A 267,011-nucleotide genomic window follows, 5' to 3' on the forward strand; every position below is an offset into this window, starting at 1 on the left:
CCAGTAATTCGCAGCCACCACTTACTTCTGGGCAGAGCAGAGCAAGGCAGAAATGTACAGTTTTTCTGTGAGAGGTCCAATTCAGTCAGCAAGCTGCTGGATAAGAGTTTAGATTCTGCTTGGCTATCAGGGGAAATTGTCTGTGCGCATGAATTACGAATGAGATATTTTATTATTGATTAATCTGCTGATTCGTTTTTTCCCCCCATATCACAGTTTCCCCTGAAACCCAACGACATTTAAAATATCTTGTTTTGTCTAAGCAACATTTCAAGTCTAAGGAAACCAGCAAATATTGACATTTCAGAAGCTGGAACCTGATAACGTGGGACATTTTTCTCCAAACAACGACTGAAAGTTGTTTGTCAGAATTGTTTAATCTTTAAGCTCTAATTTGTACCGTCACATGGATAATTCTAGTGCATGATCTGCTAAGCTTTTCGGTTCGGGCACTGGCAGTAAAGCACTTTTGATCGCTTCAGTAACTGAATTCTCATTGAGTTTAACTAATAGTCATAGATGTTAGTGGCAGCGCCTTTTTGGAACTTTTTGAAGGAGTGTGGACTAGACCGCTTGTCCCAGGAGAACAGTCCACCAGTGGTGGAGAGCAACCTTCCAAAGTCAGTACATTTACTCAAGTACATTTTGAGTTACTTCTACTTTACCTGAGTATTTCCATTTTGTGTCAATTTATACTTTTACTTCAACACATTTCAAGTGGGAAATATTGTAGTTTTTACTGCACGACACTTATCTTACAGCTTTGGTTTTTCAGATTAAGATTTTACATAAAACACGTGGTAATCTTATAAATTGCACTGTTAAAGATTAAATGAAAGGTTCCCCCCATTTTTGGGCCCATTGTCATGTTTCAGACGTCTGAGTTGGTATCGGTTCCACCAAAGAGACATTTCCCCTCTAAACTTTTCACATGGTTTTGTTCAAGTAAGTGGTTAAGACCCCAAGAGGTCAAATGATCCAATATTTGACCAAAAAAACAGGATTAAAGTCCAAAAACTGAAAATAGATCAGTGAATCAGACCTTTGTTTTTTCTTCTTTCATCTCCCATAAATCATCTGAAGATGATCTTCAATGGGAACCAGTAGACTGAACTCTCCCTGTCTCTGACGTAGCTAAAAGCAGCTCCACAAGTAAAACGCTGCTGAAGCCTCCGTGACTCAGGATCAATGATCTGATCACGTCTGAGAGAATCAGAACTGTCACAGGAGACAGGTCCCAGCACAATGAAGTACTTTTACTTTTGATTCTCTTACTACAGTTAACAAAACTACTTTTGTACTTCTACTTAAGTAGGGTTTCAAATGCAGGACTTGTACTTGTAATTGAGTACTTTTTCCGTTGTGGTGTTGGTACTCTTTGCTTAAGATCTGAACAAGTCTTGAAGCACTGCTGGAATCACACATGTGATCCATAAGGAATCTTTTGTATCTGAGGCTTTTTTTGTTCTTGTCATGTGACTAAATCACCCACCTCTGCAGAGTGAAGGCTTCATCTCCTAAAGAGACGAGGCCCTGTTGCACAAATTGAGCTTCAGATTTCAAAAACAAATGAAAGACTGTCCGCAAACGAACTACATCTCAACGGTGCAAACCAACATATTAGCATGCTGTTATTAGCATTTGGTTCAAAGAACTGCTGTAAGTAAGCACAGAGCTGCTAGCATGGCTGTAGACTTCATATCGAGGCAGCACACCCTTTAAAATGTGAATATTTCATTGGCACCATCTTTTTCAGGCTTAAAATAAACTAAGTTACTACTTTAGCCAGAAGCAGAAGATGTTGCCTGGTAACAGATGAAACTAAAATCTGTGAGGATTAATGACCCAATATAAGATCTGTGGGGTTATCTAAAAATAACGCACACCCTCCAGCCAATCAGAATCCAGTTTTCCCTTTGGGTGGTGTCTAACTGCCGGTACATTCATTACGGTATGCTATTACATTGTCAGTGATTCGTTTCTACAAATTTCGTACCCATCTAGAGCCAGTTTGAGCTGAAGCAATTATTCTCATCCACAGAAATCTAGACTTAAAAGACCAATCAATCAATCAATCAATCACTGCTGAGTCACTTCATGCCAAACAGCAGCAACAGGAAAAGCTATTTTCAATGTGTTTAAAATCTCATTTCAACAGGTTTAAGTGGGAAACCCAACATTTGTGTCGTTTTGTTTATTTAAAGTCACGGGTAAAAAAAATAAATAAATAAATAAGACAAAAACAAAGTCAACCCGCTGCCGTTTCATTAAAATCCCTCATGTTTGATGATCTAAAATGACAACAGGCTCAGAAAAAAAAAAAAAGAGTGTTTTCTCAATAATAATAATAAAAAAAAAAGAACAGAAACAGCCCCATCATGTCAGGACTACCCGTCGCTATGGCAACAGCATAGCAGAACCAACCCAGTCCAGCCTCAGTGATTTAAAAGCAGATTTCCCTTCTTGCAGCTCTCTGCAGTGTTAACATTGTTTTTACCCTGAGAAGACGTCACAAACAATAATGTCTTCATCCCTTTGGTTTATCCAAGTGCAGAAAAAAAAAAAAAAAAAAACCTTCAGATTTTTTTCCACAGATATTCTATATCATCTTCTTGCAGCTCTTCTTTGAAGCTAAACAATGTTTACACTCAGTAAAATATTAAAAGCTAAACCATGTTTTTCTTGTGCGCTACCTCCCCCGAATCTGCCCGACACGTTTGGTATCTTTTAAAGTTCCGGTGCTCAATTTAAACTGAAGTAGTGGGAGTTCTCTGCAAGGGCGTGAAAGTAAAACATATACAGACAAAGCAACAAAACAAAATTGGTTATTGTGCTTTCCATATTAACGGTAGCATAACAAATGAGAAATGCTGTGTAATCCTCTGTACACTCACCGTGCTTTAACCATTTTTAGTTTCCTCTATAGATACCTGATACTTTCTAATGGATAATATTTTACATCTTTACTGCAAACAGCAGTTTTTGTTGCCCTGTTTTTGACTAGTGTTCAATTCAAGTGTCTTTTTGGGAGAATACTAACTAAACAAAAACATAGATATAGATTCAGTTATTTTTATCTTGAAAAAAAAAATAAAGAGGCTCGCAGTGCCTTTTTAAGCCTTGAGCGTGCCTGCAAGTATTTCATTGAGGCTGTATACAGCTCCTTCACCAAGAAGGTAGGGCAGAATGTAGGTAGTCTGAGAGGCAAAACTCAGGGCAAACCGAACCCTCTCCTCTGGTCAGTAGTGGCCGGACACAAGACAGCAATATGTTCAGAGAGATTACAGTAAGAAAACCGACCTATAAAAAAGCCTTAAGTTAACTTTTATTGCAAGACTCAATCATTACTCCCCAAAACCCAGTTGTGTCCTTCCATTTGAAGCCAGTGTAGTAACTGCAGTCTCTCTTCATTTGACCCGTTTGTCAGTTTGAAACGCTCTGAAGCTGCTGCTGGGAAAATCTCAGAAGGCCACATGTGTTCAGCACAGTTGGCTCCACGAGTGGCCTATAAAACCAACCGCCTCAGGAGAAACTTGTCCTTGTTGATGTATGTTGAAGGAACAGTTTTGGTGTCTACGGAAACCAAATCCGACTTTTGTCAACACACAGCAGCCGTGAATTCATAACCTGCAGCACAAAAGCTAAGAGTCATAACAGAAACAACAAGTTCACCGAATGAAATGTCAAAAATACATAATTTCTCGTTGCCTTTCAAAATTACATGTATACTGTAGGTATTTTCGGACCCTACGTTGCTATCGGGAGGACGGTTTTGTCAGTGCCTCCTGCACAGGTGCCTCCTCAAGGTTTGGTTACGTCCACATCAGAGAACATAATTCTTTACTCTTTTGCAACTGTTGGTGAGTCAGATCAGACAATTAGTTCTCTTGAGTTTTCTCAATTACAGTTTTCTTACAGTTTCCAATTCAGTTTTTCTATGTGTGATCTTGCCAGATCACACATAGGAATTCTCCTTTTTCTTCTGCGTTTACAGTTGTGTGCTGCTATATGTCAACATCACAGAACATGTCAAGTTGTCAAATTAGTCAGGGCATCACAAAAAGGTGTCCCAGATGCTGCGCCGGTTGTCTTCTTCTGTAAACACTCCACAGTTTAAAATGTGGAGTTGTTGCACTCTGCGCTCATTTTCGTACCCAGCGCACCACATCTGTTGGGTCGGACCATTTTCAGGCTGATATCTGGTCGTTTGATCCTGGCATTAGGGAAAGATCACGGTCATGGTTTTGACGAACGGAACGGTCGAGAGCCGGTACGAGACGGGATGTTAGCGGCTATCTCCACTGTCAAAATCCCACACTAGCTAGGGTCTCCACCCTAAAAAGGTGTGTTTAGACTGAAAGTGATGCAAATTTTAGGAGGCACAAGTGCACACGAAGATGAGATTGGATGCAGATTTACCTGGTGAAGCGCAAAGTGAGGCGAAGACTCGTCAGTTCAAGAAACTGAGCAAAAATTAAAAAAAAAAAAAAAAAAAAAAGGTTCTTTGATGTGCTTTGCTTTTGGCTGGCAGGATGGTGAGCCAGCTAATGTTGCTAGCCTGATAGCTAGCCTTCCGGTGCTGGATTACTGCAAACTGCAACAAGTCAGAAATAATTGACTCTGCCACTCGGTGAGCAATGCAGCAAACAAACGTTGGACTGTTTCTGGAAGCAGACAAAAGGAAATAAGTGAAAATAACCACACGGACCCAGCTGTGGTGATGTTAGGACTTTCGACACATTCGGGTTGACCTTTCAGGAGTTAGTTTGAATATTCGTTGTGGCTTGTGTTTACGTCGGGGTAATTCCTTTCAGCTAATAATAATAATAATCACTGAGAACATACCATGATTGAAACAAGTCAAATGACAAACCAAACACATGTAGTTCTTATGGTTCTCACACTGCTTCGATGTCAGTAGGTTTTTTTTAGTTGCTGACTGCATTTCTGATCCTCCCACCGCCTCCTATTATTTCTTTCCTCCTCTGGTCTTTGTTGGCGTCTCCCTCAACTCTCCAATTATCTACTTAAAGCAGGAACAGAGGTGTCTGCTGGAGTAAAACAAACTGCTGATTACAGAGCAGCGTGTCTTCGTGCTGCTTCAATCACTGCAGAAATTAAAAGATAATAAGGTGACACTGTACATGCTGTCGACCTGAAAGGCGGGCTCTGTTTCCTCAGTCTTTATTATCCCCTCCTGCGGGGCACCAGTGTTGCCAGTCTGGCGTGTCCTTAAACGCACGTTTGTGTATTTTATAGTTTAACCCATGGTGGTCCAGGTTAACCCATGGTGGAACACAGAGGATGTGCCATATGGATAAAATGTGTTATCACGGTACAGGTCATTTTATATCACAATAGTGACATAGTGTAGACAGTGGTGTAATACCATATAAGACCCCGGTGCTACAGCAGGACTCTCTCCAATCCAACAAAATCTGACGTGAATGTGTAAACGTCTTACTCCTGGAATATAACCCCCCCCCAACACAATCACCAGAAAATGTTATGGTGACGTCCTCAGGGTCACCTCAGATTGGGCTTTACACACTGGAGGTGCGGAGTCTGAATGACGTGGGATTTTGTTTTGTGGATCACAAAAGAAACTACAGCTGATAGATAAAAGTGGTGGAGTTTCAAAAAGAAACTAGAAAGTCTCCACCAACCACAATTGCGAAAGTGGTCTTGAGTCCAGAGTACATGGACTCCGTTGCTTCACATCTCTGGTTTCATTAAAAACATGTTGAGACTTGGAGTGTGTAGGACGTTTATCAGAGAAAGCTGCTGTCCCTGGCGGATCAGCTCTTATTGTGTTTACGGAGGGCTGATAAGCCGCGCATTGTTCGGGCGTCCCCGGCATATGTAGGTCATGCTCTTATTGTTGTGCCTCCTCCGCACTCTGTACGTACTGCATGTATGGGTGTGTGTGTGTGTGTGTGTGTCACTGTTTCCTCATCAATATACAACAGCAGCGCTGCCAGACCTCCTCCATCTGAGGGGATGAAGCCGTGCTGAAAACTGGAGTACAAAACAGGGGAGGACAAAAGCGGCCCAAAGTCACTTCAGCTCACATTTGAAGTGACTAAAGTGACTTGTCTCACGGCAGACATTAACTCGTCAAACCCGGGTGTAACTAACGACATTCATTTCAGCTGCAGGTGTTTGGGTTCCTGGTTCCAGGTGGTAAACATGCTGGCTTTGCTGGGATCGTTGATCATAAGTTCCACCTGTGCTGTGATAAATGAAACAATCTGTATCTCAGATTATATCCTAGATATTAATTCTGAGTAGGAAAAGTCAGCATGCATCCCGGTCTGGTCTTAACTAGCCCAGAAGGAGGTCTGTGGAAACTGGAATCAACTCAATGTTGTGAAATCTGTATTTAGAGGAAAACAAAAAAACAAACAAACAAAAAGAGCCACTTAGTCAGGTCAAATCAAGAAACGGAGGAGAAGGACTCCCCCGGACAGAAAGTGGGGATCAGTGATTGGTCATTAGGTTGCACATTCACAGCTGGTTCACGCTACTGTCTGGCTGTTGATTGGTCGACTGAATGTGCTGCTGCTCTGTCCCACTTACTGAACACGGGAGCATATCCACTAAGAATTATTGGCCATTTTCTTCAGGAGAAGGGAGTTCTGGTCTGCCAAAAACAAAAACAAAAAAAACCCCACTAGATTCGTCATCCTACGCTTTTAAATTGGCAGCACTGTCTGCAACAGCAAATCCATTTCCAAAGGAACGCAGTACCGCCTGGATTCGTTTTTAATCAACGTCATGAGGAACCGTCATTAGACAAAGTATCAGCCTAGTCGTAAAATGTTGATACTGAAAGTCTCTGCAAGTTGCCTGGCAGCGATTTGTTTTCATAAAGTAGCTACTCTTGTGATACAAATCAAATGCATGATTAAACTTTATCATCATGTTTTATTATATTTAAAGTTGGCACCAACAGAAGTTGGTAAAGGCTGAAGATCATGGCCTTGGTCAAACACTGAAGAAGCAAGCAGTGACGTATTTAAACAAAACCCCGATCTTTCCCTAACCTTAACCGATGCACTTTTGTCGCCTAAACCGGGCCACGTGTTCTTGCAGTACAGAAACGTAGCACTTCCTCGACTGGAGAACGGCTCCACTGTAAAGAAGGTCCACGCAGCCATTACGGTTCCTGTCAAAATGTGCTGTAACTGATGAAACGATTACACAAAGTGGATTTCAAGCTGACAGGGTTGTCCACAGACTATGCTTTATTGATGCACTGGGACAGAGATGCAATCACACTTCTCAAACAACAAAAATGTCTCCATCTCTAGTACATCTTGGCTACATTTAGCCTCGGCTTTTCTCTAACAGATGTCTGCACAAGATGCAGGCTGAACCCATCCAGTGTCAGAAATCACATTCAGCTAAGTAGTATGAGAATGTCGGGTTGTGATATGTGGTTCTGGCCAGAGGCAGTGAGTGAGAGACGGGAGGTTTTCCACGCGTTGCGCTGCGTTGGTTTGTTCCCTCTGTGCTGTGATGTGTTCAGCAGCAGACTGATGAATGTGTCGCCCTGCCGCTGCAGTTTAGTCTGAGAGCAGAAACATGCCTCTATATGGACACGAGGCCTTCAGGGACACAGAGGCTCCTCCAGCCACCGGCGCTACCAGTCCAGACCATTCATCTTGGCACCAGGACTCATCCTCCCCCCAGTGCCACACACACACACACACACACACACACACTCTAAGGGAATGATATTCTTTTTGCTTCCTGCCTTGTAAAGTGTAGATGAATTATGCATTTTATCAGATGACAAAAGAGGCCTGTCAGACTGTGCATAACCAAACAGCCGCTCTGAGGCTGCCAGCAGACATCCATCTTCTGTAGGTAATAAAAAAAAGAGGTCATGTTTGATGTTCACAGTGGTGCTGAAAGAGTCCGAACACTCTTTTTTTTGGGAGGGGGGGGGTTAATTGTGTCTGTGGAGGCCCTTTAATTTCAAAACAACTAACTTCTCTTAACTAAAGACTAAACTCGAGGTTGGAGAATTAAAAAGACGTTGGGCAATCATGAACACAGACAAAAAAAAGAAAAAAACTCAACAACACATGCCACAGGTGAGCGTCAAACAGGCTACAGCCTGAAGCTGAGGTTTAAATACACTGGGAGGAACTAATGACTAACCAGGTACAGCTGGGCAGCCAGGTGAAGACAATCAGGTCATCAACTGAAGCACTAGGCTGCGGAGCTACGGCGTCTGGACTCGGGGCCTGAATCAGGATTCAAAAGCCTCTATTCCTTTCCAAGAACTTGGACTGATGATAGACGGATGATAGATGACAAAATGACGACTTGGTGCACGAGGTGAACAACAACAGCACAGCAGCATTCATTTAACCGACTGTGCTGTTTAAATGGATGGTGACAAGGTTCACGGGCGGACAGAGACAGGAGCATGGAAATTCATTCCTAACCTCGGGGAGCTACAGTCCCGTGCACGTACGTAAGGGAGCAGAATGGAGGCTCAACTATATCCAACGCTCGTCTCCTAAAAATGACTCATTTACATTTTGAAAGAAGCAGTTCCACCTGGATTTCCTTTTTCACACAAGACCTTGTATCGGTGGCGTCGACGCTTTGGGGATTGAGCCCCCCACCCCCCTAGACGACGCTAGGCTAATACACTACAGTAGCTTCATCCGCTTTGGCTTCTGCGGCTCCCCGTCCCGTCAAAAGTCAGGGCTGTTAGGACGGCTCGCTGTTTGTCAGCGGCGCAAATTTGTGTCCAAGTTTAACTCAACACACACACTTCCCCATGAGTGATTCCATTGAAACATCTTAAATACTTGTGTGACTGGGCCTTTACTTTTCATGGGAAACATGATAGGGTTGCTATATTGGAACAATTAGCAAAGTTTATTGTTTGTCCTTCGTGCGCCGTTCACATGTTTTTCCAGTCAGCAGCTCTCAGTCCTGCAAACCACACCCAGTCAGTTCCTGCGCCATCAGAAAATCCATCCTCGGGACGGGGGAATTTCTGATGCCCAGGAGCTGAAAACAGAATCGGGTTTCTTTTGTTCCTCAGAAACTTCCTCGACTCCTGGAAAAAGGGCTTTGGATTAGGGTATAAAATTATCTCTCGTGTCCATACAACGACGGTGATAATGGAGTATGACGTTACATGCCGCTGCTTCATGCCGGGTTTGGATTTGGGGTAAAACCTCCCAGCACCAGAGTTTCGATTCTGGTGAATAGCCTTAGATTATTTGTCATATGTAACAGATATTTGTTAATGTAGAGATCTCAGGCTCCCAGTCTTCAGTCATTATTAATCATTTTCTCTGCTCCTCCAGAGACTGAACAGCACAGGATGAATGGGAGATTAGTGCTATATTGGATTATGAATAAGTTACCTCTGCTTTGAGGTTGCGACTTTGATGTTGAAATGTGCAGAGGAGTGTCAGGGTTATCTGGAAGTCAGTGGGCAGATGAAGGTTTGGTGAAGCGGAGCAGCAGGGGGGATCTCCCAGCTTCCCTGCCCAGCCAGCGCCCAGCAGACCCACAGAAAGGGCTTCCTTCTTCCAGGGGAAACGGCTTTCAGATGGAAATGCGGCAGACTTTTTGTTGCCCCAGTTTTTGTTTGCTCTCTGAGCCGCCTCCCACTCACCGTCTCAGTATTCCTTTTTCCTCTGTTCCGGTTTCTGTCATCCTACAGCTTTCCAGAGACAGTCTGAAGCCTGGCACCGGCACACTACTGCTCTGATGTACAAAAAGAATGCAGAACTAGCTGTTATTTCAAACCAACGATTTAACTTTTTCCTTCTTATTTCCCAGGTTCCTGCACGTGTCTACCTACAGGGATGCAGGAAGTGAGGGATCTGCTGAGAGAACTTCTCCCAGTTTGCATCTTTATCTTGTTGAGGAGTTTAATTATCAGGCATTCAGTTTGGGCTGCTCTGGACACACCTTAGGGTTTTCCATAGACATGTAGGTTCTACGAGTGGAAAAACGACTCAAGTCGGGATGAATGAAGTGCTGGTATCAACTCCACATACTGTCAATGAACGGCTATGGGGACCATGTGGTACTTATTTTTAGCTTTGGTGATTAATTTAAAGCATGTTGGAGGTCAGTTACACATCAGAAGATATTGTTGTTACAATTACATAGAGATTTTGTTCAACGTAGCCCGACGCCATTAGGTGAGTGGTGCTTATGAAACTTTGAACATTAATCGCAATACAAGGTGGTAACATCAGGCTAATATTTTAGAGCTACGAAATGTAAGTATCTCTAAAAACAAGTAATACATGGTTTGAATGTGGACATTTTTAAATTTATTGCGAAATAAAAAATTAAAGCTATGAAACAAACAGGTGAAAAAATCAAAACAAACTAAAAACAGATAACGAACATGCTCTGCAGGGCTGCACAGACGTGCTTTGAGCTAAATGCTAACATCTGCATGCTAACATGCTCACAATGATAATGTTCACCTGCTGATGTTTAGCGGGTATAATGTTTAGCATGTTCACCATCTTAGCTTAGCGTGTGAGCATGCTAACATTGCTAATTAGCCCTAAACACAAAGTACATCTGAGGCTGATGGGAATGTCACTGTTGCTGTTTGGTCTTAAACCAAAGTATTGGAATAATGTAGTATTTATTTACTGGTCTGTGTAACATTTCCACATGAATAAATATTGCTCTTTATGTGCAGGATTTCATATGTAGTCCCTGGACGCATGTTACATCGTCACCACCTTGATTCCCCCACTATGACACTTGTTTAGTGGAAGTTTGAATAGCGCTAGAAGAAGAGTCAGGGGATCCTCAACGTTATACAAATTCATCCTGAGGGGAGCATTAGCATGTGTGCTAACTTTTTCATGACAAACATTCCATTAGCTCTCCAGGCATCTCACTCGAAACCAAAAATGTCCGCCCGCTGGTGGCGCTAGAGTGAAAGTCAGGGGATCACTCAAGTCATTAGGGCACACTGTCTGTGGACCATGGATGTCTGTACCGCATTTAATGTCAGGCTGATGAACGAGCCAGTGCCGCCACTCCCGGAGCCGCGCTGCCGGCGAAGCAAGAAACTGATTCTGACTTCGGTTTTGTTCTGAGCCACGAGCGCGGAGAGACATCTCCGACAGGGACTGTAGTTAATCATACTAGTTTTATGAGTTTGGCTGCTGCTGTTCCTCTGACTTTAATTCTACCGGAAACAGGAAAACTTCCAGAGCTCAGACCTCCAAGGCCCCGCGGTCCTCTCAATCTGCTCTGATAATAAAGTTTTAAATCCTGTTTTAGACCCTGAAGCGGACTTGTCAACATTACTTAAATCCTGAGAATTTCATTGCTTTGTTCAGAGATTGAATACATTTCCAGGATGTCAGAGTCAGGACCACTGAGTTATGGCCACTCAAATCCATCCTGTTGGTGTAGAACAACCAGATGGTGAAATGTAATCTAATTTGCTTCCGACTTCACAGTGTGTTCACTGTACGTCAAATAAGCCAAGCAGCAACGTCGGCTTCCAGAATCTGGCAACCCGATACTGTTACAAGAAAACCTACTGGATTAAGGAAACCGGATTAACCCGGAGCTTGACCTCTAACCCATAAAATAATTTAGGAAATGAGGATACTGCAGAGAGCCGACATAACCAGGTAACTTAGAGTGCGCTAACAAACAGCCACTGTGTTTATGAGTCTCTCTCAGTCTAATGGGTTTATGGCCTGTTTTTTGCACACCTGGTCCTGTGCCCCAGTTATTAAAAGACTTTGATCCATCACCTTTGCAGGTGTGGAGTTTACAACAGGAGGTAAGTTCTGCTCGACAAAGCGTGAGAAGGGTTTGTTTTTAGGGGCTTCAGTGACCCTGAATCCATTCCTAAATCTTAAATTGAAGCCGTTTTGGTCAGAGAAATGCGACTTTTAAAATCGCTGCCCCATCTCTATCCAAAAACCTGTTTTCACCTGCTCTTGTTGAAGTTTCTCTGGCTTGGTTTTCTGTTGCTGGTTTGCTTGAACATTTATTCCTTCACTTGGCACAGCTGGAATAACTTGTGCAATTTCACATCAGAATGAAGCTGTAAGCCCTTTTCTCCAGAGGATCTCCTTCTCCTCTTCCTTGTTCCGCTTTTCAACTCCACCATCTCTTCATCTGTTACTCAAAACACACACTGAAATGTGAAGTGTTCCTGTGTCAGAGGCTCTTACGTTTGCTGCAGTGGCATGTGATGTTTACTGGCACTGACAGCGACGTTTCAAATTCTGTGACTGCCTGACGTGGAAAATGGCTTAACAGAGACGTTCTTGTCACAGCGCTGTCGCTGCTTCGACGGTCAGACCCTCGAACTGAACACGTGCAGGGCCGCGATAATCGCTGACAACCAACAGGCTTCTTTAGATTTTTTTTTTTTTTCCAACGAGTGGGAAGAAGCAAAATAAACTGCCTGTGTATCTCATCTCGTGTCCGAGTAATGGCTCCACATACTGAAATTAGACCTACTTCACCAGGCAGAATTCCCATTAAGATTCACTTCATCTTGAGCTGAGTCGGGGACTTGTCTCCCATTTCCCTATTTAATGTTTCATTACCGTTATTTCATGGGTCCCACAGTTTCCTATAGTTTCCTAGAAAGAAAGTGACACGTAATTGTAAATTCACAGCAAGGCTCCGGGAAAAGACGATGCAGTTTGGTAGCAATTACAGGGAAAACGGGTGTTCAGCTGCAGTACCAATTACTTTCAGTTAATGGGTGTAACCTTGAGTCTTTGAAATTTGTCCACAAACAAAGATAAAATGTAACATATACAAATAATAGGTTCTTCCAGTGTTAAAAAGGTACCATACATTATATAAGAATGTGAAGCAATTTTCTTTTTCATTGCCAATGTGTGAACAGAATTTGACATAACTGTCTCGGTTGCCTCTGACAGGCCTGTGGACTGATTTCTACGTGAAGGACTCGGGACGAATTTTCCGGGAAAATCCAAAGGACGTGACGTTCATGCTCCCGAGTGCCTCAGTGCCTCTCTTCCGCTCCCCTACGGCGTCAACAGTGTGCAACACTGGCTAACGTTAGCTCAGGGATGGAGTCCGCTGACGCCAACGAACGACCGGCTCCCGGCACAACACGGACTCCACGTAAGCACGAAAAACAAACAAAAAGAAGTTTTATGCAGTGAAGCCGGTCCGGTCAACATCTGCAATAATGAAGTGTGGCAACAAATCTTATTTATAATTTTCCGTCTAGCTCACTAACCGTTAGCGTTGCCATCCAGCAAATTTAGCCGCGCTGACATTGCCGAGCGTCTTGGTGAGAGCTGGACAAACTCCCTCATCTATCAACATGGTGTTCAGTCTCGTGTCACGTCACTGCTTTGGCCGATGTCCAGGATGCTGACTGCAGCTAACTCAGCGGCCACCGGCTTCGTCAATAACAGGGTCTTTCTGAATGTTACATATGGTATCTTTAAATGAATATTTATGCTGGTTTAAAATAGAATGGTCCTTTAAAGGACATCCCTCTGGAAATCAACAAACTGCTTAAAACTTAACATGAATAATTAAACTTTATTAAGTGTCTTAGAGCTTTGTTTTTATTTTTCCTATATTGCTGTTCTCAGGAAACTCTCTGGAAATCCGTAATTAAAGTGTTTCCAGTGTTTCTGAGACAAAGTGATGAGTTAATAAATGGTAAAATCATCAGTGTCTAGAAGAATGTTTTTCGCAGTATGTACCTGATAAAACAGGACAAGTTGCCCCGATAGACAAAAAATAACAAATGGAGCAGAGTTGAACAACACTACAGAATGGAGTTCATTATTTTTCTATATCAGAACAACTTTGTGTGTGTGACTGAGCTTATACCACAGGCACAATCGGAAGCCATGTTTAAATCTCCCTCCACGTAACCCACGTTGAAGTGAGCAGTTAACTGACTGATGAAACCAACAGAGCCTAAAGCATCAGTACTGTTGCTATGGTTACCTGCAGGTTTAAAATACCTTGAGCACTGGCGGTTGAACCGTTGACGGGACTCATTTTAAGGTGGAATTAAAGCCTCGTGCATTCTCTGATGTCCTTGTTTTACTTGGTTACTGTGGAAGGTTCATTCTTTCCGTGTGTGCTAACATGTACAGGAGTTGCCTCTGTAAGTGTTGCCATGTTTGGTTATATTTACGTCGTGAAACTCACTGATTCTCCAAGAAGACACTCTGGTGGGTAGACCATGACCAAGTACTTTTTAAACCTGCGGGTACAAATAAACTGGGCAGGGAGGAATGCGAACAATGCCGCTCACGCTACCGACACTTGTCTGCAACCAGGCATTGTTAGAAGTCCTTATGAGCGACCTATAGTTGACGGGCGGAGGCAACATAATCTACGATACGGTCTGGTCTGACCCAGAGTTGAAACGATAGGTCGATCCGGTGGTTAGCGGGTCAGCACAAAATGAATGTACGGCAACAGATGATCAATTGTTAAGCTTTTCCGCTGTGGAGATGTGCTGCTTTTCGTATCAGTATTACAACAGTGTTGAGTAGACGACGTACCTTGAGAAAATAGCAACAGTAGATCTATAACAGGCTAAAAGAAAATAAAGGTTAATACTTGTTAAGTCCCATCAGCTCTTCCTGACTACAAGTCTGCAAAGAAAAGCGCTGTTGAGTTTACGCTGGGTGTGTGTGTGTGTGTGGGGGGGGGATCATGGCAGGATGTCACGGTTGTTACGGAGGAGCTCTCTGGAAGACTGCAGCTTGTTGGCTTTTGGGAGGAGGGGCGAGGTCAAAGGTCAAAGCACACTGGGGCTCAGCTTGGCAGAGTAAACACAGGCCGACTTTTGCTGCTTCTAACAGCCACTTGTGTGTCTGCTTCAGCCTCTGGAGGAGTGTTGAACATTAACCGTTAAATGTTTCAGCGGATTGAGAGTTCGGCATTAAGGAGCAAAGAGTAAACAAGCACACGGACAGACACTCCTGTGTTCCTGCGGGGCGTTTGAACATTAACTACAAAGTGTTTGGACTAATTGATGATTTGGGCTAATAAGCTCCAGGACGGTTTTCATGTGCTCTTCAAAAAGATCCGCTCTCTTGTGAAATCCCTCAAATGTCAGCAGCTTGTAATTGACTTGAAACACAGCAAGAGGAGCTGGTTCGGATACAGTCTCATCTAATCACGACGCTCTCGTCTTATGTAACATGCAGAGCTAGAATCTATTAAAAGTCATATGAACGCGGCTGGTTTGAACCTAATTTCATTAAGGGACATGAAGGCTGCAAACCAGAAGGAAGGCTTGTTAAAAAACAGCAGCAACATCTCATCTGGCGATGAAACAAAATCAAAGTCACAGAAATAAACTTCAACACCACATTTAACTCCATGTCGGGTTACAAAGAGTTGAACGAGACAAATTATACACGTGTTTTTGATCAACATGGAACGGGGCTTTTATTAGAAAAGACTGACTCTGCTGTTCTTTTCTGGCTTTCTGACTTTAGTATTGTTGCATGCTCTGCTGCCCGCAGGAGGAAAGAATATATTGAGAAATACTGATAGTTTGAGAAAATGAAAACAGTGAAAATGAGTGAAAGACCATGGGGGGGGGTGTATTATCAGGCTCAGCGCTGGAAACGATCGTAGTTTCACACTTGTTACTCTCTTCTTCTGTGTAAACGAGGTTGGAGGGCAATCATCCTTCACGAAATGATAGGATGTAACACGTTGTGGGTGCTACGTTAGTCCAGAATGTCCATTCAAGACTAATGACAATTCCCTCAACCTTAGGATAATAGAACCATAGTATTAATTGGAGTCGGATAATGCTCAAACAGAACTCGTACGCGTGACGTGTTGCCCGACCGTGTCGGAGATAAAAAGTGTTTATCGTTGTTCTAAAAGGCCGTAGTGGAAGGTGGCTTTGGGGGGGGGGGGTCTCCCCGGCTCTTTGGGACCTGAAGCAGCGCGCCCCCACCCATGCCGCCTCTCGCACTTTCAGTCTGAACATCCACGTACTCTCGTTGCAGCACACGCTGATCTCTTTGAGATGGTGTTATCTCCTTTGTTCTTCGTGTGTCTAAACTCTAGACAGATGCACTTGTCCTTATTTCCTATACAGTACGAGCATACATGCCAGTTTAAGTGCATATTTAATTGTGCATAGATGTGCTTAAATATTTTTTGGGGGGGAATCACATTTGGAGGGAGACGCTCTTTGTAAAGTTTAAGGATGAATATTTGGGACAGATTCTAACAAATATATTCATCTTTATGCACTGGTTGTGTCTTTCCATCCACACACTGGTGAAACTGTCCGACTGCCTGGCTACAGTTTGCAAAAGGGTTTTTTACTCCTCTGAGATGTGGCGGCGCAATAACAAATGACAGAGGAAATCAAGTTGTTGTCCCTGAGGTTTTGTACTTTCAATAAAAACATCATACACTTCTCTGATGAGGACAGTTCTGAAGCACCAGAAGTCATTGTGACGTCTGCAAATGTAATTAGAGCAGTTTTCGTTGATGTTGAAACATATAAAAGTCACCATCAGCTAAAGAAAGGGAAGCAACTTTGGGTTAATCACATGATGTGTCATGTTCGTTAACAATATTGTGTATTTCCAAATGTCACTCTAAAAACAGAACTAAAAAAAAAATCCCCTTGCTCATCCTTTTGGTCAAAGACGGGGCTTCTCCAAAAATACTGCAAACATATTGGTGACAAAAAAATTGACCTCTTTACAAAAAGCAATGACTTGAAATGATCAGACTGAAATTCCCTGGTCCCGTTCCTGCTCCCCACAGGATGAACCCCCGGATTTTGATGACTCTACCTTTCCTCCAGCGCCACACTCAGGGCAAACATTACATTTTCAGCTCGGTGTGACGCCACTGGTCTCACTTCCAGCCCGCTGACTGGGTCCTGGCGAGGTATCCATTTCAGCTGATACCCATTTCAAAGAGTCTCCAACCAAACTGTTTTTTTTTTGTGTGTTTGTGTGTTCACAATACACCGCCACAGATGGCTATATGAATGGTATAATGATTAACAGACTATATTCAAGATACATTGAAAACCAGGTTTTAATGTGATGCTCCAGATATTAGCAGGAACTAAGGACACGCCCAAATGCGTGCTAAGTGTTAATGACACAGACAGTGCAGGGAAGTCAGAAAGTATGGACAGACGCAATACCTCTCTGTTAAATTTAGTATTTTCATGGGATTTGTTGACAATAAGAAACATATTGAGCGGCACCAGACTAATCCTTTAACTTTGTCTCAGTTTCTGCAGAATCCTGGTTATATCGCAGAAGAAACTGACCCAAAAAATAACCTGTATCGGCTTTTCTGACCCTGATACCTTTCTAACCCCAAAGCTCTCAGTGCTTTCTTTATCTGTAGCCTTTATGTCTTCTCCCCTCAGGAACCAAGAACTTTCACAAAATGCCCGTTTTTTGGCAGTGTGAAAAACCCTCAGTACTCGGACAACTCGCAAGTGGAGGCAAGGCTTTTATAAGAGCTGTGTTTATGATATCAGCTGGAAACTCACCGGTCAGCTGCTGAGACATGGAAACAACTCAGGCTTTGTTTGGTCTCACAGTGATGGAGTTGTCTGTGTGAAGCAGTGGGTCGATTTGTCTGCGGATGGAAAAGCTTGTGGTTCTTGATAAAGGCTGGTTGGCTTCATTGGAGGAAGTTGTCAACTCTGTGACTATCCAAACATAGCGTGGTTATAGCAACAGTGACTCTTACTCATTTTAGGAAATTGAAACTATTTGGTTAAGGTTAGACTGAATTCCTATTTAATGTCGATTCATCACAAACAAAGAAAATGACCTAAAATATACACGTAACAAAGTAAAACAAGACTAGTTCAGAGCCTAGTATGTGGCTGGACCACCCTTTATCTGTTTGCTTCTCTCCCAGTCCCCGTGCCCACATATACAGTATTTTAACTCTGCTGAATTCCCAACAAAGCTGTTCTCATTTACAGTTTTCTCCTGTTTCTGTTGTCAGACGACGGAACCGGTATGAAACAGTGACTGAAGCGCGGCCCGTTAATATGACACGTTGTCCAGCAGTCGCTTCCCAGACGTTTCCAAGCTGCTGCTCTGCCACCACACACATACGACTCCTTGGCCCTCTGCGCCCTCAAAGATCAGCAATGTGTAGACCGCTCGCCAATGGTCAGCGGTGAAAATCCAAATGTCAAAGTTAACCAGAGTCGGACGGGAATAATTTGCACTGATTTACTTGCCCCTTACAAGCGAATCCATTGAGTGTCGTGATTCCAGAGGAATGAATTTATTTTGTTGTAAAATGTCACCGTTTTAAATATTTATGGGACTCGGCGTTTTATGAAAGATGACAAGATTTCTGGTCATTAAAGGTGTAATCCTGGGTGTCTACTGGGAACAGCCGGTGCTCACAGTAGACATAAATTTCCACTCTCTGCACCCTGCTGAGGCGCAAAGGAAGGCAAACAGACTCATCTGAAGTGTTTACACAAGCATTGACTCAGATATGGATGGTCAGGAGATTCCCAATCAGGGCGGCACATTTACTTACACTCACACATTTGGAAATGCAAAGGCTAAACATCCGTGTTTTATCTTCACGTGCTCGCTGGCTGGCTCCTTAGTTTCCATCCAGTGTGGATCTGTGTTTCCCTAATCTCATCTAAGTCTTTGTCTCTATGCTGATAGTTTAGTTCGTTGCCATGGTAACATTCTGCATCGGAAAGAGGAAGCTGCCTCATGAAAGAGGAAAAGCATATTAAACCGTGGAAACGTTTGATTCCAAGCGTCACACCTCGCCGATGATATCGAGAAGTCATTATCGCCTCTCGGCGGGAAGGAGGAGGGTCCGCGGTGAGGGCCGGCTCGTTCCTCGCTCATGGTCATCATCGTAAACTGAGTGTTAGTCAGAGGAAGAAGCAGCAGCTTTCAGCTCTCAGACTGTGACGGGTGAAGGCAAAACAAAACATACTAGATGATGCTCTTGGCCCAGACTTCTTCGCAAGAGCAGATGTGACTGTATTATCACAATTGGAGCCATTAGGACCAACAAAAATGGAAAAGTTTCTGAGAAACTGTATCAGTAGATTATTTTTGTGTCATTCACGTGTGCAGGGAGTCAGCGTCGGAGCTCATAACACTCCTTAAGGACTGTCTTTGGTGTGGGTGAGGGATACACGAGCAACTACTCAGTCATTCTGTTTTGTTAAAATCCTTTTTCTGTTGAATTTTCTACAACTCTTTCCAACCAGTGTTTCCCACGTTTTCCGCGACTAAATATGGTTTCAAACATTCAACATGTTGAATCTTTGTCGCTGTTTTTTCTGGTTACTTCATATATTTGTTTTTACTATTCATATGGTACATGTTGCTTCTTGATAGCCACTCTGTTACAGCAATTAATGGCATTTAAAAAAAAAAAAACAATAGCTAAAAAAGGTACAGTAGATCTAATGTACCGAACATGCTGTCCAAAGTTTCGGAGAGCTACTTAAGAATGAAATGCTATCTGGCGGCAGCAGAGATCGGCTAACAGGACTGTAATGAAACGTAAGCTGCAGCAGACAGCTACGGCTCAGACGGCCTGAACAAAGATCTGAGGTCAGATTGTGACTCTGCTGCTCTGTCAGAGGAGAAGTGGATTAAAGGGCCACTGAGTCGGTCACCATCAATTGTTTTGGGATGAAAGCAAAGAAAGGCGTTCACATAGCAACCAGTCAGCTGGTTCCTGTCCAGCTGTCTGTGGCTGTTGGGCTGTTCCAGGGATATAGGAATGTCGTTGCCCCCCCCCCAACGCATCCATAGGGACAGCACTTATTTGGAAGTCAGCCGCCCCACCCTGTGCATTCACATGCCACACAAAGATGGACGGTAAAGGAGAAGCTGAGGGCGAAGTGTTCGGAGTCTATACTGCTTCTTGTGTCAGAAGAGCCATGGTTTGTCTCTGGATTCTGGCAGAGTAATGCTAAAATTTAAATGTATAACCTTCGTTTAATGGAAACCCAAGCTGTGTTTGTTTCCTGCGTGTTTGAAGGTCATTTCTGACCAGATCGCCGTGAAATTATATGGATAATCATGGTCACCAGAGGATTTTCCTATTTCTTGAGGGTGAACACCTGAATTTTTTCTAAGTGCTGTCAACAGGCCAAATTCAAGATAGTCCACACTCGAAAATCAACAGTGTTTGCCGTGAATTAAAATACGCACGCGCACTGTTGATAATACCTGACACTGACCTCCTGTGTTTACTTTGACTTTCCTCAGGACTTGTGTTTCAGTTTCCCACAAGACATATCAAAATGTGAAAGAGGCAGATCCCCATGAAATGTCCTGATCCCATTCCTGCTCCCAAGAGGATGAACTCTTTAGATTTTATTGATTTTGTATCAAAACATGGTAAAGTGCAAAAAAAAAAAAGATCTATAAATAAGTAAAGTGAAAATACGAAAATCTTTCTCATAAAATACAGTGTCTGTAAAATGACAGCGTATCATAACATCTAGAGTAGATGGACAGGACTGTAACTGATCCTTCGATGTACTGGACTTTAATGCCGTTCAGGCTATTAGTGGAAGTGTCCTTGTCTGATACCAGGGTCTCTTGAGTGACTCTCATCAGGAATTTAATAACACAAGCAGCTGATCTCTCTGAACTCACTGACCCTGATATCACACACTAAGCCGCGGAGCTAATTAATGAGAAGAAAAGAGAAAAAAAAGAGAAGGTTAAAAAAGTGAACTCTCTGTGGGAAACTCTGTCCTTTAAGCACATATGTATTAGAGAGGTCAAGAAAAAGTCAGCTCCATCCAGAGGCTGCCTCCCACCAGTGGGTGAAGTAGTGTTTTTATAACCCTAGGTTTCGTCCAGCTGAGTGAGTCCATGTTTAATGGTCATCCTGCTGCTCAAAACAGCAGTCATGCCACACTCCCTTCAAAATAAAAGCTCTTCACACGACAGACAGTGAATATTGTGTATATGGAAAGATTCCTCCAGGCACTGGAGGTGAAGTGGTCCGAAGGTTTTCTCTTAGCAAGCTCTAAATACAAGGTAGGAATTTACACAAAATAGACCACTGACTCACCCGCTGTCTCAGAAAAGATTTGAAGAAAAAATGAATACACATTGAGTCAGCTGTATCACCTGAGCACCACGTGTTGACAGTGTGTGAAAAGCAGTTAGCAAGAAAGAAGAGCGGTTGGGATGAAATAGTTGGCCACGAGTAAAAGATGAGCGGATGAAATAATACCTGCGTCAGTGAAGGAACTTGAAGTCATCTGATTGGAATATGGAAGTGATCTGTCAAAACGGTTTGGAACCACCGTACCACTATATCCTACTTAAGACAGTCACGGATTATACAAATATGAGCAACTACTGCACTGAGTCATCTGTTTGAGGCCTGTCACATCCGATCCATTACCAGAGTCTTTGCACAGAGAGACCTTCAGCTTTGTTTGGTTAAGTCGTTCAGGAGTGATTGCATCATTCTTTTTAATACTGTGTAATCACGTCCTGAACCACAGGTTGCGTCTGCCAGACACTGACTCATTTCTGAAAATGCTGCTGCAGAAGGACAGTTTATGTAAACTTGAACACACTTTGTTCCACTGAGCAGAGAACAGCACCAACAGCAGCAAGCCTGAGCCGGAGCTGGAGCTGGAGCTGGAGCTGGACGGGTAGTAAAACTGCCACAGACCTTTGGCAGGAGAGCATATGGATTAGTTTAAACGGTGATTTGATGTGCCTGTTAAAAGCATATTGGGTGAAAAAATGAGAATGTCAGCTGTTGTGTTCAGTGTGAAGTGTCTGCTCGCTTTTAGCTGGTAATTCAATTCTCAGAGGAGAATGAAATGACTGCAACAGATTTTTATACCACTGCTCTATGATGTTAGAGGGACAAGGACCTACAGAGCCTTTAAACTACATGACCGTCATTTAAAATGCTGAGTGATATAAAATAAATATCCTGTTACCAGATTATATTAAGACAATGTTCCCTAACCAAAAGTCAAATATGAAAAACCACATTACATTAAAGACTGTGGTCTTTTGTTTCGATTCCAGTTGGTTTTCATATCGTTGTGTGGTCCTGAAATGTGAAAATTTGTCAAAATCTTCACCCCTCACCCGAGAAAAATAGCCCATGTATGACTGTTTTATATGTGTCTACACGCCACTGATGACGTCTGCGGATTTGCAAACATAATCTCCACATTAGGGAACTAAATAAACCCACTTTACGCCAGTGTTTGATACTAATATCCGGTCCCGAACTTGTGACATCAGCTGGTCTGCAGAAATGTAGGGGGGGGAATTTAAAACCACCCGTATCCTCCAGGGAGAGTCCACCATGAGACACAGAGAGGCGTGATCTCATGCGGATACAGTCAGCAGTTGACACAGTGGTCACAATAATGCGAGCAATATATAAGATTGTCGTCTGACCGACAGTCCAACGACAGACATTAAGTTTACAGAGACATAAAACAGAGAAGAGCAGCAAAATCCTCACGTTTGAGAAGCTGGAAGCAGAGAATATTTGGAATCTTGCTTGATAAATGACAATTAATTGATAATACTTTGTCGAGTAATTTTCTGTCAATCAACTTCACTGATTAACAACTAATTGAAACATGTGTGAGTACAGTATAGTGCTGAAATAAAGATGCTTTGTCGACGCTGGATTCATGGTGTCATAGTGCAGGCGATGACGAGGCTACAAAAAACCTGAATTTAGCACCGTGACTTAATAAATATAACAGCACCCTTGTCACTCTTTCTTCAGGCGATGTGACGTCAACATATCCGATGACTATTTTGTCATTTACACGCTGCCACAACCTCACGAGCAAGGCAGTCGTAGTGTGGGCAATAGTGGAGCCAGCCACAAAGGCCCCCAATATGGGGAGGGTCCCCAAGAAGCCTGGAGGGAAAAGTTTGATTTCATCCAAATCTTTTTGATTTTTATGTCAGTAGCTTCACACTGTAAGTATAGTTTTGACGGTGGTTGAATGAGCCATGAAACAAAATTGGATCCTCTTGAGGCCTTCCCTGCTCTGTGAGCGATCTGTGTCACACATAAGTCCTTTGTCTCAACGAAGGTTAATTTCAAGACAGCTAGCAGGCAAGCACTGAATCCAGGCCACCAAAAGAGAGGAGTAAGACGGACAGGGATTTGAAGGAGGACTCTCCAAACATATCCTTTCAAAAAACAAACGACTGAAACAACTTGCCAGCACCTGACTGAACCCAGCTAGTTAACTTTACAACTGTTTGCGTGCTGATGGATTAAGCAGCACTTTCCTCCCTCTATCTTCTCATGTACAGTATGTGAGGAGACGAGAGGAGCTTGTAAAGAGGCTACCCACTGACCATTTACAGCGGTTCACACTGACAGGAGATTTCTCGAGTGTTCTGTTGGTGAACTGTGTAATTTCCTCCAGACTTTCTCCGTAGCGCTTGCGTATGTCCCCATTTTTGACAAGGATGGTGTTTATAAGGTTTGGCCCCTGCAGAAATTTGAGGTCTTGGAGCCATCCTGGACATCTCAGCCCAAATTCATTTTTAAACACCATGGTCATTTATGGTTTAGCTACACGGAATGAAAATCCAGACTGTGCATGTCAACAGAGGAAAACCAAACAAGGTTTCCCTGTAGTATCACTTTATTTCTAAAGTCAGATTTAAATTCTTTTAATTCCTTTTTCTTGCTAACTGCTTATTTTTATTTTCATTCCAGGTAACAAAGATGAATTTGAACAGTTCGACTCCAGTATTTGTGGTTGATTGTGAAAGACAGTAACACAGCTCGTGTCGATTAGGAGCTTGCTGTAGGGTGGGGAACGAGGAAGGGTTGAAGAGGAGTCTCCTGTTGTCTCACAGCAGGCAGCTCACATTCACAACCTCGAACCCTTGAATTATAGAATGAGCTGCTCTCCATGAATCATTGAGAAATTTCACGAGGATCGCCTCCAAGTGAGGAATGTAATCTGTCGAAAGTCCCTTTGCCCTCCCAACTGTGCGCCGATATTAAAATGCAGTGAGGGATGAATGTGTAAAAAATGAAAATGGAGCCTTGAGTGGTCCTGTCGCGTTTGGAAGGCCAGTCTGAAATCCTCGAGGTCCTCTTCTTTTACCACCTTAATCCACCACCACTGATCCGATTATTGAAACTATTCTTTTTTACTCACAATCTCACAGGTTAGAATTTCATATTCCCATTATACAAAACAACACATGCTCACTATTCAGTGAGTATCCAATCGTTTTAATGACACATTAAATGATTATGTTTTCTGGTTTATTGTGGATGATATCAAAATATTTTTTGCAGAAGTAATGAAAACAATCTGCCAGTGGGGTTAAATTATATTTCTTTTGCTGATATTCTGGAAATGTGGTGAAAATTTCAACTACGTTTGGATGGAAAACTGACTGAGGTGAACTTTTTGAAAATGGGAAAAAGAGCCTTGTTTCAGTATTTTTCTGTCTATACTGTCCAGGTTATAGTCCAGGTTACTACTGACTGGACCAGCAATGCCGGATCTCAGCTCTTTGTTGGCTGCTGCTGAACTCATTAAAGAGGCTTTGACGGCTTTGACGCTGTTTCTACTACTAAGTTAAAAAAAAGTTTTATCCTCTTGTGAAAACAGGAAGAACATGCAAATGGCTGTAGTATCATTATAGTTTGTATTTTCTTCCACAAAAAGTGAGCTGTAGAAATTCTGACTCTTGTCACGCAGGAGCAAAGGGGCAGGTCGGGACAAAGCCTATGTAGGGAGGAGGTCTGGGTGGATGTATGGATCAAGACAGTGTCAGACTTTAATGCAGGAGGCCGCTGTTTGTCTCCAGTTTCCTGCTGCGACTCTACTTGGATTTCTTGACATTGATCTTTCCCCGACCTTAACCATATGGTTGTCAATTTTCTTCCGTGGCTTTGGAAGGCACTGACAAATGAGGCCATCCTGCCAATAGGCGCGTCAGATCAGAAAACTCTGCGATGGGTTGTTTTGCAGAGCGTGGATGGACAATATATTTTGTTTTAAAGGGGACGAAAATGCAGTTGCTAAGAGACTAAAAATGGATGTTGCCGTCAGACGTTTTTTCTACTTTAGTTGCATTAGACGCAAACACTGACGTCGTGCTTCAAAATCAAACGTGTTGTCTCCCCACCCGGGATGTCTTGATTTCCCCTGCATCATATAAACATTACACTGCCTCCTGATTAGACAGTACACTTTGGCATTGGATGGGACGTGTGTATTGCAGAATATGACCATAATTCCATAATTCGATTGCAGCGAAAGGGGGAAGTTCATCAGTAAACTAACTCTCACATGAAGTGACGTGAGAATCAGTAAAGATAATCAGCAGTTTGAGGGTTTCATTCCGCTCAAGGCAGGTCATCAGATAAGTGGAGTGGTTCAGTCCTTTGTGTGAGACTCTACAGGATGATTAAAACCTCTCTGTGACTTTGTGCAGAAAACTAACGCAAATATTTGCGGGGGGGGGGCTTCTGTGATACAGTATCAGTGGTCACCTGATGCTTTTTTTATTTGCCATCATTGAGGTCCAGCGGTCACAGACCCATCTATAAAAATTACCTTGACGCACTTTTAATTTTGGATATTACTTGATTAACAACCCCAGCATATATTTTTTATGGATGGTAACATGCAGGCAACAAAGTTCAACATCAGTCTGAAAAAAATCACAATGTGACATCACTGTCACTGTAATAATTCATATTTAAAAAGGTTTGATACCAAACTGGGTACTCAGGTGCATTCTGCTGCAGCACGCCACATTTTTAACATCTGTACTAAGTCAAAATATTCACTCACATGTTACAATAAAACCAAAAACTGGTTCCAGAGCCATTTTCCCTACTGCTCTCAGCTTTGAACGACTAATGCACTTCATAAAGAAGTGCATTCATGTCACGCTCTGTTGGGGATGGAGTGGACGCCAGCAGCCATCAGGTAAATGGAAGAGCTGTGTGAAGACCCACTGACCTTCATGTGATACCTACAGTCTGAGAGTAAAAAGCCTGCGTGAGAAGTACTCAAGTGTCACAGACGGCCGTGACCCAAATGGCCAAATTCTGTACGAGCTAACTATAATCTGAGGTGATGGGGGAGACGAACAGGAATAAAATACTAGAGGCGTTAAAACAGAGACAACCCTTCAGCGGTACGATGCCTCTGACTAACTCCACGCTTACTTTTTGACTCTTAGTGTTTTTTTCTACGAGCAATTATTGCCACTGTGGAACATTTGCCTCATGGAAACCTTGTATCTCAAAAATGACAGTGTATTTTGACTTTATCCACGTGGGTTTCTGAAGGGTCTTAAGATCCTAAGGGGTTTGACAGGGGTCTTGACTTACACAGAAGCATGTAATCCTTCAGTTTATTTGAAATGGTAAATGGACGGCACTTATATGGCGCCTTTCTAGTCTTATCAACCACTCAAAGCGCTTTACACTACTGCCACATTCACCCATTCACGCACACACGCATGCAGCGCTCTTTTCTATTCATACTGCACTTTTTACACACAAACACACACACACACACACACACGATACATCGGGGGCGATTTCGGGTTCAGTGTCTTGCCCACGGACACTTCGACATGCGGACTGGAGGAGCTGGGGATCGAACCTTCCGCTTAGTGGACGACCCGCTCTGACTTTAGTGCTAATGAAAGCATTAAGGTCACCAAAACCAGAGATACGAGGTTTTCACCCAACAGGTCTTACAGAAAACCGCACTCTTGCAGTTGTTTTTTTTTAGATCCCAAAAGCATAAAATCTGAGTTTTATTATTATCTACACGAGCTATGCACTATATTATATGAGTGTACAGGCCTACAAAGCACAACAAAAGGGTCCCCTATAAGCTTGGGATGGTTTTAATTCTTCCATATCTAAGGGGGCCACACATATTTGCCACTGGATGAGAAATATCTCTTACTAAATGTCTTGGTTTATGAGAGTCTGCAGTTGTTCTAGCAGCTCAGTGAGGCTGTAGTTAGACACAGTGGTGCTTTGAGCTAAATGCTAACGACAATGAAATGGTAACAATGACAATAATAACATGCTAGCGGGTAATGTTTACTGTTGTCATCATCTAGTTTAGCATGCTAAGATTTGCTAATTACCACGCAAGGTGCAGCTGAGGCTGATGTCATTAGTATTGCAGGTATTTGGTCATAAACCAAAGCGGTAGGCAAATTTAAAATATGAAAAGTCAGAGCATCGTCAAATTATTACATTTCATCCTGAGGGGAACATGAGTATATGTACCAAATTTAGTTGAGATTTAGTTGAGGTTTCTAAAAGCCCATCTTGTTAAAGAAAAAGTCAAGGGATCACCAACATCACCGGGGACAAAAGTGTGTGCCACTCCTTCCAGTAGATGTTAAGATGTCTCACTGCATTAATGAAATTTTTGACCTGCTGGTTGCTCGAGACAAAATGTCGGAGGATCACCAAAGTTACTAAGATTCATCCTCTGGGCACCACGAATGCCTTCACCAAATTTTATGGCAATCAATTCAATGGTTGTCATGGAATTTCGCTAAAAAACCAAAAATATCAACCTGCTGGGACCATGAATATCTGTACAAAAAAATAAATGACAATCAATCCAATAGTTGTTGAGGTATTTCCATGTGGACCAAAGTGGTGGACTGACATTGCAGGCCCGAGAGCCACAGCACTAGCATGGCTAATAATACAGGGCTTTGACCCACAACAACATGGAAACCTGCATTGTTTGAATGGTTTTAAATCAAAGCTCAACATGTTTTACTTATCTGATGGGGCAAAGGTGGACATGGTTGCCTTTGGTTGGATGGAGCCTGAACGTACTGGTTTAACATCACTCTTGGATTTCAAAGTAACACGAAAAATATATATGTGGCAAATAATTCCAGTCTGTATCTGAGTCAAGGCTGTCAAAAGGCTGGTAGTCTCAGCTGACTTCTCATATCACTGGGGCAAAACCAGGCCTGCGTTTCCAGGTCAAGTTCTATTTGGAACATCCAACCATAGGGTTTCCTATGGGATCTTTTTTTAACTGAGTACAGTGGGAGTGATTTAGAGTTTGGTCAAATCTGGGGCAGCTAGCATGACAGCAGACCTGCTGAACAAACATCCCAGAATAAGAGGTCTCCTCATTCCGCCATTGTATGGAGTGGAACAGGTGGATCCGCCTTTGTTTCCCAAACAAGAAGCAGGAGAAAAAAGAACTGCAGAGGCCGGATCGCTGTGGGCTGAAATACTAGTCATCAAGCGTACAGTTGAGCCACCAGCCTGCTGGATCTGTGCCCGCTACAGGTGGAGGATGGAGGTTTTTTAAGACGCCGGAGAGTGAGACAGGGCGAGGAGGAGGGTGGTCAACTAATGGCAGTGGTCTCTGCAGGCCTGACATGATGGGGGGCGGGTTGTAGGGGTTGAAGGGGGGAAGAGCTACAGCACAAAGGATCTGTTGTCCTTTCCCACTGGAGTGGAGGTTTCCCAGGAAAGCATTACAATTCAGGCCTAGGTCTGAGATAAGAGAGTCCCCCCTCTCTTTGTGATGTGGCTTTGGAGGGGTCAGGAGAGCTCGAGAAGGAGGTGAGGGGGAGGAGGTGTCTCCAGCTGGAGGATGTAAATCCATTGCCTGTCCAAACCTGCCATGAATGGCTCCTCCTTTTTACAGCAGTGAGGTTTGCGGTTAAACTCATTTAGAGAAACACTTGTTTCATCATTAAGGATGTTATACAATCTCAAATGTTCATACGAAGACTTTTTTTTTAAAATTACTAAATATCCCCTGAGAACAGGCTGTTTTTCTGTTTAAAGTCAAATTTTGACAACTTTTCCCACAAAAGGCAATAACCCCTTTGCAAATGCTGCCTGACCTTGAAACCTAGTGGTGGGAGATAAGGACAGCAAAAGTTGTGATAAGTATCACAGCTTCATTTGAGGCAATGTGTCCCGCTTGGGTTGCTGTATGGCAGGTTTTGTTGGCAGCCTTTTCTTGGTGATGACGTGGATGACCAGAAAAGCAGTTGCTGCTGGACATGCTCCTGCAGCTCTGTAAATAAAGTTTTCTTATCAAAACTGTCCAGTTAGGCGAAACCCAAAACGCTCGATTTGCAACATGTTACGATAATTGAAGTGCTCAAAATCACATGGCAACAAGGAAAATGTATGTTCATGTAAGTCATGTGTTTTATTAGACTTTTACCGCAACAAAATCTGGCAGGTTTCTGAAAATATAAATACATTTCTATCATGATGCAATCGTATGGAGAGATGATATGTTAAATGATTAATATCCACGTGCAGTGTTGCATGAAATCTGAATGACTGGGAATGTGGAGACGAAACCGTCATTCAACATGTTAGCCGATTTTGGCTCCTGCCCAGGACAATCACAGGAATATGAAATATACGCTTATGTACATGACCGTCGTAGACTGTCCAGGGCAGGTCACTTGAGTTCCAGAAATGCTCCAGTGACGTGACATGAAATACATATTTCAGTTGCTCGGCTGCTCATATTTTGTCATGGGAAGAATGTTTGTGATTGGTAGGCGATCTTCTGAGAAACTTAAGGTGTAACGTAACGAAAAACACAAATTATTTCGACAGAGAAAAGTCAGAGAGAGAATCAGAGATGGCGCAGGGTGTATTCTTCGCCCCCACCCCAGTCTGTGATGAAGGCACCTTTTCTTATTAGGTATAAATCTTGTTTTTTTAAAAATTACTTTACGCCTGAAACATCCAACTCGGTTATGTTTTCCACCGTCTTCCAGTGACAACACTGGAAGTGTGCGTGAGTGTTTCAGTTTCATCAGATTGTTATGCAAGACCTTAAAATGTAATAAGGACTCCTGGAACAGGGCTAAGCTACTGTATACCATCAATCGATCAGCAAACATACGAGCACAGAAGACTCCTTTCAGCTGTGTCCTTGTATCTGAAGACAGGTGGTGTTGTGTTACGGTGTGTAGAGAAAACTCATTCAGAAATCGCTCTGTGCTCCCGTCTACAACAGAATCTAACGGTTAAGTAACAGCCACAGTTCACACTGAAACCCGCTCGGTTCTTTTGGGTAGAATTACTAGCTTGATTTGGCTTTTCTGTGTTTCTCTGTACTAGCACACAGCAAACAAACATCATGTCCCCTATAGGGCACCTAAAAACTACTTTTTACAAATGCCCACTAGCCACGTAACTTTTAGAGTACACACAGTACATTGAAGCATTAGCCCGACAGCTATTAAACAGAATGTCGGTAATGTTAATATTTTTATTTGCCTTTAACACAGAGGTGTTGGGAAAGTCCAAACAAAATTGAGACAACTACTCTCCACCCCCAGGAACCCGCCTACACACACACCACACAACCCCCGAATGCTTTGGCAAATTGGCAACATTAAAGGTATGCTGAATTAGCTATTAGCATTTCCTGTATATAATATAACCATGGATGTACAGATGACTATCAGTGGATTACTTCGATACTCAACAAAACCTGAAAACATGATTATTCTCGGGCAAGTTCTGGAGTTCTAAGTTAAAAGAGTATCTTTTGTTCTGTGATTTCTAAGTGGATTTCTGGGCGTTTATTCATGATGGACATCAATGATAATGATATCCTTGGAAAGTGAAGTTGCACTGAATCTAAAATTATGTATATCGTATCTGTGTGTTCAGATTTGACTAAGTTAAAACTCAGAGAGGAAGGTGAGAGTGTGATTTTTGAGGCAAATTGTGGCAATTGTTTTAAAGAACCCTACTTTGCCTCCATGAGGCGTTAGTAACCGTCATGTGGGACAAATCAGCAGCAACCACAATAACTTACTTTCCGTTGCTCTCAGGACATCTGCATGCAGTATCGCCTCCGCACGTCCCTCCCGCCCCGCTCCCCGGCGAAAACCTTTGCTTTAACAGATCTTGTTAAACTGTGATCGGACATCCCTCTAAAGCTTTTACACTTTCATATCACATCAGCACCACACACATCAACAGATCTCTGGTCCAGCCAGCCGTGGCGTGTGCATGACAACAGGTAGCGTGAAGATGTAGAGTGAACCATCAGGGCTGTCAAATGAAGACGTGATGCAGTGTATCACCCTGTCGGATAACAACAATATTGCTCCGTCCTGTGTTTTATATCCAGCTGCTCACAGAGGGCTTTAGAGGCTGTTCCCTTTTTTTTTTTGATGGGATACTACACAACCTAGAAGGTTTGGTTTTGCAACGTACTCACTTACAATTACGGCCCAGAGACTTCTTATCTTTCTTTCCTGTTACTCTGAGGTTGGTGATGACTTTACAGGAAATTAGCAGTTGCGACACGTGTGGGTGCTTTAGGAAGGCGGAAAATGATGACACGGGTGTGTGCTATGGGAGGCTACGGCCGCCTCACGTAGGGGGTGTGTTCACGCGTGTTTGAGAACACACCGGTCCTGACTTGTTCGTCAGCCAAGAAGTTTACATAATCCTGAACTGAGCTCCGCTGGCTCTCGTATGAACCGGCACAGATGTGAATTTTAACTGCTCAAAACATGCCACGGAAGAATGTAATAAAGAGATGAGGCTTTTTTTTAAATCTAAGGGACGTTTTGAAGAGAGGCCGAGATTTCAGATCTAGAGGGGGAAGAAAATTCCTAGGGCATAAATATGCAGTACTCAAGGTCTGTTCTTGAGAATTCACTCCTACAACTGTCACGTAACAACTCATCACTTCCTGCTTGACTCATCTGCGGCACTTACTGGAAGAACAAACCACATGCCGAGAGGGAAGCACCACTTTCAAACAAACCTTTGCCTGTTATTTTTGAAACAGCTGCAACAAATCATCAAGATTTGTTTTATCTTGTCCTGTTTCTTTTAGTGGGTTTAAAAAAAGTTTCAGAGCGGGAGAACGTTTGTGGATGGTCAGTGATCCTTCACTTAGTCCATCTCTCTATTATTAGTACACTCACCGAGCAGTGTTAATAAATTTCTCAGTGAATGTATATCTATTTCTGCATTTTAAAAGACAAGTAAAGCTGATTAAATGTACAAAGACAACAACAACTTAGAAAATACTCCCCTCTCTCTTAATGTGAAATATAATAGAAGAGAGTAGAATGATGCATTTGCTTTAATTTTCTTTTGTCTCAGCACAGAGACACATATTTTCTACTTACATTCCCACAGAAAGACAAACATTCATCCATCTCATGAGCCCTGTCTTTAGTGTGGACTGTGACCACTAAAAGACGAGAGATGTTTTTCTGGGATTAAAGCTTCTGATGTTCTAATTTAGGTAAGAGGCTTTTACTCAAGTTAATAATCAGAGTACTTTTTCCACCATGAGGCAGAGGGAGTTTTCACTGCAGGTATTAATACTGTGGAGCTAATATGGAAATATTGGGGAATTGCTTCGACAAGACATCTGGTCTATTGGCAAGGGTTACATGAAATTTACAAATCCAGTTCCTGCTCCCCAGAGGAGAAGTCCGATTAGATTTTAATGACCCCACAACCTTTCCTCTTTCGCCAGCCTCACTCCACTACTGCTAAGGCTCTAGGAATAGCTACATCATCAGCATGTCGAGCTTGAAGGTGCATTGTTGACCTTGGAAATAGTAGTGTGACGCCACAACTCTTAGCAGAAGCTCCACTTACTGGAATCTTTCCAGAATGCTGTGCAGATGAAGGCTACAAGATGTTGTGTCAAGTGTTTTCTGTCAAACATCAGTATTTTGTTTGTTTTTTTTGTTTTGGTTTTTTTTCCCCCATTTTCCACATTGTGGCTGTAATGAACACTGGCCTCTCTCCGGAATGCTAGTCATTCAAAGGCTAATCACGAAAATAAATAAGCTACACAAACAAAACAAACAAAAACACATAATCCCAAACCAAAGTATCGGTGAAACGCTGCTTAAATGTAACACTGAGTAAATACAGATGCTTTACAGGATGCATTTGGATAAAATTTAAAAATAGTGAGCTTATTTCCCGTCATGTCTGGTGGTACATGTGCAACCACAGCTCCGCTTCTTTCCCAGATATATCTACACTACCACGGCTGCTTAATGACGAATCATTTGCTTCAGGGCAGATAGTAAATCTGTCTCATTCAGACCCGTGGTTGGGAAAACGTGTCATTGACCTGCAGATAACACGTTCCTCCTCCGGGCTGTTTGTTGTCAGACGGTGATGACCAAACTCACCATGAGGAACAATGCTCAAAGGCATCGGTAGGTCAGAAGTATCAAATATGTTGATCATTCCAAGGTTCATGCCCATTTTTCGTCGACTGACTGACTTAATGAGGCTAACTGAAAGAAAACCCTCAAAGTTGGGCTATATTACTGTAAACATCCTTGTTGTGTCAGTGTACTCAGATCAGTGGCCTCCAACCGTTATTGCTGGTGACCCCTTTAAACAAAGGGGTGTTTATTTGCAAGCCCTTGTCACTGATTGCATGTGTCTTCCGGTTTTTCTTTTTTTGTGTGAATACTATCTAGAGGTCTGAGGAGGTAAATGACCAGTTAGCTTTGCATGTGTTTAGTGAGAAGCAATGCCATGTCAGAAACATGTTACAATCTAATATAATACTTACTGTGAATAGCAACATATGCATCATACTCACAAATACAGATACCATAGAAAATCAAAAATCCAACAAATGAAAAAGTAATTCGCAAAAGAAGAAAGCAAATTGAGGAAAGTCTAGTTGAAAAACATAAATTTATGTTGCAGAATTTGTTTCTGCTTTTCTATTTTCCCAATCATCGCTTGACCTCTTGTGACCCCTGCGAGGGCCCCCACCCCCAGGCTGGAAACTACTGCCTCAGATAAACATTTAATTATAAACTTTGCTCAGATTTGGAAGGAAAGGATTAGAGTGTTTGCTTTTATAAATGACATGGTCAGCAGTCCTGTTTAGCCTCTGCTGCTCTGAAATGCTGCAGCTCATCATAGACAGGATAATGGAGATCCACCAGTCTAATTCCTAATCCAGGACTAGCCTGCTTCTGTGGCCTGGGAATCACCCCGTGGATCGGGTCCCATCTTGGTTTCAGAGAGAATTAATGAAACAACGCCTGGCAGACAGCAACACAGGCTTTTGCTTTTGGATGGATGTGATGCAGGCTCGTCTCACCCTCCTTGCCCTCCGAAAATCACCAGCCATCACTGCCTGAACAGCGTAACACCCCCTCAAGGGTGTAGCCCCGACAGAACTGCCAGGAAGGGTTGTTGCCAGCTGTCGTCTGATGTTTTGATTTGGTGGGGCAGAGGAGAGGTCATAATGATGATGGGCAAGCACATATTCGAGAGGCCAGAGACGCTCACAATCCTTGACATGCCTTAAATATTCCCTCTTATGAGAATACCTTGGATGGTTGAAATAGATCCACACTTCCACGGGCTGGGAAACATGATCCGTAAGGTTAGCCTTGCGACGAGAGGCCTATTTCTGCTGACAGAGATACATTTCACTTAAAAAGAATATTTTCATATAAACAAAGAGAAACTTGTGTAAGAAGAGAAGATATGTTTTAAATGTAGAGGTCAGGAATCACGTAGTACCATTATGGAGAAAAAGGCTTCATACGAGGGGAAAAAATGAAACATTCACTCAGAAATTAAAGCGAATAATAATCAAAGGCCAAAAGGCATCTTTACTCTGTGCAAATATTCCTGTCTTCAAATTCCAGGAAGGTTACATCTGCAGTTTCTTCTCTTATGTTGTCACTTGTGCTTGCTTGATGGTCATTAGGAAATTAGTGTGGGAGACTGGATACTGAAACGTACAGCGGTTCAGTATTGCAGAGTGTGGCGCTGACGACAAACCGAGCTAACGAAAACCTGTCCTTGAGTGTTGATACAAAGTTTACAAGGATGCAGCTGCTGTGGTAGTTTGGTGTCAGTTGCTTTCATCGGACAGCACGGACAGCCTGTGGTGCTGACCCTGTTTCTGAAACGACAGAAAGCTCACATCATTGATGGACATCTGCAGCATTTAAGCAGCGTCTGTTGAAAAATGTTCGGGAGAGTACGTGTAGATAGTGTTGGACAAAACAAACTGATGAGGAATTCAGCTATTCCTAGAGCCCTACCTGTAGTGGAGCTAAAAGCACATGGTCTGTCATGAGGGTGGTGCCAGAGGGGTGGTGCTAAAAGTCATGGGGTCATTAACATCCAGAGAGTTCATCCTCAGGGGAGCCGCGAATGTGATCAGAAAACTTAGTGACCACTTGTACATTAGATTCTGCAATATTTCTTGTAAATATGTATAAATGTTGTACTGTTGGTGGCGCTAGAGGAAAAGTCAGGGAATTACCAACAATCATTAAGAATTATCATCTGGGAACCCTGAATATCCACAGTAGATTTCTTTACATATTTTCTGAGTTTTTAGCCACGCTAGTCGTGTGCTTCTAAGTATGAGAGTATCATTCTGTTGGTTGGTTGACTGCTTTGGTTCAGACTGAAATATGTCAACTATTGGGCGGACTTCCATCAGATTTTGTACAGACATTTTTCTTTGCCCAGAGGATGAATCCTGATGACTTTGATGATTCCCTTACTTTTCCTTAAATGCTTCCACCAGGTCAAAGTGTTCACTTATCCAATGAAACCTACCTACCTTGTCTGCAGAGGATGAATCCCATAGACTTCGGTGATTCCCTGACTTCTCTTTAGCACCACCATGAAGTTGACGTCACTTTTTTAGGGGAATGTTTAGACCATTATTGGATGGATTGCCATTCAATTTTGTACAAAAAAATCATGTTCCCTTCAGGATGATTTCTAATCATTTTTGTGGTCCTCTGACTTTTCATCTAGCACTAGTACTTTGGTTTATGACCTAGTACCTACGAAACTAAGAATGTTCCCATCAGCATCAGCTTACTTGTGCATCCTAGGATGCTAAACTACCACGCTGAAGATGATAGGCACGATACCTTCTAAACATCAGGATGGTAGCGTTTTCATTGTGAGTACTGTGAGCATGTTGTCTTTTTCAAATACTTTTAAATTGTGAATTTAATAAGCAGTGAACTCCACCAGTTTACACACAATGGTCATTAAACTCAAATTTCTGTCCCTCAACAGGGCCGATACAGAGGATGTCCACCAAGTGATCAGTTTAGTGGTGGTATTTTTACATGCAATATAATTTCCATTTCAGAGCAAGAATGTTTAATGTCGTGCTGTTTCCAGAATACAGTCGGTCATGATACAAACCTAATTGGCCACAGCTGAGAAAAACTTCAACATAAAGTGGAAAGAAGTGAAAACACATGCTCCTTTGAGAACTAAAAGGCTTCTCAGGGTCCATTATTCAAAGAGACTTCCCTTTTCAGAAAGAGAACATCATGTGTAATTGGTGTAAACAACTTTATATTCACAAGGAAAGCATAAAGTACTGTTATGTACAAAGTTTATGTTCAAGCTGATGTAGTTAACAGAGCTATTTACTGACAGCTGGTCTCACTAGTTGAGTTCTCCTAAGACCTCTTTTAGGGCCTTGCGCGCATTCATAACTTATCAGCTGGGAAGGCAGTTGATCATTAGCCTGCTAGGCTAAATGAGCCAGCTTTGGAGCTGTTGGAAGATGTTCCATTTCTCTTTTCGTGAGTGTTTACCTATCTCTGTGCACTGGTTAACAAAAGCTTTTCCCGCGCTGAGGTTCGGACATTCATTTGGTTAGGAGGAGGTCATCTGACAGCGCAGCTGGCCCTGGATAGGCTGGATAACACTTTGTAAAATTTTGGGATGAAGCAATACATTTTGTTAGCTTCAATATCTTAACCCCTGGCTATAATAATAATAATAATAATAATGGTGATAATAAAACAACAGCTGACTAGATGGTTTGTGACGAGCTTGTTAGCTAACGAGAGACAGCAACATGCAAGCCAGACGTCTTTGCAGTTATCGCCTTCTTATTTGAGTGGCTACTAGTTTTTTTTACCCGGTTTAACCACATGCTGGACCTACATCTGTACTGAATGCACACAGATGAAACTGATATACGTCTTCTCCTCTGACTCTGTAGGTGACGGCAATTTCTACATATAAACTACAACTGTACCGTTTATTTCTTTTTAACACTACTGCTGCACAGAGATAGGCTATTGATATTTTATAGAGTTTACATAAAAAGCAAGACAGCAAACAAGCATAATTTATGTCGAAGTATCAATTAAATCTGTTCCAACTTTATTCTTACCATATAAATAATTTGTCCATGAGGCCCGATTTGCCCTCTGTTCTTAATGACTCGATAGGATGTTAAGATGGACACGTTTCCCTCCCCTGTCCTTCTCAACATCTTAACCATGGTGTGATTTTGCTCCACACACAGCAGATGCGGCTGATCAGGCTCATCTGTACAAAAAGGATTCTGCCCAGTGGCAAACAGAGCGGCGAGATGAAAGAGGGCTACTGTTAGTGCTGCCATCCTTCATTTTCTCCCACACCAAGCGCCCTGTCGCCACCAATCACACATCTGTCTCCGCTGTCCCAGGATGACTTGCTCGTCCAGACACTATGTTAATATTCCACAAATGTACAGGGAAGGGTTAACAATCATGTCAGACACTGCTTTGATTTGATTGAACATTTCAGACTGTGTGTATATCAAACAACACGTCACATTTGACAAAGGCTGTATATGAAACAGAATATCATAAACAGAGAGAGCGAATGCATAATGGATGTATATTCTATTGAGGGTCGTCAAAGCTCTGTCAGCCTTTGAAAATCAGATGCTAATTATCCTGGATCTCGGTGATGTAGGCAGAGCCGCTCTAAGTCTCATAGAGTGTCTGGAAAATATATAGTGGAAACATTCGCAGGTAACAATTAAGTCTCAAGTTGATCGAGACAATTCCAAGTCAAATATCTTGTTGAGCAAAACAAGTCAATCTCAAGTCTAAAGTTAATAGATGCAAGTTAAGGTCAAATCTCAAGTTGATTGAGAAAAATGAAAGTTACGTCTCAAGTGACAAGTTCCAGTCAAGTCTGAAGTTAATCAAAACAAGTCCACCTCAAGTCTTGAATTAATCAAGACACTTCTGAGTCAGGTTTCATATCAGTTAAGACAAGTCCAAATCAAATCTCAAGTTAATCAAGACAAGACCAAGACAAATCAAAGTCAAGTCTCAAGATGATCAGGAGATGTCAGAGTTAAGATTAGACATAATGGAGAAAAATCCAAGGCAAAACTCTGGTTCTTGTCTAAAGTAAACCAAGACAAGTCAAAAACAAGTTCAGGTTAGTCAAAACAACTCTTAAGTTAATCAAGACAAATCTGACACGGGTCTCATATTAATGAAGGCAATGCCAAGTTGAGTCCCAAGTTTATCAAATCCTTTCCTAAAGTCTTAAATAAACCGAGACAAGTTCAAGTCAAGTCTCAGTTAAACCAGTCAAGTCAAGTCCAGACTCAACTTAATGGGAACAAGTCTGTGTTAAGTTTAATTTAACAAAACACGTTCAAGTCAAGTTTCAAGTTTTTCAAGACATGTCTGAGTCGAGTCTCGACTTAACCAAGACAAGACCAGCAGAAATCTCAGAGGCAAATATCTCAAACCCTAAGCAAATAAAACCAAAGCTATCTGCTCTTGCACACGTACAAGGAGATGCGCTATGTGAGAAAATATGCTGTTGTGGTTCTGGTGAACTGACTGTATAGATATCACCTCGACGTGTGTTTTTCCCTTTGAGTGTAATAGATCATAAATAATCTCTGTCCCTGTGACCCCGAGATGACGTAAAACGGGATTTGTCAGTGTTGTGTTCAATAAACCAATGACACTGTAAAGGACCTAAATATAGTCCGAGCCAAACAAAATAAGTGTCACGGATGCAGCCGAAATCCACGGTTATCCAAAACCTCCAACCGTCACTGCTGTGGATTACAGTAAGAGAGAGCAGGCAGAGAGATTAGGATGGAGGCAGAGGTCAAGAGGTTGATGGTTGAAGGGAAGGAGACAGAAAGAGCCAGGGACGGGGGTGGATGTGGGGGAGGGTTGGTGTGAAATGAATCACTGGCAGTAATGTTTGATTTCCTTCCAAACTCTCTGTCTCCCGGTCTCCCAGGGACACAGAGCAGCTGCAGGGCTGGAAATCCCACCACTTGGCTGGTCGAACTGTGTCAAACATGAAGAGCCGTGCTGACTGCTGCCTTTCTTCCCAAACCCTTCACTCGTTGTTTGTGTTCTTTCTCCTCCCATGTACCAGCCGAGCCCTGCTGAACAGACTTGCTAAAAACACACAGTTACACGTGTGACATGTGGCAACTTGAGTTATTTTTCCGCTCAGCGCTTCTACCAACTGTAAGAAAAGTTAGCGGTGTCAAAAAGCAGATCCTTGATCAAAACGAAGCATCTCAGTATGGAATGAGTTGCTGTCACATTATGAATCACTCTGTTTTCCTAAATGAAACCCTGGTGTTGGGGTTGATTCTGCAGCAAACTGCGCTTTCACACAGGAAATGATAAATAACAAATGAGACATAAGTATTGTTAAGCATGTACCTCCACAATGAAGAAAAACCTTGCTGTAAATGTCATGAACCTACATTTTGAGATACTCCCCAGGGTTTTTTGCTTCAACTGTTATATTTTTACGGTTTTACTGTATTTACTAGATGCTGTAGAATTTTCTCAATACATAAAGAATATTTCGTCACCAGATTTGTTTTGTCGCCAAATTTGGAGGACAACAGGTTTCAGTGGATGGCATGAAAAGCTGTGCAAGTTATTAAAATAGGGCGTAACGCACTGTGTCACATATATAACGGGATATATACAACATTAAAACAACACTATGAGCTTTATTTTGTTGTGCTGTGTGATGCCGAGTAATAAAATGCCTTCATCGCTTCATTTCATTCAGATCATAATAACGATAAGAGTGGGAAAATGGTATTTACAGTCACGTGAATCTGGAAAAATCAGGTACAGTTTGTATATTGTAGCTTAAAGTCATGCAATACTTCCTGTATAATAAACGATAACCACGTGTTGTATTTGTTAGTGTGAATCTGTTAAGTCCACCACGCAGGCTCACGAAACAAAATGTGTATGGCGTTTCTACACGTGTCCTTGCGGGGTTTTAATCAGAAGTGTGAAGTAGTTCAGAGAGAGTACAAACACTGGGCTTTGTCAGCATCCCGGCGTGTTTCTACGTGTTTATCTCTGAACCAACAGGCTCTCCAGGTGTGCAAACACAAGGCTTTATTTATACCTGCCTGAAGGAACCAGCTGGGTCTTTGTGTGTCTGAAACTTTGTCAGGCATGAGGAGAGAGGTGGAGTTTTATTTTGTTGGTTTTCGTGGAATTTTATCACATTACCCTCCGTCTTTTGAAATATCTCAACCTCTTCTGTCGTTCGGAGCGAGTAGAATGCCGACACTTTTTCACGAGACGTTTCCATAACATACAGAATATTGACCACATTCCAAACAGTGGCATTTCTGAGCAGCCTCACCCGACAGCAGCCCGCCCTCCCTGGCCCCCCTCAGCTACATCACTTGGTTAATATGGAGGTAATGTAATATGATGTGGCATGTAACTATGTGCATTTACTTACGTACTGTTCTTAGCTATAAATTAAAGGCACTCATGCCTTAGTGTTTCCAATTTGGCCATTAATGTATCACTAATAATATTTGACTCATAAGTAATATAATAGTATAAAAGTCAGGGTTGGCATTTTAGGATCTAAACACGTCCTCCAGCGCTGATCAACACACTCCTCCTTCCCACTGTCTTCAGTGTATTCGTTGTCTGACGGTTTTTACTTGTTCGCTTCATATTTTTAGTCGCCTGATTGTTGCATTTCCATTTGGCTCCATTTCCACAGGTCTAGGGATGGCGATGGTGATTAGTCGATCCATCCACCATTTATGCCCAGACAGAAATATCTCAACAACAACCGGAAACTGTGCAGACTTTCATGTTTCCCACAGGATGAATCCTAACGACTTTATGATCCCCTGACTTTTTCCTCTAACGCCACAATCAGGTTGACATTTGTAGTCCAGAGTGAAAAGTTTCAGTAACTGCAGTGTGGTGCAGATATTCATGGTCTTACTGAACTTTGGTGATCCCCTTATTTTCATCTAGGACCATCATCTGGTCCGGTTCAATTTGTCCAAAACCTTGCTCTCCTATCTGAAGTCTGCTTGAGAATCACAGCCTCACAGAACCACTGGCGTGGCTGTAAACTCTTGTTTAGTGCCACTACTGATGAAGCCCTAAGGAGAGCTAAATCTTCACTGTGTGGTTTGTGCCTACAGGGACTTTCACATTGTGGTTATAATGACCACTGCAGCCTTTAGAGAAGGCTGGCGGGGTGCTGGATTCCTGAAATACAACACTGACACAACAACAAACTCTATAATTATCATTTTTTCAGTCCAATAACAAGTCAAAACATTAGATTATGTGTGGGACATTTTACCCTCTTTTAGCCTTGTTTTCCAATTTCTGAGCTTAGCTTCGCTAATATGAATCCAGCCACCGACGGGGTTTAGAAAAACCCTGTAAAATGTTGACTCTGAGTGTGAAAACCCTTAGAGCCTTGAGGCCAGGAGTGCCGTGCTTCCCTCTGCTGAGTCCAGTGCTCTTATTGTTCCAGATTCAGTGGGTGTTGTCAGTGCTCGGGTTTCCCACATGCCTCAATTCATTCAGCTCCACATCCACCCCCCACCCTGCCACCACCCTAGCGGGAGGGAGGGGCGTGTTTGGCTGCCGGGAGGTGAACACAGCAGGAGTTCCCCCTTTTACCACTTACATAAACAGGGTAATTCTGTCCCATATCCCCTCTTAGCACAACAATACCTCCACCTCACTGTAGGCTGCCTCTGTCGTTCTCCGTCCTTCCATTAACGTAGCTTTGTTTGGTTTTGATAAGAACAGGAGGTTAAGTGCCAGTAAAGACTGGCGTTGTGCGTCTCACGGGAGAAACTTCACAGAGGACGTCAATTCAGCGAGTGAGGAGACTGAAGATGCTCTGATAAAACCTCATAACGTTGCTCAGATTCACAGGCAGAGCACCATAGTTACTGTGGCGATTGGAGCTGCAACGACTAGTTTAACGACAGAAAATGAATCAGCAACTATTTTGACTAAAGCAAAGAAGCCCCAAATTCACTGATTCCAGCTTCTCAACCGTGAGAATCTGCTGCTCGCCGGTGCCTGTTACTGTGAACTGATGGTTTTTGGGTGTTAGACTGCTGTTGCTCGGACAAAATCAGGTGTCTGAAGACATCAGTTTTGCCTCTGGGAAAATTATAGTGAGCGCTTTACACTATTATGTGACATTTAGTAACCAAATACTCAAGAAAACAATCAGCTGATTAACTGATAGTAAAACGTACTCATTAGCTGCGGCCGTCGTAGTAACTTTGTCCTGTGAGATCGTAGTTTTAGAGCAGTGGGTTGTAATCTGGGGGAATAATAAAGAAATAATATGTATACGCAGTAGGCCCTTCTCTTGTAGTTGAGTTACAGCCTTAACTCTTCCTGCAGCCCTGTCCCCTGGAAATGAGGCTTGATATGTATTCTACCATTTTTGCAGCAGCAGTAGAATTTGATGTGATTATGATCAACCTGCCTCAGCGTCACCCGAGCTCCCATTAACTCTTCAGCCCAGCGCTTGGATGCAATTCGCAACTCAACTGCTCCACAGCTTGACAGCGGGCGCTCACTGCACATTGATCACATGATGCATTTCATGTTGTCAGTCTTGGTTTTTTAAAGAGAACACGAGTAACATACATTGAGCAGCATGGCGAATTTCGACACACTGAACTTTAGTTTTTTCCTCTCGCTGTCTCAGATGGTTTTTTCTCCTTTATTTAGAACATAACCACTTTACATGTTTGAATTTTTGCAGCAAATTCTCTTCTTTAACACCTAAAACTGAGCATGAGGCTGCCTGTCAGTCATCAGTGAAGGACTGACGGTCGCACTCATGTAACATCTCCTGTGGTTGTTGATTCCATGTTGACATGTGAACACGCTTGTTTCTTCATCATCAGTACACGACTCCTCAGCTTGTGTGTTTAGTGGATTGAGGATCGCCCCCCCCCCCCAAAGTCTCTCTCTCTCTCTCCATCCAAACACGTCAGTCTCTCCTGGGCGAAGGCGCCGCGATCCAATCACTCGCCACCTCACATGGAGACAGGGTTGCCAGGCAACCATGTCTTGTCACCCAACAGCCCCGTAATCCGGCAGAAGATGCAGAATTACACGGGAGGGTCTCTGTCTGAGTGCATGTGCACATGTGCACACAGTACACGTACATGTGGGCAGATTTAAAACCCTGCTGCAGATCTGCATGTCAAATACGAAATGTGTTTTCATTAAGACGTGTCTCTCGGCACAGTGCAGTGAGTGTGTGCGCGTGCGTGTGTGTTTTGTTTACCTGCATCTCAGCGGTCGAGTCTCATTTTGTATTCCAGGCAGAATTCCCAATGTGGCGGCCCCAGAGTCTGTTTAGAGGAGCATGCATGTAGATCAGAATGCACTGTCTGTTTACTGTTCTGGTTGTTTTGGCACCGCAGCGGAGCAGGTATTTCAAATTGGTAATTTCTCTGTGCTGCCGCACTCTGAATCTACTGAACAGGCCTCCCAGTAAAAACCTGAAACCTGTCCTTATTTCTCCTTCTGTTCAGCTCTGGCTTTATTCGCCATTCAACTTTCTGACCGACCGCTCTTGGCTGGAGTCGGGGGAGAGAACCAGCCAATCACAGACACGACTCAGTTGGTTTCTTTCCCCCCTTGGTAGTGGAGAGGCAGTGTAACAAGAGATAAATATCTTCTGAGCAGTTTTAGCTGAACCAAACCTGAGAGCAAACTTTGGTTATGGGTCAGGCTTCAGGTTGAAACACAGCCGTTTCATTCGTTTTAATGACACCAGAGCGCTGGTGCAGCGGGGCTGCCAGGGTAGAGGGCTCCAGCAGGAAATTAGTTCAACGTGAATCAGCTTTTTACTGCAACACAATGCAGTGTCTTCTGGCAAAGCGTTGCACCGGCCAATTAAATGCGTGCACGGAGGATGACCGTGCAACTTAACCAGGCTGATTCCTGTTTTTACCTCTTAATCATGGGGACAGATGATACAATGAAAATGTTTCGGTATCTGATAAAGTCCGTTTACACCTTGTGCTGAAACTGGCTTTTGTTTTGTTTTTTTTAACATTATGCTATTTTCCACCTGCCCACAGCCTAAGAGGGCAAAGACTCGCTAGCATCACCTAGAGTTTGCAATGTTAATTTCACTCAAACCACATTTTTTCTACTCATTATTTATTCATTATTCAATTAATTATTATAAAAATGCAGAGTTTGTCCTGAGAGTGGGACACTACAGAAAAAGGGTGATTAAAATTCCAGTGGGAAGCTCGAATGTGACATGTGAAAAGTTATATACGACCAACTTGGAACAGCAAACATGTTTTTGAAAGAAATGTGATGCTGCGCGGTTTAGGTCTTTTATCAGTGTAATGAGGAAACGTTTTCACCTTATCTGGCAAGTCATGTCAATGAAAATGATATTTCAACCCGTTCAATACAACGTCCACTTATAGCAACTAAAGCCTTCCAGCTTTCTCTTGGTTACATTTAAGCAACTCCCAGGACTTTTGTTCAGGTTAGGGAAAGATCGTGGTCTTCATTTAATGCAGAGAAAGTCAAGAGTCACTTCAGACGCAACGTGTTTACCCTCTTAACATTTAACCAAAACCCCAGTTCTTCCTTGACCTTAACCAAAGTCCGTCCGTTGCCTAAACCTGACCACACACCGGACTCTGGAGACAAGCCTCAGATCTCCGATGTCAAATCCCTGCGCTTTGTATGCCCACCATCCCCCTCCCTGTGAGTGGTGTGCAGGTATATAAGTGTAGCACTTCCCCGAATATAAAAAAAACATTTTCTGTGTATGTAATCCAGGACTGAGAATCTATTATAAGCTTAAGGGTGTTGGGGTATGACAGGCATGCACTCTCATTCAGCAGCTAATGCTCTGGGCTAACTGAAAACGGGTTGGGTGATTTACTCTGGGTTTATGGGTTCTGTGTTGATGTATAAAGACCTGGTTTCCATGGCTGTATTTACACTCCCAATAACAAAGGGTTGCTGTTCCTGGAGAGATGGTCAGTGGCTGCATATTGTTTTCAGAAACAGTCAGCTGCTCTTGAAGGCAGAAGAGAAAAAGAAGAGAAAGCTCTTTACTGTTTTTTCCATTGCTGTGACTTAAAATGATTAACTTCCTCCACTCCCTCAACTACTGAGAAACATTAGAAGAGCTTGGTTGTTACTGGGCAGTTCCCAGTGTGACTGTATGGATGTGACGCAGGATGTAGCTGATACAGAGCGAACCTGCTCAGCATAGATGAACATTTTTTGGTCACTGGTGGTGCTATGGAGCAGTGTTTTTATGGGTGGGCACCCGTTTTGTTTGCAGAAGGATGCACATAAACACGTAGCCATGTGTAGCTGGTGACAGTAAAGCACAAAGAAGTGGAGCAATGCGCCAACAAAGGCAGTGAAGAAGTTTGCTAGCCGGCAAATACGGATAGAAAAACGTTTATTCAAAACCTTCGCTTTGCAAATGTTTTATGCAGAAGGAAGCGCATGCACAATGCATTTCTTAGACCTCGGGGATACACACAATTATGGTTGGATTTTGGTGAGAAACACTAAATGACACTAAATGTAAACAGAGCTTTTCTGCGTCTACAAGAAAACTGCACAGGGAACCTTTGATGCAATACTGAAAGTAAATACCCTGAAGAGTCATGGTCACTGACTATGTGGTTGGTTCACGTTTTTTTGCACTTCAGTGTGTACAGTAGTGAGTGAACGTATCACCGTTCACACGGCCCAGTGTTCAGTGGTGCATTCACGCTGTAGCTCGTCCAAGCTGTTATGTTCAGCTCAGTACAAAACTAGCCCGTACAAGCCCTGCATGTTAAGAGCTTAGCAGCCTGTCATGCACAACAGAGTTACCTGATTATGATTGTTTCTGTGACTTTCACTAGCTTCTGATGGACTTTTAACAAACATGTAACGTACAGTGATTCACAGCTGAGTCAACAACAGAGCTACCGACTGAGTCAGTGATGATGGTGATTCAGTATAGTTGCTTCAGGTTAAAGATTCAGATCCGTTCGCACATGTACTGAGTTTATTCTACAGAAGTAGAGAATGGTGGCAAATGGTCGGCCATCGGCAGATTGTTAATTTATCTGCCTAGTCCACAGAAAGTTAATCTGCTGCTCTAACAGCCACAACTCCTCTGGTCTCAGTCTTTCCACCAGATGTTGAACCTGCTGCGGGGATTTACTCCCATTCAGACCCAAGAGCATCAGTGAGATCCATTACCGATGCTGGTGATCAGGACTGACTCAAAGTCGGTGTTCCAGTTCGTCCCAAAGGTGTTGGACGGAGTTCAGGTCAGGGCTCTGTGCAGACCGGTCAAGTTCTTCCCCACCAAACTGGGAAAACCATTTATTTATGGAGCTGGTTTTGTGCACGGGGGCACTGTCGTGATGAAACGGGAAATGAACAAACACGAAGTTGGACAAACAGTATGATCTAAATTGTCATTGTAGGTTGAGCTGAGTTGATAAATCGATTAGTTGATCAACTGGAGATTGATCAGCAACTATTTTGATAACTTACTAGTAGTTTTGGTTATTTCTTGAGCAGAAATACCAAATATTTCCTTGTTTTAGCTTCTCAAATGAGAGAATTTGATGCGTTTCTTTGTAATATATGGTAGTTAACTGAATATCTTTCAAGTTTAAGGCTGTCGGTTGGACTTTGGGAAACTGTGATGGGCATTTTTCACAACGGTCTTGATTAATCAATAAAAAATTGAACATCTGTCTGTCTGTGACAGAAGCAGAAGCAAGCTATTTTAGTGTTTTGTGAGAGAGGAATTACAGGTGACATCCAGATTTATGAATGTGTGTTTTCCGGGAAATTTCCCGTTCACATTCCTGCTCCGGTATTACAAACCTTCTATTATTTATATCACTGGTACGGTTCAATAGTTATATCATCAGTGTGTAATATCAGTGTGTGGGGTAATGAACATTACAGCCTTTAGGGGCTACTAGCTCTAGATGTGATAGAACGGTTCCGATCATTTTGCTCATAATGCAGTTTACCATGGAAGGTGAACAGATGATTCAATCTGTCACTCGTGAACATATGCAGTGAAAGCGATCCTCTGGTCTGATGGCTCCAAATGTTCCATGTAACCGGAGATAAGCTGTGGAAATTCACGTGGCATCGATTATCAATAGACATTTGCTGCATTATGGAGAAAGGCTCTGAAATTTGAAGAAAGTGATGTCATTAGTTTTTACGAGGCAGTTAAGCACATCAGTGGGATCGTTTACAACCAGTAAGCGTCTACAGATTTTCTGTTGCTGGAAAGACTATTTGTGTCACCACGTAATGGTAACTATGATGGTGACATCAGTCTGCCAAGGGACTGAATATAAAAATCAGTCTTGGTTATATCGGGCACATTTACTTCAGAAACGATGTCAATTAATGTGGACTGTCCCTGATACATGAGTAGAAAGAGTAAGCAAGAATTTGTTTATAGGACAATAATAGTCCCAGTCATAGTTTCATTGGTTATATTATGATATGAGGACTCAGAGTGATTCATATTTTAAGGCAAACTTGTAATGTCTCACAAGGATATTTTTTGGTACAACACAATTCTAATATCTCTGTGTTATACTATGCCTTTAGTACAGGGCGCTATGACTTGCACAATTGTGACTCTTTATTCATGTTTGATGTAAAGTGACACATGTTTTCAGTTACATCGGGTCATGGTCCCCAGAGGATGAATTCTTATGACATTGGTGGTCCCCGGACTTTTCCTCTAGTGTCACCAGCCAGTGAAACTTTTCTAGTGAAATATCTCAACATCTCTTACAGATATTCATGCTCCCCAGATGATGTGTCCTAAAGACTTTGGCGATTATCTGACTTTTCCATTGGTGCCACGTGAAGTTTTCATTTGTGGTTTTTATGGAATATCTAAACAACCATTGGATGGATTGCCATGAAATTTTGTACAGATATTCACGTTCCCCTCAGGATGAACTTTAATTACTTTGGTTATCTTCTGACTTTGCCTCTTGTGCCATCATAAGGTCAAAATGTTATTTTGTCCAAATCTTTGGTTTATGATGATGTATGATGGATAACCTGCAAATAGAATGACAGTCCCATCGACTTTATGTTTAGTCCTATTTTGCAGATGTTAGCACGCTAACACACTAAACTGGATAAATCTAAATCTGCATAAACCACAGTTTGTCCGCGGTACTAATGAAATCCGATGAAAGAAATTCCCTTTCCAGATGGGAGCAGTGTAATAAAATATATGCTCTGCAGGAGCAGGTATATAAGTTTATTGTATTATTATGCGTAATTAAAAAAATAGATATCGAGGTCCTAAACACTGGCAAACCGTGACAAACCCGTGCTGGTGTTTAGAGACACTGTAATTGTAAATGTGGTTAAATAAAATACCCTAAAAACCAGCGTAAATGCAGTTCCTCACAGTAACTTCAATGACTCAGATGTGTGCCTTCCAGACCAGCAGGGTTCAGGATCAGAGCTGGTTGAGTCGACCTCGCCGCAGAAAGATGAACATTCCTGTAGCAGGATCCTGTTACCAGCCGGGTCGACCTCTGCCATCTGCAGGGGTCACTGCGTGGGGAAGACTGAGGACTGGTGCTTATACAGCTCCTTGATGAAGAAAAAACACGAGGGTTTATCTGTGGGCTGTGGCGGCTTATGAATCTGGTACATGATGTTAGAGCAGCACAATATGAGCCGTTGGTAACACTTTAATTTAACTGTCCTATAAAGCATTTATAAGCAGTACATTACCTGTTAAGTATTTATTTATTATTTAATATTTTTCATGTTTATTTATTATGTTTATCAACTAAGTGCTCATTTATAGATATTCCTCATTCACGCTGAATGACAACCGAGTAAACTCCATTAGCTGCCGAAGGCCACGAGATGCAGCCAAAAGCTCTAGAAGAGAATCCAGTGAGTGAACCTTGAGTTAAGTTGATTTTATTTAACAAACAACTGTTTCTGAGGTCAAGAACCTCAAGCTCAACAAGTCCCCACGTTTCTAAACGGTTTTAAACCTGCCTGTGAATCATTTGTTCATGTGTAGAAACCCTTAATAAATGTTTATATTTACAGTTTGTATATAAATGTGTGTTTATTTATATGTATATATGAATTTATATATATGTATATATATATATATATGTGTAATTTTTAAAACAGTGAACCCACCTTGTCTTGTGCTTCAAATCACTGTGGACTTTTTCAGTTTTAACCCAGACACTTGGAATTTTTCTGATACATTCAGTGTTGACATTTTGAAACATTACAGATATGTTAATCAACAGCGTGTCCTCATTATGTAGTTGACAAGGCAGATTTGGGCGGCGTTAAAGTTCCTCTCAAAACGTATTTTGAATTAATGTAGTATATGAATTTCGTTTGTAGGCGACAGGATTGTGTAAATTCTGGCGAACCAATGAGTGATCAAAGTGATAATAAGGGAATTTCTTGCTCTGCAAACAGAGGGGGGCACGAGCAAGAGCTGACGAGATTTATTACGTAACCTCTGTGATAAAGCGTATGTTAAAGTATTCAGCAGCAGCACTACCCAGATATCAGTGTGCTCAGTGGAGAATTAATCAAATAACAGCTGCTTGCTTTACTTTCGTGGTAAACAAGACTGAAACATTTAATAAAACAACTTTGTTTCCAGACAGGAAACATTCATTAAAAGTCCCACTTTAAGGTTGAACAGGCCATAAAGCGGAGAGGAAATATTCCAGACAAGGTGAGTCTGTCTGATCAGCTCGACGCCTGCCAGTTCTGTCAGCTTTATTAGCCACGGCTGCAGGATTCCACTTTTACAGGCTTTTGTTTTTCTTATGTTTGTTTTTTGGGAAGTAACTTGGTCAAAGACAATATAAAAGTAAGAAAATGTTCTTTTTTTAATTAAATATCAGCCGACTGTTTTTCCTTGATATTCCTCGTCGATCACAGCTACACATAAACGCTCAGTCTATTTGCTTGCACACTGGCTAATTTGACTATTTTGCATTCTCCGGAGAAGCTTGCTCTCACTGCCCTCTAAAAGCTGCAAACCATGAAAAATTGTTTTTTTTTCACTACAAAGGATGTGCAGTGTAGCTGAAGCTATCGCTAACCCTTTTAAATTATCGCTGTTTTACGTAACACTGACGCAACTGTCGGTTTCTGTTAACACAGCTCAGCAAAGACTTTTCCTTTAAGGCGGCTGAAAAAGTTTTCCATATCAGAACTTTTTGAATTTGTAGGATGAGATTTTATTGCGTTGGTATCGAGAGCATCCTCACCTTCGGAATAGCTGCGCGTCGATGGCAACACCTCAGCAGAAAACAGGAACCGTCGGGGCATCAAGGCACCTTCGTTGCCCAGGAGCTGCCCTTCCTTACTGAAGTCTATACCATTCGCCCCCCCCCACCCTGCTGTCAAAAGACTGAAAAGTGAATCTTGAAATCTGATGGCTTGCCAATCTATGACACTGAAGATCGTGTCTTTTTGGTTATCGTCAAAGTTACATGACTGCTGACTGGTTTTAAAAAGCTGCAGAGCGCGCATGAAATCGGCAGAGCTTCCCTCCAGAGGATGGTCGTGACAGATGACTTCAGTGCCGGCAGAGAAAAAAATCCCTATATGTGGTTCCATGCACCGAACGACCCTAGTAGCGTCATACAGCAGCTTCCCAGCCGTGAAGGTCACTCATCCGTCGCTCGGACCGAGGCTTTAGGGCTCTGTGTTAGAAAAAATCAATGACAATTGTGCCAATGTTTCTGTTTTTCAGTTATGCTTCAACTGTTAATGGTAGAATGAAACCAGTGAAGCGTTAACACGTATGTGCTGTGTTTTTGTTGTGTTACAGATCAGGCGTCTCGTTGAGTCTTGGTTCATACAATATTAGCACACATGCTCAGATGCTATTGTGATGACTGACCCCTCCAGTGGAGGCCAAGTGCTGCTGTGGACCTTGGTCTCACTGTGGCCTGTTTAAAAGCCGTTCGGCTCCACCAATCAAAATGAACCGTGTCAACGGCTGCACGCTGGTTGCCGTGCGGAAGATGTCTGCATTTCAGCGTCGCCTACCACCAGTGACAGCGAGGCCTGTACTACGAAGCGGGATTTGTGGTTAATGAGGATCGTGAGCGGGTCTACTAGGGGGGCAAGAGAGTTCAGAGGCCAGCAAAACCCCCTCTGGCTTTCCCTGATGACTTTTTATATGAGAGATCATCACTGCGGAGGGCCAGCTCCTCAGCTCTGGCTGCAAGCAAAGTCAAAGCAATGCCGTTGCTCTTTTGTTTACAATCTCGATCTGCAACAGAGACTGACTGAAGCGCCGCGGCCTCGTACATCTTGTACTCATAAGACATGAAAGTCAGCCTACTTACCGCTTTGATGTTTTTATATTTAGTCTTTATTTGCTCCCAAGTCCGACACAGTCTGACACAGCGGGGGACGCAGCTGAAAGAATAAAGCTAAATCTGTCATACGGGCCAAAAGAATATATCTACGCCACACACTAATGTAATGGAACACACAAATGTAATTATAGTCAGATGTACTTGTGCCCTAATGATGGGGCGGCGGTATTATAAGCCTATTAATTCAAACAGTTGGCGATTTTTTTTGCCAGATGTCCTTCCTGCATTTGGCAGCTGCAATTGCAGCTTTTAGCCTGGATTATGTGTTTAACTTCTTCGTATTTCTCTAATATTCCAGTTTGCTCTTCGTCTGTAAAATATGCCGCTCTGCTGCCGGTAGACTTGTCCGCCCATACGCTGTAGACGCCGCCTCTTCTATGTGAACTCGGTGAGTCAAAACCTGGGTTGACTCACCGAGTTGATAACCACCGTGGTGTGGGGGCGATTAGCGTGATTACGGCTTTTAAGCCTAGTGAAGCCAGATAACGTAAAGACGTCCTGGGTATGCAGACCTTGCTTCCTAGTTCTGGCCTCTGTTTTCTTAAATTCTAAATAGTTTTAGTTAGAATTCATTGATATTTTTCTTCTAACAGAAAAACATTATGACTCTCTGTAACTGAGAAAATCTCCTCCGTGTGGATTGGAGATGAAGGGATTAAATCATCGGATTTACAATATCTCATTGTAAAAAAAAGTACTTTTTTATTGTGTTAACCTGGTATTTGAAGCAAGGATGAGGGCTTTGAATGGGAGAAGACAAATATCTGCCCTAAACTACAACACAAAATAATAGACAAAAACAGCAACAACAACAAACGTAAAGTTATTGTAGAATAACGATGGGGAAGTTTTCAAAATGTCTAAATTTCATAAAGCGGCTCAGTGCAGAGTCACCACAGGCTGAAGACAAAGTCAGCAGGAGCAGCAGTGCAATACTTTTCCCCGGTGTGAGAAACCGAACAGCTGGTGACAAAGATAAGAGGTCGGACGGTTCGTTTTTCACACAGCATCTTTCTCAACCACAGAGATGCCTGGTTCACAGAGGTGACAGTCAAGAAGGAGCAAAAACCTTACGACTGAGTAAATCCACTAGCTAACCCCTGGAGCTCTGGGGGCGGACGACCCCGCGCATCCACCGAGAACACCAGCTGTCACGTGTTATCGTATCAAAACAAACATGGCCGGCAGCGTGCAGTGACACTGAGATCCTGGATGTAGAGGCGTGCAGGAGTCTACAGAGGGACCTGGAGGTGAGTGACCTTTGTAAAACCCGGTCAAAAATCCGACAGGAACAGACATGCTCCAACCTGGTCCCGTCACTACTTATGGCTGAATCATATTCATAACAGGCTCAGCACCTTTATCTGTTTTGAGTAGCTGCATCTGTGCAGATAACTGTCAGCGATATTTGACTCATTCTCAAATTCACCAAAAAGCACTCATGCAGCTCAAAGTGCGACTGTTTCTATGCGTTTTTTCCTGAAGATTCCGTCGGTGTGTTCACGAGCTTGACTTGGGCGGCGGCGGCAAACGGGGTTAACGGGAGGTTAAATGTGGCGTGCTGCGGAAGACTAATCCGTGTTGACAGGAAGACAATCTGCTCAGCAGCTGACCCGAAGCGCTGCAGGACGGTGAGGCTTTGATGCAGGTCAACCGATCAAAGAGGTGCAGGATTTTTCAGATTTTCATCTAATCACTCAACACAGAGTCGACATCATCTGAGCTCAGCGTCAACCACCAACAGGCCGTTAGGGTCAGACCGATCTGAGTTCCTGAGATCTCCTGCAGGTGATTCATTTTATTAAACCTTCTTTTTATTGTGTGGCTAAAGAGCAGGTCCGGGATACTAAACATCAAATCCCAGCATCCCCGCTGGCAAAAACTCACAATTTGTCTGCTTTTCCATTTTTATCCCTGGAAGGTTCTGATTAAAAAAAATAACAGCACACAGTATTAAGCAGATTATTATTTTTAAAGCCTTTTTTACTCTAGTAGTACAAGTACAGAAAATATGGTTTTGCATATTACATGGAGATTATCTTCATTCCCTCACCAACTGATGGTTTTGTGTCTCAGTCTTCTGTGTCTCCGTGGATCGAACCTTCTACTGGAACACCTCCATCGCTGCCCGGTTCTGCGTCTCTAAATTTCAAAGAGTGGCCTCAAAACAGGGAAGAGATTGAAGTTTCCAGACGTGATTGAAAGAGTTTACTGTAAATGAACAGTTGAGAGAACTGCAACTGACAAGATGTGTGGCTCTGTTCAGGTACGTCTGAGCTCACCTCTTGCTTATACGGATAAATGAGGTCCTACCAGCATATTCCATCGGCCTTCTCCGTGACTTGTTGTGATCGTCGGCGTTGATGTAGCCAGACTCTGAAGGTGGCTGCAGACAAGTTACCTGCTCCACCCACAAACCTGAAGAAGGTCCTTCCTCGTCTCTCTCCTCTCTCCCCCCGTCGCTTTCTGCAGGGATTTCTGCCCCTGGTGCTGCAGAGTCTGGACCTGTGACTGTAAACCACCTGCTGCCCCATTATTATAATTATTAGTCTCATTACTGTTATGCTGTGCCTGCACTGTGCCATGCCTAACTCACACTTACTGTGCACTTCTTTACCTGATCTCCTCACGCTTTGTCTTATTGCGCAGATTTAGTACTTAGTGCTTACGCCAAGGTCTCCCACTGTACCAAAGCTGGAGCTTCGTCCCTCACTTGTAAGTTGCTTTGAATAAAAGCTTCAGCCAAACACGTAAATGGAAATGTAAAAGTGACCCTAGTATTTTCTTTCTGTCCGTTCTCGTCAGTGTTTTCTTGAATCCAGCAAACAGTCCGTTTATCTATACTTCCATCAATAATCTATAAATCTCATTTGGCTGGAAACTAATTTTCCTGATTTTTTGATGCTGACTCTTGAACTCGATGAACCTGTGGGTGTAAAAAGATTGCGAGTGGCGGGTGTTTCTTATTCAGTGAGCTGCACAGTGAGCGTCAGTCATTGTCTCAACCTATGAGGGATTCAGCTTCAGTGATTTCAAAGAGCTTTTGATCTGTGAGGCAGAGACGGTTCAGTCCAGGAGACACGACTTGTCTACATCCATCAGGATCTCTCGTCACAGTAAGCAGCAAGTCTTCAAAGCCGATTCGGATTTAGAACCGGCTCTCTCACATTCCCTTCGGTTCCTGATTGTGTCGTTTGCTGACCGACCAGACTGGGGCACAACAGCTGACCACAGCTGAACAAATACGGGGGACTTCTTGTGGACAGTTGACTTTTTTTTAACCAAGTAGTCCCAGAAAGTTTGAAGGAATTGTTATACATTTTGGGACACATGCTTCATCGCCAAAAGTTAGATGTTCAGATCGATATCACTCTCATGTCTGTACATTAAATATGAAGCTGCAGGCAGCAGCTGGTTATCTTAGCTTAGCATAAGGATTGGAATGAAGGGGAAACAGTTAGCCTGGCTCTGTCCAAGGGTTACAAACGCCACCTACCAGCACCTCTAGCTAAGAAGTCAGCAAGTAGAGGTTGTAAGAACGTATTAAAAGTGAGCTCGGGGCGCTGCTGTGCCCAGGTACAACCTCACGGAGCTGCTAGCATGGCTGCCGACTCAGAGTCTTGTGATCTGTCGGGTGCGACGTGTCAGTCCTCTGCTCGTGCTGTTGATGTTGTTGTCTTGTACTAGTTAATCTAATACAGAAGGGCAGCAGTGCTATCGGACTAATGGAGCAGGGTCTGTATGAAGGGAATCTCAACACAAGCAGAACCTGACAGCGACAGACAGGAGTCCCGGTGCGACACTGTGCAGGGAAAAGAAGCAGGTAAACTGTCATCATATCGCCCGTCCAGTTTGTGCCTCTCTGCAGCTGTGACGGACGTATGCTCGGTCTCCTTTCTTCTGAGGGCGACCTGGTCCCACCGACTGAGTTTCCCTGGGAGTATTTCGTTGACACTTTCTTTTCCAAAAGGCTGGGAGCCCCCAAACCAAGTGGGAATCTTGCACTGCTCGTATCCAGGCATCACAATTGCTGAAGCTAATTGGATTATTTCTGTGTTATTATTTCTTTTGAAGACAGGAAAGTTCAAAAGAGGAAGGTGAGCATTCAAAGACATGATTCTAGAGGCGTGAAAATTACAAATAAATGGCACAGCACAAGACCGAAAGATGGTTACTTCAAAGTATGCCAGAGTCTATGAGGTCAGTAGGTCAGCGGGGGGCCGTGGGTTAGCGTGTTTAAGAAGAACCTCAGACTCTCCGTTCATGCCATTTATCCTGTTAACATGATGACATGGGCACAGCGGGAATCTTCTGCGGAGACAGTGTCCTGGTGAAGAAGTTCCACCGGAGCTTCGTGGGACATGAACAGTTTTGTTTGAGAGCTTGACTCGCGCTGCTTTTTATCCGATGTAGCGGGGCCGGCCAATCAGACAAGACGCTCAGTGTGGAGTCACAAAGGCAACCATCCAGTCCCCTTTCGACACCGCCGCTTGTTGCCAGGGTTGTTTGTGCCCCGCGGGGGGAGAGGTGGAAGTAGAGCAGAAAATGATAACGGAGAATAGACGGGCTGTAGATCCGCCACCTGGAAACAAGCATCACACAGATACCCGGTGCGTTGTAGGGGAATGGTGAGAGGCTGAGAGGTTAAAGGAGCAGCAGGTAGATTTAAAAAACAGAGACAGAGCAACCTTAAAGAACAAGGAGGGCAAGACACGCACAAAGACCGACAATTGTCACAGTTTTCTTACATGACTTTTTCTGTATTAAGTTCACTTTTTCAAAGTAAGAAGTTCAAGTGCAGATCAGCTCATTCCGAAAGGCACTAATGCAACCAAAAGCCCTCATGCACATCTCAGGATCAACCCTGGAACCAGGACTCTGATGTGTCACTGAGAACATCCATCCCTCAGGTCTGCCACGCATCCTTTGAGGGTTGCCTGGGGGGGCTGGAGCCAATCCCAGCTACAGGTGGGGTACACCCTGGACAGGTCGCCAGTGACAAACAACCAGTCACGCTCACATTCACACCTGCGGGCAGTTTCGAGCTGCCAATAAACCAGCGTGTCTTTGTACCAAGGGAGAACGTGCAAATTCCACACTGAAAGGCCGCAGCTGAACCGGGGTTTCGAACCCAGAACCTTCCACCTGCGAGGGAACACAGGAAACCACTGCTCCACCGTGCCGCCCCTCGCTCAGAAAACAATGACCTAAAAAGCACAGAGAGACTGTAACACTACACTATCACTGCTGTCTTTGACGAGGCTTTTAGTTTTATTCATTTGTTGCATAAACCAAGATTCCAGCACAACAGAAAGACTGAATGCATTGCATTGACTGTGCTGCTTTACAGTATATGCCACAAAAACACCGAATCAGAAACGCTCCGAAATGCTTTACTGGGCTTTCTAACTCATTCCAGTGACGCGATGCAAAACCACATTAATGGGTGGAATAGCTTCAGGTGTAGAAACACAGCAGTGCCGGTCAACCCCGTCTCCTGCAGTTGGCCACCAGTTCTCATCAGCATCACACCTCATGTCATCTCTTGCAGTTCGTGCTTCTGCATGTCTGGTCCGTCCCTGGCAGTCTCCCGCAGATATCGTCCAGACAACCAATGGTGTGGCTGGCGGTCATAAACGTGTAGGTAGTAAATTTTACTCTCTTCCAAAAATTCAAAACAAATTAAAAACCTCACATAAATTTTCTTTTATTAGTATGTAGATATGTGCCAAACGGGCTATAGATCCAAAGAGTTTTGGTGGTGGTTGAGTTCTAGTGAGAAAACAGTGCACGGAATGTGAAAGAATGTGCTCATTTAATGCATTAAAGCAACAAAAGGTTCTCCACAGTTCAGTCCACACTGACGTCGGTGGTTCGGACTGTGTGAAGGTTTTTGAAAAAGTGAACTCAGTGTGGAGAAGTGCACCTAACTGGTAGTAAAAAGCTGCAAGAGAAAAGTGCGAGTGTGAGAAGAAAATGTGTCAGACAATATTGGGATTTAAAAAATTAATATTAATAAAATATGATTTGTAAAAATGCTGATTTACAATCAAAACAACTTTTGTTTTACTGGTGTTGTCGTTGTCATGGTCTGAGTTTAGACAAAGCTGATACAAACCTGAATAACACACTTCCGGCACGGCGAAGAAGAACTCTGATCTGATTCAGAGCCAAAGCAGGAGTATAGTGAAAAAATGTATGTGTGTCTGTGAGGGAGTGAGATCTTCGCAGACGTTGTTACCGAGAGCTTTGATCACGTCGAACCTCGGGAGGCTTCTCGGCAGTTAGAGCAATTTTGTTCCAGTCACATCTGCGGATAATCCCTGCTTGTCACATTTAACCACAACACAGACCGGAGCCCTGGACTGGATGGATGAACGTACAGCACTTCACAGATTTAGCAGTGCACTCATATAAAATTGTCAGGACTCAAAATGGAGAGTTTAAACCAGAGGTATGGTCCTTTTTATTCCACATATTCTTCTAAATCGCCTACATCACCCACGATGCACCCAACAGTTCGGCGCTAGTAGCGGCTGTCACACCCCAGTTTGGGGGGAAACCCCAGGTGTAACATGAAAATGAGACCCCCGCTCCTCCCAGTTCCCAAGGACCACCAGCAACATGGATTTCAGCCCTCAGAGCATTTATTTTCTCACATGTTACAGGGACATTTTAGCTTCAGGCTGGGCTAACGGCACAAGTGATTAACGAAATGGAGCTAAATGAATCCACCCAAAATGAAAGTGAGAACGTGAGATATGAGAAAACTCCGAACAGCAGAGACGAGGAGCAGGCTGCAGATTTCAGGTAAACTCAGGTCTTTCTAAATCCACAACCGCAGATACTTTTACTTTTCAAACCCGTAGTCTTCAGGCTAAACTGACGCCGACTCAGGTGACATCACCTGGGGACATCTACCAGACTTCACACAGCTCCCTCTGGAGACACCAAGAGGCTTCGCACTGCTGTTTTCACTTGGTAGTCCTACTCTTCAGCTCCTGGACATATGTGGAATAATTTGTGTGTTCATTTCTGTCCCTGGCAGGGGTTTTAATGTTACAGTAAAAAGATGAGATCCGGCGGTATCCTCCCCCTCTTAACAAAATGCAGTATTCTTTAACATCCTAAAGTCCTGTAGACTCACATTTTCAAAGAAAATTCCTCTATTGAGACACAATATCATGAGGAAACAAGTTATATTAAAGGAAGTCGTTGTTAAACAGTTGATAAATAATAAAGTTAAACTTCAGAGGGGAAAAATGAGAGAATACATGTTGTGTAAACTTGAAACCACAGTATCCAACTGCACGGGCAACGCGAGATGAATGAATTTCGTATGTCAGCAGTGTATCACCTGGTCATGCCTCCGGCAGCCAAGGAACAAAACAAGCACTCCTTCCTGGGGAGGAACGCCCCCGTCAGGTGCAATCCCTTCACCTTAATGAGAGTCTATATGTGCTGCCTCTCTGCCTTTGTTCCTCGTTTTGGAACCCAGCTGTGTTGTTTGTGTCACACACACAAACGCACACCAAAACATCGATTAAGAAATCGGCGTCAAGAAAAGTGCTCTGCATTGGAGTCTTGGAGTCCTGCCTCATCAGACCCGCTAGGTTTAGAACCCGACAAAAAGACTGTGTCGCGGCCTCAATACGCTTTATATGAATGACTGAATGAATACACGAATACACTCCAAAAACCAGAACGTGCACAATGTTGCCTTCACTTTCTTCAGAAACTAATTAAAGAGTGCTAACGAGGCTTCAGGGCCCACGGTGACCTGTGGCCTGCGCTGAGGGGAGGAGGGTTCGTCTGGCCCAGGTTCCGTCAGGGTGTACGGAGGAATCCGGAAGTTCCTGTGGCCCAGCAGGGGGCGATTCATAATTGGGGTGTCCTGCTGATTTTAATGTGCTGGCTACCCTTCACACTTCAAAGCCTTAACCCTGTTTCAGAGCACAGGCGGGAGAGAGGAAAATGAGGCTCTCGCTTTGATTAAACACAAACATAAAGATGATTTATTGAGGCAAAGGACAACAACTTCACTGACGGCAGCACGGAAACGCAGCTTTCAAAGTTAGCGCTATACTCACGTCCATGTAACAAGAGCACTACAGTATTTTCTACAGTCAAGGTTCAAATGCATTTTGGGAAAAATGTAATGCTGCACTGACTCTGTGTTTCTTTTTTTTATCTATTAGACAGTTTATACTGAATGCACCATTGTAATATCAAAGTATCTCTCTCTCTCTATCTATCTCTCTATCTATCTATCTATCTATCTATCTATCTATCTATCTATATATATATATATAGATAGATAGATAGATAGATAGATAGATAGATAGATAGATAGATAGATAGATAGATAAGTAGTTAATTACAGTCTTTGGTAGCTGCTCCATGAGATCTCTTAAATGGTTTTGGCACACTAGAAAACAAACAGCTGAAAAATGCAGAGAAAACCTTCCATGCTTAGATCTTTATCACAAGTGGAGTAAAAAACGTAAATATTGTCCTGTGAGACTGGAGGACAGGCCACGCAGTGACCTGAATCAAAAGGCCTAATCCTCTGTATGGTGGCCAGTTTAGAAAATCTTAGACTCAGCTGATCAGGCTCAGCTCTACTCTACTTTATCTGAGCTCCTGGGCTGAATTTGAGCACTGCAAGTATATTTACCACTTCATTACAACATCGTGCACGTCAACAAACCCTCTTCCGTGATTTATTTTTGTAGTGGGTTTGACTGACGTGTGTAGGTTAGTTCCCCCAGTCGTTTAACTGCTGTAACGAATCCTGGAGCATCAGTGCTCTTGCCGTTGCTGCCTGCAGTTAAATTCACGGGTACTGACTTGGGATGGCGCTCGTGGTGGCTGCGCACTTATCTGCTGTCTAAAGTAGCGCCAGGAGACAATTAGCTAGCTGCTAAGATCGCCAGACTGCTAGCTCGGATCTGTCCAGAGTTCACATAGTCTATCTACCAGGTCCTCTAAACCTCACTAATTAACACACTGCATCTCGTTTGTTTAATCTGCACACAGATAGAAATGTAATAGTTGTGGTTTCACCGGAGGTTCTGTGCAGGACGGTTTCTCGGACAGGCGCAGTGAGTCCCTGCAAGGCATTCAGCGGAAAGTCCAGAACGGTCAAAAGAAATACCTGGACGGTTGGTTCAAATCCCCTTCGCTCAGAAGTACGTCGTGTAAAGCAAACGAGCCTGTAACTTCCATTTAGCTGGAACCCTCAAGGCAAAACGGGCGCGGTTTCAGTTCTGTCCCTGTCACATCGGGTATCGGGTAAAATAATATACCATAGTTTATACTTGTAGATATGAATGAGCCCCAACACAGGTGAACATTATTTGTTTACACAGCAGCCCTACAGCTGTTCAGTAGAACCAGATGTTACACCCTGAGGACAATCGGTTCACAGCATCAGAAACCTTCAAGTCTTTTTCAGATATTTACAGTTTGTCCTTCACGTCTTTGGCCTCAAACTCATTCATCAGTTTTGTTGACAGCCTCCAACATGCAGCTTCTTCTTCACACGTCAGTTATGAGCCTGCTACAATAAAATATGTTTTTGTTGTTGTCTGAGACATGTCTGAACACGTTAGGTTTTGTTGTACGACTCTCAGTGATGGTTTTACATTCCAACTGTTTGTCTCAACCTGGGATGTCCAGGGCTTCATGTGGCTGGTGATCAGGGCGGACGGGGGCCGTGCCGTTTGACAGTTCAAGGGAATGAACCAATGAGATCAAACAGATTCAGATTCATTTTTTTATCTGGATGAGCTGCGGAAGAACATTGCTGCTCACTAAGGTTCACTTCACCCACAATAAAAACGTATGTTGGATAACTTTATTAATCCCTAGAGAGAAAAATGGTTTGGTCGCCCATGCACCAGAACATAAGATACACAAGTCAGATAGCGACAGAGAACATGTGAAAGACATAACACCACCAACAACGGCAACACTAACACACTCTAGAGGACATATTTGGCGCTGAGGAGCTCAAAAGGGAAAATCTTCTTTTGACGATTCTTTTAGCTACAGCAACCTTCCAAACCGTCTTGCAATTCATCTACGGTTTAAAACGGTGTTTAGTTACACAGGCTGTGTAAATAAAGACTAATGTCTCCATGTTGTTGTGTCTCTAAATGACACAGGAAAGGGGAAACTTGCAAATGTAAAACAACAATGGAGCAGTAAAATGATCTCAATAACACATGAATGAGTAGTAATCACAAGAAGTATTTCATCTCAAAATGGACTCTGTCTTTGCAAAGGGGAAGACAAGGTCAGAGACGGCTTCCCTCAGAGGAACCGTCAGCTCTCATTTGAGGGTGAGCTGGTGGAGTGTGTGTGTGTGTGTGTGTGTGTGTGTGTGTGTGTGTGTGCTTGTAGACACCCCCTGGCACGAATAAAACACACTGATCCTCAGCCAAGCCATCAGTCTGACACATTGTCGCCCCTCCCTCGTCTCTCCTCCTGAAATGAAAATGAAGTCCTGGGTTCAAAACATGTTTGGGTCTTCGGGGGTTTGAATATTTAGATACGAGTCATTTCAGAGTTTTTGGGCCCAGATAGCAAAGCCTGTTCGTGTGGTTTGTTTTTTGTTCTTCTTCTTTTGTCTCTGTCTTCTGGAAATCACATTTATTTACATCTGATGCATTTTGAAGGAAAACTAATGCCACCAGATTATGTTGATCATGTGTTTGCTGTATCACTGTCATAGCCCTAATCAATCAATAAAATAATTAACATATTGTTAATTAAACTGAACAGAGCCATCATTAAAATGATCAGTTATACCTGTGTTTGCCAACTGTAACGTTCTCAGTGGGAAGATTATCTAAAGAAGGTATTTGACAGGGATACACCGAAATGTCCATGTTTTGTTCTGATGTTTCTTAGTTGTTAGATTCACTGTTCTACTGCCAATGTGTTTGTCTATATCGTGTTCAACCTTGTGGCTAAACACCCATCTAATGCAACCTTCAAATTTGAAAAACAAAAACAGAATATCGTTCCACAGTCTACATATTTCTGGCTCTTGGAATGTGTAATTACTAGGATGACTAAGTGAGAAATGAGAGACTGTGTTTGTGATTATCTCCTCTGGCATTTTAACCAAAGTGCAACTCTGAGAGTTTGCGCCAACTTGTGACTCAGCCTCACTGTGACTTTTACACACTTGTTCAGCTGATTTACAGCGTATCGCACTTTGGGTAGAGATGCCAAATAATCCAGATTGTGACCTTGCACAGAGTCAGCGTGAAACGCGCACCCGGAAGGAACGCATGACGAACCACTTTTTAATCCCGTAGGCTCTGCGGTGACTGTGGTGACTAGCAGGGCACAAATTAGACGAGTCTCCGCATCAAGGCGTCTTTTTGTCTCACGCTGACCCGCTGGTGTTTCTGCGCCGACAGCCAATGAAGACAGATTGATTTTGGAAGATCAACGTTAAGAGTAGATGAGGAATCTGAGAGTGCACATTTAAGGAATCTTACCAACTTCAAATGTGACTGTTTTCTGATATTTATGCAGAACAAAAAGACATTTTATTGAAATCTAGTTTCTCCTCCAAAGAAGACATAACTATGGCCCTGGGAAACTCAATGAAATTATTTCTTTGCATACTTTTCAACCATGTTTCTTTACACTTTTCACAGCATGTGATGGTGCTGTAGGCTGGTAATTGCATTCGCAGTTAGACATTTGCTTGAGTTCACGTCAATATGTTACGAAGTGGGATTATGTAGCCGCTAGGGGATCCATCGCAGTGAATAAAAGTTTGTATGATTTTGGCCCTAAGTCACCCTCTGGTCAGGTTAGCGTGATCCTCTGCTGGAAAACTGAAAATCTGGTTTACGGGAGCTGGCTGCTAAACCGTGACACGCTGAACGAGCCTGGTTTGAAAGGCCACTGCCCACTGAAGCCCCTACTGGAGATTTTGCCTGAGGGGAGTGGGCGTACTGTGTTTTACAGCAAGACTTCCTGGAAACATTTTGGTTTTTCGTACAGGAATAACATGTCGGTATCCTACAGTTCAACCAATCGCTGAAAGAGAAAACGGAAGTCCCTGCTCCGCTCTGCCCACTGAGCCTCTGCTGCCTGTTAAACAGCCGGACGCCCCGGCTGGCAGCAGGCGTCACACATGCGGACGGAGGAATGTGGAGCAGCTCCAGACATGTTGAGTTAAACGCGACCACACAGGCCAGAGAAGCGCATGTGTGTGTTTGAGTTGTGTTGCTCATGCTTTATGCTGGATTTGATCATTGAGTAATGGTTGTTTTTGTAGGTTTCATTTTAACGATAAACCATAAAAGTCCATCGGCAGTAATGACAGCTGCAGCTCATTAGCCTGTCAATGAAAGGTGAGTTGACCGCTTTAAAAGAAAATGGATTTGGTTGTTTCATGTAATGTTGTTTAGTCCCTCAGCCACGCAGTTGTGTTTTTGTCCCCCGTGTTTGTTTGTCAGGAGGATATCTTAAAAGTCCGCCCACATGGTTCCTGGAAATTCCGTGAAAAGTTAGACGAGGTGCCACTGAGGTTTGGGTCTAGAGGCAAAGAACAGTTGCTCCCAGGCTGCGAAAATAAATACGATACAATATGATTCAGCAAAAAAAAAAAAAAAAAAAAAAGCTGAATAATGATTTTATATATAACTACTACAGACAATGATTCGACCCCCATCCTCACCAGATGGCTGGTCCACATCGGAAAAAAAAAAAAGAATCAAAAAAAATCCACGGTGCAAAAACGGTTGGAACCACTGGTGTGGATCCCATAGCGAGTCCATCTGGCCACTTAATAAAGCAGTTCATTTTTTGGCTCATACCTCCTGAACCACGAAGCTTGGAAACAAACACGCTCATGTCTGGTTTCCTTGTTTCAAAAAGAATCTGTCAGTATATGCCCGGGTTTGTCGCCACTACGACCAACTTTATCCAGTCTTCAACAAATATAATAGCAGATGACCCTGAAGTAGTTTTTTTTTTTTTTTTTTTACATGTATTTTATTTTCCTATAATTGGTTGTAATTTCCAATTAATCATAAACTGCAACCAAATGTAGATCAGATAGAAGTATAAATCTAGCAAGGGAACCAATGGCTCAAATAGGCCGCAGGTTTACCATACTTCACCATACTAAGAGTGTCTGGTTTAGTCTTTTAATCTTGTACCTGTTGTTGTGACACTTTCATTGTATCAGCCCCTGTTCGTCTTGGGCCAGGAAACCTGATGAAATGTGTCAGCACTGTGAATCCTGTCAGTTAGCAAACACGGAGCTGCTGCTCTCTTCCGGCTTGTTCAGACTCGAGCTAAATGTTAATGTACGGCAGAGCTGGGTGCGTGCTTCAAAGTCCACTGGACACCCTCAGACAGGAGACACCCTGTCCCAGACCTGACAGCAACAAACGGGCCCTCATGTAAACAAACGAGCCGATGTGTTAAGCGTGGCATGTATTATACAGTGCGCGCACTGTGCTCAGAGACCTCCAGCGGCAGAGAGGGTTTTAGAAAAAAATGTGACCCTGGTAGTGTTCATTTCGTTAATGAAAAGTTTGACTAACTATGTTCGTCAACGACCATTTGTCTGTAACTGAGACGGGTCAGTGACGAGACGGAGACATAACTATGACTGTATCAACATGAAATATCGTTGATGAAAGAGACGAGACTAAAATGTAGTTTAAAACATAAAAACTTATTTTCGTGCTGTTTGTTCCAGTGCAGCGGTTCCGTTTCCTGCGCTGCACACGGCATATCCGGACCACACCGGCCGGCAGGGTGAGGACCGGTGGTAAGCAATGACAACGACGGTGCGAGGATCGGATCCACTTAGGTTATTTATTTAATTTTTTAATCGCAATTGGGTGTGTGTACAGTAGTAGACCAGTAGACCAAGGTCCCATTGTGTTGGAGGTGCAAACAAACAGGTCATCGGCGTTGAGATTGCTCGGTTATCGATTGATTATCACTCTGAAATACTGCCATTTTTTGGCCTCCTGGCAACAAAAACTTAAACCAGTGGAAAAACCATTTGTTTATTAGCAGTCAGATTCTGCTAAATGAGCCCCTTTAAGGACAAAAATTTGTTAGTGAAGAAAATAAGCGTAATTAATCACGAGTTTGCAATAAATGGAATTCACGTACACTCAGTCTAAAACAGGTGTAAGTATCTAACAAGCTCCTATGTAGCCCACTCACACCAACATTATCATCCTCAAATTCCCAACAGAGCCAGAGAACTTGGCGGGAGCACAGACACGTCATCGGATGACACGTTGAAATATTAACCAAAAAAGAGAGATGAATACCAACACCAACTCTTCTTCACATGCTCAAAAAGGCAAATTCTATCGTGTTTGTTTGCACCTCCAACCGAATGGCAGGTAATTAGCGAATAGAGTGTGACCTCACTGTAGGTAAATGAATTCCTTATATTGACTCCATCAGACCTCTAGACCGGACACTTTCTACAAAGCTGTATCCTTAATCATTCAACCCGTGTTTTTCATCAGACAATGATGAGATAAAGTCTTATTTGAAATAGGTTTGACTAAAATAACAACAAAAAAGATTTTGGTTCTGGTTGGACTAGATTGACTGAAATGTTCAGTATAATCTGATGACCAGAAACTAGACTGAAATAGATACGGTTCTCTTTGAGATTTCTCTAAGATGAGACTAAAATGTCCAGACTTTTACATAAACCTGACTGACAACAAAAACAGGATGAAGCTGATAAAAGAAAAGATATGATACAAACTAACAACGATATTTGACACAGGACTAAGACTAAGACTAAATGAAAAATGTCACTAGACCCTGGTGGAATCACAGCAGCTGTGAACATTGTTTACATTGCCTGAAGAAGGTATTCACCCCTGCTTTAATGTCAAAGTCCGAACAGCATCTCACTGAAACATGAGAAACAAACATTTCTGATTAGTGAGTCTTTCCCACTAACTGAGCCTCGTCATCTCAACTGCTTTACTTCACTTCTGTCATTTCTGTCTTGGAAAAATTAAGCCAACAGCTCCATCTCTGGGCAAAGCAGCAGACTGATAAAAACTAGGATCCTCCATGTGAATTCTCCAGATCGCAGAGACACCGTGAGGATTCATTACCGGCTATGAATTCGGGCTCTAATGTAAGTTCACGAATAACAGTTCCACCGTGCAGATAATGCAGCTGTACACTGAATAATCCTCCCAGATGCATTAAAAGACGGGAAGACAATATTGTATAGACAGCCCGCACAATAACTACAGTTAGAGGTGTCTGAAGTTCCCTTTACTGGTAGTCCCTTCTTCTTCATTTGCAGAACTACTGTCACAGAAAACCTCCAATATCAAAGAAAATGCTGCTCCGACACCTTCTTCACCAACTTGTTACTGTGCCAATATGCTGATGGAAACAGTGAGACAACAGTGAACTCTCCATCGCTTGCATCTAGCAACCCGTAAAGAGAAAAACCTTCACTCTTCCCTACCTTGGATTGAGCCCATAGACTTCTAAGAGAATAACATTTCTGACGTTTTCGAAACCAGAACCTGGTTAAGGACAAATAGTTTGAGGAATACCGGGGAGTTACCTGCCTAATTGAATGAAACGAAAGAATTACACAAGGTGTCATATACAGCATTCCCGGGTCCTTAAAGGCCCAAAGTATCGACTGCTGATCTATTTAATGGTCAAGGAGGTTACTGCTTGCCACTGACACTGCTCGCATCTCATGAACCTTCGGCCTTCCTGTCACCTGCATGTGCTGTAGTTTCGTGAGGGCAACTTTCTTGTTCCTCAGGGAATACTCCCAGACAGAATCCCTCCACCCTGCAGGCCTCTCACCCTGCACAGCCCCAGAAAGGTCCAGCTCCTGAGATGAGCCCAGTGTCATCCAGTCTGTACCACTGTGCGATATTCCACACCTCCTGAACTAGTTTTTGCAACCAGGATTCTGTTCACCAAATACCCCTGCCTTTGCCAGAAGTGCAGTTGGCAGTGCACCCCACTATGTCTATCTCTGTAGATGGGGGCCCCAAAGGATGGCATCCCCATGTTATTCAGTGGCTACAGACTTGGCAGACTGAAATCAATTTGTCACGGGAGAAACTACTCACCTGCATCATCATCTGGCCTCTAATTTGTGCCTTTAGTTATCATATAATATTTCAAATGTCAATTTTTTGATGCTTTATACTCCATTTAATACCTTACATACTTTACATATTAACCAGGGATGACAGGGATAATGGTTGATTTTCACGTCATTTAAAGAAAAGTTTAAAAATAGTTTTTATGAAATGATGAATGAGAATTGAAAATGCAGCTGACTCAAGCAAACGAATGTTGTAACTGAGCTCTGGAGAAAAAGCAGCAAAGATACTGTGACTGATTGTTTTGATAATTGCTGTGTGTCTTTTTCATACGATAGAAAAAACCGAGCTCAGCAGCTGTGTTATGGATTTGTGTGAAAAATGTCTCTCCAGCTGCTGTGTGGGGTTGAAATGCTTCTTGTTACAAAGAAAGGATTTCCTAAGAGAATATTAAATGTGTATTACATGTTGATAATTATCCCGTAGGTCAATTCACAGACTACAGGAAACTGGGTGATGCCCCTTAAAACAGTCCGTTGGGCTTCTAACTCTCAGCGGTGGCGTACGCAAGTAAAAAACTACCGTTTATCCAAAAAAGCTGAATATGAGCCTTTGGATTACCAAGAATAGACACAGGTTTGATATCTGCAACAGCCAGGGAGTGTCCTAAGAGATCCACATTTTATTAAAACACACTTGCACTATAACAAAGGGTTGAACTGTATTATATTTTGAAGTTTGCTGTAACATATCAATCATTAAAACCGATTAACAGAACTACATGAACAAAGGCAACATTACTTTAAGATGCAACAGGTTATGTGAAACTGACAACCAGTACACCAGCATACTGAGTGCCTGAAACAACATTGTCTAGTGGTGTTGGTTGTACTCATATACAGTAGAGTTTGTAGTTTGAGAGGAGGATATTTCAACATTTTGAATTTGTGAATTCACTCACTGAACAACACAATTAAAAAAGAAATCATTTCTACAGGGGTTTCTGTTCGCGTACACTTTGTCATTTTCTGGATTCGATCATTTACTCACTGAACAACATGAACATATTCATTGCTGTGAACATTCGAGCAGGTGTATTCTCAGTCACTCCACTGCCTCTCTACAGTATGTTGGTCTCACAGGAGCCAGGCTGCAGTATCTGAAGAGTGACAACGAGTTTAACGGCTTTTCGAAACCAGCGGTAGAACAGGGCATAAATCAAAGGGTTTAGAGTGGAGTTAAAAAAGAAGAGATAGAACACAAAGGTTGCAGATGGGTTATTGAGCAAGTTGTCGCCTGCAACAGAGACACAGTAATATGGGCAGAAACACATTAGAAACACAACTACAACAACGCTAAGAGTCCTGGCTGCTTTCAGCTCAGATTTCTTTCTTGTTAGAGCCACCGAAAGCTGCAGTGGAACAGCTGTAATGTGAGAGCGCATGGCACGAGCCTGAGACACAGCCACCACAAATACAGTCATGTACAGAATTATGATGACAGTAATGGGAATAATGAAGGTCAGAACAAGGTCAACAGCTCCCGCAATATATTCAGTGACAATCACACACTCTCCGGAACAGGAATTAAACCTGGCCGGTTGAGTCAGGTCTTCCTTTACAATGAGAACGCTGTAGAAAACAGAAAAGAACCAGCACAGACAGACACAGACTTTAACTCTTCTCTCAGTGACTCTGGTGGGGTAACGCAGAGGGTAACAAATAGCCACATAACGGTCAAGAGATATGAGCACCATGTCTCCTACTGAAGCCGAGGTAATGATGTAAGACAAACAATTATACAGGGCACACATCAGATCACCGAGAAACCAGCAGGCTGTTTGTCGAATGATTTCTCCAGGCATCAGCAGGAGGCCCAAGAGAAAGTCTGAGACAGCCAGAGAGAGGAGGAGGATGTTAGTGGGTGTGTGGAGCTGCCTGGAGGGAAAGAGAAAAATATCAATCAACCAACAAGGCCTCATATCGAAATGACAAAACAACACAAACCACTTAAAAGATGTCTTCTGATCTGCCGTATCTATAGTTGGCTAAGTGTAGACAATTAAAACTACAATACAAAACTGTCAGCAAGGTAGAATATAAGTCTAATGCCACAACGCAACAAGCTCAAAGACCATTCTCCTTGTTCCTATGCTGTCCAAGCTGTCCAACTTTTTGAAGTTAAAAAATGTAGATTCAACTGAGAAGTTTGTCTGCCTGAAGTGGGAGATTGAGATGATAATGAGCAGGTTGAGAGCTACAGTGAGCAGAGAGACGGAGGACAGAACAATGTTCAGGAGCAGAGCTTCGGACCCAGGAGATGGAGGCTTCTTGCAGGAGGTGTTGAGGAGGAGTGGAAAGCAGAGCTCTGCTCCATCGTTAACCTCCATCTTGAGAGATGTGCAGAGAGCTACAACTCTGGCAGCTTTCTGAACAAGACTCACTCATATAACGGCTTTACCTCTCTCACCTTGCCTTAATGTGTCCCCTCCTCATTCTCTCAGCGTCTTTTGGACTCTAATGTCCCCCTCCCTTGTCATGCATATCACATCATCTTCATCACTTTCCCTGAAGACCTACCTCTCTCACTATCTCTCTCACCTATACCCCCTCTCTTTATTCTATACCTTTTTACATATGTTCCCTTGTACTTAGGCACTATTGGGTGGAGGACCAGCAAGAATGGCCATGGCAACCCCATAATATCCCTAACACATTTATGTAAATTTTGTAGTTTTTGTACAATTTAAGAATACAAGGATAGTTTAACAGAACCTGATTTAGTTTCTTTAATTATGTTTTAAACGTTGAACATTATTCTGTAAGTCTCAGTCCGTACTCCAGCTCAGCACAGGAGGCAGTGTTAAACCCTTTAACCGCAGTTAAAAAATAAACAACACTAAAGAAGAAGTTGATAGCGTGTTCAACAGGTGTGTGATTTGCAACAAATACAACCACTTAACTTAGCGTAGCAGATTTCCTTTTCACAATTGACGTTTTTTGGCCCCCAAACGGCCACGTAATGTGCATTCAAAGACCCACAACGGTTTGAAATGAGAGTCCGACCACCACTAACACAAATTCAGAGCCCCTGGAAAAACGAGAGGATCGGGAATGGGAGATCACAAAGAAACATGCAGGAGTTTGCGTGAGCCTCGGCTAAGCTTAGCTAATGTCGATACCAATGTGGATGTAAGCCAACATCCACAACAAGGGAAAAGACATCTAGCTCTTTGAAAGTACCCACAGACTTTTTGGAATCAAAAAACAAGCTTCAAGATGACTGCTTTAAAACTGTCTTTTTACACTACACACTGGCTAAAATCCAGCATCCCTATATATATCCATATTTTGTTGTTTTTTTATGGCCACCATGGATTTCAAACCCAGGGTTCATTCTCAACAGCGTCTGTTACGGCAACACTCAAGCCTCACTGCAAAAGTGTGGGTCACAAATTTTCAGTGGAGGCTTGGACTGCATTCAGGCTAAAACATTACAAGAACGCATGCCAAGGTATCGCTCAGAGAGGCCAAGCTGAGGGTGAGCAATCAACTGAAACAGGGATATGTCATTGAGTCGCTGCACCTTACCAGACTTTAATTTACTGACAACATCTTAGAAGTGTATTCAGGGGCATCACTAGCAACCTGAAGTAGTTAGAAAATACAACTGGAGGTAGGGGATGCATTAGCAATAGCCAGTATCCAAGGACCTACAGTAACCAGAACCATCCATCTACCATTTTCCACATCTTATCTGTGGCCAGATCACAGTGGCACCAGGCTAAGCAAGGTAGTCCAGATGCCCCTCTTCCCAGTAAGGTCTTAAAGCTCCTCCTGGGGGATCCCGAGCCAGATGAGATAAATAATCTCTCCAGCATATTCTCGGTCTACCCTGGGGTCTCCTACCTGTTGGACCTGTCCAGAAAACCTCCAAAGGGAGTCATCCAGGAAGCATCCTTTTTAGATGCCCAACCTCATGAGGGAGCATGGCTTGACTCCAAGCTCCCTCCAGATGTCTGAGGTCCTTACCCTGTATCTCAGGGTGAGCCAAGCTATCCTATGGAGATAACTCATGACAGCAACTTGTATCTGCGATCTCATTCTTTTGGTCATTACTCAAAGCTCATGTCATAGGTGAGGGCTGGAAGGTAGACTGACTGGTAGATCGAGAGCTGGCGCAGCTCCCCATTCACCACAACTGCCCTGTAGTGGATATGATTAGAGTAATACTCTGTCTCTCCAGTCTACCAACTCTGCCTCCTCCACAGAGGACATGTCTGTTGGGTTCAGGTTAGCTCTTTTCACTGCTTGACAGCATCCTCAGTCAGGGTCAGCAGTTCTACTCCCTTGCTAAACTCACTATGAGCCATGACTGCTTGCCAGAAGTTCCATGAGGCCAACTGGAAGTCTTTCTCCACGGCCTCCCCAAACTCCAGTGTCACCCGGGTTTTTGCTTCAGCGACTACGGAAGCTGCAAACCCTCTGGACTCCTGGTAATTGTCTGCTGCCTCAGGAGACCCCTGGGCCGACCAAGACTGAAAAGCCTCCTTCTTCACAACCAGTGTCCTCCAGGTTGCTGCCACAACAGGCACTGACAACCTTCTGACCACAACTCTGAGCAGCCGACTCCACAATGCAGGCTTTGAAAATGGTCTGTTCAGATTCCATGACCCCGACCTTCCCAAATGCATGGGAAATTCTTCCAGTGGTGGAAGATAAAGACCTTGCAGACAATGGCCTAGCCCAGATGTTCCCAGTTCACCCTTACTTAAAAAATATCGATAAACCAACAAGGTCTCATATCTAAATGACAAAAAAGTTAGTGCCTTCTAAAACAATCCAAAGAATCATTTCAAAAAAACTTTGTGAGAGTTTTTTCTGATCTGCCAACAACAATTGTTAAGTTGTGGTTAAATTTAAGAAATTAAAATGACTTCCTTAAGGTCATGGCTGAAAGAAACTAAAGAATATCATTGGTAGAACTTGGTCTAATGTGCCGAGGTGCAACATTATTCAGTACTACCTCGATTCTTCTTGTAAATCTCAGTGTTCATGTTTCTAAAACTGAGAAATTGTAGGTTCTGCTGAGAAATGAATCTCTGCCTGAAGTGGGAGACTGAAATGATGACGAGCAGGTTGAGAACTACAGCGAGCAGAGAGACGGAAGGCAGCAGAATGTTCAGGGGCACAGCTTCGGTCCAAGGGGTTGATGGCTTCCTGCAGGAGGTGTTGAGGAGTTCTGGAAAGCAGAGCTCTGCTTCATCCTGGAGGAGGAGGAGGAGCTGCAGCTCTGGCAGCTCTCTGTCTAAAGCTCTCTTTCATACAACAGATTTATCTGTCTCTGCCAGTCCCTTCACCCCCCACCTCGTGTGTCTTGGTCTCTGTTGGACACTCATGTAACACACCTTCACCTTCTTAACCTGACTTTCACTCCAACCTTCTCTCACATCCTAGCTTGCCTGGCCTGTCTTCTTTCCTTTGGCCTACATCCCCATTCCCTTTTCTCCTTCACTTGCTTTTGCTCTGTGCATTCTCTACCTCTCAACTTCTCCCTCCTCCTCTGTTCTCCTTCCATCTTTCATCTACTTGCCTTCCAACCATTTCTTACTCAACAACCTGATGGAATTACAAAAATAATGAATGAGTTGAAAAATAATGAAATGGACATCGTTGCTTATCTTGTTCCAGAAAAATGCTTTAGTCAATGTTGGTCAGTGCAGGTCAAAGGTGAATGGGTCTTGTGAATCAGAACAACCGGCATTACTTCAGCTGGGTCTAACTGGGAATCCACATTAAAAGCCAGACATGAGCGCTACTGAAGGGTTTGGCCATTTTGTTTGGTACAGGCGAGGCTTTTAGCACTTTTGCCATTCACTGAAAACTGCTGTCTGAGAGTGAGAGGGATCCAAAACAGTACAGTTGTTGGCCAGAAATCCAAAGAGTGAGTTAAAAGAAAAAATAACATAATTGTTCAGCAATGATTGCATCACATGTTGATGTGTGTTGGTGGCATCTTGTGTTTATGCTGAAGCTTGATGTTCTTAACACCTCTGATTGCATTGACACCTCAGAGGTTGAGATGTCATCATCTGACACCGATCAACGTGGGTGTGAACAAACTTCCTGTCTGGAGAGGTTCAGCTCACTGGCATTGGGAGCAACTAATGGGCTCCCAATGCCAGGCAAATTAAATCTCTTGGGACTTAATTGTGTGTGTGTGTGTGTGTGTGTGTGTGTGTGTGTGTGTGTGTGTGTGTGTGTGTGTGTGTGTGTGTGTGTGTGTGTGTGTTTCAGGCCACAATACACAGTGAAATTTCAGAGGTAATGTACAGTAAATGGTTGTGGATGATCAATGGAGAAATGAGTTTCATGCACCTAATTTTAGTTCTGCTCATTAAATCCATTGTAGCCTTGTTTAATTTGATAATACTTGTTTTCCTGACTATATTTCTTAATACAGCTTTTCTTTGGCTATAATAAATTTGTTTTTTTTGTTGTTTTTACATACAGTATGCCAGCTTTTAGCGGTTGCTGCAGCTGTTGTGTAGAAGCCCCGAGGATGTGGAAGTTTAACAGTAGCTCATGTCTGGTGTAACTCAATTGAGGACACTCCGTGCCCCATTTGCGACCGTTATTCATTCATTGTTCCCACATGATGGTAAAAGTCAAAACATTTGTCCCCTGTTATCCAGCAGCGGTTGTAGATTTTGAAGGTAGCCTTGTGATTCCACAGACATCTACTGTCTGCCTGGAAAAATAAGATGTTGTCCAAGGTAAAACCAACATTTAAACCCAATATTTCCACAGACTGGTGATGGACAGGGTGAAGGACAGATAGCTCTTAAGGTTCGCTGCGCATAATGAAACATGAGCATCACATAGTGTTGTCCGCATTCGCCTGTTTTTATATGCGTTTTTTAAATTTGCACGCAACATAACCTGCCAGAAATTCAGAAAAACACTGCAACAGAGTTTTTTTTGCTCAGCTCAGGTGGGAAAGTTGCCAAATCAAAAACGAGAAGATGCACTAAAGGCTGACGGAAGCAGAATTTCTGAATACATGTTATGTTGCGATGCTACGTTTCTTCTTCTGTTGACGACGCCTTCACGTCCTGCTGCCACTCACCACTACAGGCCTCCAATCCACAAGAAAGCCCCCAAATTAAAAAAAAATAAATAAATAAGTGGGGTGTCAGGGAGCTATAACATACCTGTTTCAATCCAGATGAGGACCTTTGTTGCAAGTCACATCAGGAGGGATGTGACATAGTGGGAATGTCATCATTTAACCTCTTGCAGGTGGAGTCCAGCAAACGACGTGGTCCTTGTAGATAACTGGCGGACTTTTTGGGGAAGACCTGGTCTGATTAGGTAGAGACGGCATAAGCCCCACTTTGGACGGAGCAGGCTCCCATATCTAGAAATATGACTGAGTTTATTAGTAGACAATAACCATGACAACCCAGACCTGAGACCAGGAGGCAGAGTTCAGTCCTACACGCTTCTCTGTGCTTCCAGCGCAGTAGTCACCCACCCAAACCCCCATGGAGACTGTGTCTGCCCCCCGACCACCTACATTAATTAACTCAAAAATGAACAGATGGGGAGTTGTACACAGAAACCTAATAAAAACTAAGACCACCACTGCAGAAGAACAACAAAACAGGAGAATTAAATGTGGACTTTTAAACATTAGATCGCTCACATCCAAAGCCGTATTGGTAAACGATCTAATATCAGATCATTATATTGATTTATTTAGTCTCACTGAAACCTGGCTGTGTCATGATGAATATGTCAGCCTAAATGAATCCACTCCCCCCATATTAATACTCACATACCTCGAGGCACCGGCCGACGAGGTGGAGTTGCAGCCATTTTCGACTCAACATTTAATAATCTTACCACAGAATCCTCTTTTATCAGATCAGTATTTAATAACTTTTGAATTCCTGTTAGTGGACTACACACTATTTGGCAAAAATGTCTTTTCTAGATGTCTATCTGATAGTGCTGTAGCTAAATTTAAGAAACTTATTCCCACAGCACTTAATTCGCCGCCATGTTACAATATAACAGAGGACTCCTATGCTAACTTCAGTCCCTCCCAAATTGACCATCTTGTTGATAGTGCTGCAGGCTCAATGAGAATGACACTCGCCTCTATATCCCCTCTAAAAAAGAAGATAATAAAACGAAGGGGGTTAGCTCCATGGTTTAACTCCCAAACCCACATATTAAAGCAAACTACGCGAAAACTTGAAAGGATATGGTGTTCTACCAAACTAAGAAACTGACTTAGCCTGGCATGATAGTGATAATACATATAGGAAGGCCTCTGTAATGCCAGAGCAGCCTATTACTCATCTCTAATAGAGGAAAATAAAAACAACCCTCGGTTTCTTTTCACCACTGAAGTCAGGCTGACAGTCATAGCTCTACTGATTCATGTATTCCTACAGCTCTGAGTAGTGACGACTTCAAGAGCTTCTTTAATGATAAAATTCTAATTATTAGAGACTAAATTCACCACCTCCTGCCCTCAACCGGCACCGATTTATCTTCAAACCTAGGAACCTTAGAAACAGCCTTGCAACCTGATGTAACTTCAAAAATGACTTCATCTAAACCATCAACCTGTCTCTTAGACCCCGTCCCAACTAGGCTGCTTAAGGGAGATTTACCCTTAGTTAGCACCTCTTTACTAGATATAATCAATATGTCTGTATTAACAGGCTACGTACCACAGTCCTTTAAAACAGCTGTAATTAAACCTCTTCTTAAAAAGCCTACTCTTGATCCAGATGCTTTAGCCAACTACAGACCCATATATAAACTTCCCTACCTCCCTAAGATCCTTGAGAAAGGTGTCCCCAACCAATTGTGTGACTTTTTACATGATAATGGTTTATTTGAGGATTGTCAGTCAGGATTTAGACTGCATCATAGCACAGACACAGCACTGGTGAAAGTTACAAATGATCTTCCTACTGCATCTGACAAAGGACATGTCTCTGTACTTGTCTTGTCAGACCTTAGTTCTGCATTTGTTACCATTGACCATAATATTCTATTACAGAGACTTGAACATTTAACTGGCTTTAAAGGAACCGCTCTAAGCCGGTTTAGGTCCCATTTATCAGATCGATTTCAGTTTGTGCATGTTAACGATAAATCCTCCATATACCTAAAAGTTAGTCATGGAGTTCCACAAGGTTCTGTGCTTGGACCAGTTCTATTCACATTATATATGCTTCCTTTGGGCCATATTATTAGGAAACACTCCATAAACTTCCATTGCTATGTTGATCATACCCGAATGTATTTGTCAGTGAAGTCTGGTGAAACCAATCAGTTAGCTAAATTTGAAGCCTGACTTAAGGACATAAAGACCTGGATGACCAGCAAATTTCTGCTGTTAAACTCAGACAGAACTGAAGTTATTGTGTTTGGCCCCCAAAGCCTAAGAAACACGTTATCTAATGATAAAATTACTCTTGATGGCTTTGCCCCGGCCTCCAACACCACCGTTAGGAATCTCTGGGTTCTCTTTGATCAGGATACGTCCTTTAACTCTCACCTAAAAGAGACTTCAAGGACTGTCTTTTTTCACCTACGTAACATTGTAAAAATCAGGCACATCCTGTCTCAAAAAGACGCAGAAAAACTAGTCCATGCTTTTGTTACTTCTAGGCTGGATTATTGTAATTCCTTATTATCAGGCTGCTCCACCAAATCTTTAAATACTCTCCGGCTCATCCAGAATGCTGCAAACATGAGTACTGACAGGAACTGGGAAAAGAGATCACATTTCTCCTGTGTTTGCTTCTCTGCATTGGCTCCTTGTAAAACTCAGAACAGGATTTAAAATCCTCCTCCTCACCTACAAAGCCCTTAATGGTCAGAAACCATCACATCTGAAAGCGCTCATAGTACCCTTTTATCCCCCTGGTAGAAGACTGTGTCCGAGAACAGAGGTTTACTTGTGGTTCCTAGAGTCTCCAAAAGTAGAATGGGAGGCAGAGCCTTCAGTTATCAGGCTCCTCTACTGGGGAACCATCTTCCAGTTTGGGTCCAGGAGGCAGACATCATCTCCATGTTTAAGAGCAGACTTAAAACCTTCCTTTTTGGTAAAGCTTACAGTCAGGACTGGCTCAGGCTTGTCTTGAACCATACCCTAGTTATGCTGCTACAGGCCTAGACTGCCGGGTGACTTCCCATTATGCACAAAGTTCCTCTCTCCTCCTCATTCTCTCCATCTGTACGCATTCATATGGCATCAGTGCTCGTTCCTAACTTGACTTCTTCTCTCTTCCGTCGTTTTTGGGCTTCCTCGTCTCTCTCCTCTCTCCTCCTCTTCCTCTCCACTCTCCTCCTCTTCCTCATCTCTCTCCTCTCTCCGCCTGTCGCTTTCTGCAGTTGTTTCTGTCCCTAGTGCTGCAGAGTCTGGATCTGTGACTGCAAACCACCTACAGCCCCCATGATCCTGCTCAACGCCCACAGCTAAAATTATTATGGTTATCATCTATTATTATATTTAGTCTTACTATTATTCACCCTATTGTTAGAATTATTAGTTTTATTATTATTTTCATTATTGTTACACATCTTTATGTTGTATGTCTACCATGTATGGAACCGTGTCTTCTTTTATTAATATTATTAAAACAGTCGTGTAAATTAAATAAATTGAGTTCAGGTTTCCGAAGTGCCTCATTTGTGAATGTTCCTACATGTGTGTGTGAAAAGCTCTAATTCACTAATTAATATGTGTTACTGTCAGTTTTTCTCATGATCAGAGATCACCGCCGAAACTAAATTTCAGCACTGCTCGTGAGGTGACACACAATCCAGTTCCAGGTGCTACCGGGGTCTACGATACAAAACTCACTTGCAAGTGTCACCGCCAGTGTTACCAGATCAGATGATCCAATTGGGCTCAGCTCAACGTGCAATAACTGAAATCTGACGAAAACCAAATGTCTTTTCAGTTTATTTCAATTCTGTTGTAATTTATTTTCCTGTTTCCACAGTTATTATTCTGTCAGAGCTCTATTATAAAAGACTTGTAAACATCAACATATGTTCATATGAAATAACATTTAATGTTACATTATCGAAAAGACTTTTATTTTATTCAATGAAAATTAAAAATGAGGCTACTTTTTGCACCGCTGGGAAGTGTATTTCAAAATAAAGGCGATGTAAGGGGTCGAGGGTCCAACCATGAACCACGTCGGATCAGGTCTGCTCGGGAACCTTTGTTTGTAGCTGTCTCCCTCGTTTCCTTTCCTGACAAAAACAGATCCTGCAAAATGATGAATTCATCCATGTAAACTAACATTCAGGTTGCGCTGTAATTTTCAGAATCGTGTGACTTGTCTAGTGAGCTATACTTTTTACAAAGTAAGCAACCAAACGCTCCGACACTACATCTGATTTTCCTCCGATGAAAGAAACCCTCGGAAGTGACTGCTCTGCGTCCCGCGGCCTGTTCTCCGCCCGGTTCTTCACCGTCGGCTGGTTTGACCGTATGGATCAGACGGTATGATCCCACAACTCCACCAAACAGCACATGCACCCGGCGGTGTTTGCCCTGGTGTCACCACTGCCCGTTCAACTAGCCCCCCCCCCCAAAAAAAACAAAAAAAACAAAACAAAATACAGCAGACAATCTGTTGTTTACACAGGGAATGTGAACCATTCGGGAGCATAATAGTGTGAGTTCGTTTTCCCTGATTTTAGTAAGGAAGCCTTATTTGAATAGGAACGAGGGGTTGAGTCTAGAAATTCATTTACATTTCATGTACGGTACAAAAAAGTGTTGTATGTGAAACGGAGCTAAGGGCAAGAGAGAGAAATCAACCATCTTGGCACGGAGCTGCAGCCGTTCAGCTGCCACACTCCATGGATCCATCTGGACACTTTTTCCGTGACTGGATCCGTGCACATTTTGGACAGTTCTTCTCCACAAAGCAGTGTTTGTGAAAGCAGGCCTTGCAAGCTGTAAAGAGAGAGGCAGCATTTATACAGTTGATCTTTCCCGTAGCTACATGTACGTCGAGGGCATTGAGGAAATTTTGTAGCGAAAAACACTAATAATTTGGAAGATGCCCACATGATTTATGACACTCTGACAGCTGTAGCCTCAGTTTGGCCTCAAATGGAACCGAGGATGTATCATTTCCTCACAGATCTTGGGATTCGGTCCCTTATTTCCCCCCAGTGTAGCTGCCCTACGCGGGGATCACGTCACAGCTTGCCCGGGCAAATGTCTACAGCGGCCAGTGACTCTCCTGACGTACATGTGGCGTTTGCGTATTGTGTGAAGAGAAACACGAAACAACTTGACAGCTTGAAATTGCCGCTGGTGTTGCTTCAAATTCGAAAAACTGGTCATTGCGCCGGAAAACCAAACTCAATTCAGAAAACGATTTATTCGGAGCATTAACAAGATGTCTAAAATGTTTTGTTGTAGGACTCTTTTATCACCCACCTCCCACTGGGATATTACTTCTGTCTGAATTAGGTTTATGTTCTCACTGCATACTTGCCTCCATTTTACAGTTGCGCGTGCACTTTAGTTTAAAAGTAACCAGCATTCGTCTGCGCTTACCTGGACAGCGCCTACATGTGTCGCTCTGAAAGGGAAAGATGACATCTTGTTCTCGGCAGAACTCGCAGATAAAACCTCGCGCCAGACAAAGCTGCGTGAAAGAAGCGGGAAAAACTGTCAAAACGCAGAGGCTTGATTCCACAGCGTCTGTTGTTTTTATCCGAAAATGTCGGGTACCAAAAAAATAAATACGACCTAATGACACAGTTCTGTGAAAGTCCAGGGGAAGGCTGTGGGACACAGGGGCTAGAAAGTCCCGGTATTCACCCCCCCCCTGGAGGTTTTCGTGCTTCCTTGTCATAAACACTGAATCAAAGTAGATTCAATGGGACTTTTTTGAGTCTGATCAACAGAAAAAGACCCTTTAAGACCCCTGACAACGTGATCAGACTCGACTGACCCAACCCACCAACTGTTAATGGAAAATACTCGACACTGCCTTTTTCTTACCGAGTCCCTCCTGATTCCAACCGGTGAGAAAAGTAGAGACAACTACTGAAATGCAGAAATCTCCTGTGAGATAGCTAAAAAAAAAGTCCATGTTTTAACAGGCCTTTTCAAGTTTTTCTGCCACTCCATTAAATTAGCAGTGTTGTTTTTAAGCCATCGCTGTGGAACTTTGACTTTGTCCAGGAAAAACTTCGTCTGATTTTTGGGCCAATGATAACCATTTAAAATATCTGCAGACATTCTGTATTTCCTACCACGATGATAAGGGACGATAATGATATCCTGCACTAGAGATACTTTAAACCGTGTGTATTTTCCAGATTAAAAAAAAAGCCGTCCCACACAGTGCTGCAGACTGACCTCACAGTTTTCAACATGGTTGATGGCGGAGTTCAGCGCCTCTCTGGCCTGCGCCGCGAGCTGACCCCTCTTCACCTTCAACAGGTCGTCCATGGAGAACAGGTGTGGCCGCTCGATGATCAGGTGAGACGGAAGCTGTTCAAACTCAGTCATGGCCCTGGGACACAAGCAGAGGACACGGTCACATGAAAACGGTTTTCTCTGGATGACAAACATCCAGTTTTTTTGGTTGAAGTTGAGTATTTAGTTCATGCTGGACAGGCTGTCTGAATCCTCTCCAGAACTTCCTGCAATAACAATTCAACACAGACAAAGCAGTTTAGGACACTGGAAAAAAAAAAAAAGAGCATCACAGGAAACAATTAGGAAAGCTCACACTGCTCCAATAACTGCGTTCAAAAAAAAAGGACTAAGGTGACAGAACAAAAAATACACATATAGCCGGGTCTACATCAGCCACCAGTGGAGGCGGGGCCTCGGTGGCTGGACTGGATGTCATAGGGCGGCTCTACCTTGTTTTGGAAAGGTTATTTGAAAACGTCCTTAATGGACCAGATGCACTAGCTGCAATGGTTTCTATTTAAATGGTATTTTGGGCCTGTTAGTGGTCTTGGCCAAAAGTGAACAAACCTGTATTTCTGCAAGTTCAATACGAATTGAGTTTACATTGGTACAAACTGCCTCCAGGAGGTAGCCCGAAGTCCGACACTGACAAAAGCTCTCACCTTCTCCCGTCTACTCGCCTTTTATATGTCACCAAACCAACCGTCAGCCACTTACATGGAAGCGTTACAACCTGAATCACTGTTAAAAACCCACTTGAGTAATGTGGGACAGCGTTTGGCTTTAAGCGGCGCCGGTAGTGACTGGAGCTACTGTACCATAGCTGAATGCGCCGAGACCGTTCAGTACTGCAAACCCGTCCAAAACCCACATACTTGACTCGGCCGCCGACACCAGCTCTCGTACAGACTCGTTGCCTTCGACGCCCTCCGAACATGCCGATCTCCAGATCCGGACGCCGAGGAATACTAAAGAGACCGACCGGGGCTTTGGGGCCCGCCGGATTCGTTCACGAGCAAAGGTCCAGACCGTAGACCCGGTTACCCTGCGGATATCGCTCCTGATTCCCGCTGCCTACAGACCTTGGAGAGATTCGCTGCTGCAGCTGAGTTAAATTACACAACGACCGGTGCCTCTGAGCGTTAATAATTGTTTTGGATTTCGATTTAAATACTTTTACCAACCCCAGATCATTTCTTATTTCTGCTACTGTCATTATGCAACATACAGCCGTTGGTAGATTTTTGTCCAGAAAGGTAAATAAATACTAGAAAATTCAATACACTAAAAATACTCGATACATTTACAGGTCCGCACCCGCTAACGACCGAGGGAAAGAGAGACTCAAACGTTCCGGCACCACCCGCTAGAGCCGATAAGGTCAGACAACAGCCGTTCACAAGGTGAAGCAAAATGATGCATTTGTACTGAACGTAGAGATGCATCGATTAACTGACGACTTATTTGAATGGACCAGTCTCATGGACAAAGAATTCATCACCAACCATTTTGATAATCAGTGAATCGTCTCGAGCAGAAACTGCCTCGTATTGTCTGAATTCAGCGTCTCCAGTGGGAGGATCAGCTGCTTTTCTCAGGTTTATATCAGTGTAAACTGAATCTCTTTGGGTTTTGCGCTGCTGTTGGACTAAACGCGACATTTGAGGACGTCACCTTGGACATTTTTCACATTTTTTAATACATTTTATAGAATAAGCAATTAACTGATTAATTGAAGAAACTGACGGACAATGAAAATCGTCATTGGTTGCAGCCCTAACTGCATCTCTGCTATTCCCTCTTCTCCCATTACGTCACCTCACGGTATTATTTCCCTTTGGTGGCTCACAAATACTCTATTTTTAACCTCTGTTTTTCTTCTATTTTTGCACTTTTTATTTATTTTATTTTACTTTATTCATATCTCCTCTTTTACATTTAAGCCTCCAATCTTATACTTTTCGTCGCTCGTGCCATAATAACTGTTGTGGGGTAAAGTTACTGCATTTTGCTGTGACTGCAGCATCTGTCAGACGATTCGGCTGTCGGGTGTGTGTCCGCCAAACAGCGGCATGCGTCGCTGCCGTCTGCCATTGCTGTGTCCTTTCTCACACAGCCGCTGGATGGCGTAAAAGGATGGCATATAAATCCACACACTGGCTTTATAAAAGCATTATATTAGACGATGAACCTGATGTGATATGCCTGAGTTAAGTCAAGTTTGCCATTCTGCAGTAGCTTACAAATTAAAAAAAACATGTATAATATTTACACATTAGATACAGTATTATAGCACCGTCTGCAGAGTGAAAGTGTAAGAGAAAGTAAAATGTTCTACCTTCCAGCTAATCTGCAGGCGTTCAGCAGCTTCTTGATGCCCAGCAGTTTACCCTGCAGCTCCTGGAGGAAAGATGAGGGGCAACCGTAGGAGGGCGGGGGGAACAAAGGAGAGTTCACAGAAATGGTGAAGCAAACAGTTGAATGAATCTCAGCTGCTGAGACCCATTTTGGACCCACTGAAAAGTGAAGTCAGCAAGCTTTTACTGGCGACAGATCAGTGGAGGTTTGCCCCCTTTTCCTAACGCACTCAACGGCTGCTGAGCTCTCAGGCTTTCTGAGCAGGTCCAGCTGTTGTCTTCTTCCTTTCTTTATGCGGTATATACAGTATGAGCCGCGGGATGCGTTGGCGACATGTGCAAAGGTAAAAAACGATTGAGACGTGTAAGGATTCGAAAATTCAAAACACGTCTGCAAAAAAAAGACAGAAAATATCACTTTAAAGTAGAGCTGCAACGATTAGACGATCAGTCAGTCAATTAAAATTAAACTATCTCTATAATCTTAAACTTAATCTTTTAAGTCAATTTTGGGCAAAAATTCCCAAAAATGAAAAAAAACGTGAGAGTTTACTGCTTTTCGTGGTCTTACAATATAGTAAATTGAATATTTCAGGGTTTTGGACTGTTGGGTGAACAAAAACGAGATATTTACTGACGTTGAGACGTTTTTTAATAATCATATCAAAGAAAATAAGTGGCAGATTAAGCAGTAATGAAAAAATACTAATTTGCAGTTTTATCCTGTTTAAAAAATCACGGACGAGCTTAAATTTTTTTTTTTTAAAGTGCATATGTGGGGGTGAACCTATGGAACTGTCTGTAGGGTGAACTGACTGTGTCATGAAATTCAGAAAGCTAAGAAACCAATACTAGACATTAGTTTGACATCTCATCACACTGTGCGCACACGACAAAAATCCGTTCTTGTTTCTTTATCCTGTCGATAACAACCATTATAATAATAACAACGGTTTCGTGACTCTGACTCACCCTGAACTTGTCCAGCTCCTTCACTCTGCTGCGGACCGTCTTACCGAGGCAGCTCAGGTCAAACAGAGGCTGATGCCAAACCGAATCCAGCAGCTGCTTGGAGAAATCACTCACCGGGTACCTGCAATGCCAACAGGATCCTGACACATTTCATCGAGAGTAAAACATGCGTCCAGGTCCCTTTTCACACCTGAATTCATTCATGTTTATACCCTGTTATATGAACGATAGCACTTAAACTGAGGTGACAGCAGCAGTCCATTAATCTGTTGATCGTTTTCCTCAATAATCGATTTAATTGCTTGGCTGATAAAATGTCAGAATTTGGAGAAAAGTGCTCATCAGTCTTCTGGTGTTTTGTTTTGTGCGACCGGTTTTACAGTTGTAAGGAAACAACGAGACATTCACACGCGAGGAGCAGGAAGCGGAGAATGTTCAATACTCAAACTAATCAAATCAATTATCAAAACTGTTTCCAGTTCATCTTCTGGTCATTGACTAATCCGTCAATCAACCAACTCCAATAAAACCAGTCGAATTCATTCTATTCCTAGTTGTCATAACAACAGGCTCACTGGTTTCAGTAGCAGCTGCGTCAACATTGAGCCTGTTTGTTTCTGTCTCAACATCAATGACGATACCAGAACTTATCTCACGTATGAAATTCGTAGCGATTTTCTTACCTGCCAAAGTCCCAGCAGGACAGAACTCGAGCAGGAATCACAGCCTCGGAGCCACCGTGGCAGCAGTGACAGAAATACCTGCCAGATTCATAAGAATGAACTCAAATTAATCAAATTAACGCTTCATTTAGTACGGAGCTTAAGGTTTAGTTGAAGTCCTGAAGCCCTGCAGGCTACAAGAAAGCACAGTTGGGTTCTACTGTAAACGAATCATACTATTATCGAGAAAACAGTTCTTACTACGCCGATAACGGCGAATCCTTCTACATACCTGCCCAGGTATTCACAGTACCGCAACTTCTTGATGTACCCTGGTGGCAGGGAGAGAGTTTGTTATCAGCTGGTACCTCTGGCGAATATTGTCTTGTGACTGTGTGAAGGCGTCAGGGAGAGTCCGAGGCCGGGTTTAGTTTAACAAACACTGTGAGATAACGTGACATTTCTTAACCCTGACCATTGCACAACGATGACAATAATGATTTCTATGGAGGATTATTTCCCTTTGGTACAGGGCAAAATGAGGCCGTAATTAATTCACTTCAAGAGAACAGGCAACGGAAGATGGATGCTTTCCTTTTAAACGAAATGAATGAAATGACAACGGCACAGCTCAGTGGAAGGGTCACAGGACAAAACCTACAGTAATCAACACGACAACTTGCAAGATGCAAGTGGCTTTGGATCGGACATGATGTTTACAACCAGTGGCTTCAGATTTTGCATTCAAGTTTCTTACTATTTGCATTCGTCAATTCCTCATTTTAATATTCCCGGTCGACATTCAGTAGGTTGTTTAATTTCCCTTTTATCTCTTTAACATCGTGGAGCGACTGCGGCCGACTCTCGTCTTGTCTGGATGTCCCCTTGGTGGGAGCAAGTTCTACCTGCCTGGCTCGGCCTCCCGTGGAGTCGAGAGTTTAACCGGGATTAAACATCCCTCACAAATCACAAATCCCCCCGCAGTTCAGAAATGTTTGATTCTCAGTCTTATCTTTACAAACCAGCACTCACTGGGCTCCACCTCTGTCCCACAGCCTGCACACAGGAAGTGTTGTAAGGCCAGTACCTCACTGCGTCTGGAGGAGGAAACACACCAACAGTCAAGTGTGAACGTACACATCCACCTATCCATCCGCTACAGCACCTCAGGCATTCGTCTCTTCCTTCCTTTTGTCTCCCTGCCTTGTATTTGTATTCAGTGTTTTTGAGTCTCGTCAGACGTGATGGAGACCTGAGTGTCGGCTGAACGGTGAAGATGATCTGGAAGCAAGGAGGTGCCCAGCTCAGGGATCCTCTCATTCTGGTCCTCAGTCGGATCTCCTCCTCCAGGCTGCCGCCGCTCACCGCCACGCTTCCAGTACCTGGCAGCTTACGACAACAGAGACAAAGTAGGGAAAGTTCATGGCCCCTGCAGCTCGAGACCGCGTGTCGTGGTTGGGTACAGCAGACGAAGGTTAGCCAAATGTTACACACTGGTCTGAAGCAGCGGACGGATTTCTCTCTTCTCTTACAGCCTCGGTTATAACATCACCTACATCTTCTAATCTTCAGGTCACCGCTGCCCCACATTATCGTAAGCGTGGTGGCACCCATTTGGCCTGTTGGCATGTTAACGTACGAGTAAATTCTGGCAGGAATTCAGTTTTGATTTAACGGTCACCTTCGTTCATAAACTGCAGGAGAAGCGGTAACATTTTGGCGTGTCGGTGGCTCCAGATTTAAGGTTGGGGAATCGAGAAGGACAGTGAGATTCATCCTCCGGGGGCCATGAATGTGCAGCCCGGAGCATCGGTATTAAGAAAGCTGGATACCAGCCCTGCCCCAGTGGTCAACTGCAGTACTGACCCCAAAATAATTTTCCCCATAGACTTCTCTAATACTCTTGACAGGACACGTTCGACTGCAAACATGGTCGGTTCCGACTCTTTGCGATGTAAATTTTAAAACACGGAGGTTTTATATTTGTAAAACTTTCCCAGAGTCTAGAAAAGCCATTTTTATGGGTGTGGTTTCATCCCAGTGTAAAGTCGATGGGCCGACTGGAGTCCAGTACCTGATTATCACAATCACACAGCAAGTACGACCTACATAATGCACTAAAAAGATCTCTTTGTTACACCGGCGGCTTGCAAGGGATCCCCATCCCCCCTCCCCCCACACAGTCACCACCAGCGCCCCTCATCTTGTCGCTGCGGTGCTTCCCACACACTAGACTAAAAACACTTCTCAAAGCGGGTGAGACTCGGTCGTCGTGCGCGCTCCCACCTCCTGAAGTGAGCTACGGAGGCTTTGCCGTCCCCGCCGAGGCCCGTGGGAAGGAAACCAGCTCCTCTTGAAGTCCAGCACCAGCCGCCCGGCCAGCCGCTCTGCACTGCATGATGGGACACCACAGACTGACTCAGAGGGATTTGGAGACTGTGCGGGTAGGCGCTTACGTCTGTGTGCTGGGTTTGTGTTTCTTACTTTCTGAGAGAATCCTTTGGTGTCGGTGCAGTGTCTCCTCCACAGTCTGAAATTAAAACACACAATACGATATTCAGAGAGTCATAAATCACCCGCTCACTCACTTAACAATGTTCAGATGTGTTTTAACCCAAAAAGCCCCGTTTTTCCTGCAGCTCACAAGTAGGTGCTTCATGTTGTAAAGATTCCGCAGTAGGTGTGTTTCCAGCCAACAGTTTTTAATGTGCATTTTCAATACGTGCATTGTGAACAGAAACCCAAAGATGGAATAATTGATACACTCAACTGTTGCGTAGCTTTACTAACGCAGAACGTCATTTTACCTTCAAATCCACTGTCAGCGCAGAGGACAGAGAAGGTCTTTGGTTGACGTTCAGCCCCATCGTTCCCTGTGGCCTCCTCTTCCTGTGTGTGTTGGTTTGTGCACAGGTAAGCGGAGCGCGTGCGTCTGTGTGATGTCTTATCTGAACGTCTGCTCTTACTGCCGCCTCCGTCGGCACCGCTCTGTGTGTGTCCGTTCGCTTCACGCCCCTGTTCGTGGTGTTCACGCGTGGGACTGTCCTCCGCAGAGCTCCTGTACGCGCGTGCGTCCATCGTGGAAGTCCACTGGTCGAAGCCCAGGGTCCACTTCACGCCTTCCAGCACCTCCAGCACCATGTCCACCACAATGAAATGAGCGTTTTCCTGCACAGAAGGTCATTCGCAGATAAACCGGCGAGACAGCTGCTCATCATCGTAACCATCAGCGCTGCTGAGGGTATTTAAGCCGATAACGCTCCGGTAAGAAGACGGATATCATTTGCATATTCTCAGATCAAGACATGAAGCTGTGTCCATCCTCTAATCCAGGTCTGACGTTTCCCAAGTCAAGACATGTATTTGTTGTGTTAAAAAGTGAACCTGAATGAACCTGTGTTTAATTTAAACCTAATAACTGGAAATGTTGATATTTACCATTCTTACGTCCATAATGTACTAAAAACACCCCCAAAAAAACTGCAACTGTACTGGAGACTGTGACAAACGTTGGTAACACACCTTTTCCAGCTCACAACTGGTCCTGAAGACGTCTGCAGAGAACCCTGGGATACCACTGCATCTCCTCTGTTTGCTGTGTTCAGATGAGGTGGAGACGCCTGACAAAACACACATATGCACGTACATGCAAAAAGATTAGAGCTGCATTTGATCAACGGGGAATCAATTGAACTTGTATAATGTGAGAAGGGTTCTAGTGCTGCTGACATACTTTTACTTTGGAGACTTTAAATACACCTTACAGATCAACGTTATATTGCAGTATTGCTACTCTCGGGCTCCGGATCCGTCCACCACTTGTCTCCTTCTGGAGACGTTTCAGCCTCTAGCTCGCAGCTGTTGTCAGTGTCACCGTCTTCAGACATTTATTTTCTTGTGGACAGAGTTTAAAGGTTCCTCCACAGCTGTAGTCGCGTGACAAGCTGCGAAGCTCACGGGTTGTGGAGCGACAGAGAGGCAAAGGACGTTTGCTCCATGAGTTTCTCCAGCGCCTCTCCCCGGACTTGGTGATGTTCTACAGGGGTACTAATGTTTCCCCAGAGCTGGCTCAGTAAACTGCACAGATCACAGACCCTTACTCTGCTAGATTGTGTGCGGTGGCTGCTTTTAGATGGGTACGCAGTAAATCCCCATGTCCAGAGGTGGGCTTGCAGTACGTCGCATTCCTGTGTACAAGCACCTCTTAACCTCTGGCCGAGCCTCTCCAGCTCTCACAGAATATACACTATGAAAAGACTTAGGCAGCCTCCTTCAGTTCACAAACCCAAACAAGTGATGTCTTCTTACGCTACCAGCATAAAAAAAAGGTCACTTGTTGTTGTCTGAACCTAACCGGGCTTCATTCATGCTGCACGTTGAAGAAACGGACACTAAAGGGGTAGGAGTACGTTAAGAAGTGACACTAGAGGGGTCCTGACCAAGTGTCCGTACGTGAGGGAGAACGTGTTGTACCCGGAAAGTGTACCCAGAAAAATACCGTGGAAAGTACTTCAACAACCCAAGTTTACATTTTCCACAGTAAAGTTGAGAGTAACTGTCCTCGCACAGTGACGCTGTTCACAAGATGCTTGATTCAATACAGGAGACCTGTGAGAGACCTGTGTCCTGCTTTCTACCAAGATTATTTAGCCTTGAACATGACCTCCATCTTTCTTCAACTATTGTATCCAAGTAACCAAGTGGTTTAATTTTTCCAAATCTAACTGAACCCTGACAATAAAAGTGACAAACCAGAATGTGGGTCGTTTTGAGAGTCACTGACAAACTACCTATTCTGTCTTTTATGTAGACTTTGTTATTTTCAGCAGCTCGGCTTTGCTTGACATTCACCATTTTGATTAAACCCGTTGTTAACAGAGCCAGGTGGTAACCGGCTTTGCGGGGCCGCTCATCCAGAATCACAACGCTGGTCTAGCGAAGCCAGATAACCCAAAACGAGCTCCGTCTGAGAGGCCAACACCGTGCCTGGAAAAGTAGCTGCTGCTCGTGGTTCAAGATAAAGCTTGAGGTGCCGGGGTCACCATTGACGACACCAACTGCTGTCATCTGTATCCTCAGCTTTGTCAGACTCAGTCAGAAATAACAGGTGTGTCTGTGCATGCAAACCCAGCAGCTCTAGACACGGTGGATACACCTGTCATACTTGATGCTAGTCTACCTGGTGTGTGAGGGCCGTCACAGCTGGTTAGATGCCGCCGTCTGCGCTCCTCGGCCGACCCCTCTTGGCCACTGAAGGGTAGGTGGAACAGAGAGATTAGGAAATGGTTCAGATTTGATGAGACTGACACGCAGCGCTGCTTCTTTTCCTCCTGGAGCCGGTGTGAGCGCCGACCGGAGCTCGGTTTGGATCCCAGATCCTCCAGGCTGGCGACTGTCAGGCGTCCAAGGTGATCCAGAGACAGTGAACCGGAAGCAGGAGACGGGGAGTCCCGGCTAGAAAGAAGTAATGTTTCACTTTAGTCAAATAAACAGATATAGAAGTGATGAAAACACTTAAAGTAGCTCTAACCAATATTTTGCAATAACAATATATCAGATGAAAATATGCAAACAGTTATTAATGTTCAGGAGTCTCTGGTGGTGATGAACCTCCAGAGAATTATCATCTGAACCTGCAGCTCCCCTCAGCTTTATGGAGCTGACAGACACAGTCAGAGACCAGCTGGTGAACATGGAGGAGCATTTAGCAGCTAAAGAGCCAGATGTTTCCCTCAGGAGCTGGTGGAGACCAAAACCAGAGCTAAACAAATGTTTGCTAACAAGTTCAACATATCAACTTACAGTAGATGAAATATCAGTGTTGTGTACAAAAAAATGTCAGTTATCGCAGGTTTAATAGAAAGAAAACCTGCTAGAGAGGAAGCCAATGAAACATTTAAAAAATAATTTAGCGACATTTTAAACTAGAAAATTAAAAATTTTCTGAAGTGAATTTTCTAAGTGTGCTTACATATGCTGAAAATTTCCGATGCAACGCTGTAAAAGGATTAAAATGTTATAAAAAATATAAATTTCTTGCACATGAGATTGAAAAAACACTTGAAGCAGTTGAAGTTGAAGCACTGAAAAGGTTTTAACTGAATATTATAAATGTAAAAAACAAGGAGTGAAGTGTGATGTCTATCGGAGACAGTTGAAGCGTGTGCACTGTGAAGGGTGTTACTGAGTCAGCTCTAACATCTGCTATGATGAACCTGTGCTGTACAGACATTTAAACGATCTGAAACGATCAGGTCGTCTTGACTCCCAGCGGCATTGAGAGAAGAACGGGTCACAACTGGAGAAAGAATAAGCTGTCTTCCATACTCCTGCATCAGATCTCCCTTTTTCTGTCAGACTGAAGCCGTGATTCAGTCGTGATGAAAATGTAATTTGTTGTGTGTGTGTGTGACGGTAAAAATGGCTTTAACACTGAAAGCAACAGAGATTGCACATAGTGGATTTAAGGACTCTTCACTGTATGTAAAGTATTGAGGCCTATTGCCTTAACAGGAAAGTAGAATAAAAACAGTAAAAACTGACAAAGCCTCTCTATTCAATGTTTCATCTCCTGTTTCCTCGAAGCCTGGAGGCTACCACGCGACTTTCGGGACATTAACCGTCGAGGATCAAAGACTGCGAGTCAGGTGCGGTGAGGTCGGGTTAGTGGGGACGTCAGGCCTTCACCTGGGCCTTGACTGTGCGCAGGCGAGTGGTCAGACATTCACGTTACATGATCCAACTCCAGGAGCAGAACCGGCTGTTTTCATCCAGTCAGTTGAAGCCCTTGTGTTTAGGATGTGCTGTGGCGCCACCCGGTGGTGATGTCAAAGCGACGCCTCACCGGCACCAAACACTTCACGGCAGAATATTTTAAAAGATGCTTTAACCAAGTGACTCACAGATAAATCCATAGTGTCGCTATGGTAACCTGAATACAGACCATATACATATCAAATAGTGACCTTTATTGACCTCAACTGTAAAGAGAAACAGGCATTTATTAATATTATTATAATGCTATATTACTACTAATATTAGTAGTATTTTTTACCATAGTACTGTTCTCTATGTCTTCTATATATTTCCCATAGTTTGGTTTTATATTGTATCGTGTGTGTGTGTATATTATTACACTGCACGTTATATTTTACACTAAACACTTTGACATAAACTGCGCGTGCTCTTCTTTTCTTCTTTTCTATATACATTTTCTTCATTATTTTATTTGTTGAATTTGTACTTGACTTATGCTGTAGTTCTTCTTCTTCTTCTTCTCTCATTTTGTGACGTGAGCAGTTTACCGCTCTGAACAGGCAACACCTGAGTGACAGGTAACACAGTGACCAGGCGTAATCGTTCTCTGTTGATCGGTGACCGCATGGTGCATCCGTTACAGACAGACATGGACTCTGTCACAGGCGCTCTGAGCAGATTTTGTCCGACATCTGACTGTAAATGGATTCCCAGAGGGACTGTATGAAAATTGCTGGGGCGGCGTGGGGGGGGTTACCTTATATTTGACCTCTTTTTAAAGAAGCAAGATCCTCCCCAGGATTATTAGTATTTGGTTTCGGAGCCTGACTTCAGGCTTTATGTGCTGATTAAAGGAGCCATCGTTTTTACAGAGTCCAAATCCCACATTAAGAGCGGAAGTGGCACCTTCCAGCGGCTTTGTATTTTGGATGAATGAGCTTCTGAATGAATGAATAGTTATTGTATTAGCACTGTCACTATATTACTGCTGCGGCTGCCGAGGGGCTTGAGCTCACAATTTCTCTTGACGCATTAGGGACCGTAACAGATTCATTTGTGCTGAAAATGATGATCATTGTGCAGATTAACTCTATAAATGACTGTGTATTTAACTGTGCTGTAGTTCTGTCGTAATGCGGAATAACGTTCGGTCCTTTTAACTAGAGGTTCACATCAGCTGTTTCTCAAAACTGACATTTTGCTCCGACAGGCCCCAAAAAAACGAAGCCATGATTCAGACACGTGATTGTTGTCCGCTGCCTACGTCAACACAAACCTTTCGGATGCACGGTGCACACAAAAGGCAAGTTCGGTTTTTTTTTACAGTAAATTTTGACAAAAAGGGGAAGAAATTGAAGAGAAACATAAAATATTAAGAAATGTAAAGACCCTCCCTTCGGCGAAAGAAAAAAAAAAAACATAACCCTCCCACTTTTGTGACCCCCCCTCCAACCGTCCCACAGTCCTACGGTCCCATAAAAGATCGACACATGAGGTTACTGCAGGTGACTTCAGTGTTACTTTACTCTTTTTTTTCCTGACTTTGTGTTCGAGAAATCCAAAAAGTTTCCGCTCCCTGTTACCTGAACGGCACAAACCCTCGGCGGTGGGCGGACTGCAGGTACCTGGGTGGAGTAGACGTGTCGGTTTCCTCTCCGTGCCAGGACAGGGGCCGTCTGGAGATGACGGGACTGCTCCTGGGGAGCAGGAACCTCTCAGCCTCTGGATGCAGAAGAGACGGGTCCCTCCTGCTCCTGTTTTCAGCCTCTGGGGGTCTCGGGTTCCCGCTTCTGCCTTCGTCACCGCCATCATCCTCACCCCGATCATCGTAACGATTAGTGGCTTTGTCAGAGCTGGAGCGCGGGTTCAGCTGGGAGGGATGGGAACGTACGGAGGCCAGCTCATGCGTCCGCGTCGTGAAAGTCGGCTGCGGAAGTTGGTGGGAAAATGTTGATTCTCCTCCACCGGTTTCAGGTGGTGACAGAAGGAGAAGTGGGATCGATCCTGAACCAGCTGACTGATGGTTTGGATGAGAAAATCCATCTGGAAAGGTTCACAGGAAGAAAGAGGAGGGAGACAGAGGAGGACAAGGTATCTTTATCAATGCATATTTCAGCGGTCGTTGCTGTTGGATGAGAGCGAGTTTCTTATAAGCGGGTCTGGTGTCTGGACCAGAAATATCTCAGTCAGAAGCAAAACCAGGAGCAGCTGGACTTTTGTCCTTTGAGGTGCTGGAAGGCTTTCAATGTGACAATCATCTGAGCAGAAAGTTCCCAGTTTCACTGACAGCAGTTTAACGGCGCTAGAAAAGTGGCAAAGTGGAAGTTACAGGAATGAATTAACATCGAGTTTGCATGAACAGCAAGTTAAAACAGGAGCTGATAAGAAAACGGGGAGACCTCTTACTAAAGGAAAGAAAACACAGTCTATGCAGGAGAAATTGCAAATAAAGGCTCAGAGTCTCAGACAAAAATATAAGTTTAGAAAATCAAGTGCCACAGCAGGAAAAGATGGAACAAAACCAGCTGCATCGCATAGATAAGAGCAGCAACCTAAGGTATGAGACTATTTGACCACCAGGGGGTGAATTCACAGGTTACAGCAGCTCTGACACCGACTACGTGGTGAGAAACTATGTGAAGAAATATTTAAATGAGCTAAATGAAAAGAAGAAATTAAAGAAATGACAGAGTTGACACTAAAGAGCTCGTATGCATCACTTACATTACAATACCTACAACAGACAATAGACTGGTATCCAGTAAAACCGCCGACAGCCACGATGTGTGAACGAGACATAACATTAAGTGTGAGTTTACACATGTGAGTAGGAATAATAAATAAAGTATACATTTATATATAAAGTATATATATTTGCAACAATAATACAATGCTATGAAATATGTATGACTGAAATAAAACAGAATATAAAATAAAATACGATAATAACATAATTAGTAATGTAGTATGATTATATAGTGAGATAAGTAACACAATGAAATGTCACGTACCAGTCCCATAGTAATAGTAATAATAAAAGTTATATGATGAATAACCTGTTTCTCCTTCAGTTGAGGTCAATAAAGGCACCGTTTAAGAATTCAATGTAACGTTTCCCTGAGCACAGGAGGCCTGCTGGGTTCTCTATTTAGGGGTTTTTCACGCTGCTCTCTGATGTTTCCTGCGTGGCTGCAGTTGTAAATAACCCCAAAGGTGCGTCAGAGCTGTGTGCACGTGGCGGATCTTACCCGTAGCAGTCGGAGCTGTAGTGACAGGCGTCGGTGACTCTGTCGGCGAGTCCACGCGCCAGCTGACGCATCTGGATCTGCAGGGAGAGGACGACGTGCCCCTGCAGGTTCCCATCTGCAGAAGAGTTTCCCAATGAGAGCGGCTTTGGTGCAAACCCCCTGGCGCAACGCCGCTTCCTGAGCGCTGAGTCAACAGCTATCAGTAAAGATCTCACCCCCCTCAAAGAATTCAAAACCATCCATAACAATCAAGTACATACCTCTACAGGTAGCTCATCGGTAGCAGCAATTTATTTTGCCATCTATTAAGATGTGTGACTTTTAAAGTTCACCTTTCATCCTTTTTTCTGTTTGGAGACGAGCGCAGCAAGTTTTATCATTGCTGCCGTAATTCCTGCTGGTCAGGATCATAAAGCAACTTATAGCAACTTTAAGCCCCTTCAAAGTCAAAAGTCCGAAAATGAGGGCGATAGATGAGATCAGACTGGTGTTCGAAGGCCCGTGATTATGGACATGAGCCCTCATGTCTGAAGGTATTTCAGAGAGTCTGAAGGTTGTACAGATTTTGGCGGTTGCAGCATTTCAGATCCGCCACCGGCACTCCCAGTGTGGACCAACACTTAATCACAGACGTTTGTCAAGAAATGTGGCGTCACAGACAGGATCTGCACTTGTGCAAGGCAGCACTGCTACTGAAGCACTTTGATACAGCGGAGTTCGAACCTGTGAGCGACAATGAGAGGAAAGCACGTCGTCCTCCGCTTGAAATGTTTGACCCAAACCACTGCAGCCTCTTCGCCCGGGACTATTGCTAATAAAAGTATTTTATTACCCCATGAATCAATCAAGTAAAAAGAGTAGGGCCATAATAAAAGTACTGTGTGTAATGTGGCTGTGAAATTATTTAAGCTAGCGTAAGTAAAAGAATTTGTTTTTAAAAAGGTTTAAAGGGAAATGAAGATCTAAGTTCCCTCTCCTGGTTCCAGATTCGAAACTGCTTCTGTTAACCTCAACCTGGGACGCCCACCTGCTGGGGGATTTCTGGCTTTAACATCTTTAACATCTTACAGTAAAAAATCTTCTCTTAAACACAAAGTAGAGATGCTGAAACCGTACGGTTAGATCTGGTCTAGCTGCAGCGTTCTCCCCTGAGTTTTGGAAGGGTTACACCAACTTTTACTGAAGCGACAGTTTCTTGGCAGAACTTAGAAGCTCAGAAAACCTTCGATGAAACCGAAATATCCAGCTCACTGATCACAGACTGCCTCTTCCTATTGCAGTCGTTTCCTCTGAACCTCCTCTGTTATCCTCAGTTCTAAGTAGCCCGTTACCAAGTAATAGTGCAACATAATCCTTTCATTAATCACAGGAGACTCTGTATCCTCTTAACGAGAAGCGATAACAAAAATTCTCCCTTGAGAAACGTAATATGTGGGTTTAAAAATCTCAGATTGTTGGAGAAGAAAGGGAAAAAGCAGCAACTAATATTTTAACGCTAATGCAGAAATCTGGATTTCCATTTTTCAGAATTTAAATTTTCCCCAAAACTTTGAACAACTATTTTTTTTTTTTTTAACTGTTTTAAAGACTCGAAGACTGAGAACAGCTTTACCCCAAAACCTGAGTAAAATTGGGTTTTAACATGTTGATATAAACTCACTGGTCTGCACTTCAGGAGGCGGCTTCACTTAAAAACACCCACCGGAGCTTCCTGTGTGAGTGCAGAAGCTTTCTCTGATTGTAAGTGATAATGTCTCGAACCGCCCCGAGATGCCTCCGATCTTAGTGAAAGCAAACCGCACTGGACCCGAGAGCGGAGCAGCACTGGAAAAAAAAAACAAAAACCCGAGTAGGAACACCTGAGGAACCCCGAAGCAAATCAAAAGGACTCACCGTTTTGTGAAGCCCTAAACCTGCCAGGGGCCGGAGGCACTGAGACCAGCCTGCATCCGTCAGAAAGTGACACAGAGAAAGGAAGAGAGGCAGCTGGTTATCAGCACTTCCTTTATTCAACAGTTGTTTGTGCCTTCTGTGGCTGAGCAGTCAGCAGTGTCTCTCCCGAGAACTGAGAGGACTCGTACACTGCACAACGCAGATATCCCCGGGTCTAATGTTTACCTCTCATTTCTCTGGAACGATCCTTAACGACAGGCTTTTATCTTTGTGTACTTCTTCTTAATTTACTTCTTCCTGTGGAGAAAACCATGTTTGATGCAAAGTAACATAAGAGTTAAGAGAATTAGAATCAGAGAAACCCGGGGTTGTTCGCAGTGAACGTGCTCAGCCGACAGTTTTTATGTTACGAAGGAAATAAAAGCTACAGCAGCGCAAGTCTTCGTTCTGCAGAACTGTTTCCCATGAAGCATCTCAGGCCAGCTGACTGATGGCTGTCACGTCAGCTGGCAGCTGGGCGCCAAGAAAGAGGAAGTTTCACACAGAGTGGAAGTTCGAGTGCGTTCGGTTTAGCTCCGGGTCACAGGCATGTAAAGGGCCCCCCCACCCCCTACCACAGAGGAGCGAGACTCCCAGACCCAGGGAGACACGAAAAGACCAGAAACCGTGCATTTGCATCATCTGCCGCCGTGTTGCGTCTGCTTGTGGTGCCTTGTGTCTCTTCCTGGTCTTTTTGTGTCTCCCTCCGGGATATTTCGCAGGTGAGGACCAGGTCAGGCGAAGACCAGCTGACAGCTCGGGCCCCAGGGCCTGTGGCCTGTAGGCCGGCTCGATGATAAGACATTAGCTCGTCTTATCATTTATGTGATAAATTCCTTGCTACATGTGATGAAAGATTACCCAGATTACACCGCCCCAACTTCCTGCACCATCCCGTGTGTGTGTGTGTGTGTGTGTGTGTGTCTGTGTGTGTGTGTGTGTGTGTTCTTAAATGTCCGTCTTTGTGAGGCCCAGTTTCAGTTTCTGACCTAGAGAACGAGGGGACAAATTTTTTTGGAAAAGTTTTGTCCACTCGTCAGGGTGGCTGAGGACTCGGTTTGGGGTTAACGTCAGAGCTAGTCCGCGGGGCGTTTGGCGTACCAGGTCAGGAATAGTCCTCAACGGTGTACAGGCCCAAACGCGCGGCACAAATAATGTAATCGGTGATCAGCGCCGCATATCTGCTGAAGCAAGCTGGTTACGTAATCAGATGAGTCAGCAGCCCTGTTCCCCAGCAGAGCTCTCTCACTGTAGCACGCACACACACACACACACACACGCACACGCACACGCACACACACACACACACACACACACACACACACACACACACACACACACACACACACAGCCACACTACACGGCGATCACGCTGTGGTAAATGTGGGTTTTTACCTGAAACAAAGAGCAGCTTTTACTTCCAAGCATCCACCCTCATTAAACATGTCATCTGTAGCTTCCTTTTCAAATCAATAACTAATCTATCCACATAATCTGAGCACAGGGGTTAACGTGCACCAGGAGCGGACTGCGGTTATGAAACTGACGAAGCAAAGACAAATTCTATTTTAAAGCCAAATTTTAGGATTTCTTTCGCTACGGTTGGAAATTCAACCTCGATACTTTCTTCACTTCTGACCAAAATGTGCGTGCGGCGCCGAGATTCGAAAACTGTGTAGAACCAAAAGTTGCCAGGAAACATCTGGTAACATTTATAACGGTCTTTACTCGCGGCTCCATCAGGTTGCTCCCTGTTTAGAACCTTAGTTTCGTCACTTCCACACGATTTCATCCGGGCAGAGTTCTTGTGCGGCTCTTAAACGTTTGTCTTCTTTTCTTAAATCCTAGGGAATTGTAGGGAAAAACATGAGCTGCGTCATGGGAAACGTAGGATTCCGGCATTTTCGGAGCTTGACATATTTCTAATGGCTGAAAGTGCGCGTATCTCGGCTTCTGCTGCATCTGCAGCATGTCGCCCGCCGCTGGGAGGCGCGGCTCCGCGGACGCCAGCGTCGGCCTGTCGCTCCGTCCGCTCTAGCACGGACTGAAATGCCTCAACAGCTGTCCGACGGACTGCCATGAAACCGGGCACAGACCTTCGTGGTCCTCAGAGGATGAATCCCTCTGACTATGGCGACCCCTCCGAGTTCTCCACCAGGAGACTGACATTTGATGTTTGTCAGTGACGCGTCTCCACGACTATTGGATCCATTCATGCTCTCCACAGGATGAACTGTAATGACTCGGGCGTCTTCGGCGATGATGATGAGGAGGCGCCGATGGAGGAGGAGGTGGGACATCTAGTGGGCAGAGGCAGGGACAGCAACCTGGTTCTTAAAGCAGCTGTAATCGGCACGTTTCTGTTAACAGGTGAGTAGCAGACCAAGCGTTTTAATGCCGACGACGACACAGTGATGCAAACTCTGCTCCTCCACAACAGACGAGTTTCTCCTGCTGGAAGCTGAAGGAGGATTCAACTCCAACGTCTCCTCTAATGTAAGAAAAAAACAAAAACAAAAACACTTTAACTTAAAGGAATAGTTTGACATTTTTGTTCTTCACTTTCTCGCTGCGAGTCAGATGACAAGATACGTTTGTCAAAATGTCCAACTGTTCTTTTTAAGCTGCTGGTGAAGTTCCTGCCTCTGTGTTTCTCCTTGTTTAGCTAATCTGACATTTAAAACGACGACTGACAGAAGCTGCAGACAAGACAGTGACAGACATTTTCATACGTATGGATCAATATTTCTTTGTTTTCAAACGTACAACGTCATTTTCTACACTTTTGGTTCTGTACGGATTCAAAAAAACGAGATACAGTTTGTCAATCGTGATTTTTAGAGGAGCCGGTGGGCGGGTTTTGTTGACTTCTGGCAGAGCCAGGCTAGCGGTTTCCTACCGCTCCCAGTCTTTGTGCTAAGCTAAGCTAACCGGCCGCTGGCGCTAGCTTCACGTTTTGCCTGCAGACACGAGAGCGGGTCCATCTTTTCTCATCACTTCTCTCATCGATACAAGCGAACAAGCGCATTATACCGACGCGCTGAACTGGTCCTTGAAAGAGGAGGCATTGCAGAGCAGCAGTCCCCGGTCTGTAGGGGGGGTTATGGGGGTTATGGAGGGCCGGGTGCATCAGAGTCGTCTGGCTGAGGGAATGAAACCTGCACTGCAACCTCATTACTGACAGCAGAGCCCTCTGAATGTTGTGGCAGCCTCTCGGCCTCACGCCGTGAGATTTTTCTCCGTTCATCTTCTGAGTCCACAGGACAGACTGAAGCCTAGATATTCAACGTGGTTTTATTTTCCAAACGGGACAAAGCGGGCAACCGCCCAGGAGCTCCGGACCCCCGGGGGGCCCCCAAAGTCCCCAGGTTTACTCCACATCGCTCCCGTCCACACACCTGGGTCAGTCAGAGATTTGTTGGAAAAACAGTGTCAGCTACGGCGGGTCCTCCATCCTCCATCTTGTGTCCCTTCTCTTGGAGACGCAGTGTGAAACTCTCGTTTTAACAAATTCTAGTGTGTGTGTGTGTGTGTGTGTGTGTGTGTGTGTGTCTGTCTGTCTCAGGTAATGAACACACTGAAAACCTGGGGCGAGGTCATATTACGCCAGCATGGCAGAACTGGGAGGCAGCAACCAGAAGTTACTTTCATTGTCAACATGTCTGACAGTTAGTTTCTTTAATGGCCGATCGACCGTTCGGTAAAAGATGCCGGTCGCCCTTCACCGAGGACCGACGTGAGCGTGTCCGGATGACCAGCTGTCGGAACCGGACTTCTCGGCGACTGTCATCGCCTCTGAGACCTGTCGCCGCAGGTTACGGGAGGATTCAGGCGCCGTGGTTGGAGGCTCCAGGGAAACCGGGCGCAGGCCCTGCACGGATTCCGTCCGGCAGATGTCGCTGTTCGCCCGCGTTCCCGCTGCCGCGCCGACGGCGGCACGGTTCAGCGCGCAGCCGCAGTGAGTGCGCTGCGTTCATTCAGAAGAAACACACAGAGGACCGGAAGCGCGGCGGGCGTTTCTTCAAAGTAAAAATATGTAACGAGGTTGAATTTTAAGTAGATGAAAATCAGGCAACTTTTACAGTTAACCAGTTTAAATAGACCCAATTAAAAACTAGTACTTAAAATAAATTAATTATAATTTCTATTTATTTAGGAGACTTATTTTTGACTGTAAAAAAACTCATATGAAACAGACTTTTGCAGGAGAGGTAGAAACAGAGAGTATCCATCCACCCACACAACTGCACATGATCGTTATTCTGGCTGAGCCCAGTCATGGTACCAACGACAGCTACTAGAATCAGTTTGAATAATGTAGCTGTTTGTTGAACGTTAAATTCATTAAAACAAACAAAACAGAAGAGTTAGGATGATGCACATGTTGTTTGCCACATTTATTACATTAGCTTTGTTATTAGCCAAACAAGAGGGAGAATCTGCAAATGGATCAATACATAAACATGTTATCATGGTTTGCTTTTAAAAAAAAAAATTCTGTAATATTGTAATGCAACTGTATAAATGTTTAAATTGAGAATAAAGTCTGCAAATTAGAACCCATGACTCCAAGTCTTTCTGAAAATGACTAAATAAAAAGCTCAATTCACAGTGTCCGAACTGAGTCACCGTCTCTAAATCACCTCACATAAAGCACAGTGTGTACTGGGAGAGGACAGCGCTGGAAACAGACTAGGCAGAGTTACTCAGGCAATGCATGCAATTACAGCTTTTGCAGTGCTGGTGCCTCACTAGACTGTTTCTATTTCTGCCTCATATACTTCTACGCCGCCACTTTTGAGAGGAAGCTGTTGTACTCCTTACTGCTCTACATTTAGTGGATACTTTGTCGTTTTGCAGTTTCAGGCTTAATGATATATATTATTATAGGTTAAGATAAGACTTTAGAGTCAGTATATACATATATAAGTAGTTAAAATTAGCATTAAGTCGAGTCTTCAGCCTCTATTCACACGCCCTCCACTTGCACATTTGTACAGTTCCAGTTTAAGTGTTGCGGCGGTTAGTTTATCATGTCTCATCTGCCAGTCACTGGTGCACCTTGCCGTGTTCCTTCCTTCTTCCTTTCGAACATTTCCACATCGTGGTGTTCGTACCTCCGCAACCACGGGGAGGGATTTAACGACCCAGCGTGTCGGCAGCCGTTTTACTTTGAAAACCGGCGACCGGACGTCGCACCGCTCTTCGCTCCTGGCCGCTTGACGCACCGCGCAGACGAGGAGGCAGACGCGGCGGCGACGACCGAGGAGGGACCTGACCGCGCGGCACGGCAACGCCTGGGGAGTCGGTGTCCTGCTGTTTGCCTGAACGTTAGCTAAACCCCGCGCTCGCTTCAACCGCCATCACCGACACACACACACACACACGCACTCGCACTCGCTCTCGCACTCGCACACACACACACACACACGCAGCGGAGAGGGGGAACATTATGGCGACGTTGGGACCGGAGTCGGCTCGTCCTCCTCTTTCCCAGCTCGGTTCTTCTCCGTCGACCCAGACGCACATCGGCGGCGCCAACCTGCCTCCCAACCGGGGCTTGGAGCGGGCGCTGGAGGAGGCTGCGGCCAGCGGCGTCCTCAACATCAGCTCCCGAAAACTGAAGGAGTTTCCCCGGACAGCCGCCAACCACGACCTGACGGACACGGTGGAGGCAGGTAGGGCATCTCTCTGTCTCCTCTCCCCCCGGGCAGCCCTCAGGAACACAACCGGGGAGACACCGTCGCTGGGCGGTGACGACTCTCGGTTGTAACGTGGAGACTCTCCCCGGTGGTCGCTGTGCTTTTATTTATAGTGCTGGCATTTCCGGTTCCCGTTTAAACTCCACAGAGTGTGTTTTCTCATTGAACCGAACCCCCAGCCCCGGGGTCGTCGGTTGGCTCGTTGCCCGGTGGGTCGTTTTGTACTTGCCGGCCCCCCCCCTGAATAAGTCCGGGCGTGCGTCTGGTGCGGACGCACGGCCGGACCGAGCCGCTCCATCGAGTGGTCGCATTGGCACCGGATGAGCTGCGATTCGCGGGGGTGTCGTGTACGCAGATGAAGTCCGCGCGGAGCTGCGGCGGAGCGCGTGTCACGGGCTCCGGTGGAATTCCCCACCACTTCCTTTGGATCCGGTTAGAGATGTAAACAGGCACCGAGGGCAGACTGGATTTGTGCTGTGTCATTAGCACGGATGCGGCTAACGAATCCCTCGGCTCAGATGAACGTTTCACCTGAAAGGAGCACGTTTTTCTGAGGGTGCGGGTTCTGGGTCTTTTCCTCAGCTGTAAGGAGGCAGGTGTCGGTTTGGGTCCCGGCGCCCGGTCCACAGAACCGTACACAGTGCACTGCAACAGCAGCAAAGGCATCAGTAGTCGGCCCAGGTCTGAGGAACCGCACTAGAACTAGAACTAGAACCTTTTCCCTGGAGTGTTGGTGTTGGTGGCTTGACCTCACTGGCTGAATGCGTCGGTCTTGCATCGTTGCTTGGTTTGCATGTTTTGTGTGGCTTCTCCCACAGGTGCTCTGGTCCCCCCCCTTCACGGTCCAGAGACGTGCGGGTCGGGTGAACTGGTGGCTCCAAGAGAGCGCGTTCACACCTGTGGCGAGGACCAAAAACAATGATCCGCGTCTGCCTTTTTAGTTCTGCTGCGCTTTGTTCTTACAAACGAGTCCAGAGGAGTAAACATGAGGTCGTACCGACTGGACTTTCCTAATTCATCATCCGAGCTACGTGGAGCCACGTGGGGGAAACACGGATTCTGGGAGACCGACGGCAGGCCAGGCAGCACCGTACTGGACCCGTACGGACGGCGTTTGCTTATGGCCCCCGCTGTCACTGGAGGACTCGCCGAGAAATAGCCGAGCACCATTAGTCGAGACCGCGGCCGGACCTCCGGCTCGATGTCAGGGAGAGTGATTGAGGGAGGGTGGTTAGTTTCACTAACTGCGTGTTAAGGAGCCGCCGTAACGCATGACGCCGGACACAAGCTCAACACAGACCCGCACACACCACAGCTTCGACTGACTGTTTCACGCCAGCCTCAGTGAAGCAGAATTAAAGGCCAAACACGCCAGAGCTCGTTTAACCGGCACCAAACACCCCAATTTTCCCATAGGCATGAATGTCAGTGTGAATGGTTGTCTGCGTGTGTGTGTGTGTGTCAGCCCTGTGACAGACCGGTCGCCTGTCCAGGTGTGCCCCGTCATGTCGCCCAGTGTGAGCCGGGATAGGCCGCAGTCCCCCGTGACCGAGGACGCATTGACGGATGGATACGAAGACACGAGTTGGTTAAAAGCTGATTTGCCTTTAATGTGCGGTAAGTCAGAAATGGCTCGGGCGACCGCAGGCTGACCACATCATGTCGGCGGCAGCAGCCCGGTTTAAAGGGTCAGTTTAGCCAAATGACAAAGAAAGCATCTGTTTAACTTCCCTCTAGTGGCTTTATCGCTTTAGACAGACAGTTGTCTGTGTCCAGGTTCTGAGGTACGTCTCTGAGATTTCTGCTGCCGCTCTGGTGCGACGGATGTGACTGGAAACCAAAGCACAGACAGATGATCCCACTGTGGACAGGTTTCGTAAGGGCCGCTGCTTCTGCAGAGAGCGAGTTATGTGAATTATCCGGAGTAACAGCGACACCGTTTCTGAAAAGAGAGGTTGCTGTTGCAGTCGTGTGTCCGGGATCACGGCAGCACGAGTCAAGTCCCGTTTTCGTGGTGGGCTGGAGGCAGGAATCTCACAGTCACCCGCCCGGAGGCCTCAGCAGGTAAAAACCGAGAGCGTGTGCCTCAGGGATACGGTCGACCTGGACAGAGTCTAAGTGACGTCGCGCTGCTTCACTTCACCCTCTGGCTTGGTCTGGGTGCGCTAGAGGGAAATGTGCCTGACATAATGACGGCGGAGGTTTCGGTTCAACGGCTTTACGGGACGCTGGAGTTTGGCTTTAAACATTTCTGTCCGGACAGCGCGCGTCCTCGGGGGTTCTGCTCCCCCAGCATTTCCCTAGAGAGCTGCCTCGCCCTAAAGCTTGCACAGCATCTGCCTGTGATGTGATGGTACTTTGTGAGTAGCCGCGCTGTTTTGATGAAGATTCGCTTCTTTTTGCGGTCGTGGTGCCAGTCTCCTCTTTTCATTGAGTTCAAATCTGGCCCTCTGGGGCTGATGCTCACTACTGATTTAGCGTGATTTTCAGAGGGCTCCCCCATTAAACCTAATAAGGCCACAGAAGGGGGTCTTAACAGTGTCGTCTCGAATGGGGTCTATAAAAAGCTGTGTGTGTTTCTGCTGCAAACAATGATTGCTTTCATTATCATTTAATCTGTTTTTTTTTTTTTAATTAGTTGATAGTTTATTGTATAAAATGCCAGGAAATAATGAAAAATGTTCATCCTAATTTCCCAGAGTCTGATTTCTTGTTTTGTCACAACCACAAATATATTCAGTTTGTTGTAGAACTGAGAAGCAGCGAATCCTCACATTGGAGAACTGAGATTGTTTTGTATTTTCGCTGGATAAATGACGGTTGATGTGTTATCGGAGCTGCTGTGGAAGTGTTTTCTGTCAATCCACTAATCGATTAGTCGCCTCGGCACTGGCAGTGCATCTGCATCTGTCTGACTTAGAGACCTTTTTAATTATTGGCTGCCATAACCACCGACACAATATACCTGCGATAAGCATCGGCCGACGTGTTGGGGCCACACGGTAAATGATTTTGACAGTGATCTTTTGAGTTTCCCTCTAAACAATGAGGGTCTAAAGACTTGATTGCAGAAGTTTTTCAAGTTTGTTTTCTATTTTCCGACTTTTTAAAAAAAAATTTATTTTGTTTTTTATAGCGTGTGAAAACGTCTGTGCAGCACTGAATATGAATTTCTGGTGTCTTGTGAGCCTGTGAGGGCAGAGTTTTATATGCGTGGTTCAATAATGAAAACTCAATTTATTCTTTCATTCATAATGAGTAAGATAGAATTTGTCCAGATTCATTTTGAGGCTGACCGAGAGTTTTTCACCAGCAACAGGTGGAGGGCGGTACTTCTACTAATTCGGCGCGTGCATTAACGCGGTATGTAACTCAAGTAGTTCTACGTCTGACTAAGAATTATGGGAGGATCAGTACATAAAGATGGCTGCTGAAATTGACCGTTGTTGATTGAATGGCAGCAGGGCTGGAGGAGAGTGTGTGTCTAAACTGAACGTCACTGGTTCGGTTCGTCAGAGTGAAGCGTGTGAGCCGCACTTACCTGTTCAGGTGTCAGAGTTTCAGTGCTGCCGTTTTCGTTAAGGAGAGGACGAGATCACCTTTACTCATCAGATCGCCAACGTGCTGGTCTGGCGGTAGTTGACGGTTGTGTGTCGGTTCTCCGTCGCTGATGACGGAGTCGTCTCCGACGACACGAGACCTGTGATCGATCCCCACGACATGCAATTGGACTAGAAAGGACAGAGGGAGTCGCTGTGGTGGAGGCACATGTGGTGGACACACGCGTGTAGAGACGCGCAGAGCTTGGCTGAACTGCACGGGGGAGCAGTTTGTCAGCCACAGCACACGCGTGCACACGTTTAAAAAAATGCAAGCGCACACTGATGCAAGGATGCACGCTGGGGGCTCGGCTTAGTTTCATATACGCTGCCACGCAAGCCCCAACATGTAGTGAAACACAAACTGAAGGTGGTTTTTCTCAGACCTTCCTCCCCACTAACACAACTAAGAGCTGAGTTATGCCGGAAAAGAACAAATCGATGCGATGAGCCGCCCGTGACCACGGTCGCACTCCAACATGGAGGGAAAAGCCGGAGCAGGTTTTGGAGACTCGTACAGCGAAAGAAATACCTGAGAAAATCGGAGTACGTCATCAAAATGATGGAAAAATCCTGTTAATCAAACATAGAGCTGTAAAAATGAGTCAAACAAATGAGTCTATCTTGACAAGCGATTCATCATTTTAGTCATTGTTCAAGCAACATTTCCCAATAGATGCTGGTTTTAGCTTCTCAAATGTAAGGATTCGATGCTTTGGAACATGTTTGGGTTTTGGATTCAAGGTTGAATAAAAAAGAAGCAAGTCAATTATATCAGGCAATTTTCCCCATTTTCTGACATTTCATAGGAAAAAACCATTAATAGATGAATCCAGAAAATCGTCTGCAGATTAATTAATAAAGGAAATGATAGTTAGTCGCAGCCGTAATCCGATATTGCCATAAAACTTTCCTGATAATTGATCCAAAAGATTGCCCACCGTGGCAAAATACGATCAGAGATATCAAGTGTTGTCTTTGGCTGACGAACTTCTTTTAGTCTCATTTCATTTCTGCATGTCCTGGTCCCGCGTTGGATTGAACTCCTCTTTCGTTTTGCTTGTTCTCTTCAGGTGTGTCATGTGCAGGTTGTTCATGACAGAATGAAACCAAACGGTACATATTTCCACATCGACAAGCCCTTGGTTTTACCCGGCAGATGCCTCCAGATTTCTCCGTGACTTTTCATACTGTGGAGACTCCTGCACAAAACACTTATCCATTCGGGTTCATTCTTTAAGTTATTTAACGAGCAAAAACACCGAACATTCTCTGTGGTTCCAGCCGAGCAAAGCTGAGCATTTGCTTCTTTCCTCGGTTTTAAATCATGTAAACAGAATATTTTTTGTTTCTGGACTGTTGGTCAGACAGAACAAGACATTTGACCTTGGAACTCTGGGAAGCTTTGGCTGGCATTTTTCACAATTGTTGACATTTTAAAGACCAAATGATTAATCGATTAATCGAAAATGGTCATTAGTCATAACCACCCATATGATTGTGACACTCAGAATCTGTCCCGCCATAAGAACAGATAGTAATGCCAATGATGGGTGACGAGGGGAAAGCACAGAGTGACGGGAGTTGTGGGGGATTTTCAGAGGTGGATGTAGCACCTGAGGCCTGGAGCATAAATGGGAAGGGAGGTGATTTCCAGACCAAACCAACCGGTCAGTCAGCTCTCACTGCCTCATATGGTGATATGGTGGTATCAGCTGCCACTGCCAAACCAGGGCTCTGTATCTGTGTGTGTGTGTGTGTGTGTGTGTGTGTGTGTGTGGTGTGTTTGAGGATTCAAAGGTAAACATGAGGCTTTGTTCTGAGCAAGAAAGTTAGTCTGACCCGCTGTTAGTTGGACATTGAGTTTGTCCTTCATTCACATTTCCGCATCTATGATAGTTTTTTGTTACCGATTAAACTACAGCTGCAGCAGTTTGTACATTGATCAATTAGTCGATCAAAAATAATTTGGATTATTTTGATAATCGATGAATAATTTCAGTCATGTTTCAAGCAAAAAAGCAAAGATTTTTTTGGTTCCAGCTTCTCCAATGTGAGGATTTGCTGCTTCTTCTCATATATGATAGTAATTTAAATGTCTTCGGGGTTTGGACTGATGCTTTAAAGACCTCGCTTTGGGCTCGGGAGGTTGTGATGTTTCTCTCCACTTTCTGACCAGTACTAGATTGAATGAATAATTCTCAATTAATTAGTAAATAATCAGCAAATTAACTGATAATGAAGCTAACCATTAGTTACAGGACTAAATTAAACAGTTGTTTTTTTAGTCAATAAAATGTCGTTGAGCTCTGTGAAGCGTAGAGTCAACCTCAACATGGAAACATGGATACCAGCTGAGTCTAATCATTACATTTTATGGGGAAGCACAGAGAACTCCAGAACCAACCAGCTGGTCAGTCAGAGTCCAGACTGACGTCTTAAGACTGCTTATTTAGTCTGACCAGCAGTATGTATGTTAAAAATCTGCACTTAAAATATGAGTATTTACTCAGGTTGTGTTGTGGGCATTTGTGAAATTGTTTTGCATGTTTTCAAGTAGTTAAAATGCACATCACACTTTTCCTAATAGGACATAGTCAGATGTCTCGTTTGTCTGAGGAACAATTCAAAATCCAAAGATATTCTTTTGATTGCATAGAAACCTAAGGAAACCAGCAAATATTCACATTTTGGGAACAGAAACCGGAGGGTTGTGACCGTTTTCCTCAAAAAATGACTTTGATAAACCTGTTGTTTATATTATCTGTTGGTCGATGAAATGTCAGACAATTGCGAGCGATGCGTTTCTGAGGAGTTTCCTAAATTCCACGGTGACGTCTTCATATGTCCCGTTTTGGCCGATCAACGGTCCAGAAACCAAATATATTCAGCTTACTATCACTGAAAACAGAGAGAGGCTGCAAATCCTCACAGATGAGCGGCCTGCAATAGGGAACCTTCTTCATTTTTGTTTAAAAATTACTCATTCAATTACTCCTACATCATCACATAGTCGCCGGTTAACTTTCTGCCAGTTGTTTCAGCTCTGTTTATGTGTGTTAGTGTGTTAGTGTGTGTGTGTGCTTGTTTCATCAGTTTTGTTCTTAGCTGAAGAACTCTCTGTTTTACTTTCTGTTCTTCTTCTGCTGTTACTGCTACACATTCTACCCTGTTCTGGAGAAAATGACAGGCTGTTGGGTATTAACGCTGTGTATCTGCTGCGGGTTTTATATATGCGCGTGCGTGCGTGTCCATTAGGACAGCGGCAGCCTGCCGGCCACCATGTTCCCGGCTGCAGACCGTACGCATTTCTGCAGCGTTTGGCAGTTTTTCAGTGGACACACATGCACAACTCATCTTCATACTGTATGTGTATGAGTCATGTTGACAGAAAGAACATCCCCTGTGTGTGTGTGTGTGTGTGTGTGTGTGTTTGAACCATGCAGAGAGAGATTACATAAGATTACATGTTTGTGCTTCACATTATAACCATCTGCAGGATTTTTATTTTATTCTTGCTGACCTCCATTTCTGCTCACTTCAGTCACACAAATCCAGATAAAAATAGATCTGCAGTGAATTTTTACATTTTTTTTTAAATTTTCATCCTCTCACTTCTGTGTAGTTTCTGTCCTGCCCCGTTATCTCTCCTTTTTTTTGGTCTTGAACTGCTAATTTCCTTCACTTGTGTTGTCACACAGTTCCAGCTTCTGTAGGTGGTTTTCTTTATTGGGTTAAAAAGAATAATCGATAACAACGACAACAATGTAAATGTGTTGAGGACATTTGTTTCTTTTCTCTGCTCTGTGTCATTGTGAAAACTGAATATTTTCAGGTTTTGGACTGTGGATTGGACCAAACAACAAGTCCCCTTGGATTTTTCACCCTTTTCTGACATGTTGTAGACTAAATGATTGATCAACCGGAAAGATAAACAACAGCTTAACCGAAAATGGAAAAAAAGTTGCAGTCCTACTGCATCGGCTCCATCTGCTACCTTTTTCTGCCTTTTCGCTTCTTCTTCTGGGTGTTTGCTGGTGAGATGACTGAAAACTGTGAAGGTGTTTCCCATCCAAAGTGAGGAACGGAAAATAGACAGCAGTGGAGCAGCAGATTGACCCATCTTAACGGAGGGTTAACTCTTAAAACCTCCTCCAACACTGCATTTGAACACATGACACGTTGCACTGACCCTTAAAACCACATACAACTATCACTGTGGGAATTCAGCCATAGTTTGACGCTCGGAGGGTGGACAAAATAAGAGGAACACCCTGTAGTATAATGTGATCCAGTGCCACAGCAACACAGACTACAGACTTACCGAAGACGTTCACGTCTGGTTATTTTATTTATGAAAGAGAGAAAAATGGAAGGAAAACGGACTAACGACGATGGAAAGAGTCGGCGGAATGGCAGCGTCGGTTGGTCGGTCCGCCATTGTGGTCAAGACTGAAATATCTCAACAGCCATTGGTGCGGACATTCACGAGACCACGAGTCTCCTTCCGCTGAAATGCACCGAGCTCAAAGTGTTTCCCGCGAGTGACACCACTCAGTTTTGAACTCGCTCTAACACAGCGGCACTGTGCAGCACTTAACTTAAACTACTATGATCGGTGGAACTCACAGGAAACTACGGTGTTTGGTCAAATTTGCGGAAAAGTTGCGGCCATCAGAGAAAGTTGCAAGGTCGTGCAGAATTGACAGGGATTGGTTGAATTTGCGTTAAATGCTGCGATCACGGCGTCGTGGAGGGACTGACGATGCTTGTTAGCGGAGGGTAGTCGTTGTTGATTTTGGTCTGTACATGGGTCATGTTGATTACAAGACAAATATGGAAAACAGAATACAACCTGTCTATCAGATGATGGTTTTCTTTACTCGTAAGGATTCATCCTATGGGGCATTTATCAAAGATGTGTTCGGGCCACTTCATCAGCACCGTACCACACCATCCCTTAATTAACTTAATTTTTTGTTGTAGCAGTTTCTTGTGGAAGTCAGTCACGTTGCAGCAGCGCTACAGAAGGGATGCAGGAAATGTTTGGACTAAAAAAAAAAAAAAGGAGTAAGGTGTGAACAGAGCGAGTGTTTAATGCGTGTGGATGGATACATAATGCGTGCCTGAGGCAGATACACCTCCCGGAGTTTACCACCCTGACTTCCCCTACCTCACTGCTTTCCTTCCGTTTCATTTACTACACACCACACCAAACACACACACACACACACACATACACACACTCACACACCCACACACACATAGGAAGCTGTGGATTCCCAGGAATTTAGAGCAGTGCCAGGTTAGAGGAGGGTCTATCCGCTCAGTGTTCCCGCCACACCTGAACATAAAGACAGCTGGGAAAGAAACGCACACACTCTCAGACACACACACACACACACACACACACACACACACACCCTCGTATTTATACTTGTAGGTGACACCAAAATTGACCATGTAAACATTTACTTCAGCGGGGTAGTTTCCTTGAATGTGTAAAATAAACAGGTATTTTATTTACAATTTTATGTAAAAACGATGAAAAAAACTCTCCAGGAAATTGAATAGATTAACAGTTTGATATTCAGTGACGCAATTTTGAACAGGTTGGTAAAATTATTTTTCGTTTGCTATCAAAAACAAGCCTTATTATTTACTAAACATAACCCTGACCTCATGAATACATGCTGTATCATTAACCCCTACCTTAATCTTCACCTTAAGCCTCTTTCCATTAATGGAAGTGCTGTTCACAGAGGGCTGAGGGGGGGAGTGCCAGTACCTCATGCATAGTGAATGAAGCAGTTAGAGACGCAGGTAATGAGGTGGTTAATGGTTTCCCTCAGAGGAACGAGCATTTAGAGAGAGACCAGACAGTACGTGAGGAGCAGGAGAAAGTCAGAGCACAGTGGACAGAAGTAGACAATGGGAGAAGACCTGAAGGTTGGCTCCCGTCAGCCTGGATTAATGCAGAGACCTGCTTTAATGTATTCTAATGAAAAGTAGGTAGGCGGGACATGGTTTCTGTTTGGCAGTTTGTGTTTTACTTTTTTTTTTTTTTTTTGCCTTTTAAAGAAATTTTGAAGTAATATAGAAATTTCTATTGTATAGAAGTGTTGATTTCACATCTTGATTATGCGTCATTATGCCTCCGTGCCAGCGACAGCTGTGGCCGGAGGAATAATGTTTTTCAGGTCTTCATCCCATGCTCATGAACAGGATATCTCAGGGACGCCTTGAGGGAATTCCTACAAATTTGGCACAAACGTTCACTTGGACTCAAGAATGAACTGATTGGAATTTGGTGGTCAAAGGTCAGATGTCAACGTGATCTCACAAAACAGGTTTTTGGCCACAACTCAACAATTCATATGCTAATTTTGATAAACTGCACTTAATACCTTTTAAACTAAATTCTTTATTAAAGTCTTCATCACATGTATGACAGTCTGGACAGACCAGATCTAAACTGCAACTTGACTGGTTGGTGGAGGCGTGCAACTGCGAGGTGGTGATTCTAGTTTTAGGTAAAACAAATATTTTTGTTCTACGGTAACAGTAGCAATATCATACAGCCAATGTTTGATTGATTGAATTAGACGATTCAAGTACAGGTGAGACAATTGGTCGATTAAGCATTTAGCCAATTGGCAACTAATCTGATAAGTTTGACATTATTCATGCAAAAATGCAATTTGCTGCTTTTCTTTGTTGTATGTGATTAGTTAATTCAATATCTTTGGGTTCAGACAGTTGGTTGGATAAAACAAGACATCTGTCATCTTAGAGTTCGACCAGTAAATTAGCCAGTCCGTTATATTAGCTCATTGCAGATATATTGGTATTGGCATATATGTTAGTCAATAAATGAAAGGCAATTGAAGTACAGAAATGCCAAAGATATGTTATGAAACAGTGCTAACATTCTATAGTTTGTCCACCAGGGAGTAGAGGCAAGATTATTGCCTCTATTATTGAAGCTATCAGGAATTAGGGATGAGCACAAAATAAGGCCAACATTGGCATTTTTCCACTGCGGCTGAAGTCAGAAATGAACTCTGTGGGCTTTGGACAGACAGTGTATTCACTGGGGGTTTGGGTTTCTCTCATTGTCTATGAGAAACTGCACTGAGCAGCGAGCAGAGTGCAGCTAGTGGAGTAGAAGCTAACCTGAAGACAGGCGGTACTGTCTTTCTCCAGAATGACACACTGAGGTGGAGCAGTGACGGCAGAGCCGCTGGTCCTTTCACCAGCACAGAGGCAGGAAGTGACCGCTCCCCACCTCATTGTTTTCAGGAGGCAACAGTTCTTTTCCTGTCAGGGAAACCAAGGATCCCCCCACCTCGCCGTAAAGCACTGCAGCCGGCAGTGTTTCTGCTTCATGTCTACGATATATTAGACATTTTGTCAGGTATTTGGTAAATGGCTGCATTTACAAAACTGTGTTATCCAAATCGAATTACATTTCCCGCTCGTTCTCTCACACACACACACACGCACAAGCGCACACACACTCACTCTGATTGCAGTGAGCTGGGGATTGAACCCTGAACCCTGTGATTAGTGGACGACCCACTGTACCTGCTTTGTCATAGCTGCCCCATGTTTGATTTTAAGTACTGTAAGTTAAGTATTGGACAAATTAAAAGTTTAACCATATGACGGCGCTAGAGGAAGAGTCCAAGGATCCCCAAAGTTATTACAGTTCCTCCTGAGGGGGGCATGAATGTATGAACCAAAGTTCATGGCAGTCCATCCAATGGCTGTTGAGATATTCCAGTCTGGATCAAGGTGTTGACCTCGACCGACATTGCCATCCGTAGAGCCACACTGTTAGAATGGCTGAAAAATGAAGGCAGTGTTTATTGACTATAGAAACAGAGGGAAACAGTTTTGTGTCTGCGGTAGAGTTCTTCAGGAACAGACCCGTGGAAAACCTACCCAAGCCTGAATTAACTTGTAGAAAAGAGAGACGCGAAAATAGGCCCGTTCCAAAATGCAGTCGACCCGACCAGACCTTAACAGAGAGAGGAACACCAACACCGGCAGCAGCATGATGTGCTATCTAATTATTTAGTCAGCTAACGATCAGCCGCAGTGGAAAGGAGCAGCAATATACTTGATTATTAATGTCCTGAGAACCTATGTACAGTTATAGAAACTAAAATAATTATTTTATATGCTTAGAAATAATGTAAAGTGCTACTTCCACCTTCTCCACCAACAGTAAAACATTCTGCAGCCAACTGAGTGCTAGATCGACAAAAGTCAACATTCCAACCCGTTTAACGTCTACGAACGAAATTCCAAAATAACTTTCATTACATAGCAGAAACCTTGTAGGTGACTCTGCTACCTTGTCGGAACAGAGCTCCACTAAACCCGGGTATTGGTCAGAAGGTCGATGATGTGACTAGATGAAATGTCGTGTGAGCCAATGAGGTGGGCTCAGCTGTCATCATGTGACCAGGTGGTCATATACCGTAACCCTTGCGTCTGTTCAAAGGTGGTCACGACGACCACTATGCTTACTCCCATCTGCTGACGGAGTCTGTGATATGCTGTAGAAGGTCAGGAGGAGGCTGCTAAGTGGACCTTGAGGTCAAACTACTGTTCCCAGGGTCAAGATTGAACTTTGATGCTCAGCTTTTCAGTCGAGACCAAAGACATACGATGACATGAAAGATGTTTTTAGTCCATCGTTCTGTGTTGAGAGTGACACTGCGTCCAGTGTTCGGAGAGGATCTTTGTACATCTGAAGAGGTCACGACTTTGCTCTTGGACACCTGATCGCTGAGCCAGATCACCGAGCCCAGCAGGAAGTGGCCTTTTCTTTTGATACCTGATAGCGGTGACCGGACCGTGGCCGCGGGCCACGACATCGCGTTACACGCAGAAACCGTGAGGATGTCACACATTACATCATATGTGTTTGAACTTTTTTCTCTTTGTTGATCTCTGCTTCCTGCAAAAAAAAAAAAAAAATCATTCTCTCCAGACTGAGCTCACTGGAATTTGCAGTTGTGTGTGTGTGTGTGTGTGTGTGGTTACAGCAGTGCATTGTTGTGTTGAGGTCATGTCTTGCTTCTGTGGGTGTCTGTGCCTAAATTAGGTCTTTTGAGGCTTTTTTTTCTTTCAGCGTTTCTCATCTGCCACTGCATTCTGCAGCGATCCGACCGGCTCTCTGAAGCTGCTGTGTGGAGCAGAAAATACACACACACATTTCTCTCCGGTGACGTAAACCCGCGGCTCCTTCGACAGCACGTACACCGAGTGGGTTATAGCCATTTGCCACGGGAATTAGCACAGATACTGGTGTTCCCCGCAGGATGAGTCCAAATGCTGATCCCTGACATTTTCTTCTCGCGTCTCCAGCAGCTCAGAGTTTCGGTTTGTCCAGTACTCTGAACACCTAATGACAGAACTAACGACAGCCTCAGCGGCACTGTCTACTGTATTTAGAGCTCACATGCAAATGCTGGCTCAAGGGATTTAAAAGATTTGGTAGAGATCGTTTAGACGCAGCACTGGATTCAGATTTGATAAAGTGCAGTCGAACCCCAGTCTTGTTAGACACTTTGGTTAAAATGATAGTGTAACATGTAGATGACTGGCTACCTCTGCTAGTTGTCTAAATGGGAACGAAGTCAGTATTTTCTGTAAATTCCTTTACCTACTATGTTTTCCTTAAAGTCTAGTTTAAGAGTTACAAAAACCTCACGACAACAGAACGTCCACATAACAATAGAAGGTGAACATGGCCCCGAGATCCTGTAGTGTGCACTGGCTTTAACATGTAAATGATGTGACGTTCTTTTTATTTAAGAGGTGAATGAAAACGACAGCGGGTGGGAACGGACGATGCTCCGACAGTTTGCTGCTTCGGGAACTGTAACGTTTCAGTAAATCTTTCACCAGGTCTCTACAGCCAAAGCAGTAGAGGGTTGACTCTCTCAAATATGAAGAGGAGTTTTATGCTGAGCCAAACACGGAGGATCAATATCCCGCATGGCTTTTTTCTGGATAATTGAACCTGGAAATATTTGATGCTCCATGTGTAAAAAAACTAGGGCAGAGCACTGAATATCAGGGTCGACCAAAATGTTTCAGTTAGAGCTGAATTGGGAACTATTTTGATATTTGAAAAATGATGATTAGTTGTTATTATTAGTTATTTTTAAGCAGAAATGCCAAATAGTTCTTGACTCTAAAATATGTTGCTGTTATACGTGTTAGTAAAGTCAATATTTTATGGCTTAGGACTGTTGGTCAGACAAGTACAGTATGAGTCCATCCGACAGAAGCCGAATCCCTCTGAATAAATAAACAGGAACAGTCTCTCATCCCTCCAAATGTAGGCCAAATTCACCCCAACACACACACACACACACACACACACACACACACACACACACACACACACACACACACACACACCTCTATCTCCCACTTAAATCCTCCTGGCATCATACTGGCATCCAAACATCACACAAGCACAGGCGCACACACACACACACACACACACACACACACACACATCCCCGTCCGTAACCGGTTCACTGTGACAAGCACACACACACTTTCCATACCCCTCTCCTTCAGGCTTATCCTAATTCACCATGAAGCACATGCCGGCATACATAAATAAGTGTTCACATATGCTCACACACACACACACACACACACACATGTACACACACGTACACACACACACACACACACACACACACACACACACACACAGCAAAATAAATCCACACCCAGACAGATGAGAAGCTGTGGCATTAAGTCTCATAAGGTGAAACCTGTTCAGATATAAAGTAAAGCCTGTGTTGTCAGAGGCAGATTCACCTGCTCAGGTGTGACTGTAAATCGCATTGTCTGTCCTCTCTGAGAAGATATCGTAAGTCTTTAGGTGTGTCGGTTTCATCTTTTTCTGTTGGAGGTGGATGTTCATTATCAGTCTAATCAGATGTTAGACTGTGGTTTATTTGCAAACCTTTTCACTTATTGAACCTTATTTTTATCCGTTCACACAATGCGAACCTTCATGTAGCTGGTACTACATCTTTGCAGTGGAGGTTATTTTGTTTTGACATGTCAGTTAAAGGTCCCCTGTGGAGTTTTTGACCACTCGTAGCACTGGGAGCTACGTTTTTAAAAGTGGGTCCCTGGTTGGGTGGCTCGATTCGCATTCCAGCCGCCGTTCTGCCGAACCACAGTTGGCGGCGGTAACACACCAACAAGTGTATAAATGCGCAAACAAAGGCGGTGAAGATTTTCCTGCGGCCATTTTCCGTGGATGGAGCGAACTAGCGAGCTCTGTAGGAAGATGGTAATTGTGTCTGAGCCAGTTCCGTAGAAACAGCTCGTAAAATAGCGCTGCTGCGTTTCCCCCCTTAAGGTCGATTATTTTATTTCATAACACTGTATTAATTTTTACACTGTCAGTGGAGTTGTTCTTATATTATTTTATTAGGCATTTTCACCCTTATCGGATAGGATAGTAAAGATTCAGACAGGAAGCAAGTGAAAACCAGGGAAGAGAGAGGAGGGTTGACATTGAAATGCAGACATTGCGGTTATGTTGTTGTAATCATTCAGCTATCAGGACGCCCTGAGCGGGGTGGTCCTGTTTCAGGTGAGGCAGGACCGCGTCTACGGTAGAAGACCGCAGGAACACCACGCAGTCCTGAACCCGGGAGTTCCCGTTTCTCTCCGGCTCCTTATTAACCCGTCTCTACAGTCTGCTTTGATATAAAGCAGCACAAACTCGACCAAAAAAAGTCTTTTCAAGTAAAAAAATGAGAGAAGTAGAAAATTTCATTTTAGAATTAATAATGTTTTAGTAAAGTTGAGCTCCATTTCCTGTACTTATGTGGTACTGTTTCCTGTGAGGGCCAGTGGCACCGCACTCCATGCCCCTCCCTGGACACACCCCTGCAAAAGCCTTGTTTTCAGTTTTAAGGCCTTCATTACCCAGAATTACTCGAACATGGTGCCAAGAATCGTGTATTATCACGCATGTCCTGTATGCATGCTCAGCCTGTGTGGAAGGGTTTGTGTGTGTTTGATAGGGGGTGGGTGTTGTTTTGTGAGCATGCCATCCCCTGAAGCCCTGCTAGTACAAACACAGACACACACACAGACACACACACACACACACACACACACACACACACACACACACACACACACACACACACACACACAGACAGGTTAGTGATATGCTGACAGTAGAGAAAGATATGGGTCAGTGGTGGGGGTTGTTGTATTTGGTGGTGATAGTGTGTGTGTGTGTGTGTGTGTCAGCAGCAGGGTGGTGTGTGTTGACAGTCTGCCTGGTGGGTTGCCAGTTTGAGGAAACTCCCCCTTTCTAATCCTGTTAATGTCTCTGCCTGCCAGCTCTCTTCCTCTTTTTCCTCTAGGTTTCTTTTTTCTTTCTATTTTTGAACCTGACGTTTTTTTCCCTCCTTCTCTCACACTGTTTTTCTCTTTCTGTCTCTTCACCATCCTGTCTTTCACATCAGTGATTTTTTTTTTCTCCCCCATCTTTTCTCGGTTTTTGTATAATCTATCTAACCCCCCACATTAACATTTATTTATTTTCCTTCTTAAATTTTCTTTATTCCTTCTATTACATTTCTTTTTTCAGTTTTTTGAAGTGTCCTTTCTCTTTGTTTTATGTTCTTATTTTGCCTTTTCTGTCTAAAAGCCTCTGGTAGGAGTATATTTACCAGAAAGGAGAGTTTACCAAGTCCCTCTATATTGTCTGCTGCTACCAAGTCTGATCTGATAGTAACATTTTCCTAAGTATTCATAAAAAATGCGTCCGACACATTGAAACAACGGCTGTAGCTCATAAATCTGACCCCTCATTTCTCACACGGTTCTTCAACGCGGATGCTGAAGATCCTGGTTCATGGGCTGACATTACGGATGTGACTTGACTGGGAACGCACCTACTGAAACTGACGCGATGCGATCAGCTAGAGAGAAGACGTCTCACGCTGCTGCAGCTGTTAATCAGTGAATACAAATAAACTCTCCTGTCTGGCGAACATCAGATTCATCCACAGGATTATGACCGTGTGATTTTATTAATTTAATTTGCATAAGAACAAGAAAATTGCACATTTATTGGGGGGGGGGGTAAAATAACATTTCTGTCCTGCCACATCAGCTTCCAGGAGACAACCACTGAATGTCCATCAGAATTCACAAGGCGTTTTTATGCAGAAATCAATATTTATTTGTGTGAGCCCCCCCACCCCCGAAATAATAATCAACTCAGCCCTCTAAATCCACTGTACTACTAATCCATGACTGTCTGCTGGTCACTGGGTCAGGCCCGCACACACACACAAAGACACACACACACCGCAGCGTTTGTTTTTGTTTGAGTGCCAGATGGAATACAGCTGATACAGCTGATAAACTCAGAGATCACACGGTGCTGCATCTAGTCGTTTGTGCATCAATACATCAGAGGTTCTCACGGATCCACTAAGTTGTGGGGAACCGAGACCCGACCCGGGGCTCAAGTCGGGCAGGGTCCAAATGGGTTTGTGATCATGTGGTATGTCCTGTCACCACGGGGGAAGATTTATGCTAAATGACAAATATTTTGGGGAATTTTATTCATAGATATTATGTTTCTTAGAAAATTGTTATATTCGCTCTGTCACTGAGAAACTGTTGGTTTAGGATGTTTCAATATTTCTCTAATTTAGTTTTTGAAGCAAAAAATAATCTTTTGGACTTAGTTTCTATGTCTTTTCATGTTCTTCTTCTTATTATTATATTGCTGCTCTGTTCCACCATGGCTACTGTCGATTGATCCATCGCCGTGTTGCCGCCAGCGTTGGTGTTCTCTCTCTAGCAGGGTCTATCTGATTCGATCCGAGTATCCTCCGGTCCCTTTCGGATCAGGTCCGTCTTTTTTGAAAATTAATTTGTGCTCGTGGAGGTGAGGTAGGTTTCTCACAGGTTTGTTTCGGATCGGATTCGACAACAATTGAAATGGAAACAGGGATGTTCAGAACAAGATTTTTTTTGGCTCCGATCCCGATCCAAGTCCTTCGGTATTGTCCGCTGACATTTTCCTAAATGTTTATAAAAAATGCATCTGACGCATTGAAATAACGGCTGTAGCTAATAAATCTGACACCCCTGATTTTTCATTACTGCTGTCAATTGACTGGGAGCGACAGCTGATATGACTCTTTAACCTCTGAAAACGACGCTCTGCGCCAGCTAAGGCTGAGGAGCTGGGCCCCCGGGCTGGAATTGAACCGGTGGTGCCGAGGTCACTGAATATGGTACGCAACCTGTCCACTAGCCCACCGCGACGCCTCGGTCTGATCAGTTAAATTAGGGCTCTAACTGTAATATAAGCCCAAAAATTGTAACGTGTCTTGCAGACTACATTACCCACGAGATAGGATGTTTGTTGACCAGAATGACAGGCAGTCGCACGGTGTTGGAAATGGGAACCAAAGGAAAGAATAAAGATGGCGACTGTTGGATGGATCTGTCAGACTGAACCCGAGAGAAGAACCAGTTTTGTCTCTGACATAAAAATCAGTTTAGAACTGTGCTGTGAGGCTCCTGGAATTCATGGAATATCATTTCAGGAGAATCACTGGAATTTACAGACGGGAAAAATTACAATAAAGATGTTTGTGTGCTACAACGGAGAGTCGGAATATTGATTTTCTCTCTAGTATTTTCCTCAACAGTGTGTGTGACGTACGGCTGATAACCTTTCAGTTTTAAACCACCACACACACACACCTCAGACCTTTCAGCCTGCTGTTACTGTTATCCTGATTGACACCTCTGACCTTTACTCTAACACACGATGTGATGCTGTGAACGCTCACACCTGCAGACATTTAAACACAGCAGTTCGCATTTGTAACACACAACGGACGAGCCGGCGCGTTCACGTGGAAAGAAAAGCACACGCTCGGAACTGGTCGTTGGTCTTCACCAAAGCCGCAGTGATTGGTTGGTTGGTTGATTGAGTGATTAGTAAACCGTCAGAAAAACAATCTGCAACTATTTTGATCAATGTTAATCATTTCAGTCATTTTTCAAGCAAAATTGGCAAAATAAAAATGGTTTTCATACATAGTTCAACAGATTAAGATGATCTGTTTTCTCTGTTTTACATCACAGTAAACGGAATATTCTTTGGGTTTTGGACTGTTACATTTGAGGCCATTACCTCGGACGTGGAGAAACTAAGACGGATTTTATAGACTAAGCGATGAATCTGTTAATTTAGAAAATAATTGTCAAGTTAATCGATAATGAGAACAATGGTTAGTTGCAGTCCTTGTTTTTACACCTGATCTCTTTGTAATCCGTGTTCAATATCAGTGTTGTCCGTTATTGGACATTTTATTAGTCGACCAGACGAACACAGGACCGACCCCTCGGCGCCCCCGTCGTCTCATCATTTGAGGTGTGTGGCTGAGGCTCACGCCCGGAGTAATCTGTCGTAATGAACGGCAGGAGCGAAGTGTAATTTCAGTTTCACGATCAGTAACGGCAGCGGGATGAAAGGTCAGTGACTGTTGTGACTGTTGTGATGAAGCGGTGGTTGGAGGAGTAACAGAAGAAATCCATTCATGTCGGTCCAGTTTCCTGTTTATTTATTAACCTGTTGAGTTATTTATTCACCGTGTACATTCACGTGCGAGCTTGGCCTCGACGGCGTAGGGGAGATAACATCACAGCGTTTGGCGTAATGAGTCTTATCGCCCGTCGGCCTCTTTAAGATTGTTTTAAACACGTCTGATTAATCTGCGGGGAATCGGGGCCTTTGACATTATGAGTGTGTGGGAGAGAGGAGGATTACAAAACGGAGAGCAAATGGAAAAAGTGTGACATGTTCCACCTAGTTAGCCAACATTGTGGAGCCAAGTACTGTCATTGTGTGTGTGTGTGTGTGTGTGTGTTTTGTGTAGATGATAAAGAACCAGACTGATCTTTCTGGGTGTTCTCTTTTTGTCCTACTTTTCCTTCCAAGGAGGCAGGAAAGTGGGACAAGCGACGAAGCAGCAGCAGGATGGAACATTATTTTCCTGTGTGTCATGAGTGAATTATGGGACAACAAAACAAACACACAGATCGTTTCCTTTGCGTTTATTTTGTCCAAAAAGGGAATTAAACCCTCGGCTATGGTTGCATCAGTATGTTTTTCTACGCACGAGGCTTCGCCGTTCTCCGAGCGAGGCAGAGTGAGTTGGTGGGTGGATGTTCGCTTGAACTACTCGCTCTCTGTTATGTAACAGTCAGTTCATGTCGGTCGTGCCGGAGAACAAAACGGAGAGATTCAGAGACGAAGGGAGCGAGGGAAGCGGGATGAGGAGGGCGAGCGTCTGAGAGGGAGGAGGGGGAGGTATCCTGTAGTTTTCTTACTGTCACCAAGTCCCATGGCAAGCCCCAAACCAGCACCGTGTTACTCTGTCAACACTTCCCCAATATGTTCCCATTAGTTCCCTCTGAAAACACAGACATCTGTTTTTTAACGATCTGTTTCCACATTGACTTAAAGGGTTTGTGTTTGTCAGTTGTCAAAGAACCAATATTTGACGGTCAAATAAAAAAAGCACATTCTGAGCCTCAGTTAAAAAATATTTATTGTGCAACCAACATGAAAAAAGTTGACATGAATGGATTTTGTCGATCCCGCTGTTCCTCTTTACTTGGATTCGGTTGATAATCACGCTCTAACCTTCGGGAAAATGCTATGAAGTGTTAGCATGGAGTCAGTGAGTTAGCTGTGGGCTACAACTCGAGCCGGGTGTTTTTTTTTTTTTTAAGCCTATACATGTTTACATTTTGAAAACTGGCCCCATTAAAGGTCTGCTGAACTGGTCCGCAGCAGGTCCTTTTTGGATTCGCAGACCACCATCACTGGATTACTTTGATACTGAAGAAAACCTAATTACCCGACGATTCTCAGGCAAGTCCTGCAGTTTGGGGGGAGCAAGGAGCGACTTTTTTCTGTGACTTACAAGCGGGCTCATGGATGCTTATTCGCGATGCATGTCAGTGATAATGACATCCTCAGAAGGTGTGCGTCACACTGAAGCTAAAAATATGTGTATCCTGTCTGCGTGTTCAGATTTACCTGAGTTACGGCGGGTACAATTTTTTTAATGCAGATTGCAGCTTTCAAACGCTAAGGGTTTTAAGGTAGATTGATTGACTCCCTGAGCTGTGTGTGCTGGCGTGAAGGCCTACAATCATTTAACTTCCCTTTGTTTTTAGAACATCAGCGCGCTCCGGTCTCTCTCACCTCCGGCAGTGTCTTTGCCTCATACACGACCGCAGTGTGAACCAAACTTTTGGATGGACGGGCCACTGTAAAAAGATAAAGCAGGAATTGAGGAAATGTGTACTTTGGTAAAAAGAGACAAAGAGACAGTCACGATGAGCAGAAGACCGGACCTCTTTACTGTTTGCCCTGACTGCTGTTGACTTCACTGTAAGTCGCTCTGGATAAATCAGCAACACACAGAATCTGTCAACACATGAAAATAGACCCATTTCAAAATGTCAGCGTCTTCCTCCCTCGGTAGAATTCCTGTCTGTAGTAGAAATGCAAAGTGGACCTGAGGTGGTTTTCTGAGGTCAAATAAATCTCCTTCTGGTGGACGAGGAATGTTCCAGTAGCATAGGAAAACAATCTGGGCTGGCTGTGTGTGTGTGTGTGTGTGTGTGCGTGTGTGTGTGTGTGTGCGCGTGTGTGCGTGTGTGTGTTTTCCTCCCATAAACGGACCTTATAAAGCAAATCTGCTGTTTTTTGTGAATGTGTGTGTGTGTGTGTGTGTGTGAGTGAGGTTGTGGCAGATGGACGTGGGTCGAGAAATAGGTCATGTAGAATTCTTGTGGGAGGCCGTTCCTACGCTCTCACGCACGCACACACACACACACACACACACACACACACACTGTGCATCTATGTTTAGAACTGGAAACACTTGGACAAACTGCAAATATGCATTTTTCTGCCCCAAGATAATCTTGAAACGCACACGCACACATTTGTGCAGCAGCTGATGCAGCACACATGCGGGTTTGCTCAGACATGTGACTCTACATCCACGCAAAAAGTCTCACACGGTCGTCATGGCGACTTCAGTTCCTGTCGTCCTCCATTAATTTGTTGTCTTGCTTTCTTTCTTTTACAATATACCTGACTCGGCAAACCCACCAATTTGCTCCAGAAAATTACAGTGCAGTAATTACACATTATATTTATAGTCATTTTCCCAGGATTCATTTATTTTTTTCCTGGTAAACATCATGAAAAGGAATAAGTGATGGGGGCAGATGTGATGTATGGTAGGTGCAGCGTTTTAACTATGAGAAGCAGTGGATTCTGGAAGTTGTTACGGGTTAACAATGGAGATAGGAGAAGCAGTTAAGCTCATAATGTCAGAGACTTTTTATAACAGTTACTCTGAATCTTCCACAGAAAAAATCCAATATACAGTGGGAAAAAAAGGATAATTGAAAATGTGCTTTATTAATTATCTTTATTAATTAATAAAGAAATGTACATGCATATGTGAATAAAGAAAAAAAATGTAAAATTTGAATGCGGGATAAAAATAATCAAAAAGAGAAAATAAATCATACAATAAAATATCTGAAAAGAATAAACCTTATATTTTAATGATTTCAGACAGTCTCTGTTTATGTTGCTTTTCTTTTTCTGGGTTTAAGATGAAAGCAACACAGAGTTTTAAGCTCTCACCTGATGATTTACATCCTTTTTCAAACTGGATATAACGTCTGACCCTGATTTGTCTCGGTACAGTCACATTAGTTGACCTGTTACCGGTTGTTTGGCAGCGGCGTCAGTCCACGTGTAGCTGTCTCTTAGTGTTGTGGCTTCTTCGGTGATTGATATATCGGAGCTGAATGCTGACTGCAGCGTCTGCTGTAACAGAGCAGGTTTTCATCAGCATCATTATCATCCTGGTCACCAGCACAAAGCCAGTCTGACGCGGCGAGATTTTCTCCCAGCGGCACCTTCGGCATCCTGGACCGACTCCGCCCGTCTGAGAGCCGGCTGTTTCCTCTGCAGTCAGCAAGTGGTGAGGACACCAGCAAGAAACCCCCTTCCCTGCCCCACACACACACACACACACACCCTGGGCAGTTCAGCTCAGCGACTCTGATCCCACAGCTAGACTCTGGGCCAGATGTCACTGAGAAACCAGAGTCCGTCTGGATTGTTTTCACTATCAAATGGCCGCAAAAACCTTTAGACGGTGATAAAGGGGAGTGAGGTGTCGTATACAGCAACTGAGGCGTTCAAGTACCAGAACGCTTCTTACTGGGCGACAGGGTGTCCTCTGATTGGTCGGGTGCTTTTATACACACTCATGTATTTTCTTCATCACACTTTATGTAGAAGTAGGAGAAATATATCATTCACTCTCCCGCACAGTAGGTGTTCGACCGAGCAGCTCGTGTTTTAATGTCTTTGCTCATCATCTGGGATATGAGAGCATCACGTTTCCACACGGTCAGAGAAAGCGGAAGCTGGCGTCTCGGTCGCGGCTCGGTTATGAAATCCAACCACACCGCGGAGCGTCTCTCCCGCCAGGCTGCCGACGGCGCCGTCAGCCGCAGGCCGGAGCCCAGAGGATCGGAGCGGCCAACAGAAAGGAGTCGCACTTTCCTCCGTCTCCGTCGCAGTTACTTTTGAGGGTTCAGTCGTTTTAAGAATGGTTTTCATCCACGTTTGTAAGGTTTACATTCGGCCACACAGTCGCTCCTGCACTGCTCCGTGGACTGTGAGGCGACAGGAAACAAAGTGCATTCTTGCATCGACTCATCCACATTTAGGGGACAGCCCCGACAAATATCACCTCGGACGGTGAGGAAACAGCCAGAGAAAGGGCTGTTTCATTTGTGTGTGTTCCTGTAAGCATACACGTGTGAGTACTTATGTTTCTGTGTGTGTGTGTGTGTGTGAAGCAGTAACCACAGAGCCACCGTAGTGTTCACTCAGGCTTCTGCTCAGCTGTAAAACCCCTGACTCTTCATCTCCTCTCTTTATTATTCTCTCTACTCTCTGTCTTTTCTCCTCACTTTCTCTCTCCTGTTAATCCCTCGCTCCATCTCTCTTCTCGCTGTTTTTCTGCAGATGTTCATGTGTAAACTTTTCTCAAAACGACGATGATGATGATGAAGATTAACCGAGGCGATGAGGTTTTAACACTTTTTTTTTTTTTGGTTCTGTTCTGCACTGGGGGTGAGACTTTGGTGGTGTTACTCTTTTGGTTTTGTGCTATTATCATTTGTGTGTGTGTGTGTGTGTGTGTGTGTGTGTGTGTGTGTGTGTGTGTGTGTGTGTGTGTGTGTGTGTGTGTGTGTGTGTGTGTGTGTGTGTGTGTGTGTGCGGTATAAAGCCTGTCATTACTGTACTGCAGGGAGGAGTCTCGCCTTTTCCTGCACAACCAGAGGATGCAGCTACAACAGGCACACACACGAGCACACACAGCATTTACTTGCTAAAGGGCCCTTAATGGCAGACACAAGCAGACGACCTGACTCTGCAGAATTGAGATTTGGACCATAAGGACCGGAAAGACTCTGATAACAGGAGGAACACACTCTGCCTCTTCAGCCAATCAAAAGGCAACGAATTACTGACAGGAGTAGGAGTTAGCAGCCGCGGTACAAACCTTTCTATAAGCAGTTTGTGTTCCGAGGGTTTATTGGTTCAGCTGGAGCCAAAAAGGTAAAAAAACAAAAAACTAAACCAGCAAACCACATGACAAGTGTAATAACGTACAGAGCAGGTAGCAGAAACACGTGGGTCCTAAAACCGGTGTGAAGACTCACTGTATACAACAACTGGACTGGAGCTGCACAGTACACTGTGGGGAATTGTGGGATACACTTAGGAAAAGTGTTGATCACGTGGGTTAAGCGTTCTGTATATCGGCATATTTCAGTCACGGGGCAGGTCGACCCGCTACCTGGCGGCACCTAAACGTCCATCGAAGCTCTCCAGACTTCTTCTGTAACATTTCAATCAGACTGGTGGAGGTGGTCTCTGTCAGTTGACATTTTCAAAGGGGAAAATATTCCGAGCACTGAAGTTAAAACACACAGGAGACAGAGCACCGGCAGGTAATCGGCCTTCAGGTTCTTCCCCCAGGAAATAGCATTTGATGACGCCGTTGGTCGTAGGGTTGCTGACTCGACTCCCGGCCCCTTGCGTTCCCGTGTTCAGACACCGAACACTCATGTAATTAAAAGCGTCTAAACTCGACCAGGTTGTCTTGACGTGAGCGTCGTCCTTCCTTACTTCCCCTCTCATTTTCCTCCCTCCTTTCCTTCCTCCCTTCTGTCCTTTGCCCTACCACCTGCCCTCCCCGTCGTCGCGCCGTGCTGCTGTTAGACGACAGAGCTCTGTGTTAATCAGTGGGCAGGAAACATTCTTGTGTCTCAGCTGCTCGGCCTCCACAGTCCTCGCTCTGTCTGAGTGTTTGTACAGTACGAGTCTTTGTACAACAATCTGCGGTCACACAGTTCACATAAGCGCTCACATGTTGTCATTTATAACCACGATAAACTTTTACTTCTGTTATTTCTGCTGTTATGGAAACAGCTAAACCAGTTTATCTCATTCGCATTAGATCTTGATTTCATGTCGGTCTTCAAATTTCACTTGTCTGAGCCAGTGACACGGAGGTCACAAGGTGAACGCTCGTTTGAAAAGTTGAGCGTTATGGCGAGAAGTTGGCGGGGAAATAGAACCTCAGGACATGTGGGTCACATGTCGTCATACAACAAACGCCGCAAATAGTGCGTCTCCTGTTTCCCGTTGCCGTCAAAGTAACTTGAATATCAAACAGCCTATGTAATGGGTTACAGCACCTGGGTCAGATCTCAGTAATTGTCAGATTTTTGTAAAATGAAGCAAAGTAGCAGAAAAACACCTTTACTAATATTCAGGATAATGTGCCGTAGTATAACATCAGAATCAGCACTCTTCTGTTTTCAGTGTCCTTTTATCACAAATGCTGTTTTCAGTCTCTAATTAATTCCAGCGGCTTCCACTTTGTCGTGTCGTTTGACTGTTGTGAGACCATAACGCCGAAATTCAACACTTCCTCCGGGTCTCTTGAAATTAAAAGCCAAAGAAGAACGGGAGAAATAATGCCCTTTTGAGCCACTGAAAGGCTTTTAATGTGAAGCATCCCTGCAGGAAGTGGCAGGTTAGTGGACGGTAACTTAACAGGGATCGGAAAAACAACAAAGCGGTAGAGACTGGAAATAATTAGTGCAGGAAAACTATTTGTGTTAAAAAGAGAAATTCAGAACAGCAACGTGGAATGACATGACTGTTGTTAGCTCAATGGGAGAAGATCAGAAAGCAGGGAGTCTTCCTCCCGAGATAAAGGCCTGGCTCTCTCTGCACTTTAGGTGAATGAAGGTCCCGATCACCCCCCGAACCAAAGTTACCGAGAACGTGTTATTTTGGTATTAGCACCAATGCGGTGGCATAGAAAATTTCCAAAACTGACCCAGGCCTGGAACCATGTAAGTGAACAAAATGCTGTGGGCACCTCCTCAGGCAAAGGAAACGCTGATTGCACAAAACAGGAAAATAGTTCATATTAATGGGTTTTGTTGCTCCTATTATTTTCTTTGTCCTACTTTTCATGCCCTGTGTTTTGGAGCTACAGTTCCCATGATGCTTTGGGGATTTGAACAGAAAGTATAATGTTGCCATGGATTCAGGGAGCCCCTGTTTTTTAGGCCGTATTTCTCTACGTTTTGTCAGATTGGGACCAATAAGAGTTGCTGAATTAGCTCTTAGCAGCTCCTGTCAGCAGCGTAGCCACGGATGTACAGACCGCTGTCGCTGCATTACTGTGATACTGAGGAAAACTTAAAAACATTCTAGTTTTAAGGCAAGTTCTGTAGTTACGGCTGGCTCTGTTTTCTATGATTTCTCAGCTGATTTATGAACGTTTGTTTATGACGAACATTGACGGTAACTTCTCCTCCAGATGCTGCATCTTTAGCACACGTCTCTCCCTCCGCACACTCGTATCCAAGTCACTTTGTGTGCATTTAACTGTACTGTACATTAATCCACCGAGGAGACTTTCTGCCGACCTGCTTCTGAAATGATGCTGATTCGGGGTTTTTGCCTTCCTCCCAGCGTTTTCCTTCTCTTTCCTATTCTAGCGGTCGAAGGTCCCCCCTTGACAAATCACCGATCCACCTCATGACCCCGACGAGAGCACTCCCTGTTCCGCGAGAGATGGCGAGAGTTGTTATTAACACAGGAAGCTCCGTGCCTGCTTCACAGGGTGTGGTGTATGTGTTGGTATCTCCTGCATCAGGACGTGTGGCTTTCTGCTTTTTGTCCCTCACGCAGATGATTAACTTCCCTTCTGACCCTCATCTGTGGCCTGCAGTTGGGAGCTAATCTGAGTAACAAACAGTGTTCTTGTGAAAATAGTGCAGAACTCATTTTCATTGCACTTAATTTCTGTTCCTGTCATCGCCTGCTAGCAGTGGTGGCTCTGGATGGAGATAGTTCGAAGTGGTTTCCACACATTACACTTCAGATTTAAAAAGAAGGGGAAACTTGAGGAGAGTGAGTAAAATAAAATGTGATCATTCCTACAACAGCCGGGCAGCAGAGAATAACAGGACTGCAGCGGATAGCGGTTTGAGAAAATAAATCTCAGTTGCAGCCTTAAAGAGGGATGAGGTTCCAAGCGTTGCTTTAAGTTCCGCACCAGAACATCAGCTCTGGGACGGTTTCAGCAGCAGCGTGAATGGAACCCGAGGACCTGAGCTCGGTGGAAGTTTGTCTCCGTCTAAAAACACCACGTATTCCTTCTTAAACGTTTCGCTCCACACTGCGGACTCTCAAACGCGATACCGACGTCTGCAGCAGCAGACCGACGGCTAACACCACCACCTCTGTACGCAGCGGCGGTTTCAGGGTAAATGCACGTGCACGCTCGTCTCCATCAGCAGCTGACAGTCAGGAGCCGCTCTCTGCCGGGTTTGGCCGTTTATCTCTGCTGCCGTCTGATGCTGCAGGTTGAAACAAGTTGGCTGGAGGGAATTTGGCCTTAAAACCCCGCAATAACTCAGCTCCTGTCCTCTGAAACACGTCAGCGCTTTGAGATTTAAGAGATGAGTTATGGAAGAATCCCATTGTTAGCTGCTTTGAATCCCCTACGGACTGGGAGTTCTGGACTGAGCAGCTGCTGTCGATGTGTCCTCAGGCAAGGCACTGATGTGCCACTTTGTCCTGTTAAGCTCCTCAGATCTCATCAGGAGTCGGTCATTTTAAGCTTTTATCTGACTCACTGTGGTCTGATTGTAAAGTCTTTCACAGTTTCGTTGATTCATTTTCACTGTACCGTTTTCGTTACTAGTTGCTGCGCGTTCTTTTTTCCCCGACGGAGGGTTTTTACTGCTGAAACCTGTTTTTCGGGGTTTGCTGTTAAAAATGACTATTACCTCAATGGATTGTGAATCATGCGGACGCTGTTACACCTTCAGCAGCGTCCGTGGCTGATGTTTTAAGCTCGCTGACGTTTTGTTTGGGATGTGGGACTGAAGCACACGTTTGTGCTTGCATGAAAAATGCAAACATAACATTTGCACGAATCGTTGCACAACAATAGAAGAGTGACCGGTTTGGTGCAGCTGCAGCGGGTCAGTCACAGCAGTGAGCATCTACGTGAACTCTGATGGACAAAGCAAGAATCACACAAACACAAAACTATCAGTTGGACAGGTTTGAATGGCATCTGTGTGTATGGATGTAATCAATACGATCACTTCTTTACTGTCTCTTCGCACGATTGATGAGGATTTTTAAAAAACTGCAGATGGACACGAAACTGCAGCGGGGTCCAAAAGTCTTATTTCACTTTTCTGTTCAACCGAATGAGACATATATTGACTTTGTCCTTTTCTGCCAGTAGCGGGTCATTTATTCACACGACAGATTGGAGCTGCTTTTTGCGTGTGTGTGTGTGTGTGTGTGTGTGTTTGAGTTTGAGCTTGTGTTTGACCCTCAGGGAACTGATGCTCACCCCCCGCTCAGCTCTTGGATCACGTCTGGTTTCTCTTTCTCGCAGACGTGCGCAGTGGTACAGTGTAAACATACAGCAGGTCAGTAATCTGACTTCTACTTTCTGGTAGTTTCAGTTTCAGTCAGACGTATGATAGAATCATTTTAACTGCGAGCATCATCCAGCCGCTCCGCTGTTACTTTCCCTGTCTGCAACCTCTTGTTATGCAGATGCATAAAAAGCTAATTAGAAACCCAGTTTATACATAGAAGAGAAACCTGTGTTCTCCAGGAGGAATCTACCTGGAGACGCAAGGTTTCTCTAATCGCCCGCCCTGATTACTTCTCCTTCACGTGACATTAAAGGAAGCGGCCGTAACCTGATCTCTGAAGAGCACTTAAATGCCCCGGTTCAGGCACAAAGTTAAAAGTGGCTTGAACGACGTGTGAGTAGAAGCCAGTCAACTCGTGTAGAAACATGAATTCACATGGGAAATCGGCTCGGCAGCGCAGTTGATGCCTGGCGTCTTGGCCCTGACCTCGTCACTCCTCGCCGCGAACGCTACAACCCGCGCAGGGAGGGCGATTCAGTCAATCGAACTTTATTCCTGTGGCTCCTCTCATGCAGCTGAGTGCACATCCAAGCGTTTCCTTTTTTTTTTTTTTTTTTTTTTACAGGTGACTGACAAGCTGATCATTAGACCGTGCAAACATGAACAGTTTGAGACATTCACGCCAGAAATAAATGATGAAAAAGTGATAATAAAACCCATAAAATAAAATAAAACACTGCAGAGTGATGTCAGCAGAAATCTCGCCCTGGGGGGGGGGTGGCTGGGTGGAGGTGGGGCTGATTAAAGCCAAACAGCAACAGCAGAACTGGCATAGTTGGAAAAGGTTTTGCAGAATGTGGGTCATGTGAGGTGTGAATGTGGCAGGAAAACTGTAATTGATTCGCTTAACTGCCTCAGAGCCTTTGCAGCAGCAGCAGCAGCAGCTTGGTGCATTAAAATGAGCCCAATGCAGCAAACGAACAGAAAACATTTCACCATTTCAAGTGAACCTGGGACATCAGATACCTGATCCGCTTGGTATTGGGGCCGATCCCGATTCGATGGGTTGGTGCTTCCCTAGTTCCATAGACCGGCGTTTTTGATAAGGATCCCGGAAATGAGCTCGTTTGAAGAAGTGTGACTAAGATATGTGCTAGGCAGGACAGTTTAGAGGATCTGGGATAATACTGGTCATGCCAATGTGTCGGTCAGACACGCTGTGTGTGTGTGTGTGTGTGTGTGTGTGTGTGTGTGTGTGTGTGTGTGTGTGACTGATGTTTTGCAATACGAGTGTTTTTCATAAATGTCACTGCAGATTTCCAGTGTATTATTTAAGAGGTTAAAGTGACATGATGGTGTTGGAAGTGGTCACAAACACAGACACACACACACACACACACACACACACACAGGCACACACAGCAGTGTGTTTGCAGCCAATAGTTGAGTCAGACTGCTGCTGTTTGCTCAGAGGATAAAAGCAGGACTGACTGGTTCTTTGTTTCTCAACCAAACAGTTTTAAATAGCACTTCCTGTGACTCTGTGACCCATGATGCAATGCTGCCTGTGCTGTTGATGCTCAGCTCCAGCCACGATCGAATGTCCACGGTTCACTGTTTACCGTCAGGAACGCACAGTCAGGTTTGCGTAGAGCTCAGTGGGCTCACAGTTTGGTCCCCGGTGTCACATAATCCACCAGTTACAGTGCAAACGCAGTTCAGAGGCAACCAGCCGAGTATGTGACCAGTTGATCACCAGATAGTCAAAGCGACATTTCTCCAACAGGAGGATTTGTTCAGTTTCACATCACTCGGGCTTCTGGACTGTTGATCAGGCACAAACGGTCATTTGGTCTTTGGTCACTGGGATCTGGGAAATTCGGATTTGTATTTTTTGCTTTTATACACTGAATGATTCAATTGGTATAAATAAAAATAATCATCGCCCTAATTAATAGTGAAAATAATTGGTCATTGACGCACAGTGTTTGTTTTTTGGATGTCAGCTGATATGATGATCCGGGATGCGTTGAGCTTAGCACAAACACTGGAAGCACTGCTCCATCAGAAGAGAAAAACCCCAACTTCCACCGGCTCCAAAGCTGTCGGGTTTACATGTTTATTTTGTTTATTCAACAGGTTCCAAAGAATGTGCTTGCACCAGTTTCGTCTCCAACCACTGACTTCTTCCTAAAAGTCGGTTTCACATATTTGGCTAATTTTAGTAGAACAAATGTGTGTCTGTGGCCTGTATCAAACACGTGGACGTGAGATTTTTCAGTGCGTTTTGTACGACTGGACGTTATAAACCGAAACGCAGCTGTCATTGCCATGAAAAACAAAATAAAAACGATAAAAAGTCAGGTACAGGCCTGTGGACAACAACTCCCAAGGTGCATTTTGGCAAGAAACGAGGACTTCAGTAACTATGACGACGTGACGTTTGACGTTTCGAACCCGGAGCTGTCTCTGATTTGTGTCTCTGACTGGCCTCTTCTCCATAGCAACGGTGGCAGAGGCTGGTGGGGGTCTTAGTATGTAGACCCATCCACCACGCCAAAGTGACGGCCTTGTTTCAGGGTTGAAATCGTTAAAACTGGCGTCCAGAACATAAACCTACAGGGTTGTTACATTATCTGGGGGAGTCCTTTTTTTAATTTTATTTATGAGCATATTGTCAAAAGAAAAAAAATTAAAAATGGGAATACAGAGAATGGAAAATCACCTCACAACTCTATATCTTCCCTGAACATTTCACGTTGCGGCCGTGGCTGGTTCTTTGGAGATGTGCAGTTTCCTACTCACCTCCGGTGTTTGTGCTCAGCTTGGCTACAAATGTCCTGGATGTACCTCTGCACTGGACACACAGATGGACCTAACATCCATCTTCTCATCTGAATCCAGATATTCCAACAGATACAGTCGGTGTTTTTTCCAGTCTTCCTCCTCAGGGCAAAGCAGTTTTAATGTTGATATTTGATCGGAAGCTGGTGGCGGTCTGCGGCCACGTCCAGCGAGGCGGTTGTCCGTTTCTTTGATGGGCGACGAGATGCATTGAAAGTCTGGCTGTTCCTCCAGGAGAACTGTACCAGCCACAGCACAGGTTATTCTAGGCAGACGCTGACCGATGCGGCTCCTCGTGTTTCCTCGTGACTCCGGAACGAGAAGATGGCAGATAAGCAACAATAGACAAGATTCATCATGCGAGACGTGTTTTTTGCTCATCAAACCTCGTTGGATTCTAATTGTACGACGTGAGTCTCAACACCGAATACAAAAACACCCACAACTTTCCGTGATTGCTGCCACCTGAGGAAATGAACTCTTGTTCTGTTCTCGCTCCGTTAACAAAGCTAAATGTGTTTTCAAGGGTTTGAGTTGAGCCTCAGCAGAACAATGTGTAAGAATTGGCCTTATTTGGCTACTGCTGATATCCCAAGATGAAACTGTTGTTGCGGAGCTACAGCAGGACGTGACGTCACCGCCCCTGGCGTTGAGCGTCTGACCTCTGCCTCTCTGCCAAGTGCTGACTTCCGTGAGTCTGACGACAGTCGCGCTGTGGTGCCAAATGTAGAAAGTGGTGCTTGATTTTGACTGTCAATTCATTTCACACTGTCTACGATATGAACAATCTTATGACCCCCACAGTGAAATACACTTAGTAATCAGTTTATTAGGTACACGTGGCTAAAACTAACAGATCTACTACAGCAGTCTTTGAATAAATCCTCCTTCATGAAGATTATAATGTTCAGTTTGTGTTGAAACTGCTTCAGAGGTGTTGATTCAACTGTGTGATCATTTTGGAGGATGTAGTGTTTGTTGCTGTTGAACTACATTGTGTTTTTCTGTTATTTTCAGCCCTATTTATATAATCTAAATCAGTTTCAACACCAACTGAGCGTTATAACCTTCATGTATGAGGATTTATTGCAGGACGGTTGGATTAGTCTGCGTTAGTTTTAGCCATTTGTTCCTAATAAACTGCCATCTACATATACATATATATATATTTTTATATATATGTATGTATAGATAATATATATATATATATATATATATATATATATATATATATATATATGTCAGAATATGGCAAATCCAACTGATAACCAGTGCAGTAACTTCTACTATTATGAATTACATCAGTCAAAAGTTTTCACTTCAGCAGGTATTTTTCTTAATTTGGTTGCAGTTTTCCTTGAAAGAAATGGTCAGATCACAGAATTTAGTCAAAGATTGACATGTTGAATTACCGCTTTTCCATAGAAACGTAGCAATGGCTAATCAGTGGCATCAGAACCAAACAGGAATCGTATCGTGTCATCGTTGACAGCTCCGGGGTCGCACAACCCCAGAGACCAGTGGATGGTAAACTTACCCTAAAAGATGAGGCTGTTTTCTGGCTTTGTTGAGAGCAGCTGCCTCAATCTACAACCACAACGAATCTGAGGCCTCACCTCACACCGTATGGGCTCCATTCATTGGAACTTTTGAAAAAGCGCCAGTCCCAGTACACAGCAAAGGTGTGGTTAACACACCTGGATGGTTTGTTTGAGGCTTTGAATAATGAGATATTCAAAACCGCTGAACCTACCGTTTCTATCTTTACTTTTAGGAACTAGTTTTGCTCAAGCAGACGTATTTCTATACTTCATTTTCTCTGTTTTCTCTCTGCAGACCTGTCAAAGAACCGACTGACCGACGTCCCCTCAGAGGTCTGCCACCTGGTTGCCTTGGAAACACTAAACCTGTATCACAACTGCATCAGGACCATCCCCGACAGCATCATCGGCCTGCAGTCGCTCACCTCCTTAAACCTCAGGTAGACACACACACACACACACACTCGCGCTCGGTCTCACTGCTGTCATACGGTGTGACGACCTAGACCGGTCTGGTTTTCTCCACTCTGCCTCTGCTGTACCACAGAGAAGTTGGGTACTTTAAGTTGGTGTTGCATTCTGGGTGCGAAGCAGCTGCGATCCCAGCCTGTTCATTATCTCTGAAACAGTACTTTCTAAACTTTGCCAGTAAGATTGTTTTACTTCTATGACTAATCTGTTGCCCGGTAGTGTTAATCATCTCTATGCTTCACTCAAGAAATTAGTCAGAACTCTGTTGAATCAGCCTCAACCATGGGCTCCAAAATTACTGTTTCTTCACGCACAGCTCTAAAAACTTCCACGGAACACAATCAATGAAATATAAGGTTGTGGAATGATTGTAATCCTCACTTTAGGCTGAGAACAGACCAGTTCTCAAATCAGTTTCATTAAAGTAAAGAAAGTGGAGAAAAGGCCAAACGTTTCTCTGGTTCCAGCTTCTCAGTGAGAGGCGTCGCTGTCATTTTAAACTGAACAAAACTGTGGGTTTCGGACTTGACTGAAGAAAACTTTCACCTTGGACTTAGATTTACAGGTCGGTTATTTCCTAACAATTTATTTTAAGTTGCCTGAAAAGAACCATGTATTTTGGTTTTTAATTACAGGTAAAATGGAGACACTTTTCTGAGACTGTTATTTTAGTTAGTTCACTTAGTTGTGATGAGTTTATTATTGCCTTCCAAATGAATTCACGTGAAAGATATCGCTCCCTTTAAACCACAGTGAACATTTATTACTCATTCATTTATTATGGGGAACTTCATTCTCCATTGACGCTGGGTTGTTTGTTTGTAGACACATTCCACATTCTGCATGTTTGGCTCACCCCCTTTCCTCTGAATGAAAGTGTCAAGCTTGTGCTGGGTTAGGATTCAAAAATAAGTGGAAGTGCATCAACGGATCACTCTGTGTTGTACCTGTAATCAGTGCTTCTTCCCCGGAAGCTTCTCGAGAGATCATTTAACGCTATAAAGTGTTACCAACAACTCATCGGTTGAACAACCACAAAATCAGCAGATTAATTGGGAATGAAAATGATAGTTAGTCACAGCCCCGGTAAAACCAGTCACTGTCGCAATCCAACCCAGAATGGAGAGATACAGCTAATGGAGGTTCAGACACACCGAGCGAAAGAACAGCGATCTGTCCTCAGAGGGAAATCTGCTTTGAACGGGTGCACATCAGAAACCGGTCAAGCCAAAGAATCACAGTTAAAAGATATTTTTGTTTATTACAGCCGGAGTCTAATTTAAGTAATTTGAATGAACGTAGTGAGAACAGTGTGAGAACTATGACGATAAGACCCAAGTTGCAAAAAGCCAGAATTAGCCTTTAATCTGAGGGTGTATCAGTCGTCCACGTTGTTGTAGCGGTGAGGTGTTTACTTTGTGTGTGTGTGTGTGTGTGTGTGTGTGGCTGCTGTCACATCGGTACATCCACGCTCTGAAAGCAGCATCAGACTGAATCAGAGTGACGAAGCAAAAATAAAACAGTGTTATTGTCCTTTAATGTGAGCGGACTCTGTTATTGTGTGTCGGCTTACGGTCGCAGCGCTTCTACTGTTCTGCCCGTCTGAGCCGCTGTACTACTGCATGAGTCACTGCAGATGTGTGTGTGTGTGTGTGTCCTCTTTTCACCACTGCTGTGCTGTCGGTGGAGGTCACGGCTGTGTGTGTGTGTGTGTGTGTTTGATCTCTCAACGATGCTGCAGGGTGAACTGCAAAGCTCGCCAAGTGTCAGCACACACAGCTGGCGTTCAGGACACTGTTAGTTATAGACTTGACACACACACACACACACACACACACACACCTGGTGCTGTACTCTGTCAGACGGAGTTTAGGGTTCAAGGTGTTCCCCGCTGTCTCCGGTCTGTCACCTCCGTCTGCGCCGTCACTCTGCAGGTGAACGAGGGCCAAAGCATTCTTCTGACTCGGATCTGTTTTTAATGGCCAGTGGGGACGGCACTGCCTCGTTTATACGGTGTGTGTTGTGATGCTAGCTCACTTTCTCTAACGATGTACTAATGTTAATATCTAGAGTTGAAACCATGAACCAATCAAAATTAACCAGCAACTATTTTGATGATTGAATATTTGTTAAAGTCACCAAACAAAACTGAAACAGCAAATATTGTCTGATTCCAGCCGCTGAGCTGTGTTTCATATCATTTTCAATTAAATATCTTCGGGTTTAGGACTGTTGTTTGGACAGAACAGGACATTTGAAGACATCGCCTTGTGCTTCAGGAAATAGTGATTGGCATTTTCTGACCAAACTACTAATCAATTCATTGAGAAAATGATTGGCAGATCGATTGATAATGGAAAGCAATTATCTGTTGCAGCCCTATTGACATTTAATGTTCTCTGGTTCCAGTTTCTCCAGCGTGAAGAGTTTCTGCTTTTCTCTCCTTTATATCGTAAAATGAATATCTTGGGGTTTTGGACTGAAACAATAAAACATTTAAGTGAATTTTTTTTTCTCAGATTTCTTCATCATCTGGAAATCGATTGATAAAATGATCACAAGCTGCAGCCGTAAACACAATCTTAACAGGAAGTAATGAATCTAAGTTCTAGGAAGACTTTAACTTTATTTGTACGATGCGTCCCCCAGTGCCTCACAAAGCCCGATTAAAAACAGAGTTTGGCCAAAAAATAGGCATGAAAATAAACTAAAACCATAAGTAAAAAATGATAAACATTAATCACTGACAAGGTTGGAGTAACCCAAACTAAAAGCCAAATATCAAAGATAGGTCTCTGACTTCATTTTTAAGAGAAGAAGATAAAAATAGTTTTCTTCAACCGTCGTATTTTTCTCTTCAGCGTATCAGTTTTTTTCCTCTCTGCTGCTCAACGTCACACCTGCAGTCAACTGATAATGAATCAGTTGTGATAAACCTGATACACACCGACAGCAGGGTTCATCAGTATGAGTAAACACGCAGTCACCCGGCACAGGCACATCTGATGTTAACACACACACAGACACACACCCTGTGTTTCATGCTCTCATGGTGCTATCACACAGTAAATTAGTAATTTAATGAGGGATCAATTTAATTAGGGTTTTAAATGCAGAGTGGGCAGGAGAACAATTTAAATGCATGAAACACATGATCACAGGAGGGTGTGTGCGTGTGTGTGTGCGTGTGTGTGTGTGTGTGTGTGTGTGTGTGAGAGTGTGATGTCTGATATTCCTGAGGACTGTCGACAGCACATCTTTATATTGCCCCACAGAAACGAAGGCTAATTCCATTTGAATTTTAAGCTGTGATACACGCATGTGAGTGCGCACGCACACACACACACACACACACACACACACGCTCCGTCCTGTCAGAACAGGAAGGACGCTCTGCCTTCCTCTCCAAGAATAATGCAGTTTTATTTTTAGCGTCTTTAAAGTCCAACAGCTCAATGTCACATCTGAAACAGAGAAGTTTTTTTCTGTGGGTTTTCATTTCGATTCATTTTAGTCGAGTTGAAATTGTTCACATATATAAATATTCATCAGCGCTATTTGTTCCAGTTGAGATGATTCACTTTGGTCAATTATAACGTTACATTATATTACGCTCTGGATGTGAGACGGTCCAGACCACAACTTGACCTCATGGTGGCGCGAGAGGAAGCGTCAGACGATCACCAGAGACGATGGGTTCATCCTCTGGGAACCATGAATGTTTCAGCCAAGTTTCACGACCATCCAAAAGTGGTTGAGATATTTCAGCCTGGGCCAGAACGGTGGACCGACGGACACACGGCCATTATAAATGCTCATTGAGTGTGTTTACGTCCACCTAATTAATGTTTTTTGAAATAAAAACCAAATGATTTACATATAACTCAAGAAGCAGATGAAGCTTGAGACTTAAATGTCACGCGTCGCCTCCAGTGAAGTGACGGGTGACGAGGTCAGTGTGGAGCGATGAGGAGACTGGAACCTTCCTCACATCAACACGTGGAACCAACATGCATTAACTGGAGTTTTCTTTTCCCATTTTTTGGACATTTTGTTAAAGTGTTTGCTAAATTGGGATGGAAACATCCTGAATGACACCTCAGGACACCTTTTCCGGCGAAAGTTTGGAGCTGTTGGACATGCTGACAGTCAAACGTCTGACGCCCCCCAGACTTCCTGTGAATCTAACAACTCCAATGAATGGGAAATGTTTCCTGGGAAACGTAGGAAATAACTAGGAAGGACTGCATGATTAGAATAGTGGAGACCGTGTGCATTCCACCAAAAAGGAAAATAAGCTGCTAGCCGTGGCTGTAGACTCTTCTAGAAACTTAAATATGAAAACAGAAATGAAAGTGAAACAAAGAAATAACGGAGAAAATGTTGCTGCTTTAACAGACTTAAACTCAGAGTTGTGGTTTTGTAGTTGTGCAGTTTTCGTCACTGTGGCTACTCGTAGCACAAACACGCAGTTTACAGAAGAGATCACATACTTTGTTGAATCTCTGAAGCTTCTTAAACATAAGAGAATGTATTTCCTATTTTCTATTGTCTGTGTGTGTGTGTGTGTGTGTGTGTGTGTGTGTGTGTGAACAGCTGGATAAACTCACTTATGTTTCCTGAATGTTATTTTCAGAGCTGAGTCAGAGGGAGTTTCACAGTCTTGTGGTAAAAATGTGTGTTGTGTGCAGTGCATCTGTGCAGTGTCGGTGTGTATCATGCACAGTCCGTGTGCTTTTACGTCCGTTTTCCTGGTCACAGATTAAAGACGCTGTTTGGTTTGCTTTTCTCGGTCAGATTTATTTATTTATGGCCAAAGTGTTTTACAGGCATAAGTAGGACAAAAAAAAATGAAGTGACATTCAAGTGATTTTTCGCCCAAGAAGAACCGCTCCGGACATGGACATGGCTCAGTAAATTGGTATGAATTTATCTCCAAGTATTTAGTGAAGATGAAAAGAAGTAAAGGAAAGACTCCTTGTAAACACTGAGTCTGGTATTGTTCTAACAGAGAGGAAACCGCAGAAGCCCAGGGATGGTACATCATGCTAGTCAATACGTGGGCCAGGACAAAGCAGCTCGGACCAATGAAGGAGCTCTCCAAAAACGGAATAACCCCTCACTTAATATCAGCATCATTTTACGGGCATTTTACTTCCTGCCCTTCCGCTGCCGTAGTGCAAAGTTCAGATGTGCGTCTCTGATAGAGGAAGCAACAGGCTCCAAGCGTTCACATGTAGCTGAGGTGATGAGTCAAGAGAAAATAGGTGCAGACATCGGTAATATACAGTGGGACAAGTCACTGTAAAGGTCCTGCTTCTTCTATTTGTCCTGCATTTACGCCACTTTGGTGCTCGTGTCATGACACGTTTGTACCGAAGTTTCACCACCACAAATCTGCGGTGGTGAAACGATTATTCGATTAAGCGGTTAGTTGATCGACAGAAAATGAATCGGCAGCTATTTGGATGATCGATTAATCGTTAAAGTCATTTTAAAAGCAAAAATGCTCAGAAATTGCTGGTTCCAGTTTGTCAAATGGGAGAATTTACAGTCACATAATGTGAGAATTATGTGACTGTAAATTTTAAACTGCTCACTGGACGAAACGAGCAATTCCAAGACACCACCCTGACATTTTATAGAGTAATGTATGGACCTACAGACATGGAGGACAAGGGAGGTGTTCATCTGAGATCAGTGTTTTTTTTTCTCATGGGGGCTTCTGTTGCTCGCATGGTACCAGACCAGCAGCAGTAAACAACATGCGAGTGTGAATGTGGAATGACGTCCTGGAGCCCGTGCGTTCACTGTTCACGTCTCCACATTTAGAGCCAATGCTGCGTTGGAAGATGTGGTGTTAAAATATTCAGTGCGAAGAGCTCGTTCTGCGTCTTCTCACTCGTCGCTTTCCACTTACGATGTGAAACGATGTTTTGTTTGTTGTCTTGTTAAATTGTTTATGCACATGTATCAGCACTGAGCCAGGCAGCTAGTTTTACACCTGTACTCCGAATTCCTTGATGAAAAGTGGAAAAAAATGGCTTTGTACTTGTTTTCTCTTGATGTAAAGCACTTTGAGCTACATTTCCTGTATGAGCAGCGCCATACTAATACAGTCACGTGGCTTCTGATGACGGCTGTTCCTTGATTTCTCCACATGAATGAGCGAGTGGTGCGTGTGTTTGTGTTGCAGTCGTAACCAGCTGGGCTCTCTGCCGGCCTGTCTGTGTGGTTTACCTCTGAGAGTCCTCAACGCCAGCAACAACAAGCTGGTCAGCCTGCCAGAGAACATCAGACAGCTGCACAACCTCATGGAGCTGGTGAGGCTCTTTACACTGTACATCATGCATGTGTGTGGTAGAGCTGTCTGTCATGTTTTTGTGTTTGTATTCGGAGTGTACGTGTGTGTACTGGGTGAGTGTATGTTTTTGTCCGTGTGTTACTGATTGTATAGACGAATCGATGTTGAAGGTGGAAGTAAACAAGCCACCGTTACCACGGCGGTATCCCGCCGATGTGAACCAGCGCCGTAACATTTTGATCAAGGGAAGGATTTCACTTTTAAATGCTTTTGCCGAGAAATACAACATTGTAGAATACGGTGAAATACAGTCATTGAATTGAAATACAAGTTACGATCTAAAAAATCTAAACTTTTCATCAACATTTTGTCCCGTTTCAACCGCCAGCTTTTCACCAGCATTAAATCAGGTCTAGGTCCCTCACTATGTTGGCCGTTTACTGTCTTTATGTTTCCTGGTTGAAACTACACTTTTACCACTTCAACAATGTACCATTCACTGACGGTGAGAAAATATTGGCACTGAAAATTCTTTTTTTACATCCAGCTTTCACCCCGAACTGTGCTTTATATTTTACTTTTCATCCTTTTTCAAAGATTATTTATAGTTTTTTTATCCTTTTTTTTTCTTTTAAACTGTACACTGAGAGCAATGAGCCTTAAATGTAGCACACATGGTTCAGACGGAATTTAAAAGCAGGTTTTTCTTGTCATATGATGCTTAACGCCAGTATACAGTCAGATTTTGCTGTAGTGTTTCAACCAAGAAATCTCTCCCTGTGCTCTCTGGGTGTGTTTGATCATTGCTGGTAATGCTGGAAATTATTGAACAGGACTGATTAACGGCAGAATTGGATTTACAGGTTTTTTACGTTAAAGTGATCATTTGTCATCAGATTACTCAAAAACACTTCTATTCTGTGATTATTTTTTTCAATTAGGTGTTTCTCAGTTGAACTTGCCAGAAATGTTCTATGTCATGATATATATTGATATCCCGATAGAAAAATGACATGTACTGTAATAGAAGATCATTTTCTCATTCACCCCCGCACTGGACTGAAATAATCAAATGAGGAAATGTTTGAAAGCTACCAACACATGTTTTCTGACAGTGATGAACTGCAAATTTTCAGTTAATTCAATATGCAGACTCAGACTCTGCAGACTGTGTGCTGTCAGGTTGGAAAGCTGTTAGGCAACACCATTGCTCTCTGCGAAGCCAGTAGACTTCATGGAACATAAATGAAACCTGGTGTTTTATCAAACTTAAGTGTAATTTTCACTAGAATCACATTTCAACAAAAGTGTTGCGTTGGGCTGTAATAAAATGAAATGGAACCTAAAGCTTTGAAAGTTGTGTCGTGAGTTGTGTTGTCGTTTTTCCCTCTGCAGGACATCAGCTGCAATGAGATCACAGCTCTTCCTCGTCACATCGGCAGACTCAAAGCCCTGCGAGAACTAAATGTACGCCGAAACCTTCTCTGCGTCCTGCCAGAAGGTAAGTTTGTGAAAGACGTGCATTTTTCTAGGAGTTACATTCAGCCCAAACGATTGTTTATGTGTTGCCTTGCGTGCAAGGGTGATTCTTCCGACAGCGCAGACGGTTCTTCTCATGTCCTAAAAGTTGGCGAGATTTGGTTAGAAAACCTTTTGTGTACTTTCAGAGTGTAATTTAGACCAAACTATTATTTATGTTTTCTTTTGGTGGAATTTGGATCAAACAAACCCTTATAATTTGTGTTTTTCTGATCATCCCACCTTACCGCTGTATTTTACAGAGGAGGGCTGTGCACTTAAAGAAGACAATTTTAGACACTGCTGTTACTTTTATTGAGTGTTATTGAAAAGTCAAATGTGGTTAGCGTCTGATTTGCAATTAGACACTGAGATGAAACAGTCCTTCTAAATACAAGATTGGGAGATGCATTTGAGACCACAGAGTCCTCTGTGTGCACTACCACACCCAACCCAGTCCCCAGAAATATACTTAACCCTCAGTTTGAAGAGAAACTTCCAGTCCCCAAAGATCTGAAATAAGTCAGCGACACACAGATCACTGACAACCACAAACCTCTGGAGCTCATCTGTCTGTCTGTTGATGGGCTGAGGCTGGATCGAGGCAGGCTGGCGACTGGAGGGTTGCCAGTGAAAACCGCCAGACCAACTGTGAAAAGTGGGGCTTGACAGTTGATAAGACATACTCTCTCTGGTCCCAGTATGTGAGATCAAGATCTGTTGAGGATCCAACATAATGAAATAATGATCATTTTAATCTCATTATTCAATTAAATAAAATTTAAATCATTTGTGTTTTCCAAATGAACTATTTTGAACCCAGTGTTTTAGGAATATGAATCATTACTCCTAGTAAGGAAGCATTTTAAAGCTGTAAATTTGTACAGTAATACTTACATTTAATTTGTTTGTTGATGGCCCCACTGACTCTTGAGAAAACATACAAGGTTATTTGTGGGAAAACATAAAAATCAGGAACATAAGGCACTCCCACCTCCCGCATGGAGAAATCCGGAGGAGGTTGATCGGCACAAGCCACCTGCCTTGCCTGAATCAGATGGGGTGCTTTGTTGTTGGAATCCTGTGGTAGTCAGGGACTGTCCACAGCAAGCAGCTTGTTTGAGTGATTACCTGGTTGCCTGAACATGTTGGACCAAAGACTTTATAGTGAAGGAAGTTTGAGTATCTCTGGATCTTAACTGAAAGAAAGAACTCTTGGATACTGTTGCATGAAATGAGGTTCGTATGCAGGTTAGCTGGGCTCACCCTGTGAAACAGAGTGTGGAGATCAGACATCTGGAAGGAACTCAGAGCAGAACTGCTGCTCCTTCGCGTTGAGTGGAGTTAATTGAGGCGGTTCAGGCATCTGATCGGGATGTCTCCTGTATACCTCCACTTTGACCTGGGCCCATATAAGTGGACTTTGTAGTTATATAATCAGATCTTTGGCTGTATCTGTGAACACTCAGGTGGGAAGGAGCAAACCTGTCAACTGAACACCACCTAGTGGTGAGTTGAATCGGGTGTTGGGGAGGCCACTGGACAGACCTGGTCACTACCTGTCTAGCAGCAGTCTAAGAGCATGAAGAGCGTCCTACAGAAAAGGTCATTGGGTGATTTTTTTTTTTTTTCTTGCATCCAACTGAAGGAAATGTGGCCTGCTGGACGTGCTAAAGGAAAAGTGAAGATAATTACCAACAACACCAGAATATATTTGTATCCATGGGAACCCAATGCAAAGCCAGACAGTTTCTTGCAAGCTACCTTGGCATGAACCAAACTGTTGATCAAGTAGAACTTTTGGTCTGATGGTGGCAGTTAACAAAGCGGGATAAATTAAAGATCATCCTAATGAATATTTATACCAAATTACATAGTAGCCTGACCAGTAGTTGTAGAGATATCTTGTTGTGTATTTGCCTGTGGCAGTGAAGCAAATTCAAGCAGAGCTTTTTTGTAGAGTTGAACTGTGGGGTGAACTTGTGCCGCTGACTATTTGCAAACCGTCTCCACAGAACTAACCTCGTGCTGGACCATTAAATTTTATATAACTCCCCGGTGATTGAGAGGCAACACCAATGGAGCTTCCCTCTTCATGGCCATCATGCCACTAACAAAACTGGCCACAACAGACGATAGCCGCTGCACTACCTGCAACTCGTCACAAGCCTCCAGCACCACCCTTTTCATGGGGAATACATTTGCTGTGTTGCTGTCTGGTGTGACCAGCCAAATAACGAATGAGACTTCCAGGCCCCATTTGCCCTCATTTGCTGCAGAACATCTGTCAGCATACTGCGATATTTCTCCCATTTCACCTTCCTTCGGAACGATGAACTTCAGCGGCTTACTATGTTTTGTACACTGAAATATTTTTTAAATTCTAAAACAGATAGAAAACATAGAAACTGGATTTGATATATTTTTATTGTCTGTGAAGAGGCAGGAACAAAAAAACTGTGGGTGTTTGATAAACATGATGTCAAGCCTGCTGATAGGCGATGAGAATGATGAATGACTGAAGACTGTTTTCTGAATGATTCATCCAGCTCTACCCTTGCGCCTCAATTCGTTCAGACTGTCTTGATTTATTGCTGTATTTTCCTAACGTGGCATGTGCTTGTCGCTCACTATTATGAGCATCTCCTGGATGGATTGATGAGCTTTGATCTGGCTGAACAGTTTGATGCCACAGGACAGGGAGGCTTAGAACAGGCAGACTGGAAGGCAGCCCTGACAAAGGGAGGGATGTTGTTTTTGATTTAATATTTGTTGAACTTGTGCAGACTTCATTCCAGCACCGGAGAGCCCCTGAGATAAGACCACCATGACTGTTTTTAGTGGTTTCTAAAGGTCGGCCAAGCTCGGGGTGGCAGGAGTCTAATGTTAGAGGTTCAAACACAAATCTGATGATCATATCTACAGGGCTGATGGAAAAATGTTCCTCGAAGCCAGAAAAATCACAATGGCAGCGAGATGCTTCGGTTACAACAATGATAGCAAAAAACATACGAATGTAACAGGAATTAAGAGTAATACAGAAGCACTTTTCTGTCTTGCTTCACTACTGCATGCAGTTTATTGACGTTATTTCATTCCTCTCCTTTGTGAGTTAACAAGTCATTTGATAAACAGCTAGAATAATTACTAGCATTAGTTTTCCAAAAAATAGACTTTGCATTTGTGTCAGAATATATAAACACCACCCAACAGCCAGCGTTGATGTTGATGTTGATGTTACTCTCAGTAAGAGTCAAAGTCAAAGTGTATCATCATAATATCATCATAAACCGTTTTAAAATTAAACTGTCTCAGATAAGTTTTACACTTTTTTGAGCCACTTTGCCACTTTAGCTGTAGCGATACCACACTAGTGCCGTGGCTCTGGGGATGGAAATGTTGGGCCTATTGGTCGGTTGGTCCAGATTGATATATCCTAACAATTATTGGATGGATTAGCACAAAAATGCGGTACAAAGTAAGGCTTGTGCCAATCGGCGATCAGATCGACGACTGAAGAGACGTTTGCTGATGTTTTTTTCTCCAGCTTATATTTAAGTTACTGTGATGATGATCACTGTTAATCAGCACAGATGACTCTGCTCTTTAATTTAAAGCATCCCGTTTGCGATCCCTTTACCATCTGGCAATCCTGACAAGTACGCCGTGCAATCCGACAAAACCGTGTATCTCCTTTCTCCAAATGCCTGCTCACCAAAGCTTTGCTCAAGCTGAACAAGTGTCCACAGCATGCGACTGAGATCTACGGAGATGCTCTGCCATTCTAGCCAGTGTGTGTGTGTGACCACACGGAATTTGGTTTAGATTAGGTGATGCACCGATCCAAAATGTTCTCTCCTGATACAGATTCTGATACCACAACTCAGGTTTTCTGCCAACACTGAGTAGGAGATCCCATACAAATTTAAAATCTCACTTTAAAGTCTACACACCTCCCTGTGTGGAAAACTGTGTTGGAAAACAGTCAATTTTTGTTATAACACTGACTAAGAAACTGTATCTCGAGTGGAACATTCCCATCACGGACCAATACCAGTCCAGCGTATTTTTATTGTTGTTGCATCTCTGTTTCAGGTGTTCATGTTCACCTCAGGATGATTTGCAACGACCTAGGTGATCCCCTGACTTTTGCTCCAGCGGCATCATCAGGTCAAAGTTTGAATCTGTCCAATACTTTGGTTTATGACCAAGTATTGCAACATGCTAGACTAAGATTGTGACGACAGCATTGCTACCATCATCACTGTAAACATGTTAGCACGCTAATGTTGGACCAACTACTCCAGTGTGGCTGCTTTACAACAAAAACACAGTTTCTGTGGAGCTTTTTGACAGAGCACTTTGGGTCACATTGAAACATTTGTCCTCGGTGACCTCATAGCAGTGTGAGTGATTATGTTTTGTATATAATATAATCTAGGATATATTTTTTTTATCCAGTAACCAGAGGAATGCTCTCTGGTGCCGGTCCTCCCTCTATCATGGCTGCTCAGCCGACATTATTACCGCCTACAAGTGTTTTTGATTATGAGAGTCTGTCAGGAAGCGTCTGTAATGATCGTTTTGTCGGAATTGATGGGCCCTTCTGTGACGCATCATTGGCAGTCTGCAGGAAATGATTGCCTTAATGGTGTCTGTCCAAAAACACACACGTCAGTCTGTACTGTTTGTCTTAGTGTTCGTCTGGGGAGCTGAATGTTAAACAAATCATATAAACACACGCACACACACACACACACACACACACACACACACACACACACACACACACACATTCATACATATATCTAGCAAAGTCGGGTTTATTTAAAGAATGCCTGAAACAGCCAGGAAATACACTCAGTATGTTTTTACATCGAAGGAGGGACACAGACACAGATTAAAGGAATACTACACAGAAAATCTGCAACCAACAATTATTTTTATAATCAATTGATTGGCCAGTTATTTTTTGTTTAATTATTTCTTATTTAAAATGTTGAAATAATAGTAACAATGCCCATCACAAGTTCCCAGAGTCAGAAGCGACGTCTTTATCTGATCAACAGTTCAAAACTCAAAGATGTTAAATTTAGAAAAAGCATCAAATCATCTCCTTTGAGAAGCTGGAGCCAAGGATGTTTGGCATTTTTGTTTGATAAATGACTAAATCAGATGATCAAAATGTTGATGATGAATTTTCAGTCAGTAAAGGAGTCACTTAAAAAACTATTGATGTCTCATTCCAAGGAGACACTCAGCTCATGTAGTCTCGAAAGTTTGTATCCTGCTCCTTCATGGAGAAAAACAGCAGTCATGTGTTTTTACTTTGTCGTATGGATTAAACATGCGAGATTCATGTAGCGTGTTAACCAGAGAGCTTTAGAGGTGCTGGTAGGTGGATTTGGTTAGAGCCAGGCTAGCTGTTTCCCCCTGTTTCCAGTTGTTATGCAAAGCTAAGCTAACTGGCTGCTGGTTGTAGCATGAGAGTGACATCTGTCTTCTCATCTAACTCTTGACAAGAAACCATTTCTTTAGAGGTCTCGTGAAATGCTGTGATTACTTCCCTTTGGGAGTTTTGGTTTTACGTACTAGTGCAGCCTGAGGTCTCCTGTGAAGATGCACTGTTTCCGGGGAAGGAACCGATTCTCCCGGAAATTCAGATGTCACTAACGTCACTGACACTACGCCCATGCTTTTCACGTTTTACAGTTACAGTATACCAATGAAATGAAATTAAATCACAAAACTCATGGTTGGGATCGAGTCGCGGTTTTTGAGTCACGGGTCAGATCATTTTTCAGCTTAAGAAAAAAAAAGAGGGAGACAAAAATAACTTTGAGATAACTTTGCTTTCCATTTATTACTTAAAGAACTTAAAGAACACTCCTATCAGTACCTGTGCCAGATTTGTGCCGGTGTAACTCTCATAGAGAGGTGTGTCTGTATGGGGGTTCTGTACGGACCACAGATCAACTATGGTCCGATACACGACTAGAAAATAGGTGACGCGATCGTCCTTTTCACCCTTCTCACCTACTAGTACATTTATTGTGTAACGTTCAGTGCTCGGTCATCGATACGCGCGTCTAAAGGTTTCTACATTGACTGTAACTGTAAGCTGCAGTGAACATTAAACGGGGTCTTTTATTAAGTTAAAGCTCAGGGACTCCAGCTGAGCACAATTAAAAAAGGCTTATTTCCAGGTATTTTAGTTCTAATGAGGAATGAAGTTCACATGAACAGAAACACTGAATCACTCGGCTGCTAACAATTACAAACCTCCTCTGAAAATAACAACAGCTGCATTGTTCTGTGTGATGGGAAACATGTCGGCGGTTTCAGCCATGTGAATGTTTGTACGTGCTTGTGTGTTTGTGTAGATTTTACACTGCAGATGTGTAAAATGCAGCAGCGGGAGTTTCACTCTTCTAGACATTCAGCTCATGTAACAGGTTGGTTCCACTTTCTGATGAGGGACCATTTATAAAGGGTTTATGAGCTTTAATGGCTTTAATCAATATGCGCTTTACTAATGCTTTATAGATCAGTTATAAGCCACTAATGAGAACAACTTGTGGGTTGCCAGGTTGTGGAAAATCCTCCTCCAGCACAACACTTTGTCTTTTTATCCCTTTAATTCATTATGACGTCTCCAATGGACTGGTTGACCACTTATCTTCTGGAAAAGGGCTTCAGGACATCTGGACCAAAATCCATTTAGAAAATGATTATTAACATTTCAGACTTTCAGATTTATTATGGTGTAAACATTTATTAACATAAACATACAGTCTGACTCACTGTTGGTCTGCATGCAAAAATTAAACTAGGCCAAATGTAGAGAGAACAACACAGTAAATGGGAAATTTTGATGGTGAAAGCTGTTTTTATGACATTTCGAAGTTAAATAAAGATTCGTGCATCATTGTTGAAACCTGGTATTTTGGTAATAACATGGCTTTGGGTAATAATACAGTTAAAAATGTTGGTAAACCATTAATAAGTACCTCACGGTCTTCATGCTTTCTTATAAGTCATCTGGTCTTCAGTTAGAAATGTTAATAATCAGTATAAATGTATTTTGGTCCAAACAGACAAACAGTCCATTGGAGGCGTCTCCCTGATGAATTACAAAGGTAAAAAGACAGATTGTTGTACTGGAGGAGGATTTTCCAAAACCTGGCAACCAACAAGTTGTTCTTACTGACATGATTCCCTCCTTTCTCAACACCTGTTTTTGGAAAAAAAACCTTTTGTATATAAAAAACACTTTCAGACTCGTCCTGCTGGGACAGTTTCATGAGATACCATTAATCCAAGAAGAAGGTAGAGCTTGTTCTTGAAGCTTTTTCTCTCGTTAGGTGAAACGTCGAATCCTTCCATTAAAGCATCTCAGTGAAATACGTTCTAGAATGATTCAGGATCTTGAATGATTTTCTGCGGCAGTTTGCGTTTTTCAGTCTTTCTGAGCTCGTCATCATCAACTTCGGTGACAGCGGTAACTCTCGGTCGATGGACCGAAGATTCCGTCCCCCGTGGGTTCCCGCAGTTAAGACATCAGACGACTCTTTCGACACGTTTTCACTTATCAGGAATTTATTTCCCCTTTGGCAGCAAAACGTGTTACATGATCCGTTGGAAACTCATGCAGGTTAAATGAGGCCTCATAAAAACTTTTGAATGCTGACTAACGCTGAGAGACTCGCTGTAAACGTACTGAAGAAACTCACTAGTTGAGCAAGATTAAGGCTATAAACAAATCATTTCTCCATTAAACAAAAAAAAAAAAAAAAAAATCTGCTTTTGTGGATTCATAATGTTAAGTATCCCTGATCCCCACATTTTCAAACGTAATTCCCAGGAAAATGATCATCTAATATTCAGGCTATTACAGTAGGTGAACTCGCAATACTGAATTTCAGAAAGGCTGAATTTAATCTCGTCTAAAAACTCACAGGGAAGAGAGAACACAAGCTGTTGAACTGACTTTAATGTCTGTCCGCGTGCGTGTCTTCTTTCAGACCTGGCCGAACTTCCTCTGGTGAAGTTTGACTTCTCCTGCAACAAGGTGTCCACCATCCCAGTGTGTTACAGGAAGATGAAGCAGCTCCAGTCGCTCCAGTTAGAAAACAACCCACTGCAGAGTCCACCTGCACAAGTAAACACACACACACACACACACACAACACTATCACACACCACTGACCTTATGCTTCCCGCCACTTTTTTTGTTAGTTTTTTGTCCATTTCCAGTTTAACTGCATTTTTAACCACTCGGACAATTTCTGTCCCGATGTATTGTTATAAACCCATAATAACTCACAAACACACAACACATTCTGACGACCAATTACAACAGTAGGATGACCAGCTGATCCCAGAGCAGTTTGTCAGACTGCTATAGAAGAGAGTCTCTCGTTTTCTTTCCAGCTCTGTCAGACCTTCACGCTGTACGTTAGATTATAAAACTGCTCAGATATTTGATAAACTGCAGGTAAAGTTGATCACGACCAGCAGATTTCTGTCAACACACTTCAGTGAAGTCGGACAGGAGGTCGGAGCACCTTCTTGTTGCTGGAGGCACAAGGTCAATAGAAACACTGCAGAATGTCATCAGCCACGTCTTCACACTGGAGCCGTGCTTTAGTCGGGCAGACACAGGTGTGATGATATAATATTACCATGACCCACAAAAAAATGTGGTGTCTGGTCTCATGTGACACAGGAACACTGTTCTTTCCCATATTGATACATATATTGTTATGAGGAATATATAATAGATTGTATTGATAATGATTTGAAACAAATCCTAATTTACATACACTTACATACCTGCGCTGGGCTGGATTTGACGCTGTGATGATGTCTTAGCCTTAGAAAAACAATAGTGTCACGACACAGTGGGCAATCAGCCATAACTGATATCAGCTATACACAGCACCGGGGTTTATAGAGAGCTGCTATGAAAGTGTGCGTACCGTCCTGCATTGTCTCGCAGGCCGAAGGACAAAAGACACTCGGGGAACGCTGAGTACCAGCTGCAGTAACTTACAGGTTCAGTGACTCAGCAGTCGGCTGAACACGGGCCGAGATGGTGGAAGAAGAGCAAACGGTTTGTCTTTCACTTGATCCTGATCTAATCTCTCTTTCCCCTTTCAGATCTGTATAAAGGGCAAAGTTCACATATTCAAGTATCTGAGCATCGAGGCTTGTCGCAGTGAGAAGATGCCCGACTCTCTCTACCTGCCTGTCATGGAGCGACTCAGCCTATCACAGCCCACCGCCGGCAGGTCAGTCACCGTGGTAACTTAAAATATCGCCCAATGGGCAGCAACTGTCTTCTGCATTAGTGCTACAGTCTCTCTTCCTTCGTCTGTTTCTATACTATTATCACAGCAATAGTTGGATCAGTGAAACCTAACGGGAAAAGTGTAGAACTCTACTTGGCCCGTCGGTCTTTACGCCTCTTAAAGATTTTCCAAACCGTCGTCCCTGAGCAACGCAGGCAGAGAAGTTCTGCAGCTTCAGAGTGAAAGCACATTAAAAGAGGAGCAATTTTTTCAAAACCAAAACATTTTTATTTCTCCTAGGGTATCTGAGAATCTTGGCTTCTCTGAACAGCCTCCTAAAATAGAGCTCCAGGCGTCTGGCTGTTGGCTGTGCGGTATCAATCTGAACATCTAACCCTAAGAGAGAACACCAATGAGCAAATTCCCCAAATGTTAAACTGTTCCTTTAAGTCAACTACCGTTACCAAGGTGCATTTCAGTAAGAAGCATCCAATCGCAGAACTTCATTCTCTGCTATGCGAGCTGCTAATGATGAGCTGTAGCTAAAGGCAGATCCACTTGCAGATTCTACGTCACGTTTGAGGAATTCAGCAACTGTAGTGACATGTTTTGTCTCCGGTTGGAACAAAAAGTCTTCTGAGTTTGCTGCAGCTGTAATTTGTTCTTCTAACTGGATTCTCCTCTGTAGCATCGGCAGCTGAGGTTAATGGGTATCGTAGTATTTATTACCAAAACGGACCAAAATACTGCGGAATTTAGTCCAAAAAGAAGCGGAAATTGTCTGTTGTGTTGTCTGTCGTTCTTCAGTTCAGTTCAGCAGTTTTATAGGAAGTGGTCTTAAAAACGAGCTTAAGGAGCTGTAGCCTGTATAGATTTTGCTCATTTATCCTGAAAAAGTTGCTTTTTGGTTTTTGTTAACTTGCCGATTATCGAGTAAGCCGACACAGTTTAAAGTCCAAACCGCCCTCTGTCACGGTGGCGACACGATCAGCTCCTGGCCGAAAATAATTTGAAAGTTACCGTATTTGTTCCAGACTTTTGGGACTTACAGGTTATATTTGCTCTCAGTTGTTCTCTCTCAGTTGTTCTTAGCTGAAGATCTCCAACATGGCAGCCAGAAGCAAGCTACATCACCCCAAAGCCATTTATTTTGTTTGGTTTAGGGATAGAAACTGCCTGAGCTGGACCAGGATGGCTATCTTGGATCTAAGCTTCCTCCGTTTCTCAGTCCGGAGCCAAATCCTCCATTAGTCAGCTGAAACTGATCTGTCCTCTGGCTCCCTGCTGGGTCACACTGGCAGTCTGTCTACTATCAGAGAAGTTCACCGCAGAGTCAGGCCAAAATCCAGTCTTCAGTGTGTGAGATATTACTTATGATTGATGGACGAAAGAAGACATGAACGGATGAAAGCAAATGAAGGAAAGAAACAAGGAGCAAATGTAGACATTATGAGCAGAGGAATGAAGGAAGGAATCCAGCAGAATGATCAAAGTAAGAGATGGAGGAAAGTAGCTACAAAGAAAAGTGTAGGAGCAAAAATGTAGGAACAAAGGAACAATTGTTGGAGCAATTGTAGAAATGGGAGAAGGATGGAAGGAATGCACAAACACCGAAACAAGCAAAGGAAAGAGAGCAAACGCACGGACAAAGGAAAAACAAGGGAGGGAACGAACAAATGAACAATCAACCTAAGACGGAACAAACAGGGAGCGAGCGAATGGGGAAAGGAAGAGAAAACAAAGTGACAGAATTGAGAAAGAACGAAGGGAATGAAGATAGAAATGACAGGTGAACGATGGCAGGTTGGCTGGGCTCTGATGATGAGACCTAATCACAACTCTACGCCTGTTAAACACAGTCAACTCGAAGGTCCACGCACAGAATCTTCTGAGGGAAAAAACCAACTAGCTGTTTTTAGAGCTTTCAACCAAGTCAACAGATGATGTTAATGATTTCAACGAAAAAGAAAAGTTTCATGTCCTACACTGCACTGCCTCTACTCATTTTCGTATATATACACAATGTGTGTATGTATATATCCATACATTTTTATTGAGGTGTGGTAAGATCTGCACATAAGAGCTGCCGAAAGTTTACAGAGGCAGCACTGTTGTGAGGCTACTCCTACAATAGTGAAACAATAAATTCGAGTACATTTGCCTGCAGAAGAGATGAAGCAAGGTTATGAATAAATATTAGAGAGTGCAAGCTGGCTGGGATAACTGTCTACACCAAGTCCACACACACCAGTCAGCTCCTAACATATTGTTAATAAAGCATGGGGAGCAAGAGCGCTTCCTGTACTTGTCTCGATGTGGACATGGTACTTGGGAGGTGACTGATGATATTTCAAATATTTGCACAGGGATTTTTGGCCCAATGTCACCTGAAAGTCTGAGGAGGTCGAAACTCCAGCAGCACGTGAGAGACCGTACGTCTTGACGACCCCGATGAAGGCCACGAAGCAGAAATGTGCTGGTCTCACAATAAAGTTGTTCCTCATGCTTGGTATATAATAATGTCGACCTCATGGTGGCGCTGGAGGGGGAGCCAGGGGGTCATCACAGGGAGGTGTGAATACATTTTTACCAAACTTGACGGCGGTGCGTCTAATAGTTGCTGAAATGTTCCAGTTGGACGACATTGCCCTCCCCGGAGTCTGGCTAATAAACAAGGAAATGACTAAAGGGGTGAAGGGTTGAATGAAGGAAGTGGCGGCGGAAGAAAAAAACAAACTGATGTTTTCAATGGAGGCTGGAAAGAAGGAGGGAGCACGAGAACGACGGGAATAAACAGGAAAAGAAAAAGGCTGCCGCTGTAATTTCTCCGTCATTCAGCTGAAACGGAGCCTGAGCTCTCAGAGGATGTTGAACGCTGTAATGTCCGCCCACATAAAACACTCCCAGCACGTGGGCAGGAAAAATGGTTCCTATTCTCCTGCAGAGCACACACTCGTCCTCTGCATACACATTCTTTTTGCCTTTCTTTTCTTGAGGTGTCTTTCTCTAATTTTCCTCAGACTCGTCTTCCCCCTCTCTCTCCGTTATCCCCGCTGTGCTTTTCTTTGGTTTTCGGTCTCACTGTCTTTATTCTCAGGTCTCAGTTTTTTTCCCTTCCTTTTCCTCCCTCTCTCTTCCTCTGCTGTATTTCCCCTTGAATCTTCTTTTCTCTTTCTCTAAAACCTTTGTCTTTAGGTTTATTCACGTGCCACTGGACATGTGGCTCCAAGTGACTGTTTTATGTAACACAAAGTCTCCCTAAATGTTGAAAGAGTTAATAAAAATAGTTTGGTGAGGTGTAGTCGTTCTTCCTCTCGTCTCACTCCAGAGGAAGCCGGGAACAGATTGATGCTATTTTTATAACTCCATTAAAACAAAGACCTTAAAAAGAAAACCAGACAAGAGCGAAACACAGTGACGCTCAGTTCACCTTCAGCTGGGAAGGAGGAGGATCGTTCTTCCGCAGGTGCCCCGCCAAAATAAAACGACACAGTCATCTGAGTTACAGATCGTCTCATCACATTTGCTGTCAGAGCATTGCACTTGGTCACGTCTGTATTACCCGGCACGCACGTGATGACTGTCAGTGTACGATAAGCTTTGTGTTTTAAATCACTAACGTGACGAGAAGGTCAGGGGTCAGAGGTCACAGAGGGACTGATGAACCCTCATCATGTCTCCTCTCCGGCGACTGTCGTGAACACGCTATCTCAGGAACGCCTCGAGGGAATTTCTTCAAATTTGTCACAGACGTCCACTTGGACTCAAGATTAAACTGGATAGAATTTGGTGCTCAAAGGTCAAAGGTCAAGGTCACGGTGACCTCCCAAAACACGTTTTTGGCCATAACTCAAGAACTCTTATGCTAATTATGATAAAATACACCCAGTACCTTTCATTAAATTCCGTCAAAGTCTTCATATGTTATGTGAGTCTGGACAGACCTGGAGGCAAACTGCAGCTCGACTGGTTGGCGGAGGCGGGAATTCTAGATGGTCATAACACAGACTGGAATGTGACCAGTGTAGTTTATCGTGAAGCAGCTCTGTGACTGTAGATCAAGTAGAAATTCATTCATTCAGTTCAAAATGCAGGAATAAATGATCCGTTAGAGGAGAGGAGTGGGAATATTGTTCACAGAGGGTTAATGTAGTCCTAGCCTAGAAAATACTGTGCGTGTGTGTGCGTGTGTGTGCGTGTGTGTGCATGTATGCGCAAGCAATTACAGCTCAAGTTAGTGTTTGGTTAATTGGAGGCTGCCATAGTGCTGCGTTCACAGTGCAGCCTAGAGTCGTCCAAATGTTCTGCGTCTTAATATTTGACTCCGATCCGACTCTGGTGCTGAATTCTGACATATTGAGACAATATTCAGGAAGATTTCGTGGAAAATTTCCTCCATAAGAAAATGAGCAACCTCGGTATCCGGTCCATAAGTTACATTGCCTGACAATGTTCTGACAACCAATGACCAACACAGAAATGAAGCTATGGCTAACCAATCATATGGCAGCTCACTTCTCGGACCAGACTCAGCAGGGTCGCTTGGCTAAACGCGCCCTATGCTGTTGTTTAGGTATCAGAAGGCAGGTAGTTGGACAGTGGAGACGAGCATTCAATCTGAGGAAGCTTTATTGTGTCTGCACAGAAGTTGTTGTGACTGCTGTTGGCTCAGCCGTCACAACAACCTTAGAAAACGCAGACAGGAAATGCCACAAACTAACTTTAAACACCTGAAGCGGGATCGTCCAATAGGGCCATTTTTCTGCGACCAGGGACTAAGCTCAGCCGAAACAGCGACCTGACCCCTGAACCAAAACCCAAAGTCAAACCTCATTTCATCAGTCGAATCACTGCACTTTTTTGTTTTCAGCTGTGTCATTGAACAGAGAGCAACGCAGTTCTACAAACGTCTTGTCTTCAAACCCCCCTAACTACAAAACTGTTGGAAAAAGAGAAGTTATGTGGAGAAGGGAGAATTCAGCGTGATGCGGTGCAGAGCGTTCTGTCTCAGCTCTGGCGCTGACGGTTCTGATTTAGCTGATGTATTGAACTGAGCCGGAATTCAGCTGAACTGCTCCTGTAACGGACGCCGGTCCGACCTCCTCTACTGCCTCTTCAGCTGACGGAGCTGCCAGCGGCAGGACAGATGCTCGGTGGCGAAGATTTATTACTAAACAGTGACCGGAATTCATTTGTTTCTTTGACTGTGTGGAAATGTGTTATTTTCACATCGCGGAAGATCGAAGTGTTGCGGGTAAGACGTGGAAATTCATGTAGCTGCTACAGGATTTTAGGGTGGGACGGCAGGGACCCCGGACTTCAGCCGGGCAGAGGCTGTGAATAATGTATTTCTCATAATTGTAGGATGTATTGAAGAAAAAAAGCTTCAGTAATAATGTTGAGTATTTATATAATATATAATATATGTGGAGAAAAAAAAAAATACGCACCATGCGTGAGATAAAAATACTAAAAAGAGAGTGGGAGCTTTTCATAGCGAAAAGGATCCAAAAGGAAGTAAATATATAATATGTATAGACAAGAAAAAAGCCCACGCACATGACGTGAGATAAAATACTAAAAGGAGAGTGGAGCCTTTTTTCCATAGCGAAGGATCCAGAAAAGTGATGGTGGAATCAGCCACATGGAAAACATGTCACAGTCACTAATAAAAGAAAAGAATAGATCTGAGGAGGAAATCAGAATTTCCACGGCAGCGTGAACACAGCCTGACGGAGAGAGGGTGAGGGAGGGGGGAGTCAGAGAGAGGAGACTCTGCTCTCTCGGTTTCACCCCGGCTCGCTGACTCGTTAGCTCGCGCACACACACACACACACGCACGCACGCCCCTCCTGTGTGTGTCAGGTGTCTTACCTGTGTTGTGTGTCTGCAGTGTGGAGGACATGGAGCAGCAGAAGAAGCAGGACAGCGACTCAGGAGTCGGCAGCGACAACGGAGACAAGAGACTCTCTGCTACTGAGGTACTGAGACCGAGTGTGACTTTTGTGTGTCTTTGTATAATTGTCTCTATATGCTATGTGTGCGTTCTTCTACGTTTCTGTCAGTGTTAAATCTTCCATTTGTCATTTCCCCGGCAGCTAAGTTTCTTTTTCTCCCTTTAAATGTGTCACTTTTTAACATGTCTGTGTTCCTTCGTGTGAAGGACATAATTATTTTTACTCCATCGTCTCAGTAAGTGTAGCCGTGTGTGTAGGAACTTTGAAGATGGATTATTTTAGAAATCCCTGAGCTGTCACAATGTTTGTGCGATGGGAAACGGACTTGTCCTTAAAATTGTCTCATCCCTCTATCAATTTCTCCACCGTTTGTATGTGTTTCACTCATTTATTTGACGAAACTACAGTTAAGCTCAGTTAATCGAAAGTTTTATTTAAAAATCTGATGATTTACGGGCTTTTTTTTTTTTTTTTTTTTTCAAATAAATGTGACTGCTGCAACGTTTAGTCAATTAATCCATTAGTGGATCAGCAGTAATTGAAAGTTAATCATTTTAGTCACTTTTCAAGCAAATATGCCAAAACATTTTCCTCAGATGTGAGGATCTGATGGTTGCAGTTTCACAGAGCCTGAGGTGACGGTTATTAAACTTTGACTTTTGGCAATTTTACCGGATAAAAAACTTAAAATGAGTGATTGATTATTATTGCTGTCCACTGAATTTCTGTTGATTGACTCACTGATTGATTCATTCAACTCTAATGCTGCAGCTCGTTGTTGTTTGTTGCAGCCGTCAGATGAAGACAGTCTGAGTCTCAACGTGCCGATGAGCCACATCACAGAGGAGGAGGGAATCAGCAAAGACGACTCCAGTGAACACATCAGCTCCCTGACAGGTAATACACACACACACACAAAGAAACATCTCTTAACTTTAAGTTCCACAAGCAGGAGAAAGTGAACTGGGGACAAATGAGAAGCCTTCGAGCAGCAGTTTAGACCCAGAGACATTGGACGTACAGGGAACGGAGACAGAGAGATACAGCAGATCCTCACCTTTGGGAAGCTGGAACCAGAGGATGTTTGGGATTTCTGCCTGATGAATGACTCCCATTAATTGGGTAGATTAATTTTCAGCTGGCAGACTAATTGATTAATTATCTAATCATTTCATCACTAATGAGATTCGACAGCTTGTTAGACTGATGTTTTCTGCAGTGTAGAAACAGGGAGAGAGAGCAAACTGTGAATGAAAATGTTATGATAAGGGGGAGGAGTGTTTTCTGTTTGTTGTCAGGCTGCTTCGCCAGCGACAGATGTTTGCCTCCTCCTCTTCTTCATTCGCATCGGTTTCATCATTCGATGTTATTAGAAAGCGAATACGGGACGTTCAGTTGCAACTCTTGGTTAATTCTGATTTGCCCACATGTTGTATGTTAAAGGTTTTGCTGGCCACTCAACTATTCTGCCTCAGACCTGGCATTGAAAGAAAAGTGAAAATAAAAGGAGAGACTTGTCGGTTGTATGAGGGGGGTTTTTTAACTTCTTTTAACCCGGACACACAGCGAAGGGAAAATAGATTTTTAGACTGACCTGATCTGAGAAGACAAAATTTCACATTGTGTCATGGTTTGAACCTTTCTTTTCTCCGAGCATAAGAGATGACTGAGATATCAAATCTGTTGCAGTGATCGTAGAGGGAGGAACAAGAGGCGCATTTAATCTCTCCCCGCATGTTTTACCTTGAGCTGCTGCAGCCTTTGTGTCAGTCTGACAGCAGCCAGCTCAGACCTGTGTGGTGTTGAAAGTGACACAGAAATGTTACAGGTCCGACCCAGTGAAACTACCGACTGAATTTTACGTAGAAGTGACCGGGGCTTTATCGAACACGCGACTGACTTAACGGACAGTGGTGCATGTCTGAAGCGACGACCTCTGTAACCACTACAGCCTGTCAGTTGTGTGTCTGCGGTGTGTCTGGGAGTATCTGGGCTGTTGAACTCTATTAGAGAACAGCAGCAGCAGCTCCCCAGACGCACAGTTTAAATAGACTTCAATCAGCCTAAATCAGGTCAGAGCTGCTGGAGGGTCACACTCGCTGAGCTGAGATGAGTGAAAGGAGGCCTGTCATCTCTGCACCAAAATATACACGTTAACAGAAAGAAAAGAATAAATAAAAATAACTCAAACCTACATGTGGGGCTCTACAAAACAACCTTCAGGGTAACTTGTGTTTTTATCTCTGTAATGACTGAAACAACATGTCCCGCCAGTCGTACCCACAGAGCCACTTCATTTATCTTATTTCAGTCTGTCGTCGGTCCAACCGTGTGTTCAGACAGAAAGTTGGTGAATTTTAGAGATGATGACCCATCATACAGAGTCAAAGTAAAGACGCGATTAGACGCGAATTTGCCAGGGCGGCGGGAATAACACAAAAGACACAAAAGAAAAATGTGTGTATCCTAGTATCCCAAACGTACAGAGAGGACAGGACAAGGAGAGAGGCTTGAGGGAAATAACAGAAAGAACGAGAGTTTCTGGTGATTTCGGGGTTGGTCGAAGGCTGAACTGAACACACACACACACACACACACACACACACAGTCCAGTGTGTCAGTTGATAGCTAGGTTACGGCCAACATCTGTACAGTCGGTACACTGGGTTCTGGGGGCCAATGGACACAGACTGCAAAAACGCTCCAGCGGTCAAGTTAGTGTGAATAACGCAAGGCGAAAACCGCTGTCACTCTCTGTCTGAACCCACCGTAAGACTCAAACACATCTTCTCAAGACACATACGCTTCCTGTCTCCTCCATTTCAGCAGACCCAAACTCCGACTCGGTCCGTCTGATTGAGGAGAGCCCTACAGAAGCCCTGAAGGAGCAGTTCAGCTACAGAGACCCTGCTCTCAGCACTCGCTTCGTCAACTACATCAAGGCAAGACTTCGTGTTGTCTGAGTGTCGCAGTCAGTTTATTATTAAAGACCGATGCATTAAAAGGTTCGGTTCATGAATAACTCCACACTCAGAGTGAGGTGACGTAAAAGTGTTGTGTTTCAATGCACTACTTTATTCTAGCTTGAGATAGGCTGCTTGTCATGTTAGGCTCCTAGAGACTTTGGTTTGTTTTAATGGAGCCTAAAGCCTAAACTGTCACTTCGTGTTAATGTGAGTTGAATCTACTTTTGGAGTTAGAGGTTTTTTCTGATGATTTTGTCATGAAAGTCTGGCAGTTACAGGGACCGTCCTGTTATAGACGGTTACATCACACTGAGCCTGTTTGTCCCTGTGGAGACTCAGCCGTGACCAAATAAGGACTAAACACAAAACAAGAGGACCACACGAAGGGCTGAGGAGCCTGTTGATGTAGATTCATTCAGGAGAGCTGCGTATTGAGACTCGGTACCAAAATGCTTGACACTGTCCTCCCAAGAAAACAACAGCGTCGGTCGTTTCAAGTAAAGCCTCAGAAAAACATAAACTTACGTTCAAGTGCCAAAGTCCTCGAGCGGCTGTAGGTATAATGAGTCTTATCTGTTAAGGGGGAAGTAGTGTGACCTTATTTAAGAGCCACGGATGAGACGACCAGACGTCAAACTTTGAGACAGAAGATCGCGTTTTCCGTTTCCTACCGAAAGACAACGTTGGTTTTCTTATTACTGTGACCAGGGTCGTTCCCTAACCTTAACCAGGGGGTTGTTAATGGGACCCTGGCGACGAAGGTCCACCGACCTTAACAAAGTTGAAATTTTAACACAAACCTTGATCTCTCCGTAAACCTAACTAAGTATTTTTTATGCCTAAATCTAATCAAACGTACCCATCGTGGTGTAAGATCAGAAAACGGTTTTACTTACTGATGATGAGGGCATCAGACCAGAAAATGCGTTATATGTGTCGTCGTAGAGGGAAAGGACAAACAACGTATTTTGTCACTGAATGTAGAGCTGTCACCAAATATTTTCATTACTGATTAATCTGCTGATTATTTTCTCCATGAATCGTTTCATTGTCTGATTTAGAAAAACTCTAACCCTAGTTTTGCCGACCAACGCGCCTTAAATATCATGTACAACCGAGAAAGCCAGCAAACTGCCACATTTGAGAACCTAGAACCATCAAACGTCTGATATTTCCACTTCAAAAGCTGCTCAAACGATGAATTGATCACTAAAGTAGTTGCAGATCCATTTTCTTTCAATCAGCTAATCAGTCAATTGAGTAACTGTTGCAGCTGCAGTTGAATTTGGAGGACGTGATGAGACGCTTTGGTGCTTGCCAGTTTTGAAAATGGACTGTCTTTTGGTATGTTATCGAGCTGGGATCTGGGAAAATTGCAACATCAATGAAAATAAATCTGAACACGAGCAGTCGGACGACCGGACTAGTTGGAAACAAACCTCGAGGTTAGTCGAACTCACGAGGAACAAAGGCGAACAGTAAAATTATTAGTCAAACTGTTGGTTGTAAAAATCCATCACAGTTTACACACACACACACACACACACACACACCTTTCCTTTGCAGTCACCAAATTTCAACACATTTCAGGAGCGTGGATTTAAGTTTGAGCTCCAAATAAAGTGGTTTAGATAATCTGGATAAACTACTGGTGTGTTTCCAACCTCTACTTTTAAGAAAACTGTTTTTCAAACCATCAAGAACCAAGAACCAGGTCGCATCAAACTGGAATTTTTAACTCATATCTAGATAATCCTCATAGGTGATGGCGAGACAAGATATGGATTGGGCCTGAAAGAGAAATGATAGCAGTGTTGCTTCATCCCAGTTATCCGTCCATCTAAGCATCTGTGGGAAACAAGGAGAGTTGAGGGTGGAAGGAATAGATGAAGGAGAGAGAGACTATCACAGTGTCCTTATTGTTGTGTTTGTTTATGGGGGGATAGTGGTAATGTCTCTGAATTTTGGCCAATGGCTGAGCGAGTCTGTGGATCATGTGACAACCGCAGCTGGGGCTGACGCGTGTGTGTGTGTGTGTGTGTGTGTGTGTGTGTGTGTGTGTGTGTGTGTGTGTGCTCGCGCAGGGTCGGACAGCAGCAGACTTTGACGAGCCTCTCAGGATAGAAGAAGACTCACACTGGCAAACAGAACAAACGTAAGTTCTTCTGTCTGTTCTTCTATGGATCTACTTTGGTCTAGCTGCCTTTTTACAGGATTATTGTGTATTTACTGTTGTATATTTTACAACGTATCAGTGCTGATTGTCGTGTTTGTTTCAGTTGATTGTTTAAGGTTTTCGGTTCAGAAAAGCCAGTCCTTGATTCATTTTAAACAAGTGCGCCGACATTGCCGCTTGATGATTGCCACTGTGTAGTATATTTAAGTTACTCTTTCTTTGTGTCCGTGTGGTCACAGGTCAAAGGTCACGGGGGGCACGGAGCTCCACATTGACATGATCAACCAGCTGAAGGAGGCTGTTGAGCTGCTGCAAGATCCCAGCAGGTGAGTTCAGTTAGAGCTGAGTGTTATTCAGACTGTGCCAAGAACGGTGCCAATATGATACCAAAACGGTGCTTTTTTCATTCTTTTTAAACACATTTCTCTGCTGTTGCCTTAACACTAACAGACGTACAAGAAGTGAACACAGCATGACAAAATGATGTTGATATTCAAAATAAACCACCGGGATCCCAATTTCTTGTAAATGTAATAATGAGCTCAAACAAAGGGCTTTTTTTTTTCACTAGAAAGCACTCTGAATTCAGACCTCAACCAAAGATGCACATTCTTCGGTGTTAAGAAGTTCTTAACAAAGTTCCAGCATCCACACCAAGAACTCTTCACCCGATTCTTAGCTCAAAGCCAAACTTTGCAACAAAGTTATCAAAATCTGTTAACAAGCTTAGAAGACGTCCTACTGCTCAACAGTCAAACAAGTGGGACCAGAATAACAAACGGAACGGTTGATTTAATAATGTACTTCTTTGTTTGTCAGAGTCACCACGGATCAGGACGATCTGTCTGGAGTCCAACTTTACCCTGTGGAGATGGTCACAGTGGAGGAGTCGCTCAAGTAAGACTCTGTGTCTTTCCTTTACCACATGTTAACTGAATTTTTACCACGGCCATGGAAAATACTTGTTTCTGACCGACTAAAGTTGTGCATCAGAACACTTAACAGTTTAAACACTGTTCTCAGGCCTAGTCCATGCATACACGGGTATTTATTAAAACGGGGGTTTTCCTTCTTCATGCTTAAAAAATAAACGTGTAAAAAGTGCTGTTAGCAAGGTTAAAACGAGCACTGCCTTGGCGACGACTGCCATTGCATAGAATTGCCTCATGTAAACAAAGGAGATAATGGCGCACACTGTAACGTCGCACGCCAAAGACTGTTTTTTCCCTTGTCTACACATCAACACTGAAAACGGAGCTTCTGAACGTCTTGACCCTGGAGGGAGTTTTTGCAGTACGAAAGGCCAAAAAAGCTATGTTTTGAAAAAATACCAGTGTACCTGTGGACCAGGCCTCACAGTGCTCACAGTATATAAACCTGAGGATAGCAACAGTATTGATGCTTCACACTACATTACCAGTCAACTTAGTGGTGAGACTAACCTGATCATGGCATGGGTTAAACTGGCGAGTGTACAGCTCTGTCTTGTCAAGTTCATCTGCTCTGACTTGCATTCCTGGGGGGAGTGTGTGTGTTTTTTGTGTGTTTTGTGTTGCAGCAATACCACCAGCCAACGGCGGCCTACCTCAGGAAAAAAAAAACGGGGTGCAGTTTTTAACCTGTTATCAGACATCCCCATTTTTGTGCGCAAGCCCTAAATAGTGTACCCAAAATAAAAGGTTAAAAGGTGACTGTTCGACTTTTAATTACAGTCATAACCCCGATCTCCTTCGAAAGGAAACTCTTAAAATTTTACATCAACACTGGGAAACTCTTAAAATTTTACAACCAAAAGTCAGAATGAGTCTAGAATGTGTGCACACAGATTTGCAATCCGACAGCACGGTTTATAAAAAGATCAGACCTTTCAAACAGTGTGTAGTTTGTCAAGGTTGTGTGAAGATTGAGTCCGGTACAGGTCAAACCACACCTGAAGTAGCACTGCCAAGACCACAGTGTCCCACAGGTGGGACGATGTTTTTCAAAAGGTTAAACTGCAAGTGGGCTATAGAAATAAAATCGACTCAACTTGTGCTTGTTGTGTGTTTTAGTTACAGATGTTTGCATGTACAGTAACGGTCAATATGGAAGCTGTCCCTGCTGCTGTGACTGCAAAATTGATTATATTATGTTTTTATTTCTTATCTCTCAATCTCTTTCTCCTCAGTGGGCAGGACAGTGATGACGGCGCCACCACACCGAAGGTAAAGTGTGCAGAACTTTAGAACTTACCTTACTTTGAATGACGATGCGGCACAGAATAGCAGTTTGTCATCAGCATACATGATAATAGTTGACACCAAATTGTCATGAGAAAGTGAAAGCCAGTCAATCTCAGGTGAGGCTTTTACTTCCAGTGAGTTTGGTGTAAACTTCAGTTTCAGGATAAACAATTTAAAACTTTCTTGAGACCCTATAATGATCGTATGTGACGGCAAAGTTCTGCTAAAAAAAAGAGGCAAGAAGAAATCTGTTATTGATGAGCTGCAGGTGTAGTCCCCCAGTTTGATGCCTTGAATGTTTAACAACAACACTTCTTCCGTTCCATAATGGAAGAAGTCAAAACAAATGAAAAACGCCCTTTGGGAATAAAAAGGCCAAGTAGATCCTCAGTCTGTTACATTCTGGGTCAACAGTCAACGCACAAGAATTTATTCAGTATACAAAACAGCATCTGCCGTCATTTCTGTTTGTAACAGTGTTTTGTTTTTTTTGTTTTTTTACTGTACTACCACTGGGGGCATCCTACACATGGTGGCTTTAAATCTAGTCGGCGTAGAAAACTTTAATACATTTTCCTTGATAACTATACTTGCGTGAGTGTTTTGTGTCTTTGTCCTTGGTAATACAATGTAAAACCTATAAGTAGGTAAGTAAAAGAAGATATTTAATTATATTTAAGGCCTAAACATTTGATGCGTTCTGTAGCAGCACATGGAGGAAGGTGGCTATGAGTTCCAGAAGAAGAGACAGATGATTCTAGAGAAGGCCAGGTTTGAGGCCCAGCTTGCATGCCGGGAGTATGAATGGCATATGTCCATCAAGGTAAACATACTGTAGCATCAAACCACTGGATGTAGGCCCTGTCCCGCCCCCTAGAGTGAATGCATCAACTGTCTTCAGTCGTGTCTCCCAGTAAACTGACAGTCTTTTACTGGTGTGTCTGTTTGCTGTCGGTTGCATTTTATTTTGCGAATAAAGCACACACGGCTTTAACATGTGTCACGTTTCATCTGGCAGCAGGCTACACATGTGAAGAGCGTGGGAAAATGTTTTCTTATTGCTACACGTGAGTCCAAATCTTTCACCAGTAACTCAGAGGTTCTTGAGAGATGACTAATTTGATTGAATAAAGTCAATTTTGATAAACTGGTGGCTGGTGAATTGGCAGTTTCCTGTCTTGCATGTTCATCTGCAGAAGTGGCCGATATGTGATTTTGTTAGTCTGTTTGGGTCTTTGTCTTGTTTGCGTCATAAGCAATCAGCACTGCCTGACAATAAGATTTTGGGTTTATGAAACCTGTTGTGTTGGTGCCAGTTGTGAATTTGTTTTTGTATTTTATTGTGTCTCGTATTCTTGTGTTACACCACCAAATACTCTGACTTCCTGGAAAACAGTGTATTTTCAATCACAACCTTATGTCGCACTAATAGGTGGAAATAAAAACTCCTGTTAAAGGAATAGTTTGGCATTTTTGGAAATAGTTACAGCACGCAACTCCAGTCTAAAACTACAAATTGTTGTTGTTTTTTTCCTCTTTTGTACTGATGAAACAATGACTATAGCTACAATGATCAACCAATCAACAGAAAATGAACTGGCAACTATTTTGATAATCGAAAAATCAGTGTAGTCATTGTTCAAGCAAATGGGGTTTTGAACTGTTGGTCAGACAAAACAAAGACGTTTGAAGATGTCACTTTGGTCAACAGGTATTTTTCACTATTTAATGTCATATTATTGCAAAACGATTATGGGAATCGAGTAATTGGCCGGTTAATCGATAATGAAAATGATCATTAGTTGCAGGCCCGCAAAACGAGATACGACATGTTAATTAGTGAGCTTTGGAGGTGCTGGTAGGCAAAGTTTTATCTTTGAACGGAGCCAGGCTAGCTGTTTCCCCTTGTTTCCAGTCTTTACGCTAAGCTACGCTAATCACTGCAGCTCCAAACCTAGCTCTCAGGCATGAAATAGATTTTGATCTTCTCGTGTCATGCTTGGAAAGAAAGTAAATTAGCCGTTGCACTGCCAGTAAACATTACAGCTCAGCGGCCTCAACCCGGACTCCAGTGTTTCACGGAAGCAAACAGTGAATGTAGGTTTAGAAACGACGAGAACAAGTCTGCTTTGTTTGAAGAATGTTTCCCCAGATTGGTTTAACAGTGCTCCGAAGTAAAGGAATGAACACACAAACAGTTTATAAGACACTGAGGGGAAAAAAAACAACTTACAGACCCTCACAAAAATAGAAACACAGACGCACTGGCTCACCTCTTGTACCAAATGATTAAAACCAGCTGTGTAGAATCTTTGTTGACCCCTGTTAGTTTGGTTTGGATGACATGATGACATTGCTCTGCTGAAATGTCCTTGAGCAAGACGCTGAATCCCTACGAGTTGACCGCAGACCTAGCCCCATTTCTACCTGGTATTAACCTGTGATCCGTATCTAGATTCATTATCTGAAAAATGCCATCTGAGCAGGGCCTTCGCATCTGTACCTAGTCTTTAGAGGTGTTCTCATTATGTCCATCCTGCCTTCATTGTGATAAGAGCTTATTATGCACATCATGTAGGCAGGGCTTTCGGGTATGTCAACAAACACGGCGTGTTGCAGGTCTAGGGAAGCGATGCTGCTGCATTGGGTCTGTTTATTTTTTCTTTGCATAGGAAGTGTCCCTGTCTAGCTTTTGGGCGGGCGGCTTGAGATAGCGGGAAGAGGCGGACTTCAAAGTGTTGGGCACGGGGTATTTGTTGGTCTCGAAAAGTCTTAAAAAGCATTTGATTTCGTTTCCGCAAAAAAAAAAAAAAAGGCCTTAGAATGTATTTAAAATTGAATTTATATAAGTCTTAAATCTTGTCTCTTGCCATCTGTAGACGGTAAGATTCATTATAAAAAATGGTTTTGTATCTGATTGTGGGCTGACGGGAGATGTCATAGTGCACAGTAAAGCACGATATAATTAAAAATTCGATCATTTTTCATTGAGTTTCAGTCAGCACCACCCGACCTGTAGCGAACACTGTCAGTACTGCTAGACAGCTGAGGTTAATCTTCATTTTTAATTGATTAATCCTTCATCCATTTTCTGCTGCTCTGGGTCCAGGTTGTGTTAATTTCATTAATTATGTAATTAGAAATGATTGGAGTTATATACTAAGTGCTGAAAAATTGTGAAAAGAAAATAAATAACTCTAGGCCATATTAACCCAACTGTTTTTTTATCCTACTTTCATACTTTGGCTGGTAGTGAAACGGGTATTAAATTGCATTCCGTGTGGCATTAAAGGGGAATTGCCACTGCCTGTTTTTCCTATCAGTCTCCGCACAATAGACTATAATGACAAAGTGAAAAATCTTTCAGCAGATTTATTAAAAATCAAAATCTGAAATCTCTCATTTACAAAATTAATCAAACCCTTTGCTGTGTTTCCAAACTGTGGTCAGGTACGTTCTGTTTGCTTTAATTATCCTTGAGATGTCTCTAGAACCAGACTGGAGTCCACCTGTGGCGAACTGAATTGATGGACATAGAATAGAAATGCACAAGCCTGTGTGTATAAGGTCCCACAATTCACACTGCATGTCAGGATGAAAACCCAAACCATAAAGTCCAAGGAACCGTCTGTAGACCTCCATGATAAAAATAAAAAAAACCATTTCTAAAGCTTTGAGCGTTCACAGGAGCACCGTGGCCCCAATAATTATTAAATGGAGGAAGTCTGGAACCACCAGGACTATTTCTAGAGTTGGTTGTCCAGCCAAACAGAGTAACCGGGCAAGAAGGGCCATGGCTTCAGCTTAGAATAACAGGAGGCGACTTTGTTGTGACATGAAATAAAAAGTATACCCAGTTTTGATTATTTCCATGTGAATTACAAAGGCAGCATTGCATTCGGGTAGACATAACCAGGCATTAACTACTTTTCTTCTCTCTCCTCTATGCTTTGGAAGCAGAAACGGTCTTAAACTTTTTATGTAAATCACATACTCAAAATAGTTTGTTCACCATGAGAAAAAAGAAAAGTAGAATACTCTAATTTAATACCCTTATATGTGGCCTCAGCCTTATTTGGTTATTACTTTCTGCAGTTTGTACCTCTTCTTATTCTGTTGTAGCTATGGGATTATATTGTATATTTTTCAACACTTTTTGCTGCCAAAACAAACCCCATTTAGTTGCGGTCGGCACTGTTTCACTTAATGTCATATCAAGCGCTCCACTCATGTTGCTCGTAATCCAGAACTCTGACTCCAGTAACGCACTCCTTCCTGGATTGTAAACCCAGAGTAACCAGAGCCAGTTGATAACCGGTCTCCTGGTAGTGCTTATCCAGGACCACCATTGTTAGGCTCAGTGAAGCCCCTGGCTGAGATCAATGTGAGCCGGACCACCTCCAGATTTGGTCTTAACAATCCGGTATCATTCTGTTTGCAGCGTGTTCTGCGTGCATTTACACCAGCATTAACGTGAGTTTTTCGAGATCCAGATAAGTTAATACCAGGTGAAGATGGGGCCCCGGTTAACGTGGAGGACATAAGAGGATTTCCCTGCAGGATCATTTTTAAATTAACTTTGATCCCATAGTCTTTGTCTATAACACATAAATTCTGTTAGATTGCAGGCATCCGGAGTGCTAGAGTCTCTTAAAGAGTGCTGACACTGAATGAGTCTAGTCTCTCTCTGTCAGTGTTGGTTATATAAGATGAGTAATGGTTAAAGACAGGACGGAGGGATAGAGGAGTGCTCTTCTTTGAGCCAATTTTGCGGTTAATTTTAGGTCACTAAACTCCTGTTAGGACTTCACAGGAGTGTATGTGTTTTTGTGTCATTTATATCTCTGTGGAGTCATTTGTAAGTCCGTGTGTCTTCGCAAACTGCTCCCACATGAAGCACAAGACAGAAAATATCCAGCGTCTGTTCAATTAATCATACTTTCAGTGTTTATTAATGAAACTGCCTACTTACCACATTGTTTCCATTTCTGTTGCCACAGCAAGATGACAGATCTCCAGCCCCATCCTTTTCCAACCCGCCGTTTGGACTGAAGCCCCGTTCAGGTGAGTCGGATGTGGGCTAAGAGGGTGGGTGGGGTACCTGGACTACCAGAGCTACTGCCTAATGCATTGGCGTTTCTGAACAGTGTAAAATGGTGCCGATCACATCGTGCTGATGTGGTGCACTTTTCTGTTGGATGCTCAAATATGATACAATCTGTTGCAGGTGTTTATTTACACTCATTATCCCGAGTGTAAGATAATGAGGGTAGAAGCAGTGGGAGTGGAACCACAGATCTTGGCTCTACCTATTCTAAATTCCATATTTTTAAACATGTAAGACATGATTTTGATCAGATATCCTTACCTAAGAATTATGAATGATTTGATGGGAATGCTGGAGTGAGAGGTAGATGAAAGCAAATCAAAAATCATCAACCATCCAAAAATTAAAAAAACTGTTTTCGCAGCCAAATTCGAAGGCAGGTGTAAGGAAACAAAAAAGCCGATTTACTGGAAATGAGAAAGGTCTCTTCCGTTAAAGGTAATACCGACCGTTGCAGCAGCAGTGCTGCCGCTGGTGCCTGGAAGCTGTAAGAAGAAGACTACAGCAAGCATGAGGGCCAGGTCCTCTGCTGTCTTTGATTTCACAAACCGTGGTTTTGTACCACAACCTGACCGACGCTGGATTTCAGAGGCTGAAATGTTTTAGATATTTGGACGTTTAAAAAGTGCAATAAGGATTTTTTTTTTTTTAAACATAAACATAAAACATAGACAGTCAATCTTTATGCGGATCACTTGAAGCAAGTGTGGCTAAGATACACCCCCGGGGCATTTTACAGTGTAAAAATCAGCTTGTCAGTGCTGTCCGGTAAAGAAACTGTGGGGATACTGTTTCTAAATGACCTCAAGCGCAGTTTGGCATTTCTGTACCAGAATTTCTTGATACTTATCGATCAATGTTAATGCTTTATTTTGAAGGTAACGTATTTTTCATCCAATTTTCTGGAAACTTTCCTTATGATTTCTTAAAAATTAGCTGGTATTTAGCTGATGATGACCAGGATATTTCCAAGAAAGGCCTACACAATTTGGTATTAATGATGAGGGAAATAGAGAAAGTGTTAGTTGCTACAGTTTTTAATTACCTGCTCATCATATTTGAGATTTTAAGAAAAACTAGTAATTTCAGTAGTAGGTTAGTGAAGAATAGTTCATCAACAGAGATCAGTATCATACCTTATTACACCGCTACAGATGTATCTGTAGTAAGCTGATATCGGCCCGGCTGAGTTGTTGGTCTGGCTCTAGTTTGTTTTGACTTTAATGGAGATGACCTTTCTCTGTCTGGGTAACCAGTGTTTTTTGTTATTTTTACACCTGTCTGATTTTGTTTTGTTTTTGTTTTTTTCACGTGACGGTTGCTAGGACAATTGAGTTCTTTTTTTTTTTTTTTTTTTAACCGTTCTTCCCTTAACAAGTTTTCTAAATGTCACTGTTCCGTGCGATGGCTATTTAGCACCGCGATGTGTAGTATGATTTTCCGGGATCAGGGCTTGCGGGACACAAGCTAACCCTGGGACTGTCCATTTGGATTTGAACTGTCAGTCAGTCAGCGGCGATGTTAATCCAGATCAGCACAAAATGAACCAGCAGTTGTGTTAAATGCAGTGTCATTGTCACTGCTTGTGTTTGTAGAAGCAAACCTCAGTTGTGTGCTTTTTTTAGAGCCAGCAACCATCCAGCATTTGTTTGCTAACTGTTCCCAGTGTGTGAAACGATGCTAACTGCTAATGGTGCTAACATGATGCTAACAGCATGTCTTGGTGATCTGAACTGTGAAATGCCACTAATCTTTATTTTGTTTTTGTGCTGTTTTGTGTTCTGTGTTGTCATCTCATGGTATCCCCTGGTTTCGCTTTTTCCTTTTCTGATTTACACGAGTTTTTTCTGTTTTTTTTTCTCCGGCTCCCTCTTTCATTTCTCCTCTCACTGATCTGCTGCATGACTTTCGATGTTAAACGCTTCTAATTTGACCTTCCTGTGTCGATACCTGCTTCCCATTGATCTGCCTGCGTTTAATTCCCCACCACCCATTTTTCCGCACCTTTGTCCTGGTGATGTCGGTGTTTTCGGGGTGTGTTTTTCATGGAATGTACTTTGCCTTGCTGTACTTGGTTCACTTTGGTGCCCCGCCTTCCTCCACTACACACACTACACCGACTTCTGTCCACTCACACCTCCTGGTTGTAGCCCCGCCCTCGCTGCCCTGCTCGCCCCCTCCTTCCTGTCTCGACCCCTCCCTCCTCTCACAGGCTTCGCCCCTCCGTAGAGATACGCCGCGTAGCCACGACGACGGAGGCGTGCACAGCCGTGGTAGGTCCCACCTTTTTCCGCTCGCCGGCCTTGGAGGCCGCAGAGCCCAGTTACACACACACACCTGGACTCAGGTGTCTGCTGACTGTCTCCCTTTCAAACTTCTCCATCAACAGTTTGACCTTGTTTTCCTCGTCAAAGCAGAAGAAAGTCTGGGATTCTTTTAATCTCTAACTTTATTGTGTTCTTGACCATCTGGCAGGAAGCCTGTCACCGGTTTCACACTAGGCTCGGTTTTGTTTTTCTCTCTTTAACCACTGTTTTCTTTGAAAACCAGTTTCAGTGGCCAGGTTGTGAAATTCTGGCCTTTTTGGGGAAACAATCACATTCTGGCAGAGAGTTAGATGTCCAGACACGGTAAATATAAAGCTACATCTAGGAGACAGATTTCTTAGCTTAGCATAAAGAAACCGGGAGCTTCTTGTTCTGGGGAACGTTTGTGTCTTGTCTGCTCTTACTGCGACTCTCTACCTCCTCCTGTTGGTGTGAAAGCCCAGGGTGTCAAAGTGACAACTTCAATTTCATTCGTGCTTCACTGATAACTTTCTTCTTAATTCTCCTCTCGACCGCAACTGTGTGTTTTCTGCCTCAGACCGCAGTTCAGGGTGTTTTAGATTACTGGTGCCTGTGTGTGTGTGTGTGTGTGTGTGTGTGTGTGTGTGTGTGTGTGTGTGTGTGTGTGTGTGTCTGTGTGTGGTAGCAGCAGAGACTGATCAAAGAGGAGCTTCACCACACACAGCTTTCATCTCCAGCTGTTTGCGTGTGTGTGGTGGCTGCAGACGAGCAGACGCACATGGTAGAAGTTAGATTCACTGTCTTAGATGGTCTGAAATTATCTAAATTCAGTTCAGTTGCGGCAACTCACCAAGCTTTTCTGTTAGTCAACAAAAGTGAGTGATCTCTGATAACTGCTAATCTTTAGCTGTGAGTCATTTCAACATGAGAAAGCTGAGTTATGTTACATTCAGTGGTTGAGGACTGTGGAAAAACCAACTTTCCGAGTTACTTCATGTCGGACTCCTGTGCACTGTAAAATCTCATAGTCAATTATATTAAATCAACTCTTATCTCATCTATAACTCGGTCTAATTAGATCAGTTTTTCATATCGTCACCTTGTTAGCAAACAGTTGTTTATTTCCAGCAGTTACAGAGCAACATGATCCTTCATCTGGATCTGGTGTTTGTGTCACCTGATGAATCCAAGTCCAGCACTCCCCCCTCTTTTAACTCTGTTTTTGGTCTCCACCAGCTCCTGAGGGAAACATCTGGCTCTTTAGCTGCTAAATGCTCCACCATGTTCGCCAGCTGTTCTCTGACTGTGTCTGTCTGCTGGTTGCTGCTTAGCAGGTAGTGGACAGGGGCTTTTTACAGCTGTTCCTCTGAAAACATCTGCCTGCTGTGGCCGAAAATGACGCTCTGAGAGCGGTGAGAGTGAACCAGAGCAGTAACTTTGTGGTCCAGACTGATAAACAATGAGCTGAAACTCACTGTAAAGCTCCGTAAAGCCGAGGGGAACTGCAGGTTCCACCTTTTACATTGTCATTTGGTACATTGCCATTATGAAGATATTGATTACAGCCACTTCAAATTTTCTGGCTGTCATTTTTATAACATATAATCATGGGTTCAGTCTTGTAACTTAAAATGTTGAGTTCAGTAAATGTCCAGCTGATTGTTCACTTAGCTCATCAAATCAATTTGTTTAGAAAAGCGTGCTGACCCTACTTCCCAACATAGTTTGTGTTTGGGTGGCGCTTCGCCAGGAAGCTTTCCTTTCTAATTTGAAGGCAGTGACCCGATGGAGGTTTGTTATGTGCGTCGGATAAGTCCCATGGTTTTCTCCCGGATCACAACAGTGCAGACCATGATGAAGACAGAGTAGATGTCCACTGGACTGGTCCTAGTAACACAGCGATATCTGTAACAGCTAGAGGCTGCAGAGGGATCAGACGGGACCATTTTTATTTGAGAGAATTAAACATAGTTGGAAAACAATGTCCAATAGGAAACTCAAAACTCTGGTTACAAGTTGAGTTACTTTAACGTGATAAATGACTTATTTAAGAATAACTTAATGAATTACTTTAACTTCATACATTTGTACATAAGTGAAAATTAAAGTTTGTGACTCCACTGCCTGAGGAGCTCGGGCTAATCATCATTGTTAAATCTGTTCTGGAAACTCATTTTTAGCCTTTGAATATTTTTTGTATCTTTTCCGCTTGACGTCTCATTATGTTTTATATGCTGCACATTTTGGTTTTTATCTTCTGGCTGGATCAAATCTTGTTGATTTCATTCCTGTATCTTTGTTTTAATTGTTATTTGTAAAGCATTTTGTAACATGAGATTTTAAAAGTGCTATATTATTATAATATGAAAATATTTGAGTGTGTTAACAGAAGTGAAAAGGTTGGATAAGGCAAAGGCAAAATTTAAGTTTATTGCGGAACTTTTATTGATCGCTGAATGATTTTCCTCAACTTTTTCTTTTTTGAAGGTTGAGTATTTGACTGTCTTGAGTACATTTAATGACACAGTCCCTGCCTTTGTAGTGAACGGCTGAACAGGAAGCAGAGAAGCGGCAGTTTGATCTCATGTGCTGGCTCCTGCGTCAGGGCTGCTTCCTCGGCGTCAAATGATGCAACGTGGCCGGTGTGTTAGAAAGTCTTAAATCTGGCTATCAGAGGCCTGAGACGGCAGAGGCCATATTAGGATTGTCTGATGTGTCTCCAATCGGTCGTGTGTGTGTGTGTGTGTGTGTGTGTGTGGATACAGCATCTGCACCATGAAAGAGTCTGGGTTTTCTCTGTGCACATTTGTGTGTGTGTTGGTGCATGTATGTATATTTTTTGCTCCTATATTTTAAGTGTAAGATAATGGTCCCTGAAGGGGAGCCCACCTCCACTGGAATGGAGTCCAAGATTTTAGAGGGATCAAAGCTGTGTGCGTGAGTGCGTGTGTGCGTGTGTGTGTGTGTGTGTGTGTGTGTGTGTGTGTGTGAGTGTGTGTGTGTGTGTGTGTGTGTGTGTGTCTGCGTGTGCACGTGCACGTGCACGTGTCTGCCTCCCCTGAGCCGAGCTGTGTTTCACTCAGCTGGTCCATAAAAGGCTCTGATATGTTGAAGTTAACGGCGACTCTGAGCTGCGAGCTGTTTAACTGTTCAAGCACTCACAGTAATAACTTCTGCATGTTAACAATCCTTCAGAGACTCGTTGAGTTTACTTTCTCACCACTTCCAGTTTTTTTAAGGACACTTTAAATCTCTGCTTCGTTTTCATTTCAACGTTTTGACTGGTCTTTGTCCTCAGTTCAGCCTCCTCTGGAGGGCCTGGATCAGGCACTACAGCGTAAGCTAACGTATTAACATGGAGTTTATTTTAACTCAGTCTACACTAACTTAACATACCATTAGTGTATCCTAATGCACAGATATCACTTACTGCAGTGTGTGCTATGTTAGTGTGTAGCATCGGTGTGTTATATATTATTATTATAGGAATCATTGTTATTATTATGGCCTCAACCATCTCATGCCAGGTCAGGCCAGAAAGTGACACAGCCAAAACCATGTTGGTACAGTTCCCCCCTAAGTGTTACTGGCTCTACTGTGATTTACAGGAGTACCATCACTTTTGTTAAAGCGTTAGCATGGAGCTAACACAATGTTTCACATATCCTAATCCTGACCTTTCCTAACCTGGGCAACGTCCTAATATCGGTGAATGATGGTAAGTGGACAGGTTGATGTGTGACGATAGGCCTTTAATTCAGGTAACAACATCGTCTTCCCTCCGGCGACAAACTGAGGACAAACTTTACATTTTTGCCCCACTAGCGGTAAAGCTCCAGGATAAGTCTTTAGTGGACGTCTAGTGAAGATCACAGCCTCACGGGGCAGCTAGCGTGGTTGATTTTTCTTTTTGTTCATGTGGATTTTGTCTCTTATGTCCCCTCGGTTACCTGACACACACCGAGGAGCTGAGTTCTCCTCATAAATCGGTGAAGACCAGTCTCTCTCTGAGCTGAGCTCATTGTTTGCTGCTGCAGTGTTAAGAACATTTGTTCCTTACTGTTTTTTGTTTTTTTTACAGCAACATTGTCCCTCTGAAGCGTCATGTGTTCCTACATGACAGGCTTTATGTACTGTATGTGTGTGCGTGATAAGATAATGACTAATGGTGTATAATGGGTTCAGACCTCAGGGAGGGTGACATCACCAGGACCCGACATGCTCACAGCATCACTGCGCCTGACCTCATTAAAAACCAATCGTGTGTGTGTGTGTGTGTGTGTGCGTGTGTGTGTGTGTGTGCATATTGTGTGTTTTTAAACTTGTGATTACTTGCATTTGTGTGTGCTTACCTGTCATGTTTGTGTGTAAAAGCGAGAGTCTGCCTCTGCGAGTTAGTGCATATTTTGTGTGTGTGTGTGTGTGTGTGTGTGTGTGTGTGTGTGTGTGTGTGTGTGTGGGCTTGTGTGTGGGCTCTCTTTGTCTGGCTCGTCCTCACTACTTCTAAGGACGGTTTTAAGGTTAAGACCTGGTTGGAAGGCTACGGTTGGAGCACGGTTTGGGGGGGGGGGGGGTTAGGGTTACAGACTAGGCAGTACGTCATGTCTGTGAGCGTCTGCAGCAACAGTGGCAGCCAGTCAGTTTCTGCAGTGGTGGTTGTTCAGCCTCTCCGTCCTGTAAACAGACTCCATCTTTTAACATGAACTCCATGTTGAATGCCAGTAGTTCAGCTTAGATTCATTAAAGGATTATTTCAACCAAATTTCATAGATTTCAATCAGTCCTCCACCGTCTGTAGTCGTAAATGGCAGATAAAATACATTTGTCTTCCATTTCCAGGTGGAATAAGGAGTTGATAAACGCAGTTGCCATTCCTGCTTAGGGATGGGGTTCAGTCGCATTTAATCGAATTCGTGTCCAGTGTCCAGTCCACATATCTAATCCGAATTCTTTCACATCTCTTATCAAATACAATTAGGTTTATCTTTCCACGTTTGCAAATAACTAAAAAACCAAATAACTCCAGTTCATGGATGTTCAATCACCTTTCGGTGGCTGAGAAGGCAGAAACCCTACAGTTTGTTATTCATGTTCATAACCTCAAAATCAGCCGCGTAACGAGCAGAATGTATGAAATGTTCCGGATTCTGAATTTAACTGGGCGATTGTTCAAATGAGACACCACTCTGTTGTCCCTGTTGAACTGGCGGTCGCACAGTGGTGACACAGTCTGATGAGTCTTTTCGCTCACAAACAATCTTTGTCTGAGTGCAGACAGCAGCTGCAGAGAGACCATTAACCAGAGAACACACAGACTTTTGATTCCAGCCATCACTGAATTAATGTTAGTTATCTGCCACCGGTGACGTTTCCAGCCAAAAAAAGAGAAGCCGCTACCGACATTGGTCTCTGGTGATGAACTAGAGTGGGAAGAGATTTTTCAGCAGCAGAGCTTAATGATCCAAGAACGTTCCCAGCACAACACACTACAGACAGATGACAGATTAGAAGAAAAAAGTTTAAAAAATGTAGAAATTTTGGAGCTGAGTATTAGACAGCGTTCTCCACCGCCATCATCTAAACACCAACTGAGGGAACATCTTTGGGAGCTGAGTTGGAAGAGCTGGAGAATCTCTGACTGAAGCTGGAGGCCGTTGGTGGAACAACACCTTGCTAAGACGCACTTAATGTTGTTCTTTTCTTCCGTTTGTCACCTGTCAGAATCGAAAGACATCTGCAAAAAGAACTCCTCACAGTTTTCGTTCAGTAGTCAAATGACATACGTTTGTCTCAGTGACCCAACTAAATGCGCAGTTCACTGCAAACACGCATCCACGGTTACATTAGGAGTTATTATACAGTGAGGTCTTCGGATTATCGCAGTGACGAGGACACTGTTTCTGGGAAGACAAGATGGACAAGGTGGAGATTTCAAACAAATAAAACAAAAACAAAACAGAAACTTTCTGCATGGCTCGAGACCAGTAGGCGTTAGAAACATCTCTGTGATTTGGACGAATTGACCCTTTAACAGCTACTGCTAAGGTGTGGTTGAGTACTTGATGCTGATGTCAGCTGCTCCAACAGCAGAAACTGAAAACAGAAGTGTGAATGTGAAGCAGGCTGTCGCGTCGTCCTCTACTGTACTTTCCCTGCAGATATAAAGGTTTGAAAATAGGAGACTGAATCTATCTCTGAAACTTATGGAGTGGTTTTACTTTAAAATAGAAACATTTGGATTTAATATTTTCTCTCAGTATAACATTCAGTGACATGTTTTTATATTTGCCACAGTATATATACAAAACCACCCACTCCAGTACTTTGTTTTCTGGCTTGAACAAAAACATTTTGCGACGAATAGAGTTTCCAAGTCTTCGGCTCAATTAAAACCAGACTATTAGTCTCCCGGGGAGTGATCTACATATTAGAGCGGAGCAAGAAACAAGCTAGAGAGGTAGGAAACTTACAGAATGACAAATTAAGGCATAAATAAGAAAGTCAATAAATGATGTTTAAAAGCTATGTGCATGACAATAAAAAGTACGAAAAAGAAGGAGGTGCTGTATGAGGCTGCCAGCCAGTTGGTACGTCTGTGTATATTTAAAAATTAGATCAAATTCAAATATAGAGTAATATAGGGGTTTTTTTCTATACATTAATTTGTGTACATTCTGTTTACTATTTTTCATTCTCGGTAATGGAATCTAATCTTGTTCCATCCGGAGCTCCTGACAGAGTGGGAACTCACAGGGAATTGAACCTGTGACCTTGGCAGCGGCAGCACTTTGCTCTGCAGATTTATGCAGAAACTCAAACCCGTAAACACTCTGCAGTGTGATAAAATTTTCTCTTTCTCTCACATAAAAACACCCGCGGTTCATTTTCGTCCAGATCGGCTCTGTGATCAGAGATTTTATCGGTCTGCCGCACCGTAAAGGCTCCGTGTCAGAGGGTCGCTGCGGCATCGAGCGGTCGCCATGGCGACAAAGGGACGGTTTCCGCGGGACAAGTCTGAGAGGGATAACGACGAGCTCATCTTCAACCTCTCCGCTGTCAGCAGCAGCTGAAACACACACTAATCGTACAGTATGTAGTTACGACCCATTTCCAAGGTTTCCCAGGTCAGTATAGGAGAAAATTAATGCCTTTCATTGTTTTGTACCAGCAGGTAATGATCCAAGAATCAAACTGCTTTCTAATTTCGCTGGCGGCATGGCTTTAGGGATGGCGGTCTACGACTGTGGTCCAGTCTGGAGTCTTTGGCCCAAACTGAAATATCTCAGCAACTGTTGGATGGTTAGCTAGGACATTTTGTACAGACATCCTTGGTCCTCCGAGGACGAATCCTACTGACGCTGGGAACCCCCGGACTTTTCCTCTGAGATTGACATCTTTGGTTTTTAGTAGAATATCTTAGAAACAATTGGATTTTAATGGGGTTCAGACATTCATGTCCCCCTGAGGATGAATTATACAAAATTTGCTGCTCTTCTAACTTTTCCTCTAGCGCCATCATCAGGTCAAAATTTTCATTCGTCAGCCTCAGCTGTCCTTTGTGTTCAGTGCTAATAACCAAATGTTAGCGCGCTAACACACTAAACTATGATAATGAGCATTGAGACCACATGTACCTGCTCAAGCTGCTTTGGGCCGCGGTTACATGTGCACTGCGCGAGTAAAACGCGACCCGTCACGCATCCTGTTTTGACACCTCACTTAATTAAAACAGAAGCGCATCTGCTCCATCGGACGCGCGTGAGACGGACGACCGAAAACTGCCGTGTGCGCGCGGTGTCTGCGTTGTCATGTTGTGCATGTTAACATGCTGACGTTAGCATTTAGCTCAGTGCGCCGCCGTGTCTGAGTACAGCTTCATTCTAAATACTACAACATCCGTGAGCCTCTGCGAACTCTGCGATACAGAAGAAGCCGGGCAGGTGTGTTTTGTTCTCTAACACCACCCAGCCGTGACGTATGTTTGCACTGTTCTTGTGGAAAGAACATGTTGTCACCACTAGTTGGCAGCACAAGCCAGATGAAGTCACTGTTTGGTCAAGAACATTAGTCCAACCTCCGCAGAGCAGACGGCAGACCGGCCTTTTTTCCCCATGTTTGGTTCTGTTTGTGAAACGGGGACCTGCTCACTGTCTTTTGAGAGCTGTGCGAGCAAGTGCCTACAAATCCAGCGAGCTAGGAGTAGTTTATTAGTGAAAGACAGCCACGAGCTGGGTTTTAAAACTACCCCCCAAGACCTTGTAATAACCCACCAGAGGAGGAGACACGGAGACGAGATGCTGCGGGCCCAGAGTGTCCAGATGGAGACAGGCGGAGGAGATGAAAATTGAGGGGGCGGGGGGGCTTCAGCAGCCTGTAAAATGATCTGACCTAGAAGATAAGACTAGAGAGCTAAAACTGTGTGCCCTTCATTATCTCCCCCGTTCTCTCTCTCCACCACAGAGACCGTACGTCACTCAGGATTATCCCCGAGTCAAACAAACAACTCATTACCGAGTCTTTATTCCGCTGTTTGCTCCGGAGGTTTTCCTCTGTTCTCAGAATTCGGGACGTGTCCCTGAAAAGACTCGTGACCATCTAACCTGAACCTGAGATGTGGACAAAAATCTGCAGGTCAACGTTATCACTCATTCTCCTCCCTCCAACCTCAGACCCACTCTAATTTAAAGGCTCATTTCACCCAAATCACGAAAAAAACACATTTTCCCTGCTACCCAGTTGTACGTAGCCATAACTTAGATTTTATTCTGAGGCTTTTGAGTTCAGTAATTCCACAGTAACGTCCATTAGTCAGTTTTATTAACCAAACGTGATATTCTTGAATACTTCAGTAGAAATTTTGTAGCATATTCAATGGAAAATGTCCAGTATCTATATTCAAATTAAGACAAAATTTATTAAGTTTCAACTGGATGGAAATTAAGATTTACTTGTCAATTTCTGTGACAAAACCTTTTTCCTCAGCAAATGTTGAATATTTGAGTATAAATATATTCTGGAAAAAAAAAAATCATTGACACATTTTTATGTTAGAATGTCTGTAGATTAATAAGGAGCGTCCGACAGCAGAAATATTGTTAGGTGAAGAGGCTGCAGTGTTAAAGCACCCAGTGCTTTAACACTGCAGCCTCTCAACCAAAACCAAAACATCGTCACCCTCTGTGCCTCACAGCAGGGCGTGAGCCCACTGCAGAGACGCTGTAGCTCCCTCCGGTGGTCAGTCAGGGGAACTAGACGGATACAAGCTGTGTGTAGAAAATAGGACACTGAGGAGATGAATGATTCAGCCTTCAGGAGCGTGTGTGTGTGGGTGGGTATGTGTTTTGGTTCAGTGTGTGTTAAGAAGCCAAGTGGAACTTTACCTCCTGCAAAATGGGAAAATTCTCATTTTTACAATTTGGTTCTTGTTCTGATTAAACAAACAAGATATAACACGTTAGTCAGTGAGCTTCAGAGGGTCCTGGTTCGGGGATTTGTTGTTTGTATTGCACAGAGCCAGGCCGGCTGTTTCCCCCCGTTTCCAGTCTTCATGCTAAGCTAAGCTAACCGGCTGATGGCTGTCGTATCATAGACATGGTACTGACATGAGAGTGGGATCAATCTCAGCATCTGACTCTCAGTAAGATGATCAGAAACCATTTTCCCCAACAAACTTTGAAATTTTCCTCGAAGCAGATTTGCTAAAAGTTGACACCACCGGATTCTGCGGGTTACAAACAGCTCAGCGCTTGTGTGTCTGTTTTAGCTGTGATGGTTGTAAAACCACATTTTCCCCGAGGAGGTTTCATCAACACTTGGCTGTTTCTCTGGGACGTCCCACTGCTCAGATATGCAGTTAGTAATTAGATCTTCGGCTGCAACTAGCAGCTATTGTCATAATCTGTAGTTTTCCTCAAATAATTGTTCGGTCAGTAAAAGGTTTGCATGTTGTAGGAGTGTGTCAGGATCCAGAAACTAAATACAAAGAAGACTGCTGCTGCAGACCATAGCACGACACTTTGGATTTTAATAAATTGATCAAATCAAATGAATTTAAAATGCAGCTGTAGAAAGAAGCTAACTACATTTACTAAAGTTCTGTACTCTAATACAATGTTGAGGTGCTTGTGCTTGACTTAAATATTATTTTTGTTCCCCTGTTCTTCTCCTCTTCTACATCGCAGAGGGAAATATTTTACTTCTTTTCCACTACGTCTATCTAAAAGCTTTAGCTGCCAGTTATTCGTTATGAATTAAAGGTCGCTCCAGCTCAACCAGTTACAACAGAAGAATGCAACCTACACAGAAATGCCTCAGTGTTAACAATGAAATAGTATAATCCTTATTAATATAACACTCATAGAGGGCATTTCTCTGCAGGATTCGAAATTTAGCCCTTTATACTTTAAGTACATTTAACTGATGAAGCTTGTGTAGTTTTTCTGAAGTATGATTTAATACTTTTACCCGTGTAATGGATCTGGATAGAGTGAGGGACTCTCGTCACATAACCGCTCCTGTGACAAGGCCGGAGCTACGAGTTCACTGAGCTCTGAATGCATGAGTGCACGTGAATGTTCGGCTTACATAAGCTTCCTACATCTTTTATGGCAGAAAGGCTTCTTTTTTTTTTCTGTGTCAGTGGATATCTGAGTACGGATGCGGACGTACAGGACGTTTCTGACTGTATCTACGTCCACAGTTTCTATTCTGGTTTTCACGGCCGTGCTCTGCGTCCGGCTGCTGCTCGCGCAGACCGACCCGACATCTGAGCACCGAGTCTGCTATTGAAGAAATAAGTAGGATTTCATGTTTCGTTCGTCATGTGTAAACACCGATAGAAACTGTCGCTACATTATTGACGAGGTTTTTTGTTTTTTCTTTGCCTCTGGTCAGAGCTTGGATTGTGTGTTCATTACCGTTGAAAATAAAACCTGCGATATTGTCACTAGATTGAAACGTATTGTGTGTTTTGGTGTTCAGGGTCACCTCTGTTTTCTGATGTGAACTTGTGGTGTTTTGTGTAATGAATCAAACCGAGGTCCTGAAGCTCCAGTATCAGCTTGTGAAACTCTCCTGATCTCGAAGCTTTTTTCCTCCTCAGACGTCACGAGTCGTCTCTGCCGGAGAGATGCGTTGGGATTCATACGTTTCAGAGAGTTTGCTAATGTGCACAGACTTTAACCGTGTCACTGTGTCCACGTGAACCTTTCAGTCTAACGTCACCTGTCCTGTTCTCGTTGTATTTGTTGCAGTGTTCCTTCGGAGCCACAAGAGTCTGGAGTCTGTGGATCCTCAGTTCACCATGAGAAGGAAGATGGAGCAGCTCAGAGAGGAACTGGAGCTCATGGAGCAGCTCAGAGACGTGAGACACACTTTCCTTGCTCATCGCTATCAGTTCGATACAACGCACTAGTTTTTAGCAGCTGATTTTGAGTCTGTCGTGTGTTCAATGCTACGTATATTCAGAGTCAGTATGGAGAGATGAAGTCCTGATGTGCTGTCTGGGCTGGCCTCTGTTCCAGGCATCTGTGGCCCAGTGCTCTCATTCAGCATTTCTTTCATCGGTCTTGATGAAGCTCGTTCCTGGAGCTTACCTTCCATATTCTAAGACAAATCAGCTCCACTACAGTAGAACCTTTGTGATTTTGACAAAGAGCACAGAAAAAACACTGCGGCTCCGATGAAACAGCTACAGTTGAGACGGCGCAGGTCCTTGCAGTAAGCCATGGTTTCGTCCGTATCCATAAAACTCCCCAACGCTGTCTGGCAAAGTCATTTTTCACCTCTCTAGTTGTAACCTCTGCTGTCTAAAGGCCAACATGTAACAACCTCCTGACGGCAAGAAGAAGAGCTCCTCTGTTTGTCGTATTTGACTGAACAACGAGAAAAAAATTCAAAAATAGAAAACAGGGCGACCGCTGAACAAGAATAGGACCGAGGATGAGAAATAAACAGAACATACGCCGCACAAAACCAGCGCCCGGTTGACTAGTCTGGCGCCTGCGCAGTCGCAGCGCGGGCAGACTGTGCAGACTCAAATTTTTGGCTGCATGTGGGCGCGGACCCTGTGCGGACTCGGGCAGTTGGCGAAAAGTACGTCTCGCGGACTCTTGTGGACCTGCGGACGTGGGAGCCATGAATCGGCCTTAAAGACGACGACAGTGTTCAGTCCCCTGTTGTTGAGTCGTGACGTTTATCCGAAGCTGGTATCGAGCTTTGGGGAAATGGTGTTGGTGAAAGGCGGCTAAGAAACAGGAACATTGAGTAAAAAAACCATATCTGATTGTTTTTTTAAAATGTTCGGTCCTTATCTAAACACATGACGTGGGCTGGATTTTTAGTTACTAGCGTAGTTACCAATGTCAGTGGGATTTTGAACGAGGTTTTCATGGAAGTTCTGGTTTCACTTCAACTCTTTATTCAGACTAAAATATACTTTAGTCTGACTACTGTATATAGTATATACTAGCTCGTATTAGTATATATTCTAAAATATATATACTAACTGGAAAACACTGTATATTATGACACATAGCTTTTGCAGACTGACTTCCTGGCTCAACCTTAACCCACCGCACTCACACATTCCTGTTTACATCGTTGTTTATTCCTCAGAGCATCGAGAGCAGACTGAAGGTCGTCCTTCCTGAAGACCTGGGCTCGTCTCTGATGGACGGCGTCGTGCTCTGCCATCTGGCCAATCACATTCGCCCCCGCTCTGTCGCCAGCATCCACGTCCCCTCGCCTGCAGTGGTACGTCTGTTTTTATTTCTGATCTCAACTCTTCTCTGATGTAGTTTCTTATAACAAGTTGCTCCTAAAATTGGTTATCGTGGAACTGAAGGTAAGTTTGTTTTGCATCAAAAAAATGTTTGGTTTCTTTAGGGCAGCAGACAAGTTTAAATATTGGGTGCAAACTGTGGTTTAGAAAAGGATGACTTTTGTGTGAATACGTCTTTGTTGGCTTTGTGCTTCCAGCCCAAACTCAGCATGGCCAAGTGTCGGAGAAATGTGGAGAACTTCCTGGACGCCTGCAGAAAGATTGGTGTGCCGGAGGTAAGACATGACCCGGCATATACAATCACCACACCTCCACCCTGTTAGTGCTCTGAGAAGAGAACGGTTGCCTCTCTGAACTGGGGGTCGTTTTTAAGGTTCTTCTTTTTTTCCATAATTTACGACAAAGACCAACATCGATATGATACCAAACACCGAAGACTTCAGGCTGTTCCGTTGAGCTTTTGTCACAATGGAAGATAGATTTTAAACAGAGAGATTAAAGTTGATTCCGTCAAAGATGACGCTCGTTCTTGGAGTCCTAACTCAGTCAAATCTGAACACACAGATATGATGTACATATTTTTACATTCAGTGTGACACACTGTTCAAGGACATCATCATCTCAGATGTCCATTGTTAATAAACATCCATAAATCTCTCTCGAAATCATAGAAAGAAAATCTCCTTATAACTGCAGAACTTGCCTGACAATCGTTATGTTTTTAGGTTTCCCTCAGTATCAAAGTGATCCACTGATAGTTGTCTGTAGATCCACGGCTACACTGCAAACAGGAGCTGATCACAGCTGATTCGGCAGCTCTTCACGTCAATAAACAACAGCTAAGAAAACGGGGCTCAGGTTGTTGGGCCCACAGCGTCAGAGGACATGCCGAGGAAGGATACACCGAATCAACAAAGTTTAGAACTGATGGATGGATGCGGATGATATGTCATTACACACTGGTGGATCTATTAGAAGCTGGGCTTTTCCAGCATTGCTAGTATAAGAAACGGAGCAGCCCCACTGCTGCTGAAGGACTCCAACCTGAAAACACCCCCAGTTCATCGGAGTAACTCCCCCAGAGTCCAGCTGTTACACTTTGTTGTCAGCATGGTTTCAGTTTGGCTCCAGTTGACCAATTATTGATCAGTTACACACAAGATGTAGAAGGAACTGTGAAGGTGTCCTGCAAAACAAACAAATAAATCTTTTTACATTAATATCTATCCAACATTTGCAGCTTACATTATCTTATGATTAATGTTGGTAAGTAGGGTGAAAACTGAAATTGAGGATTTTTGCAGGACACTGACGGCGACACTAAACTGTTTAACCAGATCTGGGAGGAAGGCCGATGGCCCCGTGTTTGTAACAGCTGTATTTCTCAGTCTTTTTGTCATGTGATCCTCTTGAAATCAGACCTGCAGTTAAAGCAGCCTGAACAATGACCTGGGAGGTCAGTACCTCAAAGCCAAGAACTGCTGAATGCAACAATTTAATAAACATCTGTTACTACCCAAATTAAATTTCTATCTTCAAATTAAACCTTGAGAACCACTCGGCCTTTTCCCAGGACTGGTTTAATTCTCCTACCTGCCTCCTTTTTGTTCTCATTGCCTTTAAACGGGGTCATTAATGTCGACATTAATGCTGATTCATCACCGCTGTCATGGCTGCCTGTGGCTTCCAGCTTCCTCCATCAGAATGGCAGCTTCGGTCTGAAACGGAGCCGACTGAGCTGCTCTGGGTTTGTGAGTGTGTGTGTGTGTGTGAGTGACTGAACATACAAAAGTTTAGATTTGACTTTTTCTGGAAAACAGATCTCTGAATGGGAACCAAACCTGTGCACCGCTCAGCAGCGTTAAAGGCATCTCCGCGTGCAGACTGGATGAGTAAAACGAGAACCTGGTTCCACGGTGCAGGTGTAGCAGCTGGACAACTGTCCTGAATCCGTCCAGTTACTGTTCGCAAGCTCTGAAACAGACTTTGCGTCTTTAGTTTCAGGCCGGAGTCAGGCCGCAGTAAGATCGGTACCACTCTCATGTGTGGAAATATGAAGCTGGCTTAACGGAAAGATTGGAAACAGCTAAACGGGCTCAGTCCAAAGGCACCAGAATCCTCCAACCAGCTCCTCTAAGGCCGCATTCAGACCAGCTTTAGCTCTGCATGAAGAAAATCCAGACCCCTCATTTATTTGAACTCCGGCAACACAGCGATGTTGCCAACACGGAGGGGCAATAAAACACAGGTTGTCCAGTCACAAAGCTGAACCTGGCCCAGCTTCTGCCGCAGTGCACCGTAACCGGGCCCAGCGCTGCAGTGGCCAGCCGTACTGCACGTGTCCAAGCGCATGTTCCCGGTGGTTCACTTTGTGACAGGGACGCTGTAATTCTGCACTTTACCCCACGATTGTTGAGAGGAACGATAAAAGAATCGCTGCGTTGACAACTTTCCAGAGTTGTAAAATCCGGTCTTGGAGTATCATTAACCTCTACGCAGCCTTTAAGCGTCTGTTAAGCCTTTAAATGCAGCCATCCGTCGGTCCAACTGGACTCTCTGGATTGGATTTCATTGTCTCCCCGGTACCTGAAAAGACTCACGGGTTAAGACATCGTAGCTCATTTGTTAAAGCCATACAAAAACTCAAGTGTAAAAACATGTGCCAGACTATTTCTTGGTCGGGACCAGTATCTTCCCGGAGGCTCCACGGTTTATAAAGATTAAACAGTTCAGTATGTTAATCATTGAGCTTTAGAGGCGCTGGTAGGTGGGTTTTGTTACCCATGGACGGATCCAGGCTTCCAGTCTTTTTCTCATTCGTTGTGCCGAGCCGAGTTAGTCAGCTGCTGGCGGTAGCGTCATATTTAGCGTACGGACATAAGAGTGGCCTCGGTTTTCTCATACAACTCTTGGCGAGAGAGAGCAAATAAGCATTTCCCTAAATGTCAAAGTTTTGCTCCGGCAACGGGAATCGATAGTGTCGTGGACACTCACAGGCTCGGAGGTAGAAAACCCACATTCTGAGTTTATCGGCTGCCGGAGTCACAGTTAAAACAACAACCTGAGAGCTTCTCACGTCTTGGCGCTGAGGTATTGAAACAGGATGAGCAGGGAGGGGGCATTCACAGCCAACAGGACCCCAGTTAAAGAGAGAGAGACGGGTAAACTGGAAAAGAAGGGACCGTTAAATCATATTCACAATAACTTATAATAATTTCTATTCATATCATCTGTTGTTAATCCAAGAAATTGGATCGTGGAGTTTTTGATATCAAAGGAGAAAGTGACATTTTTCACGTCACTGAGACTGAACATTGGAGTAGAATCTGTCAGTCAGGATTATTTGGTACTTTTGCCTCATGATCATTTTATTATATTTGTTTGTATTTTATATTTTTATATTTGATCCTAAAACCATGTTAGTGTCATTTAAACTTTTTTTTTTTCTGTATATCTGCACAACATTGGTCTTATGGGTTTTCCTCTGTGAGAATAAAAAAGGGGGTCAGTGACGTTTCTTTATTCTGGAGCTGTTTTTCTGGTTGACCTTTGACCCCCATCTCTGCTGCTGCTTGCTGACTGTCTCCGGCCTCTGTGTGGACGTTGCTAACTAGCCAGCTACCTGCAGCCTGAATGCTTTACCTACAGCGCTTCTGCTAAAAGCTTCTCCGAGCTAACGTGCTAACAGCTTCTGTGCTAACGTGCTGGCCTGCTGCGCTGGTGGCTGACCGCACCAGATCTCCCATCAGCCACTTCACCTTTTCATTGTGGTCTGCTCACTGGGAGAGAAGAGAGTCAGGGTTTACACACCTTGTTTCCCTTCTCTCTCAGCAAGCATCCCTGCTGGTTGCCATGGTAACCCCCGCCTGCCTCCGCTCCGCTTCGCCTCACCCCAGCAGCTCACACTCTTAGCTGTGACCTTTGACCTCTGTGTCCATTGGTTAACCTCCTGCCTTTTCTTTCTCTTTTTACTTTCCGGCTGGATCGCACCACGTCTTCCTCCTTCTCTTCCTCGTCTTCTTCCTCTTCCTCTTGCCCTCTCTCCTCCTGTTTTTTTGTTTTTTCGTATTTCTTGATTTTCGCTGATCATCACGCATCCTCTTCTTTTCCTCTCACGTCTTTGTTCCGTCACCTCTGTCTTCTTTCTCTGTTTTTCTCTCATCTTTTATTTCTTTTTTAAACATCGTCTTCTCCACCTCTAATCTCCTCCTTGTCTCTGGCTCCTGCTGGTTTTTGGTTTTTCTTTCTCTTTCTCTCTTGGTGAATATTTCACTCAATTCTTCTCCTCCTCTCCTCACCTTTTCTTCCATCCTCTTCTCTCTTGCTTGAACTTGAAATTTCTTTACCTCTGACTTTCCTCTCTCCTTCATTTACTCGTCTTTTCCATCTTCATTTCCTCTTTTTGCCCTTATCCTTCTTTTCTCTCACCATCGTCTTTTTTTTCATCTTCTGTTTCCTCCATCCTTCCTCCTTCCTTCTTTCCTCCATTTCTCCTCTTCTTCCTCCTGGTTTTTGGAGAATATTTGAACCGTCCCTTCTCACCTTTTCTTCCATCCTTCTCTTCCATTTTTCACCTCCTTTCTCTTGCTTGAACTTTTTGAAACTCTTGCACTCCTCTGTCTTTCCTCCCTCCTTCTTGTCCTCCTCCCATCTTTGTTCCATTTTTATTTCCACTTTTTTTTTTATCCTTCTCTCATTTCCTCCTCCTTACTGCTCGTTTCTTCCTCTTTCTCTTCCCTCCCTCCTCTATTCTCTTTCCCTTTCTCCCTCCCTCCGTTTTGCCATCCTCGCTTCCTTTCTTCCCTCCCTCGTTTCATTCCCACCCCCGCTTTTTTTTTGCGTTTGTCCGTCCTTCCCTTCCTTTATTTATTTCCCCCTCCCTTCCTAATGGGGGCACCAGTCTTCCCTCTGTTCGCCCTACGACATCATCCAATGCCGTCTGCAGCCGGTTCGCGCCACGCTTCGGGCGCTGGTTGCCATGGATACGACGTCTCCGGACAGGAAACGGGAAGAGGCAGTCTTGACTCCGAACCCCGCCTCCTCCGGGGCGTCAGAGACTCCCTCACTGGTCTCTGTGACCACTCAGACCCCGCCTCCCGCCTGGCAGATCTGGGACATTATCGGCTCGAGCCTGGTTCACATCCTCTGCCTAGTCCTGCTCTTTGTGGCCTATAGTTGGAGCGAGCTGACGTAACCGTGACGACAGCCTCCTGTCAATCACCTGCTAGCTCTGCCCTTGTTCTGCCCAGGCTCCTCCTCCTTATTTTTGCTGCATTTATGTCACATGGGAAAAATCATGCTCAAAATTAGACAGGAATCGCTGTAATCGTTGGTCCCGTCCATTCGGACGAAGAGATTCCTTCCTAAATGGAGTTCAGTGGAAGAGATGTGGGGAAAAAATGCACAGTCCTCCTAGAAATGATTTCTTAAGCGGAGCCAACAGTGTGAGTTAATCAAACCAGGTGTGTATTTTCCAAAGTTACAGACTTTTTTGTATGGAATTCCCTCTTTGTGCTTTCACGGACGGTAGGTCTGTTTCCATCCACCTGTTTTTAAAATGTGTTTGGAACAGAAGAAATTTTGTAAAATTCAGAATATCACAAACACGTTTTTAGGCTTTGCTGAGGTGGAAAAGTTGGTGTATTGATAAAAACAAAATGTGACAAAGAGCTTTGGAAACGGACTTGGTGAGTAAACGCTGACGTACATGAAGCAAGAGACTTAAATGTCACTCGTCACCTCCAGTGAAGGACGATGAGGAGACTGGAGCCTTCCTCACATTAACACATGAAACCAACAGAAACGTCAGGTTCCATCACGTTTTCCATCGTCTAAACTCTGACTGATCAACTCTCTTATCCACCTCGTCTCGCCGCGTCCTCTTCTTCTGTGGTGGTTTAACGACTGGAGAATCGGCTCCACCAGCTGTTGATCTCCATCAACCAGCCAGCTCTTATTCACATCACAACAGCTGAGGGTGGAGATGTGCATTAATTTGCTTCTTTTTCTCTTTTTAAAATTTGCACTACATTTAAATGGAAACGTAGCGACAGTTTTGCTGAACTGTGGTGGAGGGAAAGCAACACAATGAGGGACTTTGGTATCAAAAAGACTTTGTAACTTTGTAAGATATTCGCTTGATTTATCTTTTGAATACATTTCTGCACAGAACGAGGACTGTGGATCTTGTCCCCCATCAGGCAGATTGAATTTCTCCATGAAGGGATCTCTTTGCTGCCACTATGGACACCGGGGACACTTACAGCGACCAGTAATGCTTTCAGTGCACATAAGGGCATATGAGTGAACCAAGATAGACTTGAAAAAATGTGAGCGTTTCCTTTAACATTGTTGTGGGCTCATCGACATTTACGCCAACAAATGTGAGAATAGTGATTTTTTTCTTGGTTTTTCTTTTTGCATAAAGACAAAATGAACACTATTCAAAAACTGATTTCACAACATTTCAGTTTCCCCCACGTGGGTTCAGAGTAACTGATATAATCTTTAAACCAGATCTGCAAGTCTTCTGTCCGTCCCATGTGAGACGAATGCAGCATCAGCACGAGCCAAACCTTCTGCTCCATGTTTGACTTTCCCTTCTTCCTGCCGGTTTGGAAAACAATCCGAATACACACGTTTGTGTCTTTGCAATAAATTGATAGCGAAACTCTTTAACAGAGGCAGGACATGTTGGGGCAGCAGGTTACTTGAAGTCACTGATGTCTTATCAACATATTGTACAGCAGGGATACGGGATCTGTGCAGGACTGAGAGGGTTTTTCATCTGAGCGTAGTTTCGGTCGGGAGCTTTGTTTTGTTAACGTTCTGGATCCAATAAAAAACAAAAAACTCCCTGAGTTACAGTTTAACAAAACCTCCGTCTTAAGTCCAAAAAACAGATGTAACTAAATCAAACAGTGCTCCAGCATTTACACCTCGTCCTGACAAGACAAAATCAGTGGTTGCGTTCAGATTATTACTGTAATTATAGATTAACACTGTGCCTAGTGTACAGTATTTAGCATAGAGTGTCCCGGTGTTACTGAGGTGACAATAGTATTTGACTTGGCTGGCTCCGGTGTGCTCCGGTGTGCTCTGGCGAAAGTCTCTCAGCAGCCATTTGGCTCCATCACGGAGGTCTAGTGGACAACTGGCTGGAGGCGAATGCCTGAACTTAAAACGACCGGATCCGAGTCCATTTAGTTATGATGTAAATTTTGAAAAAGCGTGATAAGCTGTTTTAAGATCTCGGTTATGGTGACAGTGGCTGTGTTTACATGCACAACATTAAGTTTCTAAAGAACCGTTCATTCACAAAACTGCTTCTTTGCCAGAAGACCAGATTGATGGCTGAAGATGCAGCCCGCACATTATGTTGAAAACTCAAGGGTTAAGGTTCAATTTATGCTTCATGAACAATGACAATCCAGAGCTACCGTCCTAGTCAACCAACGCCGATTACATGACACGGTCACCAATACCCATAAAACAAACCATGGAGAAATAGCCTTCTTTTGCATTTGTACATTTTTGAACAATAGCTTCAAAATCGTACAGAGAACGTTGGATGTTTTCTTTAGGACACGCCACTAAGTAACAGGTCAAACGTGCTGCTCTGTCTTTCCGCTGCGTTCACGTCATGTGGGAGGGAAGTCAATGATGGGAACGGTTCCCATGTTTACGACTTGAGAGCGTTCACGCCATCAGGCGACTCAAGATGGCCGCCGTCGGTCTCTTTATGCCGCTGCCTCTCACCCGTTACTGGAGGCTCCAGCTGTCTTCGCCAGTAAACTCTGACAAAGCTAAATAGAAAGACACAAACGCTACAGCTACATGTCTTCAGACGTCATACGACCTAGACGATTTTTTTAAGTCAGATATATCAGAGCTCTCAGAGGTTTGACTTTCCCAGTCGTAATCGCAGCTACGATGTGGAAATTGCACCTGGGAAACTCCACTTACTCCAATATAAGGTTGAACGCAGCTTTAGAGAAAGTAGAACTACTAGCAACAGTTGCATTAATGTGTTTTCAAGCTGAAAGGCTCCTCAGTAGTGCGACTAAAACGATATTATTCCTACTGTGATTATTTAATCCCATTGATATAACAGGAGTATGATGTTTACACCGTTGCTTTACTGGGATCAGATTATCGGTGCGCATGTAAACACGGCCACAGTGAACGGTCTGCGCAGCTCTCGTCTCTGCCTCCAAACCTTTGTTGTTACGGTAGTTTGGGAGTTTGCTCGGTTAGCCTAGCACTATTAGCCTGCTAACTAGCAAGCAGGCATTAGTCTTAACATGGTTAAAGATCGTTTCTACCGGACACTTTGGCCAGTGTGCTCATATTTCAGTGAGCTTGACTGTGCTCGGGGGTTTTTTTGGTTTCTTTTGTTTAGAGGTCGAGATTAACTGTAGGTGATGCTTCAGCTACGTTTGACTTTTATTATTTCACTGTAAAGCTCTTTCCCAACTACACTGTCCTACATAGAAATTCTGTTGTTTTTTTATGTAACCTAGAAATCCTGAAAAAAAAAAAAAAACCCAAATTTTCATCCAGATTAATCTTTTTAATTTAGACGTCCGACGTCCCCTGGTCAGACAGAAATTAAACAAGTCTGACAGATAATTTTGAGACCGCCATGTCATGGTTTAAGGACTACGATCCGATGCCTCGGAGAGCTGAAGACCTCCAGACGACACTGCCGAGGCCCGTTTTATCGCTCACGACCCGCCGCAAAGATGTTTTTCAGGGTGTTTTCATCCCACAACTGTCACTGTTTAACTTCGAATATCAGATGATTCGCTGCACAGTTAGAGACTGTGGTTTCAGAGTGTCTGCAGTTAAAGACTTGAAGTTGTATTTTCGTGGCGGCTCCCGTAATTTCACAGAGATTAAGCCGCATAAGCACATGATCCCTGAGTGGAGATGTTGTTCAGTGACTCACCACGATGGAGCTTCACAGACAGTATTTTTCCAAGGTGTGAGTGCAAAGAGCAAACGGAAGCCTTACTGTTTCAGTAGTTATTGATTATTTAAATCAAGTGGATGTGATTAATTATTTAAAACCGTTACTCGAGTATAATGTTTTGAAAAGTGTGGATTTTCTTCATTTATTTAGATGAAACTACTTCTTTTCATTTACGTCGACTAACTCTGCTGTATCCTGATATGCAATGTGGCTGTTTTTGGAGAATATCCGAAGGGCTATAGACACTAGATGAGTTTATGAAGTTAGATATATATTAGTCTTCTTAAGCTGTTAATCTTAGAGGGTTTGATACACAGAGGACCAGCAGCATATCGCTCGGTTTGTAGACGGACTGTGGATGTTGCCGGTGCCCACCGCAACTTCAAAAGCATCATTTTCGCCTGGCAGCTGATTGGTTGTCGGATTAATTCACAGAAACTGAATCCAGATGTGTTCACTGGTACTTGGCCTTCACGTCGTGATGCTACGGAGGCAGAAAGCGCCTTGTGTTTCTGATATATAGAAAGCAGAATATTTGACATACGCCAGTGTGACTCCATTAGTGCCCATAAAACGTTCATTACTGTTACTACATGTACGGATGTGATAATTGTTGTCGTTCATTTTACTTATTCCTATTCTGTGAATTAATTCTAGCGGTAAATTATTTCCGTTTCTGTTGTTGCCACATTCTCCGGACAGATTTTTTTAACTTTGTGCTGATGTGGGTGGATTTCCTGTGTGTGGGGGGGTTATTTTTAAGACTTGTCTATGATATTTGACAGTGTGAAAGTCTGAGGTAATAAATGCAGTTTAGGGATGTTGTCTGTTCTACAGTGTCCTTGTTTTAAGGTAGAGGTTATGAAGTCTCAAAGGAGACTTCAAGCGAAAACCCGAGGACCGGCGCCAACCGGGTCTTGAAAGAAATGGCTTGACACTTGAGGAAATGCGCTTATTTGCTTTCTTGTTCAGAGTTAGATGAGAAGATTAATACCAGTGATGTCTGCCTGTTAAATATGAAGCTAGAGCCCGGACACGGGTAGTGTCCAGCCAAGAAGTAGTCCAGCACGTAGCCCCTCTAAAATCACAACGTGGTGGTTTTACACTTTGGTTTTCGTGCTGATTAAACAAATGAGATATAACATCTGGATTACAGTGGTTGAGCGTTAGAGTTGCTGGTGGACAGATATAATTTCATTTATTTAAATCTTTGTAGCCATCTCCTGTCTTTATGCTAAGCTAAGCTAACCGTCTCCTGGACATCCAACTCTTTGCAAGAAAGCAAACAACGTTGAACTATTCCTTTAGTCGGAGGTTTTCCCAGCCCGGCCGGGGTTTTTCTTTCACTGGGCCGTTACATCACCGCAGTATGTACCAGGTCCGGGCCGAAATATATCGACCTCCAATTTTTTTCAAGTTTTCGGGGCATTAAACGTGTCTCGCTAACAGGATGTGTGAGTGGAACTAAAGCAGTTTATGCTTCATTATCCGCAGGCTACATAAGCTGTGGGACTATGACACCGATGAGGGTTTTACTTCACTTACTGGGATGATTGCGGCTACTTCCTGGAGGCAGCTTGTGCCGGTGCAGACCTGGTGTATACCGAACTCAAAAAGTCGCAGTAGAAAAGATTCATTAGTCCGTTCATGCAGAAAAGCTCACCTTTAGAAGCAGTGTGACTAAATCCTGTGCTTGTGCCCACTGTCTTGTTTTTTCCACTTCTACATCTGCTCCCTCTCGTCTCCTCCGTCCCTCCTTCCCTCTGACTCTGGTCTCCCAGGACAAACTGTGTCTTCCTCACCACATCCTGGAGGAGAAAGGCCTGGTGAAGGTGAGCATCACGGTGCAGGCCCTGGTGGACGAGGCCTCCTCCAAACACACCCTCCCGACGTGAGCGGCGGAGACGGGCGGGGCTTCCGACTGACTGACACGTACAACGAACGCACGCCTGGATCGACACGCTGACGTGATTTCACGTGACGCTACAACACGCCTCTGTGGTCATTCTGCATCCCTCTCAGTAACAGAGTGTTTTTTTATTATATTTAAAGGATGCAAAATGGTGTTAAGGGAACTAAACCGGTCAGAAGTGGATTTATTTACTAATTCACATTAGGGAACTTCTGGGTGAATTAAGGATTTAGGAAGCAGATAGATTGATGGAAGAGCCGACGCTGGCCAGTGTTTGACTGGATGTAGGTGACTTCTCACCGTAAACGATGTGTTTTACATCAGTTTCAGGGGGTGCGAGTGGAAATTGACGCTTCTCAACATCCACTTCTTCAGTTCAACACAAGAAACAGAAAATAAACAGTCACCTGAGGGGCATAAATACAGCTCCACACTTGTTTTATTTTAGTTTTTTCTGGATTGAAAAATTCTTACAATGGTTGGTACCAAACATTACGGCTCAGTATCGGGGCCACTGTGACGGGGGAAGGAAAAATCTTTGATTTCAAGAATAAAGTCAGAATAGTTCTAATGTTGAGAGGATAAAGTTAGAATTTTGAGAATCGGATTAATCTTATGAGACAAAGTCAGTCAAAGTCAATAATATACAGAAAAATGCAGTATTTTGAGATTTAATCATAATTTTATGAGGAAAAAGTTCGAAAATTATGACAAAGTTGTAATTTTCCTTCAATCGTTGGAGAATAAAGTAGCGATATTACGAGATGTGGCTTTATTCTTGTGAAATTATGACTTTTTTCTCAAAAAATGATTTTTTTTCCCTTTAATTACAACTTCATTTGGTCATAAAACTGTTATTAATGTAATATTTTTGATATATTTTACTTTATTCCCATAATATTACATATTTTTCTGAAATGACTTTACTCTAAAAATCTCAGACGTTTTTCTCTGTAACCGTGGCCCCTAATACTCATAGGTATATTTAAAGAAAGTGGTATTTAAATCTAAATTAGCACTCGGTGTAGCTCTTTAGCTTTTCTAGCATTCAATCGGAACCATTTAGCCGCAGCGGCGCCAACTTTGTACCTTCGCCCGTTTGTACCGTGCAGCCCGGGCTCTCTGGAGCAGAAGAACTCCTCAACCATTTCACAGACCGTCAGTTGTCTATCTCCAGATTCTAGATTTTTCTCTACTGAGGTTGCAGGTGAAGTGTCACTGGACTGTGTGAGTATTTAGCGTATTGCTCTCAGTTCCCCGAAGAGAATAAAACCACAATGCTACAGTCTTAACATAGAGGGAGACACCTTTTAACCACCATTCGTATTTAAACGTGAAGATATTTATGATACAAAGAGAAGCTGAAATAAGGTGTTTGAGTTGTTGTATAAAAACCAAAAATATTTTTCTCTAATATATTTTAGGTATAATTGTGTATGTTTTATAAAAGTTTGACTATGACTTTGTGTGGAGCTCTCTGCATGTCCCCGAACCAGGTCTGAGTCTGTGTTGTGAGGACACTAATCCGTGTTGACCGGGTCTCCGGGTCTTTTCTCACTCTGCGTCCTCTCACAGTTGTTGGTAGTCCCAGTTCACAGAGGGAGACCGGGCCTCGGTGAAACTACTTCAGCAGTTACGTTCACGTTGGATGTGGTGTTTCTGCGAGATGCAGTTTGCTAGTCTGCCAAAACCCGCGTGGCGTTAACGAAAAACGTCTCTGAACAAACCGCCGGCTTTTCTTTCCACGTAGGCCGAGGCCTGTGTGACTTCCCGCGCAGATCTTCTGAGTGTTAAACCCCTGCAGCCTGTTGCACCAGCCGCTGTATGCGTGAGTTGAAATGGAGCTTAGCGTGAGCGTAGCGCGGGAGCCGCTCAGCGACCCGGTAAAAGCAGTTTTCTCCGTACAGGTTAGTTTCACTTGTAGGGTTGAGACAGAACTTAGAAATGTACATTGGCGGATTCAAAATCGATGCAGCAGAGCCAGAGAGATGGTCATTGTTCATTCCACGCATTCTTCTACCGCGTGCCTACATTACCCACGGTGCACCTCGACAGTTCAGCTGGACATCCGGGTGTGTCACGCTAGTAGCAGCTAACGTATCCTGGAGCCCGTAGCCTGCAGCATTGAATCTGGTAAGCTCACTTCGTTCTCACTCCTTCTCCCCACCCCCCGATTTTTCTGCTCGTCACACACGTGGTCTTCAGGCCCGACCGCCGCCGACTCGGGTGACATCACTCGAGGACATTGGTCAGACCTCATGCAAAGGCAGCTCCCGTCTAACTGTGGGGACGGGGGGAACAGTTCCTGTGACAGCTGCGTCCCTTTGACGTGGCTCGGTACCAACGTCACTGGGGAACTGCTGCTGTTTAGGTCTCGACTTCGTTGACGCCGACTGATGTTTTCCAATTGGTGTCTTTACCATTTACGACCTTACGGATGCGATGCAGGGCATCCTCAGCCCAGCGAGTACGACAGAAGGTGGCGATGACGAGTAAAGATCACAACTCGTGTTGTCATATGTCGACTAGTTCGCTCCGTTGCAGGTCTCTCGCCGCGACAGCGTTTTGATTACGGTCGGCGTCATGAAGTCATAGTGTGAGCGGAAATGCCGCATGATGGGGAGTTTAGCGTGAAACTGACCCGTTAAACCGCAGCACTCGCAGTCAAACTTCCATCCGGCTGGTGCAACGGGCCGCAGACGTGTTAACACCGATCCTTTGTCAGCTTCCATCCCTCGATAAATGTCAGAGATGTGCGTTTGATTTTTCCATTTCAGGATGAGGCGGGTGTAGGGTCTTTGAGGATGAGATCTCACGTAGCCACACCTCCGGCGCCACCGGTCCCACGTGGGTCAGGAGCTTTTCAAAACTCTATGAGAAAACAAACTTAGAAAAGAGGCGGTCCGACCACTTTCTCACTGCTCTGTGGAGTAAAGTTGACGTCGTGGCGAAGCGCTTCTCTGGCCCGGTAACCGTTCAACAAGCGAGCGTCGATTCCACTTTTCAGCGTCTGAACTTGTCCAAATCCCTGAGGTTCAGGCCGGAGCTGTTGCTGTGTGAGATTCTGTGACTCAGGGTAGGTTTGGGTTTACTACACTGTTGATGCCTCATTCCACAGCCTGCTACGTCAACAGTATTTTACGAGTGTGTTTTTATGTGTGAGCGTGTGTGAGAACAAGGGAGTTGGCCTTTTGAATCATGTGGCAATGCAGACCTGGCGCAAACCAAGACTTTAAAGGGGCAGTAACCAATTCTTGAGCTTTATCGACCTCTGCTGGCAACTAGGACAAAGCTCTGATATCAGACCTACCATCGTCACCACTGTGCACGTAGGCGGGGCGAGGCCGGAGCCAGATGGGACCAGTACCCCACCAAGACCTGCCGTAGTCCTGCCACAAAAGGACTGGACTTTGACAGACACGATTCTGACTGATTTCCTTCATTTGGCTGCTGTTTCCTCAATTCTCTGGTTGAAAATGAGAGTGAAGGCAGGCGGAAGAACACACTAACTATTATTCCCATTATCGATCGATCTACTGATCATGTTACCGACGAATTTTTGTCTCTAAAATGCCTGAAAACAGTGAAGATGTCTCTAAAGACCAAGGCAGTGTCACCAGATTTCATTTTTGTTCCACCAACAGTCCAAAGTATAAAAAAAATTTAGAACTAAGAGACGCAGCAAATCCTCACCAATGACCAAGTCAAACTAGGGAATGTTTGACATTTTCACTTTAAAAAGGACTGAAACTTCTTTTCAGTTATGAAAATATTTGCTTTTTGCTGATTATTTTTCTGTCAATCAACTAATCAAGCAATGGACTAACCGATTCAGCTGTGCTCCAGCTGTTACAGCTCTAGGGATAAAAACTCGGCTGTATTTTTGCACCAGGCGGCGGAGTGAAACTGGACGAGATCGAAATCTCGCACCAGTGTCGGTGGTGTCGATGGGACCCCGCCTCCCCTTGAGAGAAAAACCCCGTCCAGACGAGGGCTCAAGTTGTTCCGGGTTTCTCCAGGCAGCCGGATCGTTGGTGTAAAGAACAGCTCAAACGTTTTAACAGGTTCGGCGGAACACATAACGTGTGCCTGACCTTTTAGTGGCAGAAAGGTGGTGGTGAAGGGTCGACAACTCGGGAGCGGGGTCAGTGATTCGCTTACTGCCCCTTTAAAACCCGAACCCCCACGGGTCTGGGATCATGTTGTGTTTCTCCTGAATGCCATGACACGAGCACGCGGAGCGCCTGACGCTCTTGGACCAGCAGGCCTGTATGAGTGAGCGATGAAGACGTGGTTTTTTTTCCGTGCGTATGATGCAGCTTGGTATCCAAAGCTTGAGCTAGTTAAAGCTTCAGCAGTAAAAACTCGAGAGAAATGCTTCCACTGGACGGATTTCGCAGTTGCCAAAACAAACCTTTTCTCTCTTGTGATAAATCGTTAGTTAGAGGATTTTATTTAAATGTACATATTATTTATCACAAGATTTTCCTGTTGTCGAATGAATATTTGAACAAGCCGTGAGTTGTGCATTTGACTATTTCTTCATGTACTGTATATTTCAGCGTCAAACAGTCACACCAGCAAACGTCAAGTCTCGATAATCAGCTGCTGAATAATCCACATTATCATAAGGATGTTCAAACAGATGTTCGTGTGTTTCGACACTATGGGCAGCTCGGAGAAGCATTAACGCAAATGTCGGTTTGTATATATCAGCTCCTAATATCCCGTAGCAGTATTATTTTTCCTCCTGGCGAAAATCTGTTGAATAGAAACAGTCGTTTCTCCCGTTCCTGACATGAAATCGTCTAAATTTCATCTTGAATGCCTGCTGAAATCAGTCGAAACCCATATTCTGGTGAAATAGCAAAAATGTCAGGATTGTCGAGTCGGCCGTCGCGTCGCAGAGATGCTGAAGTCCGAAAGAGAAAAAAATGTAGAAGTCTGTAAATTTCCCTCTGCTCGTCCGTCGTCTGTATCCGCCTTCCTTCATTTAATCACGGATTTGACTCATATCCTCGCTTCTGTACACATCGCATCGTCACAGTGTTTCTGGGAAAAGCAATAAAACCAAACTGGCTGCTTCCCCCGACAGAATCTGCACTTTAAAAACTTCTGTATTTATATCTTTGTTTTGGCAACTGAGAAAACCTTAAATCACCTTTAATCTGAAAAGAGAGAACAGAGAGTTTCGCTGCGAGAAATGTGACGCTGATGTAAATTGTGTAAATGTGCGGTGAAAAGCCTGCTGAACACAAAGCAGTGTTGTTTTTTTATGTCTCTTCTCTTGTACATACAGTACATACTGTCCAGAAACGGCCTGTACTCACATTTTTGTACTTTTCTGACTGGGAGGAAATTTATTTTTATGTGACTTCTTTTCAGGTTTGTTGAGATTTTGATGTAACATACCCTTTTGTAACTCTTTGTGAACCTTTTGTGTAATTTGTTGTACAGCAGCTCAAATTTACATGCATGAAATGTCCCTTTAATGTCGCCTTAACTGCTGTGAATACTGTATATACTGTACTGTATTTCTCATCACTTTATCAGTAAAGACCTCATGTGTCAAAACAAACGCACCTTCTGTTGGGTCACTGCGCAGACGGAGTGGAAATGCACAAAACGGAGGATGTTCCGACTGAAGGAACTCGACCTTACGCGATTTTTAAATAAAATGTAGAAGCCAAAATCCAACATGTCCATCAAAGCCTAAAATCAGTGTCTGCTCTTTGATTGTCTTTGGTGTGAGGACCGGTGTCCTGCTGCAAAAGAACCATTCACGGCACCGATCACGGTGGAGGGATGGGGCGTAGGCCAGGGAGGGGCCCGTCACGACTGTAAATTTGAACCTTTTTCCTCTGAAGTCTGGTGTGTGTTGTAGAGGATTTTCTAGTGTCAGTCGACTTATTCTTGCAGCTATAAAATCTATTCATTTTATAGAATATAAATATGCACCAGCTTATTACCGTCCAGGCAACTTACTAAATGGTTATTTTAATTGTGTTTTTACTTTTTTTTAATCTAACGTAAACATTTTACAAATAGCCTGTAATGTTCTGTACGGACCTCAAAACAAAATGTACCATCTTCTGTGTCACAGTTGGATTCAGGACTAGAGAGAAAACCTGTGCTTTGAACTACGCTCACGTAAAGGAATATTTTGGCACGTACGGTAACTATGGCGCCGGCAGGCAGTTAGCTTAGCTCCAAAGCTCAATAACGAACCTCAGGAAGTCGCATACACACATAAAACCATAGCGTTTTTACTCTTTGATTTTCGTTTGGATTAAACAAGATCTAGCGAGTTCATCAGTGAGCTGCGGAGGAGCTGGCGGGTGAATTTTATTCCCTTCGGACAGACCGGGCTAGCCGTTTCCTCTCGTTATGCTAAGCTAAGCTAAGCGTCTCATAGACAGACGAGTGGTTTCAATCTCCTCTGAATCTCAGCAAGACAGAGACTAAATGAAGGGACCAGATTAAGACTCAAGTTTATCCAGAACGCTGCAGCCAAGATTCGGACTAATACAAAGAGATCACACCCCCCGGCTCCTGTAGCAGCAGCAGTGAAAGTGTTTGACTGAAGCTCAGGACTGAACATCCTCCTGCAGCTCAGTCCCCGGTCACGACGAACCCACGGAGAGTTTAGAGGAGGAGGACGTCTCCCGGCGGCCGCACGTCTCCCACAGAAGACAACGTATAACTAATAACTAATGTTACCGTCTACGGCAGGAAAAAACACTCCAGACTTCTGTAAATGAAACGTAAAGCCTTTTTTTTTCAGGATGTGAACTCTACGACAGCATCAAGGAAACCTCTTGGTGCAGCTCGTTAGAGCCTTCACAGCGCAGGTCACCGAACTTCAAAAAGGACAAAACACAAACGTGAATAACCGAGGATTTTATTCTGAAAAATACAACTGTGTCTGAGCTCTGTCAGAAAAAAATCCACGGTTATCGGGACACGGGGACATTTCCTCAGGTGTCTGATGTCGAGACGTGTGGCTCCAACCTCAACTTCCAAAAAGAAAAACCAAAAAAAAGAGAGAGAGAAGAAAACGTTTCCTATTTGAGACTTTAGCTACGTGCCGTTTGGGCTGAAGTGTCACTGACCACATCTACTTCATTACAGCTGAAATGATTATACTGAACTGCGCAGGACAAAATAAAAACCAGGAGAGAGCAGAGCGGAGGGGCCGAGGTGAAGTGGACTGACGATGTCCGAAAGAGTCTCGTGCTCCGGTGGCACTTCAGGCGTTGAGGTACTTGGCGTGGTGCTTGATGTGGTCGTTCATGAAGGAGTAGATGAAGAAGTAGCTGTGGTCGTAGCCCTGCGGGAGGAAACAAGACGTTACGGTCAGAAATGCAAGCGCACACAATCTGGAGTTTGGTCATGTCGCGGAGTAGCGTGGGATCATGGGAGTTGTTGTCTTCACCACCGCTGCCGTCAATGCAGTCAGTTTCCCCCGGTTAAGATTCCTTCAGTGTCAGTGGTTCGGGAGGTTTTTACCGGGAGCCGAATTATCCGCGGAGGTCTCCTCGGACCCGGTGACTAAATCTGGTGAAAACACTGAATAAATCGGTTTCACGTCAAAGTCAGTGTTTCTCCAATGCTTGTTTCTCGGATAACTTTAAATATATAGTTAAAATGACCAAGATCTAAAACGTGTATCGTGGCCTAAGACTGGATAATGAGTCAACCACGCACGAGCAAAGGAGATATGAGGCCATCAGCAGGTGACGAGATGAAAGAGATCACTTCTGTCCTCTGTAAAGGACAGGGTGACAACTTTTCAAGTCCGTCTTAAACAATAGTCAGGTGCCCATCTGGACATTGACACGGGTTTCGCTTGATGCGATCATCCTCACCCTGTTTAATGGGCCTCCAGCGGTGGCGATGGGCAATAACAGCCATAGTCCTCGTTATGTGTAAAGTGTTCTCTAGAGTCCCGCTGAAGTTAACGAGGTTTCATCTGCGTTACACAAAGCAGAGATGTTGGACTAAGAGGCTCTGACTCTCAGTGCGGATACCGTCGGCGAGGACTGTGGATTATGAAGGGATGGACCGGAGGACTGATTACAGCAGGAAAAACATGAAAAGTTGTCAACCAGGGCAAAAGTGATCTCTTTTCATGTGACATTCCCTCTGTGTTTCTGTAAATGCACTGTGGGATCCGGATTCAAGACTCGGACACTGTCGGTTTAATGGTGACAAATAAACATCAGCAATGTTTACCTGTGCACTTACATTCAACACACCGACGGGAACAAATGCACTTTGTTTGTGGGGCCACATGGTGGCAGCACCCGGTTACCACTAAACTCCCTTTGCCTTTTACTGCTGATTTAACATTGATGCTGTTGCAAAGATAAATTCATAAACTCTTCTGCACCGACAGCAACACAACGAGGACGACATCCCTGCTATTGATGCTTTTATGCTTGTATACGGCCTTGATTGTTGTATAGTTTCTTTTTTTTTTTTTTTATTGCCTTCTGAGTGTGTTCTTTCCTATCTACTGTGTGTTTGCATGTGTGTGTGTCTGATCTGGGTGGCGAGCGGCTGCACACACTGGCCCTTACAGGGATAAATAAAGTTGAACTGAATTGAATTTTAAAGGCCAGAGGTCAGGTCAAATATGGTTTTATAAAGTCCTGGTTCTCAGACCGTTTCAACTGAGTTTCTCATCCCACTCTCAGAGTTTATTGTTGGCAGATTGTTACGACCCGCTGAGGGTTCCCACATCGCTTTGAACTAACATCTGGTCATTTGTCACGATTGACATTACATCAGACCAACTGACTCATCTTTTAGTTGAAAACAATGAGAGCGCAGATGCAGTGCTTTTACTTTGACAGGACCAAAGGGAACTGACCGGCTGCAGTCTGAAGACGACGGGGATTTTCTTCTCGGAGCAGACGGCGATCAGGTTGTCGGGCAGCAGCTGGCTGGCTGACAGGAACTGGTCGTCCCGGCCCTGGTCGATGAGGACGTCGAGCTGAGGACCGGAGTAGGACCCGGCCAACACGGTGGCATCGTACGCCTGAGGGGGGGGCATGCGACAAGTCATGTGATCCTTTAATACTGATCAAACAGCTGCTGCACAGACAGTTTAAAACAAGATCGAGCTTGGCTGGATGTCCTCATCATACTGTTATTGTGATTCGGTACAGAACTATAACGCCGGACGTTTTCTTACTGTAACACGCGTCACCCGGTTTGTTCTGTATCATTCCTTCTTATCACCGTGTATTTTATTATCCAACTGTTTCCACTACTGACTACTGGCACCTTACTACGTGTTACGTCACTTGGTATCTGTCATACTACACTCACATTTATCACTGTCTATTTTATTGTCCTGTAGTTCGCTTCGCACATTAAACACACTTGTGTACGATAACACGACAATGCTGTATGTAGCTTTTTTATTTTTTCAGTGTTTCCCAGTTGCTATTTCTACAGAGTTTCATTAAATTTTGATTTTGGGAATCAATAAAGATTCGTCGTCTTTTGTCTTGTCTGATCTTCTAGTTCAGCACGTTGGAGACTTTGGGAGAAAGACAGCAGATGATTTTACCTGTTAACTGACAATCTATAAACTCAAACCTGCTCCAGTCTTTTATTCCATCATTAGAAATTCTGTTCCAATAACAAAGAAACTGTTCCACCTCAGAAATCATCTGTAACAAGAGCTGTTCGTTTGCTCCTGTGAATTTCCGGGGGACAGACCAACTGATGGGATCTCGGTGGTGGTGATGATGGGAATCTGATACTTCCACCATTACATGCTTGTCCAACACGTTACTGTCAAAATAAAGTCAGAGACTCGGTGCCGTGTTTACAGGGCAGAGGATACCAAGTGTTTAATTTGAAATGTGAGTGACAGGAAGGAATCTTTCAGCTGACACTGGAGAATTATCCAGCACTGCTTCGGTCTCTCTCACCGTTTCCATTTATTAAAGATAACCAGACTATAATTTAACATGACATAAAGGGGGACTCCACCTACTTTATACCCAAGGTCAGTTTACTCATCACGGCTAGTGCTACACAGCTGTGCGGCGTCTCCCGTGGCTCTGGAGGGATACTCCCCCGAGTCTGAGAAAATGAAGCTGAAGCTGAAGCCAGCGAGAGACTCCAGCTGTCTGAGTCAGATTAAGTGAGTTGGTGTCCCGGTACAAAAATCCATGTCTGTGTCAGTGTCCCTCTGCCTCAGAATACGAGCTGAATGTGACTGTGCAACATTATTATTTTAGTCCACACTGCTGGATTCTGAGAGAGAAACAGAAGACGGAAACGAGACTGAATGAGGAAAATTCCGATTCATTCATGTGCAAAGATCAGTCTCGATTGTGTTTAAAGAAAAGTTCATGAAATCTGTTTCACACCTGTTCGTCACAACCTTCAAGAGAGTCCCATCAAAGAGTAAAACAGCACTAATGCAGATGGTCTCATTTCGAACGTTATTCTGCCTCCACCCGATCGTTTTCATTGATCCGATGATTATTGTTTGGACGGGTAATCATTCGGCCGATAAAATGTCAAAAATTGGGACAAATGCTAATCACAGCTTCCCACAGAGGCAAAGGTGACGTCTTCAAAACCCCAGAATCCAAAGATGTTCAGTGCATTATTATACATGACAGAGGGAGGCAGTAAATCCCTTCGATTGAGAAGCTGGAACCAGAGCAACTACAGCAATTTTTCATATTCAACAGTTATCACAATAGTTGGTTACTTTTCTGTTAATGCACTAAACTGTTAATCGACTAACAGCTGATTCGAAAGCACTGGACTGGACTGGACTTCTGATTTCATTTCAGCTTTAATCAAAACTCCGGGGATTTGGATTCAACTTCCTCCAGCTGACACGTGTCACAGCTCTGTGGGAGGAGGATGACGGGACCGGGGTCCTCACTATGAGAGGCTCGGGTTATAATTACTACAGTTCTGGTCAGGACCACAGCGTTCTTACCTCCCACGAGGACCTGTCAGAGCCCAGGTATCCTGAGAAGGCCTTCTGTCCCCAGGGACACTGCATCGGGTTGCAGATGGGGGCAAACGCAGACACCGCCTGCAGGAGACAGACCACCATACGTCAGCATCATCACTAAGCTGTAGTGTTTTCTGTCGATACTGGACCCTGTTCGGCTGAGTTGAGTCACAACAGCCTCAGAGTCTGACAATTATCAGTAGGATATATGAGAACCCCAGAGCACCGGCACCCCGGACTCAAGGTCCTGTTGGAGGAACCTCGTGATATTTTGTGACTCCAAAATTTAAATTTATACACATGAAGTTGTGCGTGAGGGGAAACATGAATCCCTCCAAGTCTTGAAATACACAATAAATATCCAATGTACAAATTATGCTGCAAATTGTGTTTATGATGATCAGATTTGAATCAACTTGGGGTCAGTTTTACTTCTTTTATTGAATTTTCAAAACTATTTAAATATTCAAAATCAATACTGATACATTTCTTTTCTTTATTAAGGTCAAAACTAATGAGCCCTGAGGTCAGACACGTCAAGACAAGCAGGAAACTGAGAAACGCAGCAGATCATTTCGATGCTGAACCACAGAAAAAGGTTTAGCTTTTCAGCTTTTCCTGATATAACTTGATTTTTAATCATTAACAATTGATTTGTTTATTGAATTATTCTGTAACTGGTATTATTTGTTTTATTTGCTGTCACTCTGTGCAGAAACTGCTTTTATGATCTGTTTGTTTTAGAGCTTTTGTTGTGTGAAGCACTTTGTAACGTGGGTTTAGAAGTGTTCTATGAATAAAGATTATTACTATTATTCTTCTTATCTTGTTAAGTGACATGCAGTACCTTGTATTTCCCAGGATTCTTCAGGGCACAGATGAGCGCCCCGTGGCCGCCCATGGAGTGACCGCTGATGGAAATCCTGTCCGGGTCGGTGGGGAAGTTGGCATTGATCAATTTGGGGAGCTGAGAGAGAGAGAGAGAGATCATCAAGAACACTAATTGGCTGAAAAAGAAACTGGGCTTTTCGTGTGAGCGGGTGACAGAGATCCAACCCACCTCCTCTGTGACGTAGGAGTACATGCGGTAGTTGGTCTTCCAGGGGTCCTGGGTGGCGTCAACGTAGAAACCAGCTCCAGTGCCGAAATCCCAGCTCTCATCCTCCCCCTCGATGTTACAGCCACCTGAAGCAGGGCGGCGGTTACAAAGCGCTTTGTTGACTCTTGACTCAAACTGTTGAGTTGACAGTAAAATTCCCTGTTTCGCTGCCTGTGGTTCACATGTGGCTGAGGGTTCAGACTGTCGTTAAGATGAAACCACGTGTGTTGTTATGTGCGGATGCGTTTTCTATGCAGGTGGTGTAATGTAATGAAATGTACATGTAATTTCTTTTCCAAGCAGGAACACTGTGCAGTCACTCAATCTGTGAGAAAACTGTAAGTCGTCATCCGTAACGTTCGTGACTTCCAGCTTTTCACGGGTCGACCAGCAGAACCGACGCAGCTCACACCAACGCAGACCAGCGGTGAGGCTACAGCATCATCTCAAAACCTAACTATGATCAAGCCTCAAAGGGATCGCTAAGATTTTTAGCCCTGCTAGCAGCCTGGCCCTAGGGAAGGTCGGTTGATTGGTCCACCACTAACTACTGGGTGGACTGCCATGACCCCCCCCCCCCAGATATTCATGGTGCCCAGAGGAAGAATCCTATTGACTCGACAATATGTCCCAACTTTTCCCCAAGCGTGTTAAAGTTTCACTTTGTCCAATATTTGGTTTCAAACTAATGATATTCCCATCAGCGTCAGCTGTGCTGTGTGTTAAGTGACAATTAGCAAATGTTAGCATGCTAACACACTAAAGTAGGATGGTGAAAATGGGAAACGTTGCCTCCTAAACATCAGCATGTTAGCATGCTGTCATTACCTTAGTACAGTGCAGCCTCATAGAGCTGCTAGTGGCTGTAAACCCCTCGGTCTTGTTGATTCACATATTATTTGTGAAATACAGCAGATGGTTGAACTTTAGCTCAACTCTGTGGATGCAGATATCACAACATCTGTAGATTGAATAGGAATAGTTCCACTCTACAACGGGGTCGGTGAGCAGAATCAATCCATCGAAACTCCCTTTGTCCATCCACACAAAATGTAACTCCACTCATGTTCAAGTAAAGGTGCTTTGGATGACCCTGTGTGTGTGTGTGTGTGTGTGTGTGTGTGTGTGTGTGTGTGTGTGTGTGTGTGTGTGTGTGTGTGTGTGTGTGTGTGTGTGTGTGTGTTTTCGTACGTGGGCTGGTGTCAGGAGCTACGATGATGATGCCGTGCTCTGCAGCAGCGCGCTGACTGCCAGCTTTGGTGATGAAGTTCTGCTCTGTACATGTCAAGCCTGAAGAGAGACAGAGTCAAAGTCACGTGTGCTTAAAATACAAAGACAAAAGGATGATTCCAAAGACTTAATATCACATTTTAGGAAGATCAAACCTTATTTTTCCTCGTCAGACACCATTTGCATCAGATTTCTAAACCTGTTTCAAGGTAACTAGTCTTGGTTTTGATATTCAATCCAAACTGACAAGAAACAGGTATAAGCAGTGGACTGCAGAAAAATCAGACTCCTATCCCAGATACCTATCAAAGAATAAGACTGACAATATTCTCTATTTTTCTCCTTGTCGACAAATCGCATGAAAAGACCCAAACCATCACTGAATGTGTCCTACTAACCAGAACTCTGTGTCTATCAGCCTGTTGTATCTTACTCTTCCATTATTTCCAGTAACTTAAATCATTGAGTCACGCTGTTGCACTGGGTGACATGTTCATTCAACACTGTAGTTTATTTTGAAATAAAACCATTTATTTGTGAAATGTGCTTTTAAGTCTTCACTACGTGCTACAGAGTCGCAAAGTCATAAAGGGCTAGAATAACAGACCTTCCTTCCTTTCTTGTTGTTTCCCTCATTTATCAACAGACACCCTGTGAAGCTCTGATACCAGGCTGGAGACTCACCAGAGAGCCAGTACATGACAGGACATTTGTCAGTCTCAGCCTTGGGAGGCAGGTAGACTGCAAACTTCATCTTACACTTCAGCTCGGTGCTGCATGGAGGAAATACAAACAAATATGGCCTTATAGCTTCTTTTCCACACATCAAAACACTCACTTGCTCATGTGAAAAACCCTTTCTACTTGCTGAAGCTGAGGCCACACATGTGTGTCAGAAAACGTGTGTGTAAACTTTTACTTTGGCGCTTTAAACACACTCCCTGGTCTCACCTGTCGTGCTCGAAAACCTTCTGGAAGCCACCGCCGCACTTGTTGGAGGACACTTGTGTGAGAGCCATCTCTTGAGCTGTAAAGAGACAACAGCAGAATGAGCACAACAGCAGTCTCTTCCTGGTAAAACTACCTGTACCTGAAACTCATATTACACTAGCGCTGTCCCAGACGATCTGACAGGGTTTTCAGCTGATCTCAAATCAAGACTCTGAGCAAAGGCACTGTCTGTTGTCAGATTTCCAAATACACCTACACCGAGAGAAGCATCCGTGTATCAGCTCGTTTAGTGTCAGATTCAGCCTCCAAAACTTAGATTAAAACTAAAAGATCTAGCCTAAGTTTTAATACAAGGTTTACACCATGAGAATCATACACGTAGGGAAGTTTCTGCTGCCTTTTCTTACTGCCTGCAAAAAAAGAGTTACCTCACTCTCGACCAGTAAACCAAAGTTCATTAAGTGGATTAAAGACGTGTCTATAAATCTACATCTTGAAAAGATTACTTACATTATCAAAGGTGAACAATCGCTCTTTGAAAAGATTAACGCTATATATGGAGAGTGTAGAGGTAAGTAATGGGATGAACGTGCAGACGAGGTGTAAATGTGAGTGTTCCTCTGCAGGTGCCTGAACTATAAATACAACTCCTTTTAAGAGTCGGCTGTTCTGTTCAAGTGAACTATGTCTTTGAGTTTGACAAAAACTTACAAATTATTGAAAATAATTTTGAAATTTGTAGTGTTGTCGCAGACATTTTGTTATCTTTCAAATGCCTAATTTTAATGTCTGACTACAACCTGTTTGCCTTTTATATTTTCCCTCGTAGTGGATTTGAACGCATTGTCTTTACTGCTGGAAGTTGTTTGAAAGCGTCAATGAGGATGTTTCTGGAGAAACCAAAGATCTGCGGATGAGGTGTGATATAGTTTCCCGTAACAGTAATGTACGTGTCTGTTACGGTGGGGGGGCGAAGGTGAAGCACTGCACTGGGGGGCTTTTAACAGGAAGCAGGGTATTTATGGAGGTTTTTTTTTTGTGCTGTGGGGAAACTTCTGAAACCAACACTGAGTGTCACATTTCACACTCTGAATTTGGTGAATCCAACAAAACAGCAGAATATGAATATAGTGCTCTGGGTAAACAGGGGACATTTTCACTCCCACTGGAGGTTAAATGCATTTTTAGCTCAGCAATATATTAAAAGCCTTGGAAGAGTTAGATTTTTTGCATGATACAAGCTGGATTTATCACCGGTTCACATGGACAGAAAACAGTGACACTATGATATGAACTGAATGAATGAATGAATGAATACTAACAGTTAACTCTCCACAGCTTTAGAGAACCAGGAAAATGAACGCAAGACTGTCCCACAGACGATGTGAATCCTCGATGAAAATAACACGTTGAAGCGCGTACGAAAAACGAGTATTCATTCAAACAACGAGCCGCCAGATGCATCTCCCGTGTACCGAGTCGCCCCAAACAGCCGTCCAAACCGGAAAAAATACGTGTTACAGGCTGGACTATCTTTAAACCTAGTTTATGAGCACAGGAAATTCCAACTGGTCGGATTTAGAGCAGAGTTCGTGGGTTAGCAAGGTGAATTAGCTCATGTTAAAATCCTAAACTGCCATTTACCAGTAACCGCGTGAAGCTAAAGCACGTTGTCGCTTGTGGCAAAGCAAATGAAGTAGCAGCGTAACTCGCATTGGCGTACCTTACTCAACCACAGTATTTTTGTTGAATATTATGCCCGAATCACTCGTTCGCTAACTTCCCCGCCGGTGCAGTCCAGAAGGTCCAGAGTTCAGAAACGTCAGGGGTAACGCGCTGACGTAGTTTACGTCCGAGACGTAACGTGACACGCCGTCAGACGCTAGATGGCGGTGGTGTTTATCCGGAACATGCGAACCTTGTGTTTATGTCTCCCCTCATCGAGGGCTGGATTATCAAGCACAGAAAAGGAGAAAACGGACTATGAACAGGTACAAACGGTTATTCTGAGTGTTTGTACGACAGAAAGTGTGAAGTCAGGTTTCATTCAGAATGAATCAATCGGACGAATGAAGGGTTTCACACATGTTGTAAGAGATAAACTTCAGTTTTTGGTCTTTTCTCTCATCTTTGATTTATACAGACACACACATATTCACATTTATACATATACATATGTGTATATGTATATGTATATGTATATGTGTGTGTGTGTGTGTGTGTGTGTGTGTGTGTGTGTGTGTGTGTGTGTGTGTGTATTAACATTAACATTTTTTTAATGTGAAATCGTAATCTGAAAAGGAACCGGTAACTACGGCTGTCAGGATAATTACAATACATCCCTTTGAAATGCAGTGGGAGTAGAAATGTAAAGTAGCATAAAATGGAAAATACTCAAGTATCTCAAAAAGTACAGTACTTGAGTAAATGTACTTAGTTACTTTCAATCACTGGATATTAAATATATATTTCAAGCTCGTTTACGGAAAAAAAGAGACAAATATTTGTGTCAGTGAAAGTGAGTATTTTCTATTAGTGTAGGTAAAATCATTGGGTAAAGTCTGACAGTAATAAGAGCACATGTCTTTTTGGGAGGATGCACATTGTTAGAGTTGTTTTACTGAGGGACAAGCTTGTCTTCAGGCATTTAGAGATATAACACACTGTATTATTTAATGCTCTAATTATACCCATGAATGAGTTGGCTGATATTATTTACCCTACCATTTTCAGCAGGAGTAATGCACGTTGATCAACACAGCTGTATGTGCCAGTCTTGGTCAAATGTCTAGTTTTCAACCGTTGTCGCTCGAACCAGACACATTAAGCGGAAAATCAGAGGACAACGGAATAAAACGAGTAAGACGTAGGGAAATGCACAAGGCAGGCAGTTTGTAAAAACAAAAGCATGTTTCGCAAACAAACAAGGGCACAATGTGACGAACAGACAAGAGGCCAAGTAGATGGGAGCAGATGAGGCAGGCAAGCAGACACCAGGACTGATGATAAATCTCGGTGCCTCTAAGTAAAGAGTTGTTGTGTTGTATATTTTCCATGAGCGCGTGACTGGAGTCTGGAGAACTCTTACTGCCTGGCCGGAAGACATCTTCCACCACGGAGAGAACTCATTGTGGCCAAACGTTTTAGTGTTTCCAAAAGAACATAGGTATAAAACTTCACCGCAGAGTTGATGAAAACCTCGTCGAAAGCAGCACTGTGCCGTTTAGCTGCCGGACTGAGCCTCTCTCATCTAGTCTGTCCTCAAACATGGTCGTCTGTAACCACTGGTAACCGCTTTTCAAAAAAATAAAACAGTTTGTGTGTGATAAAGCAAGTAAAGCAGTAGAATTAAATGACTGTCCTCCTGCCTTGATACATTCTGCAGAAAACCTCATTTCTCTCAAACCAAATCAGTCTTTGTTTCTCTGCCTGTACCTGTATTTGTGCGTGATTCTGTTTCCCTGCATCTCTGCCGGTCTGCGAGTCTACGTTTCACACCACCTGCCTCCCTCCCTGTCAGTCTCCATCTCCTCCACGTTGCCCTCCCCATCATCGCTTCCCCCCCTTCGCCGCGTCCGCGGAGCAGAATTGGGGATGTGAATTATTTACTACTGCACACCGTACACCGGTGCTTGTGTCCTGCCTGTCTCCGCAGCTGCTTCCTAAATTAGACCGTGTCAAATCATCCACCGCCCCCACCAGTCCTCCCCCACACCCGCTCCCACCAAAAAAGTGATTAAATCCCCTAAGCTTCCTCAAATACAGTCCCTGCTCTCAACCTGATTATGGTTATGCCTGCAGCCATCCACCCATGTGCACTGGGAAGATTCCAGTGAAAACAGAATTTATCTCACGTTGCTGTTTTCACTCGCACGGTCCATCAGGAGGCAGAAACAAAACCTCCGGAGTTCAGAGCCAGTGTCCGTCAACTGGACATGGGTGCACGTACCAAAATCCACCCTGCTGAAGTGTCCGTGAGCGAGGCTCCGGGACAGCTGTCGTCCCAGACTGTGGGAGTGGAGGGCTGACAATGAGGACTGCTCCTGTAAATCAAATCCCCATTCAAAAACATGTTGATTTAAAAAAGAAATGGGATTTTGAAAATAGTCAGTGTTTCATGTAAAGTCGTAATTTTGAGAAAAGTCATAATATTTTGAAAATAAAGTTGTAACGTTACGAGAATAAAGTCGAAATATTTTGAGGAAAAAACTGTAAGGTGGTGATATCTGGTTGATAGCTGATTTTGAAAAAAAGTCGTCAAATTTAAAGAAATAAGTAAGAAATTCACGTGAAAAAAGTTGAAAAAGCAACTATTTCTTCTAATATTCTAACTTTATAATCAAATATCATGACTTTTTTCTTTACAGTAACTTATTTTGAAATGTATGTTTTGGATTAACTTTCATCGCCAATGTTTACAGTAATGAAAGACTCACTGGAAGGCATGCTAACTATGTTTTATTTTAAAATGTCCTCATTTATTTATAGTATTTAGCAACAACCTGTACGACAGCTGATGTTAAATGTGACATTTTTGTTTTATGCCCTCATCTGATATAAAGTTACCCACCGGGCTGTTTGTGTTTCAGCCGAGAACGAACCATTTTGAGACCTGATGAAGAATATTGAAAACACTTTAATGGGTCGAATCTTCCATAACGTCTGCAAATGATCATCAAACCTGTGTATGAATGAGGCCCATTGTTAGATATCACTGTTCGCTGGGATGTGGGGTTGCTGCACGTAAAATGATTCACTGAGCTGCATTTCAACCATAAAGACTTAATGACACAGAAGTTCTTTTATTTACTCCTCTTCGTTTTTCCGGCAGTCTTTGCCAGTCTTTGCCGGTCTCTGTCGGGCCACGACCCGAGCTGGTAGTCCATCCTGAGCCTCCAGCTTCAGCTCGGGCACCTGCAGGAGGACAACTTCGCTTTAGACCTGTTTTAACAGTAATTCCCAGCTTTAATTATTGGTGCACAGAGACATGCTCCAGAAGTCTTGCTTTAAAATTCCCGTGGACATGGATCTCCAAAACCAGTAGCTCTTACAACCGAATGCCTACACAAACAAGAGCAGACGCATTTACGAATTCCTGGTCAGTAAAATGTAGGTTTGCGCCTGTCTGGATGGTTAAGCTGCAGGTTTCTGTGCTGGTGTGGTGTCAGCCAGGCAGCTCTGTCTCAGACAAGCCGTCTGGAGACGACATGTCCCTCGTCACAAGTGTCTGATGAGTGTATGAATAATAAATGGACGCTTGATGATCTACCATGCATAAGCTGGAGCGGCCCTATGTTCTTTTTCTTTTTTTCTTGGCTCAGCTAAACGGAAAACAAGGCACAAAGGGAGTTTGTGGGGTTTGGGTCCTTCCTGAGCTGAGCTGTCTGAGGGCACATTATTCACATTACATCAGTTCGTAAATACAGTATCTAGATGTAATCAGGGGCCATGCTGCACACTTCGGTGTGTTACAAGTGTGTTTCTTTTCATCGTGGGTTTTCCACGATCTGGACATCAGTCCATGACTGGACGAGATAAAAAACTGAGCCCGACAGAAACCATGGCGGTGTTACTGCCGTGCTTCTCTATGGTATACAAAGGACACGGGGGGAGCATCATTTTCGAGTTATTGCTCAGCTGTGACGCAGCCTCCTCAACAGTGGTCTCCTGTTAGACAGCCATGCCGAAGCTGTCAAAGACACAAAGTTTACATTTGAAACTTCTCGCTCGTTTGGTTTAAAATGTCATGGAAATAAATCCGTTTGAATTTGCTGCAGAATGACTCCACAGAGATGGAAATGATTCCTTTTTCTCACCTTCATAAACGGCTAAGTTGCAACAGCAAATACCTTTTGTAAGAAACTTAACGCCGAGTAGATAATTCAGTCAACGTGAAGAGGAAACATTTACTGAGGGTATCTGCAAATCGACTACTGACAACCTACTTCATTTGTTTTTCCTAATGTACAATATCCACTCTTGCAACACAGTCTCAGAACAGCTAAAGCATTATTTACCTTTTTATGGTTTTGTTTAGGACCTCACAGCTCAAGATCAGGGTCATGAGAAGTCGAAAGGACGTGTTTTCTTTATCAACCACCACCTTTCCCTGAGCCTAACCAGAGTGCTTCTGTTTCCTGAACCCAATTACACACAGGACCCAGGATGTGAACCTCAGCCGCTGGTGTCAAAGTCCTGCAGTTGCTACGCCCACCATCCCTCAAAAACGACATTACTGTCAAAACAGATTAGTAGGATATAAACCTCACTGCAAACTCCCGGTAGGACAGTAAACAAAACCTATTTTCCAAAAGGTGTTACCGGCGCGTATGACTCTGAGATGGTCCGCATCAGGTGTTGGGGAGCCTGCTGCTTGGGTGAAAGCAGCAGTGTGAAGCCTTGAGTGTCTCCAGAGGGAGCCGTGTGGAGTCTGCTTAATGTCCTCAGGTGGGTCGGAAGACTTCGAGTGTGAACAGTAAAGAAACCTGAGGGTGTGGAGTTAGAGAGAAGTGAGTTTAGCATCACACACCTGAATCTCCAGCTGAACTGTTGGTGGTCGAGATGCGTTGCGGGTCATGCAAGCACCAGGTTTTAATCAAGGAAGAAGAATGTGCGGAACAATATTTACATTTTTTCATCCTTTTTGTTTTAACTGGTCCATCGCGAGTCGAGTGGAATGTGCGTCACAGGTTCAGCGAACTCGCACAGAGGAACCGGTGACCAGGGGCGAAAAGGCAGAGAAGACTCCTGGTCCTTTTCACACTACTGCATAGTAGTGTGAAAAGGGTTTTCTACAGGCCTCAGGGCTGTCTTCACACACACACACACACACACACACACACACACACACACACACGTGACGGATGGGAGGGGCCAATCATTAGTCTGTCAGTACAAGTCAGGATGTTGTGATTTTAATCGGGCTGAATCAGAATCCAATAACCTGCTAATGGCCAGGATTGGGTTATGTATGAATGATGATATATGTGTGTGTGTGTGTGTGTCTGTGTGTGTGTGTGTGCCCGACGAAATTTTACATGTGTGTGACAAAGACAAAAAGAAACACCTGTGCTATGTGATGTCATCAAATTGCAACCAATGCATCTGAAAAACATTTTTCTTTACTGAAGATTAATTCTTTGCTCATTTTTTTCAGTTCGTCATTTGTTGTCACCAGTATATTACACGTCACCAAGTTCAGTCACAATGTTTTTCGCAGTTAGTGATAACTTCTGTCGTTAGGGGTCAAAATTAAAACAATAACAAAAGACTGAGTTTGGTGACGTCACGGAGTAGCGTGGGATCATGGGAGTTGTTGTTGTCAGTGGTTTGGGAGGTTTTTACCAGGAGCCGAATTATCCGTGGAGGTCTCCTCCTCCTAAACGAACGGACCCGGTGACTAAATCCGGTGAAAACACTGAATAAATCGGTTTCACGTCAAAATTCAGTGTTTCTCCGACACTTGTTTCTCGGATAACTTTAAATATATAGTTAAAATGACTAAGATCTAAAACGTGTATCGTGGCTTAAGACTGGATAATGAGTCAATCACGCACGAGCAAAGGAGATATGAGGCCATCAGCAGGTGACGAGATGAAACGGGCCGTTACCCGGAATAAAATTACTCGTTCATTTAGGTTTGAAAATTGCTGGAAACATCTGGAAAATATGTAAGATGGAATTGGTCGTTTTTAGACAAAAATCTCATCTTCTACCTCTAAAGATGGAATCAGAGCAGTAAAAGAAAGATGCAGTTTGGAGCGCGAGGTTTCTAAACCCGTGAATCTGGACTGCAAAGGATCACCCAGCTGCTGGTGACTGCACCGTGTTGCGTTTCCACTGCTCATACTGCTTGTCTCTGTGTTGTCCACGTTGGTGAGGCTCCATTCTGCTGCCGATTGGGTAAAAAGTGGCCTGCTTTATCTGTCTCCCTTTACTCTCACTGTATTTATTTCCACAGGAAACCCGACTCTGTATCAATCCCGGAGTCTTGGGTACACAGCACAGTCCTTATCAAAGAGTGACTTAACACCTCCTGAAAATCCTGAACCCTGTCTCTGCTGACCCCCCGTGTTTTAACTTCTCATCTTGCTGTGGTGATGCACAGAAAGTGGTCACTGTTGCTATGGTTACAGGTGCAATACAGCGCTCTTCTGACCACACCCAAAACACACCTGTCAGACTCGAAACGGATTTGAATCTTTCAACCAGAGAGGGCAGCGAAAGGCTGCTCTGTGTAGTCATAAACCAAAGCATTGGACGAATGTTGACCTGATGGTGGCGCTAGAGGAAAAGTCAGAATCGCCACCCTGAGGTGGTTCATCCTGTTCACCCTGAGGGAAACGTTAAGGTCTGAACCCAATTTTTACGGCGATTCATCCAACAGTTGTCGAGGCGTTTAAAAAACCACAATTGTGAACCTGGTGTTGCTAGAGCAGAGGTCAGAGGACCACCAAAGTCAGGCGGACTCATTCTCTGGCGGTCAGAAGCGTCCGCACAAACTTTCATCAGGATCCATCCGACTGTTGTCGAGATATTTCAGTCGGGACCAAAGCTGTGGACCAACCGACGGACTCATGATGCCAAAAACAACACAACATTTCAAAATAGAAAGCAAATTGAGTTGCAAGAGCTTGGTGTTGTTACTACGATTCATTCTATTAAAGTTGTGTCAGTAAGTACAGATTGTGAGCTGTGCAAACAGAATTATTATTGACCTTTTCAGTGTTTTCATATAAATGATGCATTAAGAAAAAAATGATTAAAAAAAATGAAAATAAAATTCAATTTGCAACTTTCCCTTATTCTGTCTTTAAATTATTAATTAATGATGGAATTTGACGCTTTACATTTTTAATGTGCTTATCTAAATGCAAATTTAATTTATTTATAATTGCTTTTTTAAAAATGGTCCATTTATAAAATTGATTATAATTTAATACATTAAGGGTTTTTTTTAACTATTCCAGCGGTACACTCAAGGCTATAGGTTAGAAGGTGGCGTGTAGCGTGTATTTCGAAGGCTGCCCACAGATGGTCGTCTGTAGAAACGGGACTGCCAGACTGAACATCTGGACTTGGTGAAGGGCCCGGTTGTATGTTTTGCACCTGGACCTGCCGTGAAATCGTTCCACTATTGATCTTGTTGATCTGACTCACAGCGTCCTTCAAGGCTGACGGTGTGATGGAGTAGAAAATGGAAAACGTGTAAGGGAAGGCATAGAACGGGGAAAAAGGCCTGTGTTTGAGCAAGTGAAGACCCGTCAGAGGAGGTGTGATGTGACTGCTGACGTGAGTGACCGCAGTGGAACAGGATGCACTCTGCCGCCATATTATCAGAGCCACGAAGGCTTTGATGCAGCATGCCGAGCTAATCAGATTGGAGTGAAGGGTAAATGGACTGAGGCTCCTGTCTGGGCGCTGGGCTCAGCCTGCTAATTACATGTTCCACCATGTTAATCGAATAACCAGCTATCACTTTACCAGCAGGAGCCGGGGGGAGTCACGGGGCCCAGGGTTTTATATATCGCAGGCTAATTTGCCCTTGTAGCTGACTTCAGGAATATCAAACGGATGGTAGACGTTCACCTGTCTCATCTATTAAAAATTCCGGGGGGCTTCCACTTGCTATTATCAGGTTCAGTGACTTTTAGGTCATTCACTTTTATTGAACTCTGAATATTTTTCAATTGGCAGAGGACGGTCCACTAAAGAAGGTAATTGAATAAGTAGCTAAGGTGTATGCAGCATTTCCCTTTTAGCTGGCATGTCATTCTCTGTGAGAAACTAATACACACTTTATTCACATTTCCTGCAGGATTTTGTGAAACGGAAGTTTCCACATTGATGAAAAATCCCTGATATTTCAGCAGAGTTTACATCATTATAAAACCTGCAGCTCTTACTATTCTGATTCATGTCTGCATGTGTTCTCAAACTTCACTGTAAGAGTCTGTAATGTTCAAGTTGGAAGCTTATTTCAGTGCTTGCACGCTGCATCAAAGACCTACTGCTGTGTGGTGCGGTGGGGAATCCCGAGCGCCTGAGTCATCCTCCCCCGAGGCGTCTGGATGCTCCTCAGAGCAGCGAGGATCTGAAGGAGGGAGGAACCGGCCAGACTGCAGAGCCCGGAGGAACCGAGCACTGGTCTTCACACTCGGACTGTGTCCGTCCTGGCGTGGACACATTTAAAAGCTCAGTATGAGAGAGACCAGTATGTGTCAAATAGGGTGTCATTCAAAAACGTTCTAAACATTTGCTCTCCACGCTTAAAGGGACCCTGTGGAGTTTTTGACATGTGTTTTTTGGTTTCTGTGATGCAATAGTGCTGCCTCTGGTTCCATACTGTCCCAGCTGATCAACAAGTGTAGCAACACAAGGAAGAACAGGCTTCCAAGCTAGAAAACATGGATGTAAACACTGCTGGGCTCAAAGCATTCAAAATAACCAGCTTTGCAAATGTCTTTTGAGGAAGGAAATGAATTCAACATGTTCATTAGAGCTCAAGGATGCATTATACTGAGAAACACTGTTTGTAATCATATTTTTGTTTGGTTACAAGAAAGCTCCAGACCCCTAAATCGCTGACCACATCTCCGTGTTTCCAGAGAATCAAATATGTCCGATGTCGTAAAAGCCAACGAGCCAGTCAAAGCTGCGAGCCGAGCTAAACGGGGAAATCATCGTCTTGTGCCAAAGGCCGACAAAGAGCCGATGCGCATTCTGTTGACCTACAACAATAAAAACTATTAAATTGACATATTCCTTTGATCAAACGCCAGCTGCTCCTAGCAACTGCTAACACAGCTTCTGTGTCAACTGAACATAAAGTTGCTGGGACGGACGAGTCCCTCACTACTGATTGGTTAAGGAAAAATATGTCCCCCGCTCACAGACAGACGTCGGCCAACGTGAACGCGCGGTTGGACTGAATGATGAAGTGAAACGACAGGGCAAAGAAAGGCACTTTCACCGAGGTATTTTTCCACCAACGAGAACATATCACGAGACAAATTTTAACGTGCTATAATCACACACAAGGACTCCTAACAGTCGGCCCCGAAACTCCTCCTCGGGCGTTTACTCCCCCTGGTCTCACCAGGGTAAAACCCCCTCCTGCTGTCACCAACCGTCTGTGATCACCTTTTTTGTGTTTCAGTTCAGCTGAATAAACAGTTGAGTTGGTCTCATGAAAACTTTCATTATGACAGTCATTAACAGTAAAAGAAAAAAAGAAAAAACGAGCAGTGACTCTGCACCTTCACGGTTTTACATTGCTGCTTCCCGCCTGGCAGGGCATTGTCTTGAACTCATTTCTCACCACTTCCCACACACACTGTGATCATTTTGTCAAGGGTCAAAGGGACACACAATCCCCTGCAGCATGATGATGCGATGATTCCCTGGAAGGAGACCCCAGGTCAGAGCAAGAACACGCTGGAGAGATTATACCGTATATCTCATCTGGCCAGGGAACGCCTCGGGCTCCAAGAGGAGGAGCTGGAGAGGGACATCTGGACTACCTTGATTACCCTGCCGCCACCAGGACCCAGCAAGGATGGGCTGCAGAAAATGGATGAGTAGAATTACAATATGGAGGAACAGAATGACACTGTAAGATAAATAAAGTGCCTACACACAGTATGAGAAGAACGAGGCACTTGAGCTTGTGGTTTCGGGTGTGATGGGACCCGAACCACAAGACCTCCTCTGTAACACTCTGAATACCTGGAGAGAGGACAGTCTACATTATACATATGAGAGGCTAGACACACAGAGACAGAAGAGACCAGAGATGCTAAAAGAAGATGAAGCAGCCGTTTACAGACAACACATGATGTAAGAACAGTTCCTTGGGTCCATGGCGGGACCAACAAAGGCCGCTGCAGACCACAGGATCGCCTGGACACCCCAGGTGTTCTTATTCGTCCGTATTTTTGGTGGTGTGGAGGCATAGTTACAGTAAAGTCTTTAACTACACACATGAAAGAAAAAGAGAAGCAAATGATCGTTTTCTTGAAAAATCTGAAAGATAATGTGTCAGTGTCATGTTCACAGCTTATTTCCGTTGCCCACAAGTGGCCAGTTATTGCAGGTTAAACCATAGTGGTGCCAGATTTAAAAAAAAAAAAAAAAAGGATTTATTTTTGGAGCAGCAATTTCTAAAGGTTCTGACAAGTGATGTCGTCCTTCCAGTATGGATCAGATCAGGAAACACTTAAATGTATCAACAAGCTCTTCAAATTACGTGACAAAATATGTCACTTGTTAAGTGTTTTTAAGGGTGAAACTGTTGGTCAGGGTTTCAAAAATAACTTTTTTAAAATTACTATGGCTGTTAGAGCGCGCTGTCACTTGCACGTAAACAAACAATTTTCATTTTCATTTGGCCGACAGTCTCGTCTGTCATTCTAGAGGCCAGTTACAAATGGTGAATTTCGTTGTTTGGTGCGGAGGATTTGTTTGCGATACAAATAGATGTGGAAACAAAATCCAAAATAAAGCTAGGGACAAATCCTACACACAACTACAGGTGAGTATCCCTCTGCCACAGCACGACAATGCACATTGTCTTGGAAAACAAAAGACTGTAAGATCAAACGCATGAAACTCTTCGCGTGTTGGCGCCCGGTAGAGCAACTGGGGAATTGTTGTTTGCCATGGTCGCCGGCAGGCGAGTGCGAATGAATTATCAGACCAAAAACAAAGAGGTTAATTCTCATAAGACCCATAAGGGTGCAACGTGTCTCTGCCAATCAATGCCGAGGTATCGATAATTCATCGTCAGCGCGTCGTTTGGGACCAGCAGCCGAGGAGGATCCTCCGAAACTGATTTGAATTGATTACAGGTCCGTCAGCAGCCTGACAAACAGGATTAAGGTGAGCGATGCCGGTGTTTGAGCTGTCTGGAGATGAGCAGTGGCATTTTCTCATACTGCGACTCACTGAGACTGACGGTGGGGGTGAGTTGACACACTGACCGAGCCTCAACAGATCATCAGCTTCACTGTCAGTCGAGATTAGGGTCAAGGGATTCCCTGTGATCTGACATTCTGACTTCCCTTCCAGGGACTTTCCCGCCATAGATGACATTTTATTTTATCCAATGCGAATGCGGATAATGAAACATAAAAATGATGTTTATTCAGTCTATGGGATGTTTTTCCTTCATATTCATCCCCTTATGTAGCGGTAGAATCATGTGTGAAACACACTCACTGCCAATTGTCTGATCTCCGGCCGCTGCCTTACAAATGATTTCGCTGTTGAACTTGTGGGAGGTTTAAATAATGAAGTTACCACCGCTGTGCCATGTGTTAAACGATCACAGCTCCTCTCTAAATTTGGAGATGCAGTTTTTGTTCCTGCTGCTGTGTGATGACCACAGGTATCAAGTTTTCTGTTTCTCCAAAACCCCCGAACACACCAGGACATTATTGGCAGGACTCATCTATGTAACCCTTTATACGCTGCTCTAATCCCATGAAAAGTTGTATTTTAATAGACATTTGAAGCCGTAAAAGTGTTGTATTTTTAGAGAGGTCTCTGCCTGTGCCTCTGTCAGTTGAAGCTACAAATATGGAGGCTTTTGCACTGTGTAATGTTTATTAACCAAACTCTCTGCTGAGATGTTGTCCTGTGAGCGGAGTTAATAGATGTAGAGAGATGACAGGAAATGAAGAGAGAGAGAGGGAGAATGATGTTCAACAAAGGTCCCTAAATGATAAACAAAGGATTCAGACTAGTTTTACTTTCAGAGGACACGAACTGGGGATGTTGCAGTTCATTGTCAGAGTCTTGAACCTTTAGGTTCACCACCAGGGCGCCTCGTATTCAAAATACTGTATTGACCTCAATTAAAGACGGCCCCACTTTTCCAGCATCTGTTTTTGAGAACACGCCAGCAAACACTTTGACACACGTCCTGCCGGGAAAGTCTGAATTAATCCGAGGAGCAGAGAGTCCTCATCGCTGAGGACGTTTCTCTGCTAAAAGCGAAACATGAAATACGGCGATAAGTGAACCCACGTCAGTGCATCTTGTCTCTCGGTCACAGACTCTCACTCTCTCCTGTCGGACTGTTGAAGGTCAGAATCATTTTCTCTGACAGTGTTTATCAGGCTTCAGTCTTTCTGAGCTCATCGCCTGTGACAAATGTGATTCTTGGCCGTCGGACAGATTTTCTCCCTGGTTCATTTCTGCGGCAGAGACGCCGCGGCGGGAGACGCCGCGAACTCGTTTTCTCCCGTCGTGAATTTATTTCCTCCGTGGCAGCAAAACACGTCACGGCAGCCGTCAGAGACTCCTGCAGGTTGAACTGGACTAAGACACTTTTAGCGCCGACTGGCTCAAAGACTGACTATAAACAGAACGAATACACTGGCTAGCCTCGCGACATTGAGGCTACAAACATCCCATAATGCAACACTCTGTAGCAGACCATGGTAGACTGCTATTTGCTCCATTCAAAAACAAATATCTGATGTTGTGAACACGTAACTTTCTCGTCCTTGAATATAAGACGACCCCCACTTTGTCAAACCTCATTTACAGAGAAAATATCGTCTTATATTCGGGCCATTACGTTAATAGTTAACACTTATGAGGTTTAAGGGGGTGTGTTTGTTTCATTACGCAAACACAGACACACACATCCTAAAAAACCCAGGTTCCTGCAAATCCTTTTTCCTGGACAACAGGTGCAGATCGTGGCAAAAATTCCCAGAATTGTTGGTGGGATACAGTAGCTAGTACGTTGTGGTGCAGCTGGGGAGGAACCAGGAACCGAGACTGAGACAGATTTTTGTTTCCAAATTAAAACCAAAAACAACAAAAAAACCCCTTCACTGTACAGATAATGTCCGTCTAGAGTTCGTTTTCACCTTCATCTGCTGAAGGAGGAGAGTATCTCTGAGCTTCACCTTAAATCTCGGTTTAACACCTGAACCTGCAGGATATACGACATCACAACTACTTTGGAGCCAGTCGGGGTCCAGCACGAAACTTGCCCAAGTGTGATGTGGAAACTCGAAGCCTCCAGGTCCCAAACACTGAGACTGGACTTTTCAGTGAGGTGGGACACATCTTGTGTCCAGCTGCTTTATTTTAAACTTCGAAATAAACAATATTCACATTCTTCGTATAGTCTGGATTTTTCAAGGGGTTAAAAGAGTAAATTAAATTTTAAGAATTTTAAGAAGCTAATAGAACTTTTTTTGGGGGGGAAAACCATCTAAGACACAAATTATTATTCCAAGCAGAGTGTCACTTCAACTATGTGATCCAGCCTGGTCCTGTTGTCAAATCTGTGTCTGAGCTTCTTTAAATTCATAGTGTAGTAAAGCAACACACACACACACACACACACACACACGCAGGGATCGACTGGGGTGAATGGTTGAGCTCACTCTAGTGAATCTGCAGCGAGGCGGAGCATCACATGTACTTTCTGTCGAAGCTGAATGACTTCAATAATGAGTTCATCAGTTTATTATTTTGGTCGGGCCATTTCCCTCCAACCCAAAATCAGATCGCTGAAAACCACATATTCATGAGAACTCGTCTGAAGCGCTAGCGGGCGAATTGGAAAGATGGGAGGAAAACAATCCTCTCAGCGGAAAGAGCGATTTTTAAAATACGGACTCAATGACCATTCTTAAGATCTGTGTCAGCCATTTTTTTTCTACTGTTGGAGTCTAATTAGTGAACGGAGGTGGGAGGAGTTAACACACATCACGTTCGGACCAGCATTTGCATGTTCGCAGGCAGTGATGAAGCATAGAAATCTGCAGCCTCAACGGGCCCCTTTCCCCTTTTCATTCATCCCCTGTGACGCCTGTGAAAATAACTGAATTACATACATGCATCTGCGGTGGTTATTGGGGTCATTAGTAAGGAAGTGAACGCACTGAAGAAAGTCTGCACAAGCTGAATTCTCAGTATGTTTCAGCCTCTTTTCCCAGCGTACGGTAGCCACTGGGTGAAGCTTTCGCTGTGAGGTTTTACAACATTATGGAACGTTACTCCTGCCACAGATTTTTAAGATTTTTATAATAAATACACATCTCAGTTTGGCCTCTACGCTTAGAAAGGATTACTGTATTTCACAGTAAACAACAGTCTAATCCAAATATATAGAAAAGGAATAAAACTGAAAACACAAGATTAGAACCTCTCAAACTGACTGACTGGTCTTAATGCAGGGAATCATGTTAAATAATGACTCAGTCTACCTTTAGTGACAGTGCTGAAGCTTTACTTTTAAATGAGTAGTGTTTGTCACGAAAAAAAGGTAACACCGAACAGACCGCTGAAGTAAACTGATCACATTTCAAAATTATTGCTTGAGAAACGTGAGACATAACAACCATTTTCAAGTTGTATATTATCGTGCGAGGCTTTTCTGACAACCTCGGTCCCATTAGGGGAGGGAGGTACGGGGTCTCTTTCTGGTCTTTTTGTGTCTCTTTCAGGGCCACCTTGCAGGTGAACCCGTCGGGGCCCCTTTAGCCTTGCAGCCCCTGGGCCTGTGCCCCGTCGGCCTGTTGAGTAATCCACCCATGTCTATTGCCAAGGTACTTGGATTCATAAACCAGGGTACCGGCCACATCCAGATCTTGACCTGATCCCACAAACTGAACCGCAAATGTCAACAGCATGGCAGCGCAAGGGTTAAAACCGAAGTCAGTAGGATTCAGCCCCGTGAACGTCGGCACAAAGTCTTTGCTATACCATCAGGTAGTTGTTGAGATATTTCACTGGGTAAGTGACCTGCTGGTGGCACTGGAGCCGAAGTCTCAGCTTGAGGGAGGTTGCATCTGCATTGCCTACAGCGCCGTAGTAAAGGGTGTCATAAGGGAAATTTATTTTTCTACATGATAAAGAGATACTGAATTAACAACACATCATTTTCACCTCTCGGGTTGTTAATCTGTGATAAATAAATCAGGGATCTGGGATCTGTGGGCAGTTTCCCTGCAGTGACTACAAATAGTCTTTTGTTTCATGACGCCGTGCTTTCCGAATTAATTTGTATTCTAACTTGCAATTTCACATCTCCCTGCAGGCGAAGTTACCAGCCTTTATTGCTCGAAAAAATGAGCCATGCATTCAGTATCGCAGGCCGCGGACGGGGATTGATATTCTCTGTGTGTGAGTTTTGTCTCACCAGGGCTGAACCAGGACGACCGCATGCTCACACAGTAAAAATATGTGCCCCGAAACCCCCACTGAGTTCTGTACTTAACAATGCTTTTTTAAAAACTTTTATTTAACTTGGGAGGGATAGGTGATTACTGAGCTTTTTTCCATATGCAGCCTGCTTCAGATTCATGTTTCTAATACCAGCTGATCACTGAGCAGCTCTCCTGCTGTGTTTTTCGGTTAAATATGCTGAGAATACAAAGAGTTCAAAGAGGCAGGAGCTTTTCAGGAAGAGAACAGGATTTGACACTTGCCGCGTTTCCCCTCGTCAGACCGTCCTCACGTACTCGTTCGAGGTCAAACTGGTAGCCCTCCAGTCAGCAACACGCTAACACTTACATGGATATCAGCTTCATCTGCAGTACAGAAACAGGTCTGGGAAACAGCCAGCTTCTGCCTTAAGACCGAACAGAACAAAACCAAAACTCCAAAGCTGTTTTATTTACATGAAGCAGCTTGGTAGAGTGACCAAAAGTGTGAAGGTCCTGTGGACTTTGTCAGGACATAGCTCCAAATGAACTTCTCTTTAGCAGGAAAAATGTTTTCAGGAGGGAAAGCCATTAGTTTTGGAGGTAAAGTACTGGGCACATTAAAATTATGACCTGTTTGTGGTGCTGGATGAAAAGTTAAGGTTGTTCAGACATTTCACTCAGAACCAGAAATGATGAACCTCATGGTGGCGCTAGAGCTAAAGTCAGCGGAGCACCCAAGTCATTAGAGCACATCGTCTGGAGACCATGAATTTGTGCCAACCCGTCCAATAGTTGCTGAGATATTTCAGTCAGGATCAGAGCGGTGGACCGACAGATCGTCATCTCGCTCCTGGATGTCACACCACTAGCATAGCTCTAAATAAAGTGAAAAGTATAACAGACGTGCTGTGGCAGTGATGACTGCTGAACAACGCGTCTCGCGATATTCAAACCCGTTTTGTAGCGGCTCGATAGGGCTCTGACTGGGCATAAAGTAGCCCAGTCAGAGCCGAGAACCTGCCCAATCCTCGTAAAAGTTGCCCGGTTTTTCTACAAAGATGTAAAATTTTTGCAGAAAAGAAACAGGAAAGTGTGATGTTGCCGTGTGGATGTGGGCTTGAGCCCCGTGTTTTAGTCTGTGCACCGATCACTGGATTACTGTGACGCTGGAGAAAACTTAAAAATACAGGGATTCTCAAGCAAGAAGCGTCTTGTTTTCATTAACCTCAAGCAGATTTGTGGACGTTCATTCTCGATGTCCTCGGGAAGCGTAAGTCACGCTGAACGGTATCAATGTCTGTGCGATCCGATCTGACTGAGGTGTGACTCCGATTTTTGCAGTCGGCCACTCAGGGACTTAAGGTAGCCCACTTTAATGGCCTCCAGGAGCTGTGCATCATTGTGTTTATAAGCAGCCAGACTACATTAACAGACCTCCGCATTAACAAAACATTATCTTTGTCTCGTGTCTCTCCCTCCCAACCTCCCCTGCAAGTCCCCCTTTCACTTTAAAACCTCTGGAATAAAACCTGATCTTTCACAGGTGGAAACAACCCTAATGGAACAAAGCGTAGCCCAAATTATAACAAACTGCCCAAACCTCCTTTGACTCACCCAGTTAAAAAAGAAAATGTTGCTCAGATTCAGGGACTTCCTTTGCTCTTGGATGAACAGATGTTACCCACTGAAAGGTGGGTATAGGTAGAACTGTTCGGAGCCTTCTGCTGGAGATATAATTACCGGCATCTAAATAGCGCATTGCTACAGTCTGCAGCACCAATGCAGAGTAGAGGCTCATTAAAATGGCTCCACCGCGACCACCTGTGTATTAGTGAGATAGATGGGAACCGGTGGAGGCTTCAGAGTTTGGGGTCGCGGGCTGGAAACTGTACAACGGGACGTGGTTTTCGTGAAATAAAAAGCTTCCAGTCTGCAGTTATTTCTGACCAACCGCTCGGTGAAAATTCCTTTTTGTCACAAGCCGTGATAGATTGTTTCTGAGGTTTATGAGCCATATGCGTGAAAACACATGTGACTGCCAGCCTCACCGCGTGAGACTGGTTTCTTGGAAGTACGGAGGAATCTGAGGAGAAACACTACCTGTTAATAAAGCTGTCCATTCTCCTCTCGCTGCCCCCACTCCAGCGTTTATTTCCTCAGGAGGTTTTCCTTCCTTCTGATTCAGTTCAGACTATCTAAAAGATACCAACAGGGTCCCGATCAACTGGATGGTGGCGGCTGCAAGGACTGCAGATCCACAGGGCTTTGTTAAATTCAAACTTACTCTTGTGCTACAGTGATTAATGGCTGCTGCTGCTGCTGCTGCTGCTGCTGCACTATTAAGAAGAATTAAACGGAGAAATGATGGGCTCGATGTGACAGCTGAGGAACAAAACAAAGTCATGGAGTTTATCTGACACAGTGCAGACGATTTTCTTCAGGGCTGTAGGGAAGACAGCAGTCACAAATACAGGTACCCCAACACCAATATGAAGTACCGCAACTGCCAAACTCCGTGTGCCTTTCAAGGAAAGATCGTCTGAAATGGAAATTCTGCCCTGAAAACCTGCTGGAACCAATATTCAACATCACCTTGACTGTGTTTTGTTGAGTTGTGTTAAAAAATGACGGCCAGGAACTTATATAGACCAGCGGGACCCCTCATCAACACCAATCACGTTCCTGACCTTAAACTGAGTGTTATTTAAAGGAATAGTTCAACCTGTTGAGAAACAGAGCCTTCCTCCACAGTTCGTCGCGTGGCCCCCTTCATGTGTTTAGATCAGGACGGTGGCGTTTCGAAAAATGATCTAATAATGTTGCTTATTCAATACTTATAGACATCAGAAAAACCCACTCGTGGACTCACCGTGGATGTGAGTCCAGGAGTGAGTTAAGGGGTCGCAGCTAGCTCAGACGTGTCTGTGATAACAGCGGGACAGAGACACTAAACCCTGCGTGAGTTCTTAGTCGTATGGATATGGATGAAAATCAAGTTCCCACGAAGGCTTGCGAAGGCTTTAGTGTCTAATACCCCAGGAAGTTACAGGTTACAGTCAGGCAAAGTGTCATTGTTACGCTTTGGTTTTTGTACCGATTTTTCAAAATGCGGCTCAACATGGCAGTCAGCTATCAGGAGTCACAGCTCAGAAAAAATACACGGTACAGGACATAGTTTTCATGAAAAATATATTCTGATCAGTGTAAATGTATTCAGCACAAATTGCGACGAGCCGCAGCATCCTTCGTTTTTTTTATGCTGAAAGTTAACCCGAATTTGTCTCGTGGCGGCGTCGGTGCAGGATTACAGAGCCGACAGAAGGCAGCGTCTCACATGGGGACCAAACATCGGGACATGGTGAACGACCGACATCCATCCATCCATCCAGCCAGTCCCAGCTGACACTGGGCGAGGGGCAGGGTCTCGCCAGTCTATCGCGGGGCCGACAAATAGAGACAGACAACCAGTCACGCTCACCTTCACATCTACAGGCAGTTTAGAGTCACCGGTTAGCCTGCGCGTCTTTGGACCGTGGGAGGAAGCCGGAGGAAGCTGACTCGGGCACGCGGAGAACATGCAAACACCACGCCGAGAGGCCCCGGCCGAACCGGGGTTCAAACCAAGAACCTTCTTGCTGTGAGCCAACAGTGCTGACCAGCATACAGCATATCCTGTCTTTACTGCGCTGAGGTGTAGAGAGGAGACGCAAAGTGTAACACTGTAATACTGACTTCTGTTAAGATGTTGAACTATTCCTTTAATGTCATAAAAAACGCATGGCGATATCCTCAGCGTTATCAGAGACGAAACACTTACAGAGGATTCATTGATCACAGTTTCATTTCCCAGCTAGTGCTGCTGTCTGCTGGTCTGTCCCACGTGTCAGCAGGGCAGCGGTGGCGAACGCCAGCGAACCACTGCGGGGAGACGAACTTCCAGGCAGCTCTCGAGGTGGTATCGGAAAGAAAAGGCTGTTCAATTCTGGGATCATCCGACTCAAGTTTCCATCAGCCTGCCTCCGACATCCGCTCTCAGTCTTTTCATCCGACAAAGGTCTGAAAAGTCCCCGACTGAAGGAGCAGAGTATTGAGCAGCGGGATTTTAAACGGCAGAGTTCACGGCTCCTTCTCAGGCACAAATCACATCGCTTCTGACTCAAAGGATTTCTGACAGAGAGGAAGAAAGAAAGAAAGCTTTTCCTTCCAAACTTCATTTACAGGATCCATTTTTTATTTCTTCCTTCATTCACTGATTTCCTCCCTTTTCTTTTCTTTCTCTCCTGCTTCTTTTTTCTGCTTCGTCCTTTCTTTCCCTTTTTCCCTTGTCTCCCTCTTTTTTTTCTCTTTGCTGTTTTCTTCCTTGCTCTCCTGTTTTCTTCCGTTCTTTCCTCCTCTTTCTTTAGCTTTCCTTCCTTGTTTTTCCCTTTTTCTTTCTCTCTCTCTCTCTCTTTCCTTTTTTCTTCCTTTGCTCCATTTTCCTTTCTATCTCGCCTCCTCTAATTGCTCTCTCCTTTCTTTCCTTCCTTCCTTCCCTTCTTCCCACCTTCCTTCCTTCCTTCTAACTCTGAAACGTTCTGTAGAAGTCTAATATTATGTCATTATTTCTGATTACAGTAATGACACATCCTGTTTCATAATAAAAGCCTCTCCAGATGGTGAAGGGACTATGGCAACAAAACCGCTGGAAGCAGTTCAACATTTGGTGAAAGACTAAAATGTTGAGCTGCTTTCTTTCTGTTTCTTTGTTTTCCGTCTTGTCACAGGTGCAGTGACTGCGATTACCTTCCCACAGGCTTGTCATCGCAGTGAGGTTGCCAGGTTTGGTGTCACCCTGCCCGTACAGAGACCAAAAACACGGCCTTTCCAGACCGAGCGTACGGTATCTGGCGACCCGCACTACACAAGAAGACTCTGCAGAGAGGTACTGTGGTGGATACACTTTGGTTAGTCAAGGAATAGTTCTAAAACTCCCGGTCAACAGAAGAAGGGGGACTTCCACTGACATGCTTTGAGAGTGGGACATCAAATGGCCTATTTTCAATAAGAGTTCTGACCTTTCTCAGCCTTCTCCGATCCCCCATTTGTATTCGGCTGAATTCAAACAGGGAAGAGAACCAAATGGCTCCAGATGGTATATTTAGCCTGAGCCTGAGAGCCGGTGGAGGCTGCGGATTAGGAAATCAGCCAAAGTACATGCTGAACATATAAAGCATGAGAACCATGAGATGAACCTGGGTCAGGGTGATAAAATATGCAGCATGCGTACATTCTCACAATCACAATCACGTCATCCTGAGGGGAACGTGACTTTCTGTATCAGATTCCACGGTAATCCGCCCAGTAGCTGTTGAGATTTCACCCGAAATGTAAGACTGTGGATCAGCAATGTCGGCAGGATTCATCCTCCGTGGACCATGGATGTCTGCATCAGATTTCCTGAGATATTTCATTTGGGACCAAAGTGGTCGACCGATCAAGAGCTCAACCACCAGTGTGGCTAAAAATCCTGGTTCAGTGTTGGTTTTCCCGCTCTGTTGTGAGTAGGGAGGGCATTGACACACATATTTACATATTCATATAACCTGACTCTCACCTTAACCTTTAAAACCAAGTCTTAACCCTTAAACCAGCCTTTTGAAGAAGTGAGGACCACACATTTCATCCTGCGTCTAAAGCTCAGGTTGGTCCTCACAAAGACAGACACACGACAGAACATACACACACACACACACACACACACACACACACACACACGAAGACACACTGTACCACGCGCACACACGTGCACGCGCACTATGTGGAGTTACAGGAACGCGGCTCATTTTTTTGAGGATTGTCAGGTGGTTGTATTCTCTCTCTCTCTCACACACACACACACACACACACACACACACACGTCCACTCCATTTGTTTTAAATGGCAGCTCCTTCCCCGGCTCCGAGTGGCTCCGTCTGTCAGAGAATAAAGAGCTATTTTATTATCCTGGGCTCCTGTGCTGTGAACCGTCACCCTGAGCTGTCCGCACGCTCGTGTGAGACCCATCGCGCCCGCACAAATCTGGAGGCCACTGCGGCCGCGGAGGAGTTATGTCCAACGCCGCACGATGCCCGGGACTTTACGTCCTCTCCGGTGGAACCCGCTCCGTACCGCTCGGCGCTATATAAATAAAACTGGCTTGACTTGACATCCCATAACACACTGGGCTCCGTCCCCCCCCGGGCTAGCGGATGGAGGCGTACGCCGCTGTCGCTTTTTCTGTGCCTTCGCCACCGAGCGGTCAAACGAACCAGCAGGCGGCTGGGACGATTGGGGAGAGCTGCGACGCCAGAAGGAAAATAAAAACAAATATCACGAAAAAGCAAAGCCGTCCGCACAACGCGCCAGACAGTCAGCACTCGGAGTCAGAACTATAGCTCTGGTCTGTTTCTTCTGAATGAGCGGTTTACATCAGAAAAGGAAGGAGCAGGGCTCAGTGAAATCCTGACAATGAGCGGCCGCAGCATCTGGCTCAGTCGCAGCTCTGTCACGCTTTCAGTGTCCACTGGAAACCGTTCAGACGGGAAGCATCTGTTCTTTATCAGCCATGTTTACGAAATACTTTGGAGTTGATTTGCTGACATTTTTTGTGTTTTACGAGCATAAATACGTGTTTGCAGATGGTAACAGATGTTTTGTGGCTGCACTTGAACACAACACGATAACATGACCATCGTGAATTCATCAGCAGACCGTTAAAGACTGCAGAGGTACATCTAGTGAAGACGCTTGTGGATTCATTAGGTTAATTTATAGTTCATTTTATAGGTTTACGTACGTCGCCTACTCACTCTGGCTTGAAGGAACCGCTGGTTATGACACTCTGCTGAGAACGACCTGGTTGTAATTATTCATCTTTACAAAGATGATAAAACAATGATTCCCTCCCTTTTTTCCCTTTTTTGTACAGTATTTGTTTTGCCTGTTTACCAGGTGGCTGGTTTTATGTACAGTAGGAGCTCTGCTTGTCTCTGTGTGTACATGTCTGTGTTTATACTGTAGGTTGGTGATGTGATCACTTTTCTGATTAATAATTAAAATTCAAATATTTAAGGTAGAAATACAAAATAAAAAAATACCCTTCAGTCCCCTCCCTGTCTCTGTCTGTGGAGACAAGGCCAATCAAAGACTCTAATGCAGGGGCCGAACCTTGGCCCTAAATCTTGAAGATGAAGAGATGAAGAGGCCTTCCTGTTCCACCAGCTGATGTCTCCACATGTAGAAAGAGCAGGTGAACAAGGAAAGCAGTCAGAGTCACAGAGAGAGAGAAACTCTGCGGAGCCGTTTGAACTCGGAGTTGTTGTTTTTGTGTGTCTCGTACGCACACGTGTGTTTGCAGGAAGCACTTTTAAAGAAGCCGGTTGTTTAAAACGTGTGTGCGCGCGTGTGTGTTCGTGCTGAGGAGGCAGTTCGACGGCAGACTGGGGGAGCGTTTGTCGTTTGAAATGTGAGTGTGTGCGTGCGTAGGGGCCCGTTTGGAGAAGACCACACTGTACATGAAAGTCCGTGTGTTCGCCGTGTGATGAATTCACGGCTGGAGACAGCGAAGCTGCAGTCTGAGACGCTGCAGAAGGGACAGGTACGTAGTTCACGTCCAGATCAGCCACACAGAGCCTCATTCAGCTGCTGCAGACTCCCAGCTCGCATGTTACAGTCTGAATATCAACAACGCTAACATGCTGCAGCTGGGGAGAGAAGAAGGTCTCCGCCTGGGAAACAGCGTTTTAAGATTGAAGCATAAGACGAAGCCTTTTTTAACTTTAAAACCCTTTCATGGTTTTGATTGTCAGACGCTTCCGTTTGATGGTTGCAAATCAAATCTGTGGAGCTGTACGTAAACTTTGGGCTGCTTCATATTGAGGCTTGGCTCGCTGGATTTATATTATATTTATCATTACAGACACTCAGGCTTTTACAGTATATTTGAAATGAGTGTGCAGCATGTTCATATTTGTGGGACAGATTAAATTTTGCAGAGCTGGACATTTATATCTGGGACGGGTATTTCTGGTCTTGTAACTCGAATCACAGCAATTGAAAAAAAATGAGGCTCGTATGTTTACACGCATGAAAACGAAGCCCTGATTCTTCCGCCGCACTGATATCGATGACTTCAGCTTTTACGTAGAGGCTGCAGTTCTTTCTCCCAGTGACGCTGCTGAAGATACAGAGAGGAGGATGAGTACAGGAGGACGGACCCGATGCAGAACGCCTGTCTTCAAAAGAATAGTTTGACGTTTTGGTAAATGTGCTCACTCTTTCTTGCCAAGAATCAGATGAGAAGATCGGCTAACTCTCTCGTGTCAGGACCAGAAATATGGAGCTACAGGTGGTTAGCTTAGCTTCGCATAAAGACAGGAAACAGTTAGCCTGGCTCTAAATCTGCCCGGTCACTTCCGCGGGTCTCTGCTGGTTGCCTGGTCTTCCCGGACTCCCAGTGTCCCCACGGTGATGGTTGTGCTCCTGGTCAAGAAATAGTCTGTCAACAACGTGTTAGTCTGTCTCTGAATACTTTCTGACTTCCCCATCCTGTCTGTGGCCCGTTGGTTCCTACTGCTACTGCTATTACTGCTTTAAAAACACCTCAATAATATAGTTTCCTTTTTTAAAAAGTCCCAGTTTTAGTTCCCTAAAACAGCCGCTCACTGTGGCTTTGAATCAGACAAACAGGAGGAAACTGCATCTGCTGGGGACTATTTTCAGCAGTGGATTAATCCACATTTGGTGCTGTAGTGAGTATTAGTGGCAGCAGGACGGTGTGTGTGTGTGGGACTGAGTCTAAATAAACCGCAGTGTGTGTGTGTGTGTGTGTTGATGGTGATGAAGGAACATGTCAGCCAGCACATCAGTGTGACTCACTGATGTGTTTTAATAGTTTTTGGACAATGGAGCTCTGTGGCTCAGAGGACTAACATATACAGTATCTTTTTATCTGCATCCAAGTTGAGTCGAGAGTAATAAAATGAAAAATTCAGCTGATACAAACACAAACACAGTCTGCTATATTTGCCGTAATGCTTCAGTAATTTTGTCCGGAAAACAGCACGTGTGTGAAGTTTTTAGAGGAGCTGAAAGGCTAACCCAGTGTTCCTCATGTTACATAAGCACAGTGTGCGAGTGTGTGTGTGTGTGTGCGTGTGGTGTCCCAGAAATGTGACAGGCAGTGAAGAAGACAGCCCCGAGGCTCATAAGACCTCTCAGAAGAACTTGAAGGAGTCTGGGAGGCAGAGATGCATCGCTCAGTCTTATCTCGCTCTGCAGATGAAGCCCGTGGTTTTTCACGCTTTGAGTTGCCACCTCTGCCGTGGTCCCACGCCACCGACACCTGCGTGTGTTTCTGTCAGCTTTTATACGTGTCTCATGTTTTATGGCTGCTTGCAGGTTTCGATTTTGTTTTGTGCTCCACATAAATAAATCATACAGAGCACCAGTTGGGCCAGTTTTAATTTTTAATTATGAGTTTTTTCTTGACAAGCCTGTTGCATTATGTATTTTAATCCCTAACATGCCCCCGTTCTTGCTCACACTGGCAGGGCTATTTAGACCGGTTTCGTGAAACGTTTGATCGGTTTTCTTGGGAACAGCGTCGCTCCCCATAGAAACCTTCATCAGAATAACAGACTAGATGCACACAAAAGGAGCAGACTGCCGTTTGAGGAAAGAGCTCAGTGGACAGTGAAGTGGAAGACCAGTTGTTCACTTCGTCTCTCTTGCAGCAGACTGACTGACCATGTCAATCCTCAGTTAAGAGGGAACACGCCACTTTATAAAGGGATTTTCAAAACAAAAAAGGTGCAGAACAGTGAAGTAGGAGCAATTATTCCGGCAAGGCGAGTTTATTTCTACAGCACATAATCATAAAACGATGCCAGTTCAAAGTGCTTTACATAATGCGTTACGAACGTCTAGAGTTGTTTAGTTCATCTGGAGTTAAAAGTTTCATTCTGAGGCCAAGATTTAACCAAGATTCCTGATGATGTGTCCTCAGGAATTAAAGGTACTCTTTTTGTCCCCTGCTAGTGCTACAGAATTCTTGATTTTGCAGTGGGGCCCCATTTGGTTTGTATTGTGAGCGAGCACGCGGGCAACACAGTCCCGATGCCGGTTTTACTAGTCCGCTAAACCGGCAGCTGACGGCAGTTATGTGCAAAGAAACACACCCGTGCAGCAGCAGAGGCAGTGAAGACAAAGACCGCATGGATGTTAATCAGAGACCTGGACCCGGCGCCGACACTCAGCCTTCCTGCCAGTTTGTCCCTTTGGCCACTAGCAGCATGGCCACAGAAAATCCCCCGCAGACCAGAAACTGTCCCCAGAGACCACCATTATAAAACACCTCCAATCGCAAAGTCAGTTATTACTTTTCACGTGAAGCTTTTATGTTTGTTAAACTGTCCTAGAGCTATTTTTAAGTGAGTGACGACATCCCAGTGTAAAGTCTATGGGCTGAGAGGGAACCTGCAGTTAGAACATGAGAACAAACCCATACGTGCTTGGAGAGCAGTTTTTCATTTAACTGACTGGGTGCCACGGTCCAGTCCAATATCCAGTTCTCATAACACATCCACGATGTAAAGCAGGATTGGAAAACAAATGTGGTGGAAAAGGCATTCAATACATTTGTTGACCCTCAAGGTCCAACCCTGGTTCCTCGAAATTAGATTCATATACTCCTAAGCTGCTTTCCCAACTATACGGCTGTGGCAATGTAATCGCTGACTGGGTTATGTTCAGGGGCGACGTTTTCTGGAGTGAATGAAGCGACAGATTCATTAGCAGCAGCTGATTCACAAGGAAGTGGTTGGAGTGGATGCGGGACGTACAAAGCGGATGTCACGGAGACCGACTCTGGGTGCGAACCCCGGTCTCCGGTGGTTCAGACAACAAGAGCTCTTTGGCTAAGGTTCCGCAGAAATGGTGGTTTTGGTTCGATGTCAATGAACGGGCGGTGTGAACTTTTTCTGTATCAAACCAGACCAGGATCTTTCCCGAACCTGAACCAGGTGCTGTGACAGTCTAAACGGAACCATAGACCAGTTTAATGATGCTGTTTCTATTTTGGTGGAAAAACCACACGTTGTCTGTGAACATTTTACTGGGACGTTCCGTATCAACATATTTGTGACTTGTCGGATTCATAAAACAACAACATTTCCACAGAAATCTGGTCATGATTACGTTTCCCTCCAAAAGTATTTGCTGTTGCAGATTAGTTGTATGTAGACATCATTTCTATGAGACAGGATTGCAAGGTTACACACAATGTATTCTGCTTGACTGTTGCAAGAAAACTCCACAGGACACCCACACTGCATCTGCAAGCTCATGAACAGTGGAGGAAAGTACAAAAACAGTGTTGGTTCCGAACAAAACCACAACAACGGAGGACAGTTCTGAAGAAAGACCGGCAGAGCTTTGTCATCACTGCCGCTTTTTCTGCCACGAAAGATGCAGCAACCTCCTCAAGTACTGCCGTGGTTAGTAGTGCTTGTGTTTTGCAGAATCGTGAGTTTGCCGGGAAGACATTCCAGTGACAGCCCGACATGATGTGGCCCTCGGATGACATCTGCCTGAACTTTACTGTAGCTCGTCGTGTCCTTTGATTCCCCTGCAGCTTTCTCTGAGATTGATTTGATGATATTGACAAATAGGAGGTAGAAGGAAGGTTTGTGAGAGAGAGAGAGAGAGAAAAAAAACACTGGCTCTCAGACATTTCCAGAGGAAACAAAACAAATCAAGTATGTCATGGTTCAATGGGCCAGCGGCAAAAAGTGGTCCCACTTCATTCGTACATCCCGTTTAGAGAGAGTCCATGTTCAGCAGCATCCATGCATGACTCACACGTGGCTCATACAGACTATTTAAGTGACAAACTGCGAGACAGACGAGACGGTCAGAAACTAAAGAGACGCTGTAGAAAAGCTGGTGGAACAGCTTCCGGTGCATTCGTCTGTTTCATCGCTAAATAAAAGTTTTGTTTGAAAGTAGCATTTGTAGCATTTCAGCAACAGTTTGCTGCATTGATATTGAGATATGAGTACGATGACCATAAAACTAATGGTTAAATAGACTGTTGGACGACTCTGCTCTGTTATTTTTATTTACATCCAAAACTTTGTCATTTTAACAGCCGAAGTCCTGACAGATAATATTTTTTTGTCTTTTCACACAAGTTAATAAAGAAAAATAAGAACTAAAGAAATATCATCCTTTGGGACTCTGTATGTTCTGTCATCATCAGTATCAGAACTGATGCAGCAGAACCAGAGATACTGCTTTTTTTAATTCCAGACATTCTTCGTCCTTGACAAAACCTGGTGCGTACATTACCCATAATGCAACTGGACCACGGACAGTTAGGTCGGCGCTGCGGGTGCGTTATGCTACTAGTGGCTCCTGTATGTATTTACCTCAGCCACTAACGTAGGCTGGTATTTATGTGTAGATACAATGTGTGTGAGGGTGTGAAGGGAAAAACGAATACCCGATGGCAAAGAGAGAGTTAGAAAACAAATAAATGCAGAACAAATCCGTTTGAAAATATGAATAGGGATGGGAATGAAAGTAAAAATGAATGACAAAAAAACCACTAATCATAGTAAAACGGCATAGATTACTGAAGGCAAGCTGAGTCTGACAACATCCCTGGCAAAGCAGTGTGTGGATATTTTTCCATACTTTTCGCTTGTTGTTACCCAACGTCTGCAAAAAAAAAAAAAAATCCTGACGATTGCAGTTGATTTACGCTGGAATCAGGCCACGAAGAATCAGCTGACAGCCGACACGGAGAGGGGGACGATCGCAGCAATGTTAGCGGTGTGTCAAGATTGAGCTGAAACAGACTAAGAGTCTCTGTGAGGCTGTGCTAACACACAGCAGTATTTTGAGCTGAATGCTAATCTCAGCATGCTAACATGTTGACAATGACAATGCTAACTGATATTAAGCAGGTACGGTGTTCACAGTGTTCAACATCTTGCTTTAGCGTGTTAGCATACGAACATTTTCTAATTAGCATTAAACACAAAGTACAGTTGAGGCCATTGTTCAATAGTTGCTGAGACCTTTCACCCAAACCCACAAATGTGAACCACATGGTGGCGCTGGAGCTGAAGACAATGAATACAAATGGCTCTGTATCGCCAACGTCATTCAAATGAATTCACGCCGTAGATGTTGAGATATTTCACAGGAGAAGTAAAGACTTTGAGCTGCTGGTGGCGCTAGATGAAAAGTGAGGGGATCGCGAACGACATCGAGGTTCATCCTCTGGGGACCATAAACATCTGTACAAAATTTCATTTCTCAACAATCTGCTAATCAGTTGTTGAGACATTTCAGTCTGTACCAGTGCAGTGGACAGACGGGCTGGAAAAACCCCAATCCGTCCCTCCAAGTGATCTGTCCACCAGCGACAGCGGTTTCAGTCAAATCCAGTTACATCACGTCTTCCCCTCTTGATGGAGCCACGCTGACGGTCTGGCGATGAAGGCAGACGTCCACAGGTCTCTGGTCGAGGCTCATACAGCATGTATCAGCGCTGCGTATACAGTATGTCTTTGACATTACCCTGCAGGGGACAGACCCAACATGATTTCCACGCTAAACAGAAAGAGAGTGAAGACCCCCACTGAGACTCAAAGTTTAGTCCTGTTTTTCTTCCCGCTCATCACAAACCACATCACCTCCGGCGAGGACACCAGCACACACAGACTGAAGACTTTCAGCACTGTCCACCGTTTCATCAGTTCCTCTGCTTCGCTAATTTCACCTCACTTTATCAGCCTGCTAACATTCATTCATTCATTCCAGCACTTATTTATTCAGTGCTCCATATTTTAAAATCATTAAATTATCTTATCATATTAAATAAAAATCACGACTAAATAAATCACACCTTAGTCACAGACTGTAAAACAGCAGAGGAAATACAGGGTCACACGAGGACGCGCTGGATCAGGGTCTGAGATAAACTGCTTCACGTGAAAAGACATTGTAGAGCGTGGTTAAAGGACATTAGATGCGATTGTGTATTTTAAATATGAGAGAAGCAGTGGATCGGTGTAAATGCGCCTGGGAGGCCAAGAACTGCTTATTGCACTGGATCATAAGGATCTGCAAAGTACTGAAAGGCCACTTTCCAACCCTAACCTGATCCCTTAGGAACCTGTGAAGGCTTTGGTACTATTGTGGGTTCCGGGCTGTGTTTCCTCTGCGTTTTATGAACCGGGACATTTTGGAAGTACGTCTTTGAAGAGGTGACACTGCTGCGGACAAAACTGAACTGGGCGAGTGCATCTCAGCTGTGGGACAGACAACGATGGAGTGACTGTGGCTAATTTTGATTTTCTATTCACATTTATATTTAATACTTTTTAAATATTAGCATCGTTAAGTCAAAAGATGGGCCTCAACCACGTCAGAGACAATGTTTTTTGGTTTGTTTGTTTTAAACGAATGAAGCGCTGCGTTTATCAGCTGCACCTGGGTCATCGGGAGGTGTTGGGGGTGGATGGTGGTGCCGAGTCTAAACAGAACCATAAAAACAGTTTAGCAAGGATGGAGTCACTACAGGTGGATGCTGTGCTGCAGGATCGGCAGCACCTTTAGCAGATGCAACATCAAAATGACGTTCGCACATTAACGCGTCAATAAAAATAATTCATGAATATAATATACTCCATTTTGAAATGGGACATTCTGCATAATTACTTTTGGTAATTCAAACGTATTATTCATGCCAAGACTTTTAAAGTCCTAATGCATGACTTTTACTTATATACCTCACTGTGGTGTTGCTTTGGACTACGTCTTCCACCATCGCTAGTGGGAAGGAAGCTCCTGACTAATCCGAGGTCGTCTCAAGTGACGGAGCTTCGGGGAAACGCCATTTTGATCTTAAGGAGGTTTGTAAGGTGGATTTTATGATCATCTTAGTTTTAAGGAGCTTTTGGGAGACAAAGCCCTGTCCATGCTCTGAATCCAAAGTATTGTAATATTTTCCAATAAGCTCATGGATCAATGATAAGAAAGAGTTAATTCAATTCATTAAAGTTGATGAGTTTTTTTGTTTCTTCCAAGAAACAACAAAAGTCTAAACACCTTCAAGAGATGGTCCAAAACAAACGGCGAAGGACCCTGCTGACGTTCCCGTAAAGCGCCAGACGCGGACACAGCGCCTGGTGTGCGAACCGGCCGACCCCATCTGCCTGTGTGTCCCCTCTCCGTCGGTGTCCGGCAGGATCATTACGGACGCCGTCTGAGCCTGCACTCGTCCCCTTCCAATAGGAAGAGGTCCCTCTCCTTCCTCCATCACGCTTACACAACCATGCACACACACTCAGGCTCCCGCTGAGCCCCCTGAAGGGCACTGGCCCATCCAGAGCTTGATTGGCAGGCGAGCCGGGGGAGAGGAGGCGACACACACACACACACACACACACACACTGAGGGACACTGCAGCATGTATACACTCAGATACATGACCATAGGGAGGAGCATAAGCATGAATATACTTTTTGACTTCACCCTCAGGTTTATTATATTAAAAAACAAACCACAAGCTGATCTTCTGGATGCATGTTTTTATGCGAATGCATTCGTGTGGAATATTTACATTCTTTTAAAGGTGAACATAAAGGCCTCACACTAGAGAGACTGTAATTATTTGGATGTTCTGCTCCATCATTCAGCATGAGTCACCGCAAATCAGGCACCGGTCGATGCATCGACCCTGGCTCAGGTTCAGGAAAGATCCTGGTCTGGTGTAATTAAGAAAAAGTTCACAGTGACTTCAGACACAACCCGTTTATCTACATTGAACCGAAAACCTCCATCATTGCCGAACCGGAACCAAAGAGCTGTTGTCTGAACCACAGACGGGACTCTGGATGTGAACCTGGTCTCTGGTCTGATGGTCAAGTACTTTGTACAGAAGATAACTTTCTTATTATCCCTAGTTTTCCTTTCGGTACAATAATTTCTCTACTTTTGTAGAGTTAGTTTTCCTATCATCAGTAAATCTCATGAAAAGACCAAAGTGTTGTGTGTGTCTCTGCAGCCTGATGTGTCTGGTTCCTCTGAGCCTCAGAGCTCCAGTGTTTCCAGAAACCATTAAAAACACATCAGTGAATCACACTGTTGCACTGGGTAACATGTTCCTTCAACGCCTGTGGTTTATTTAGACTCAGTCACACACACACACACACTGAGGGACACTGCAGCATGTATACACTCAGATACATGACCATAGGGAGGAGCATAAGCATGAATATACCTTTTGACTTCACCCTCAGGTTTATTATATTAAAAAACAAACCACAAGCTGATCTTCTGGATGCATGTTTTTATGCGAATGCATTCGTGTGGAATATTTACATTCTTTTAAAGGTGAACATAAAGGCCTCACACTAGAGAGACTGTAATTATTTGGATGTTCTGCTCCATCATTCAGCATGAGTCACCGCAAATCAGGCACCGGTCGATGCATCGACCCTGGCTCAGGTTCAGGAAAGATCCTGGTCTGGTGTAATTAAGAAAAAGTTCACAGTGACTTCAGACACAACCCGTTTATCTACATTGAACCGAAAACCTCCATCATTGCCGAACCGGAACCAAAGAGCTGTTGTTGTCTAAACCACAGACGGGACTCTGGATGTGAACCTGGTCTCTGGTCTGACGGTCAAGTACTACAGAAGATAACTTTCTTATTATCCCTAGTTTTCCTTTCGGTTAAATAATTTCTCTACTTTTGTAGAGTTAGTTTTCCTATCATCAGTAAATCTCATGAAAAGACCAAAGTGTTGTGTGTGTCTCTGCAGCCTGATGTGTCTGGTTCCTCTGAGCCTCAGAGCTCCAGTGTTTCCAGAAACCATTAAAAACACATCAGTGAATCACACTGTTGCACTGGGTAACATGTTCCTTCAACGCCTGTGGTTTATTTAGACTCAGTCACACACACACACACACACACACACACACACACACACACACACACACACACACACACACACACACACAACACACACACACCGTGCTGCCGCCCCAAATACTCACTATAGCACCAAATGTGGATGAATCCGCCGCTGAAAATAGTCCCCAACAAATGCGCTATTTCCTCCTCTTTGTCTGATTAAAACTAAAGTTAGCGGCTGTTTTAGGGAATGACTGAGACTTTTTATAAAAGGAAACTACATATTTGTGAGGAGTTTTTAAAGACCATTGGTTCCTACTGACGATCAATAGGAACCAATGGGCTCATAGTCAGAAAGCGTTGAGGGGTTTAGTGGGATTTCTTGACAGTATGAGAAATGTAGAATAAATTAAACGATTCTATTTACCTTAAGTGCAGCAGATTAGTGAATATCAAACCTTTTGACCACTTTAGTGGGCACAAATATCTAGAAAAACCATTGAAGTATGTTATTCATAACTAGATATAGTCAATGCAGAATATATTAGCTGCTATTAATGCAGTAAGCTAATGTAGTAGCGGCTTCTCGTGTTGTAGTATAGTTGCAAAAGCCCTCCAACATTTTTAAACATTTCACGTTTCAGTAGACCCTCAGCTGCTCGTGGTTTTCCATCCCGTAAGCCACACCGAGGGGGCACATCACAGCAGACCTGGTTTTGATGCTCCAGGTACCGAAAACAGGCAGGATCTGAACCAGACGCTGAGCCACTGGCGCCTAGCCCGCCACATTACTGGTGTATAACACAGATAACACACTGAGTTATTTGGTCAGAGACACTCGACTTTGGCCACCTCCCGACCTCCAGAGAGATAGAAACAGGGGGGTGTGTCATGGAAAACCATGAGTGGCTCACATTTTGCTGCAGCCTGAAAGTGCAAGAGTTCATGGGTATATAGTAGAGCAATGTTTCATTTAACTATGTACAGTGCAACTTGCCCTGTGCTGCACAACTGTATAGCAGCTTTTATTAAAAAAAAAAAGAAAGATCAATTACAAAAATGTTCAAAAATAAAATAGATTTTAACGCAATTTAAAAAAAAAAAAAATGAATTCCAAAAATATGATACCCAATAACATCAAATCCACTACAGAGTAAAATCCCGTTTCTGCTGCCTGCTGCAGCCCTTTCAAAGCTACAGATGGGACTCAGACTCCAGATGAGGTTTATGAGGTGGTGGAGTTTAAAAGGTTTCACAGAGGAAGAGGAGGCAAAAATGAATGAAGCAGAAAGGAAGGAGGAGGAGGATGCAGCCAAGAAGATGCCCACCGTCCAGGCTGCCCGGTAGGAGCCAAAAAAGGACTCGCCCTCAAACAGCTCAGCTCACAACTACAGTCACACTTTCTAAATTCATGTTTACAACCACAGCGATCACAAGAGCAACGCTGGGAACTGACTGAAATGGGTCCGTACTGTCAAATTCTGACAGGCTGCGTCTATTGTCCCGATCTTGTTCTCTTACAAACGGCTGACACCACATGTAACATTTCCGATTCAAGTTTAGGAGAAAAGCTTGTTTAAATTCCTCAAAACTCAGGCACCGGTAAAGAAAAATTTCAAACAGGACTCTGCCCTAAACACAAGGTTTTCAAACTTCCTGGGCAGCAGGGATTTTTTGTCGTCGTGCTGCCGATGGCCACTGTGACTAATTTGACAAAACCGACCCTGTTTGACTGTATCAGCTCAATTAATTCATCCATGGTCGTTGACACACTTTTACACATAACTGTGAACCACACTCTGAGCTCTTGCAGCCTCATGTCTGTTGTGTTTGTGTGTATCTCTCCCCGCTTCTGTTTCCTGGATCAGATCCAGAGTTTGACACCTGCAGGAAGTCGCTGCCAGCGTGGGTGGAAGCTACGAATCTCTCGTCGGGGACCACCTGGTGTTCAGGAATCAGAAGGAAGTGGAAAGAGAAAAAAAAAAACCCCACAGCAATTTTCTATTGTACCAAAAATACGCTCACAGAGCCCTTTATTGGAAACACCATACTAATACTGGCTGCACCTTGCTCTCAAAACAGCCTCTTCCTGTCCACGTTGACATGATTGCATCACATCATTTCTGCAGATTTGTCAGCTGCACATTGATGCTGCCAGTCTCCTGTTCTACCACATCCCAAAGGGGTTCTACTGGATCCAGATCTGATGACCGGGGAGGCCACTGAAGTTCACTGAACTCATGTTCATCAAAACAGTTTGAGACGACTTTTGCTTTGTGACCTGGAGCATTTTCCTGCTGGAAGTAGCCGTTAGAAGATGGTGAACTGTGGCAGTTAAGGGAAGCACATGGTCAGCAACAACACTCAGACAGGCTTTGGTGTTCAACCAATGATTGGTTGGTATTAAGAGCCCAAAGTGTGTCAAGAAAACATGAACCACATCATTACACCGTCACTAGCCTGGACTGTTGACACGAGGCAGGTTGGATCCATGGATTCATGCTGTTGACACCAGATTCTTACCCAACCATTTGCTGCCTCAGCAGAAATCCAGATTCATCAGACCAGGCTACGTTTTCCAGTCTTCAAAGGTCCAGTGTTGGTGAGCCTTTGCCCACCGCAGCCTCAGGTTTCTGTTCTAGACTGACAGGACTGGAACCTGACGTGGTCTCCCGCTGTTGTAGTCCATCCACCTCAGGGTTGGACATATTGTTTATTCTGAGAAGCTTCTCTGCTCACCACAGCTGTAAACCGTGGTTACCTGAGTTTAAGTGATTGGTCATTTCCACCTCTAGTTGTATGATTACAGAGCTGACTGAGAGAGGGTTAAAAATGCTGTGCATTAACAGGATATATTACTATCCCCATTTAGTTTGTTTATTTACATTTATAGGCCCCAAATCAGATATGAGACCTTTCAGAAGAGTCTGAGTTTCCAGTTGTGATTACAACTTGAGAGTTGTGGTAGATGCTATTTAGTCGGAAAATGGTAATTACGATAATTCAACTAACTCCGGAAACAGGGTTCGGTGAGAGCCAAGCCAAAACCTTGTAAGGACGGACTAAGAGGTACAGTATATCCTGCAGTAAAGACGGAAGAAATGAAGGTAAAGAAGCAGAGGACTGTGGCAGCAGACTGGGTCGAGGTCCTGCAAAGTCTGCCAGGAACTGACTCCGCTTAATCTGTCGACTCCTGCTGAGAGAAACAAACTGGCTAATGGGCTTAGAAAGCAAAGACAGAGCGAGTGGAGGAACGTGGGAGAGAGGAATAAATGGAAAGAGACGAGGACCGAGATCAAAGAGGAAGCAGATAGATACAGAGGGATATCGAGGGGAAAGAGGGAGACAGAGAGGACAGACAGAGGTCGAGAGAGGTGACGGAGACGGGGGAGAATGAGGACAGGGAAGGGGATGGGTGGAGAGAGGAGAGAAAGGTGTAGACTCCTGAGAGGGAGGGAGGTTTGAAGTGCATTTACTGTCCAGTTTTCATGACAAGCACGAAAGTATTAAAACTCTCGTAGCTAGAGAAGAAATACTTATAATGGTTATCCATTAATTTGATTTTCATTAGATTAAGATCAAGCTTGTGAGAGCAAGGGGTCTCGTGATGTCTCAGCTCTACAGAGCTGTTGAGTTTCCTTTCGCTCCTTGTTTAGATTTTTTTTTTTGAAAGGAGCGTTTACAGTCGCGGAGCTCTCGGGTTGTGTCTTTCATGTAGCATTAGCGTTGCATTCGAGTCACAAAGCTAAACATCCGTTTTTTCCTGAGAGAGGCCATTGAACAACGCTTACTGCTGTTCAGGACGTATTTCTTCCAACCATCTGGATGAAAAGAATATTCTGTCTGCTGCACAATAAAAAAAGATTTTTCCCGGTTTTTCTGTTTGTCAAGGTGCGACACTGTTTCCTATTCAGGTAGCCAGGGTTTTTCAGCTGGCTGTGCGACTCCGTTGCAGGGGAAGGTTGTACTTTCAGTTCCTGTAAGTGTCTTCGTTTGCTTTTGGGGGCTTCATATCAGCTGCATTCAAAGATGCCCTGTTTGGTCCCTGGCTGTGCTTGTCGGTTATTCGGGAGTGTAGTATATTTGGTCACCTGACACAACTTGGCTTTCAGTGCCAGTGTCTGAGCAGAAGGAGCCTGGATGGAGAGATGGAGTGGCTTCTTTTCGTTTTTGGTTCCACATCGCCTCCCACTGTGCCCAGTAACGGAAGAGTGGTACGACCTGAAAGCCCTGACGATGTTTCTTACAGGTAAAAACAGCCTCCATGCTGACAGCAATGGTGCAAACTTTTCCACCTGCAGACGTTTAGCATCTGCTGTAAGTTCCTCTGCTGCAGTGGTCTGGTGCAGCAGCTATCTGGATACATTTCCATTTCCCCCTCCCATATGTTGTGCCTCTAAATAGAAACACCTTAAATTATGTATTGCATGAGCCCAACCTTGCCATTTTTAGCTGTGCTGTTTTTCTTCCATTTCGCAGGTCCAAAACCTCAGCGCGGTCCTTGATTACACGAGGACAAGCGCAGTTCAACCCTTGAATCTTAGTAGATATCCCCGCTGGTTTGTTTCCCCACACTCAAGCAGTTTTCCCAAAGTCATGTAACTCTGGGAAGGCTGAGGTGTACAAAACGTAGTTCTCTCTCTTCTCTGCAGAAAACCTGACATCATAACTTCTGCCTCCTGTCATTGCTGGGATGCCACTCGTTCTAGAGGTCAAGGTATCAGGGGAAAAGTTTGATCTAGTTGAATTCTGGCTACAGAATCTGGCTCGTGCATCTGTAATCGCCATCGGAAATAATGGCCTCAATATGCACAGAATGGTCGTTGTGGTTCTGTCTGAGAACAGTGGTACGTTGCTTTTTTACTTTCTTTACTTTCTTCCACTGACCCAATCCTTCTCTGTACATTACCAAACAAGCTACACTGCTCGTGATCACAATGGAAACTAGCCACACAAATGATCTGTACAGACTCAGATGCATTTCTGTTGCTGTTGTTCAGCGCTGGAAACTCCAGTTCCTCTCACATGCCGGTGGTATTAAAAAAACACGGCAAGTTGCTGCCCAGACGCCAGTTTCCGATGCTCAGGGCTGATGAGGCTGAAGCGAGACAGAAGAGGAGGATAAATGTCTCTTAAAGAGCAACTCTTATACTTTTAAGAACAGTCAGTATTAAGAGATTTGGGCCAGAAAGACAGACTTAACAAAGAGATCATTTGTCAAAATAAATAAATAAAATAAAATAAAGTAAAACTAAAATTGAAACCTGTCATTTTTTGGTCTCTGCTGAATGTGAATCTTTCAGTATTTAGCGTCTGGAATCGGAATGGAAAGCAGCGTTTGGTTCACAGGTTGTACGTGGTCACATTTAGGGGTCAAAAACAGAAATTTAGGACGCTGGGTTGGCACATCCTTTAAGATATTTACAGCATATTTAGATATTCTGTGATCGATTGGCACATTTTCACATATTTTGTTGGACGAGTTGGTGCAGGCGTTTCAATTAGATGCAAATAAATCAGGGAATACGCTGCATAAACATACTGTACCTGTCAGATTTGACATCTTCAGAACACCCACAAAAAAACAAAAGAAAAAACCGTTGTGGGAATAATCAAAATTAAAAAACTGCTTCGAAGGCGATATCTCTTACACTTGTACGGGATATTGACCACAACATTACAAAAGAAAATAAAAAACAAAACCCATGAACCTTTTCTCTGTCTGTGCATGGTGCTCTTTAGATAGTGACCACTGATTGTACTACTTTCACATTGTATTGTGGGTCATTTAATTCCAGTATGTGGAGTGTAAAGTCTTCTTAAAACTGCAGACAAGCCTGGAAAAAAGCAAAGCCTCCATACAGTGAGTATTAAAGCGTTGTAGCACAGTCCAGCTGTCTTCCAGCTACAATGACTTCTTTACGTGGGACAACTCCCACGGCAAGAATCGGCAGAGCTGTTGAGGAATTAGATCAGAGAACATTTTTCACTTCGTTAGCAGAGCGTAGCGCTGGGACCTTCTGCAGGTTTAATGCAGCTCTTATGCAGACAAACCTCAGAGGACACATGCACCTCGAACACGACAGGGAGAAGATCGTAGCTATATATTTCAGTCAGCTGTTAGTAAGGAGGTTTATTGTTGGTGCACCGTCGGTGCAATCACACTGTGAGATCACTGACGAACACTCAACTTCCTGCAGAGCAAACAAAGAACCTGGGAAAGATTTGTCAGCGTGAGCAGCCAACAAGCTTCCTGGTTAAGGAGCATTAATCAACCGGCCGATAATCTGCTCCCTCATCTGCAAACTGATGTGACTGTGAGCAACAGTTTTTCCTGGTTGAGCAAGTAGCTAAAGGAAAAGATACAAAGCTCCAAAAGACCTCCAGGAGACCTCAGACTGCTTCTCCTGTAGCGTCCTGTCACTTATCCTGCGAACATCTACCCGACGGATTGGCACAAAATGTCTTATCCACATTCATGGTTCCCAGAAGATGAATCGTTGGCGATCCTCTGACTTTTACATATCTGGACGGTGACATCTTCGTATTCTTCGTTGTACAATGTACACTAGCTGGTGTTAGCTTGATGGCTAGCTTTCAGGCTTCTGGGGCCTACTGAAACTTTGGAGAATGTTTGCTTTGTTAAATATAAACATCCTGAAACTACTAAGGTTTAAAAGGAGTAAAAATGCTGCATTTAATCTATGTTTACCTCACTGACTTAATGCTACTCACTGAAACTCATCATTAAAAACTTTTCTGCCTCCCCCTGCCCTTGTGTCACTTATAAACCCTATAATTATCTAGTTTATATGCTGTTGATTCTTAAAAAAAATTAAAAAATCCAACTTTATTTTTGTTTTTTCATTCAAGAAGAAAAATGCTAAAACATTAATTTAAGTTACATGACAAAAATTGCTGCACATTGTCATTGTGAGAAGCGTTCAGTGCTGCAAACGCTGCCCTGTTACGTCCAGGGTCCTCAGAAAGTCCCACCCCCACACCAGAGCCTTTCTGCCCTCCCTTCTCGTTGTGGGTGGGTTGTGTATTGATGGAGGACAGGCCATACACTGTCACGTCTGTACCCTGACGTCTGTATTAGCCTCAATTTCCCATGGGGCTTTGCTTTTCCTTATCCTTTATTTAAGCTCTCTACACGATTTGACACAGCGATGACTAAAAATCAATCAATTACAGAGCTTCTCATTAAGGAGGGATCAGGAGCCGGATGGATGATGTTTGCTTTTGGTTTTTTTACTGCTGCCGACACAACCCAACAAAGTCCTGCACACTTCAGTGAGAAACTCAATAAAGTCTGAGGGAGGAAAGAACATGACGACTGTATCATCGGCAATGTTGACAGCAGGAGAAAAAGGCAGCCTGACTTTGTGCAGTTGCACTACGATGGGAAAAGAAAAAGAAAAGCGAAAATACAGAGTGGCAGACGTCTGGAAGATGCAGACAGTCTGGGTTCAGGTGTCTACCACGGCACAGTCTCAGTCAAGACAGCAGTTTAGATGTTAAATATCACTCCAGCAAAATTACAACAGGCCCACTGGAGTTTAACAGAACTTCTGACAGCAGCCACGAGGGAAATTAGACTGAAACTTCTCACGCTGCAGTTCTGACCCACCAGAAAAACCAATCGATCCAACAGCGTCTGGCCAGCTTCTATAATGAGTCGGGGGGAGACCAGTACAGGGCCGGAATCAGGCTTCCTCCATACAGTGTCTGCCCCGCTTCACTGAAAGAGAATCCCTTTGTCAGAGCAGACCTTGCTGTAACACTGGTTTCAGGCTCAGGCCGTGGGACTCAAAGCAGACCGGAGGATCTTACTGCCTTCACTTGGTCTAGATTCACATTTACTGACTCTCTTCACTGGAAATCTGTCCAGTCTGTCCACATGCATCTAAATAGACAGTGTGTTCAGTTTACTCACTACAGCCGTCTACGCAGGAAAGTTTCAGCTCTCAGCGTGACTGAAACACGTGTGACCACACAGCAGGAGAGTAGATGCAGACAGAGGACTGAAGCTGCTACTGCTACGCCGCTGAAGTGCCGCTGTTGCTAAGTGTGTTACAGGGTTAAAAAAAAGCCCAAAACACACAAAACCCTACAGCGTCAGGGACGCCCTGTCAAGGGATCCGCACTGGCTTAGGGGTTTATGTACTGGTGTAGAGTGGTTGATGGGGAGCAGGTGTGTAATCAGGTGACCGGCAGAAGCACGGTGTTGGCTGAGGGCGAATGGGGGTTAGAACGGGGAAACTCAGCGCTAAAGGTAAAGAGGGTTAATAGAAAAATTCCCTCGTTGTGCTACTGTTCTTCCGCCACAGCTCAGCGTGCAGACACCGTCCAGGGAAGCGCCAAGAAGAAAGACCGTACCTTTGGAAGATACTGGGGCTGTCCCTTTTCCAAAAAGTCAAGTTCAAATGAGGCAAACTGGTACATAACCTGTTCAAACTAGTTCAAGCGTACTCCGTTTACCATAAAGCCAATCACCGATAAAAAGTGACGGCCTCAGAAAATGCACATTTGATTGGATTAACCCGAACCGCTGAATGCCGGGGTCATGTCACGGAGGGGTCATGTTAAGGCCAAGTGTGAACAGGAGGAATGACTGCAGCCACCAAAAACTGTGGTTGTACAAAAAAAATGGGGCTCTGTCCTAAGGTATACGCATGAGGACGGAACAGAAATATTCCATGTCAGCAAATAGTGGATATGTTACAGAGCGTTTCCAATTTTAATTTGATTTGACTGTAATTTAACCAGGAAACACAAACATCTTGTGTTTTTTCCTACCGGCCCGTTTCGTATTGGTCTGCTCATCTTGGACACAGCATTGGTCAAAGCAATGAGACAAAGAGAAAGTCCAGACGGACGAGTCGCATCGCCACATCATGTCTCATTGTGAGATGCCGAACTGATGACGGATCAGAGCTTTTATCTGTGGACGGCGTTGGACGCCACGTGACCTGCTGAAGAAGACTTCAGCAGAAAACACATGAATCTAAATTTAAATCAGAGGTGGAGAGAGTGCATGCGCTGCGAAACAAAGCTGGACAGGTGTGTGTCGGCTGTGAGCTATTACTGGTCCTGCCGGGACGTGAGGGCGGCTGATTCCTACCAAACACCCAAAAGTCTGACACCATGTGCATATAGTTGTTACTTAGGAGAAACAGTTCAAAAGAAGGATTTCTGCATCACAGCCTTGCAGCAAGTGTGATCTGTGTGTTTGGCAGGATTTGTCCGATAAACTCTTATTTTGAAAATCCGGTCACAGAGCTGAAATGTGGTTCCATTCCTACTTCCTTGTTCCAGTCCTGGGGAGAGCTCTGTTTCAATGACTCTGGGATCTCAGGGAAACACTCGACTTCTCATTTTCCGCCTCACTGAAAATTTAGACTCAGATCTTGATTAAAAGTGACACAGAGAGTCTCTGCGACTCAAACCACTTCACTCTCACTTCAGCACTTCGCAGAGTCCAATTTCGGTCTGAAACCCAGAATCTCTAAAGCAGCACGGTCTGTAGCGGTAGTAGATTAATTAAAAGTTAACAAGGAGTTTGGTGGCGTGACACTGTAAAGCACAGCATCATGCAGCCTGACCTCCTACCACAGTCACCCGAGAGTTTTTGAGTTTTTCTGTCCCTTATTAAACTTTTAATGAAATAAAAACCTTCATTACGCTGTAGATTGGAGAAACCTGCAGAATGGTCGGCAAATGAACCAATGAAATTTACAGGAGCTTCAGAGACATGTATGTGACAATGTGTGAGTAATTAAAGTCGGACTGTGACTGATAAAATATCTGATAATTCAATGACATTCAATAACATTTTTAAAATAATTCTTTACTATATCTGTGCTTTACAACTACAGAATGGTGAAGGCTACATGGGAGAATGTGACTCTTAGAATAGATGTGAAGCGATGCGTTGCAGAGATGACGTCCCATTTTGTTGTGCACGACAATAATGTTTCTCGTTCAGACGCTCTGAATTTTCCCTCTCATGTGCAGTGAAATGCCGCGCGGCGGAGCCATAGCCCGGCTACGGCGAAGGAGCGGAGCGTTGCAGCACTAACAGGCTACCTCTGAGTTTTGAGATCGTATCCTCGGTTTCATTTTTGGGTTATTTTAATTACTCAGGTTTAACATACAAATTTATGTTTCTTATTTAGCTGTAAAATATACTGCTGGGAGTTAAATATTTCAATAGGAATAATTCCACAATGTTATTTTGGACTTTTGCAGAGTCAAGTTTTGTTATTAGACACAGTAGTTATTCGGGGGACAGTCACATAGTAACGTGTGGCTGTAACGTGTGAGACCCTGAGAGAGTGAAGTTAGGTGTCTAAAGTTTTGCCATGTTGGTGTCGATTAAAGAGGATTATTCAAAGAGAAACCGTGGCCCAATGAAGAATGTCTCCCACCAAGAAATGAGGCTCACAATTTTAGCCATGAATCAATGTGTCATTTGTAGCGACAACCGGACAGAGCAGCTCAGAAGAGATTTTTAGCCTCCCACAGCCTGCTGAGCTGCAAACAGCAGGCGGACCCAGTCAGAGACCAGCTGGTGAACATGGTGGAGCATTTAGCAGCTGAAGAGCCAGATGTTTCCCTCGGGAGCTGGTGGAGACCAAAAACGGAGCTAAAAGAGAGGGAGTCCTGGACAAAGGTTCCCCAAATGGACAAAGACACCAGATCCAGATAAAGGATCATGTTGCTCCGTGTCACATAAGTCAGTCGCCTAATAAGATGTGTGTTTTCTCCTACCCTCCGTCATTCTCACACAGATAATCTTTTTTCACTCCCTCCAACACTCCACAACATTAAAGCCTCTTCCCACAGCAGCGATTGTTATGCATTTATGCTGCAAAAATCATTTAGATTCAGATTGTGTCATTAAATCCAGACGCATTCATGTGTCAAGAAGCATTTTTCCGCAGTAGGTTGTTGGTGTGATATTGCAGAAATAAACGGAAAACATCTTCTGCCTCGTGGATTAATGACCATGTATTTTTATGAAGTGAGGGGTGGTGCTGATTAACAACAGTGGACACACACACACTGACAGACAGACAACATATGGTGTTGAGGTGTGTGGACCAACCGACTGATACAGTATCTTTTTACAGTGTCTTTTTAAGAGAAATGAATCATCATGAAAAAGAGCTGTACTTATGGGATGGTGGCAGGAGTGAAGGAGGGATGAGAAAATATTTCCTATTCAGTGGAATTTTTCTTCTGGTCCTGCCATACTTCACCCACTGATATCACAACTGCAACTGTGTGTCCATTATCAGGCATATTGGGCCTCAATAATTGACCTCACAGTAATAGTGTTTCCCATCGTCTGAGCTTCGACTGATCCCCTCCTTTAACCACCTCGTCTCGCCGTGTCCTCTTCTTCTGTGGTGGTTTAATGGCTGCGACTGGAGAATCAGCTCCACCAGCCGTTTTACCTCGACGTATCCGCTCCTAATATTCACATAACTGGGGTGGATATAAATACACGTTAGTCTCCAGAAAACTTTCCTTATAATTTCCTAAAAATTGGCTGTGAATTACATTTTCAAGAAAGGCCAACGTAACCTGGTGTTAGTTGCTTCAGTTGTTAATGCTCCTCATATTTGAGGGTTGTTTTTTTTTTAACTACGAAATAATATAGAAAGACTAAGAAAATGTTTGATTCTTGTTTTGATAGAATATTTGCCACTGAGTCACTTACAGTTTGTAAGTCTAACTGCACGGAGTGTGTTTTATTTGTTGATCCTCCTCATCATGAAACACAAAACTAAGGAATTTCCACTGCAGCTGGAAACTACAGGTGAACACGCAGCATGAATGCCAGTTACCTTAATCTATGGTGTGTGGCGGCTCAAGGAATCCAGATCAAGAATGTTTGCTTGTCCTTTTCGAAAAAAACTCTGATGGACATTCATCTTTACACAGGAAAATCCAGGTAAAACAATTCGACACTGAGTAGAATCACCTGTCAATAGAATGAATCTACAGTGGCTCACATCCAGTGGTCTGGATTTAGGCGAAGCCACTTTTCCCTGGATAGCCCCAAGACTGGCGAGGGTGGGTTTATCACTGAAGAAGCTTTGCATTTGGTTTCCATCACTGCGCAGCCTTGTTTAAGGCACTTCGATCCAACGTGACCTTCCCTAAAGAAATTCACAAAGTCTTGTGCGTTTACTTGTCGTTTTGAGGACTTTGCAAGTCATGGTGCTGTTATTCAACGGCATCCTGGAAACACAATAACGTCCAGGGCACCATCACCACAATATTCCCACTTGTTTATGGTAAACATCCTAAAGTATCACCATTAATTTGAGTAATTAAACATCAATTTAAAATGCTGTGCGCTGAGAAATAAAACTCAGAGCGAGTTTAATTTGACAGTTTGCAGCTGTTACTGCTTTTCCATGGAAGGTGTTAAAACCTCATTAACAGCTTTCAGAGCACAGGAGCTGAAACACTGACAGAAATATTCTGCCAGTAATAATGAAAACGCTGACATACGTCAGGTGAAAAAAGCTAATAGCTGCAAAATGTCAGCTTTTCAGAAACCCCAGAAAAAGACAGTGTTCAGTTTGCATTTTTCACTTGAGCCACTGAGGCTTTGAAAGAACTGCGTTCACCCGAGGGCTGAAGAGTCTCTTCTGCAATGAGAGCGTGTAATCCTTCAGAGGGAGTCAAAAAATGAAATCAACAAAATCAGAGTCATGTGTGTTTCAATGCCGGGGCTGCTTCCTCGCTTTCGTGTCTTACCTGCTTGTATCCTCTCTCCAATGTAAACACACCTCTCAGCCTGCTCTGCAAAACCAAAGAATATCTGAAAACCACTGAATGAAAAGTGCCTCTATTGTGCGCTTCATCGTGTGCACCTACAGTGTGTCTGTGTGTTATGACCGTGTGTGTTGTCCCGCAGGATTTTGTTGCTTGTGTGTGAAGGATAAAACCGCTGCTGTCCTCTTTAGCTCGTCTCCCTCCTGCTGACTCTGGATATTTATGTCCGCTGCCCATCTATCGCTAAGTCTCAAATGATCCTCATCCTCCTTTCTTATCTTTGTTTTCCTGCTTCTCTTAATGTTACAAACGCAGGTCCGCATCTGTGGGTGTGTGTGTGATTCTATCTATCCTGGATGCTCATCTTTTACAACCTCTTTATGAGACGCATTCTTGCCAAACATACGAAAGACTGCCAGAACACAGAGTCAGCATCTATTTAAAGTTATAATCCTCAACATTTCCATGAAATCCAATCTGTCTGATACTATTTATGGTTAGCAATTTTTCTGTAAAAGCCATTCAGTGTATCTGCATTCAGTAATTACCTCTACATTTTAGTTTTCATTGTGTTTGTGTGTTTCTAGCCACCGATTTTAGTGTGCATTTTCATCGTTTAACCAATAAAAGTCACAAAAAAGCTTTTACACTTGGCAGAAGAGGTAAAGTCGGTGCATCGATAAAAACTGATTTTAAACAAAGTGCACTGGAAACAGCCTGAGTGACTAAACGCTGACGTAGATGAATCACGGAGAGAGGAAAGCGTCAGATCCGTGAGGAGCCGTGAGGAGACTGGAGCCTTCCTCACATCGACACATGAGACCAGCAGAAACGTCAGACTTCCATCATGCTCATCATGGTTGTCCATCGTCTGAGCTTTGATTGGAGCTCTTTGGAGCTCGCTCTCCGACGGTTGTATCAGAGCTGGATTAAGTGCCTGCCGACCCAACATTCACCTGCTGCTGCTGCTTCAGAAGACATCAAGTGGCGAAGCGCAGGGTGGCTTTTATTGTGAAGCCTTTCAATGAAACACGTACATGGTTTCCGGCCAAATGGTAGCGCAGATTTAAGCAAGTTTTCGAGAAAATGGGCGAATTAATACGTTCCCGCCGAGGACTGTGAATATTAGGAATCAGGTGCGTCAAGATCGACAGTTGCCGGAGTTGATTCTCCAGTCAGATGCCATTCAATCCTGTTTCCATTGCACTTAGCCACCTTTTCTTTTCATGGATTCACAACTTTCCCACCTCAGCCAAGCATAAAACCTTTTCTGTAACATTTCAACCTTGTATTTTTCTCATTTCAGGCGTTTCACTTCCGGTTTTATGATGTGAAAATTGAAAGCTGTTTCGAGAGGCTCTTTATCGGTGTGATTGCTGATTGGTGCTGCAAAACAGAGCCAGAGAGAGAGAAACAAGACGGAGTAAATGATGGAGAGCGTACGCGGCTCGCTGAGATGCTGCGGGTGGACGAGGGAGACAGTAATTACCCTTCAGACTGGAGAGGACGAGTTAAAGAGAGTGATAGGGTGGGAGGAAGAGACTCGGGCAGATCATTTCACTCAGTCTGAGTCACAGCGTTCAGGGTCCCTGATGTGGTTTTAAAATGAAAAACTGTTATTCCAAAGTGGAATATGCAGCAGTTACAGGGAACTGTTTCAAGATTTATGTCCTTAACCATCAGAAAACCCAGCCAACATGATGTCCACATTACCATGGCAACCAAAAAAAAAGCTGTTGTCTGTGATTTTCACAGGACATGTGTGACCTCTGTGTCTAGATGAACCTCCCGGAGCCGGTCGGGTTTGTGGTGAGACAACTGCACTCTACGTATCTCATTTCTATTGAGATGAGATAGTGGATTTATATTGTCTCAAATAATAACAGGAACAGTCTAAAATACCTCGGCTGTGTGTGATATACTGTGTCTTACTGCTTTACTTGTTGTGACGCCGCATTTGATCAATTATCTGATAATAGTCACCTGCTGTTCAGCAAAAGTTACATGTCCTCTCTGGAAGCGAACGCGACCGTTCTTAGATGGAGGAGGTGCAGAGGGTCGCTGAAGACCCCGGTCGTAACAGTCAGTTAATCTTCGGAATGGACTCTGGGCCTGGCACGGTGATGTGCTTCGTAAGCGTGGCAAGAAAGGGAGGAAAAACACCTAAGTACCGGCACTGATATTTCATTTATCGTACTTATGTGGGATAGTAGAGAGTAAAACATGGACTGATGCGTAATGAAGAATGAGAACAGTTTACTTCAAGTAGTAAAACATGAATAGTGCACATAGACGGATTTGTAGACGAATCAGTAGATGTCTAGTTTGTTTTTCAAACTGCACAGAAAGAACATAATGATAAAAAAGGAAAAAAACTAAAATAACCCAAGTAATTCTGTTGCGTCAGAGAACACACGTAACATCCATTAAAGGTGTGTGAGTCAGAGCGAGAGAGAGGTTCAGCAAAAGGAAATGAGCAGAGAGGAAGCGCTCATTGTTCATCCATTGTGATTTTCCTGTTTTCGCTTCATTGAGGAGCTTCTATCTCTGATTTGTGTAAAATCCCGGACGTCAGCTGTTGGACCTGTTGTGACAAAAAGGTCTGTGCAAGATGTAGACAGACAGTCTGAACCAAACACCGAAGCTTCCAACACTTCAGAGGTTCACCTGCAAAAATAGACAGGACACTCAGCGCAGCTGTGCTTGCCTCCCTTCCACGGGCCTGTCATGAATTAAAACTGCTGGCTGCACTATATCACAACACCCTGTGGTCTTTCTTTTGTTTATTTTATTTTTTAACGGAGCGCAGGTGGACGTTTCTGACAGATGTCATTACAGAAGCTAACATCTGGTGTCATAGCCAACACCTGAAATATATTAATCAACATCATTACACGCTCCGCTCAACTGGTAACCACTACATGACTCAGGCTGACGGCGCGGCTGCGCACAAGCCTGCGGAGTTTCCTGGTTGTTGATGTTTGCATGGAAAGTTGCCTAATCTGCGCTGGCTGGGGCCCAGGCGACTGCCTACAGTATAGCCCGCCTCTCCCTAACAACGGCACATGGTAAATTCAGAAGAATGTACGTTTCCACAGCACTAATGTCAATGTAACAAAAGCACTGGTTACAGTCAGTCGGTAGGTTACTGACCAAATCTAGCGCAAATTTTAACCTAATTTCGAGAAAATCAGCAGGAGAAAATGCAAATTAAATGTGTGTGTCCATCCACTACCGTTATGCAAAAGTTAGGAGTTGGGATTTATCATGGAGATAAACAGTTGGGGTCACTAATCCTCCAGTCAGTGCCGTAAAACCACTGCAGAGGACACAACGAGATGACGTAAATAAAAAAGCATCAGTCAAACCTCAAATGGTGAAAAACCGTCTTGGAAACACGGTGGAAATACGGAGACTGTCCCCCTCTGAAAAAACAGCCCTATTGGTCTTATTATGACCCGTAGCTTCGTCTTACTGTTAGACGACCTCTTGCGGTGGTAATAATTATTACAGGAGCAAAGGAGGAAGTCAGCTGACGTATATTTCCCGTTCGAAACCAATAGTCATCTTTATTTCTTTCGACCATGACCGTTCCACACCCTGAACTGCGTGTTGACTACTGTAACCATGACAACAAAGGTCGATCTTTCCCTAAACCCAACCAAGTTGTCTTTGGGCCTAAACCTGACCAGACTGTGACCGTGAGCCTAACCGCGTCTTTATTATTGTAACCATGACAACGCTGGTCAGGTAGGGACAAACAACCTGCGTGGTCGTTCTGGTTGGAAATCCGACATTTCTGTTTGTTTCACGTATTCATTTGGGTCTGATCCGATGTTTTCATTTGCCTCCATTTTTCAGGTCTGCAGTGGTTGTTAAATCGTGACGTACATGAACCATACACTCACATGATTTATTCGCTACGTCTGTGTACACTGCACTTTGTCGCATTTTGCTTTTTATTGATACACCCCTTTCCCACCTCAGTCCTTCTCAACACCGGCTCCTTGACACTACATAGAAGACGGAATATTTTTTCATCCCAACAGTTAGAAGAGTCTTTGAGGATTCTGTAATTTCCTCCAGAACAGCAGGGAGGGTTGTTCAACAACCGTCTGGCTTCTTTTTAGAGATCACTGTGTATGTATTTCGCAGAAAAAACAGAAGCCTAGCTCTGTGACTTGAATGCATGAGGCACAAAATGCGGATAAAATTGAGAAAATAAGCCATTAAACAATATGTGGTAGTTAATTATTTGCTTAAATGTCACAGATGTACACAACAATTCTGACAAGGTGTAAATTATTGAACACCAAAGCGACTTCAAAGGAAGAAATGTTAATCTCAGTTAGACAAATCAAGCAGAAATTTAACAAACTCCCAGCCTTCTTACCGAAGTTCTCTCTTTGTCTTTTCCCAGAATACACTCAGGTCAGCAGATAAAGCTCTTCTTGCAATTCCTAAATTTAGATTTGCGACAGAGTGAATGAGCATTTGCCGTCTTTGCATTCTTTACACTGTGGAATGAATTACCGTTCACAATCCAACCTCTACTTCTGTGTTCAGTTTTCAACATCAGCTAAAATCAAACCCTTTTAAACCAGCTTTTAGCTGATTTGTGTAATTTCACTTCTATTGGACAATATTATTTTATGTATTATTTTATCTCATTTATTCAATTGGTCTTTGTACTGTAATTGTTTGTTACTGTAGTTTAATCACTTTGTGATTGTGTTAAGAAATACTTCGATGCAAATAAAGTTATTGTTAGAGTTACTATGCACGCTGGTAGTCACATGTAGCGACGATAATCCGACACATGACGACCAGAACAAGACATCATCGTGACTGGGCTAACACAGACTGCTGAAAACTTATGCGTGGCTTCTTCCAAGATTTTAAATGTGGTCAGAATGGCCCCCTAGCTCCCCCCTGTGGCCAAAGGTGGAAAAACTGCCCAGTAAAACTGCAGTTCTTACCAGCTGTAAGTGCAGTGGATGTTTTCCTCTTTGGCCACAGGGAGCAGTAATGAGTCCTACTGCGCTTGGCACACCAGAATGGGATGAAGAAGACGGCGCACTGAAAAAGCCACCAGGGCAAGACACACAAAGGTGAGATTTATACATTATTTTAATTGTTTTCAAAAAGCAGGATTCAATTTTACAGGAGAAGAAGCTTCAAGGAGGACGACTAAACAATTGGTTCGGCAAATGTGTGGTTAACTGCCCCACCTCCAAAAGAGCAGCAAACAGAAGCTTCAAAGGAGTGGTGTTTGAGTCCACTAGATGAATCTAAGTCCATTACTCTCTCTCTTTTAGCTCTGGTTTTGGTCTCCACCAGCTCCTGAGGGAAACATCTGGCTCTTCAGCTGCTAAATGCTCCTCCATGTTCACCAGCTGGTCTCTGACTGTGTCTGTCTGCTGTTTGCTGCTGAGCAGGTGGTGGACAGAGGCTTTTTACAGCTGTTCCTCTGAAAACATCTGCCGTTTCACATTGTCACGTTGGCTCCACATTGTCATTTGGTACATTGTTATTATAAAAGCCGCTCCAGGATATAGAGAAAAATTTGAACCTATCCTTTAAGAGTCGTGAGAGGATTTAACATAAGAGAGGGTAGTTGTTGACCTCAGACTGAAAGAGAAAGCAAAAAGACTCAGAAGAAGAGGAGAGTGAGTTATAGGAGAAGCAAACGCCCAGAAGGTGTGCATTTTCAGTTTGTGTATGAAAAAAACTGGGTTTAAAAAAAAAAACAGTCAAAGTTTTTACGCTTGGATGAGATAGAAAAGTCGGTGTAACGAAAAAGTGCAGTGGAAGCAGACTTGGTCAATAAACGCTAACGTACATGAAGCATGAGACTTAAATGTCACTCGTCACCTCCAGTGAAGGACTGGAGCCTTCCTCACATTAACACATGAAACCAACAGAAACGTCAGGTTCCATCACGTTCTCCACGTGGTTTTCCGTCGTCTGAGCTCTGACTGCAGCTCTTTTAACCACCTCATCTCGCCGCGTCCTCTTCCTCTGTGGTGGTTTAACGGCAGCGACCGGAGAATCGGCTCCTCCAGCTGTTGATCTCCAACTCCTAATATTCACATAAGAGTACTGGAATGAAATGTGCATTTAACCACATTGTCTTTGGCTGATTTTCTGGAAATTCTGGAAAAGTTTGTGCTACAATCCTGACTAAAGGGTAACTGCACTTGTCTTGTCGAACCACTCAAAGCGCTTTACACTACTGCCACATTAACCCATTCACACACACACACACACACACACACACAGACACACACACTGAGCCAGCAGAGCCAGCAGGGTTCGGTGTCTTGCCCAAGGACCGGAGGAGCCGGGGACCTTCTGGTTATTGGAGAACCCGCTCTACCTCCTGAGCCACTGCCGACTAGAGGGAGAGAGAGAAAGGAAAAAATACAGGAAGGTTCAGGGAAAGAGAGAGAGCGCAGTTGACTTAAGGAGTGAGGAGCACCAGAGAGAACAGGACTCACAGATTCAGCGAGAGAGAGAAAGGTGAAGTCAATGGGAGAGAGAATGAGAGATGCTTAAGAGAGAGAAAGAACCAATACGGTACGAGGGAGAGAGACCCTGAGCAGAGAGACAGAGAGAGAGAGAGAGAGAGCCAAAGCACAGGAGACTCCAGTGAGAGAGCTGCAGAGAGAGAGAGAGAAAGAGAGAGAGAGGCGGCATGTGAGAGGCAGCGTGAAGAGAGTAAAACCAGAAAATCACTCAGCTCCTAATCATCACTGAAGACGACCGAACAACTCGCCAACACCCTCTGGAAACCTGAAAACCACGAGAAAACCTTTCTGTCTGCTGAGGGTTTGCAGAAGGACCAGGAGACATCCCTCTTCTTCGTCTAACATTTGTCTTCTTTTAGGAAAGTGATATAGAGTAAGAGACGTGGAACTGCCCCGAGAGGAAAAGATGAAGGTTTTAAAAGCTGAAAAGATTTATGGAGCTGAAAGAAAACTGAGCCTGATCGGTGTTGATTTGTGGAGAATTCGGAGTGACTGACATTTTCCACTGAGGGCTTATGCAAGTGGGAGGAGAACAAATTAAAGGAATATAAACGATCTGTGGAGGGCTGGCATTGTTTTTGGACAAGGGGGAACATAGAGGAATGTTTCTATTAAGAGTCAGGACTTTATTATCGCCAAACTGATGTAAGTGCGTGTGTGTGTGTGTGTGTGTGGAGGAAAAAGAGACGGGAAAGTTAGGGTAGCACACACGCACACGTCAAACATCATCATGTTCATCATCCATCGCCGTCGGCTGCCGACGCACTCTCGACGAGAAAAGACAGCGAGGAGACTCGAGGATTTGTACACACAGTCATGAAGACTCGCACACACAGTGTAATTACGTGTGTGCGGGTATGTAGTTCAGGGTAATCCCACCTTCATACGTGATACCTCTTAACTCTGCAAATTCACATGTGACATCAAGAAAATCTGCGTCAAGCTGATAAAAGTTTTGTGATAAAAAAACACATATTCTTGGTGTTTGCATCATTAAAATCGGACTTAAGGTTGTAATTTATGCGCCTGAAGAGACCCTGTGGACTAGACATTCTGATCAGACTTCAGATCAACCTAATCTTTATCTTTTTAACATGAGTGCAGCTTCCACAAGCCCAGACTTCAAGGGCGAGAAACCTGCAGCTGCCCTCGCTCCAGCTTCAAATGGATTCTCTAATCAGAAGATGAGAAGATTTTTGTTCTCAAAAAATGACTGAAGGCGTGAATCAATACCAGTCCAGCACTGGGTCTGGGATTTCTCGAGCAGAGCCGAACTGGAACACTTCTTCTTGTTTTTCCGGGGCCGCAGACACACACGGTGACGGTTTCAAGCCA

General features: G+C 43.8%; 4 protein-coding genes and 1 long non-coding RNA gene across 13 annotated transcripts; 2 read left to right on the plus strand and 3 right to left on the minus strand.

The window, feature by feature from the left end:
• Positions 1 to 11,747: 11,747 nt before the first annotated feature.
• On the plus strand, positions 11,748 to 13,534 carry LOC120801060. The gene is made up of 3 exons (XR_005709048.1): positions 11,748 to 11,812; positions 12,933 to 13,140; positions 13,250 to 13,534. It is a non-coding gene; the product is annotated as an uncharacterized LOC120801060 (long non-coding RNA).
• A 55,126-nt stretch (positions 13,535 to 68,660) lies between these two features.
• On the minus strand, positions 68,661 to 70,111 carry LOC120801763 (trace amine-associated receptor 13c-like). Its single transcript, XM_040148985.1, has 2 exons — positions 69,939 to 70,111; positions 68,661 to 69,659 (listed from the first exon to the last, which is right to left on the minus strand). Exons 1-2 carry the CDS (start codon positions 70,109 to 70,111, stop codon positions 68,843 to 68,845), a joined length of 990 nt encoding a protein of 329 aa, XP_040004919.1. The 3' UTR covers positions 68,661 to 68,842.
• Positions 70,112 to 78,750: 8,639 nt separating this feature from the next.
• On the minus strand, positions 78,751 to 97,553 carry rubcnl (rubicon like autophagy enhancer). 5 transcript variants are annotated; one of them, XM_040149346.1, is made up of 17 exons: positions 97,102 to 97,548; positions 95,209 to 95,323; positions 93,586 to 94,003; positions 90,384 to 90,658; positions 88,727 to 88,824; positions 88,012 to 88,372; positions 87,689 to 87,734; positions 87,491 to 87,596; positions 86,457 to 86,593; positions 86,237 to 86,301; positions 85,497 to 85,536; positions 85,226 to 85,303; positions 84,543 to 84,663; positions 83,552 to 83,613; positions 81,151 to 81,307; positions 80,341 to 80,431; positions 79,501 to 79,728 (listed from the first exon to the last, which is right to left on the minus strand). In XM_040149346.1, the coding sequence occupies exons 2-17, from the start codon at positions 95,321 to 95,323 to the stop codon at positions 79,616 to 79,618; spliced, it is 2,283 nt and encodes a 760-aa protein (XP_040005280.1). In that variant the 5' UTR covers positions 97,102 to 97,548; the 3' UTR covers positions 79,501 to 79,615. The 5 variants fall into 5 exon arrangements, with proteins under 5 accessions (XP_040005279.1, XP_040005275.1, XP_040005280.1 ...); XM_040149345.1 differs by lacking the exon at positions 80,341 to 80,431 and having other exon boundaries at positions 78,751 to 79,728; positions 97,102 to 97,549; XM_040149342.1 differs by having other exon boundaries at positions 86,227 to 86,593; positions 97,102 to 97,551.
• Positions 97,554 to 102,369: 4,816 nt separating this feature from the next.
• Positions 102,370 to 201,707, plus strand: lrch1 (leucine-rich repeats and calponin homology (CH) domain containing 1). 3 transcript variants are annotated; one of them, XM_040147896.1, is made up of 19 exons: positions 102,370 to 102,818; positions 136,277 to 136,421; positions 142,649 to 142,775; positions 144,152 to 144,257; positions 152,299 to 152,435; positions 153,437 to 153,567; positions 159,461 to 159,548; positions 160,316 to 160,421; positions 162,351 to 162,466; positions 164,575 to 164,645; positions 164,906 to 164,992; positions 165,486 to 165,563; positions 166,834 to 166,870; positions 171,889 to 171,952; positions 174,146 to 174,268; positions 185,536 to 185,645; positions 186,899 to 187,036; positions 187,262 to 187,339; positions 197,820 to 201,707. In XM_040147896.1, exons 1-19 carry the CDS (start codon positions 102,593 to 102,595, stop codon positions 197,931 to 197,933), a joined length of 2,082 nt encoding a protein of 693 aa, XP_040003830.1. In that variant the 5' UTR covers positions 102,370 to 102,592; the 3' UTR covers positions 197,934 to 201,707. The 3 variants fall into 3 exon arrangements, with proteins under 3 accessions (XP_040003830.1, XP_040003831.1, XP_040003832.1); XM_040147897.1 differs by having other exon boundaries at positions 162,354 to 162,466; XM_040147898.1 differs by lacking the exon at positions 174,146 to 174,268.
• Positions 201,708 to 204,833: 3,126 nt separating this feature from the next.
• On the minus strand, positions 204,834 to 214,124 carry esd (esterase D/formylglutathione hydrolase). Of its 3 annotated transcripts, none has more exons than XM_040149258.1 (9): positions 213,955 to 214,124; positions 212,227 to 212,302; positions 211,960 to 212,048; positions 211,237 to 211,335; positions 210,007 to 210,131; positions 209,794 to 209,913; positions 208,929 to 209,027; positions 206,826 to 206,993; positions 204,834 to 205,280 (listed from the first exon to the last, which is right to left on the minus strand). In XM_040149258.1, the coding sequence occupies exons 2-9, from the start codon at positions 212,292 to 212,294 to the stop codon at positions 205,200 to 205,202; spliced, it is 849 nt and encodes a 282-aa protein (XP_040005192.1). In that variant the 5' UTR covers positions 212,295 to 212,302; positions 213,955 to 214,124; the 3' UTR covers positions 204,834 to 205,199. The 3 variants fall into 3 exon arrangements, with proteins under 3 accessions (XP_040005192.1, XP_040005191.1, XP_040005190.1); XM_040149257.1 differs by having other exon boundaries at positions 213,950 to 214,124; XM_040149256.1 differs by lacking the exon at positions 213,955 to 214,124 and adding an exon at positions 213,549 to 213,939.
• Positions 214,125 to 267,011: the final 52,887 nt, after the last annotated feature.

This window comes from Xiphias gladius, chromosome 16 (assembly GCF_016859285.1).
Source record: "Xiphias gladius isolate SHS-SW01 ecotype Sanya breed wild chromosome 16, ASM1685928v1, whole genome shotgun sequence".
NCBI classification, from domain to species: Eukaryota; Metazoa; Chordata; class Actinopteri; order Istiophoriformes; family Xiphiidae; genus Xiphias; species Xiphias gladius.

Bases quoted from the DNA above. Each gene is read 5' to 3' on its own strand.
- LOC120801763 (XM_040148985.1), bottom strand. From the start codon at position 70,111: ATGGAGGTTAACGATGGAGCAGAGCTCTGCTTTCCACTCCTCCTCAAC. The intron at 69,660-69,938 runs GCAGACAAACTT...CTTTCCCTCCAG, and splicing joins ATCTCAATCTCCCACTTCAG to GCAGCTCCACACACCCACTA.
- rubcnl (XM_040149341.1), bottom strand. From the start codon at position 95,323: ATGGGAACCTGCAGGGGCACGTCGTCCTCTCCCTGCAGATCCAGATGC. The intron at 85,304-85,496 runs GTATGTAGAAGG...TGAATCTGGCAG, and splicing joins TACTGTGAATACCTGGGCAG to GTATTTCTGTCACTGCTGCC. The intron at 79,729-81,150 runs GTCAGTCTGCAG...CTCTCTTTACAG, and splicing joins ACCATGTTGAAAACTGTGAG to CTTGCAAGGCCTGCTTTCAC.
- lrch1 (XM_040147896.1), top strand. From the start codon at position 102,593: ATGGCGACGTTGGGACCGGAGTCGGCTCGTCCTCCTCTTTCCCAGCTC. The intron at 160,422-162,350 runs GTAATACACACA...CCTCCATTTCAG, and splicing joins ACACATCAGCTCCCTGACAG to CAGACCCAAACTCCGACTCG. The intron at 187,037-187,261 runs GTACGTCTGTTT...TTGTGCTTCCAG, and splicing joins ACGTCCCCTCGCCTGCAGTG to CCCAAACTCAGCATGGCCAA.
- esd (XM_040149256.1), bottom strand. From the start codon at position 213,690: ATGCATCTGGCGGCTCGTTGTTTGAATGAATACTCGTTTTTCGTACGC. The intron at 211,336-211,959 runs GTGAGTCTCCAG...GTCTCTCTTCAG, and splicing joins TGTCATGTACTGGCTCTCTG to GCTTGACATGTACAGAGCAG. The intron at 206,994-208,928 runs GTAAGAACGCTG...CCCCCCCCTCAG, and splicing joins CTGACAGGTCCTCGTGGGAG to GCGTACGATGCCACCGTGTT.